Genomic DNA, 224,072 nt, shown 5'->3' on the forward strand with positions numbered 1-224,072 from the left:
GCTTACGTAGATGGCAGAAACAAATTTGAAATCCTGCTAGCTAATTTTCTCCCCAGCCTACCAGGGCTTATTCCGCAGACATTAGCTGTAACCTAATAACAAACTATTAGTTTATCAGAACTTAACCACATAATACGAAAACTGCGCTGAATATCTATGAACTGAAACTGGGGCAGGTGTTGCACTCACTCTGGGGTTTATTCGGAAAGGCGTAGGGCGCCTCTCCAGGTGACATCCCAGTTATTCCATCGCGATTATCAGACAGCAACGGGGACCTCTCACCGTCCGCCATACCGTTGACACGGTCGTAGGTAGCGACAGATTAACGATGAGACCGCGGTTGCTAACGATGAGAGACCTAGAAACGTGACGATGCGAGTAGCAAAAACTGTCCAGGAAGCATCACAAAATCACATGACTCTTGACACCAGGAAGTGGACGATCAAAATATCAACATTGTCATGTGACTGCTCTGTTGGCCAATGAGCAATATCTTTGATTTCGGCGCCACTGTACTGCATGTAAGATTGCAAATTTGTGGCATTAGTGAAGAAGCAACGACTCATAACCATAACACTACCATATAATATGAATTTATGTAGAGCCCAGTATCACCATGAATAATGAATAGTCTCAAAGGGCTTTGCATGTCTATAACAAAGTCAAATTAAATTATTTTATGCATAAGTTTGTCTGGTCTTTGTCTGGTTTTAAAGGTGTGTGTGTGTGTGTGTATATATATATATAAATATAAGATAGTGTTATGGTTATGAGAGAGAGAGACAGGGAGAGAGGGAGAAATCCATATAGATGGATATAGGTATAGATATATATTTCATTCAGCCTTGTCCAATGATGGTACATGTACTGTACAAGTCATTTTAACAGATATGGCAATGACGAAGTTTTCAAACCTCAGAAAATAAGGTGCGTGACAACCATGAAAAGATGTAGTTCTTTACTTCAAATGATTCTGAGCAGCATTTTGACACACAGTTTCACACATAAAATACAATAAATATCAATGTAAACATCATCATCATCATCATTAAACATGATTATTCTCCGTTATAGGCAAATCCTTCCAGCTGTCAACAAACAGCAAACAGTAACATCATTACAAAAAAGAATGAGTCAGTTAAATGAAATGAGGCCAGTAACCCGACGAAGCTGCAACACTTCTCAAAAACACTCAAAAAAATGAATATGTTATAAAATACATATTTATGTACAGTCAAGATAAACAGAACAACAAAGTATTATGTACACCAACAAAAATCCACATGAACTGAGACTATTTGTGGAATGATACATGTACGATAAATACATAAAAAAATAAAATAAAATCCTTCGTTGAGGCATATGCCCTCATTCAAACAAAAACAAGATCGTGTCAGCACTGCCACCCAAATGGGTATAAATGTATATAAGTTTCTTAGTTTTAAGCTGCATTTATCTTACTGTTAAAAAAGCTTCACATTATCACAGCTTAACAGAGCATTCTTGTCTGTCTGAACTTTCCAAATATTGTCAGAAGGGGCATGAAAAATTCCTGACCAGTTGATCTATGATGAAATCAGGTACTTGTTATTCCACTGTAATAGTTACAGTATCTCTCATAGCATGAACACTTGTTTGAAAGTCTACAATAACAAAGTGCTGGGGGGTGAAATTACTGAAAATGTAGTCAGGAATTTGTCATTAGACATTACACAAGGAAATGCCTTCACAACTCATTAACATTTCAGTAACATTAATTCAACGTGATGTAACCCTGATGAAATGTAACCTTGGCGATGATGTAATGTTAACTGTTATTACACATCGTAATCAGGGAGAGCAGAGTAACTGATGCCTCCGACGGAGGGAGGGGCAGAGTGAAGAGGGAAGAGCCAGCATATCACAGAGCCTGAAACACAGAGTCAGACGGGGATTATACTCTCTCTCTCCCTCTCTCTCTCTCTCTCACACACACACACACACACACACACACACACACACACACACAAACGGGTGTGCGCAGTTATCCAAGATGCAAAAACCCTCCCACACGCACCCAAAATATACTAACTCACACAAACCTCTTCCAAAGACCTCCCTCAAAAGCGCAAGTTTGGGTTTGCGGGTGTGTGTGGTGTGTGTTGGCTGGCTATTGTTAGTTCTGTCCTTCATCAGTCTGTTTCTCATCTGCTCAATGGGTGTTTCATCTGTTATAATGGACACAAGCTGGACAGGGAGAAAAGAGAGAACAATGGGACACAGCTCTCCTTTACAAAGACATTTGATATTGGTTTATCAGAAGAATAGATCTGTACACAGTAACACACCTACCTGGTCATAAAATATCACCATGACAAAAACACCAAACAGAACTGACTCGACCAACAGAATGATGTAGTGAGCCCTACACCAAAGAGAGGGAGGAGTGAGATGAGAGAAAAGAAAGGGGGAAAGGAACAGGAGATGAATGTTGGCACACAATTCACAGCAACATGCTCAGCTCTCATTCTTTTCTCAAGCTTACACTCATGTATGCTTTATTTGCACTCACACTATCAGATGCTTGCTGGGAGCCTCCTCTCCTCCTTCACCTCCTCCTCCACCCCCCTCTCTCTCACTCCGTATCCTCCACACCCAGGCTGACACCACCAGAGCCATGGAGTACAGACTGGCCATGCCTAGAGAGAGGCAGAGGGAGAGAGAGAGAAAGATTGATTTAATGAAATGTCATCCTCATCATGCTTTTTTTTCTCTCTTAACAAGCATATTATACTATCATACTAATACAGATTAGCACAATATAAATGACAGTGTGCATTGAATAAATACCCAAAATTAGAGGAAAAGAAGAGTGAGAGACAAGATGTATAGTTGGCATGTAAGTTACTTCTTATAAAAAAGAAAGGGAAAACAGTATAAATTTGTCTAGCATCTTGTTCAAATTCACCTGTGTAGAAGAGAAACTGGATGAAATATTTCTGATTGAGCTCACCGACACAGTTATTGATCCTAAAAGAACAAAGTAACACACACACACACACACACCATCACCACATGAACAAAACCACGAACAGGCAAAATGCCAGCTAGAAGTGGGTGGTTTAGTAGAAAAGGAGCAGTAGCAAAAATAAGATAAGAGAAGGAGAAGGGAGATAAAAACAGGATGAAGGAGATACAGTGTTACAGGCAAGTAGAAAAGTAAGAAGGAAAAGGATTTAGATCACCAAAGCAGATAAGTAGAAAGAGTACTGGGAACAAGAGAGAGAGATGAAGAAAGGTAGAAACTATGCAACAGATAGAGATGAAAGGAGCAGGGAGAGAGGGAGTCCATAAGGCAGAGTGAAGAGAGAAGTGAGTCAGACCAGGGGCAGTGGTGATCCATGCGTCTGATACAACGCTGACACACTCTGCAGTGGTGAGCACGAGGGGGTCGATAAGTCTCGCAGCGACTGCAGACAGTCCAACCTTCACAGCCCTAAAAACACACGAACACACCGTACAACTCAGCACAACACATGGTTTAAAATCAATTGGGATGACAAACAAGGCTTAAATACAAATGCATGTAATACCCAACTACCACATCAATACAGTCCTGTACAAAACACAAATACAGCACACAAACACACTTAAGGGATAATCCTATTCAAAGAAAGTTTAGATACATTCTTACATGATGCAAAACGTATTGTAAATACCACCCTGTGAAATTAAGGAGAAACGTAGATACTACAGACTTTTATTTATATTATTAACATTAACTTATTATAATTGATCACAGAAACATCAAACACAAGTGAACAATAAGCTCACCCTGTCATTCATGCGGTTGGACTGGGACCTCAAATCTGAGAAATCGATGGCTGTCTCCGGCAGGGGAACCATACCTGCATCATACACACGTGTTTTGGAACAAAACAGGCACTAATGTACATTCGCTGTACAACGTGTTACAAAACCAGTGGTATTTATGATGTGTAACTTAACACTTCTGGATTCAAACACCTTGCAAGCTGCTTTTCAGGAAAAAGGGGAAGGATACACATACACGGTGACTGAGCTTTGCTCCCACTCACCTGGGTCAGAGAAGACTGCCTTTGAGTGACAAGCCAGGAGCAGCAACAGGATGATGTTGAATACAGACCCATGCAGCGTACACCAGAAACTGACGGGGAGTTTGGAAAGGGAGGGAGAGGGAGAGAGAGAGACAGAGATTCTTTAAATCGAAATCCTTAAGTTTATTTTTCATAATGCACAAGATGCTAACTGAGAACGCATCTATGAAAGATCACGTCGAAAAAGAAGAGAAGACGGGATTCCAGCGTTCACATTCAAACAGTTAGACATGATTAAAAAAAAAAAGACAGTTGCGGTGCGCTGCAAACACACACAAACGGATGCTTAACGATGACAGTAAAAGAGGATTTAGGCTACGGCGCTCGCGCAGCACTGAAAATGAAAACAGTGGGGAAGTGAAAGCCGAGGTAATCGCTTGCTTGAAAGTCAGCCTACTTTATCCGATTGAAAATACGGGTTGTTTATAGAGACACAGAGAGCCGCAGCTTCGGACTCGTATTTTATTTTGCCTTTGCATTTTTTGCTCTGTGTGTAGTGAAGCCGTGCGTGTGAGCTGATGCTGCTCTGCGGTCATTGTCTGATTTTTAATGAGGTGCAACACTGAAGCGATACTGTAACAGTACACCAGCCTCAGTTACGGACACAGTAACCAATGCGCTCCTCGACATATGATGTTCCCTGATATCAAAACGTCCTTACTTTGCACTCACCTTCCGGAGTATGCAGGTATTAGAACATATTGGATAACCACGTAGTCAGCGTAGAACACGCTGAAATAAGTGAGAATTAGGCAGATACAACCACACGGGTCTCGCCGACAGCGGAGTGAAGCCATCTTTGGATCCCCCTTTCTTCCGGGTGACGTCACATCAGAGAGGGTCGATGACGTTCACTATGCACTCGCCCAACCACCATGTCAATCCAGTACCATCCATTCTGCCCATTTACATAATGAAAACCGTGCAGTAATCCACATTCCACGGAACTTAATAGACTGTTCTCAGATTTAAGCCTTTTTCATAAGAGCTTACCAAACAGGTGTTACCGTTAGTGTCCTGGCTGGCTAAGATGCTGCCTCCACTAAAAAGATATTATCAGTACATGACCTTCACATTGGTTTCTATTAGGCACAAACATTACAATGAAAAAATCATTTCACATACCACAATGATTCATGATAACCATTAAAGAAGTCACACAAATACACTCAGAGTTATGGAATGATAAATTTTATTATTATTGTCATCACAGAACCACCAGTTTTTCATTGAGAGCAATTTGAGCCTGAGTCAGGTTAGCCAAGTATGTGACCATCAAAAGATCCTGGAGGAGAGAAAGAGAGAGAGAGGGTGAGGATGCATGATCACACACAATCACCATACAGGAAATAGTCAGAACATACCAACACACCTTTATGCAAAAAGCCAGTGAAACATATTAACTCACATTAATGTTGGAGTTGAGCATGCTCTCGAAGTCCTCTGCTGAGATCTTGGGCACCTTGTTAACCAGGTCCATCAGATAGCGCCCAACACTGTTATCTGCCATCACCTTACCGGACTGAGAGACAGATTCAAATTCTTACAGTGCTACATATTCACATTTACCCAATAGTTATATCTCTTTAGCTATCTATCTGATAAAACGATAAAATATCTTAAAATAGTTTCAGGAACAATGTGGATACAGAGCAAAATGACTAACTGCAGGTGTAGAAGACAGTAAGACAATGTCAGCCAACTCAATGGGACAGTAAGACAACGTCAGCCTACTCAATTGGACAGTACGACAATGTTAGCCTACTCAATTGGACAGTACGACAATGTTAGCCTACTCAATGGGACAGTAAGACAATGTTAGCCTACTCAATTGGACAGTAAGACAATGTTAGCCTACTCAATTGGACAGTAAGACAATGTTAGCCAACTCAGCAACTGCAACCAAAACCTGTGTCAGCTCCATCCATTCACAGGCTCAGTAATTCTAGGGCTTTAACAGTAAAATAAGAAACAACCTAATGACTGATTTTTGTACAGTAGATGCCATCATGGCTTATTATTCAAAACAGAGCGAGTTATAGGCTTTTTCTGACGAGAACCTTTTATACTCTATAATGTAATGAATTCAATCAAGCCACTTTTCCAAAAGCTTTTCAGCATTCCTTCCTACCACATAGTGAACGTTCTGAAACTTATACTGCACAGTTAACGGGACATAAATCGTTAATAACGCAATGTCATAACGTAGAAAATCACTCACAGCATTACGTGTTCATTACAATGTACCCTCTCTCCCTGAACGTTTTACTCAAATATGTACAACCGGGACAACTCATATCCATAACCACTTAAAAAAAATTAAATCCTGAGAAGATGTGTGCACATATTTCCAATGGCTATGAAGATGGCTTTGGCACTATTTAATTTGCACATTTGCATAAGATATTCAATTTCTTATATGTTGCATTAGAGTTATGATGGCTTATCCAGCTTTAAAGTTTTCATGTTTGTTTTATTTTGTTGCTGCCTTCTTGACTAGTGTTCACTTGAAAAAAGATGGAAACTACCATCTCACTAAACCAATCAACCACAGCACAATAAAAAAACCCCAAAAAAACCCAATGGTTAAAATAACTGAGACTATGACATGTCAAAGTTACAGCTCTGAGGGAGGGAAGTCTCACCAACACATCCTCTATGTATGCCAGTACAGTGGTCAGCATTTCCTGAATGCGCCCTGCAGCAGACGCCACCTGGGCAAGGTCGGTGGTCAGGCCGTTGGTACGACTGGGAGAAGCTCGTGTCCTCTGCAGGAGATCCACTAGAGAAACAGGGTTGTTTCATTACTTTAGTTTTGATAGAACCAACATGACAAGGGCAGAAGAGGAAGAAATACTGGATCAATCCTGACAGTTCAGAACAGGTGACGTTAACATACCTCCGATCCGTTCTGTGTCGTAGTAAACATACTTCACTGTCAGAGGGGTGAACATGACACCAACCGTTTTTCCGGGAACCCCCATCTGAGCACTAACAAGACAAAGAAACCATAAGTTTATCAGTCTGCCTGTACTGGAAGTGCTGCAGGACAGAAAGGGCTCAGAGAGAGCATACAGGCAGAAACAGAAGCCTTTTGAATGGACAGGTGAGAAGATAAATGCATCTAAAAACAGATGGATGGGTTTAGACACATTAGACGAAAAGGGTAAGCATGTAAAGTCATCTGACCTGACATAAGCACGGATGTTCATCTTGTTGCTCTGTAGAGCTGTATCCACGGTGAGGTGGATAGGATTCTGAGCCTCACGGCTGTAGTACTCATGGATCAGAACAGAGTGCTCTGTGATGTCATATCCTGTGGCATACCTGAAATATCAGTAAATAATGCATCTTTAATAGAATCTATGCCACTTAATATGCCAACCTATACAATGTTGTTAAAGGGTTCAGACATATTGAAAGACACATGACTAAACAAAACTGGATGAGAAATGATAACAGGATCCTGTTCACTTAATCAGAAACAAAGCAAAAAAACAGAAAATCTGAGCAATTAAATTACACTCTGGGAGCATCACATTACATTTTTTGATCAGGCTGTGCTCTTACAAATTTGCAGCACTTTATAACATGGGTTCTCAAATCTGGTTCATTGACACAAAGGTCTGTTACACTCTGTTTCAACTAAACACTGTATGTGACTGACTGGCTGAAGAATGGACAAAAACCACTCAGATTTGGTAACAATTAAAATGAGAGAAAAATCCCTAATAACTTTGGACCTTGATCAACTGATCTGAAATTCTCCAGGTTACATTATTTTCAGTCCTTCATAAACAACACAGACAAAGAGAAACACTTACCAACCAATAATAACCTCACTGGGTGAAACCTTTTTGTGGAGTTCATACATGTTTTTGGCAAATTCCATATCCACGGCCACCTAATAACAAAGCATATCCAAGCCAGAATAGGAATGGAGTTAAATGGGACCAAGCCACATATAAAAATAACACCTCACTCTAATGATCAGGCACAACGAAATTAAGCGCGTATCAAAACTGACAGATTATTTCGCATTAATGCGACAAATACATTAAATAACCACAATACACCTAACGTTGATCCAACACGAAACCTTTATGTTTGGTTACTCGTATTCCATCATGCGAACAATACGATTTAGCCATGGACTTACCTCATCTTCAGACTCATTGTGTGGGACAGAGAAGCAGTTGGTGACCTCCACCGAGTGTTTATCTATTGTTCCTATAAAAATATTTTTGTATCACATTATTAGAAGGTACGAATTACTTTAACGTTACGTTTTCCAAAAGAGCTAATAGCCAAGCATCACATGCGCAGATACACAAGCTAGCTAAGACTCGCCGCTAACACTCGACTGTTTTGTAGTAATCAAAATATAACAGGCACTAGATATATGCCCTAAATTGAACGTCGTACCTAACAGTGTTCCGATGACACGACTTGCTCCCTCGTTTCTTCGTTCATAAGAGTCGGCAATTGAAGCCAAAACCACCGGGTGGATTTTCACGACTGGGCCGTGGACCGCCATGTTTTCAAGAGGAAGTGCAATGCCACCAGAAATCGTAGAAGAAATCTTCTATCAAATTTGCGCTGTTGCCGCGTAGTGGTGAGTTGTTGCAACTGCTTTTTGACAGTTGCAACATATCGACCGCAAAGTACGTGCAAATAAATATATGCAAAATATTTAGATCTGTCATCACCGATTTCGAATCGAAATTCATTATCCAATGCTTAAGATTAATTTTTATCAAACCTGTGCTAAACCACATTGTAATCTAGTCCGTTCAGATACCAGCATAGCCTACTGCAGTGTGTCATCTGTTCTTATCCAGTGATACGAACATATCTCAGCAGGGCTTTGCCACCTTGGAATCTGTTGATCTCCTAAGTCTTTGCCACCCTCGCAGACAGCCACCGATTCAGCTTATTAGCTCCCTGAGTCAAATCTTGCGGACCCAGGCGCTGTTGTACCTCTCTGATAATTCCTAATCAAATGCTTTATCTGTTTTGGGCTTTTTACACCGACCAAAGCGGAGTTTGCCACATTTTTATCTATTTCTCATAAAATATACTTAAATATAATTCACAAAGCAGACAAGTTTGTAGTTTGGAGGCATTTTCAAATGTAGTTAACAACTTATGGCTTTATGTTCAAAAAGTTCAGCAGTTATCATCATCCTCAGCAAAGAAACACCACAAATAACTGAATAAATAAATAAATAGTAACGTCCGTCGTGTTTAAAAGGTAAACTTCAGGTAAACTTGTGTTATTTGTCTTGGCTACGCATTCTGTGACCCGTAATGTCAGCTGAAGTTGTAGAGAGCGATGATCCCGTAGAAAAACCTCACTCCCACTGAAGTTATTCCCTTCCGCTGGTGTGGTCTGATGTCAATTTAAGGCACAGCTGTGATCCAAATAACTGACACCATAGCCTGTACCCTATCACCTGGACGTGTGAACACGCTCACACTGGAGGCTAAGTTGGATGACAAGTACATGTGTGACCAAGTCCGTGTGACATCTTGGACCAAATGCACAACAAATGTATAAATATTTGCAGAAAAGGAACGAGGTATTAAAATGAAAAGTGACGAATAATTATTTGGTCATAAAATTGGTTTCGTATGTGATATAAATCTTTCCTTACAGTAAGGTGAAAATCTGTGTGGCAAGTCTCTTCTCAGTGACATAGGCAAATTTGTGCGCGTGTATTGGCGCCGCACTGTGCCTGGAGGTGACTATCGGTGCTGCATTGAGTTTGGAATTGCCCTTTACGCTGTAGGCCCGGAGAAAGATGAGAAAAACAGAGGCTTCATCGAACATAATTTAGAAGCGAGATGAGTTACCCGAAACCATTAAGAGAGAAAATGCGCCTCTGAATTTGATCATTAGTTTCATCCTTTCTCAAGGAAACAAAACGAGATTGCTTTTCCTTGTATGAAAGCATACAACCCAATATTGTCAGTGAAATCTGGCTTTTTTATGTCAGCCAGTTGAGATACACATCTATTTGCCACGTAGGTCTATACTTCTCTGTATATGGTACATAGTGTTCCTAAATATTTCTTAAATATTTCTTTTATACATTTTTACTATTTTCCTTTATCTCTACCTCCTTAGATTTTTTTATACATTCTTATTATTTTCTTTATCTGTACTTTTTATACTTAAGTTATTTAACGAATGGTGTTCGAAGGGTCGAAAGCAAAGAAAGTAAGGATTTCATAGCACGGGGAACGTGTTTCTTACTGTGCATACGACAATAAACGCTTTGACTTGATACCTAGAGTCCAGTGTTTCAGACAGCACTAGTAGGCTAAATCAAGACCTTGGGAAACTTGCTCGTGCAAGATTTGCAGGTCTGCCAATATCTACATTCAAGTTATTTTTTTTAAATAAGCCTCTATTTTAAAAAGGCGCCATTTAACACATCTCTTTGGACATCAACTGTAAGAATGCACGCAAAACGGGGGATCAGAGTGATTCTAAAGGGTTCTCCCAAGGCGGTGAAGTATCGCGTCGACTGTTGCCGACCTGTTTTTGATCTCCACAGTGAATAGCACATGGCAAACACTGATTAGCCTGATATGACCGAATCTGTCATTCTGCTGGACTCGGAAAAGGGCACAGCGTCAATCTCAAAGCGCTCGCAGATAAGAAGTGCCTGGTACACAGTTCAACACAGTACCAGTTATCGATTTTCAGTTTAGTGCACCAAGCGTTTCTCATCATTGACCCCGCGGCAGGGGACGGATCGCTGTTGCTTTACATATTGGTCTGTAATGTATTTTTAATGGCACCGAATCTCTCCTCGGTTCATCGGCTCAGCATTTGGTTCTCATTGATTTAATGGAACAAATTACTCATATATATATTAAACCTTAATACTTGCCCCATTTAAAAAGTCAGATAATCAAATTTCTGAGTTCAATGACAATTTTTCACACAGTATCCTACACTGTTCATTTTTGAAGGCTAGAGTTGCGGAGTGTTTCAGCTGCAACCGTACCACCAATTGATCGAAGCAGCCATCTAATGAAAAACTACTAGATTTTGGAAATAACATTTATAGAAAGGTTGCTAACAAGATTGTTAATGGACAGCGATTACAGCCCACGGAACATGTCGTATTTAAAATGGAAGTTCTATTTAAGCCCTCACAGACCGTAAGAGGTAATCAATAGTTTAGTGGAAGTCCTCATGTGGTCCCGCGTTGGTCGAGAACATGTATGAACTTCTGTCATCACGTGACCACGACAACCGCGTAGTATATAAACCACGCATGTCATGACGTTGTCCTTCTCATTCTCGCCCTGGTCGTTGAGTAATTTGGTGGATAAATTGAATAGTCACCTAAATCATGAGAAGAGTGCAGCCCCTCTGGAGTCGTAGCTCTCTGTCCTCCCCGGCTGTGTCTCAGAAGAATTAGATAAGTTTTCAAAGGACGGGCCTGACTGGCCTAGTCTCTCCAAGTTAGGATGTAATTTTATTACTAAGAAATAATACCTTATTGTTCGTTAAATTGGTTGATAATATAACTAAAATATCATCACAAATGCTCCTGAAATAAAGAAAATGTGTCCTGATTTTTTATTTGTATCATGCTTGGTGGGTTTTGACTGACATCTTTATTAGCCAATTAACAAGTTTGGTTTTGACTTTATAGTTCCAGTGATGTAAATCTTCAACAGGAGATAGCAGCTGGTTTTCCACCCAACATATCTGCATATTTTGCGTGCATTCATGAAAATTTGGATGAATGTCTGTGTGCATTTCCATCAGCTGTGTGTTATAAAATGTGGCGTGGTGCTTTAAGGGCAATGCATTATGGGTAGTCTAGTACAATTTACAATTTAGCATTTAGCAGACACTTTTAGCCAAAGCGACTTACAATCAGTGCATCAGTCAGATTCCTAATACCTCATAAGCATACATCGCTAAAAAGACTGAGTGTCAATTTACTCCTTCGAATTGCACCCTGGAATTCTTAGACAAACATAGATACAAGACAAGTTTTTTTTTATTATTATTTATTTAAGGAAGGGGGTTAGGCTTAGGGGGATAGGTGGGTTCTGAAGAGGTGGGTTTTCAGTTTCTTGCGGAAGATGGTGAGGGATTCCGCAGTCCTAACTGTATGAGGGAGGTCGTTCCACCACCGAGGGGCAATGGCGGAGAAGAGGCATGGTCGGGAGGAGCGGCTGCCGGGTTCCCGAAGTGAGGGGACCGTCAGCTGACCAGAGGTCGTAGAGCGGAGGGTTCTCGTAGTGGTATACGGAGTTATTAGGGACTGAAGGTATGATGGGGCGGGGCCTCTTGTTGCCTGGTAGGCTAGTACCAGTGTCTTGAATTGGATGCGGGCAGCTACCGGAAGCCAGTGGAGCGCAGTAAGCAGTGGAGTGACATGAGAGTGCTTAGGGAGGTTGAAGACCAGGCGTGCAGCGGCGTTCTGCACGAGCTGGAGCGGTCTGATGGCGCAGGTCGGTAAGCCAGCCAGTAGGACATTGCAGTAGTCCAGGCGGGAGATGACAAGCGCTTGGACCAGGAGCTGGGTTGCCTGTTGTGTGAGGAATGGGCGGATTCTCCTGATATTGTATAGGGAGAATCTGCAGGATCGAGTGACTGCCGCGATGTGACCGGAGTGGGTTAGCTGGTTGACGAGGGTTACGCCTAGGTTTCGGCTGCTTTGGTGGGGAACACCACAGATCCCTCGATGGTGATTGCAGTGTCGATCTTAGGGGAGTTCTTAGCAGGAAAGAACAGAAGCTCAGTTTTCTCCAGGTTGAGTTTGAGGTGGTTAGCAGACATCCAGGAGGCAATGTCAGCTAAGCAGGCTGCGATGCGAGGCTGAACCGAACCTTGTGGGACTGGAGTGGAGGCAGGTGGAAAAGCATTACAGCAGAGAGTTAACTAAAGGGGCAGGTAATGTATGAATGGCTAGCGGGGAAAAACGGTCCTGGGAAGCATATATCTTATTTCTTTTTGGTAAAACTGTGTTCGTCTCAAGGCAATAAAGCCACTCGACCTCAAGGCAATTCACTGAGTCCCAGAGTCGTCTCTGCTTGCCGACTGCAGGGAGTAAAAGCAAAGTTTTGGGAAGTTACCCCAAGTTGGCTACCCGAGCGGCTAGCACTTCGGCCCTCAAGCCTGCATACGGAGGCTTCCCTGTATCTCCTGACCATGGTTGGGGGAAGAAGACAGGAACTGTAACATGTGTTATGTGGATCAAAAATATACACTCACCTCATCGCAGGAGGAGTGGTGAACAGCTGGTTTAGAACTTGTCTAGGGCAACTTTAACAGAAATACGTGATAAAATTGCAAGAAACCCCTTGCTGATTCGACTAAACCTGTTCCCATCAACCAGTATCATTTTACCCTATGCTAATCACCTCTTTCCAGCGAACAAATTTCTTATGCAACTTAAAAGATTTGATGCAAAGCGTTAATTTGCATTAAATAGTTGGATGGAAACCCATGCTAGTGTTGTGACAGTATTATATTGTGCGTTTGTTGTGACAGGGTGTGCGTTTTACGCTACTTCTGGATAAAGTGTGCTTGATGAATAAAAATGTGGCAGTATTATGTGGTTTACTACATAACTCCGTTCCAATGCAAACAAAGAACAGAAGATTGGATTGGCTTGGTTACTGAGTACACTACAGTTGCGATATGGGGTGTCTGACCTGTCATTCAGTTCAGCAGTGGGTTATAAGAATGTGTGGACCATAAGTGAAAGTCGTGCCTGCTCACTTTTGCCGAGGCCCTGCCGAAAATAAATTTCTGACTATGCCTCTGGTTTTCTGGATTTAGATTTTCTTCCTTACGTGAGTATATTTGAGTGTCCATGTGTTGATTGGCTCCACTCACTTGTACTTGCTGAACTTGTACATCACTAACAGACGTAGTTGCTTGCCAGCTGTTTTGACTTGCCGCTGAGCAGTCGTGTTGATTGGTTCTGCTCACGTTGATATTGCAGCCAAACACCTGCTACTAGTGGGTCTGTTGGAGTTGCTGAGTACTGCTGGCTTTGATTACCTTACTTAGAGAGTCTGTATCTATGGTGGGCTCACTGGATAATTACCTCCCGCCACGTGGAATGGAGGGAAAGCAACGGTAAGTAGCCTTTGGAAATCTCCTTATTCTTGTAGGTAGTTAATTGAGATTGTATGAGCGCCCATGTTTGATCAGCTCCGCTCTAGTTTATTTTTCTGAGAATCTACCTCAGCATCAACCTCTACAGCAGCACCCATTCAGAGCACCCTCAAGGTAGCTTTAGTCTACCTTAAGCTGGACATCCCAAAAGCCATGCAGGGGCTATCTAATCTCTAGCGATGTTCTGCAGGGTCGTCCGATGAGCCACGCATGCCACGGTGCCCAGACTTCACAGGTGTTCTTATGGAAGCATGTCGAGCAGCTGTGTCATCCAGAACAGACCGTACTATTTGTACACTGGCAGCAATGGTGGAACCCAACACTGTTGGACCTGGGAGAATGCCTACAGTGGAGCCCTGTATTGCTTCCCTTATAATTTCACCTGATGAAGCCCTGCAGTAGATCATTCACTGTCCAAATACAGAATGCCACTGCACAGATGACCTCCTGTGAAGAGCTTAGAGTGCTACAGCTCTGGGCAGAGTCAGTAATTCTTTAGCCCACCAGTTGCTAGCCATGCGCACATCATTTGCGTCCACTGTGGATACTACAATGAATGAGTTCATGGAAGCCTCTCTTCAGTCACCTGGTGCCATTGCCAATGAATGTGGTCAAATTCGGGGCATATTTCAGGGATTACAAACTGCACAGCGGACATCCTCTCTTGGGAAGATATATATGTAGGACACCAGTGCCTCAACAAGGAAGTGGCTCAGTTGTTATGGAGGACATATGGCAGCGCAGAGATGGTTTGAGGAGATGAATGAGCCATGATCCCTGGGCCAGGACACCCTAGCTCACGAATGGCCCAACCACTTACTTTATGTCTTTACTCCACCCTCTCTCATCTGGTTGACTTTCAGTCACGTCTAGGGGATGGACTGTTGGGTCCTATTAATTGGTTCTTTGCATATAATGTCACAAACTGGCACGCTTTCCAGTTGGAGGGCAGGCAGCTGGAGGCAGGTTGTGAGGCAAGTTGGCAATGATCACCAAGACTGCAGTAATGCCAGTGGTTTGCACAGTTTATGACTGTTCAAACCGGTCAAATCTGGAAGAAAACAAGGGCTGCTTTCAAGTCCCAAAAATAGTGGTACATAAAGGGGAGAAGTTTAAAAAACCCACATGGAAACAGTGGCAGACATGGATCGAAAACCTCCGTCTTAAGTCTGGTGGAGTGGAGTCCAACAATGCTCGTGAGTGCTGTGACCACTTTGTGAAAGGAGAGGTAAGGCTAAAGTCATTTTGCTACCCACATAGCCAACTAAAACTGACACAAATACAGACCAGGGTGGTGATATCGCAGGAAACATAGCTTAGCTAGCTAGTTAGCTACCAGGAGATTTGTTCTTAGCGATATTAGCAAGCTATCACCATACACTAACAGTTACTAAACAACGCGAAGCTATTGTTAACCCTCTTTGCTGTCACTGGGTGTTTGTTTAGTAGTCTTTCAGTATCGATTAACAAGCTATCACTTTGCTATTTATTTTATTTCAGCTCCCCAAGTGCTTTCAAATATGTAGACTCTACAGACTCCTATGGTTCATCTTGGACATCAGCAAGGTAAACAAATGACTGGGGCATTGTGTCTACGAGAGGAAACGACCTGATTCAGGTGCATATTGCCAGAAGATGCGAAGAGAACCCAGTTTCATTCTATACTTTCACTCTCAGTATTCTGAAGTGCAAACAAGAAGCCACAAATGTATGTTGTATAATTTTTAATCTAAGCAACCTTCATAAATAATAAAAATACATACTTTTTTTTAAAAGATACAGTAATGTCAGTTGTGTGTTTGTCCTTAGTCACGTTAAAGTGTAAGTACACTTCATGAAAACTCTTGTCTTTCTCCAAACATTTGAACATATCACTTTGATATTCATTTAAATAATATTTGGAGGTGATATAGTTAAACAAATAAAACTGAAAACATCTCATTTTAAAATGATTTGTAGTAATTAATTAAATGGAAATGCAATTTTCTTGAGGAAAAATTAAGCACACCCCTGTGTTTATGACCACCTCATAAATGCTTTAGGTTGGTATTGGATGCCACCAATTAAGTCTAAGTAGTAGGAGGTCTGAAGGAAATTTGTAACCTCGATTGCTTCCACACTGGGCAAATCGGTTAAGTTGTGGTAGTTGTGGCTTTTCTTTCATTTTGTATAGATCACATTTTCAAGTTTCTGACAATACCTGCTGCGTGCAGCTTCATCCAACCCTTTAATGTATTCACTTTCCTCCATTTCCAATTTGCACAGTACATAGACTCATCACTTCCTGCCCTCCATCTGGATTTCGCGCGTCATAATAGTCACATGATTGCAAACAAGCTATTGCTCCTCACCAACTGTCCAGGCCATGCTTCCCTCTATTACTATCCCTGATAGCAGCTTGTCCATGTCCTCTGCCACACAGACGAGAACTGTTGTCTCAAATGCGAGGGACCCCCTGGCATCCCCACCCAGAGAGGCTGAACCTTTGGCTTTGGTCTCTGGTGCGGAGCGACAACTCATGGACTGTTCACAAGGGGTTTGGGACAGAGTTCTGAATGTGCCTGCTCCATCAATGAGCAGCATGTACAACAACAGGTGGAAGCTCTTTCAGACCAGTCTTTGGACCCACAGTCTTGTCCTGTTTCTCAAGTGCTCAAATTTCTCCAGAGCTTGTTAGATTCTATCTGGTCTCCAGCCACAATAAAAGTCTATGTGGCAGCTATTGCAGCCCATCACCAATTACAGGATGGGATGTCTTTGGGTTCTCACAGGCTGATTACAGCCTTCCGCCGAGCTGTTTGAGAAGTCCACAATGGGATCTGCCCCTTGTATTGAATGATCTATGTGAAGTTCCCTTTGAGCCTCTGGAGTCTTCTGACATCAAGCAGCTCTCATAAAACCGCCCTCTTGTTGGCCATGACGTCTGTTAGGCAGGTAAGTGAAATTCATGCCCTGTCAGTTTGCCCTCAGTGTATGCGTTGGGGCCCTGAGGATAGTCATGTCACCTTATAGCCAAACCCTGCCTATCTACCTAAGGTTCTATCACCCCAGTTTACCAACAGGCTTTTTTCTTTGGCTGCATTTGATCCAGTAGCTGACCCTAGCCGGCGGGCCCCATGTCCTGTGCGTGCATTGCGGCAATATGTTTCTGTTACTTCACCCTGGCGGGCCTCGGACCAGCTGTTTGTTTCAGAGGGAAAAACAAGGGGTCTCCTCTTTCCAAACAAAGGATTTCCCATTGGGTCACGGACGTTATCTCTGTTGTTTACCAGACGCCCCTGCGTCATTGAAAGGTTCCTCGACCCAAGCCATGGCAACTTCCTTGGCAGCATTACGTGGTGCCCCCCCATCTGATATCTGCTCTGCTGCAACATGGTCTTCGCCCAGCACATTCACCAGGTTCTATAGTCTTAATGTAGCATGACCCTCCACTGACACATGTGGCTGTACTTCCTACTGTCTTGCCTGATTCTGAGTAAGCTTCCTCATGACATAGTTGGCATACATCTTCCACTGGTCTACTGATTGCCCCTCTGGTGGTCTGTAAGGACTGAAATAAAAAGCTGGTTGCATATGTAACCATGGTTCTATGAGGGAGTGGAAGACCACCAGAGTCTCTGGTCACTCGGAAGGGCGAGAATTGCCATTGAGAACGTCATGACACGCTTACTGGTTTATATACCTCGTGTTTGTCATGGTCATGTGATGACAGAAGTTTATACATGTTTTCGACCAATGTGCAAGCGCATTAGGGCTTCCACTATTCTATTGATCCACTAGTCTTCCACTCATTCATAGAACCACAGTTATAGTGTATCGGTAATCTTTCACGCTGCTACAGGCCTTTCAGTTATGAAGAGCTTTTGTTGTGATCTGTTCTTGTGTGAATGTAATGAATTGCGGTATCAGAAATTGTTCTTTTCTTCACTGTCATAGGCGCAATCCCTTTCCCACAGAGTTAGTGGTCCTAATGAAACTAAAAATTATGTAAATCGTGTACTATGCTGTTACAGCATCATTGGACATGATTAATTGATTCTGCTTCAATACGCCCAGTTTGTCGCATAGTGGGCAGTCAAAAAAATTTGCCCACTTTCTCTGAGCAGAGATGAATGGTAATTGTCATTGTTAGGCTAACCCATGGTTTTTCACCTTCATTTCTAGGAGATGATGAATTAACCTTCAGTCACCCTTGAACTTTGGTAGCAAACTTATAGGGGAGCAAAGAAAAGGCTAATCCAGGTCTGCCTTTAACAGGATCCTGATGTGCAGTGAATTCTTCCCCTTTATGTTCATCTACAAGCAGCTTCAGCATTGATATGTTTGTATAAAAGCGAAGTAGGTCACAAGCACAACATTTTTTCTACAAGATAGGATGTCAGGCTGTAAGTGGTTGAGAGACTGTGTTTGAGGAATGTCAGGGTTCCTGCATGAACTGTTTTCTCTGTTGTGCCCCTGCTGGTCATTTCTGGTGTTAGCTGTCATTTGTTAAGTTAAGTTAAGTCTCCGTGATTGCACACACACACTGTGAACAGCAAGCGGTGAATTTGTCTCTGCATTTAACCCATCCAACACACCAGTAGTGAACACACAACAGATGCAGGAGCAGGAGCCCAGGGAGCATTAGGGTTAAGTGCCTTGCTCAAGGGCACACAGCCGATGTTGGGCCTGGGAATCGAACCGGCAACCCTCCGGTCACAAGCGCGCTTCTCTAACCTTTAGACGGCTGCCCCTTTTGTCATGTGCTCTGGCCCCGCCCCTCACTTATTGTGTCATTGTGCTCACCTGTCGCTCGTTGGAATTTTATTAGTCTGTCTATTTAAAACCTGCCTGTTCTACCCTTTGTTTGTCACTTCGTACTAGCCTTCCTCAGTGTGTTGTGCTAGCCTTCTGTTGTTCTGATTGCCTTCCGTGTTTGACCTCTGCCAGTTTTTTTTGACTATTTTTACCTGTTGGATTTTGCTTCCTCTGCCTTCCTGTCTTGTCCTGCACCTGTTTTTGAACCTTCTGCCTGTCCCTGGAATTTGCCTTTGTCTTCTGTTTTGGATTGTTCACCTGCCTCTGACTGCTCTTTGGTACGACCTCTTGTTTTTTGGATTCTGCTTTCTGTCAAGTGTATTGAAAGACTGTTGCCTGGCACAATAAACATCTCTTATTTATTCATTGGCGAGTCTGCAACTGAGTCCTAAGTTTTCCCTGACAAGGAACTTGAACCATACAATGGTCAGGTCAAAGTTAAGCACCTTGGATGCCTCTGCTGCTTTAGCGGCATCCTTGAAGCAGTGGAGAAAATCAGCATTCACTCAAGTCCAGCCAATATATGTGTAGGTGTACATAAGTGTCCTTGAATTGACTGAGAACCAAGCACTGTGAGAATTTTGGGAAATCTGCACCAATACTCAGTGTTCTTTGCAGCCGATTTCGAAGAAAGACTTGCTTGAAGTAAGGTTAACTGTGACTTTGCACCATCAGCATGCCCAGAATTGTATTCCCTAAAAATCCTTATCAGTGGGTTTCTCCCATGTGGGTTTATGACTCTAGCTGTTCAGAGGAGTCCTCTAGCAGTGTAAGGGTTGACAATGTTACCTACTTGGTAACAATATGAACAAAATATACAGCTAAGTATTATACAAACTTATCTGTAATTAAATGTGGCTTATAGTTACGGAACAAGAACAAGTATCAGATTACAAGGTTGTAGTCTGATACTTAAGCTGTCGCCTGGCATTGTAAGGTAGAGTACCTTCACAAAATATTCAGACCCCCTCACTTTTTTGTGTTATGGACCTCATTATAAATGGGTAAAAATTTTAAAATCCATTTAACTGCTTCTTAACCTGGGAGCCATTCTTGACATCTGAATCCTCGATGGATCCTTCCTTCAGTAATTGTGATCTTTCCGTCTGGTGATGAGCTTGGCACATTTGTCTAACCCAAACTTCATCTTAATGTCATCTGAGAATGTCTTCCCTGCCTGGATCAATTTCATCTGCTGATCTTCTGTGCAACTTGATCTCATCCAATTGGTGTTGTATCTTCCTTTTGACATTTTATGAATTGGACTATACATTTTATACATTTTTATACATTTTTGGACTATACATGTTCAAATAAAAGTTATTCTATCCTCATCTTACTCATTATCTAAGCCACTTATCCTGATTAGGGTCACGGAGGGTGCTGGAGCCCATCCCAGCATTCATTGGGCAAAAGGCGAGAAACACCCTGGACAGGTCGCCAGTCCATCACAGGGCAGACAGACACACAGACAAACACATTCATGCACTCATTCACACCCCACTGCACCACAGTGTGCACCTCTATTCTACTCTATTCTATTCTATTTTATTTTGTTTTCTTTTGTATTATTTTTAGTTTAGACTAACATTGCTTTGTCATATTCCAGTGCATTATGTGACAAAACACAGAGCAGTTAGGTAACGGTTGAGTGGGAGCAATAAATATACTGTGAGAAAGCCAGCGAGATAGTGATTAAACTAGTTCACTAGGCACATATCACACGACCAAAATATTGCATAGGTTAAATAAAGCTGAAATACCACCACTCAAATGTTTTTCTCCCAAACGTATTTTCAGTGGGTGTATGAGAGATAGAGAGGAGAAAGTGGATTTACATGAGTAAAGTCAGAAGCCCTTTGCAAACAGAAAGTGTTTAGTTCCTAAAGATAAGGCTGTCAGAATTATATTTTATCTGAGGTTGACCTGCCTCTGGGCTGCCTCAGGATTATGGCTACTCTCTGAACCAAGGTTGGCGGGGGGTTCTGGATACTGACCGTTTTTATAAACAAGCTTTCTGCTGCCAGCCTAGGCTAGCTGCACAACACAGACCAACTCTTTCATGAAACACACTGTCCAAACTTTAAGCAGCTTGTCTCTTCTAATCACAATCTACAATGCACAGAAACATTGCTCAGTCATGATCCGTCTTTTACCAGAGCCAAGACAAGTTGACGAAAATGTCAGTTCCATAAAAAATGCTTACAAGCTATTAAATGCTAATAGCCAAAATCAGACAGTTTAGTGTTAGTGTTGGTAAATGTGTCCTAATGGCTCAATTATATAAGGATAGAAAGAAAAGAATGGATAAAAGTACGAAAACAAAAAATATTTTCATATCAAATGTTCTGTCATTAACGTAACATGTCATTCTCATTTTTCTCTTGAATGTGATGTGTTAATAGGTTTTCAAATTCAAATTTGAAAATGAGATGTAATGTGGTTTTGGTTTTAGTAATTTGCTGGATAGCTCCTGTCTAGAGTGAACATGTCAAAATTTTTTATGATCTCTTCAGGGAAATGCAGGATTCTCATATGTCAAAGCGGCAAGTGATGGTGTGTGCTTGCAACCTTGAGTGAACGCTTGCTTTTAATTAATCTTTTCCCTGTCTTTTATGTTTGCATCACTTGACAGAGACTTGCATTAACTGAAGTATCACTGTGGTTATTCTCTCTCTCTCTCTCTCTCTCTCTCTCTTTCTCCCTCTCTCTCTCTCTCTCTGTCGCTCTACCTCTCTAGTTTTCTGTGTGGGTGCGTGTCTGTAGATTTGAGGGCCCTCTTACAGTGCTTTTATGTGAGTATGAGCGATCACACATGAACTGAAATAAATTGGAGTCTAAAAGAAAAAAAGTGGAGGGTGTAGTTTCAGTCAAAGAGAGTAAAAATTTAGTCAAAAGTTTACACTAATTAATCTCTGGAGTGGATTTTATAAGCCATCTGTTTAGATCCTCGAGCTTGGGTTTGATCTGATTCTGATTTAACTCCACTTTGGGAGCTTGTGATCTGATGGAAACGGTGAGAATAAAACAATGCCCACACCAACAGCTCAAACTATATATGGAAAAAAAGAGAAGAGATTGGAAGGGGGGGGGGGGAGTAGGAAGAGATAGAAAGAACAGTGTTTGTTTTTCTGTTCCATTTTACCTTCACCATTACTGTTCTCAATGTCATTGCCACTGGGTATTGTTTTTAGGATCTGTTTCTTTTATTCTGCCTCCCTGTGCAGCAGTTCAACATGCATTCTCATTACACAGACATCTGCTATGGTACTAACAACTACTGAGACCTCAGGAGACATTCATATGACAGGATGTGTTTGTGTTAGCTTTGTTACACAGCTTTGTTTTGCAGACTCCTTTTTCTTCACCATCTTGATAATTAATCAGTTATTCTTTCTAAAATGTCATCTAACAGAGAACTGTACCAAATACATGTTGTGATTCATTTCATCAGAGACTTTGGGAAACTGTGGGAAGCCTGATGGCAGAGAGGAAGAGACATTGATGACTGTGGCAGAGCCTTGTCTACTGGGATCTATGCAGTAGCTATTACGGTGCTTGGGCTGGAGCATTTGTAAAGTTATAGCCCATCATCTGTGACAGCTGGTTGAAAAAATGTCACACCTCAGATGACAGACCTAATTTTCATTCCACTCAGCACTATCAAGGGAGTTCTCAGTAATATTTCATATGTGAGTGTAACACTACATAATTTATAACTACTCAGTGGATTATAAACTGTCTTTGGGTGTTTTTTCTGCACATTAGGGGATTTCCTCTCTCTCTCTCTGGAACAGAAGGGGCCAAGCCATATTGCAGTATTGTATTCGTTAAGTAAATGGGAAGGCTTAGCAGTGCTTACTGTTCCAAATTCCTGACAGACAGTGAAGGGCAGATTATGGCCTTTGCCCACTGGTATATAACAATCTGATGCGTCTACATTATATTGATGTTACACACCCTTCTCATGCATGCCATAGCTTCAGTCTAAATCTAAGCCTGATTTCAGAGTTGCTGGACTCAGTCACATAAATCCTAAATTCACTTTGTGTTCACTGACATGCATGTAAACTGTGTTTATGATTATGTGTGCATCAGGGTGCTCAGTAGTTAACGTAGGATAGAAGCCTCTCATTTCTTTTGGATATGGGTGTCCTGTGCATTAGGGCAGAAATGGAATAATTAAATAAGAAGAGCATTTGTTATTCTTGAAATGCCTTCTGGTATCTCTGGTTATGCAGTTTTAGCTCTGGTGTTTTGGTTTAAAATTCATGTGTATACCAGAGGTTTTATTTTTATGATCTAAACAGTTGACATCATGTGTAGAGAAACCTACTCAGTCAGTGAGTCCATGAAAAGATTATCAAGCTGCCATTAAGCTGAAAACATTTGATCTCTTCCACTCAGTGACTGCTCATGTATCTCAGTAGCTAAGAAACAATAATACACACAGAGAAAATACTTTTCATCTGCAGATGCAGTAGAGACATTTTAGAGGAAAAAGAACAAATGTGCACACATCACTTACCATGGGATGAAAATAAGACCAAATGTTTACCTTCTTTCTTTCTTTTTTTTTGACTCATGAGATGTCTTGACCTGCTGAATGATATGAACATAGAAGAGACCTGTTTTTTGAATGAGGAATGCGTGTGCACCAGCATCATGTAGTGAAATTTGAAAGAAATAAACAGTAGGGAACAGCAGTATGACACCCTGAACCACTGTCTCCTTCACATTGTCAGCCGTGTGAAAAGGCACTCTCAGCCCAACAAGGTTGAGTAAGCGACATTGATGAATTTCCACTCTATTGAAGAGACATGTTCCAAGTTCCAAGTGGTGACCAGAAATTTGTACATAGCCCTCACGATTTGTTTCATGATTGCTCTCTCATCTCATATATGGGGTATGAATTACTCTCCACCACACAGAGGAAACTACATTGATGTGGATATGGATCAATGCCAGATCCAAGGAAAAGTCTTTTATAACTGCTGGAAATGAAACACCAATGTTCAAATTGTTGGAAGCAGGTTTTCTAAAGCATGTCACTAACACAATATGTTTAGGAAAATGTTTTTGCATGACCTCTTGTAGATGTGTGTGTGTGTGTGTGTGTGTGTGTGTGTGTGTGTGAATGTGTGTGTGTGTGTGCGTGTGTGTGTGTGTGTGTGTGAATGTGTGAGTGTGTATGTGTGTGTGAGTGACAAAAGCAGAGATAATGCAGTATTTGATTTACTTCAGATCACATTTTATCCATATTTCAACTACCCAATAATCTATGAGTGACAGAGTGAGAGAGAGAGAGAGAGAGAGAGAGAGACAGGAATTAATCATCTCACTGAATCACATCATTTGGTTTCTACAAGGCTTTGGTTGCAAAGACATCACAGGCAGAGCTGTTGAGAGACGGATTGGTTGATGTCTAAACACATTACATCTGCACAAGCTCTTATCTGAAGCTGGAGCTAAAGAAATGCATTAAGAAATCTGTCAACAGCCTCTGCTACATGGAGAAAGAAAGAAGCAGTGTAGCTTTTTAAGGCACAACTTCCTTGATATATTGCAAGCCATGCTATGTAGTTTAAACTTAATACTTTGATGTTTCATATCTAATCACAATCCAATGTTAATAAAATGATGTGGCAAATTACTAAATCGACTAAAATCTTGCAGTGCTTTTTCCTACAAATCCCTAAGTAAGTGTCACTGAACATCGCATTACAAACTGCATTATATATTTGCTCATGTGTTTTGATTCATGTGTTTTGTTCCATTTTATGGCTTTCAATTTCTGCAGCTCTTCAGCACACATTTTTCAATAATCTCTTCATCAGACTTTTTTTTTCATATTTATTACTTCACACAGAAATGTTTCGGTTTAATTATCACTAAAATGTAGCTGAAATGAACAGAAATGCCCCTTAAAAGCTGATCAGAATCTGCACATACAGTATATCTAGTAAAGCATTCAGAAACACATGTATGGAGGGGAAGAAAAGGATAACATTATACACAGAGACTGTTACGTTAAACTCAGTTTTACAATACTTTCTCAAACCACAAAGTCCTATATATTTTCAGACTTTGACAAAATGAATGAGATCACATTAATTACTCACTTGAATGATAAATGACATGTAGAGTTGAATATGTTCAGGTGTTACTGTACATTAAGGAATCCTACGTAATGTCAATTTAATTTGTATTGAGGCCCGTGTGTGTGTGTGTTCTGCAGTTAAAATCTCATGTGCAACACCAGGCACCTACTAGAACGACCCTGCAGACACTGAAGTACTTGGGACCTGCTAAAGTCACACCTAAACAAGGACAGTGAAGTTCAACAGTTAATTGTCATATAAGCTAGGTATGGTGTTACTAATCATTTTATAATGATAGCTGAATAGGTATGACTCTGCACCCAAACCTCCATAACTCTAACTGACTGTGACGTTTTCATTTCCCGAGTCCTGCAGGGGTCAAATTGTACCACAGCTTCCATCTTAATAAACACAAGCTTGCTCCCTGGGCCAGGTGTGAGTCATCCCTTTTCAGATGGCGTGATTCTAACTATGAGGAGCTTTATTTGATGTACCACTGGGCTCTGCCACCATTTGAATTCATTAACCCTAATTTAAATGACAAATCTTGTGTTATTTGAGTAAATCATATGACTACTATTTTGCCCAAAGCACAAACTACATTCACAAATGTAAAACTATCAGCCATCTGAGGTATATTTCACCTGTGCTGAATGAATATAAACATCTGCAGTTTTGGCTGAAATGTATCGTGTGATGATCCACTGTACATTCATATAATTTGGAAAATAATGGCAAGAGCAATATTTTACAGGTTTATCAGTCACAGTGTAAGGTGCACTCTGAGCTCACCAAATACTGCACATTGTTGACTTTTTTAAAAATAGTTGTAGTTCATGCCTGCCAGCTCTGAGTGGTGTTCAGTGGTAGCAAGAACAATTACATCCATCGAGGAATTCCAACCAAATTCCTCCGAATACATGAAAACCCCTCTCATTAGTCCTTGAGCAATAACATAACACACTGTTCTGACAATGGTACAAGACTTCTATGACTTCAGTAAAGTAAACTGAGCAGACAGCGCATTCCTAATGCTTTAGATGGTCAGGTTCTGTGCTGCACATGTTGTGCTGGGACATTCATTATGTTTTGGGTCCTTCTGTTGAGACATTCACAGTATAAGGCTGAAAACTCTCATATGGACTGCCCTGGAGAACAGAAATGCTGGATACACTCCATAATGTTCAGACAAAAGTAGGGAAAACGTCTGATGACATCATTCCACAATGTGTCTTTTTTGCTTCTTCTGTCTGTCAGCACGCAAAAAAAAAAAAAAACACATAAAATTGTCATCAGCGATGAAGGTAAAGCACAAGAGTACTCACTGGGGGCTCATCAGCACACCATTCCTGGAGCCAGGTCTGGATAAACAACACTGGTAGTGAGCTAAAGCAACTCTCAAGACACTGATGTATGATGTCCACACTGCTGTTCAGTTAAGGTATACTATCACTGTAAAGTTGTTTGGTGAAAAGAAAAAAAAAGTCTTTCCTTCAGACCACTTTATGTGGACATGCCCAAAATTCAGCAAAGAACCTCTGAAACCTCTATTTGTATTAATGCCCACCATCAAAATCTGTGTAACATAAATGTAATGTGTCAAGCTCATGGTCCATTTCCAGTGGCCTGTATTATCTAGCTATGCCATGTGGATTTCTGTAGTATTGAGACGAGGTGCCACTGACGCCACTGCGTCCTGAGGCTCCGGAGCTTTCTTGGTCTTGGTACCCTTGCGGATGACGGTGGCACCACAGTCCTTGGGGTGGACAGATTCAAGGCGCTGCTCACATCGGAAGACAGCCACAAATGCCCTGCGGTAGTTGCGGTTCATCCAGCCATAAAGCAGTGGGTTGGCAAAAGTGGAGCACATGGCCACGATGTGGAAGACAGTGTAGAGCAGTTTAAAGTCCCGCATATCCAGCACACTGCTGTCGATGTCAACAGCCAGCTGAAAGGCATGGAAGGGCAGCCAGCTCACCGCAAAGACCACAACCTGAAAGGTTCAAATTATGTTAAGTGTTATGTCTCTATGCAGTTCTGTGGATTACACACAAAATTATGTATTGCATGGTTAGACTGCTTAACCCATATTTCCATGGTGAGAACTCTATTCTCTGACTTCTGTCTCTATGATATATGTGTTACTCTTGAAGGAAATAGTTACTGGTGCATGTGTGTTTTCTGAACTTAGGTTACATCCACCACCAAAGATGATATAATTTTTTAAATGTTATGCAACCATTTAGGAGTACCATCCCTGCTGATTAACTTCTATTTCTCCTCACTCACAGAGGCAACAGCAGTAGTATAGACCCCAGTTACTGTAGAGAAGCTGAAGGAGGCATTACACACCATGGTGACCAACATCTTGGTTGTCTTGCGGCGTCGTTGGTGTCTGTCATCACGCCCCACCGGGCTGACATGGTTGCGGAGTTTGCTCCAGATGCGGATATAAGCAAAGGAGATAACAGCAAGAGGCAGCACGTACTGAAGCAATAACATTGAGATGCTAGAGAGAGAGATGGACAGCATTGTGTTAATCATCAAACCTTAACATAATAATTGTCACCAGCAGCCTCAAGAGCATCATCACAGTCATCAATATCATGATCACTATTATTGTCTTTATCATTCAGATAATGTCACTGAATATTGGAGTCATCATATTTCCCCAAAGCTGAGGATTTAATCATCAGTGTGGTCCTTAGAATGATAATTAAAATCATCATTATGTTCATCCTTTCCTCCTACATCGTCTCCATCCTCATCTGGAATATGATCATAATCATTACAAAGCCATTACCACCATCTCTGCAACTACTGTAATTACCATCATAAAAAGCATCTGGAACATGTCGGGTGTGTATATATGTTTAATACTCACGAGTAGAGGGTACCATCTGTGCTGCTCCCTGGCCACTTCTCCCTGCATACCTCAATGGACTGTTCTGGAGAGAGATCAACAGTCCCATGCTCTCTGAAGATGGCCAAAGGGCTGGCAAGAACTGCGCTTATCACCCAAGTGATTGCGATGACCAAGAAACACATGTTCTTGGACATGCGTGTCTCCAGGTGATAGACGATGCACCTGTGACGGTCCAGCGCAATGACATTTAGCGTTACCGTGGAGACATGGACAGCCAGGCCCTGGGCATAGGGCAGGGTGAAGCAAAGTACCTGTCCAAACTTCCATTCGCCAAGCAGTGTGTAAATCAATGTGAAGGGCAAGCACAGTGTATTGACTAGAAGGTCAGCCACAGCCAGGTTAGCTATGAAGTAATTAGTGACAGTGCGGAGTGTTTTGAACTTGTAGACAACATAGATGACCACAGAGTTGCCCACTACACCCAGCAGAATGATGGTGCTGTATGCCAGGATCAGAACCACTTGGACACCCAGCAGTTTTGTGCTGTCCCCCAACCCCAGCAATGAATCATCGAGCTCTCTGTCACTGAGGTGGGTGATCAGAGCTGGGTCAGTTGATCCCCTTGTGTCCACTTGAGGGTCACCCCCTGTCGTGCCATTAACTAGGCTGAAAGACTCCATGGAATTTTTCCACGTTAGGCTGTGGGGAAAACAGGTAACTGGAATTAACCATGCTCAACTGCACCCCCCCCCCCCCGCCCCCTCCCCTTCCAGATTTATGCAAATGCTGGCGAATACCTCGCTGGTCAAGATTTCAGTAAGTGGTCAACGGTCAGTGGTCAATGTTTCAATAAGTGCGACGCATTTACAAAATATTGGTGATGGATACATGCACGCACACAACGTACACATAATCACTTAGAACAAACAAGTACAAAAAATTGTAGTATATAATAATATTCATAATTTTGCTATAAATCGATTTGGCAATTGCGGCACCTGAATTATATTCTGTAAACTGTCTTTGCGAATAGAGGTGTGAGTCAGGAGGTCTGCGGACAAATTTACAGATCCATGACTCGCTTCTTTGTGCTGGGTGTCCACCACTGCTGAGTCTCAGAAACACAATTGCGAGATTTGCGGCTAAATGAAACCGACTGCTGATTTTTATTATTATTATTATTTTACATTTATTTGACCTTTTCCTCTTATTTAGGTAATTTACATATGTTTATTTCACCAATCCTCTGTTGCTTGTTCTCGCAAAAGAAAGAATGAAACGAATTACCTTGCGCCCAAATATGACACGCCTCATTAAGTTGGACGTGATAATATAATATTTGGTTTACACCGTTAATTGCGGGTAAAGTTATCTGCTCTCCGCTAGGCTATTGCACTTTATCACTAAGGTCTCGTCTGTGTGTACTTAGAACATAGCTTTTTATACCTGGCCAGTCTCAGATTTTCAAACTTTCGAAATAACATTTGGACTGTTCGCCGTCACGTCAAGTGCAGACAGGGAAGGGAACAGTTTAAATCCCTTGTGTCCCCGACCCCTGTAGAGAAATGGTGAATGCACAAGTTTCTTGAAAAAATGAAAGACTCACCGCTACTATTCAGACACCTTCACCTTCTTCACAGCCGATGCGCTGGTCGCATCCAGTAGCTACATGACACCACTTAACCATGTTATTTAATGTAGGATTCAAAGAACGAAGTACATGTTTTGATAAAGAGTTGTATCTGATGATGCAGATTGTTCTGCCTATTTACTTTTCCAACTGAAAAAAAAATCTAACGTTTTTAAAGTCTCTCTAAAGCCGTCAGGTCAATGGCCATCTATTAGGCAATGAGGAACTATAATTAGTCCGTTTAGCTGTCACGGATTCTCACACCACCGCTGCCGTCCTCGACACCATGCAGGCACGCTCCAACCGGAGTGTACCACCAAAGGCGAACCCCGCAAGTCTGTAAAGATAGTCAGTGGCGATGAGAAACGAGAGGGAGGGTTAGGGGAGGAGTAATACATTTGCAAGCCCTAAGGCACAGTTTCTAAGAGTTAAGAACCTGCTCTTCTGAAAACTGAAATATTGGAACAGTTGTGGACTTTCGGAAAAATTGAGCCCCTCCCAAAATCATACCTACCTCGGTAGTAATATGTGACTTTACCCCATTGCAGTGGATCAGCATAGTCATAGTTTTACATTTGAGTAATAGTAATAAAACGTTTCGATAATTTTCTTTATCACAGATAAATTAATTCCAAATATTAAACTGTTCAGATATCCAGTCATTAAAATAAAAACTGTATGAGTACTGATTTCCCCCACTATCGTCGGTCTCTCCCTCCATCTCTCTCCTCCTGTACTAAACGAGGCAGATTTAGAGTTGCTTTATGGAGGATGTAGTGCCTTGACTTAAATTTCTCTTTTACTCATCCGTTTACAGCATGATGAAACAACAGTCTGTCGCATTTCTCTCTGCCTAAATAGATAATCGTGTTGCTACATCGTGAAATCTTGCATGCTTATTTACCATGACGTCAGAAGTGAGTGTGCTGTGTGCATTGCATGTACGCCTATCAGTGGCGTCTAATTGTGAAGGACGATTTAAAGTGAGGTCCAAAGAGAGTTAATATCATGTTACCACTGAGGCTGTATAAATGGTTCTGGGGAGAGCCATTTCACAGTCAGCATACACAGACTTGGCCTCATTCATAGGTCCCAGTTCCCAAGGAACGTAAATACATTCTAAACAGAATTTTTGTCTGGTTCATGCTCTGACAGTGTAATCTATCACAGATAAGAAATGTGGGTGCATATGGAGGAGTATTGCCTCATAACTGCTTCAGTTGAGAAAAGTGTGTGTGAGAGAGGAATTTTAAATAAATCTGTGTGTCTGATTAAGTCCCAAGGTATGAAAATGTATAAGGTGCTTGAGAGTTTCAGGTATGTGTTGGTATTATGTACAAGATTTTTAATGAGCTTAATAATTGCTTTCTTTTTCTCTCAACAGCTTACTGAGGCACATAAGAACATGCTTCACTTTTGTATGGATTTATTCTGTCTGCATATGAAAACAGAGCTCGCTGAACAGAATAATAGAGGTTAATCTGGGGGGGCACATGATGTTGCGTCTTTGATGAAAGATTTTTATTTCAGACACACACTCATTGTCCTGCAACAGCTGTGACGTTCACATGGACTTTCTTGACTAATCAAGAAAGGCAATCTTCTCAGCCTAAAACTGCAATAAGAACTAAGACTGAAATAAAGTAGGAGACAGTTTAATTATTGAGTCATTTCTCACAATGAAGTAGAATAATAAAATCAAATTAAATCTTTAATTAAAGAATGGAAAATAGATGCTTTCACTGAATAAGGGCTGAAAATTTAGCCTTGCCATCTTGGATGATTACAGAAGAGTGAAACTGGTGCCATGATATTTTGATATGATTAAGTAATGATTACTGTTACACTGGCTTTTTGCACTATACCATCTGAAGTCATCATGTTGTTTAGTTCTCTGGTCTTGCTCAGTTACAGATTTATGTACAGTCTTACACTCAGTGGCCAGTTACTGAGTGCACCTTCTCACTCATGAAAATGGATAACTCCTAAAGACACTGAATGTCCCTTGCTTGTTACCCAAAGCAGGCAGGCAGTTAGGCATCAAAGGATCTAGTTACTGTTCAACTGAAAGGATACGATGAATGACCCAAGCGACTTTGATCGCGATTTGATTGTTGGTTCCTGGCACGTGAGCAGAGTATCTGTGAATCGACTTCCCTTCGGGGCTTTCCATTTGTGACAGTGTCCAGGACTAAGAATACTGTAAGAGTTTCACAATCATGGATGCATGTACACTCAACCAACTTTACCGAAGCATGGGGCAGACCAGGATACAAAGCTCAGGTACATGGAACAGGAACAAAGGCAGACTCGAAGACTTGGAAAAATGGCAGGAAACTGGATGCACAGACTGAGAGGTTGAACAAAGCTTGGATTAGACAAGGCAGGATAACATGTAGCATTACAAAATAACTCAGTTGAAGACTTTACAAAAGAACAAAGGAAGGGCAGGGATATTTATACTAATAGAAAACTGGGCTTGATTAACAAAAACAGGTGGGCAGGATGTTTGAATCATTGAACTGATCCAACCAATTGAAACAGAACGCAGGCTAAGTGGCCACCAGAGGGAGGAAGTGAGAACCTGGGGTGTTACAAATAGGTAAAAACAAAAAACAAAAAAAAAAACACTCACATGGTGCTCGTCCTATGGATGAAAACAGCTTGTTGATGACTGAGAGAAGGGATGTAAAAGAAATAATGCAAGCTAATGGGCAGGCCACAAACAAGAAAATAAAGTGACAACAATGTGACATTGTGACAGTGTGACATTGTTGTGTGGAACTTTCATCTCAGAATGAATAGTTTCTTGGTCCTTGTCACAGATGAGCCAGGGCACTGGGTCACCACACTGGTTCCCACTCCTGTCAGGTGAAAACAACAAGCAGCCCCAATGGGCAAGTGATCACCGGAAAAACAAAACAAAACAAAACAGAAAGCGGAGTGTAATCTGACAAATCCATGTTCCTGTGGCACCGTGCTGATGTCACAGTCAGGATTTCAGATAATCCCACTGATACTGTAGAGCCATCCATCATGCCGGGTGTCGAAAGTAGAGTAGTGTGTAGAAGTGTGTGTGTGTGTGTTTGTGTGTTTCTGAATAGTTAGCTAGGCTAGAGCTATCCAGAAACCAGTGAGTTGTGATGCATTGGGTCAATGTTTGCTGGATGAAATTAGCCTGGTCCCTGATGCCCAAACTAGACTGGTGGAAAAACACTTCACCTCATCTCGCTTCCCTTATCTGCTCCCTACCTGCTCCACACTCTGGCAGAATCAGAATCAGAAATGCTTTCCAGGGGGAATGGAAAGGAAACTTCACTGATTAAAAACACTTTCACTTTCTAAAATTCTTTGTACCTAAAAAAAAAAATACAGGAACCAGTCTGCATTTTGAATTTTATGTTTGAATATTGTAAGATGAATATTAAATAGTTAGAAAGCAGTCAGTTATGTTTTATTTGCACAAATATCTAAAGTAGAGAGACCCGTCACAGAGACATGAATTCAGCCAATCACTGGCCCCCAGTTCTTCTATGCAAAGCTCCAGTCAATAGTTCATTAATTGTTCTAAAACAGTCCTCAGGACACAACTGTTCATTTGTCTTCATTTCTAATGCTTATCAGTGGAAACAAATGTTATGCCAGAATGTGTTGATCTAATGTTATCTCTCAATTAGGCTTTGCTTCCTTCTCAGAAATGTCCAGGAATTGTTTAGTAGAAAGATGGAAATCTCTGACTGAGCTTGATAAATACTCTCCACACAACGGCAATGCAACTTCATTCATTATATGTCATAAGTGTATGCAGGAACTGGGTGACAGCCTTGATGTCGACATTTTTGTGTTGTGATGCATTGCTGTAAACAATAGCGAGATACATTACCCTGTCACATATATAAATGAGATCCTATGCTTCAAATGGGGAAATCCGCCTGGTGTGGTGTTTTTTGGAGGGGGTTCTTTAGTGTTCTAATGTGACATTCTTATGAAAGTAAAATACAACGGATGTCAACAGAGATGAGGTGTTTGAATTGTCAGCAGCCCAACTCAGTGGAATATTACCTCCTTTCCCTTTAAGTGACAATCCTCTGTCAGCTGTTTTTTTTTTTTTTTAATTTTTGATATGACATCAGCAGATAGCTCTCCTGGGGCGTTTTATAATGTATTATATAGTAAACAGAGGAGAGATGCATTGCTCTATCAAGTTTTCTTTGTCTGTTAGTTTGTCATCTCATCACAAACTCTCTTTAGGTCTACACTCCTTGAAGAAGTGTAGTCGCCAAACAATCTTCAGAGTATCGCTTCAAAAATTATACTACGGGACAGAACAGGTGACTGTCATAATGACTGTCCACAGTAGTCAATGATGAAGTAGTTAAATGGAACTGAGCAGCGCACCATCAGAGGAAGCTGTTTGCAGTGAAATGGAAAAGGGATCCAACTTCATTTTTGTCAATAAAATTACAGCTCAGAGGAGCAATGATGGTTTTCATTCACAATTCTGCCTCTACAGGACATTTACCGGTCAGTGAAGTTTCACTGTGGCTTTGAGTTTGATTATCTTTGACAGAGGATTTGACTGATGTTTTTTGGCAGGCCAGTGACCCATGGATCATATTCACTCACAAGAATGAACGGGCGCATACACACGGTGATACACTTTTATATTTGGAGAGGATGAGGGTTCAATGCTGCCACAGCAACATCACACAGAGTCATTGTGTTTCTGAGGTGAATAAGGAAACATCGTTTTTCTTTGGTCTACCCTCAGATTAAACTGTCATTTGATATACATATGGGTGCGTTCCCAAGTGACTACGAGAGAGAAAATGGGACAGTGAACTGGCATAAACTAAAACTATCATTGACTGACAACAACAAAACAGATAAAGACTGTGAAAGCTTTGAGACTTGTCTTACATGGCAGTGACTCCACAAAACAACAGAGACATTGTATACTTACTCTAACTCTGTGATAGAAGGTCTGGGTCTAGTCTTTCATCGAATGAAGAAACAGTATCTCATCAAAACATTATTGACATAAACTGTGTAAGCACAAAATAGATTTTCATTCTACAATTTTAAAATGATTTACTTCTTTATACATACTGTGTAAGAACTTTTTTCTATGTTGTGTTTAGAAGTTTTTTCCTGAGCTGTCTTTGGCTGATTTTCCAAGGTTGTCTAACACTTAAAGATGTTTTTGCAAATGTTTGATGTCCTAGTGAATGGAGCCAAATAACTAAGGCAGAGAAGCATAAAGGCAGAAAGAAGGAAAAATATCCAGCTGCCAGATCAAGACAAAACAAATCACGTTCTGCAAGTCAATGACCTTCACATGGAGTGTCTCAGAAACAAGGCTATCAAAGCGATTCCAAAACAACAAACAGCATTGAGTCTAACTGAAGGACGGGTACATAAATCGTATAGACAATCTTAACTGAAAGTAATTAAAAAAGAAAATACGCTTTCTAAATAGAACGAAAAAGCCAAGGCACTCCTGTTGGTACCACCACTTGGCTTTGTCCTTCTAAGAAAATACGTTTTGTCTCCCTCATCTGTCGAACTAACCTTAATCAAAAGAAAACAGAAGTGCTGAAAAGAAATAACTGACTAATCACTACAGACTTCTGGGATAAGATCTGGTGATGAACGTTATTTACAGTCAGTGAAATGAAAGAGGACTATACACAAATAGTTTTGCAACGAAGTATTACAAACTGTTCAGTTGGAAAATATCTGTCTACATCGTTCGTTATACCGGTGTCATAACCTAACCAATGCACTCCACTATATACACAATTTACAATTACAATTTAGCATTTAGCAGACGCTTTTAGCCAAAGCGACTTACAATCAGTGCATCAGACAAACCAATAAACAAGATAAGCAAATACTGAAGCACATATCAACAAGCTCATTAAGCTGTATGTTGGTCACACTGACATGTTGGTCTGACAGGCAGATGGCCAGCAGCAGGGGAGTGGAGTGCTATACAATCACATGGGATGTGTGACTCGTGTGGGGAACGAAAACACTGGGATCTAATTAGAAGAGCGCTGGTCCCAAGACAGGCAACATTCACGCATTACACCACACAAACACAGAAAAATCACCATAACATCCCTACTACCAAGGCAGTACGACTACAGCTATGGGTGACCAGTATGATAAAGACAAAATCCTTGAAGATACTGTAGTCTATACATAGTAGCCTATCCTACTGGTGTCTTCAAGTATTTATATCTGTGAAAATCAAGTGCATTAATTCAAAGAAAAATAATTATAACTGCTATGACTCTGTCCATGAGTCTAATCTGGTAAAACGCTGTCTGAGTGTATCTCTTGGTCATAACCCTAAGGGGCAATGGTCTATTACTCCAGCCTCTGCTGTTCTTTAATTTGTTTTTTTTTTGTTGTTGTTGTTTTAACCAGTTTGTCCATGTGTTGGATAAGTAATAGATTGCTGTGGTCAGTGTCCACAATAACTGGATGGGCGGATGAGACAAAGCATGTGCCTAGAGTTACTGTACCAGAGAGGTTGTGTTGAAATCTGTTACATTTCCCGGAGAATGCATCGGGTGTTGAATAACAAGAGTGTCGTCCAGCAGAAGAACAAAGGGACCCATGAGCCATTACACTAGGTTCAGCTCCATGGTTACTTGCATTGATGGCTAAACAAGAGTTTTAATGCTCTTGCAAACGATGCTGCATCAGACGCGATGACAGATAATTCAGACTATATTCACTGAAATGCAGTTCATTAGGGCTGAGATCAGTACAGACAGTTGCTCAGCATACCTAACACTTCTCATGAGTGAGAGAAACTGAGGAGGCTGAGATCAGATTGAATGCTTTACAGAGGAAGGGAATGCACAGAACTTTTCAATCACTCTCCCCTTTCACTCTAAACAAACATTTTTTTTTCATCTGTGCTAATCTCGCCATTTTCTGAGAGTTAGTCTGCAGGAGCTCAGAGATCACAAGGCTTGATTAGGAGGAAAGTGGTGATAAAAGGCAACTAATAATCTCAATTAGCACTACGCATCAAGAGTACAGACCTGTGTGTGTGTGTGTGTGTGTGTGCGTGTGTGCGTGTGTGTGTGTGTCTGTGTGCGTGCATGGGTGTGTGTGTGTGTTTGTATAAGAGTGTGTGTGAGAGAGAGAGAGACAGAGAGAGATAGTTAATATGCACAGAAAAATTAACAAACAAGGGACACAATGAGAACAGTTCCTTTCCCCATTTTTACTCCCTCTGTAATGTGCAGTCACACATGCTCTGAAGTCTCCCTCTCATAAAACTGTAATCTGGGCCAGAGGTGGATTTGCGATTCAAAGAGTAATACACACACACACACACACACACACACACACACACAGAGAGAGAGAAACAAACAAGCATACCCTTAAGTGTATACCCAAACATGCACAGGGATACAAAGATTATCCAGCCCAGTTATCCAAGGCTTTGCTTTTTGCTGTGTCTCATTCTGTCTCTTCTCTCTCTCTCTCTCTCTCTCTCTCTCTCTTTCTCTCATTATCTTCTCTTACCCCTACCCCATTTTGTCTTCATAATATAGGAAAGAATATCCCCTTCTGAAATATTCGCATAACAGGAGGAAGCAAGATTAATCAAATATTAAAAACACGGTTGCAGATCTATACCGTGCTTCAATAATAAAGAGGCCTTGAGAAGTCACTAAAGCTTCTTCTTTTTTCACGAGGTTAACCAACTGAGGCACACCAGAGAATTAAACAATACATTTTTAATTTCAACCTTCACCTTTGAAGTGCAGTTTGTCATCTTAAACAGTGTAATTTGTTTTGTTTTACCCTGCTCACACATGCTGATCAATTAATTATCCACCTGTGACAAAAGCAATTAAATCCAATACACAAGAATATTTATCTGCTTATGGCAATAAGGAATTGTACTGAGTACACAAGAACATAATTCAATGAGAACCTTTCACACAACACGCGTACAGTTAATGAAAAACAATATAGTGAGACAAACAAAACACATTAAGTTTAACAGGACTGAAAAAACGTTACAGAGATCCTTTAGTTATAGTTTAGTTCCAAAGCAACTGAAACTAATAGCTTTAAAGCACATTATGTGCATGTCCCATTGAAAATGTGCTATAAGGGCATTTATGATTAATAATAATAATAATAATAATAATAATAATAATAATAATAATAATAACAAAACAACAACATTAATAATAATAACAATACTTGTTTTTCCTATCAAGCAAAAGAGATCTCTTGTGAGGTGTGTCTTTTTATGTCATCAGTAAACTCAGTGTGTGACCTGTAATTGGGGCGTGTGTATCTCTTACAGTGTGTCTGAGACATCAGCTCCAGGAAGGAAGTATATGTTTGCCTCAGCAGGTCCTTTTTTGTCCTCATTGATCATCTGAGCAATGAGAAAACAATGAAATGACTAAAGATCTAAATCTATCTGTAACTCAACCCTCTAAACACACACACACACACACACACACACACACACTCACAAAGAGTCTTCACTTGTGTTCTGTGAGGCACTGTTGGTTTCAATGCCATTTGGTCAGTCTATCAGTCCACAGGGTTACTGCCACTCCATGAATGCTGAGAAGGTATAAATCACTCCTCAACCATAAACCAGCATGGGCACTTGGAACTAAAAGCTGTATTTTGATCGTTTTACTGTAAAGCCAGAGTACCTATTAAATTTATCATACATAGTAACTCATAATGTTTAGAGTTATGTTGGACTGTAATAGACTACTGCAGGCCGTAGATGTCTGACAGTAAAGTCACCCATAAGTCATATAACATGGTCTCATGAACACCAACTCACAAACACACATACACATACACACAGATACACAAGCATACGTGCATTCACACAGATACACAAGCATACATGCATTCACACAGATACACAAGCATACATGCATTCACACATTCACCAACAAATATGGGCAAGAGTGCAGTCTCTCAAAGGAAATATGTCACTTTTCCATAGAGGTCAAATGTAGCAGTACAGGTAGTTTGTGCCAGTGCTCACCCGTGCTGTTCTGTGTGCTTCTGTACATGTGCAAATCACCTTCTCTACAGAGAGAGAGAGAGGGAAGAAGAATTACTGTAAGACATACATTACATACTCACACAATTCATTATCACACATCTGTTACTGTAAAGGAGTGCTCAGGCTTATGGGAAGTCAAACATTCACACAAAAGATACTTTCTGCCTCTCAGCACAAATAAGGCATGCTCTCTTTCCTGAGAACAGCACGGTGATCTCTTAGACTGTTGCCAGAGACGCCGCTGACAGCACAACAGAAAACATCTGTCAGGCTTCCCTTATTTGTCTCCATAACAACCCCATTTTCAAAAGAGTCAAACATCGGACAGTGGCCAATAAGACTGGTTTGTTTGGCTACGCTGTAGAAGAAAAGCAAGATACTGGAACTTCTAACTCGTACATCTGTGGGCAGATCCTGATAGAAACACACAAACAATTCCTATATCGCTGACAAATCCAGACCACCTGCACTCTCCAAGATAGGAAGGCTTAAGAATATATCAATTCTTGAAAAACATCAAGAGTTAGCATTATTCATAATGTAATGATTAAGGAAAATGGCTGAAGCATCACAAAACTCAATTTTCCAAGGTAACAGAGTCATACTTGATTATACTGACCACTGACAAGGTATGAAACTCGCACATAAACATGTATGGACCTAGCACACACTCCATATAAAGTACCCACATCACACAAAGCTACAGCTGTGGATGAGTCTTCATAGCATTTCACTGGCTGTCTCTAGGATGCAGGGGTCAATGCACTCCGCCTATTATAAACTAATCACATTTGTCTCTGTTGCTGGTAAACGTTTAACGAAACAGAGAAATATCCGTCAGAGAGCTTTGTGGCTGTCAGCAGGACATTTCATATCTCCTGGATGTTCTGCTCAGGTCAGCAAAAACATGTACAAATGCATATATATATATATATATATATATATATATATATATATATATATATATATATATATATATAAGTGTGTCCAATTGTGTGTTTGTGTGTACTGATAAATGTGTGTGTGTGTGTGTGTGTGTGTGTCCTTTTTCTTATAAGTGATTTGTGCGTTTCCGTTTTGTTACCGACGTGGAAATTCACGATGTGTCTGAGTGCATGTGTGTTTGTGTGTGTGTGTGTGTCTGTCTGTCTTTGTGTGTGTACGTGTATGTTCGGATAGATGAGTATGTGTGTGTGTGTGTGTGTGTGTGTGTGTGTGTGTGTGTGTGTGCGGTTTCTCATGGGAGCATGTTGCATGACCTGTGAGTGACTTTACTGCTGCAGACATCTATGGCCTGCAGTAGTCTATCACAGTCCAACATAACTCTAGACATCATGAGATACTATGTATGATAAATGTAATAGGTACTCCGGCTTTACAGTAAAACGGTCAAAATGCAGCTGTCATCTCGAGGTGCCCATGCTGGTTTATAGTTGAGGAGTGATTTACACCCCCTCTCTTTTCCAGTCAGCATTCATGGAGTGGCAGTAACCCTGTGGACTGATAGACTGACCCAAGTGGCATTGAAGCTGATAGCAACAGACTGAGTACAATTGAGTGTTTGGTGTCTGTGTGTGTGTGTGTGTGTGTGTGTGTCTGTGTGCATTACTCTTTGAATCCAAATCCACCACTTGTCAGCTTGGATTATCAAAAATGTGCTGTCTGCTTACCGATATACACATCAGGGCAAAGTGTGATCTGGCCCAGATTACAGTTTTATGAGAGGGAGACTTCAGAGCATATGTGACTGCGCATTACAGAGGGAGTAAAAATGGGGAAAGGAACTGTTCTCATTGTGTCCCTTGTTTGTTATTTGTTCTGTGAATATTAACTCTCTTTCTCTCTCTCTCTCTCTCTCACATACACACACACACACACACACACACACACACAAACAAATGCACACAACAACAAGCACACATACACACACACACACACACACACACAAACACATAACTCTCATCTGGGCTTAAGGTAAATCCATCTGGTGGGTGAATAGACTGTTTTTCATCCAGCATTGCTGTCTGCTGTAATCCTTTGTTCTCTGTAATAAGGAGTCATTGGCTGAAATGCCCTCGTCAGTCTAATCCTAAATGATTCCACTGCAGCCCAAGGAATTTTAAGGTGCCACCTTGTCTACACAAGCTGTCTTCAAAACTGTAGCATCAAAAGAGGAGAGAAAACCCCCATCACCTCACTCACAATTCTTTAGTCATTATCATTAAAATGAGCATGAAACAATCAGTTGTACTGCAATTTAACCTTGGCTATTGTTGAATTTATCTTAATGTGTGAATAGTTCAGATACTTGAAGTGTAACTGGCCTTTGGCACTCTTAATCAGCGTTACATGATCTGCAGTCCTTGAGTGTGAGAGGGAAAAATTAAATGATATATTTAATCAGTGGGAGAGAGCTAGATGAGGATGTGAAGAATTTCTAATCATTCTGTGTATAAAAGCTAAGAAATAATTACCTTCCAGTGCATCATTTTCCTTTTCTTTAGAAGAGAGCAGCTCTGTACTCCACTCCTCCTTCAAAAGCGTCCCATAGTCACGAACTTATTTTGAGAGTAGAGACACGAAAGAGTAAACAGAAGCTACATTCCCCTGCTGCTTTGATCCTCCTTGTGTAAGTCTGCAATTATCTGCAATGTTCTGGGTCCAAATCATGAGTTACATATTAGTGTTCGTGTAGTAACAGTGTCAGTCTCATTTTCTCACGAGTTATCTTTCTAAAACAACATTTGCCAGTTGCAAAGTTTTTGTTTATATCTTGAATTCCAGTCAAAAGCTAACATTTTATCATTGCATGACCTGTGATGAGGAGCTTAAAATGTACTGATAGAATTGTTTGCTCATACCAGTTTGAGACAGAGTACACAGAGAAGAACCTGGTCCAACCAAAGCCTGACCAAACAAGAAAATCAAGGGAGAGAGAGGGAGGGGGGGGGAGGGGGGGTGCAGGCCAGCTCAGTGGAACCACAGGATATTTTCAGAACAGGCAGTGAGTGGGATACAGCTGAGGCAGATGATTACCAATGACTGTGCTGTGCTGTTGTGAATGGCAGCTGATTACAGCAGTTTTTTTTTTTTTATATATAGAAATTAGAAATCATAACGAAAACCCACTGATGGCAAGAAACAGGACTTTAGTTGTACCCTTTTTCACATTAAAAAAAGTCTTTTACTTGAAAATGTCTTGCCAGTATAGCCCCTACCACATCTGGCACCGCAAATCAATGCACTTATAGGTTGTTGTGGAAAATTAGCATTTTTGGTGAAAAATACTAAAACTGAATTTGAGAAACCGACTCAAAAAGCCACTATGAGAAGCCAAAGTAAGGGTTATGATTTTGCCCATGTTTCTAATGGGGTGTACGTAACATGTGCTTTCATGTTACCTACATCCATACATACAGATATTCATTTGTTTTATACATACCACAAAGACATAGTATCTCAGCAAATAATATCTGAAGAATTAATATCTCTTATGTTTTCTCAGAGACCAAGAACATTACCTTCATTGTGGCAACCCCCACTCATGTTTATGAAAACTTTATTTACTTATATGACCCCCAGCCATGAGATGGAAACACTTTTTCAGTTATGAGATCTGGTATGAGTAATTTTGAGAATACACAAAAGAGTGTAACTTTGTAACTGAATAATTGAACATAGACAGACTCGAGGGGGAACACTTTCCTAAATTGGAGCTCTCTGAGGGGGGCTGAGGGCATAAACACCCAGGGAGTATTTCTTTTTTTTTTTGGAGTGTGGTTGTGAAGTTGTTGCTTGTGGTAATGTTTGAGGGGAAAACAAGTTCAATTTCTTCTGGATAATAACATCCCAATTGCACCCCATTCAAAAACTAAGATTTTTCTATATGTAGCCATTAGTTATATTGACTAGAGGGGAAAAAATGGAAAGAAAAGAGTTGCCTAAATTTCTATTCCCCATTGTGCATTATTGGATGGATCATATTGATCTGTTCCCATTAGTGACCAGATCAGATCGGATCATACTGATCTGTTTCCCCACTCCTCATTGCGAACTCCCTGAATCTGATGCACTTTCTTGCATATTAATATGAGTGACTGGTGCAGTGCAACAAATGGAAGTTTCTAAGTCAGCTTTATCCATGGGAATTGGGAGGAACAGTCAAGCATGACGCGACCAGTTAGGATCTAGAAAAAAAAAAGGGAGGGAGGCGGGGCGGAGGGGCTATCTCTGGGAGAGGCATTCATTTGCCAAAACAAAGATGAACTCATCAATTCTCATAGTGCTGAGACTGAATAATTTAGCTGCATCTCAGTCAGAGATAACTAAGGGCTCAATCTCAGGTGCTCATCTGACAGAATTAATATTAATGACTACACTACTGGGCTGCTCCTGTTGAAAATCTCAAGTCTCTTATTTCATTTATTTACCTTTTCTGGTGCTGAGTGTGACTCTCTAAGCTTCCATTAATCTTTTTGACCATCCCTTTTGTCAGTGGTCTTCTCGGGAGACAAGTAACATGACTTTTGCAGGTTGGCACCGTTCATGTTTCTGCACTGAGAAATTTTGTTGCTAGGGAGACATCTACAAAATGACTACACTTTGACCCTCAAGGATTTCGTAATGTCAGGGAAACATCCTTCATTACAGAGATGTGACATAAAACTTTTCTTAAGATATGCTGTAAAAGGACGTGTGTGTGTGTGTGTGTATGTGTGTGTGTGTGTCTGTGTGTCTGCGTGTATGTGTGCGCTTAAAGATATTTTCAGCCCCCTAGGGTCAGTAATGAGGGGTCATTTCTGACATACTCATGGGAAAATGAGACTAATTGGTGTAGCTACGCTCAGGCCTCTTCTCACAGGAGTCCAACATAAATAGCCACTCAGCGATAGCCCCTATAGTGAAATATGTCACTGACTTCAGCACTTCCACAGCCAATCATGGTGACAGCAGGACGCAGAGACAAGGAAAAGAAATCAGCCTACTTTACCACTCAACTTTAATCAAGTAGTTACTGACTAACAGCGACTTCAGCTTTATCTTGGAATATTCATGGATGTCTTATGGACGATTCTGTGTAATTATTAGACGTTATTACATTTCAGTTATATTAAATTGGAGTCTAACAGGATCAATTTAACCAGCAACCCCAATTTATCCCTGGTTTAAATGAACGGGCATTTGCACTGTGCCTGAAGTAGATTCCATTAGTTTTGTGTGTATGAACCCTTTATTAAGTCTTTGGGAGACAGATGAACGTGTTAATCATGTTTTATTATGGTGATTTGGGGGGAAACATAAGCAATTAAACTTGCACTTTAAGCTGGCAATAAAGCAAGCTACACACTCTGATCTGAAGAGTGTTTTGTTTTTTATCATTTAACTATCCCAGAGGTACCTTAGAAACTACACAGTGCCAAACCAATAGTGTGTGTGTGTGAGAGTGTGTGTGTGTGTGTGTGTGTGTGTGCGTGTGTGTGTGTGTGTATGTGTGTATATGTATGTATATATATTTTTAGTTATGTCTGTACAAAACTTGATAATCCATACTGTTGAATCATTATTCACCTACAGTTCTTCTACTCTGGGCTGATTTGATTGAAGCTGAGGTCTGGCTGCCATGGCAACACAGCATGGTAATCACAGCCAGATCCAGCGTGTTCTGTCCTCTGTACTTGGAGTTTGTGAACTCTCGTCCCAAAAGAGAAGAGCGATGATGTTGGTGACAGCTCAGAAAGAGTCACTTTGTCATTTCACTGAGGATGTTACATGAGCGTGGGTGTCAGAAATTGGCGGCTGTGTAACCGGGACCGGGAAAAGAGAGTTGAGAGAAAAGGATGTATGTAAAGAGAACAAAAAAGGCCATTGAAAAATACACAGATTTCATGTAAAGCTATCATTTTCAGCAAGTACACAATATTACAGAGACAGCATTCCTCTGGCCAAACCTAAGCTTTTGTATCCGTGCCTGCTGCTTCACCCAGACAGGAGGTTGTCGTCATTGTTGCTCTCTTCAGAGCAGGCAGGAGTTTGTATGTACATGGTTGCTTTTCTCTGGGGAACACGGAGAGGCTCTAACAACATGTCCATCTGACTATGCTACTCTCTGTAGTGAGGTCTGGCGTATCCTTATCTCTGGAGCCATGGGTTTGTTTCACAGATCAGAGCAGTAAGCATGAAAAGCTTTCCCCCTGAGTGAGCACTGTAAACACCAAAATCTCTTTCAAAAGCCCTATTCCCTCTGTAACAGCGAAATGAACCCAAGTCCACTGATCGAGCTCAACGCTGAACATGCCACTCTACAGGAATTTACGCTTAACACAATGTGATTTCTCACTTTTGAGAATGAGCACTCACAGTAACACTGGAATATTACAGGGAGTTTTTGTGAAGGATAATATGTGGGGTCAGTTTGAACCTGGAAATGAAGACAGTGATGCTGAGCCCTGTAGATGATTACCCTGTGCTAAATACATGCAGTACACTATGGACATTCAGTATGACGGTCAAGTAATAATATGTCCAAGCAATCAGCCTCAGAGGAAGCTGCTGTTCCCAAAGTTGTTTTATGGCAACATTTCAACATGAATGTGTTATGAACAATTAATTATTCATGTATCTTAGCCCTGAAAGTATTAATGAGGGGAGCAATAAAAGAGATCTTGACAGGTACAGTCCCACCAAGTGGAGTTTTTCCCCCTCAAACTCTAAGCATATAAATAGGTTTTATGGACAGTTGTATTACTTTTGTAAATCACCTGCAGCTGGTGGTGATAATGAGGGGGGTCAACGTTGAGAGAAACCACTTTTTTGGTCTATTGGATGTGTTTCTGGAACATTCTTTATGAATACAAATAGCTCATTGTTAAGCAGCCACCATCCTGAGTCAACAAACAAACCCATCACTGATCTTTCTCCTCGTGTGTCATCTGTGAATTCTGAAGGAGTCTTACTCCCCACCTACTCAGCTGGTAAACATTGGAGGTCACTCAAGATCACTTGTTGAATGGTCCAAGTGAATACTAATGGAAATGCTTTCCTAGTTCAGCTCCTTGGGGAGCTCAGTAATTGACCTGAGCTTTGCCATACTGGTCAGCACCATGTTTGGCTAAGCCAATCAGCCCTGTAGAACAAGGATATTCTGTTCTCACTAAATATGCATTTCCATTAGGGTCTTCCTAAATGCGTGTGTGTGTGTGTGTGTGTGTGTGTCTGTGTTTTCATGTCCGCTCTTGTATAGACATTGTCACAAACACTTAAAAAACAAAAAAATACAAATATCACAATAACATGTGCATGTACATGTTTACATGATGTGTTTTAGTATAAATGTTAGTAATGGTGACCCCATTTTTTGACGTTAAAACTACTAACCTGTTTAAATGCTTCGGTGTCAAAAATTCCCCGAGAGCCCCGAGCGATCATGATGGAAATGGCGGATTCAGTAATGACACAGGTACAGAGGAGAGGCGCTCAAGAGGGAGTGTTATACCTGACCTCTCGTGTAATGCTCCCATTATAACTGCAATTATTTAACCTCTGCTAGCTTTAACAATACTCTGCAGTGTCAGAGATCGTCACAAGGCCTTAAACAACTATTTCTCTGTCTCTCTCTCTCTCTCTCTCTCTCTCTCTCTCTCTCTCCCTCTCTTTCTCTCTCTCTCTCTCTTTCTCTCTCTCATATCAGATCTAATTTGAAGCCATTACTGCAATGTTGTGGGCCATTAGCCCTCCAGTCTCAACAAAAGAGGCCAAAATAAATATGACACCAGCTGTTAGCTGTCCTCACTCTCCTTAAGTGATTCAGCAGCAGTGATCAAGCAGGCGTATAGCCCCACTCAGAAACAAATGAAAAGCAGGGAGAAAAAACACGATATACAGGATCGTTGGGCAAACGGACGTGTCTGAAATCCTTAAGCTCCTTACTGACAGGACAGATTCTGACTAACTAGGACCTCCCACACATGTTCAGCAGAGCTATCACGGATCAAAAAACAGGGAAGAGCGAGAGGAAGAGAGGGACGGAGAGAGGGAGAAAGCGAGAGAGAGAGAGACGAAGAGAGAACAAGGAAGAGAGGGGGAGTGAGAGAGAGAGGGAGAGGGGGAAAGACAGAGAGACCAAGGGCGAGGAGATAAAGGACGTGGATAAGGGACGAGAGAGAGAGGGCAAGGAAGGAAAAAAGTAATACTGTTGGGGATGAAGGTAAGAAGAGTAAGAGAAAAATGATGAAAGTGAAAGTGATTTAGAGGAGGTACAAATAAGAGGGAGAGAGAGTGCACAGAGAAGCAAGGAGTACAGGGTCATCTGTTGGAAATGACTGCGGATACCAGTGACACCTCATACCCCACCGCCACCTCTGATCTTATCAGCCAAAATGACCTTTCAGCAACAACATCAGTACATCGCTACAGATGGCATTTACTCACATACACACACCCCACGCATGCACACACACTCTATGCCTACAACACAAACGTGCACTGGAACATTAGGGCAGGGTTCCCAACATATACATTTTTAATCTATTTCAAGCTCTGCATAATTAAGCAAAAACTATGAGTTGTTAGATTAAAAATATTCATGCACCAACATAAATGTCTCTAACAACATTACGCATATACTAACCACGTGTCTATGATGTGTCACTGATTCAAATCTGAACTGAAATTTGTAAAAGAGAAATCTTACATGGTATCCTATAGATGGATCAGATGTAAGAGGAAAAGATGTAACACTGGCATGTAGAACTGGCAGAAAATTGTTTAAACATTTGTCAGAAAACTTGATTCAGCTCACCCCCATGTTACAAGAAACACATGTTCACTATTCATTCATTCATTCATTCATTTTCTAAGCTGCTTATCCTAATTAGCGTCGCGGGGGGTGCTGGTGCCTATCTCAGCATTCATTGGGCGAAAGGTGGGGAAACACCCTGGACAGGTGGCCAGTCCATCGCAGGGCAGACACACAGACAAACACATTCACTCACACATTCACAACCAGGGGCAGTTTAGTATCTCCAAATCGCCTGACTTACATGTCCTTGTACATTTTTTTTTTCTCACATGTCTTTGGCTGTGATGGAATGGCAACCTGTCCAGGGTGTTTCCCTGCCTTTCACCCTGTGAGCTCTTGGATAGGCTCCAGCACCCCGCACGACCCTGATTAGGATAAGCGGCTTACATAATGAGTGAGTGAGAGTGAGAGACATGTCTTTGGACTGTGGGAGGAAACCGGAGCTCCAAACCCACGCAGACAAAGGGAGAACATGCAAACTCCACATAGAAAGGACCCTGGCTGCCCAGCCGGGAATCGAACCCGAGACCCTCTTGCTGTAAGGCGATCTACGTTCAGTATTCTAGCTGCATTAGTGTTATAATTATTATTTATAAATATAGGTCAAATTAACAGCAGGTGCAATACAGTTCTCTGGCACATGTAGGGCTTATCATGAATGAGTTTTTATAAACCGTAACGACCTCGCCTCCCCCCCTCTCCAGTTTCAACCATTCAGCGCCCATTGTCTCTGATCCACTAATCACCAGCCTGATCCAGCTCCCTGTGCTGTCTGTGACACGAACACATCACCTTTCTTTGGAAAGGAGAAATGACCTTTTTTTTTTTTAAATCAAAATGTGACCAAAACAGATCAATGTAATTATTAACTGGGTTAATTAATGAATTATATTAGGGTTATGATGGAATGAACATTGATAAATTGCTAAATGAAGTAATTTGTCTTATCAAACATTACCATTGAGTTCTGATGGTATTGGAGGGTAGAGTAACAGATGTCAGGGCTCCAGGCTGCACTCTCAGTGAACTCTCGTACGTGGCTACAAATTTAAGTAGGTCCTAAGACACTTAGTAATCTACTGGTGTCTTTCTCTTTCTCTTTCTCATTCCGTGCATAGAAATTTGTCAAAACATTAATATTGCGTTGTTTATGATTTTTTGTTATGTGCAGATAAACCGTAACACAGAATTACAACTACGCCAGGCTGCCGAAGATGCTCTAATTATTTCTGCCTCGTAACTAGCACCAGTCACTGTGCCATTTAAAAACGACGCTGTCTGTTAGTCATGTGCGTTTGGATTCTTTGACATAAAAAGGCAACACAGTATTCCAACACTTACAGTCAACAAATGTACAGAACTGAACAAATCCACAGACATTTCTGGAAATGGACGTAATTCTGGATTTGTAAAGGTAAATAGATCACTGTTTCTGTAGAACTCAAGTAAACATCAGTGTTTTAACTCGCCCGTGTTTTTGTCTGACTTTCCGTAATGCAGTACCAACGCAGAACTAAATCTTGCTCTGAGCATATCTTATGGTTTTACTTGAATGCACGGACACGCAGACACACGTTTGCATACACACGTGCCCCTGCACACAAATGGTACCCTTAGTGTTTCTCATTAATTTGAAAAAGTCAAAAAGACACAAATCTGTTAATTAAATATGCAAGACAAACATATGTGGTACTTAAAAAAAGAGTTGGCAGCATCAAAACGGTGTTGGCATTTGCTTAACACAAAAATTCTCCCAGGAGTGTTTGCATGAAATATTTATCATTCTCTGTTTTTTTGTTTTTGTGCGTGTGTGTGTGTGTGTGATCAAAACAAAGTGGTGCCCTAGATCTGAGTGAAGCCTGTTTGGGTTCTCATTAAGAGTGAGGAGGATGAGATGGAAATAGCTCGCTGGATATAGAGATGTGTTTTTGTTATCAAAGGCATTACATTACGCTCTGAGTTCTTGACCAACTGGGATTTATATGAAAGGCCACAAGCTAAGAACTGTCTTGTTCCTCTTTGTTTCAAGGACCATAGTGGCTGATAAGCATGCAGTCGATGGAACAAAAAATATTCATATGCAGCAAATTGCAGCAGCAATCTAAAATTACGACACACTTGACTTGGGTTTTTGTTTGTTTGGTTGGTTTGGTTTGTGAACAAAAGTACTCAACAAACAAAGAAACAAAACTGAGAAACCTAGCTTTGAAAAGTATTCACGCCCTTAATATTTGCCTGTTATCCCTTTTGTAGCAACTGCAGCCTCAAGTCCTCTATAGTATTTTGTAACTTATTTGGAGACTAATTTAAAACCAGAGCAGGCAGAATAGCTTTGGCTTTGTGTTTGGGGTCATTGTCTTGAAATATGAACTGCTGATCTTCTGCACAATGTACAAGGTTTTGCTCCAGTATTTTTCTATATTCTTCTACATCCATTTTACTCTCCATTTTCACGAACCTATCAGTCCCTGACAATGAAAAATAACCCCACAACATAATCTTACCGCTGTCATTCTTCATTGTGCAGATGGTGTTTTGTAAGTGGTGAGCTCTGCTTTTTTTGCCACACAAAGCGCTAAAGCATTTGAGCCTAAGAACTCAATTTTTGGCCAGCTTCTCCACATTCTTTCAGAGGTTTGTACATCCTTTATTTCTGCAAATACATCATGGGGACTCAATTTAGCTTTTTTCAAATAAGGCTCCCTCTGCACCATTTTACTGTACAGCCCATATTGGTGGAGCACCTGAGAAATTGTAGGCTGGCTCAAAGTTCCTCTCATCTCAGCTGTGTCACACTGCAAACCCTTAAGAGCTGGTTCTGGCCCCTTGACTGCTGCTCTGACCAATTTCTCCTTGCGTCGCTGCTGAGTTTTTGGGGTTTTTTTTGGGGGGGGGGGGGGTGACCTGGTCTTTGAAGATTATGGGTAGTTCTATGTGTCCTCTATTTCCTGATAATTGATTCAGCAGTGTTCCCTGGGATTCTCAGAGCCTTTGAAATCTTTTTTTAACAAAAGTAACTCTCGTGACTTGTGCCTGTAAAGAGCTCTGTTACTCAGTTCTTACTGAGACTTTTGATTTCATACTGTTTTGAATGCATCGACCAACAGGGTGATGTACACAGACAGGTGAACTAATCCCTGTAGAGTCAGGGAAATGACACTTAAATGGTTAAATCCACACGGGTGAATTCCCATCAGCAGATCATTTATATTCTAATAAGATGTGAGCGTAATCACTGCAAAGACGCAGAGGACTAAAGAGGGGGCAAAGTTTTTAAAGCGAGATTTTTCAGTTTTGTTTTTTGTTTTGTTTTGTTTCGTGTCGTTTCGTTTCATTTCGCTTCGTTTCGTTTTGTTTAACCTGTCCATTAAAATAAAAGTGATTATGGCATCAGAATGTTAAATATGATTTGTTAGCACAAATACAAAATTCCAACTCAAATATACTGTAATTTTGGATTGTTATACAACAAATTGTGGTGTCAGCCTGGGGATGGGTAGACATATTTAGGCATTTCCTCAGAAACTTTGCTCTTGCAATTGCTTCCCCATTTCAGTCAGGTGAGCTTTGTAAAATTCTCTCTTTCTGTTTATGTTTGCTAAAAAAGTCTTTGTTGTTCTGTTACAGTATGAAATCACAACTGCATTAAATGGAATTAACATGTTGAAGATGATATTAGGTAATTATTACTGTTGTTGATTAATTAATCTGTAGTTAATTACTCTATAGAAATAATTAATTTTACTAATAGTATTTTGGAGCACCAGTATAATGGTTAATAGTGTACTTGTTAATGTAAGAAAATGTTTTATGTCCTATCCTGCCCTTCTTGACGCAGCTGATAGATAAACTCTATTTGAATGTATGTACAGGACAAGTCATGGATTTATTGGGAACCAGCTCTTCACTATGCAGCAAAGTAAAACACATATGCACACTTCCTCTCTCGTTCTCTCTCTTACACAGACACACTGTTGTGTTTGTATTTGTATGCGGGTGGGTGTGTTTCACTTGCATTGAATCCTTTCACTATTCCCAACCTCATGGGTATTTGGCCTCTCATCAGGTGTCCATAGGGACCCAGCTTGTGACAGACAGCAGCTGCACTTGACCTTTCCACAGTGAAGGGTCAGCCTAGGGCAATTGATCAATGTCTGGGTTGTGACAAATGGAGAAGCCAAACAAGCCATTCTTATGAGGACTCTAAATTGGACAATCAGTTTTGCCTGTCTTTGCTAAATGTATATTAACTTAACAAAACACAAACAAACAAAAACACATAAACAGACATCAACAGAGACTGAACATCCACACACACATACATAATGACATTGGTTTGACATTTACTGGACATGCTGACATGGGATACATAACCCAGTGCAATACTGTTCCTCTCTTCCCCACAGACTGCTGTCTGTCTGCTATAGACTGCCATTCAGCACGGCAGCATTGACACAGCAGTGTAAGCCTGGAGTCAAGTAACAGGAGGGAGAGTTTAAACACCCATTACAAGTATCAACACCTATACTGTGTAATGACAGGGTTCATAAGTTTGTGTGTGTGTGCGTCTGCATGTGTGTGTGTGTGTGTGTGTGTGTGTGCAAAGACAGAGGGCTGGCCAGCCTTGTGTTCTCTTTCTTCAGTCCAGATTACTGTACAATGGTCATGAGGTAAACAACCTTGTGATAAATATTGTTTATTTCCCACATAATATTTTTCAGCCTTGTGTGTATGAATCATCCATCATCCAAGTGTGTTTCTTTGTCCTCTTTAGTTTTCCTGTAAACATTTTTGTGTCTTATCCTGTATGTCCTTGCATATTTTTGTTTTCTTTAACTTGGACTAGTATTTGGTCCCTCATTTGGATGTCCTGGTGCCATTATATGAAGTATTATTAGAGGGGAAATGGATCATTTGGAGAGGAAGTCATTAGCTGCAGGTTCCCATGTTTGTGTATTGTCCACCTTTCTGCCTTTTCTGTTCATTCTGTTAGTCTAGCCAAGTTTGTCTATCATTGTGAATTATAATTGATTCAGTTTTGTTTTTATTTCAGTATTTTTCTTATTTTGGTGTCTCTGACTTTACTTTAAGCTATTTAAATAATTAACATATTCTAAGTTGAGCTTCAGCCAAGATCTATGTATGAAATGTTTTACTTTGCTGAGTAAATGAGGTACATCAACATATAGTCACAATCTACTGATTATAAAAATGTGACATGTAATGCAGGTGGGACTACGCAAACGTCCTGAAGTTTGGGGCATGTACATTTTGGTTACAGCGGCTGCACAGTACAGAGACAGTGATTTTAAATTGCTGCAGTGAACTCATCTTGTTTGGATTTACTTTTGATTTGCTAAAGTTATCTTCAACACCTGTCAAGAGCTGAGTAAAACCATGCTGAGGCATCAGTGGAATTAGTCTGCTTGTTTAAAATTACATGACTAATCCCTCATAGACTGTCCTCTTCCCCATGTTAATCTGTGTAAAGCATATTACTTCTCTTCCATAACTTTGGCAGCTAGTCCTTGAAGATTGATTTTATGACACTAACGAGCCCCAAAAGAAATCAATTTCAGCAATTAAAGAGACTGAGAACAGCATCAACATTGAAAACACTCACAGGCACAGCAGAAAACTCAACATTTGCTGTCACAACATTCAGAACAGCCAAGTTTTGCAAAAATCTTCCTTGTGTTAGTAACCACTTAAGTTAATGGTGAACTACAATTAGCTTAGCTAAACCATGAACATTACATTATCCTGTCATACTCATATGGCTTGGCAGATAGTACCATTTCCTGTCATCGAAAACATGCTGATGAACATGAAAACTAAAAGAACATCATTTAATTGAGGCAACTTTGATTTATCTTTACAAATTTGTTAATGTTTGTCAACCATAAAATCATTTGATACAGAAAATGCATGGTTTCATTCTTAGTATCCTTAAAAAATGAAAATGATCAAAATTATTTCAAAAGCTGAAAAGTCATTAATAGAAATAATGGGTGACTAATAGTTAATGGATGAATATATTTTAATACACAATGAATTGTTGCACATGGATTAATGTATCCTCATTAGTAATACATCATTGCTTTAGGCCTTAATCCTTTCTAATTTATGGAACACGAAATCATATTTCGCTGGTTCACAAGCCTTTGAAATCAGTAAAATTAAAACAGGTTAGAATGTTTAGAGTGCAATATTGTGAAAGATTTTTCAGCTTTTGCTCAAAGATTCATTTGATCCTGTGACATGTTTGCCTTTAAAATGTTAAGAACATTCATTTGAATCTATTTTGAACTGACCAAATGTGATCAGACAATGAATGGATTACCACTCTTCCCTGACATTTTAACCAGAGAGAGAGGGAGAGAGAGAGAGAAGGGGGGGGGAGAAAGAGTAGGAGAGAGAGAGAGAGAGAGAGAGAGAGCGAGGGAGAGAGAGAGAGGCAAAATCTGTACAACAGTATTTTCCATAATTACTTGAACTATCCAGCTGAGGAAATGAGTTGTGTCACTAACACTGAGAAAATACAGTGAGGGTGATGAATGAGCTCCTTGAATCTCCCCTGATTTATGAATACACATTAAAATGTTTTTAACCTGCATATACAAACATGTTTGCACTGTTTTCATTAACGTTTTACATATTTTTAATGGATATATTTAGAGAAAACACTGTTACATTTCAATGTGGGTTCAGTGAAATAGAAAAGGCTGATACAGGGCACTGTGTTGGTGTGTGCATGTGGTAGGGTAATACTGACAGAGCTGAATTTATTTTCTTTTTTTTCCTTCTATCTGCCATCTGACCTATGTTTGCTGTCACCTCAATCCATTCTAACAACACCTTGAGACTACAGTTTGACCTCTGTGCTCTTCCTTATCCATTTTTCAGAAGTGTGTGTGTGTGTGTTTGTGCGTGTGTGTGTGTGTGCGCGTGCGCATCCGTGTGTTTTGTCTCTCTGTGAATGTGTGCGTTTGTGTGTGTGTGTTTTATGAACACTGAATGCTGCCTGACTTAATCTGTAAGATTTGCCATACCTGTCTAACTCATAAAGCAAAGGGGTAGCAGCTTAAAATGATATACTGCTTGGATGCTCTCGTCTCTGTGCTATTACACAGGGCCTATATATAGCTGGCATCAGAGAGGTAGAGAAATTAAGTCTCCAGGAACAGCTGAGACATACAGGGAATTTAAAATTGTTTAAAATTTACAGTTACCCCAAAACACTCAGTGACACCACTTACCTTCTGTTTATGTTACATAGGAGGGCACGACCTTCAGCACAGTTAACTTTGTTGGCGCTGAAGAATCAACATGATGTAATGAGTGTGCTGTCCCAAAAACCTTGTTAGAATTGACTGAACTACAGTTTTACTATGGGAATACAGCGTGCTACAAACCACTTTTACCGTCAGCTAAATAATATCTGCAGTCTACTGGGATACATCAGGAAACTGTCAAATATACATCATACAATGCCGTAGCACAGTTGGCAACTTTTATAGAGTCAATAAATTAAAGTGAATCTTAGAGTTAAATGTCAAAGGATATAGGACAAAAACAAGGAAAAGGGAGAAGGGAAAATGTATACGCATACTGCTGTCTCGATGTGCTAATAAACAATAACTGAAATTGAGGTATAAAAAACAAAAACAAACAAACAGACAAACAAAAAACAGTAAAACTACAGCAAATAAAATCATGGGAAAGAAAATGTTTGTGTTTTTACACAGCACACACACACCACGTGAGCTCTGGGGACCCTCCACTGACTTCCCTTATGACCAGTAGGCGATTTGTTATTTTTGAACAGGGGGGATGGCCCAATGGTCACTGACACTAGTCCATAGAGTATATAGGGGGATGGCAGGTTAACAAGCTAGCAAGGGGGATGGCATCCCCCCCACATCCCCCCACAAATCACCCACTGAATATGACAAAAGTTAAGAATAACTACCTAACTCTAAACCTTCGCACTCTAACCAGAAAACACTTAATAAACAACAGCAATATCTTTTATGAAAACAAAAAAAAACTGTTTTTTTTCCCCTACTGGTCTCCCAGTAGAACATCAGTAAAAAACAAGTACACACACACACACACACACACACACACACACACACATACACATACACACATAAACAGAAATAAATAAATGAATAAAAATTGTGATACCAGTTGTTTTGGGATTGTTGGAGATGTTATCTGACATTCATCTGACAACCATAATACTGCCACTCTAAGACCATTTCTGCTTCAAACAAACGATTTGTTTGTTTGTTTTTAACAAATAGACGATGTTGTCTTTCTGAACATCTCTGTGAAGCTCTTCATTTAATTCTCTATTGAAGCCATCAGTACACCATAGTTTGCTTAACATGACTACCCCAACTGCTCTCCCATCAATCCAGGTCATCTACGATGCACGGTGCGCCCGGAAGGCCCTCAGCATCGTGAAGGACCCCACCAACCCTCCCCACATCCACCTCACCCTCTTACCCTCTGGCAGGAGGTACCGGAGCATCCGCGCTGCCTCCACCAGACTATGCAACAGTTTCATTGCTCGAGCTGTGAGGTTCCTCAGCAGCCTGAACGCTCAGAACCTCAACACAATGACTTTCTGACCCTCTTCCTTTTGTACAATAAACTGCACTGTCACCCCAAATAACTCACCTACCTGCACAACTATTTGCTGCTAGTAACTCACTGTCCATGTCAGGTGTACTCGTTATGTCTGGGTTTGCGAAAATAATGTTTAATGTGTACAGAGGCATTTGTTGTACAGTGTGTGTGTATGTACAGGGGTTTTGTGTATTTTGTATATTTTTCACTGCATTGTATATTGTATTGTACTGTATACTGTATTATATATAGTATATTGTAAAGGGTTTTACTTAGTACTTTTTGTTTTGAATATTTACTACTTAGTATTTTTTGTTTTTGTTTTCAATATTTATTGTTTGTTATTTACTTTTTTTATGTGGCACTGCAGTCCTCGTGAAACGCAATCTTGTTTCCCTGCATGCGTGAGACATGCATATGTGGAAATGACAATTAAAGCAGTCTAAGTCTAAGTCTAAAGTATGAACCTGTCAAATCATTATCAGCCCAGAGCTGTAACAAAAGGGCTGTGATAAATAGCTTTGTTTACACCACATCTCTTCCTTGGCTCTTTGATGGTCTTTCGTCTTTTATGTCCTTTCCTTTCCACGTCCTCCATGTTCCAATGAGCACTCCCCAACCAAAATGCTACAACTCTGCCACCTGCAGGCCAGATATTAAAACACAAAGAAAATACACCAAAAACACTTCACTGCTGTTACATTGCTGATTTTACCGCATCTAATATGGGAGTGAAAGCGGACGAATACTCGTTGTTTGTGTTACTACCCAGAAGGCTAGAGTCTCTAAAACTGTCGTCCACTCTCACAACCCAATTCCATTCCATCTTGGTATGATCTGGAGACAGGAGGTGCGGTGGTCTGGAATCTAGATGCTATTCCAGTTTGGCATAGTCTCTGAATATCTTTGTGACCAGCAAAAGCTGTTAATGGAGTTTGGTATGCTACTTCAACAATAATGCTTTACCACAAAACGTGCCTACATTTTCCAACCTCAGCAATTTACATTCTCCTGTCAAAACAACACTATAAACAACTGCTTGGGATCACTCAATCATCAAAATAGATGTCATTGTTTAGTCTTTCTTTGCAGGCAATGTGGTTGGGAGTTTAACATACTCTACACAATAGTGTAATGACAAAAAGCTGACTAATTTTTAAGTCTTCAAATACTGACCAGTTCTAATGGATTCATTCTGCCTGTTAAATTCAAATGTACTTTTGTCTAACTCACTGAGCAATTATCAATAACTTATATTCTGCAATTCCTACTCAACTATGACCTCCAGACATTTTTATGAGCTGACAGGAAAATGGAGAGCTTTAACAAGGTGTCATATCTCAAGCCAGGGCCAGGCAGGCTTGAGACTACATCCTCCAGCTGGTTTGTATCTTAAGACCACTTCCAACAATGCTGACATTATGGTTCAACTCACATATCGCTGAACTACAGTAGCCCACCTATCAGAGGGTTCTGCAGTACTCTGTTTCAGGTGCACAGTACGTAGACTTCCACAGTCTCTGTTGTTACAGAAACATGAAAATACCAATCCAATTACATAACAATAAACAGAAACACATACAAAGGATATCAGTTAAACTGCACTTTATTATATTTATTCAAATCAACATGATCAAACTTTAAAAAGTTCCCAGCAGAGAAGTAGTTAACAGGAGTATAAGGATAAACTCTTTTTTTCTATAACATTCCTGAAGCGATACAAGAACATGACAAGTCAATGCTTGGAACAGTTTTACAATTTGTTAGAAATGTAATGTCTAAAAACTAAAAAAAAAAACTAAAAAAAAAAACATGAACAAAGACAAATGTCTCAATCCCATTCCAGTTTGAGCTACGTTTTGGCCAATCCTTGAGAATATAATTCAACAAACAAAGCCTGTTTTGGTGGAATAGATGTCATTTGTATGTAAAGGCAATTTGGAAGCTCAAAGCAAATAATTTAAACACAACACACAAAACAAAATAAATAAGAAAACGTTACAGATCAATTAAATACTTAAGTTACTGAAAGTTATTAAAGAGCAAGGAAATAGTATGTAATGAGCTGATTTAACCAATAAATTAGAGACTTTTGAAAGTTATAATTGGAATTTACACCTGGGTGTACCTTTAGACATCAGTTTTACATTTTGGAATTTCCCTTGATTTACTTTACACTTGTGGTACTGAAAGTCCTCAAAGTTCAGCATGTATCTGTAGAGAGGCTCTTAAATAAATTATCACATTTCATTGAAAATGATCCCTATGTGTTATTGATCTGTCTGAGCAGGTGTATGTCTGTTTTCTCAGACATTATGACTATAAAAACAAATGAAACCACAGGTGGCGTTGATAACTAAGAGAAAACAACATAAATCCAGGCGGGTGATATTTCCTATTTCGTTCCCATAGGCCCTTCTGTTCTTTTTGTCATTATCAGTCCTGCACAGTACAGCCTCATCTGCACCCCTCAGTTCAGCATCAACTCTTCCTTGGCTTCACAATCTGAAGACTGTCGCTGGGCTAAAAGAAATCTGTTAGGAGCACTGGCCATACAGGAACAGACAAGGAAAGACTGTGTAAGAGCTACACAAAAAGAAAGGCATGTTAAAGAAAAAAAAAGAAAGAAATATTATGTATCAAAATATAACCCACTGTTGTTTCATCATTACAAAGATTGCCTTTGCTAGTTGGTTCGGGATTTAAGTTTGTTTCTATCAAGCAATATAAGGGTGTTACGATGTTGGTGTTTGTGATTTTATGAGGCTGGTATTCTAAACTTTTACATTTAAATCTGAGTATGAAAAAAGCCAAATTCCTTCCTTTGCTGTTAGAACATAAATACCTGAGAGTGAGATGCACAAAAGTGAAAACATATAATGGCCAAACAAAACATAGCAGCCAATCACTAACTGGAACCAAACCACCTACTCTACACACACTCAACACGTTAGCTAGCAACACAAAACAAATGCCAACTAGCCACTTCAAATTCAACCGTCCCTTTAAACACCCACAAAAGAAATCAACAATAGATAGTCAACAATAGAATCCTATTAACCTTATATTACATGTATTTGAACATATGTTGGGTTTAACACACACACACACACACACAGGCATGATCAGAAGAAAGGTGACTGGCCGGAGATGAAGAGCCTCTGGCCGTTGGTGCTGGAGATGGGTAGAGTTGGGGAGAGGGTGGACAGAGGGTACCCTGGGTATGGGAGTGGTCGACAGCTGTATGACAGCAGACCTGTCCCTGATGCAGCAGGAGGTGACAAATTTCCAGGAGAAGCAGGTGCATGGTACGAACAATCTGGAGAACACATACATGCAAAAAAAAAGAAAGACATCACACACACAAACACACACACACACACCAGACATACCAAAGTTAGAGGCATGCCAGAGATCTGCAATTCTCTGATGCACAGCCCTGATATTCACACTCCTGTTCTCCCTGCCATTTACCAGGTAACATTATGAAAGATGTAGGAAAACAGTCCAATAGACAAATCACACAAAGCATGTATTATATATGTCCTTTTTCTTTCTCGACAGAAATTTAATTAAGCAATGAGCTAAAGAATCTTTCATTTAAATAAAAAAAATGCATTTCAACAGCTCATTTATATATTTTCATCTAAAAAACATTCAGTCAAATGTTCAAACTGAGTTCTGTAAATCTAGCTTTTGCACCCTTGTGTCCATTGTATACTTTCAATCAGTCAAGAATGCTGTGTTATAGACAAATTACAGTTATTTAGGAGACCACTGTATGAAAAAAAAAAAGAAAAGACAAGTCATGATGTGTACATGTGTGAGCGTGTACATGTAAGTAATTCTCTAACCCAGATTCCAGAGGGCATTTTGGGCTGCAAGCTCCTTTGCATCCTCCAGCATGGTGCAGACTTTATCAGGCATGAAGCTGCTTCTGGTGCTGCTGATGACAACCTTGTAGATGAGCAGAGTCTTTCCCTCATGACCAACGGTGGAGTACAGGTAATACTCAGGCAGTGACCAGCTGTTCTTGTGGCAGTAATATTCCAGCAGGGACACAGCAGAGCTCAGCTGACTGGGCCTAAGGGTTTGGAGGCTGACCGGTACCAGATTGGAGCCGGGGATGAACGGGTAAACGAACCTCTCCACATCCACAGCGTAAGGGCTGTTCAAACGAGGAGAGAAGCCCAGAGGACGTCTGGCGAGGGGCAATCCTTCACCCGTTCCTGGGAGGCCCATTCCCAGACCGGGGTCGTCCTTGTTCGGGAAGAGAAAGCCGGTATCGCCGCAGGTGCCCGCCGTCAGTCCATTCTGGCCCCCCCGTGGACCACACCTACGGCCCCCGTCTTTGCTGACGGGCTTGGCAAGGGTGACTTCGATGGGCGAGCCGTCGATGAGCTTGCCGTTCATAGTGTGCAAGGCGGCCAGCGCGTCCTCGCGGTTGTGGAAGTGAACGAAAGCGTAATCGGTCAGCTTCTTCACGCGCTCCACCGAACCAGGCTTGAGGCGAGAAAACTCAGCACGAAGGGTCTCCTCACTGGTGTGAAGCATGAGGTTTCGCACATAAAGTACACGAACACGCTGCATCGTCTCCTCGTCCACATCCTTTTCTGGCTCCGCCCAGTCTACCTGGATGGTGTGACCCCACAGTTGGAAGGTCCCTAAGAAAACCAGATGACGAAATACAAGTGTTTCAGAGGGACCCAGAGAACAGGTATTTTCATAGCCAGGCAAAAGAAAAAAATACCTTAATACTGGTGTCTGAAAGAATGAAATGTATGACTTCAGAAATAAGCATAGCTATAATCAGCTAAACAGTCAACAGCCAGTTTGTCATCTGATCAGGCACTAACTGAGGTACATATTTGACATAACACATGTGGGCTAAAGAGGTATTATCAGCTATGTCCATATTCCCAGTAACTCTATCTGCCCAACACACAGTACCTGGAATGAGCTTTCTCCGGGCCATGGCAGCAGCTTTGTGCGACTCATACTCCACGAAAGCAAAGCCACGGTTCTTACTCTTGTCTGTAGCACTGGGATAGACAATGACATCCACCACTCCCTCTGTCACCTGATGATTTACACAATTCAATTCACTCAAATACTCTACAATGAAAGTAGGTGAGCGAGTTTGAAAACACTTATTCTTTAATTGAGCACCTGTGCATTACCTTATCTGTTGGTGTGTGAATGTGTGTCTGCTGCTCCACAAATTTTCATTATATTTTTAAAATACTAACACATTCTGGTTCGCAAACTAGAAATCTCAAGCCACGCATTTTGCCTTCTATCACTGAGCTATGTGTGGATAAGCATAGAAAATCCTCACACATCCAGGTCTTTCAGAGGTAAGTGTGTAAATTCCTGCCAAGTTTAACAACTTTGACCTTCATCATTTCTTCTTGAATCTCCTCTTTCCTCTTGTCTTTGGGTATAGATCCAATGAACAGGCGGCAGTTGTCCAGGCTCACACACACTCCGATGAACTTCCCCGGTCGGATCTCATGGTTGTCGAGGAGATGGATAGCCCGCTGGGCTGCCTCTCTGGTGGTGTACATGACAAAGGCATAGCCCCGGTTCTCACCGCTGAACTCCATCATCAGGCGAAACTCGTAAATGCGGCCAGCGCGCTCAAACACTGGCACGAGCTCATCCTCGTACATGTCCCGTGGGATTTTTCCCACGAACACCTCACAGCCTCGTGGTGGAGGGGGTCCCTCCCAACCTCAAAAACACAAACAGTATTCTTGGCTTGTGTGCTAGTGCCACCTACCATTACAGTCACAATTACCACACGTATCGGTTACTAATTTCCCATTAAACACATGCTTGCAACCTGCCAACTCTAGATGATTGGATTCATTTTCTCTCTCAAACACACAACTGTGTTCTTATTGGCCAAGTTTATCTCTTACAGTTTTTCTCTCACTTTTCTAACCAGAAATGAAAGATGTATAATTTCGCTCTCGTTGAGAGAATATACTAAGCCTTCCAGACGTTTAAATGACTTAAACTAAAGCATTCCATCCATACCTGGAGGCGGACCACCAAATTTTCTCTGTCCATTTTCCTGAACCATACTGTAGCCTGTTTTCTCCATCAAAGCCAAAAGAGCTGCCTCGTTAGGGCTGTCCATTCGGCTTTCCTCACAGGACCGATTTGTACTCCCTTCATCCATGCCAAATTAGCACTGCTTCCTAAAGTAGAACCACAATTGATGATCTGATGTAAAGTGATGTTAAAATGAAGGCACTTGATGACTTATTTATTAACAGTTTTTAGATCCTCACTTAGTACGAAATCTGGAAGACTGTGGTTTATTAGCTTGGCTTCGACTTGACGCTTTCTTATTTATTCCTGATGAAACGTCCTTGCTACTAAACTGTCACGTCACTTTGGCGGGAAGCATTAAACAGTTGTGAAATTTTTTAGCATGACAGGCAACGTTACATAGCTAACTGTGATTTAAAGGTCACAAGGCAAAGACCAATCTCGTTGAGCCATCAGTAATAGCTTCAATAAATGCACCTCAGTCTTTACCTTGGTTTCCGGAAAGGAAGCTAGATTACATTTGATACCGTGAGATGAGGAGTTTGTTTCATTAACCCCAATCAAACCTCTGCGAGTGATCAACTTTGGTTAGCTGAATGGCTGATGTAAACTCAGAAGAAAGAACTAAAACTAACCGAAAAAACCGTTGCTTATACATAACACCTAGTACCGATGTGTTAATGTGTGGTAAAAAAAAATAGATAACATATATAGATACAGACTACTTTAGCTTGCAAGAACAGAAGCATAAATCGAAGTTCCTAAACCAGAAACCAATTTCGCGTAGCGGCTAGCTTCGGCTAGCTAGATCAGGTTTGATAACTTGACAACTACACTGGCTACACTGTGGGAATCGGTCCGTACGGATATCAGCCAATGTATGTTAATGGACTGTCGCCACTGACTGATTTTAAATGTCAAAATGGTTTCTCACCAAATAACTGTAACAATTCAGGTGGCTTCTTTACTTAACTTGTGTGGATGCAGCTATAACCTGTTAACCAACAATCTCGATTGATCCAGCACTCTGATTCTGAGCAAACATTGACGTTCTATGAGCCAATCAAAGACCAGAGAATTATTTTGCCCCTACAGCGGGCTTTACTCAAAAGACAAAGAGTAAACTTTGACAAATATCTAGTTGCATCAAAATAGATATATGCGATGATTACGTAATTAAAGAAAGGCTAAATGTTATCAAAAAAGAAAAACAAACTTTAATTCTGTGATATTTACTGTTAATAATCCATAGGCCACAATACACAGAATAAGATAATAAATTAATGAACATATCTTCATGGATCAATATGTGAATGGACACACATTGACAAATGTACCCAACACCTGAATCTTTCTTGAATTAAAAAAAAAAAAAAAAGTACATTCCTAAATCAGTCTTCTGTACATTGAACCAGCTCAGTTATTTTACGAGTTTCTTGTAAGAATATAAGGACAAATTGTACACCACACTGTGTGGAAGTGGATTATATTTCTGTAACACAACCAGTCATTTTCTGGGGAAAGAAATCAGGATGCCATCCATATAGTGAAGGGGATGAGTAGGGTCGGTAAGATTCCATGTAGAGACAGGGAGCCGAAGTACAACATGATGGACAAGCATAAGAGTGCACTGAGGAAAGCACTTGTCTTGCTGCAGACAATCTTCCGAACTGTTTTACAAAACTAGAGAGAAAGGCAAAAAAGAGAGAGAGAGAGAGAGAGAGAGAGAGCTCATTAGATTTAATTAGTTACAGTAGAGTGGTAGGTTTTTGTGTTCTTACAACAGAGGGTGATCAAAATGTTTCTTATGCCACTGATGGCGCATCTAGATTAAGGTCCTTTGAATAAATTCTTGCACATTTTACAAATAATGTAGCTGTCTTTTACAGAGATTGTCTTTCACTTTCTTTTTGCTGTATTTTTTGCTATTTATATTGAAGCTTAGACACACGGTGGCCTTGTCTGAGGAGAAAATAGGCAGAATATCTGGGATAAAATGAGCCACACGGTTGTTCCCTAGATAGATCCCGAAATGTGTGAAGAGGGTGCGGGGCACCTCTGTGTGTGTATTCCCATACGTTGTCCACAAAGTTGACAGCATTACTTATCAAGGTGCAGCTGTCAAATGTGTTTAGTTTCAGTGTTTGTTTGTTTTTTTTTTCATTTTGTCTATGATATTTAACAATAGAATTTAAACATATTTGTAATACACTTTAAAACACTAACAGTGGGTATTGTAGTAAGCATTTAAACCAATTAAAGCTTAACAGTGTTAGCCAACCTGTCACTGACTCAGCATTACAGAGCAGAAAGGGAACAATATTAATCTGAGGGTGTATTGAGCAACGTTTTTCAAAAAATGCATAAAACAAGACCAGACTGATATACTCAGGATCCTTTCCTTTTCTTCAGTATGTTAAGCCATAAGACGAAGCATGACTGAAAAAATAGGAATTTTTGAAAACCTGCCAGAAACCAAGTGGAATGTATGAAGAAATGGACTTTGTGTATGTTTGAATTCACACCACAAGGAAACAGCTTTGTTAAATGTCAAGCTGAGTCTTGTCTTAAAAGAATGTAAGAGGAGACCACAGACCTACAACACACATTGGAGACGACGCCTGCATTGGCACGACACTCGGTAGACAGACTCTATAAAAGAGTGGTGATCCAAACCAGTTTTGATTGACAGCTTATATTAATATGAGTGTGAGGCTTCTCACCTGGTATGTTTGGAAGCTCATGCTAGTGCCATATCTGCAATACATGACGTAATGTTCACAGTTGTACCACAGCAGGCTGTAGGTCATTGGACCTAGCAGCTTCTCTGCCCGCCTGGCCACCTCGTCACCGGGGAATGGAGGCCGGCTGCACACCTCATCCGTGTGGTTCACCAGAATCTCTGCACCATACGCAAAGTCCTCCACAGTGTCTATACGTACGCTTGCCACTTTTGCAATGACCCCTAGAATGAGCCTGCTGTTGCTTACCATCTGGGCAATAGTGGCCTTGTTTGAGGAGAAAATAGGCAGAATGTCTGGGATGAAATGAGCCACACGGTTGTTCCCTAGATAGATCCCGAAATGTGTGAAGAGGGTGCGGGGCACCTCTAGGAGATCCCCTCTTTTGAAGACAGAAATGTCGTAGGCTCCTTCTTTCTTTTTTTCTTTCTCCTTCTCATCATAGTCTGTTGTTGCGGCAACGAAAAAGAGACTGAAAAACCTCAGAGGAAACATCATCCTGGGCAGAGAGGTTGTGTTCTCTGGAGAGTTTGGTGCCTTGGTGTTTTATTCCTCCAACACCAGTCCGGGGGGGGGAGTCAGGATTAGAGCTCTGTGGACATTTTCCAGAGAACTCAACAAGAGGCTTTGGTCTATCACATGCTTAAAGGAACAATGTAGTTTCCCAATGCTTGTTTTGCTTTGTTCTTTTATTGTTCAAGAGTGAGGAAATCTAAAAAAAATAGTATTAATCTGCTTCATCAATTATAGCTCTCTTTATTGGGATTGTGTAAGGTGTGCTGAAATGGAGGCACAGTTGTAAGAATATAATTCTTCTCCCAAATTTGGCAAATGTCAGTTGCATAAGTTATTTCCTCACACTTATTGTTCTAGACATATCTGTCCAAGTGCCCTTGAGCTCCAGTTTGACAGTCAGTCTGTTCTCCTTTTTGTGTTTTGTGCATAAAGACCTGTGTTGGGAGGAAAGGAACATCGTCATTTAGGACAAAAACATTTTCTCTTAACATACAACAATGCTCTGTTGTGGTGATGTTTCTGAAGTTTCCAAGACCTGTGTCCAGTTAAAGCTAAGTCTAGGAACAGTTTGGAATGAGCATCCTGTGTAATGTATTGAAATATCTAATATTTTAAATTGAAATACAATGTCTCTGTTAACTGTCATATTTTACATGAATTCACTATGACCATACCAGTAAATGCACTTTCCCACCACTTCCTGAGGCAGTGTACGTGTGTGTGTGTGTATATATATATGTATACATATATACATATACACACACATATTGTATATATAATATATATATATATATATTACCTTGTTACAACAAAAAGGTGTATACATGTGTGCTCAAACACACACACACATACAGCGAGAGAGTGGGAGTATAAACTCTTTAGATCTGGCAGGTAATTCTCTCTCTCTCTCTCTACATATATAGAGATTTGTGTTTGTACTTGACAGATCTCACCCTGCTCTACTCATCCTCACCTCAGAACTGAAAGATCAGGCAAACATCTCTTTCCACTTCTGCAAGTGTCTAGAATTCTAGTTAGGGTTCCCAAATTTTGTTTTCCAGTGTACTTGTCAAATTTAACTTCTTTGCACAGTCTGCACAGAAATTTGGCCTTACTGATGGTATAACAATGGTGTCGTGATAAGGGAACAGTCCAGCAGCCACAAGGACATGTTGATTTGACTCCTGAGTACAACAGTTCTCTGCCGAAATGTCCCGGAGCAAGAGGAAACATCGCTATTACAGAGGCTTACCACCTCTCCGATAAGAAGAACTGAGAGCCATTTTGAGTCAGTGTCAACTGAAATGAACCTAGTTTGTCCTCATATCAACAGTTCTGTGCAGAAAAGAGTCAAACAACAAACTTCTGGTGACAGTGCTAGACTTTCGTTTCTTTTTTAATTTTTTTATGCATCACCCTAGTTATCTGAAACCACCTTACTAATCCATATGTGTGTGTGTGTTTGTGTGTTTACATATAGATATATACAAACAGAGAGAGTGAGAGAAAGAGAGCCACAAATATCAGGAGCAGCATGGACACAATTGCTAGTATTTAATATTTATTATGGAAAATGTGTTAAAATACACTCTGTACAAAAACAACGAGCAAAATATACTTAGACGGACTAAATTCAAGACAATTTATAGATTAATTTAACTAGAATGAGAATAGATTACTGAATTAGAATAGCAGATTATTAAAACATTGCATGATGAAAACGACAGCGAATGACAGCAAATTAGTCATGTGTCAACATTTAAATATCTACAAACATAGGCTCTTTAATGCTGAAGTGGATTTTCATGCTACCCGGCCATCCAAAGAGTAAACGGTATGAGGAGCGCTGGAAGGGCGGTGGACGGCGCCATTCCCAAGAAAATGATGGACAATGTTCCAAGAAGCGCTGTAAGAAAAACACTCCTCTGGTCCCGGATAACAGATTTCAGCCACTCACAAAACTGTTCAGGGAATAGGAAGAATGAATGAGACTTTGTCTGAGAACCCCTTGTATATGGTTGTACTATCTAAACGCTTTACACAGCAGCTTTTTTCATCCCAGATTTTACGAAATAAAAGTGCTCTTTTCAGCAAGAAGTATAATTTCATACTGACCCATTGTGGAGCATCTGCGAAGCTACTTGATTTAATATACGAATTACACAATAAACAACTGCAACAAGCAACGGGCGCCTTCAAGATTTTTCTTTGATTTCTACATAATTTTAAGCAGTCAAATTTAAAATATGTCGAAGACATTTTCATACTTCGTCTACATTAGCTCACCGATAAAAGAGAGAGGAGGGGGGGGGTCTTTCATTATGAATGAAAAAAAATTCCGATAGCCTAATTAAAGACGTTATAATAACTCCTCTACGGATTACGCAGACGACATCGATTTGCTATTCCATTTGCACTAACATAGCAAATGCATTCTTTGTCTGCAATCATCTGCTTAAATTGGTAAGAAGTTACAAACTGGAGGAATTAGCTGAAATAATAACCTGTCAGAACTATGTGTTCTTCGAACCAGAATCGTTATTCGACCTGTTTGTGATATTAGTCATAAGTACGGATTGCTCGTGATAGTCTAATTCATATCGACTACATTTTGGAAAGTATGATTATGGTCTACATGCGGTGGGCTGTTTAGATGTTTGAAGCTAACAAGAGGTTAATTAGAAATATTACACAGAAGTCGCAAATTTAAACCTTTTACCTTGTCCGTCTGCAAACTGAACCCAGTGCCATATCTGCAGTACGTCACGAAATGTTCGCAATTATTCCACAGGAGACTGTAAGGAATTCTGCCGACAAGCATCTCCGCTCTCCTTGCTACATCCTCATTCGGTAGTGGCTGCTTTTTTAAACTGCTGTCCATCGTATTCAGTAAAACTGGTGATCCATATGCAAAGTCTTCCAATGTGTCTATCCGGATAGTGGCATATTTACACAGTACTCCGAGAAGAAGGCGTTTATTATTGACCACTTTCTGAATGCGTGACTTGTTTCTCGTCAGAACTGGCATGATATCAGGCATCATATGTGCAACTTTGTTATCACCCAGATAGATTCCGAAGTGGACAAACAAAGTCCGTGGGACTTCTAAGAGGTCCCCTCGCTGTAAATTCCTGCCTGCTTCGTAGTGTCTCGCGCACTTCTCCTTGTCTCCTTGTGACGGAATAAAACTGAAAATATTGAATTGAGTAAGGAGGAAAACTTTCTCCAGAAGGAAAGTAAGCGAATCTAACATTGTGAACGTTGTGGTGCAAGGGTCTGCTATATCATTTTTATTCTAAAAGAACCGTAACATGCAAGCGGCACACGGTGACATCACATCAAACGTACTAAGTCCATTGGCTATTGCAATTCATAGGAACTGAAGAGGGGAAACGGGCTACAAGGAGAATTCCAATGACGCCGATTGTCGGCTGACTCTCAGACACAACTTAAGGCACATTCCAGCCGGCTGACTGTAGGGCTTACTGAGCTCAATGGCTGTTAAAACTTGTAACGATCTCGATGCAGAGGAGTATATTGAGCCATAGGAATAGAATAGGATAACTTATAACGTAAACATTTTCTTATATTTTTATATATAAAAATATTTTTAAAAGTTGCTAGTTCATAGGCCGTAAACTAACGGGGTCAGTTTAGTCGTCTAGTAACCTAATGTAGGTACTTTGCAAGTAGGCCTAACAGTAATTAAATATTAACTTTAACGATATAACAAAATTAAATATATAACAGAAAATACGCAATTCATTATGCACCTGGTAATTAGAAGATTTAACTTTTTATTTATTTGTGTAAGTTATTCATCACTAATATATGAGGTTTGCACATTTTGTTGCTCTCCTGCTGTAGGCAATTTTTGTGTGTGTGAATGGAAAATGTTAAAGCTGTCCATTGAACTCCTGGGCAGCTGGAAGTGGAGCACTGGCTTTGGCCATATGGCAATAATTACTGCCCCTTTGGGCCAGAAACAACCAGCTCATTTATACAGACTACACCACGAAGGTGAGTGATCAGCCAAGAGACCTGGGCCACAGTAAAGGAGAAACTTATTTCAGTCTTACCGCTGCATTTTTAGAAACAAATTGTTGAACTTTGTAACACAGCTTAATAGCTTAACAGCTGAAGGCATAACAATATGTTTTGCAAACTAAGTGGGAACATTTGTATTCATATGTAAATACAATTTTTAAGATTTCTTTAGTCATTGTCATTGACAATAGTCCTAATCCACACCTAATTAAAAGCTTACTGCATATGCAAACACCTTTGCTCTAATGTTTCCATCTATACTGACAAAGAAGGCAGAGGGGTATTAAGGGATTTACCGATCAGCTATGCCTCCCCCTCATCAAACAAACAAACACATATACACACACACAAACAAAGCACCATTCAAAGGTTGGCTGGGCTTAGCCAAAGCATGGAGTGTTGACTGACAGGTCAAAAGATCATAATGTTTCTACAGTAACAAAGGTTGCCCAGTGTGGGGTTGCTGGTGTGAGATGAGTGATTCACTTGCTGCTACTCTCTGCCTTCTGCGCTCCTCATTTAAGCATCAATCTTTTCCGAGGTTGCCTTAAAAAAGGATGATAAACGAGAGGACATTTGTCTTTCTCTTTTGTCTCCTAAATCCTCACAATGAGTATTGACGCATGATTAATGTGTGAATTTAGATGAATGAAATTGTGTGTGTGTGTGTGTGTGTGTGTGGCTATTGTGACTCTTGGATGTGCATAGATAGCACCAAGATTCTATCCCTTTTTTTACTATGACCTGTAGCCGAGACCATCAGAAGGAATTTGATAGATCAGCTCTGCCCACTTCTCTCATTCCCACCAACTGATACATAGGCCAAGATGAAATCCAAGGGTACTTATATACTTATATTAATAAAAAAAAGTTGATTTTACTGATATTATGAACTGGAATATTTTACAATGATATGCATTTTCATTGCATAAAACATTTTTTAAATCAATGGTTTTAATGCTGTTTACTGATTGATAATGTCAGATGCTGGGGGGAACCGAACCTTCTTAGAAAAGAAGAAATAGAAACAATCTTGGCAACAAAGAAACAACCTTCCTCTGTCACACACACATATGAATGCATACTATCATTGACCTTTTGTTCATTCTCTTCCTGTATGGATAAAGGGCAGAGGTAACAAGAGTAGGTGATAGGCCCAAACTTCAAGGGTTTATGGTTTTGGCACCACCAGTGAGGTTTGAGATGGGCCCTTTAACACAACCTCATAAAGACTAGCATCCATTTAAGAGTACACACAGATGAAGTTTGTGTGTGCTAGAAGGTCAGGGTTTCAAACTGATTTTTAAACATGGATTCTGACCCTTTCCTGCATTTGTGACAGACAGTCTCAGTATATTATCCTATATACAGTATAGCATCCATATATAGCATAAAATATATTCTTCAAGCACGACAGTAGAAACGAGCCAACATTCCCATTGCTATATGCAGTTCATCTTAGCAAAGAGAGCAAAGAAAGGAAGTTTTTGCTAAGATGACTTGTCTCTGACACACCCCTGGTACACAACGTTTTGATGTGAGTTAACGTTAACGTCTGATTGGGTAAAATGTAACCAAACAGGCCTTACTATACTTCATACTTGCTGTAACTTACTCTTGTTTCCTCCTTCCTTACCATTTTCAAGAATACAGTGGATGGAAAGCTCACAAAGAGAAGATACAAGATGGAAAGACGAGGTAAAAAGACATACATTTTAAAAGAAGTTGCTAAAAACCTACTTCAAATAATTAACACATGGTAGGAATAATATCTATCTGGGTATACTGTATGTATTATAGACAGGATGAGCTGTTCTTTAGAGAGAAATAACAAAATGTATTGCACAGTTGCCACAGTTGCTCTGTTATTATTACTGCAATCTGTAAATAAAGGTCATAAATATGGTTTTGAATGGCTGTTGCAAAACTACATATCTCATTTGAAATGCATACATGTAAAAATAATTTGTGTCGTTTATATGTAAATGTTTACTTATCGGTGATAATTTTGAAACTGTAGGGTTTTTTTGTTAAATAGCTTTAGCTATAAATAGCCACGTTTACAGTGTTTAAACAATATTAACACATGATTTGAAGATGTGTGTGTGTCTGGGTGGGGGCGGGAGTAAGGAGGGGCATGGTGAGACTGGGACAGTTAGTAGGGGTGTATGGATTCACCGATCCAAACAAGCGTGTAAAATGCATAAATTGTGAGGAATTTGTGAAGCTGTATCTGTACAGTCGGGTATGGCAAGGGTATATCTTTTTCTATCATCGTTTTCTAGGGACGTTACCAAAATACTTTATTTCGCAGCGTGCGCTTCTCTCTCCCTCCTTCGTTCTCCCCGTCTACACCTCTGGCCTCCTGTCTGTCACCGTAAATTAGCCCTGTCTTCCTACTCCTCCAAGTAGACTACTATTAAAACTGTTAAAACTGAATATAAGTAAAACTGAACTGTTTGCACTGACGTGAATCTCATCACGTAACACATAGCATTGCATCGAAAAAAGGCTAAATCGTATCGAATCGCTGGCTATGTATTTTTCCTACAACGGATCCTACCTACCTATCGAGGTGCGCATTGTATCGGTTTTAGAGAGAGATACACACTCAATAATTTAATAATAGCTTAATAATTTAGCGAATTTCACCCCATTACAGTGTACAATTCTTATTTTCCACAATTTTGAACAGAGCATAACAACCATCCATTTGCAAACATGAGCAAATAATTTCTGAGCGCATTGTGTGTGTTCTGCTTTATCAGGTGTGACTTACACATGGGAAAATCTGACAGCTCGTCTCTTAGGAACACTCTCTGTTACATACCTTAGCCTTAGTTTGGAACACTGTCAAATCAAAATGTTTACTGAGATACTTCGGATAACACAGTTGCGTCGGGCTTAACCAAACAACCCGGTTAAACGACGGTGAGGGTGTTTGATTGCCCTCTGATAGGATTAACCATAAAGGTTCCTGGTAGACAAAAAATGTGACTTCAAACCGGTTTACACTCAGAAAGTTTTCAGTTACTGCATCCAAGTGTAAATATCCAATGTCATTTCTCAGGGTTTTGGAATGTTTAGTATTCTGGACTCTCCCTTGGTTTTGGTGGTCCCTAAGCCCAATGTGATCTTAGTTCCACCCTTAGTTCCAATAGGCGCTTTCGCACCGGAGGAACTTTTCCATAGTTCTTAGAACTGTTGGAGAAAGTACCCCCTTTTTCGCGTGTTCGCACCGCAGGAACTTAGAACGATCATAGTTCTTAGAACGCTGTTTTGAGGGGCTTTTTTAGCTCCTACTTCAGGGTAGGTACTTTCGCAGCGCAATAGGAATCTTGTGACGTAGGTGTACAGCCATTGGTCCACAATTGTGATCTTAGTTCCACTGCAGTCTGCCACTATCAGCACAATACTGAAGGGCTTAAACCTATTGTATAATACTGTCTTGTTATATGTGATTTGAAAGAGCTACATCACAGCTATCAGAACATATATAAAGTTTAAGATTAGGATTTATGGCTACTCATGGCTTTTAGGTTGAGTATGAGTACAAGAAACAAAAAGTGCTGGACAAGGATTAAAAAAAAAGTCTACTTATTTGCCATGGTTAATAATGTAATAGTCGTGTATGGTCAAAGTCTGGCTTCCTCAAGGTGTCCTGTGCTGGTAATAAAAAGATTCTCTTTCTGGGAAGAAGACCCACCCTTTCTAGTAAGTTGGCATCCCTGCAGATTGAATCTTAAACCTGCCCATCAACTCACAAAGTCATTGTAGGCTTCCTGATTTTTCACATGTCTTTAATGTTTACAATTCAAAATTGCTTCAGATCTCCATGGGTCGTATACTGTGAAGCAATCTGTGAAGCCAATGAAAACCATAAATAGGCAGAAATTGGAGTAAGTAGCCTAAGAGAGGATATTTACATTTATACAATTAAATTAAGACTTTTCACAATAAAGTATACAGTCCAACCTGCCAATACATTCATGCATACGTACGAGTGAATTTCGTCCTTAAATGTGAGATGCCCCATATTTTCAAAATCTGAAAACTCGTCCTGAGCCTCTTTGATCTTACAACTGTCTAGCTAGCTTCCTTTTGCCACCCCCCCCCCCCCCCCCCCCCCCCCCCCCCCAGTGGTCAGTTCTAGATTAGGATTGTGTTACTCTCTGGTTCCTTAGTTCATCTTATTGATTCATTGGTTCCACCTGTTTTTAATTAGTTCAGCCTTGTTAAGTCTTATATAAATACTCCTGGTTTTCCTCTGCTTATTTGTGTGGAATTGGCGTTTCTGCCCTACGTTGCATTTGTTACTCTGTCTGCCTGAATCTTTGTGAGATCCTGAAGTGTTTTGTTCTTGTTCAAAGTTTCCTTTAAATAAAACCAAACTGACCTGCACATGCATCCAACCTCTCTAACGTAGTGTGACGCCAGCTAGTTTAACCTAGCTGGGTTCTCAGCAGTCAAGACTACAGCAGACTTACAGCAGAAGAATTAAATTGCAAAAAGTATATATATATATACACACGGACATAAGCAGGTGATCATCTGGTTTATCAGGAATGACTGTATTTTAGCATTGAGGACAGTTTGTGTGTATACAACAGAGGTGGAGCCTGAGAGAACATCTCAGTTGTTGTGTGGGAGCATATGCGGATGTTCGACTTATTATGAGGGATCATTTTTTTTTAACTTTTCCTCCCTAGACTGGTCCTCAGCGACGCTTCTCCTGTTGCTGATCTCCGGTCAGTGGCGACATTCCACACATTCCACATCATTTAATTATGTAGCATAACAACCATCAGAGCAGGTGACACAAGGAAAAGAAAAATGTAACAACCAAGCTTGCAGAGGCAGAGCAAAAACAAATTTTATCTGATCATATTGCTATATTCGCATTTTATTGAAAGCTGAATTGAGTTTTTTACTGGAAATGGAAGATTTTAATTTTATGAGAAAGAAGATTCATGACTTATGATGATTCCAGATGAAAAGTGACAAAGACTGTTGAAGTAACATCTTTATGTCCATAGGTTTTTGCTTATTTTAATTCCAAGACATATTTGGTCCCAATTTAGTGAAAAGTAACAGGATAGAATAAGCTCACAGTCATGAAATTCCTCTTGAACATTACTCTGTCCTGAGAAGAGGGATGCAGTAGAAGAGATTCATGGCTAATACGAGTAGCCACTTCATACACCTCTAAATGATGGTGCAGTAGCAGATGTCAAAGCAGGAGACAATCTATTACAGTTCATTCCAGTTTAAGTGCATGGATCTGTCCATCCATGGCTTATTTGCCAAGGGCACTATCCTGTATGAGTTTGTTAATTTGTCGGGTGCCTGTCAACCCAGAGTTTCTAAGACGTCATTTTGTGATAGTAAAGACAAGCCATGTTTAACAGCTGAAAAATGTGTAAAATATGTTTTTAAGAATCAGTTCCAGAAAAAACTGTCACTATTTTACACTTATTTACACATATTTATTTTTCCTCATATCTTTCTTGTCATTTCTGTTTTACTCATCTAACTGATGTAAATTCATTCTATTTCTCTTTTAAAATGTATGTCTTGTTCAGGATTCTGCATACTCTCATTTTGCTTACCCCGTCAATATCACTTTGTGAATGAGTTGGCCACCTGGACTGAAGCACAGAGGTACTGCAGAGAGAAATACACTGACCTGGCCACTGTTAATGACATGGAGGAAATGAACAGGGTGACTGATGCTGTAAATTGCAGTTATAATGGCTTAGCCTGGATCGGACTGTATGATGATCTGAACAGCTGGAGATGGTCCCTGGAAGACAACGATTTCTACAAGGAGGGAGAGAGAGATTTTAGGAACTGGTATTTTGAGGAGCCAGAGAATAGTGATGGAATGATGCTATGTGCATATATGTCAAATTATGGGATATGGTATGAGAGTAGATGTTCATCATCATTTTGGTTTGTTTGCTATGATGGTAAGCATCAGTTTTCCTGAAAACATATTACTGAACATAACAAATGAGGATATTTATTTGTAACAGTTGGAGGAATATAAAGATTACTCTGATTCAAATATTTAATACCTTTCTTCTAGGACAGAATGTCAGTAATCATTATGTACTGGTTGACCAGTATAAGAATTGGGCTGAGGCTCAAAGCTACTGCAGACAACATTACACTGATCTTGTCAGTGTGAGAAATGACAATGAGCTACAACAAATCTTAAGTATCAAAGGGACTAGCACAGTGTGGATTGGCCTTTACAGAATCCGACTGTGGTCAGATGAGAGCAACTCCACTTTCAGAAACTGGAGACCTGGACAGCCTGACAATTATGAAGGGAATCAGAACTGCACAGCTGTGTCTTTCAGTGACTCAGGCAGATGGACAGATGAAAACTGTCTGCTCACTCTTCCTTTCCTCTGCTACAGTGGTGAGTCTTTTTTTTTTTTTTAATATGGAAAACTGACAAAACCATCTATATTGTAAAGTATTTTTTCTACAGGCAGGGAAAGCATGTCTTCTCGTCAGTACCACTTTGTGAATGAGTATAAGACCTGGGCTGAAGCACAGAAATACTGCAGAGACAATTACACTGACCTGGCCACTATTGATAACCTGGAGGAAATGAACAGGCTGATTGATGCTGTAAATGGCAGTTATAATGGTTCTGCCTGGATTGGACTGTATGATGATCTGAACAGCTGGAGATGGTCCCTGGAAGACAGTGATTTCTACAGGGAGGGAGAGAGAGATTTTCGAGCTTGGAACAGAGAACCTGATGACCTATATGGTAGAGAGTTTTGCGTTATGATGGACAGTAATGGAGCATGGTTTGACAGAAGGTGTGACTGGTGGTACTACTTTGTTTGTTTTGATGGTAAGGATGTGTCATCACAAGTCTTTCAATGTTTAAAACTAAAGCTGCCTGTGCTTGTATCGTCTGATGCTTTTTCGTCTCTAACACTTGACCCAGAATCCTAGTGTACACATAAGCACAGCCCTTTACAAGAGTGCTTCAACAATGCACTTAAGATTAGAGAATACACAGAACAGTTTATGAATGGATTTCCTGAGTGTCTTAAAGAGACCCAGTGGTAAAGTGCTGCAGGATAGAAGTAATTTTTGTGGTTATGCAGTGAATCTAAAACAGGAGCTAAAATACTAACTCTCTAAAGGCAGTCATGCTTATAGACAGAGGTACAGTATATAAAAAATGGTTGCAAAAATTTGATTAAGTTCAAAGAGAAACATATTGAATGGGAATTTAATAGCAGCACTCTTCATGTTCTCCAGGTAGAGAAAATGCTACAGAGAGTTATGTCTTGATTACTCAGTATAACACCTGGACTGGAGCTCAAAGCTACTGCAGAGACCATTACACAGATCTGGCCAGTGTAAGAAATGAAACTGAGCAACAACTGATCCATAATACAACAAGGGGAAATCATGTGTGGATTGGCCTGTTTAGAACCAGTATGTGGTCAGACAACAGTAACTTCTCTTTCACAAACTGGAGGTCATGGGTCAGTGAACAGCCAGACAATGGTGGATACCTTCCAGGTGTGGTGGGAACAGAGCATTGTACTGCTGTGTCTTACAGAGACTCAGGCCAGTGGACAGATGAGTACTGCCTTGACAGGTTCCCCTTTTTGTGTTATAGTGGTGAGTCGATTATTTCTTTCACTCTTACTCCACTGAAAATCATTTACCCCAAAGGAGTTCTAATAATGTATATTAAAATACATGTGCCCTAACATGTGCTTTTTTTTTTTTTTTTTTTTGAACAAATGACCATTGACAATGGCATGGTCATCAGACCAGGAACCTTCCGAAACAGGTATGTCTTTTTTCAGGATTTAAATAATTTTGTTGATCCAGAGCAGGTCAAACTGAGGTGACAGATGCTCATTTAATGGAGAGCATTCCCATATGTACCACTGTATATGTACTTCTTTAGCCTTCATTCATATGACTGAACACTGATGCAGGAAGCCTGTCTGCCAGTTCACTGTGGATAAAACAAAATGATCACAACCACATAAACAACAACCTGCAAAGATACCAGAAAAGACAAAATGTTGTCAATTTCATGAGCACTTCCAAATAGCATAGTCAGTATGGTCCCTCTTCTTATCAAAAGGTGACACACTGTTGATGAAGTATTCACTGGACAGAAGAAGAGGGGGATGAAAAGCATCACTTCAAAGCATGTCATCTCTGGCCAGAATTACATAATATAGTAACTGATTACCTGCTTCAATATTGGGACAATTAACAGAGTAGGGCTGGTATTAACAATTAGGTAACCTCATGGAAGACACAACCAGTATGAAGATTAAGACTAAATATTAACCACATATTAAATCACAGAGACCAGATAGTTAACACACTCTATTGTTTGTTGACAACAACCAATGTAAAATTCTTAGCGTCCTTTTGAAAATGCAGTGGCTCTAATGGGAATGTGTCTATGTATTTCTAGACAGGGTTTGCAAAAAATGAAATTGTTAAGAAACAGTAATTTAGGTAATCAAAAGTGTTCAGATACTTTTGATACTTCCAGATACTTTTCAGATCAGTTATTGAATATGAAAAAAAAAACCCAATTAAAAACACATCTCCAAATATACTGCCTGGCCATAAAAAAAGTCACACACTCTAATATTTCGTTGGACCGCCTTTAGCTTTGATTACGGCATGCATTCACTGTGACATTGTTTCGACAACTTTATGCAGTGTCACAACATTTCCGTCCAGAGCTGCATTAATTTTTGGCCGAGGTCTTGTTTATGATAGGAGAGTTGAATCACTCCATAAAGTCTTCTCCAGCACATCCCGAAGACTTTCAATGGCGTTAAGATCAGGACTATGTGGTGGCCAATTCATGTGTGAAAATGATTCCTCATGCTCCCTGAACCACTCTTTCACAATTTGAGCCCAATGAATCTTGGCATTGTCGTTCTGGAATATGCCTGTGCCATCAGGAAAGAAAAAATCCATTGATGGGATAACCTGGTTATTTGCTACATTCAGGTACTTAGCTGACTTAGCTGAAACAACCCCAGATCATAACACTACCTCCAGAGGTTCCAAATCCAAATGGCGACCTTTTTTTTGGCCAGGCAGTGTATAAAATTCATTACACCTATTTTAAAAAAATACTGAAACTTTAGAGGCAGGTTGAGAATTATGCATAAGATTTATCTTTAGACTGTTTCCATCTGTCTTTATTTTAATCCGGATAATTTAAACTTCTTTCTTTGCATTTGGAAAAAAGGCCCAACGGTCTGGTAATTAGACCACAGTACTGGACTACTGATAACAAAAAATATTATTCAGCACTGTTGGCTCTTCCTAAAGCCATACATGCATTGTCAAACAGAATTATATCAAGCTAAAACTAAACCATAAAAACCATATTCATAAAAATGAGCATGTAGGTGTACCCTTACTTGGTTAATCACAGCTCAAAGTCATATTATTGGGTCTTCACAGATCATGTGATTGGACTAAGAGCAGAAATCACCTCGCTGGAAAATCTATCCCAGTCTGAGATTGAAGAATTGGTGTCAGTGCAGGTGAGCGGTCATTTTCAGCTATGATATCAAACCAATTTACTATTAACATACATTTTATCTAAAATTCATCAAAAATCACCCCACACTACAGCTATGTGGTGCCATACAGTAAAACAAAAATTTTAATTCAGTTTGCAAGGGTGGGGACAGGTGAAACATGGGAAGTGTGTGTTTTTTTCTTCTGTTTATTCAACAACACACTGTTGTAGTACTTAGCATGCTGGGGTCAGTAAAACTCTTCGATTAGAGATTAGGGACTATGATGAAATAATGTGCCACAATCTCTGTTTTTTTATGTGAAGGTTTAATATTTTATTAATATTTATAACAATAATATTAACAATATTAAAATCCGCTTCTGTATATTTTTGTTTTCTTTTGTAGTTCAAAAGGGAATTTATGAAACTGGGGCTTCCAAGTAACTTCACTCTGACTGTGAAGCGTAGTGGTAAGGTTAACCCCTGAGAGATGAAGAGAATGTGAGAGAAAGAAGACCTTCAAAACTTTTCCAAAAGCTACATCGTTTTCAATCCTAAACTCTACTATACATGTGCAGAATCCAGTGACAAATGCTTTTGTAGACACGGCTGGAGATAACCAGATGTTCAAATGGTTGGCTAGTCTGCCCACACCCAAAGAAAGACAAATATCATATATATAATATATATAAATATCATATATATATTATAACTGCTTCCACTGTTTTCAATGTCAGATAAGTTATAGGTAGAAATGTAGAGATCTCACCCTCAGCATGCTGTGACAGCTCTTTTAGTTTATACAAATATCAGCACCATGTTCCTCCAGGGTCATTTAGGATTCAAAGAACATAAAAGCTACTTGGGTTTAATTGTCTTTGTGATTTTATGATTTATTGGCAATGCATGTCAGTTTCCACACAGACAGTTAGGCAACACCATGATGTGAAAAAGGTTTAAAAAAAAAAAAACAGAGAGTGCCCAACTTTTTTTCATGATAACGCTATACAAATGTCCTCTTTACATTATTGATGAGTAGATCTAAGGAGTAGATGAGGGTTGAGAAATTTCTCTTTAAATGTCTCCCTGTGTCAAGGTTAGGGTTAACTTTCTGAAGGAGCTTAAAGAACTTGCAGAGCACTACCCTTTGTAACATTATGATTTAATATTCTCGATCAAATAATCAAGGTGATGAAGTTTATTCTATTTATTATACTACTGTATTTCTTTTGCTGGGTTTGTTATTCATTCATACATTGCCATCCTCTTGGCACAATAATATAGTAATGTATAAGAGGATATATCTCATCTAGTATAAATAGATTGTGACAAAGGAGTGAGTTAAATGGTATGTGGATGTAATATTCTAAAAGCCAAAAATATGATCTTTTATCTTCTTCTTCTGTAATTTGAATACTGTGTGAAATCTATCAATAAACATTGTCAGTGAACTCCATTTGTTTAAGTGTATAAAAATTATACCTCTATGTCATCTATTTAAACGTCTGTTTCTTTGGTAATCTTCAAGATGTGCTTGTGCATGTGTTTGATCTGGAGTTTGTATCAATCGTGACATTCTGCATTATGGAAAAAAATGTTTGTGTGTGAGTGTGTGTGTCTGTATAAATGTATACAGATATATACAGTATGTATATATGTACTTGCACCTCTTTCCATTTCACAAGCACAAATGAGAATGGCATGCAGTTGTGTCCTCCAAAACAGTCAGCTGAACAAAATGAAGCCTAAATGTTTAAAGGCAGGGCAAAGTGTGATGATGCAACATAAACTTAGACAAAAGCTTTACAGCTCACTAATCTTGCCAGTGCATCTCTAAACAGTTTATCAGTAGCCTCTTCAACTGGTTTATTTCTTACTTGGCCATTCAGATTGAGTCTTTGTATTTAAGAACACTACACTCGAGTAGGGCTGCAACAATAACCACAACACCACCATATCTCGGTGTTAGGAGGTGTACCACGATGTTGAGCCTGTCGCTGCCATTACCGTCATAACAGCCCCCCCCCCCCCCCTTCCTCCTCCTCCACCTCCTCCTCATGTTGCTTTTTGCTTGGTCTATGGCCTTGTCTGCATGTATAAAGATATTCTTCTAAAGATATTCAGTTTTGATAAGGATCAGGTCCACAGTACATGCGTGTTTTTCTCTGCACCGTGCATATGCAGTATATAACATTTAGCAAGTGCATCACGTTATTGTAACCCCCTGGTAGACAGACCAATCAATCAAATCAATCAAGGGGACTGACACTGAGGAGAAGCGGTTTGCGAGTCTGGTGTTAAAAACTAATGAGCTATTGCAACTGTAAACAAATGATGTTATGGAAGAAAACATTCAGTGTCACCCATGTTTATTAATTATATGTAAATATTGAATTCAAATAAATTTAAATATGACGTGTAAAATGTAACTGTAAGTGGCCATGTGGCTAGTGATTGCAAAGAATCCTCATGACTGCACATCATGGCAACATTAGTAGACAAGACAAGAATGCCATGCAGAAACAGTCTTTTCATTTATGTTTATTTTTAACTCCTTTATGCTCAATAATTACAGCATATTAGGCATCCACACAGCGAAACACCTCGTGAATCTCACCCTACCACTTTTGGCTCTGAGAGGTCGCAAAAACAGCAAGCAAGTCACCCAGCTCGAAAGTTCGAGTGCTAAAATGAAGGTCTACACTCGTCTATTTGCCGTGACCAGAGAGACTTTTTCCTACCACTCTGGCCCCGACTACGTTCACGTAACATGTAAACAACAACTCTTGTTGATGTAGACACAAATGGTTGCCCATACATCTTTTAATCATATACATGTTTTCATGCTACATAGCCTGCCTTTAGCCTCCGCCATCTTGGTCAGACGTTTTTGTTACTCCCGTCTCTCTTGAGAACGTCACGTACCCAACATCACACGCTGAACTGATGGGGTTTCGCGAGGCTTCTATTTGCATAAAGTTGGGGATTCGCCATCTCAATTTTGCTTGTTTCGCCGTATTCGCTCCAATACCCCCCCGACACAACCTGAACGAGAGCGAGGCCAAATTCGCAATGTACACACGAACGTAGCTGTGTGCGCGCTGGTGAAGTGAGAGAAAAGGGATTTGAGGTGGATCATAAATGCAAGAAAACACAGCTAATGAAAAAAAGAAAAGAAACTCTAAAACACAAAAGCACCCTTCCTCTGTTCATGTGTTATGGAAAAATTTACCCGAGGATCACTCAGCACTGATGCCACACCTCACCTTCCAAAGAATGAAGTTTAGACTGCGAATACCAGGCAATTCATATCTACAAGTGAAGGAGAACCGAAAACTGAGTAAGATTCATAACACATGAAAAAGGACATATGTTCACACAAACATACACACAACCACACACACCATAAATTCATCACAAGACAATTGTGAAACAAATTTTTAGCATGCTCTCTCAGTGGAAACACCTGGGAATAGAGGGAGGGGAGCTGAAGACACTTCTATTAGAAGTGAACTGAAGCGTTGAGTTTATGGAAAATCCATCAGCAACAGTATGATTGTACAATCCTCATGGCATGTTATTTCCTTGGCTGTCCTGTGTAGATTGTATAAAAATCATTTAATACTCATGTTCTTTAAGTCAACTATCTATCTATCTATCTATCTATCTATCTATCTATCTATCTATCTATCTATCTATCTATCTATCTATCTATCTTACCATTTTCAAGAGTACAGGAGATGGAGAACTGAAGAAGAGAAGATGCAAGATGGAAAGACAAAGTAAAAAGACACAGATTTTAAAAGAATTTGCTAAAAAAAACTTTTTCAAACAATACTTGGCAGGAATTATATCTGTCTGGGTATATGTTATAGGATGGGATGAGCTGTTGCTAAAGGCTCTATTATTACTGCAGTCAGCAGTTAAGGGTTTTATAATTGTCCTCCATGGGCTATAGCCATAAATATGATTTTGAGTTTTACAAAATTACCCATCTCAGTTGAAATGTAAACATATAAAATAAATAAATAAATAAATAAATAAAATAAATGGGTGTTGTTTAAATGTTTATTTATTGGTGAAAGTGCTGAAATTTTAGTTGCTACTTTTCAGTTAACAAGATTAACACGAGATATGATGATGATGATGCATTTACAGTAGCTGTTGATATAAGCAGTAACTTATAACGATTCACCGGTACAAAACAACTGCAGCGATTCAAACAAAACAGGCGTGTATCAGGCAAAAGTTATGAGGAATCTAAAGCTGTATCTGTAGAGTCTGAAACTCTTTTTGGTCATTATTTTGAGACACTATCAAAGTAGTTTCCTTTTGCCCAGTGTGCTTCTAGGCTACATCTTTTTCTTTCTCCCCATCTACGTTTCTCTCTCTCTGTCTGTCCCCTTTAAGAACTGTGTCTTCCCACTCCTCGAAGGAAAACACTTTTCCCCAGCTGTTGAACAGGTCGAACGGAGAAAATCATTTCAACTGGCAAGACTCCTATTTCATAACAAACAGGATACCAAATAGAATGATCATCAAAATATGAAGGAGCCCACTGTAATGTATCCTAAGCTCTCTCTCTCTGTCTCTCCCCACAGCTGAACCAGTGTCAGACACATAAAGGCACTCATTTATCAGTGTAACGTAGAAAACAGCGCAGATCCAAGCGCAGAAATCATCTTACGACAGAGTTCACGTGTGATTCATGAAACGTTTACACTCAAAAACCTTTCTATATCTGCATCCAAGTGTAAATATCCAATGTCATCTCTCAGGTTTTTGGAATGTTTAGTATTCAGGACTGTCCCCTGGTTTTGGTGATGTGATCTTAGTTCCATCCTCACTGCAGTCTGCCAGTAATCAGCATAATACTAAAAGTCTTAAACCTACTGTAATACTGTCCTCTTATATATGATTTGAAAGAGCTACATAACAGCTATCTGGACATATATGATGTTTAAGATTAGGATTTATGGCTATTCATGGCTATTAGGTTGAGTAAAATGAGTACGATGCAGCTGCATTTAGACGTTCCTAAATGACTGGGACACTGGCCTGAAACCTATTGCTGAACCTCTGTTCTAGCCATATAGGAGTAGATGTGTTCCAAATTATTTTGCAAGTAAGTAACACAGTCTTACCTTTTTAGAATTTGGTTGGAATGCCCCTTTAAGTAAAACTTGACAAGCACAAGAAGGAAGCAAAGATTGAACCACAAGGTCTTCTTATATGACAAGGGAGAGAGGAGTTGGTTGTAGACTTAAGAGGTGCACCTGAGGAAGTTATCCATATGTCGGAATTAAATCATCACAACACACTGCGAACTGGTAGTATTCTGTATCCACAAATTTCACACAATGAGCTAATTGTTGTTCTCACACTACATGATGTAACTGATTAACAAAGCTTTAAACAGGATATAATCCCACAATTAGATCTTGTTACTACTACAGTGATACTGATAAAGTGAAGTCTGGAGAGAACACTTTTCAGGACTGTTCAATGACTGAATCCAAGCTCACTAGAATGATTGTGAGAGCTCGTAAGAAGATTGAGGGATGAAGATGATGACTCCACAGCTTGATCAGGATTGAGCATCAGTAGCCCACAGGTTATTTGTAGTGTGAGATGGTTACAGACAATGGGCTTAGCCTTGGAAGGGTCAGGCAGGTTATTTGACCTACACCAAAAAACAAAAGGTGCGAAAAGCCAGGTTAAATGCCAATTCAAATAAATGATGCAACTGCTTCTTAAACCATATAAAAACCTCATAGTCACTACCATATGATGTTTTAGGGCTAAAACAGCCAATCCATAATTTTATACTAAACTAAATTACAATGTAAATTCCTCATTCTGGACCACAGTATTGAGACACAAAACTCTACTTGATGTGGTAGACAAGGTTAAAAATAAAGTCAGGCTAACCTAATTGTCATGGTTTATAGTGTGATGGTCATGCCAGGTCAAAGAGAGGAATCCAGAATTTTTCAAACATGTTTGATATTTATGATTCAAAATCACTTCATATATTCGTGGGTTGTGTAGTGTGAGGTAATTTTCAAAATTCTGGACACGAACAATAGGCAGTGAGAACAGGAGGGAGGTTGAAATTGGAATGAGTAGGCTAAGGGTGTGAGGTTTTGACAGACCAAGACCCAATCGCAGACCCACTGGGTATAATAAGATTTATTCAAAAACAAAATCAGGAGACAATCTCAAAAACAGTGTCCAGTCCAAGATCTAATCCAGGAATCCAGAGAGCAAACAAATCCAAATCGGTAGGCAAAAGATTGGTCAAAAGCAGGTTACAAACAAGGTCAAAACCAGAGATCCACAGGGCAACCAAATCCAAAACGTTAAGCAAAAAACAGGTCCAGGTAAACACGGTCAAACTCACAAATGGCAAACTTTCACAGGCAGGCACAGACAACAAACAGTCACAATCTGACAAAAAACAGACACCAGCACAGGACTTATATACACAGAACAATTGTCTTCAAGGACAGGTGATTGGTGGAAGCAAATGAGGCAATAATAGAGAACGGGTGAGGGGCGGGGACAGGAGAACACAGGAACAAACAGAAGCACATGGCAATACTAGACACAAACAAAGACACATGGCAACACAATACCCAGAATGGCCAGCAGGGCGGCCAAAAGACAAAGTCCTGACAGGAGTACTGACAAAGGGAGGAAACTTACATTTATGCAATTATCCCTAGGCTGGTCTTCGACAATACTTCTCCTGTTGCTGATCTCTGGTCAGTAGGCCTACATATCATTTAATTATGCAGCATAACATCATTCAGAGCAGATGACAGAAGGAAAAGAAAAATGATCTGGAATCACTTATAATGATTCCAGGTAAAAAACAAACAAACAAACAAACAAACAAACAAAACCCAAATAAGAACAACAAAAAAAAAACAACAACAACAAAGAAAAAACAAAGGAAAGCAAGATCACAGTAACAAATACTGTTGAAATAACATCTCTACTTGAAAGATCCATGGGTTTTGGAGAAAAAAAAATATTTTTAATATTTCTTTATACTGAAAAGAAGGAAGCGACGGGAGAGATTCATGGCTACTCACAGGAGTAGCCACATCAAGCACCTCTATATGATATTAGTGTTACAGTCAATTCCAGTTTCTTTTTTTCCCCACATCTTTTTTGTCATTTCTGCTTTACCTATCTAAATTAGGTGCATTCATTCCATTGCTCTTTTCAAATGTGTTTCTTATTCAGGATTCTGCATACTCTCATTCTGGTCTGAGTGGAAGTGTTCAGTTCAATTACCCTTTGTCTGCTATGATGGTGAGTGTTGATGCCACAAAGAAAGCAAAAGTCATTAAATAAGAAATTTAAGAATCTTAATTCTTAGTATTGAAAAACTTAACATGTATGTTCTTCTACAGGAGCACAGAATGTTAATGAGAGTTATGTTGTCATTGCTGAGTTGAAAAGCTGGACTGAAGCACAGAGGTATTGCAGAGAGCATCACACAGACCTGGCCAGCATAAGGAATGTTACAGAAAACCAAAAAATACAACGCCTCCCTGCAGATTACAGCTCTTACTGGATTGGTCTGTACAGAACCAGAACTTGGTCGGATCAGAGCAATTCCTCTTTCAGAAACTGGAGAATAGGACAACCAGACACTGGTCAGCAATGCACAGCTGTGTCATTTGCAGACTTAGGTCAATGGACAGATGAAGCCTGTACTGACAGACACCCTTTTCTGTGCTACAGAAGTGAGTGAATATTCCTTTGTTGACACTTAGTGGGCAGTTTATTTTTGAGCTGCGTTTTAGTTAGATACTATCTGGTTTAACAGTTGAATTATGGACTGCACGTTTATAGTGAATTTTATCTATAATAATTAATCAGCACATAAATACATAGTCATATTTAGACCAGCCACAAAACAGATGTCTTGTCAAAACTTAAATAGTCCTTTCAGATGGTGTTCTGTTTTTTGGGTTTTTTGGGGGAATTTTTTGAGATTTGTGGTTCATGTAAAGTAAATGAAGTGTCATCATGTTTTCTACAACAACAGAAATCATGTCTTCTCACCAGTATTATTTTTTGAATGAATCAAAGACATGGGCTGAAGCACAGAAACACTGCAGAGACAATTACTCTGACCTGGCCACTGTTGATAACATGGAGGAAATGAACAGGTTGATTGATGCTGTAAATGACAGTTACAGTGGCTTAGCCTGGATTGGACTGTATGATGATGTGAACAGCTGGAAATGGTCCCTGGAAGACAATGATTTCTACAGGGAAGGAGAGAGAGAGTTTCGAAACTGGTACCATGCACCCTATAACCTTAATGAGTTTGATCTATGTGTATATACAAGTATTTCTGGATGGCATAATACAAGATGTGCCAACCACCATCGCTTTGTCTGTTACAATGGTAAGAAAATTTAAACATTAGGTAGACATCCATTTTTTAATAGGTAAAAATAATCCCCAAATAATTTGCAACACTCTAACAATGTTTTCCAGGCAAGGAGAATGCTACAGAGAGTTATGTCCTGGTTAGATGTTTGGATTGGCTTGTTTAGAACTAGACTGGGCTCAGACAACAGTGAGTCTTCTTTCCGAAACTGGAAAGGAGCTGTCTTTGAAGAACCAAATGGAAGATATCAGCATTGTGTAGCAGTGTCATTCCGTGACTCAGGCAACTGGACAGATGAAAACTGTTTATTCAGTTTTCCTTTTGTCTGCTACAGTGGCGAGTAGATCTCTCTTATGATGAAGTCACAAGCTGTTTTATTATTTTCATACACGTCTGTCTTCACAGTGCCTGCCTAGTGTATAAATACGTATTCTAAGGGTTGATCTACAAACTTCTATGACTGACATAAAAATGCATAATGCCCTTAAATTTTCTTAAAATCTTTTTTTAAAAAAAAAAGAAATCTTTTAACAGTATTGTTGGGACATTTTGTAAGTGGCTATGTACGGCAGTAGTATGGAAATGGAGATGCTGGACTAACTTTATAGCATTCTGTTCTATGTCACAACCTGTTCTTCTAGCTGCATTGTCGTTTCTCTGCAGCTTCTCGTGACTGTTGTTTTGTCAGAGAGCAGTCATTAGATCAAACAACAGCCCAAGCTGATTTAACAGACAAACAAACAAACAAACTTATCATTACTGTGGTTTCTCAGAGAGCACTTATTAGTCGCTTTGCTGAATGAATAAATTTAAATAAGATTTACATTTACAGCCAATAGCTCAAGCTGATTTATAAAAACAAACAAACAAACAAAACAACTGTTAGGTGCTTCAGATAAAACCAAGAGCATTTGTTCCAGCTACTAGATTTAATTTTGTTCTCATTAATGTACATCAGGATTAAAGTAGCAGTTTTAAACTAAAAGTTCAGTTGATGATGGTAGTGATCTCCATCAACTTATTAGTACAGAACAGTTTGTCTTGGGTTGTTGATATGTCACCATCCCTATAAAGGAAAATTAAAGCTCTATGAGGTGTATCAGAGCACCAGTGGTGGATAACATCTGTGTTTTCAGTCACAAACTTTAAACTGGAAAGTGGACATGGCTCTGATTTGGTCCCTGAAGCATACTGAACCTGTAATTCATTTCAGCTTGTTCTGGATAATGTCATGTCATGCTGCAAGGTGAATCTCCATCCCAGTTCAAGTGTTCCTGTCCAAACAGACAGTTTGAAAAGCAAAGATAACTCTGATGTAAAACTTGTATATACCTTTGTGACAAAGTCTCCAAATTCAAACTTCAGATCAGCTGCAGAGAGAGCATGGACATAAGGAGACTGATGATTAATCTCATGATTAATTTTCATGATTAATTTTCGCGATATTTTTAAGTTTCTGTGTAAACACTGTCACAGATTAAAACACGATGAGATATCCTGTCTTAAAATGCTACTGTGACCACATGGCAAACGTCCTTGGTGCTGATGCCTGTCTAGAGCATTAACAAAGACGTGCATGACTCCAAGAACATTCCAGGCAATCTCCACAGACAAGTACTAAGCCATTCTGAAATGTCAGGTAGTGGCTATGTGTTTGTGCTTTGTGCTCATTAGAGAGATTAAAGAATGACAGCAGGAGATACTGCTACTGAAATATTAGACCTTGTTACTCTGTTTGAGTTGACTGACAGTTAGAAAAGTAATGAAAATATTGTCTCAATATCCAGCTGATGCCCACTTGATCCTATTCATCATTCCCCCTCACCCATTAGATCACCATACCAACTTTTAAGAGATTCGTCTCCCAATTTGGGTAAGGGTCACTGTTAGTTACTACAATACATGATGCCTGCATTCTACTACATAGTTTATTAAATCTTTCACTGGGTCTAAATTTGTCCAAATAATACTTGCCATTGATCATGATTAATTACCGCAAAAAATGTAAAGACAATTGCAAAATCAAACTGATACTGACAAATAACTACTCAGAGATTTATTTTGGTATGTAGCAACTTATAATGTAATAACTGTGCATAATGCAATAACGGCACATTTCATGTAAATGTAATAAAAACTCATAATGTAATAATATGCCTATAATGTAATAAAAATATTGATGGTGTAATGTAACATATTTTTGCACAGAATGTAATACGCTATTATGTTATATGCTAGTTACTACATTATAAAGTTAGAGTTGTTTTAATGGCTTATGTAATAAATTGAAGGCATAATGTAATAAAATGTTAAAGTCCAAATTGAGAAGCAATTAAATGTGATGAATTGGTAAAATAAAAGTTTTACTTTTTACAGTGTCTAATGAAAGGACTGGACAATTACGGTACTGCTGTTTCAATACTGCTGCTTGATGATAATTTAAAGTTCTAATAGCCTGTTTTTCAAGCAGTTTAGAGCAGGGCCATAACCATAATACACAACATAATAACCGCCCCCCATTGTTCGAATTTCTTGTGCTATTCAGCAACAGCCAGTCAAGAGTGACTATCCAAAAGAATTGACTGCATTGAAGTCAAAAATAGTTTGACTTTTAGTGAAAGACGTGATGGAACACTACTCGTCAATGCCAGTTTTCTCTGAGACAGCCAACTGTAAAAGAGGAAGTGGGATTTACTTTGACAGAATAGGCTGTCTTTGATCACTCATCCCAAATGAGTCAGATGAACTGGATGACTATTCTGCCTGATTGGTTCATTATTTTATTGGACATTACAGTGTAATATCAGAAAAACAGCTAAGCTAGCACTCTACTCAATGTAAGACCTCTGACAAAGTATTTTTTATCAGGAACATTATGAGGTTCAGACTCATCTCATCTAATTTTCCAATGCTTATCTGGGACTGAGTCGCAGTAGTAGCAGGCTGAGGAGGGCAGCCCAGACGTTCCTTTCCCCAGTCACATCAACCAGTTCTTCCTGGGGGATCCCAAGGCGTTCTCAGGACAGCTGAGATATATAATCCTCCCAGCATGTTCTGGATCTGCCCCGGAGTCTCCTCCCAGTTGGTTCTGCCCAGAACACCTCCATAGGGAGGCACCCAGGAGGCATCCTGACCAGATGCCCGAACCACCTCAGCTGGCTCCTTTAAATGTGCAGGAGCAGCGGCTCCACTCCAAGCTCTTCCCAGATGTCTGAGCTCCTCACCCTATCCCTAACGGTGCGCCCAGCTACCCTGCAGAGGAAACTCATTTCTGCCGCTTGTATCTGCGATCTCATTCTTTCAGTCACTACCCAGACCTCATGACCCTAGGTGAGATTTGGAACAAAGATCAACTAGTAATTTGAGAGCTTTGCCTTTTGGCTCAACTTGCTCTTCATCACAATGGTCCAGTACAACGACTGCGTGACTGCTGCTGTCATCCCCGATCTGCCTGTCTATCTCCTGCTCCATTTTACCCTCACTCATGAACAAGACCCCGAGATACTTGAACCCCTCCACTTGAGGCAGTAACTCACTCCCAACTCAGAGGGGGCAAGCCACCTTTTTCTGGCATAGAACCATGGCCTTGGACTTGGAGGTGCTGATCCTCATCCCGATCGCTTCACACTAGGCTGCAAACTACTCCCATGCATGCTGGAGGTCACAGCTTGATGAGGCCGACAGGACCACATCATCTGCAAAGAACAGAGATGCAATCCTGAAGTCACCATACTGGACCCCCTCCACCTCCTGACTGTGCCTTGAAGTTCTGTCCATGAAAATCACAAACAGAATTGGAGACAAGGTACAGCCCTGGTGGAGTCCAACACCCGCTGGGAACGAACTTGACTTAGCGCTAAGAATGTGGACACAGCTCTCACTGCGGTTATACAGGGACCAAATGGCTTGGAGCAGCGACCCGGGCACCCCATACTCTCGCAGCACCCCCCACAGCACACCTCAGGGAACATGGCTGTAAGCCTTCTCCAGATCCACAAAACACATGTAGGCTGGATTGGCAATGATCCCTCCAGTATTTGTGCAAGGATGAAGAGCTGGTCCACTGTTCCATGGCCAGGGCGAAATCCACATTGTTCCTCCTGAATCCGAAGTTCAGCAATCAGTTGGAGTCTCCTTTCCGGCACCCTGGAGTAAGCTTTCCCAGGGCGGCTGAACCGTGTGACACACCAATAGTTGGAGCACACTCTCCAACAATTTTTTATGACCTGTTGCTTAGACCATCAGAAGGAATTTGATAGATCAGCTCTGTTCACATCCCTCATTCCCACCAACTGTTACATAGATCCAAAAGCTTGTAAGTACTTACTTCAGTCTGCACTACAGGGCAAGATGAAATCACTCTCCAAGGTTAATCATACATTTCAATGAATGAAAATAAGAATATTTTGCTGATATTATGAACTGATAAATTGGACAATGATATGCATTTTCATTGCATAACTTATTTCTTGTATGAATGTTCGAATGCTGTTTTACTTTTACTGACTGATATTGTCAGATGCTGGAGGAAATAAAAGCTCTGTCAAATCAAAGAAACAGCAGTAATCTTGGCAATGCAGGAAACTAACCTTCCTTTCTCCTATATACATATGAATGCACCTATCACTAGGGATGGACCCTGAACCTTGCACTACACCCCATGTCTGGACCTTTGCAGTACACCTGTTTTCATCTATACTATTTATTGTACGTCTGCTATTCATCTCATCTCATTCACCAACTAGATGTTGCACAGCTCACTACCTTGCACATAAACTGCACATATCTGCACTTTACTCCATGTCTTACCTTCTCTTATATGTTTTATACTGTTTGTTTTTATTCTCCCGTATATTACATTCTTTATATTCTGTTATATTCTGTTTATGTTCTGTTTATTCTGTTATGTATATTCTTTTTTTTATCCATATCTCTGTCTTGCTCTTTTTATCATTCGGACAGTCAGAACCAGCATTTCACTGCACATTGTACTGTGTATGGCTCTGTGTGTGACAAATAAAATTTGAATTTGAATTGAATTTGATATCATTGAATTTGATATCACTGACCTTTTGTTCATTCTCCTCCTGTGTGGATAAAGGGCAGAGGTAACAAGAGTAGGCGACAAGCCCAAACTTCAAGGGTTTATGGTTTTGGCACCACCAGTGAGGTTTGAGATGGGCCCCTTAACACAACCTCATAAAGCCTAGCATCCATTTAAGGGTACACACAGATGAAGTCTGCATCTGGTAGAAGGTTGGGGTTGCAGATTGTTCTTTAAAATGGACACTGGTCTCCTCTCATCTTTGAGACTAGAGGTCTTGGCATATTATCCTGTATAATATCCATATATAATATGAAAATATATTCTTCAAACATGACAACAGAAACATCATTCCCGTTACTACATGAAGTTCTTCTTGACAAAGAGAGGAAATCATTTAATCTGACAGGACTAAAGAGTGGATTTCCACTTCCACTGGCATACATGTACTACTGCAAAATGGCACAATGACAATGACACTTAATATTTTCATAAAGGCTTGTGAATTTTATGAAATATTCATGTCAGTGTGTCTTTATAGGGCTTTGTAATATTATTGAATATTCATGCCGTTGTTATCATGTCTTCATAACTAACGGTGACCTAGAAGGTACAAGTTGTTCATAAGTCTTCTCACGGCAGGTATGTGGAATGTCCCCAAACCTTTTACTGACATAGCCCTGGGAAACAACATCTCAACGTGAGTTGAGCTCTGACAGGGTAAAATGTCACCAAACAGGCATTACTATACCTGAAATTTACTTTAGTTACTTACTTGAATCTTGTTTACTCCCGCCGTACCATTTTCAAGAGTACAGTACATGGAGAGCAGAAGAAGTGAAGGTACAAGATGGAAAGACAAGGTAAAAAGACATATTTTAAAAGAACTTGCTAAAACACCTTTTTCAAATAAGTAGTATATGGTAGGAATAATAATTGTCTAGGTATAGAGTGTATATGATAAGTTTGTTATAGAGAATAAGAACAACAACAATAATAAAAAGTATTGCACAAAATATACAATAACAAAATTTATTGCATAGTTGCCAAAAACCCTGACACTATTACTGCAATGAGCAGATAAGGGTTTCAGAGCTTTCCTCTGTGGGCTTGAGGCATAAATATGCTTTTGAATGACTGCTGCAAAATTACCCAATTCAGTTGAAATGTGTGTAAAATTATACATGTAAAATATGTCAAATTAATGGGTGTTGTTTACATGTAAATGTTTATCTGTTGATGATGATCCTGAATTTAATTTATTTAGTTTTAGCCACTTTTCAATGTTTAAACAATTTTAACACTTGATATGACGATGATGATGACGATGACGATGATGATGAAGATGATTGATGATTATACACTTACAGTAGCAGTTATAAAAAATAATAATAGAAAGGCTGGGGAGCATGGTCCGATCGGGACAGTTATTAAGGAATGCAATGATTCACCGATACGAAACTGCACCGGTTGAAACAAGCGTATACTGGGGAAAAGTTGGGGTGGTATTGTAAAGTTGACACAGATAACCTTCTTTATACCATCATTTAAAGATGTTACCAAAGTAATTTTCTTTCGTAATTCTCTCTCTCTTTCTTCACACACACACAAACACACACACACACACACACACACACACACACACAAACAACTGGGTTCTGCAGATTATTTTTTGCAACCAGTGTCAACAGCAGAATTATAACTGAACTGTTTGCACTACAGTGAATCGCATCGCGTAGTATTGCCTCGCATTGCATCAAATCAAGGTTAAATCTTATTGATGCTGCTTTAAATGTATTTTTCATGCATTATTTTTATTATTTTTTTATTTTATTTTTATTTCATTTATTATTATTATTATTATTATTATTATTATTATTATTATTATCATTATTATTATTATTATTATTATTATTATATTCTTCATTTTCATATCTCTTTTAATCTTTATTGCATCTAGCACTCACTATTTTAACATAAGTATCATTTCTACATTTAAGCTGTCCCAGCTTAATTTCTATCTTTTTCTTTTGCTTATAATTATCCCTTGTTGTTTCTATCCCTATCTTTTAATGTAATAATATATTTGTTTTTTTACTTTGAATGGCCTCTGGGTTTAAATTGTGCTATATAAATGAATTTGCCTTGCCTTGCCTTTGGATCCTGGATTACGTATTGAGGTGTGCATCGTATCGGTCTTAGAAGGAGAGATACACACCCCTGAAAGTTATGCAACAGGCTAGTTTACAGGCTAATAAGTTATCAAACTTCACCCCATTACAGTGTACAATTCTTTTTCTTTTCTATAGCTCTTGAACAGAGTAGAACAATCCTACATGTGCACATTATAAGAAAAGAATTTTCTGAACACATACCAGCTTTACTGGCTGTTACTTATACAAAGACATGTCTAACAAGTAGCTTGTCTTCAAGTAACACTCTTTGTCACATAACTTGGAACACTGCCAAATCAAAATGCTTACCGAAATGCTTTGGATAGCATATTTGCATCTAGCTGGATCTCCCCAACATGCCAGTAAACAACCCAGTTAAACAACTGTGAGAGTATGGGATTGCCTCCGGATAGGATTAACCACGAAAGGAGGGTTGCTGGCAGACAAAAATGTGACTTCATAAAATGTTTACACTCAAAAACTTTTCTATATCTGCATCCAAGTGTAAATATCCAATGTCATTTCTCAGGGTTTTTGAATGTTTAGTATTCAGGACTGTCCCTTGGTTTTGGTGGTCCCTAAACCCAATGTGATCTTAGTTCCAGCCTCACTGCAGTCTGCCACTATCAGCACAATACTGAAGGGCTTAAACCTATTGTATAATACTGTCTTGTTGTATATGATTTGAAAGAGCTACACAACAGCTATCTGGACATATATGATGTTTAAGATTAGGATTTATGGCTATTCGTGGCTTTCAGGTTTAGTACACTGAGTACAATACAGCTGCAATTTAGACACTAGGGTGAAAATATGTGGCCTGAAACCTATTCCAGGATCTCTGTTCCAGCTAAATAGGAAGAGAACAAAATGCTAGTAGTCATGCTTATTTTGCAAGTAAGTGACTGAATCTAATAATGTAATAGTTGTATCAGGTAAAGTCTGGGTTCCTTAACATGTCCTGTGCTTGTAATAAAAAGAACTTTCTGCTTGAAACAGCCCTGCAGCCTCAATTTTAAACCTTCCTATCGACTCGCAGACTCATTGTAGGCATGTCATCCACTGAAAGAGCAATGAATGAATGAAAACATACATACACACATACGTATGTATGTATGTATGTATGTAAGTACATACATATATACATACATGCAACCTTCTAGCTAGCTAGCTTAACCTAGCTGGATTCTTAGCAGTCAAGTCTACAGCAAAAGAATTAAACGACAAAAAATATATACAGACATAAGTGGGCGATTACCTTGCTTATCAGAAACGAGTGTGTTTTAGTGTTAAGGAGAGTTTGTGTGTATGTGACAGAGCAGTTGTTGTGTGGGAGCATGTGTGGATGTGTGACTTATTGTGAGAGTCTATATTCAACAAAACTTTTCCTTCCTAGACTGGTCTTCAGTGATGCTTCTCCTGTTGCTGATCTCCGGTCAGTAGGCCTACATTACACATGTTCCACATCATTTAATTATGTATCATAACAACCTTCAAAGCAGATGACACAATGAAAGGAAAAATGTAAAAAAACCAAACTTGCAGAGGCAGAGACTGAGGCGAAGCAAAAAAGAATTTCAAATAATAATATTCCTAAATTCATATTTTACTGAAAGCTTTTTACTAAAATTGAACATTTTTATTTTTTGAAAAAGAATGATTCCAGATGATTCCAGATAAAAAAAGGAAGATCACAGCCACAAAGACTGTTGAAATAACATGTTTATTTGACATGTCCAGGGGGTTTTCCTTCTTTTAATTACTAGACACATTTGGTCCCAATTTAGTGCAAACTAACACAATTGAAGCATTACAGTAGAAATTACAGAATATACTCACAGTCACAAAATTCCTCTTTAACATATACAGAGAAGTGCAACAGAATGGAACAGAAAAGATTCATGGCTACTTAATTCATGGCCAATATGAGTAGTCACGTTATACACCTCTATATGATGTTAAAGTAGGAGACAATCTGTTACAGTCAGTTCCAGTTTAAGTGCATGGATCTGTCCATCCATGGCTTATTTGCTAAGGGCACTATTCTGTATGAGTTAACTAACTTGAGAGGTGCCTGTCAACCCAGAGTTCCTAAGACGTCACTTTATGACAGTAAAGACAAGCCTTGTTTAACAACTGAATAAAATCTGTCTTTGAGATTCATTCTCAGAAAAATATGGTCATGACTTTATACTTGGAAAAATGTACTTTTTGCTACACCCTTTTTTATGTCTGTCATTTCTGTTTTACTCATCTGAGGTACATTCTTTCTATTTCTCTTTTAAATTGTGTTTCTTATTCAGGATTCTGCATACTCTCATTTTGCCTCCCCCGTCAATATCACTTTGTGAATGAGTTGGCCACCTGGACTGAAGCACAGAGGTACTGCAGAGAGAAATACACTGACCTGGCCACTATTGATAACATGGAGGAAATGAACAGGGTGATTCATGCTGTAAATTGTAGTTATCATGGCTTAGCCTGGATTGGACTGTATGATGATGTGAACAGCTGGAGATGGTCCCTGGATGACAGTGATTTCTACGGAGAGAAAGATTTTAGGAAATGGTATACAATAGAACCACATAATCCTGATGGAATGAGTCTTTGTGTATACATTGGTTTTTCTGGGTTCTGGTACGAGGCAAGGTGTACTGTCCAGTTACCCTTCGTCTGCTATGATGGTGAGTGCTTATGGCAGAGAGAAGGTGAAAGTCATTAAATAAGAAATTTAAGAATCTTAATTCTTAGTATTGAAAAACTTAACATGTATGTTCTTCTACAGGAACACAGAATGTTAATGAGAGTTATGTTGTCATTGCTGAGTTGAAAAGCTGGACTGAAGCACAGAGGTATTGCAGAGAGCATCACACAGACCTGGCCAGCATAAGGAATGTTACAGAAAACCAAAAAATACAACGCCTCCCTGCAGATTACGGCACTTACTGGATTGGTCTGTACAGAACCAGAACTTGGTCGGATCAGAGCAATTCCTCTTTTAGAAACTGGAGAATAGGTCAACCAGACACTGGTCAGCAATGCACAGCTGTGTCATTTACAGACTTAGGTCAATGGACAGATGAAGCCTGTACTGACAGACACCCTTATCTTTGCTATAGAAGTGAGTGAATATTCCTTTGTTGACACTTAGTAGATGGTTTATGTTTGGGTTGGGTTTTAGTTACAGTTAGATACTAGCTAGTTTAATCATTTAATTATGGATGGCTCGTTTATAGTAGACTTGAACTATGATAAATAATGACTGCAGTACAAAACAACAAAGAAATGTTTTGACCAACAGAGGCCTTATTATAACTTAAATAGTCATTTCAAGATTGTGCTCTAACTGGTTTTTGAGTTTTGAGGTTCATGAAGTGTCATCATATTTTCTACAACAACAGAAATCATGTCCTCCCGCGAGTATTACTTTGTGAATGAATCAAAGACCTGGGCTGAAGCACAGAAATACTGCAGAGACAATTACACTGACCTGGCCACTGTTGGTAACATGGAGGAAATGAACAGGTTGATTGATGCTATAAATGGCAGTTACAATGGCTTAGCCTGGATTGGCCTGTATGATGATGTGAACAGCTGGAGATGGTCCCTGGAAGACAGTGATTTCTACAGGGAAGGAGAGCGAGAGTTTCGAAACTGGTTTGGTGCGCCCCTTAACATCAATGCATTTGACCTGTGTGTGTTAACAGGTATTTTTGGATGGCATAATACGGGATGTGCCAACCACCATCGCTTTGTCTGTTACAATGGTAAGAAAATTTAAACATTAGGTAGACATCCATTTTTTAAGAGGTAAAAAAAATCCCCAAATAATTTGCAACACTCTAACAATGTTTTCCAGGTAAAGACAATGCTACAGAGAGTTATGTCTTTGTTAATGACTATAAGAGCTGGACTGAAGCACAGACCTTCTGCAGAGAGCATTACACAGATCTGGCCAGTGTGAGAAACGAGAGTGAGCATCAACAGATCCTTAATATCACAAACGGTGATGCTGTGTGGATTGGTTTGTTCAGAACTAGACTGTGGTCAGACAATAGCCAGTCTTCTTTCAGCAACTGGAAAGGAGCTGTTGTCGAGGAACCAAGTGGAAGAAATCAGCATTGTACAGCTGTGTCATTAAGTGACTCAGGCAAATGGACAGATGAATACTGTTTATTCAGTTTTCCTTTTGTCTGCTACAGTGGTGAGTAGATTTCTCTTATGATGAACCAAGCTGTTTTATTATTTTCGTATGCACGTCTGTCTGCACATTACCTGCCAAGTGTATAAAATATGTATTCTAGGGGTTAATATGCAAATTTCTATGACTGACAAAAAATGCACAATGCCCATTTTTTTTTAACTCTTTGAACAAGCATTGTTGTAAGATTTTGTAAGTGGCTATATAAGTCAGTGGTACAGAAATGGAGATGCTACACCAGCTTTACAGCATTCTGTGCCATTGCTACCTGTTCTTCTTGTTTAACATTTGCAGTTTCTAATAACTGTGGTTTCTCAGCGAGCACTCATCACATCAGCCAACAGCCCAAACTGATTTAACAAACAAACAAACCAACAAAGCACCATTTTCAAACTCATTTGATGATCGTAGTGAGAGTACTGCTGGAGAAAGAGGCTACTCTGAGCATGGTCAAAAGAGGCTCTCTGGTGTTTTCATAGACAATTGAAAAACACAAACTTTTCCATTTAATTATAATACATGACGCTTAAAAAAATGTATACCTAGTTTTTCAAATCCTTAATTGGGTCCAAATTTTTCCAAATTATAATTGTCATTAATCATGATTCACTACAGCAAATCACAGTTACCAAAAAAAGAAAATAAATAAAGTAATTGTTTTGCATCCTATTTATATTCTGAATTTTGTACAGTCAGTGTGTTAAGAGTTCAATGCAATTCACTGAGAGTTCCCTTTTTGAATGGTGAACGTATTTTTGCATGCAAAAACATTTTGAAAGCACCAAGGCAAAAACTTAAACTTAAAAAAACTTGACTTGAACTTGGCGGCAGCACTTCTGTCAACAGTAGCACTTGCAAGTCTATTGGAGTAGATCTTCATCAAGTAATTACAAGTTATCATGGATTGTCGACGTCACCATTCCTCTATATGAAACCACAAACTTTAAACCGGAAAACAAACATGGCTCTAATTGTGTCACTGAAGCACATTTAACCTGCTATTGATTGGTCGCTCTTATGTATTTGGTCTGGATGCTGTCATGTCATGCTGAAAGGTGAATCTCCATCCCAGTTCAAGTTTTCTTGCCCAAACAGACAGTTTGAAAAGCAAAGATAACTACGATGTGAAACCTGTACATACCTTTGTGACAAAGTCTCCAAATCGAACCTTAGATCAGCTGCAGAAAGAGCATGGAAATAAGGAGAGCAATGATGAATCTAATGAGGGCAATTTTCATGATATGTTTAAATTCTTGTGTAAAGGCCATCAAGGACAAAAATTCCATTATGACAAATTACAAAATAGAAAATGTCCTTGATGCTGACACCTGTCTAGAGCATTAATGCAATCTCCACAGATAAGCACTAGGCTATTCTGAAATGTCAGGTAGTGGCTGTTTGTACTTTGTGCTCGTTAGAGAGATTACAGAATGACTACATGGGTTTGTGGCTGCTGCAGATATGACAGCAGAAGGTACTGCAACTGAGATATTAAAACTTGTTGTCAAGGACTGTGGTGAATGAGAATTTAAAACGTTTCAGCATTTTGCGCATCTGTGATATCTTGATAAGCCAAAAGAAAAAACTGAGGCTATGTGATCACAGTTTCAGCAATTTGACCAGAGAAATGAACTTGTTTTTTATTATTATTTCAAAATTAATTAAGCTGTCAGACAATACCAACCAAAGTGTACAAATACTACCTACAATGGAATGTATTGACCCTATCTTCAACATTTTCTTGACTGATCAAATGAAGAATCAGTGTTGGCTATTTCATGATGTTTATCGGGTTAAAACTGGCAAAACCACTGTGCATAATAATAAACAGTTATGCCGATCCATAATATATTGTTAAATGGTTTCACAGCAAATACATTAAAAATAGCATCCATTTGGTGACATTTTTTAAAATATATGAATGGTGGTGATCAATTTTAAAAACAAGTACCGTCAAATGAGACTTAGAGCCTACTCAGAGGCTACTCAGAGATTTATTTTGGTATTACCACAAGTAGTTATTACAATAATAATTACAGTATGTGATGTCTATATCCTACTACATCGTTTATTAAATCTTTAATTGGGTCTACGTTTGCCCAAATTATAATTTCCATTCATCATGATTCATTCAGCAAATCATGCAGTTACCAAAAAAAAAAAGTGTAGAGACAATCGCCAAATCCAACTGAACAAATAAGTAGTCAGAGATTTATTCTGGTAGTAACACAGGCCGTTAGAAAAGTAATGAGACCATTGTCTCTATATTCAACTGACTCCACATCACTCCCATTAATGATACACTATTTCACCTAATATTTTACTATACAAACTTTTAAGAGATTCATTTTCCAGCTAGCCATGACTGTTCTTTAAGGGATCCTATCAGAAGGCATAATTGTTGCATTTGACCAGCTGTTTCATATTGCTATACTTTGCTAACATATTGACAGTATTTGTATTTGTATGCAATTTCAAATTTATCATTTGTATAACCCATACTATTCCCACGCACCTTACCAAACATGCTATAAACTCTTTTTAATTGGTGTCTCAAACAGAAATCTGCAACCTGTCATCATGCCCTCCTCGTCAGTATCACTTTGTGAGTGAATCAAAGACCTGAACTGAAGCGCAGAAATACTGTAGAGACAATTACACTGACCTGGCTACTGTTGGTAACATGGAGGAAATGAACAGGCTGACCAATGCTGTAAATTGTAGTTATAATGGCTTAGCCTGGATTGGACTGTATGATGATGTGAACAGCTGGAGATGGTCCCTGGAAGACAGTGACTTCTACAGGGAAGGAGAGAGAGAATTTAGGAATTGGTATTTTGAAGAGCCAACGAATACCGGTGGTATGATGCTCTGTGTATACATGTCATATTATGGGATATGGCACGAGCATTATTGTTCAACATCCATTGGGTTTGTTTGCTATGATGGTAAGCATCAGTTTTCCTGAAAACATATTTCTGAACATAACAAAAGTGCATATTTATTTGTAACTATTAAAGACATTATAAACATTACTCTGATTCAGATATTTAATTCCTTTCTTCTAGGACGGAATGTCAGTAATCATTATGTACTGGTTGACCAGTATAAGAACTGGACAGAAGCTCAGAGCTACTGCAGACAACATTACACTGATCTTGTCAGTGTGAGAAATGACAATGAGCTACAACAAATCTTAAGTATCAAAGGGACTAGCACAGTGTGGATTGGCCTTTACAGAACCCGACTGTGGTCAGATGAGAGCAACTCCACTTTCAGAAACTGGAGACCTGGACAGCCTGACAATGCTGGAGGGAATCAGAAGTGCACTGCTGTGTCTTTTAGTGACTCAGGCAGATGGATAGATGAAAACTGTCTGAACACTCTTCCTTTCCTCTGCTACAGTGGTGAGTCTTTTTTGTGAGTTTACTGAGTTTTTTTTTTTATTTAGACAGCTGACAAAAGAATCTGCATCATATTTTTTTTTTAATTTAGCTATGGAAAACATGTCTTCCCGTCAGTACCACTTTGTGAATGAGTACAAGATTTGGGCTGAAGCACAGAAATACTGCAGAGAGAATTACACTGACCTGGCCACTGTTGATAACCTGGAGGAAATGGGCAGGCTGACTGATGCTGTAAATGGCAGTTATAATGGCTTAGCCTGGATTGGCCTGTATGATGATGTGAACAGCTGGATATGGTCCCTGGAAGATAGTGATTTCTACAGGGAAGGAGAGAGAGAGTTTCGAGCTTGGAACAGAGAACCTGATGACCTTCATGGTAGAGAGTTTTGTGTTGTCATGGGCAGTAATGGAGCATGGTTTGACAGATGGTGTGATGAGAGGTTCTACTTTGTTTGTTTTGATGGTAAGGACATATCATTACAAGTCTTTCAATGTTCAAAACTAAAGCTGCCTGTGTTTGTAGGATGTGATGCTTTTTTCATGCATTTTCATGTAACCTAGAATCCTGGAGTAAACCTGAACATAGCCCTTAACAAGAGTGCTTCAACAATATACTAAAGATTAGAGAATACACGGAACAGTTTATGAATGAATTTCCTGGGTGTCTTAAAGAAACCTAGTGGTAACGTACTGCAAGTTTATTCTTGTGGTCATACGATGGAACTAAAGGGGACCAAACTATTAACTCTCTAAAGACAGTTGCACTTACAGACAAATGTATAACATATGAAAACATGTTGCATACATTTGACTAATTTCAAAGGGGAAAATACTGAATGGGAATTTAAACTGCAGCATTCTTCATGTTCTCCAGGTAGAGAAAATGCTACAGAGAGTTATGTCCTGCCCATTTGGAGAAAGAACTGGACAGAAGCTCAGAGCTACTGCAGAGACCATTACACAGATCTGGCCAGTGTAAGGGATGGAACTGAGCAACAACTGATCCATAATGCAGCATGGGGAAATACTGTGTGGATTGGCCTGTTTAGAACCAGTATGTGGTCAGACAACAGTAACTTCTCTTTCACAAACTGGAGGTCACGCGCCCTTGAACAGCCAGACAATGGTGGATACCTTCCAGGTATGGCGGGAACAGAGCATTGCACTGCTGTGTCTTATGGGGACTCAGGCCAGTGGACAGATGAGTACTGTCTTGATAGGTTCCCCTTTTTGTGTTATAGTGGTGAGTTGATTATTTCTTTCACTCTTATTCCACTGAAAATCATTTATGCCAAAGGAGCTCTAAGAATGTATATTAAAATATATTAATGTATTAATTAATATATTAATTAATATATTATATTAATGTATATTAAAACTATAAAAAACTATAACTATAAGCTATAACGTGCATTTTTTTGGGAACAAATGACCATTGACAATGGCATGGACATCAGAACAGGAACCCTCCAGAACAGGTATGTCTTTTTTCAGGATTTAAATAATTTTGTTGATCCAGAGCAGGTCAAACTGAGGTGACAGATAAAGTTACTCATTTAATGAAGAACATTCCCATTTGCACCACTGTACATGTACTTCTTTAGCCTTCATTCGTATGACTGAACACTGATGCAGGAAGCCTGTCTGCCAGTTCACTGTGGATAAAACAAAATGATCACAACCACATAAACAACAACCTGCAAAGATACCAGAAAAGACAAAATATTGTAAAATTCATGAGCATGTCTAAATCGCATAGTCAGTATAGTCAAACTGTGACAAACTGTGGATCAAGTATTCACTGAACTGAAGAAGAGGTGGGTGGAAAACACTGTCCTCAAAGCATGTCATATCTAGCCAGAATTACATAATATGGTAACTGATTACCTGCTTTAATATTGGGGCAGGTAACAGAGTAAAGTTGTTGTTAATAGATGAGTGACCTCATGGAAGACACAATTGATATGAAGATTAACACTAAATATTAAGCACTCATTAAATCACAGTGACCAGACAATTAACACACTCTATTGTTTGTTGACAATAACCAATATAAAGTTTTCAGTGTCCTTTTCAAACAATGCAACAGCCTTAATGGGAATGTGTCTCTGTATTTCTAGATAGGGATAGCAAAAAAATGAAACTGTTAAGAAACAGTGATTTAGGTAATTGAAAGTGATCAGCTAGCCTGATGACGAAATTAATTTTCCAGAACCATCTCAATCTAAAATTCACTGAGCCCACTTTACAAAAACTGAAACTTTAGAGATAGGTCCAGAATTATACATAGGTTTATCTTAAGATTATCTAAACATGTTTTTTTTTTAATCTTAGTTATAAGATTGTTTTCGATCAAAACTAGTTCATCTGATTTCTTTGCATTTAGAAAAAGGCCCAATGGTCTGGTAATTAGACCACATTACTGGTTTACTGATAACAACAACAACAACAACAACAAAAATGCTATTCACCTCTTTTGGCTCTTCCTAAAGCCATACACGCAGAATTATATCAAGCTAAAACTAAACCATAAAAATCATATTCATAAAAATGAGCATGTAGGAATACCTCTATTTGGTCAATCACAGCTAAAATTCACATGACTGGGTCTTCACAGATCATGTGATGGGACTAAGAGTGAAAATGACCTCGCTGGAAAATCTATCCCAGTCTGATATTGAAGAATTGGTGTCAGTGCAGGTGAGCAGTCATTTTCAGCTGGTATCAAACCAATTTACTATTAACATACATTTTATCTAAAATTCATCAAAAATCACCCCACACTACAGCTATGACGTGCCATACGGTAAAACAAAACGTTTACTTCAGTTTGCAAGGGTGGGAACAGGTGAAGCAGGGGAAGTATGTGTGATTTCTTTTCTTTTGCTTATTCTACAACACACTGTTGTAGAAGTTAGCGTACTGGGGTCAGTAAAATTGTTCAAGAGATTACGTAATCTAGCAGGGACTATGAGGAAATAATGTGCCACAATCTCACTTTTTTACGATGTGAAGCTTTAATATTTTGTTAATATTTATAATAAGAATATGAAAATGTTCTTTTTTTGTAGCTCAAAAGGGAATTTATGAAACTGGGACTTCCAAGTAACTTCACTCTGACTGCGAAACGCATGCGTAAGGTTAGCCCCTGAGCAATGAGGGGAACGTGAGAGAGAGAAGACCACAACTTTTCTAAAAGTTTCATCATTTTCAGTTACAAAGTGTACGATACATATTCATGATCTGGTAACACACAGTCTTGCAGATAAAGCTGGAGGTAACCAGATGTCCAAATGTTTGACTACTCTGCCTACATCTAAAGTACTTTTCATACCAGAGTCCAACCTTAGATTTTCTCAGGTTTGTGATAATAAGGAAAGACAAATATGACTGATAGATAGATAGATAGATAGATAGATAGATAGATAGATAGATAGATAGATAGATAGATAGATAGATAGATAGATAGAAAGAAAGAACGAAAGATAGATTATGGGCAGTATGGTGGTGCAGTGAGTAGCACTGTAGCACAGCAAGAAGGTGCTGGGTCCAATTCCTGGCCGGGTGATCAGGGTCCTTTCTGTGTGGAGTTTGCATGTTCTTCTCATATCTGCGTGGGTTTCCTCCAGGAGCTCCAGTTTCGTTCCACAGTCCAAAGACATGTAAATTGTAATTACTAAATTGTCAGTAGGTGTGAGTGTGTTTGTCTGTGTGTCTGCCCTGTGATGGACTGGCGACCTGTCCAGGGTGTTTCCTTGCCTTGAAACCCCTGCGCCTTGTCATTAAAAAGTTATTAGACTATGTCAGGCAGGAAATCATCCAAAGTGTGGGATCATTTTGAGCGCGTAAAGGATGACCCCAAGAAGGTGACATGCAAACTATGCATGCAAAGATTCGCCTATAATTTGTTGACCTTAAATGTGACTTATCATCTGAAACATGTAAATAGCCTTATTCAACAGAGTATAAGGGCCACACTGAGGAAAAAAAATCTGAGATTTCAAGAATAAGGTTATATTACGAGAATAAAGTCACAATTTTACAAGAAAAAAGTCATAATATTATGAGAATAAACTCATAATTTTACTAGAAAAAACATAATGGCCCTGTTTACACTTGGTTTTAAAATGCATCTTGAGCAATCAGATCACAAGTACATAGCCAAGACACATCACCGTTTACACCTGTGTCTGTCATGCATCTCCAAGGTGTCAAGCTGACCACTTGTGTTCAGATTTCGTTACTGCCTACGGCACTTCCACTATCCTCGTAAATGGCCCAGTTACAACAGGAGTTATCTAGTTTCTTTGGACGGAATGTTCTGCCCAAATGAAAATTAGGCATCTGGTTTCACTTGCACTCCAACTATGTACATCAGTGCTCCTCTCCATTTTTTTGAGTGTTGGTGCACTATCAGCAAAACAACCACCATGTCCTGCATTGATGACATATTTTCCTGATATGTCATTGACGGGGACACATCTGAGTTAAGGAGTAGATCTAAGGAGTAGAAGTGGGTTGAGATCGTTCTTTTTAAATGTCTCCCTTAGTCTAGGTTCATTAACATTCAGAAGCGGAATAACGAAACTAGCAGAGCACCATCCATTGTAACATGATGACTTATTTTTCTGTCTCAGTCAAATAATCAAGGTGATAAAGTTTATTCTTTTCAGTATACCACTGTATTTTTTGCTGGGTTTGTTATTCTTTCATACATTGCTATTCTCCTGGGATGATGATATGTTAAAGCATAAGGGGATATATCTAATCTATCATAAATAGTTCGTGACAGAGGAGTGGGTTATATGGTATGTGGATGAAATATTCCAAAAACCAAGCCAAAATGTTTATCTTGTATGTTCCTCTTCTGTAATCTGAATACTGGGTGAAATCTATCAATAAAAACTGTTAGTGAATGATGGGACATTTCTTTCTTCAAGTTCCCATTTAATAAAGCAGCCTCTATGCTTGGGTACAACTCTTATTTAGTTTATTTAGTTTATTTAAGTGCATAAAAATTCAGCAGCTCCATTTCATCTCATTTACATGTCTGTTTGTTTGGTAATCATCAATATGGACTTGTGGATCTGTTTAATCTTGGGTTTGTATATATTTATTATTTATATATTTATGTGTATATATTGGGTTTGTATTTATATAGACTGTATAGACACACATTTTGACAAGCAAAATACAGGGTTCATACACATTTTTACCAGGAAATGTCTTTGACTTCTCCATGCCTTTGAGGCAAAATTTCATGACCATGCATTCTCTGAAACGTCTGTGTATACATGAAAAATAAGGATAAAAATCCAAATCAGTCTCACACACTTTTCCCCTGCCTCACCTGTCCCCACCCTTGCAAACTGAAGTAAAAATTTGCCACATCATATTTTAAGATCGACAGAGAAAAGTCTATATTGGTTAAACAATACTTCAATATTCGGACAGATCAGTCACGTCACTTTACTTTGTTCTCTGTGTGGGGTAACGTCAGACTCCGACCTGAGTTGCAGCTTGTACTTAACGAAATGTAAATTTGCGCATTGCCAGGAAAATTGATCATGTCTGGCTTCAAACCGCGTAACTTGTCGTTAATTTTAGTTAACTGTACCATATTCTATGATTAGGATGGGTGCTCAGTTGCAGTTTTAAGGTTATTGCTACTGTAATACAAAAAACTTAGACGTCAAAGTGGCCTGCTTTTATTATCTATTTAAAATAAACAATTTTGCCAGTAAACACATTTACACTTTTTGAATCTCAGCAACGGAAGCTTTGTGTTGCTCTCCATCAAGGCGTCATAAATTCGCGCATAAACTAGGAATAACGTTCATTTGTGATTCTCAGTCCTGGACCGAAAGAAAATGTCCAAAAAGCCCTGGTTTGGAAGCATTTTAAGCTTACTGATGATGGAAGGATGCTATGGAAGGAATGCCAGCTGTCGACACCGCAAAGACAGCGAACTCTGGATCAAATGATGTAAATAATGTCTATTAAAGAGTGTCAAACTTAAAAAAAGTGTGACTTGCAGTTTCTCATATTCATCATCTCTTTACTCATATAATTAAGTAGAAAGTAGAGTATTCCGAAACAACAGGCCAAAACGATGCCGTCACGTCACAGACATTCGAAGCTTCGCTCGAAAAGGGTTGGCCAAAATCAACTAGCAAGAAGTGGCATTCGAGCCCTCTTGAACCACGTATACTCTATAAAACAGGTATCTGTGAAGCAAATTTCCATGACTTTTCCAAAACTGTCTAGGTTTATTTATTTTTCCAAAACTTTTCCAGGCCTGGAAATTGCTATTTTCAAATTCCATGACATTTTTCCAGGTTTTTATGACCGTATGAACCGTGAAAACAGCTTTGTTGAGTGCACCAGGAAAACCTTGAAATGGTATAAGAAACTTTTTTTCCCCATCTTGTGGATGTGGCTACTTTAAATAGCTATGCAGTCCTTCGCAGGCTTACAGAACAGGTGCTCACCTAAGATCAATTTTGAGCTGTTGGAGGAATTTCACACTCCTCGGCAGTCATCATCTGGTGGACAGCCTTCAAATTCTGGAGACATTCTCACAAAGAAGGTCTTTAAATACTTAGATATCAGAGATTTACAAATTTGGCCCCTGTAATACCAAATATTACCATACGCAGGTTAATGAATTGAGGTATAAATTCATGTAGTGTGATCTGGATTAAGAATCATTCAAGAATTCAAATATATATGCATAATAATACCTGATAAAGAGCTGATCTTTGTCTGGTGTCCACCCCAGAGCAATTCACGATAAATAAAGCAAAAAGATCCCTCTTTTTATACAGCTCATAGGGTCATAGGGACACACTAACTAATCAACCACAGCAAGGTGCCAGCTCATCAAGATTACGAATTTTTTTCTTTTTTTTTTCTTTTTTGTTCTTTTTTGCTATGCACAACAAGAAACAGAATGAAGAACCAGTGAAATTAACTTTAAACAACTAGTCTTACCATTTAAAAACTCATCTTAATTTGCTAACTATACAACAAATATCTCAAATTGCAAAGGGTGAAGAACCACCATCCATCATGCCATTCTTGCAGAATTCCTCTGTTGATTAAGCATATTTTACTGTACTGTTCTGCTCTGCTACCTACCTACCTACTCAAACTGCATTGAGGTTTTCATAGTTCCCGGCACTCTCCCTCACATTAACACAGTGCAGCACACTGCAGTGATGCTTCTCTGCATTTGTATTGCTTAATACAGCCTTTTGTACATTTGAGGGCAATAAGTTCATAGCAGGCTTTAGATGCTTCAGCAGCTGAGGTCCAGTGTGGTTCAAAAATACCATCCTCTGTTTTGACAGGGCAATTGGACAAGGCAAGAGGAGATGGCAGTAATACCTGGTCCCATATATGGCAAACCTTACAAATCTTCCATTGAAAAAACATTTGTGCCGATGCCAAGAAGCTGGCATCGGCACGGCACTGCAAAATTGCTGGTCCCAAAAGTTGGTACCACTGACGTGAATGGCTATGCAAATAAGAACCACACGAGAACCAATCATTTCAGCATGTGATGTGTTTGGTAAGTGACATTCTCCAGAGAGGCGGGAGTAACAAAAAAAGTCTGACCAAGATGCTGGAGGCTAAAGGCTACATGTAGCATGAAAATATATATATGACTGTATATGTATATGGATATGATTATGAGTCCTTGACAGACTTTCTGTTTTCGTGAATTTCACCCCCAGAATGGAATGTGGCGGGGCGAAATTCGCAAGGTGTTTTACTGTGTGGAAGCCTAGCGTAAAAGTAAATTTATAAAAAGCAAGCAAAGTAGATGCATTATGTCCACCATGATTTTTCCCCACGGAAATGACCTCCACTTTCGCTACATATGGTTCCCAAATCTGTGGAAAAGCAGGCTGGTTCTCGAAAGGCACCAAGGCAGAACTGATTCCACACTGGCACCGGCACCGGAATTGTCCTAGTGGAAAAGAGCTTCCTGATAGGTTGCCCTCCTCACATGCTGTTCAAGAGCTGCACTTCGAATTCAAACACTGTGCCTTTTTGGAAAAAAGCTTTCTCCTGGCTATGTTAACAAGCAGGCATGTACTGGTTCTGTCATAAAGCAAAACTGCCACCCATTCAATGGTTTCAGCTATATGTGTCAGTACATCTGCCAAGATTGGGGAATCTGGCCGCCCTGCTGGCCATCCTGTGTATTGTCGAGTTGTGCTTTTGTTTGTTTTGGTTTTGCCATGTGCTTCTGTTTGTCCCTGTGTACTCCTGTCCCCGCCCCCCACCTGATCCCTATTATTACCTTGTTTGTCTCCTCCAATAGTCTGTCTCTGCTGTTTATTGTTCTGTGTATTTAAGTCCTGTGTTTGTACCTGTTCTTTGTCAGATTGTGACCTTTTGTTCTCTCTGCCAGTCTGTGTGTTTTGCCTCCCGTGATCTGTTATTTTTGACCGTGTTTACCTGGATCTGTTTTTGCTTTACGTTTTGGATTTGGTTGCCCTGTGGATCCCTGGCTCTGACCTTGTTTGTATCCTGTTTTTGACCAATCTTTTGCCTCACGATTTGGATTTGTTTGCCCTCTGAATTTCTGGATTTGACCTTGGACTGGACACTTTTTGAGATTTGGATTCTGATTTTTGTTCTAAATAAATCTTATTTTACTCAGTGGGTCTGCGATTGGGTCTTGGTCTGTCAAATCCTCACAATATGTGCTGGAATGTCAGATGGAGCACAGCTCAGTTCCAGCAATGCCTGAGTAAGTTCTGGAAGAACCTTCCATGTTGCCAGTGCTGTTTTTTCCCTTGTCCAACAAAGCTGGACAACCAGTCAGAGCATGAAACACTGTTTTGAAAAATGGCCACCATGGCCCTCTGGGGGCTGAATTTGAAGTGCCTCTATTTTTAAATCTGATAAGACCACCTTTAGAGTTTTTCTACCAAATTTGGTGCTTTTATCATAAAATGCACAATTCTTATGCTAAACAGCCCCACTAATTGTGTCCTTAACTAAAATGGGTTGTTGTGAGGTATGCACAGATTGTAGCTGCCTCAGCAGGTTGGGTTGCTCTCCATGGCTAAGGGAATGTCCGAATCATCCCCATCATCAATGTCATCTTCCTCCACCAGAGGCACATTCCATGTCATTGCCATGTTATTTATCACAACACAGGCACCAACTACAACTGCAACTCTGTCTGGTTCCATTACTATGCCTGTCAGTGACCAAATACATGTATCAAGGGACACATTTAGATCCTACTTGGAATAATACTTGAACAATAATAAGAACAAATTTTCATTTTAGCATTTTTGTATTTAAAAAATTGCAGTTGGGTATATTGTTATATGACACTGTCTCTGTTAACGTCTGAAACTAAGTTTATCAGTAGCAAGGCAGGCATGGGTCTATGTCTATTTGAACTTCCTAACCATGATATCTAAATCACTTTTATGTAGATACGGCCACCACTTTTTCAGAAACCCGAAACTAGAATATAAATCGGTGTCGTCGTATAGGTCCAGCGGATTTAATCTGTCGTGAAGAACTCTTTGCTTATGCAGACCTTGTCCTCCTTCATTTTCATCATTTTGCAGCAGGTTTTCCACCTGCTCAAACCGAGAAGCCATATTAACGTTTTTTGTTTTGTTTTGTTTTTTACGGTGGACGTTGCACCTACTAAGTGTTAGGTGTAAGTTTTAAGATATAACTTAAGTCTACGTTGAGCGTATGTGATTTGGTGCAATGGTAGAACTTTTAGTTGTTTGTAAACTCGAACGTAGTGCTGATTTATGTTCGAACTAGGTAAAGATCGAACTTACGCTATGCTGGTGCAACCAGCTACAGACCTCTTCCTCCGTAGTTTGGTGCACGCCGGAACTTGCCATTGAGCCATAAGAACATGGTCCTCTGTCGCTCCTGTCGCATGCTGCAGCAAGGGTGTCTATGAAACCCGCAAGGGTTCCTAAGAAACCCTTGCTTGTTAGGAGATTATCGACTATTTCTCTACCTCTTTGGGCCATCTCTTCAGCAACTCCCTGTGAAATTTTGCTTCCCTACTTGAAGGGTTCTAATACCAAGAAAATAAGGACCCCTTAATGAAGTCCAAATTATTGCCACATTCAAATTTAAATTATTTAACATATTTGCTTGATTATCTTTGATTGTATTGTAAAATTTTACTGATGCTAATGTTAAACTTGTTTTGCTCACTTAGTAACCTATCAAGAACAAAAAACTGCAGGTATGCTGAATGTCTGATGTTGAGCAAACCTGTCTCTGACACAGCCCTGGGACACAACATTTCAGTGTGAGCTGACCAAACAGGCCTTACCATATCTCTTGTGTCCTCCCTCCTTACCATTTTCAAAAGTGCAGGAGAAAGGTGCAGGCGAAAAGTGCAGAAAACTGAAGGAGGTACAAGATGGACAGACAAGGTAAAAAGCATACATTTTAAAGGAATTTGCTACAACCCATTTTAAACAATTAATACATAGTAGGAATGATATATGTCTGGGTACAGGGTACATATTGTAGAATAAGATGAGCTGTTGTGAAAAGCTCTATTATTACTGCAATCAGCAGTTATAGGAATTTGAAGTTCTCCTCGATGAGCTAACCATAAATATGATTTTGAGTTTTCCAAAATTATCCATCTCAGTGGAAATGTGAACATGGTAAATAAATGGGTGATGTTTGTATGTAAATGCTTATTTATTCTTGAAAATTCTGAAAATTTAGTTGCCACCTCTCAAACATTAACACGTGATATGATGATGATGATGATAATACATGTACGATAGCAGTTCAAAAAACGTGCAATAATTCACCGGTAGGAAACGACTGCACCGTTTCGAATAAGCGTGAATCGGGAAAAAGCTCTGAGGAATAAAGTTATATCTGTAGATTCCGATATGACACAGGTATCTCTCTTTGTTTTTGGTCGTTATTTAGAGACGTTATCGAAATAAGTTCCTCTCGCCCTGTGCGCTTCTATTTCTTTTTCTTTCTTCCCGTCTACTTTTCTCTCTCCCTGTTGGTCCCCGTGAAGAACCGTGTCTTCCCACTCCTCGAAGGGAAAACACTTTCTCCCCCATTATTGAACATGTCGAACGGAGGAAATCATGTCAACTGGCAAGATTCAGATTATAACAAACAGGATACCAAATAGAATGATCATCAAACTATGAAGGAGCCCACTGTAATGTAGCCTAAGCGCTCTCTTTACCCACTATTGCAGTGTCAAAAGATAAATCGCACTCCGTCGAAGCAAGTCTAAATCGTATCGTATAGGATCTGCTTAAATCTTTCGTGCATTGGATCCTGGATAAAGTATGCAGTGCGCTTCGTATGGGTCTCAGGAGGAGAGATACACACCCATGAAAGTTATCCAGCATAATTTTGCTTACAGGCTAATAGGTTATCAAACTTCACCCCATTATAATGTAGCTATCCTGTTTTCTACAGCTCTTGAATAGGGCGCACTAGTCTTGCAAACGCTCAGTGTAAGCAAATAATTTCTGAAATCATACCATGTGTTCTACTTTACCACTTATACAACAAAGATAAATCTAACATTAGCTTGTCTTCAAGTAAGTGTTGCATACCTTAACTTGAAACACTGACTAATCTAAATGCTTACTTAAATGTTTGGATAGCATCCCTGGTGGAAATTCCAGTTGAAAATCCAGTAGCTAGTCTGTTGGAATGAACTGGTCTCAAATGGTCTGTACTGGTTTCAACTGGTTCCAGTTGGGTTTTCAGATTCTAATGGTTTGCCCAGTTAAGAATACCAGTTGAAACCATTTAAAACCCAGTTAGACCAACAGAGCTATGGGCAGTGGCTGCTTCTCTGGTTCCACTGAGTTGAAACCAATAGGATGTAACTGAAGTTGTCTGCCATTTATTTCAACTGGAAACAATTGGTCTCAACTGGTCTGACAAACCCAGTACCTTGGCACTTGGTGAGAAAGTGCTGTAAATTGAGAATGCACTCAAAAATAATGAAATATAATGAAATGAATTGCTTGATTAATCAATTAACAATGTACAAAGTGCACTAAAGAGAGTACATTGTTTTTTGAAAATGTCAAGTCATTTTCAAGTCAACATTTTAACCGTTGGTGTTTCTTTTAAAAATGAGTGTTTTTAAATTGAATATAGATTCAGTTTAAAAACAAATTGAGAATGCAGTAATGTATTCACTGTAATTCCAGGTTCCACTAATTGAAATTAGTTTAATCCATTTAAATGTGCACATTTGCATCTAGCTCAGTTTCCCATTCATGCTAGTTAATGACCCAGTTAAACGACTATGAGGTAATTGGATTGCCTCCTAAAAGGATTAACCACGAAAGGAGGGTTGCTGGCTGACAAAAATATGACTTTGAACTGGTTTATTCTCAAAAACGTTTCCTTATCTGCATACAAATGCAAATATCCAATGTCATTTCACAGGTTTTTGGAATGCTTAGTATTCAGGGCCGTCCCTTGGTTTTGGTGGTCCCTAAACCCAATGTGATCGTAGCTCCTCTCTCACTGCAGTCTGCCACTATCAGCACATTACTGAAGGGCTTGAACCTATTGTATAATACTGTCTTGATATATATGATTGGAAAGAGTTACATCACAGTTATCTGCGCATGAAGTTTAAGATTGGGATTTATGGCTGCTCATGGCTTTTAGGTTGAGGACAGTGATTACAATTCAGCTGCATTTAGATGTTCTTAAAAAAACTGGGACACCGACCTGAGACCTATTGCTGGACCTCTGTTTCAGCTATATAGGAGGAGTAGATGTGTTCCAAATTATTTTGCAAGAAAGTAAATCGATCTTACCTTTTTAGAATTTGGGTGGAATTCCCCTTTAAATGAAAAATGTGAAGTAAAACTGGACAAATGCTAAAAGGAACCACAAGCTCCTCTTAAATGACAAGGGAGAGAGGAGTTGGTTGTAGACGAAGGAAGTGCACCTGAGGAAGTTATCCACATATCAGAATTAAATGATCACAACATACTGCAAACTGGCAGTATTCTGTATCCACAAATTTTACACACCAAGGTATTATATAATGTACCTGATTTCATAAGCAGATTGAGAGGCAAAGATAATGACTCAGGATTGAACATCCACAGATTATTTTGTAGTGTGAGACGGTTACAGACAATGGACATAGCCTTGGAGGGATCAGGCAGGTTATTCGCCCCACTCCAAAAAACAAAAGGTGCGAAAAGCCAAACTAGATTCCAGCTCAAATAAACTATGCAGCTGCTACTTTAAGAACAGAAAAACCTCATAGTCACTACCATATGATGTTTTAGCGCTAAAACAGCTAATCCATCATTTTATTCTACACTAAATAAAATGTAAATTTCTAGTTGTGAACCACATTATTAAGACACAAAACTCTACTTGATGTGATGGACAAGGTTAAAAATAAAAGCAAGTTAACCTAATGGCCATGGCTTGTAGTGTAATAGTCATATTAGGTCAAAGAAAGGCATCCAGAATTTTTCAAACATGTTTCATATTTGGGTCATTCCATACCAACTCACCTAGGCCCTCCAGCTTTTGTCATGTATTTTCTTGAGATAATTCATGTGAAAACCTCATTTGAAGCTTGGCCCTCGGGACTGAATTTCATCATTTTTGCCATTCTTTGTAAGCCTCGCCAGTTTTTCACCGGATTGGGTTGAAGTTTGTGCTGAACATCCAAGAAACCCCAAGGATAATTTGCAACATGTATTCATGTAAATAGTTGTTGCTGAATGTCAGTAAGCAAATTTATAAATTACCCAAACGAAGAATCTTTCATTTTCAAAAATGAATATCTCCACTAGTTTTCACCTTCTTGCAACCAAATTTTGATTCTGTGTAGTATTAATATAGTTCTATCACATCTAGACATTATTTGGTCTTGCATAAAAACTTGAGTGCCACAGATCTTGCTAAATATAGCTTTGGAGCTGAAAAACCCACTCTTTAAGATATTTTGACTGTATATTCTCCCAAGAAGGAATATTTTAATTTCTTTGAAATTTTTTAGAAGTGTTAATATTCATTGCAGACATATAAAAATTTAAAGATGTTATATTACTGCTTTCATCATTTGAAAAATTTTTGAAAATAGCTCATTTTTCATACCTTTTCACTGGCTGTAATATTATATTCAGTGGTTTTATTTCATAGAGAGATATTTGTACTATGTTGACTTCAAGGTTTTCTAGGACTTCAAGGTTTAATAGGAAGCTATGCTATCACAAGTTATGACTAACTAGCGAGCCAGAAGGCTAAACAACTGGATTGAGGGATGGCTACTAACTTTAGCTGGTACTAGCCAACTATCTTGCAAACCAAACTATGCTTATATTTTTCAAACATAATTAAGTGTGTGTAACTAATTGCATTTCATTTTCCCATGTTTGAAAAAGGGATTGATGCTCTAGTATGCAACAAACCAAGTCATTACAACCTGTAACTTGCAAGTTTTCTTTTCAATGAATGAATAAATACATACATACATACATACATACATACATACGTGTGAATTTCATGCTTAAATATGAGATGTCTCAAACTTTCAAAATCTGTAAACTCATCCCTAAGCTATTTGATAATGCAACTAAATAGCCCACTAGATCAACCTAGCTGGGTTCTCTGAAGGCAAGCCTACAGCAGACTTACAACAAGAGAAAGGAACTGTAAAAAGCATGCAAATGTATTGTCGCAGGGACATAAGCAGACACTTACCCAGCTTATCACGCTAGAACTGGATATGTTACTATGAAGGAGCTATCTGATAAAAAGTAAAATGTGTTGACATCCCTTTAAGATATCACTTTAAACAAAGAATCATATGTTATTGTTCCCCCAGTTTAACTCACCATCATAGCAAATAGTGCGTTTATAATGAAAGTGTATATTTAGTTACCCCTTGAACTTTTCTGTTTAACAAAAATTTTAAAATATGCTAAAAAGAACGTCCCAGTTGGAGTGTGAGAGTGTGTTCAGATGTGTGAGACTGTGACAGTGATAGATAATATTCATTTTAACTTTTCCTCTGTAGACTGGTCTTCAACGATGCTTCTCCTGTTGCTGATCTCCGGTCAGTAGGCCTACATTCCACACATTCCACATCATTTAATTATGTAGAAATACAACCTTCAGAGCAGATGACACAAGAAAAAGAAAAATGTTTGGATTCAGTCAAAAGTTTCAAACTTTTGGCTGAATCCAGATGTCTTAACATGTGTGTGCCAACACACACATGTCTCTCACACATATTTTTGATGAATTGTTGTTATTGCATTTCCTATGGATTAAAGAATTCCTGTTCACTGAGTCTCTTATGTAATTAAGTGATTATCCCTTATCACTTATGATGATTCCAGGTAAAGATCACAGTAACAAATACTGTTAAGATAATATCTTTACTTGATGTTAACGTGGGTTTTGCTTATTTTAATTGCTAGACATGTTTGATCCCATTTTAGTGCAAGGTAACACAATTAAAGCATTATAAATAAATGGTAGAATATACACAGTGACCAAACTCTTTTATAGTATTTCCTTAAGAAGTGGGAAGATGGACAGAAAAGATTCATGGCTACTCAATTCATAGGAGTAGCCACGTCATACACCTTCATATGATGTTAGTATAGGACACAATCAATTCCAGCTTTCAATTCCATCTTTTTTGTTTGTCATTCCTGCTTTACTCATCTAAATGAGCTAAATTCATTCTATTTCTCTTTTAAAATGTGTGTCTTATTCAGGATTCTGCATACTCTCATTTTGCCTCCCCCGTCAATATCACTTTGTGAATGAGTTAGCAACCTGGACTGAAGCACAGAGGTACTGCAGAGAGAAATACACTGACCTGGCCACTACTGATAACATGGAGGAAATGAACAGGTTGACTGATACCGTGAATGCAAGAAGCTGTTATGGTAATGGCTTAGCCTGGATTGGTCTGTACGATGATCTGAACACCTGGAGATGGTCCCTGGACAACAGTGATTTCTACAAGGAAGGAGAGAGAGGTTTTAGGAAATGGTATATCAGAGAACCATATAATCGTGGTGGAGTGAGTCTTTGTGTGTACATTTCTTATTATGGGTTCTGGTATGAAATAAGGTGTTCTGTCCAGTTACCCTTCGTCTGCTATGATGGTGAGTGCTTATGGCAGAAAGAGGGTGAAATCCATTAAATGAGAAATTTAAGAATTTTAATTCTTAGTATTGAAAAACTTAACATGTATGTTCTTCTACAGGAACACAGAATGTTAATGAGAGTTATGTTGTCATTGCTGAGTTGAAAAACTGGACTGAAGCACAGAGGTACTGCAGAGAGCATCACACAGACCTGGCCACCATAAGGAATGTTACAGAAAACCAAAAAATACAACGCCTCTCAACTCATCACAGCTCTTACTGGATCGGTCTGTACAGAACCAGAACTTGGTCAGATCAGAGCAATTCCTCTTTCAGAAACTGGAGAATAGGACAACCAGACACTGGTCAGCAATGCACAGCTGTGTCATTTGCAGACTTAGGTCAATGGACAGATGAAGCCTGTACTTACACATACTCTTTTCTTTGCTACAGAAGTGAGTGAATACTCTGTTGGTGACAATTAGACTCTTAGCTGACAGTTTATCTTTGAGTTTGGTTTTAGTTACAGGTAGATACTATCTGGTTTAAAAATTTAATTATGGACTGCACGTTTATAGTGGATTTTATCTATAATAATTAATCAGTCCAGTGCATAAATACATAGTAATGTTTCGACCAACCAAAAAACAGACGCTTTTTTAAAACTTAAGTAGTCCTTTCAAGATGGTGTTCTGTTTTTGTTTTAGATTTGTGGTTCATATAAAGTAAATGAAGTGTCATCATGTTTTCTCAACAACAACAGAAATCATGTCTTCTCGCGAGTATTACTTCGTGAATGAATCAAAGACCTGGGCTGAAGCACAGAAATACTGCAGAGACAATTACACTGACCTGGCCACTGTTGATAACATGGAGGAAATGAACAGGCTGATTGATGCTGTAAATGGCAGTTATAATGGCTTAGCCTGGATTGGACTGTATGATGATGTGAACAGCTGGAGATGGTCCCTGGAAGACATTGATTTCTACAGGGAGGGAGAGCAAGAGTTTCGAAACTGGTACCATGTACCTTTTAACTTTCATGGGTTGGACCTATGTGTGTATACAAGTATTTATGGATGGCATGATTTAAGATGTGCCAACCACCTTCGTTTTGTCTGTTATGATGGTAAGGAATTTAAACAATGGCCAGACATCTACTTTTTAAGCGATCAAAACTGAGGCCTTAAAATAATTTGTAACACTCTAACAATGTTTTCCAGGTAAACATAATGCTACAGAGAGTTATGTCCTGGTTAATGACTATAAGAGCTGGACTGAAGCACAGACCTTCTGCAGAGAGCATTACACAGATCTGGCCAGTGTGAGAAACGAGAGTGAGCATCAACAGATCCTTAATATCACAAACGGTGATGCTGTATGGATTGGCTTGTTTAGAACTAGACTATGGTCAGACAACAGTGAGTCTTCTTTCCGAAACTGGAAAGGAGCTGTCTTTGAAGAACCAAATGGAAGATATCAGCATTGTGTAGCAGTGTCATTCCATGACTCAGGCAAATGGACAGATGAAAACTGTTTATTCAGTTTTCCTTTTGTCTGCTACAGTGGTGAGTAGATCTCTCTTATGATGAAGTCACAAGTTGTTTTATTATTTTCACACACGTCTGTCTTCACAGTGCCTGCCTAGTGTATGAATATGTATTCTAAGGGTTGAGATGCAAACTTCTGTGACTGACATAAAAAATGCATAATGCCCTTAGATTTTCTTAAAATCTTTTAACAGTATTGTTGGGACGTTTTCTAAGTGGCTATGTATGTCAGTAGTATGGAAATGGAGATGCTGAACTAACTTTATAGCATTCTGTTCTGTGTCACTACCTGTTCTTCTAGCTGCATTGTTGTTTCTCTGCAGCTTCTCGTGACTGTTGTTTTGTCAGAGAGCAGTCATTAGATCAAACAACAGCCCAAGCTGATTTAACAGACAAACAAACAAACAAACTTATCATTACTGTGGTTTCTCAGAGAGCACTTATTAGTCGCTTTGCTGAATGAATAAATTTAAATGATCAGCCAACAGCTCAAGCTGATTTATAAAAACAAACAAACAAACAAACAAAAAATGTTAGGTGATTCTTTGAATAAAACCAAGAGCATTTGTTCCAGCTACTAGACTTAATTTTATTCTCATTAATGTACATCAGGATTAAAGTAGCAGTTTTAAACTAAAAGTTCAGTTGATGATGGTAGTGATCTCCATCAACTTATTAGTACAGTACAGTTTGTCTTGGGTTGTTGATATGTCACCATCCCTATAAAGGAAAGTTAAAGTTCTATGAGGTGTATCAGTGCACCAGTGGTGAATAACATCTGTATGTTCAGTCACAAACTTTAAACTGGAAAGTGGACATGGCTCTGATTTGGTCCCTGAAGCATACCGAACTGTTATTCATTTCAGCTTGTTCTGGATGCTGTCATGTCATGCTGAAAGGTGAATCTCCATCCCAGTTGAAGTGTTCCTGTCCAAACATGGACATAAGGAGACCAATGATTAATCTCATGATTAATTTTCATATTTTTAAGTTTCTGTGTAAAGACTGTCACAGATTAAAACACGATGAGATATCCTGGCTTAACAAAGACGTGCATGACACCAAGTATATACCAGGCAATCTCCACAGACAAGTACTAAGCCATTCTGAAATGTCAGGTAGTGGCTATGTGTTTGTGCTTTGTGCTCATTAGAGAGATTAAGAATGACTAGATGGGTTTGTGGCTGTTGTGGACATGACAGCAGGAGATACTGCTACTGAAATATTAGACCTTGTTACTCTGTTTGAGTTGACTTACAGTTAGAAAAGTAATGAAAATATTGTCTCCATATCCAGCTGATGCCCAGTTGATCCTATTCATCATTCCCCCATCACCCATTAGATCACCATACCAACTTTTAAGAGATTCGTCTCCCAACTTGGGTTAGGATTAGGGTTAGGGTCACTGTTAGTTACTACAATACATGATGCCTACATCCTATTACATAGTTTATTAAATCTTTCATTGGGTCTGTTGTCTAAATACAGCAGTGAAAACAAACTGGAAACTGACAAATAACTACTCAGATTTATTTTGGTATGTTGCAACTCATAGTGTAATGACTGTGCATAATATAATAATGGTACATAATGTAATTTAAAAAAATGTAATAAAAACTCATGATTTAATAACACGCCTATGATGTAATAAAAATATTGATTGCATAATGTAACATATTTTTGCCCATAACGTAATACATTATTACGTTATATGCAAGTTAGTACATTATAAAGTGAGTAACAGTTGTTTTAGTGAATTATGCAATAACTTGAACGCATAAAGTAATAAAATATTAAAGTGTAAATTGAGCAGCAATAAAACATGTGATGAATTGGTAAGATATGAGTTTCACTTTTTACAGTGTCTACCAAAAGGACTGGACAATTAAGGTATTGCTGTTTCAATACTGCTGCTTGATGATAATTTAAAGTTTTAATAACCCGTTTTTCAAGCAGTTTAGAGCAGGGCCATAACCATAATACACAACATAATAACCGCCCCCCATTGTTCGAATTTCTTGTGCTATTAAGCAACACCCAGTCAAGAATGAATATCCAAAAGAATTGACTGCATTGGAGTGGTGGAACACTGCTCGTCAATGCCAGTTTTCTCTGAGACAGCCAATCGTAAAAGAGGAAGCAGGATTTACTTTGGCAGAATAGGCTGTCTTTGATCACTCATCCCAAATAAGTCAGATGAACTGGATGATTATTCTACTTGACTGGTTTGTTATTTTATTGGACATTACAGTGTAATATCAGAGAAACAGGTAAGCCAGCACCCTATTCAATGTAAGACCTCTGAAAAAGTATTTTTTATCACGAACATCATGAAGTTCAGACTCATCTCGTTTTCCACCTCGTTTATCCAGGACCAGGTCGCAGTAGTAGCAGGCTGAGGAGGGCAGCCCAGATGTTCCTTTCCCCAGTCACATCAACCAGTTCTTCCTGGGGGATCCCAAGGCGTTCTCAGGCCAGCCAAGATATATAATCCTTCCAGCATGTTCTGGGTCTGCCCTGGGGTCTCCTCCCAGTTGGTTGTGCTCCAGAGGGAGGCACCCAGGAGGCATCCTGACTAGATGCCCAAACCACCTCAGCTGGCTCCTTTCAATGTGCAGGAGCAGCGGCTCTACTCCAAGCTCTTTCCAGATGTCTGAGCTCCTCACCCAGACACTAAGCATGGACCCAGCCACCCTGCAGAGGAAATTCGTTTCTGCCTCTTGTTTTATCCGTGATCTCATTCTTTCAGTCACTACCCAGACCTCATGACCCTAGGTGAGATTTGGAACAAAGATCCAGTCCAGTACAACGACTGCATGACTGCCGCTGTTGCCCTGATCTGCCTGTCGATCTCCTGCTCCATTTTACCCTCACTCATGAACAAGACCCCGGGATACATGAGGCACATGAGGCAGTTACTCACTCCCAACTCAGAGGGGGCAAGCCAACGTTTTCCAGCATAAAACCATGGCCTTAGACTTGGAGGTGCTGATCCTCATCCCAACCTCATCCAAACCACAGCTTGATGAGGCCAACAGGACCACATCATCTGCAAAGAGCAGAGATGCAATCCTTAGGTCACCATACTGGACACTCTCCACCCCCCGCCTGTGCCTTTAAATCCTGTCCATGAAAGTCATGAACACAATTGTAGACAAGGCACAGCCCCGGCACAGTCTAACGCCCACGGGGAATGAGCTTGACTTAGTGCCAAGAATGTGGACCAGGGCTTCAAACCAGAATTTTTTTTCAGTCAGTTCATTCTGAGCAGAATCGGTATTGTAACGTTTTTGGTTTTGTGTTCCACCTTGACATTATCGTTCCCTAACCAGTTAGAACCAGATGAATTACTGATTAATAACGTTCTATGTAGGGCTGCTTGACATGACAGTATGTATCTTTCAGATGATATAAAACTGTCTACAGATAGATATTTTACTTTAAGGTTTATATCGCTAATGTCACAGAACATTACAAAAATGAATTGCATCACTAACTAGGAGCACTGCAGTCCAATCTGTTCTTGGGCTGAAATCCACTGTGGCTTCACGGTCATTTGATTGGTTTGCGATCGTTGTCAACCACAGAAGGCAGGAATTGAACTATGCACCAAAGTTATTGCAAGCAGAAAATATTTAGATTTTTTGTAATAAATAAAAGAATGAAAAAATAACGTTATTAACTGGTTACCATTATTTCAAAAAAATGTTTCCGTTCCGGAACCTTAAAAAATGTAAACTTTCTGGTTTCGTTTTTGTTTCTAGTGAAATATCGATTGTCTCCGTTTTTCATTTTCATTCCTTGAGCTGGTTCAAAGCCTTGATGCAGACACAGCTCTCACTGCGGTTATATGGAGACCGAATGGCTCGCAGCAGCAACTCTGGCAACCCATACTCCTGCAGCACCCCCTACAGCACACCTTAGGGAACACGGTCATAAGCCTTCTCCAGATCCACAAAACATATGTAGACTGGATTGAGAAACCCCAATGATCCCTCCAGTATCCATGCAAGGGTGAAGAGCTGGTCTGCTGCTCCATGGCCAGGGCGAAATCCACATTGTTCCTCTTGAATCCAAGGTTCAACAATCAGAGGCGTCTCCTTTCCAGCACCCTGGAGCAAGCCTCCCCAGGGTGGCTGAACAGTGTGATACCTTTTTAAAAATGGGAACCACCACCTCCGTCTGCCACTCCACAGGCACTGTCCCTGACCTCTACGCAGCACTTCAAGGCAGATCTCATCCACTCCTGGTGCCTTGCCACTGGGGAGTTTCTTAACTGCCTCAGTGACCTTCCACCGTCCTACCACATCCTCAGTCTAGGTCAGAACCTCCCCATCCCTTCTGAGAATAGCCTGGATGAGGCCCTTCCTGCCCCTCCTGAGTCACCTGATGGTTTGCCAGAACCTCTTTGAGGCCAACTGAAAATTCTTCTCCATGGCCTGCTTGAACTCTGCCCATACCCAAGCTTTTGCTTCCACAACTGCCATTGCTGCAGCCCTTTTGGACTCCCAATAACTCTCAGCCAATTCCGGAGTCCCCCAAGCTAGCCAAGCCCGGAGGGCCTCCTTCTTCAGCCTGACAGCCTCCCTCACTGATGGCATCCACCACCGGGTCCTTGGGTTGCAGCCATGACAAGCACCGACGACTGTCTGGCCACAGCTCAAAGCTGCTGCTTCAACAATGGAGGCTTCGAACAGGGTGCATTCGGACTCCATGTCCCCAACCTTCCTTGGGATCAGGGAGAAGCTCCTCTGGAGCAGTGAGTTGAAGACCTTCCAGACAGGGTCCTCAGCCAGATGTTTCCAGTTCCCACCCTCACTACATGCTTGGGTTTACCAGGTCTGTCTGGCAGCCACCCTCTCCATCTGACCCAACTCACCACCAAGTGGTGATCAGTTGGCAGCTCTGCCCCTCTCTTCTCCCAAGTGCCCAGAACATACACTTGCAGGTCTGACGAGACGACTACAGAGTTGACCATCCACAACTGGCCTAAGGAGCTCTGGTACCAGATACACTTGTGAGCTGCCTTTTGCTTGAACATGGTGTTCGTTATGAACAATCCACGAATCGCACAGAAGTCCAACAACAAAGCACCACTCGGGTTCAGATTAGGTAGGCTGTTTCTCCCAATCACCCCCTCCAAATTTCTACATCGCTGCCAACGTAAGCACTGAAGTCTCCCACTCTGTAAAACTACAGAGTCCCCAGATGGTGCCTTCGCTAGGACACTTCCCAGTGCCTCTAGAAAGGCTGGGTACTCTGAGCTGCCATTCAGCGCATATGCCGTCACAACAGTGAGTGACCCCCACCCCCCCGCAACCTCAATTCGCAGTGAGATGACCCTCTTGTTCACCGGGACAACACAGTGGCGTTCAGTCGGGGGCTAACAAGTAACCCCACACCTGCCTGAACCTCTTGTCCCGGGCAACTCCAGAGAGGGATAGAGTCCAGCCCCCATTCAGGAGTTTGGTTCCAGAGCCAAGGCTTTGCGTAGAAGTGAGCCCAAATATATCTAGTCATTATCACTCAACCTCCTGCACAAGCTCCGGCTCCTTCGCCCCAGAGAGGTGACCTTCAACATGCAAAAAGTCAATTTCTGCACCATAAGTCCAGTCTGCCAGGGACCTTAACCCATACCGCCACCCATGTGGCATCACACCTGGCACCTATTTCATCTCTTCCAGGTGGTGGGCCCACGGGAGTGCAGCCCCATGTGGCTCATTCAGGCTGAGCCAGCCGGACTCCGTGTCAGGTCCGGCCACCAGGCGATTGCCTACAAGCTCCCCTCCTGGGCCTGGCTCCAGGGGGGGGGCCCGGTAACCCTATTCCAGGCAAGCGCTTCATGAATTGTTTTTTGTCTGGCTCCTCACCTGAAACCTCTCTGCCTTGGGTGACCCCACCAGGAGCTACATGCTCCAGACAGCAAAGCTCCCAGGGTCACAGGGGCACACAAAACCCTGCACCATCCAGGAGGGAAAGTTCAAACTGAGTAACATTAAAATTTAACTGGAGGTAACATTTGCTGGTTACCTGGCTATGTTCTGTGTGGCACATACAGTAGGTAACTGTTACCTCATTGAAAAGTTGTTTAGTAGTTAAGATTTATAAGTTTACAAAAAGAGTGTTAAATAATGAATTAAGAAAAATATTCTATTGTTTATTCTATTCTTTTTTCTCAAAGTTGTTACATGGCACTAACAATCTTGATTATTAAGCAGCATTTAAGCAGGTAACCAAGTAATATATTCATCTTTATAGTAATAACGTAGCTACTGCCGTCTCTCACTTTTTCTAATGTTGCAGAAGGGGGGCTGTATTTGAAAAGTCGGAATTTTCTCAGGAAAAAAAAAAAAAAAGTAAAGTCATGTTTAGCCATAGAAACTTCAGACTTTAATAGGGTAATTTAAATGAGTGTGTAAAAGTGTAATTGCCATAGTCTGTGTTAGCTAGAAATAATTTTCTTTCATCATCTGAACAGCTAGTCAAAGGTTTGCCATCAACACTTGAAAGACATTTAGAAATGGTCATTAATACATTCAGAAATGGTCATTTAGAGAATGACTTGGGCATTTTATTACATTATGTGTTCAAGTTATTACATAATTCAACAAAACGACTGTTTCTCACTTTATAATGTAGTAACTGGCATATAACATAATAACATATTACATAATGCACAAAAATATGTTACATTATGCAATCATAATTTTTATTACATTATAGGCATATTATTACATTATATGCTGTTATTACACTATGAGTTGCTACATGGGGTAGTAACACCGGCAGTTAGAAAAGTAATGAGACCATTGTCTGTATATTCAACTGATCCCACATCGCTCCCATTCATGGTTCACTATTTCACCTAACATTTCACTGTTCCAAAGACATTCATTTGCTGACTTGCAATGATTGTTCTTTAAAGGATCCTATCAGAAGGCATAATTTTGTATTGTATTTAACCCACTGTATCTTGATATATGATTAAGAATCTCTTCTATATTTATTTGCATGCAATTTCATATGTGTCACTTATATATCCTGTATTAATCTTACGAGCTTTACCAAATATGTTATAAACGCTTTTTAACTAATGTCTCAAACAGAGATTTGCAACCTTTCATCATGCTCTCCTCGTCAGTATTACTTTGTGAATGAACCAAAGACCTGGACTGAAGCACAGAAATACTGCAGAGACAATTACACTGACCTGGCTACTGTTAATGACATGGAGGCAATGAACAGGTTGATTGAAGCTGTAAACACCATCAATTGCAGTTATAATGGCTTAGCCTGGATTGGACTGTATGATGATGTGAACAGCTGGAGATGGTCCCTGGAAGACAGTGATTTCTACAAGGAGGGAAAGAGAGATTTTAGGAACTGGTATTTTGAAGAGCCCAAGAATACTGGTGGAATGATGCTATGTGTCTACATGTCATATTATGGGACATGGTATGAGAGTAGTTGTTCATCGTCGTTTTGGTTTGTTTGCTATGATGGTAAGAACCAATTTCGACTGAAACATATTACTGAACAAAATAAAGGATATTTCTTTGTAACAGTTGGAGGAATTCTAAACATTACTCTGATTCAAATATTTAATACCTTTCTTCTAGGACAGAATGTCAGTAATCATTATGTTCTGGTTGATCAGTCCATGAGCTGGACAGAAGCTCAGAGCTACTGCAGACAACATTACACTGATCTTGTCAGTGTGAGAAATGACAATGAGCTACAACAAATCTTAAGTATCAGAGGGACTAGCACAGTGTGGATTGGCCTTTATAGAACCCGTCTGTGGTCAGATGAGAGCAACTCCACTTTCAGAAACTGGAGTCCTGGACAGCCTGACAATGCTGGAGGGAATCAGAACTGCACAGCTGTGTCTTTTAGTGACTCAGGCAAATGGACAGATGAAAAGTGTCTGAACACTTTTCCCTTCTTCTGCTACAGTGGTGAGTCTTTTTTAATAGTTTATTTAATATAGAAAACTGACAAAACCATCTACAACATAAAGTTTTTTTTTCTACAGTCATGGAAAGTATGCGCTCTCGTCAGTACCATTTTGTGAATGAATCAAAGACCTGGGCTGAAGCACAGACATACTGCAGGGACAATTACACTGACCTGGCCACTATTGATAACCTGGAAGAAATGAACAGGCTGATTGATGCTGTAAATGGCAGTTATAATGGCTTAGCCTGGATCGGACTGTATGATGATCTGAACAGCTGGAGATGGTCCCTGGAAGACAGTGATTTCTACAAGGCGGAAGAGAGAGAGTTTCGAGCTTGGAACAGAGAACCTGATGACCTTCATGGTAGAGAATTTTGTGTTGTCATGGGCAGTAATGGAGCATGGTTTGACAGAAGGTGTAATTGGCATTTCCACTTCATTTGTTTCGATGGTGAGGACATATCATTACGGTTCTTTCAGTGTTTAAAATACTAAAGCTGCCTGTGTTTGTAGAGTGTGATGCTCTTTCATGTCTAATGTTTGACCTAGAATCCTAGTGTAAAAAAAAAAACATAGCCTTTTACAGGAGTGCTTCAACAATGCACTAAAGATTATAGAGTAAACAGAACAGTTTATAAATGGATTTCCTGGGTTTCTCAAAGAGACCCAGTGGTGAAGTATAGCAGGATGAAGTTCATTCTTGTGGTCATACGATGAATCTGAAGGGGGACCAAAATGTTAATTCTCTAAAGGCTGTCACACCTACAGACAGAGGTACAGCATATGAAAACATGTTGCAACCATTTGACTAATTTCAAAGGGGAAAATATTGAATGGGAATTTAAACTGCAGCACTCTTCATGTTCTCCAGGTAGAGAAAATGCTACAGAGAGTTATGTCTTGATTAATCAGTACAACACCTGGACAGAAGCTCAGAGCTACTGCAGAGACCATTACACAGACCTGGCCAGTGTAAGGAATGAAACTGAGCAAAAACTGATCCATAATACAACAAGGGGAAATTATGTGTGGATTGGCCTGTTTAGAACCAGTATGTGGTCAGACAAGAGTAACTTCTCTTTCACAAACTGGAGGTCAAGCACCTCTGAGCAGCCAGACAATGGTGGATACCTTCCAGGTGTGATTGGGACAGAGCATTGTACTGCTGTGTCTTTTGGGGACTCAGGCCAGTGGACAGATGAATACTGTCTTGACAGGTTCCCGTTTGTGTGTTATAGTGGTGAGTAGATTATTTCTTTAACTTTTATACCACTGAAAATCACATGCTACAGGAGCTTTATGAATTTATATTAATGCATGATGATCTCTAACATGTGTTTTTTGGGGGGGTTTTTTTGGAACAAATGACCATTGACAATGGTATGGTCATCAGACCAGGAACCTTCCAGAACAGGTATGTGTTTTTTCAGGATTTAAATAATTCTTTTGATCAAGAGCAGGCCAAACTGAGGTGACAGATAAAGTTACTCATTTAATGAAGAACATTCCCATATGCACTACTGTACTTGTACTTCTTTAACCCTCATTTACATGACTGAACACTTTTCCTAAGCCGTACATGTACTGCGAAACAGAAATATATCAAGCTAAAACTAAATCATATTCATGAAAATGAGCATGTAGGGATACCTCTACTTGGTGGAGCACTGCTCAAAGTCATATCGCTGGGTCTTCACAGATCATGTCATTGGACTAAGAGTGAAAATCACCACGCTGGAAAATCTATCCCAGTCTGATATTGAAGAATTGGTGTCAGTGCAGGTGAGCGGTCATTTTCAGCTATGATATCAAACAAATTTACTATTAGCATGCGTTTTATCCTAAATTCTTCCAAAATCACTCCACGCTATAGCTATGAGGGTAACAGAACAAAGATTTTACTTGAGTTCAGCTGGGTAGGGACAGGCAAAACAAGGGAGTTTTCTTTTTCTTCTGTTTATTCAACAACAAACTGTTGTAGCAGTTTGCATTTTGGAGTCAGTAAAACTCTTTGGTTAGAGATTAGGGACTGTGAGGAAAAAATGTGCCAAAATCTCTTTTTTTAAGATGTAAATGTTTAATATCTAATTAATAATAAAAATAAATAAGACTATGACAATATTAAAACCCACTTCTGTATATTTTTTATTTTCTTTTGTAGTTAAAAAGGGAATTTATGAAACTGGGGCTTCCAAGCAACTTCACTCTGACTGTGAAGCACACTCGTAAGGTTAACCCCTGAGAGATGAAGAGAACATGACACAAAGAAGACCCTCAAAACTTTTCCAAAAGTTTCATCATTTTCAGTTATAAAATCTACTATGCATATTCATAATCTGGTAACAAACAGTCTTGTAGATAAAGCTGGAGGTAACCAACTGCTGATGTCCAACTGCTTGACTAGTCTGCCTACACCTAAAGTGCTTTTCACACCAGAGTCCAACCTCTCAGGGTTGCCAGTGAGTGACAATAAAGAAGGAGAAATATCAAATATATACATACATATACATATATATATATATATACACACACACACACACACACACACACACACACACACACACACATATATATATATATATATATATATATATATATATATATATATATATATATATATATATATATCAGATGTATCAGTTTGGCTGCAACATGGTCAAAGTAATAAAAAAGGGTTAAAATTAGAGGATAGAATGACATTATATGATTTGAGGCACATATTATACCAGGAACCATGTATTTTACAACTGCTTCCTCTGTTTTAAATGTCAGATAAGTTATAGGTAGAAATTTAGAGTTCACCATCAGCATGCTTTGACAGCTCTTTAGCTTGTACAAATATCAGCACCATGTTCCTCCAGGGCCATTTAGGATTCAAAGAAGGAAAAGTTATTTGGTTTTAATTATCTTTGTGATTTTATGATTTACTGGCAATGCATGTTAGTTTCCACAAAAAGCAGCTGACTCCATGATGTGAAATAAAAACAAGTAAGAAAGGAAAAAAAAGAAAGTATCTAACTTTTTCCATAAAAATGTTATGGAAACATGCTCTTTACTTTATTGAGGAGTAGATCTAATGAATAATGGTTGAGAAATTTGTTTGTGAATGCATCCCTTATTCAAATTTTTCTTAACATTCGGAAGGAGATTAAAGAAACTTGCAAGGCACCATCTTTTGTAACATGATGATTGATTATTCTTTCTCAATCAAATAATCAAGGTGATGAAGTTTGTTCTTTTCAGTATATTACTATATTTCAGTCACTAGGTTTGTTATTCTTTCATACATTGCCATTCTCTTAGAACAATAATATGTCAATGCATAACAGAACATCTCATCTATCAAAAATACATTGTGGCATAGGAGTGGGCTTTATGGTAAGTGGATGTAATATTCCAAATCCAAGCCAAAAAGTATATCTTTTATGTTCTTTTTCTATAATTTGAATACTGGATGAGATAAAAAAAAAAAATGTCAGCGAATGATTTGGACATTTTTTTTCTTCAAGTTCCCATTTAATAAAGCACAAGCTTGGGCGCAACTCAGTTTATTGAAATGCTGTCACAACCTGCACTGCCATTTTGGACTTTTGGTTTGACATGTCTTTGTGCTCCTGTTCTCTGTCTGTCTCCGCCCCTCACCTGTTCCTGTTTGTCTAATTATTGACCTTGTTAATTTTACCCAATCCTGTTTTGCCCTGTTTAGTTCTCCCTCTATTTAAGTCCTAGTGTTTGCCTTGTCTTTGTCTATCGTTGTTTGTGTATTTTGCGCACTGTCATGCTGCACCTTTTTGTTATCGGCTTTTTGTTATTAGTCTGCACTTGTATTTTGGTCTTCATTTTAAGTAAAGTCTTCCGTTTTGTCACTTCAACCATCGTGTCTTTGCACTTGGGTCCTGCACCACACCGCCAGCGTGACAAATGCATAAAATTACATCAGTTCCATTTCATCTAATTTAAATGTCTGTTTGATACACACACACACACACACACACACACACACACATATAAGTAGATAGATAGACAGATAGAACATTAAGAATCTTTAACAACAGTATTGTGTTTTAACATGTCTAACATGTTTTAATTTCACAGGCATGCTGTTGTCTCTTCCAAAACAAACAGTCAAGTGAACAAAGAGTAGCCTAAATGTTTAAAGGCAAGGCATGATGATGCAGTGTAAGCTCATACAAAGTTAGCTTTACAGCTGACTAATCTTGTCTTTTCATTAGTAGCTTCTCTGATCACTTTATGTCTTACCTGGTCATTCAAACTGAGTCTTTGTATTTCAGGGCACTGCTATGCAGAGGACATCTACTGTCTTAATTCATGTTGTCAGTCAAACCAGTGTGACAAATGGTGGTTGATTTAGTCTGTGATTCTGTTAATTAGTCTGCGGTTAATTTAGGCTGTGGCTTCACCTCAGTTGACTTAGCCAGTGCAAATCTAGTGGGACATTTAGAATTCTTTACCTGTGTTAAATTACCACAAAACATTCCTAAACAAATGAACTGTGAAAGACAGACAACATAGACAAGAATGTAGCTGCATGCATGTTTAACAAAATCATTTTGCCACAACTTCCTTTATATGTACTCATAAAAGAGAAAATACTTTTTATGGGCTAGACTATTTTCTGTACTGTCCTGTGAGCTGTCTAACTGGCTTATCTAGATAGTTTGTTAGATTACATTACACACCTCTCTGTCAAACTCTCCTCTCTGTCTAGGCGTCTCTCTCTTTTGCTCCCTCTCTCTATTTCTTAATCAACCAAGGACTTGAGGTCAGGTAAGCCACGTAGTCTGTAGTCCAGCAACATCTGCCCATAGGCTTTACCCTAGACACAGAAGGGATTGAGGGATGAGAATGAAGAGAGAGATAAGGGATTTGAGATGGATCAGAGATGCAAGAAAACGCAGCTAATATAAAAAACAGAAATTAAAGGAATTCTAAAACACAATAGCACCCCTCTTTTGTTCTTCTGTTATGGAAAAATTTATCTGAGGGTCGCTCTGCAGTGATGCCACGCCACCCCCTCCTAAAGAGTTACGAAGAACGAAGTTTAGGCCGTGAATACCAGGCAATTCATATCTACAAGAGAAGGAGAACCGAAAGCTATGAGTGACATTCAACACATATTTGCACATGAAAGAGGGTGAAAAAGGATGTTTGCTTGCAAACACATGCACACAACAACACACACCATAAATTCATCACGAGATAATAATGGAATTAATTTTAGCATGCTCAGTGGAACCAGCTGTCAGTAGAGAGAGAAAAAGGTGGAGTCTTCTATTAGAAGTGAATCGAGGGCTGAGTTTATGAAAAATCCATCAGCAACAGTGAGATTGTACAACCATCAAGGCATGTTGTTTCCTTGGCTGTCCTGTGTAGATTGTATAAAAATCACTATGTTCATTCTCTTTAAGCTTTTATATTATCCTATACAATATCCATATTTAATATTAAGTATATTCTCCAAACATGACAACAGAAAAAAGCCAGAATTTCCATGACTATATGAAGTTCATCTTCACAAGGAAAGCAGCTCATTTGATCTGAAAGGGCTAAAAAGAGGACTTTCACTTTCACTGACATATACAATGCACTACTGCATAATAATGCTACAATAATATTAATATTTAACATTTTTACTAGGCCTTGTGAACATTATCAAGTACTCATGCCAATGTGTCTTCATAGCTGATGTTCATGAAGCCCCCCTTTACATTTTCCAATTTCCAGAAATTTTGGGGGCTAAAATTCTTCCCCTTCTTGTTGAATGTCTTATTGAGCTAATCTGTCTCTGACACACCCTTGGGACACAGGATCCAATGCACGTTCTGAGCTGACCTCTGACAGTGTAAAAGTGTAACCAAACAGGCTTAACATACCTGACACTCTTGTTTCCTTTCTCTTTACCATTTTCAAGACTACAGGAGATGGATAACTGAAGAAGGGAAGATATAAAATGGAAAGACAAGGTAAAAAAGACATGTATTTGAAAGGAATCATCATTTCAAACAATTTATACATGGTAGGAATAATATTTGTCTGGGTATAGAGTATATATTACAGGGTAAGATGAGCTGTTCTTTACAGATTAAAACGTGATATGATGATACTATGGTGATGATGATACATTTACAGTAGCAGTTCAAAAACGTGTAACGATTCACCAGTACGAAACGACCGCACAGATTCAAACAAGCTATATCTAGCAAAAGTTGTGAGGAACCTGTAAAGCTGAATCTGTACAGTCTGTTACGACACGGGTATCTCTTTTTTCATCAGTATTTAGAGACGTTATCAAAGTAATTTTCTTTCGCATCGTGCACTTTTATATCTCTTTTTTTCTCCTTGTCTACGTTTCTGTCTTCCTGTCAGTCACCGTAAAGTCCTCCTCCAAGGAAAACACTTATTCCCCAGTTGTTGACGAAGAAAGTCACGTCAATTGGCAAGACACATAATTTACAATAAAGGGGACACCACATAGAACGGTCATCAAATTATGAAGGAGCGCACTGTAATGTAGCCTAAGATCTCTCTCTCACTTTCTCCCCACTGTTAAACCAGTGTCAAAACATAACAGATAATCGCTCCCCACCGAATCAAGCCTAAATCGTATCGTATCGAATCTGCTTAAATTATATCTTTCGTGCATTGGATCCTGGATTAAGTATCATGGTGCGCTTCCTATGGATCTCAGTTATCCAACACGTATCTTTTGTACAACGGATCCTGGGTTAAGTATCAAGGTTGGCTTCGTATAGATCTAAGAAGGAGAGATACACACTCATAAAAGTTATTCAGCATGATTAGCTTAAAGGCTAATCAGTGAACAAACGTCACTCCGCTGTAATGTGGCTGCCCATTTTTCTCCAGCTCTAAGGCAGTCCTACAAGTGCACAGTAGCCGACAAGCAAATAACTTCATGAGCAAATAACTCATACCATGTGTCCTGCTTTATCTGGAAAATAAATCTAACAGGTAGATTCTTCAAGAAACACTCTTTGTCACATACCTTAACTTGGTACTTTGCCAAACTTAAATCCTTAATGAAATGCTTTTGATAGAATATTTGCATTTCCCATACTTGCTGGTAGATGACCCAAGTAAACGACAGTGAGGGTGTTGAATTGCCTTCTGATAGGGTTGACCATGAAAGAAGGGTTCCTGGCTGACAAAAAAAAGCAACATCAAGCCAGTTTATATTCAAAAACTTGTCTATATCTGCATCCAAGTGTAAATATCCAAAGTAATTTCTCAGGTTTTTGGAATGTTTAGTATTCTGGACTGTCCCTTGGTTTTGGTGGTCCCTAAGCACAATGTGATCTTAGTTCCACCCTCACTGCAGGCTGTCAGTAATCAGCACAATACTAACAGTCTTAAACCTACTCTTTAATACTGTCTTATATGATCTGAAAGAGTTACAATCACAGCTTCCTGAACATATATGAAGTTTAAGATTGGGATTTATGGCTATTCAAGGCTATTAGGTTAAGTGCAATGAGTACTGTTTAGCTGCATTTAGATGTTCTTAAAAAACTGGGACACTGGTATGAAAACCTATTGCTGGACCTCTGGTCTCACTAAATAAGAGAAGTAGATGTGTTCCAGTTTTGCAAGTAAGTAACTCAATCTTACCTTTTTAGAATTTAGGTGGAATTCCCCCTATAGTGAAAATGTCTGGTAAAATAAGGCAAATACAAAAAGGAACCAAAGAGTGAATCACAAGATCCTCTTAAATGGCAAGGGTGTAATCTTTATTGGTTGTAAACTTTAGAAGTGCATCAGAGGTTATCCATATATCAGAATTTACTGAACAAAACATGCTTCTAGCTTGCGGTATTCTAAACCCACAAATTTTAAACAACAAGGCTTATGTGTTGTTCTCACACTGTATAGTGTAACTGATTACCAAAGCATTCAACGGGATATTGGATCACACAATTAGATCTTGTTAGATCTTGTTACTACTACAGTGATACTGATGAAGTGAAGTCTGGAGAGAACACTTTTCAGGACTGTTCAATGACTGAATCAGTCATGTGACATGGTTACTGGAATGATAGCGAGAATTCATAAACAGATTGAGGGATGAAGATAATGACTCTGCAGTCTGATCAGAATTGAGCATCAGTAGCCCACAGGTTATTTTGTATCGTCGGATGGTTACAGACAATGGGCTTAGCCTTGGAGGGGTCATGCAGGTTATTCAACCTAGCTCAAAAAACGAAAGGTGCAAAGAGTCAAGCTAAATGCCAGTTCAAATAAACTATGCATCTGGTACTTTAAGAACATAATAACCACATAGTCGCTACCATATGACTAAACTAAAATGTACACTAAATTAATATTTAAATTTTTAGTTCTGCACCACATTATTAAGACACAAAATTACTTGATGTGCTGGGCAAGGTTCAAAATAAAAGCAAGCTAACCTAATTGCCGTGCTTTATAATGTAATAGTCATATCAAGTCAAAGAAAGGCATCCAGAATTTTTGAAACCTGTTTGATATTTATGATTCAAAATCACTTCATATATTCATGGATTGTGTAGTATGAGGTAATCTTCATAATGCTGGACACTAAAGATAGGCAATGAGAACAGGGAGGGGGTAGAAACTGGCTAAGGGAGGAAACTTACATTTATGCAATTAACTTAAGAACTGTAAGGCCTATTATGCATATCGTCCATGCTCCCAGTAGCTATATGTTGCTGCCTGCAACTTTCCAACCATGTCTCCACGCAGTTTTTCATTTCCTCCATTATTTATTTATTTTTAAAGCACCTTGGTATTTTCCGTACTGATTGAAGCATGCAACAGTGGCAGCGAGTTATGACCTCCGACCCACATGGTTGTTTTTGGCACACGTCAGTATGTGGCATGAATATGTTGGAAATTATAGATTTGAAATTGCTGTGTCACAAGTGGAATCATTGATGTAAGATTCCTGGTCTGTGCCGAATCATCCAAAAGACCAATGAATGAATGACTGCTTACATGCATACATACATGTGAATTTCATCATCATCATATCATCATCCTTAAATGAGATGTCCCAAACTTTCAAAGTCTACAAACTCATCCCTATGCTGTTTGATGACGGAACTGTCAAGCTAGGTAGCTTAATGTAGCTGGGTTGTCTGAAGGCAAGCCTATAGCAGACCGACGGCAAAAGAATTGAACTGTAAAAAATATACAAACATACAGTGGAAAGGACATAAGCAGGCACTTATTTAGTATATCAGGCTAGAACCGGATACGCTGGTTTTGAAGAGCTTCCCTATAACAAGTAAAATACTTTGACTTAAAAGAACACCTTAGTTGGAGTGTGAGAATGAGAGCAGCTGTGTGAGACTGTGATTGTGAGAGATAATATTCATTTTAACTTTCCCTCCCTAGACTGGTCTTCAACGATGTTCCTCCTGTTGCTGATCTCCGGTCAGTAGGCCTACATTCCACACATTCCACATCATTTAATTATGTAGAAATACAACCTTCAGAGCAGATGGCACAAGGAAAAGAAAAATGATATGGATTCAGTCAAAATTTTCAAACTTTTGGCTGAATCCAGATGTCTCAACACTTGTGTGCCAATGCACATATGTGTCTCATGCAGTCATTTGCTAAATTATTGTTGTTGCATGTATATCCCTTATGAATTATGATGATTCCAGGTAAAAATAGAAAGATCACAGTAATAAATGCTGTTGAAATAACATCTTTACTTGACATGTCCATGGGTTTTTGCAAGGTGTGCGGATGTGCAAGGTAACACAATTAAAGCATCATAAAATGAATGACAGAATATATTGACCATATCCAAACTCCTTTATAATGTTTATTTGTACTGAGAAGAGGGAAGCCACAGAAAAGATTCATGGCTACTCAATTCATACGAGTTTCTGAGACATCACTTTGTGACAATAATCACAAGCCATGTATTTTTTCCCCCACATCCTTTTCACATCTGTCATTTCTGTTTTCCTCGTCTGAGGTTCATCATTTACTCCATTTCTCTTTAAAAATGTGTCTTATTCAGGAATCTGCATACTCTCATTTTGCCTCCCCCATCAATACCACTTTGTGAATGAGTTAGCAACCTGGACTGAAGCACAGAGGTACTGCAGAGAGAAATACACTGACCTGGCCACTATTGATAACAGGGAAGATATGAACAGGGTGATAGATGCTGTAAATTGTAGTTATCATGGCTTAGCCTGGATTGGACTGTATGATGATCTGAACAGCTGGAGATGGTCCCTGGAAGACAGTGATTTCTACAAGGAAGGAGAGAGAGAGTTTAGGAGATGGTACACTACACAACCAAATAATCCTGGCGGAAGGAGTCTTTGTGTGCACATGACAAGTTATGGGGACTGGTTTGAGAGTATGTGTTCAGCTATGTTACCCTTCATCTGCTATGATGGTGAGTGCTTATGCCACAAAGTAAAAGTCATTAAACAAGAAATCTAAGAATTTTAATTCTTAGTGATGAAAAACTTAACATGTATGTTCTGCAACAGGAACACCGAATGTTAGTGAGAGTTATATTGTCATTGCTGAGTCAAAAACCTGGACTGAAGCACAGAAGTACTGCAGAGAGCATCACACAGACCTGGCCAGCATAAGGAATTTGACAGAAAACTACATAATACAACGTCTCTCTGCACATTACGGCTTTTTCTCTTACTGGATTGGTCTGTACAGAACCAGAACTTGGTCAGATCAGAGCAATTCCTCTTTCAGATACTGGAGAGAACCAGAACAGCCAGATGCTGGTCAGCAATGCACCACCGTATTATTTGATTACTATTACTTAGGCCAATGGACAGATGAAGCCTGTACTGACACACACCCTTTTCTTTGCTACAGAAGTGAGTGAATATTTTGTTGGTGACACTTAGACACATAGCAGACAATTTATCTTTGGGTTGAGCTTTGCTTACAGTTAGATACCAGCTAGTTTAACGATTTAATTATGGACTGCACGTCAATGTAAGGCATAATATAGTCTGCCGGTCAGAAAGGGTTTAGGCCTATTTCACAATAATGACCGGCTCATTGTACATGATCCCGCTTGTTACACGGCTACTTAATAAAGAAATCAATAATTCGACACAAAATACTGATTCAAAAACGGTGTTATTGATTTAAAAGTGATATAACTGCTTCCCCTAGAGAAAAAAATAATCCGTTAGTGTCCACAGCAACGGTCTGTTGTTCATAGCAATGGTCTGCTATTCAGAAATAACAGACCGTAGAATGCTGCAACTGAACAATCAGAATCGAGTATTCAGCAAAGCCGATGGCTACACTATCCCTTATATATTGGACCTCTGAAAGTTGAAACGGCCCATTCAATTCAGTGGAACTTTCTGCAGCATTCTGAGGAACCGCATAATGAAGTAGACTTTAAATATGATAACTAAGCAATACAGTAACAACAACAAAGAAATGTTTCGACCAGCCAAAAAAAAACAAAAGAGGCTTTATTAAAACTTAAATGTCTATTTCAAGATTGTGTTCTTACTGTTTTTTGAGGTTTGTGATTCATGAAGTGTCATCATATTTTCTACAACAGAAATCATGTCTTCTCGCCAGTATCACTTTGTGAATGAATCAAAGACGTGGGCACAGAAATACTGCAGAGACAATTACACTGACCTGGCCACCGTTGATAACATGGAGGAAATGAACAGGCTGATTGATGCTGTAAATGGCAGTTATAATGGCTTAGCCTGGATTGGACTGTATGATGATGTGAACAGCTGGAGATGGTCCCTGGAAGACAGTGATTTCTATAGGGAGGGAGAGAGAGAGTTTCGAAACTGGTATCATGCACCCTATAACCTTAATGAGTTTGACCTATGTGTATATACAAGTATTTCTGGATGGCATAATACAAGATGTGCCAATAGCCATCGCTTTGTCTGTTACAATGGTAAGAAAATTTAAACATTAGGTAGACATCCATTTTTTAATAGGTAAAAAAAATCTCCAAATAATTTGTAACACTAACAATGTTTTCCAGGCAAGGAGAATGCTACAGAGAGTTATGTCCTGGTTAATTTCTATACGAGCTGGACTACAGCACAGACTTTCTGCAGAGAGCATTACACAGATCTGGCCAGTGTGAGAAATGAGAGTGAGCATCAACAGATCCTTAATATCACAAACGGTGATGCTGTGTGGATTGGTTTGTTCAGAACTAAACTGTGGTCAGACAATAGCCAGTCTTCTTTCAGCAACTGGAGAGGAGCTGTTGTCGAAGAACCAAGTGGAAGACATCGGCACTGTACAGCTGTGTCATTAAGTGACTCAGGCAAATGGACAGATGAATACTGTTTTTTAAATTTTCCTTTTGTCTGCTACAGTGGTGAGTAGATCTCTCTTCTGATGACATCACAAGCAGTTTTATTATTTTCATATGCATGTCGGTCTGCACAATACCTGCCAAATGTACAAATATATATTCTATGGGATAATCTGCAAACTTCCATGACTGACATAAAAATGTATAATGCCCTTCATTTTTTTAACTCTTGAAAAATTGGATTCTTTTAACAAGTATCGCAGCAATGGAAATGCTGGACCAGCGTTATAGCATGCTGTGCAATCACTACCTGCTCCTCTAGCTGCATTGTAATTCCTCTAAAATTGCAGTTTCTCATACCTGTGGTTTCTCAAAGAGCACTCATTAGTTCAAACAACAGCCCAAGCCGGTTTAACAAACAAACAAACAACACAGCTGATTCTTTGGATAAAACCAAGATTATTTTTTCCTGCCACTGGACCAAATTTTGTTCTCACTGCTGTATATCACATTTAAAGTTCCATTTTCAAACTAAATACTCAGTTGATGATGGTAGTGAGAGTCCTGCTGGAGAGCGACAAGCCAGTCGAAGCATGGTCAAAAGAGGGTCTCTGGTGTGTTCCTAGATAACTGAAAAACACACACTTTTCTATTTAGTTACAATACACGATGCCTAAAACCTAATTCATAGTTTATCAAATCTTTCAACAGGTTTAAATTTGTCCAAACTATAGTTGCCATTTATTACGATTAATTACAGCAAATCACAGAGAAAAAAACTAGAAAAAAAAACTAAAGTAACTGTTTTACAACCTGTTTATAATTTGTATAGTCAGTGTGTCAGAGTGTAATGCAATTCTCTGAGCATTCCCTCGTTGTGTAAAAACAAGACAAACATTGTGAAAGTAATAAGTTGGAAAAGCACTCTTTAGTACTTGAGTTAAACTTGTTGGTAGCACTTCTGTCAGCAGTAACATTTGCAAGTCTATTGGAGTAGATCTCCATCAACTAATTACAATTTGTCTTGGGTTGTCAATGTTACCATTCTTCTATATGAAACCTCAAGCTCTATAATATGTATTAGTGGACTATCAATTAATAACATCCATATGTTCAGTCACAACCTTTAAACTGGAAAACAGACATGGCTGTAATTGTGTCACTGAAGCACACTGAACCTGTTATCAATTGTTCACTCTTGGTGCAGTTTGGTCTGGATGCTGTCATGTTATGCTGAAAAGTGAATCTCCATCCCAGTTCAAGTGTCCTTGCACACACAGATGGTTTAAAATATGCAAAAATAAATATGATGTAAAATTTGTACATATCTTTGTGACAAAGTCTCTAAATCCAACCTTAGATCAGCTGCAGAAAGAGCATGGACATAAGGAGAGCAATGATGAATCTAATGAGGGCAAGTTTCATGATATTTTTAAATTAATAAGACTAGATTAGACCCTGGCTGAAAATGCCATTATGGCACATTACAAAACAGGACGAGAGGTGAACGAGAATTTAAAAAGTTTCAGCTTTGTGTGCACCTGTGATATTTTGATATACCAAGGAAAAACTGAGACTGATATGTGATCATAGCTTCAGCAATGTGACTAAAGAAATTAACTAGCTTTTTATTATTATTTCCAAATTAATTCAGCTGTCAGACAATACCAACCAAAGTGTACAAATGCTAACTACAAGGGAATGCATTGACTCCATCTTCACCGTTTTCTTGACTGATCAAATGAAGAGTCACTGTTGGCCATTTTTGGCCATGATGTTTATTGGGTTAAAATTGGTAAAACCACTTGATCCGTAATGTATTGTTGAATGGTTGCACAGCAAATACATCAAAAATAACATCCGTTTGGTGAGATTATTTTTTTTTTTTATATATATATTAATGACAGCGATCAATTTTAAAAACAAGCACCATCAACTGAGACTCAGAGGCTACTCAGAGATTTATTTTGGTATTACCACGTCAGTATTACAATAATTACAGTACATGATGTCTGCATCCTACTACATAGTTAGTTAAATCTTTAATTGGGTCTAAATTTGTCCAAATAATGACGACCATTGATCATGATTAATTACAGCAAATCATGCAGTTACTTAAAAAATGTGGAGACTATCACCAAATCAAATTGGAAACTGATGAATAAGTACTCAGAGATTTATTTTGGGATTAACACAGGCAGTTAGAAAAGTAATGAGACCATTGTCTCTATATTCCACTGATTCCACATCACTCCCATTAATGATACACTATTTCACCTAATATTTTACTATACAAACTTTTAAGAGATTCATTTGCCAACTAGCCATGATTGTTCTTTAAAGGACCCTGCCAGAAGGCATAATTGTTGCATTTAACCAACTGTTTCATATTGCTATACTTTGCTAACAAATCTATAATTTGTAGTTGCATGCAACTTTGTAGTTGCATTGCAATTTCAAATATATCATTTGTACATCCCATATTATTCCCACACACCTTACCAAACATGCTATAAATGCTTTTTAACTTATGTCTCAAACAGAAATCTGCAACCTTTCATCATGCTCTCCTCGTCAGTATTACTTTGTGAATGAACCAAAGACCTGGACTGAAGCACAGAAATACTGCAGAGACAATTACACTGACCTGGCCACTGTTAATGACATGGAGGAAATGAACAGGTTGATTGATGCTGTAAATTGCAGTTATAATGGCTTAGCCTGGATTGGACTGTATGATGATGTGAACAGCTGGAGATGGTCCCTGGAAGACAGTGATTTCTACAAGGAGGGAGAGAGAGATTTTAGGAACTGGTATTTTGAAGAGCCCAGGAATACTGGTGGAATGATGCTATGTGCATATATGTCAGATTATGGGATATGGTATGAGAGTAGATGTTCATCGTCATTTTGGTTTGTTTGCTATGATGGTAAGAAACAATTTCAACTAAAACATATTACGGAACATAATAAATGAGGATATTTCTTTGTAACAGTTGGAGGAATTATAAACATTACTCTGATTCAAACATTTAATACCTTTCTTCAAGGACGGAATGTCAGTAATCATTATGTTCTGGTTGATCAGTCCATGAGCTGGACAGAAGCTCAGAGCTACTGCAGACAACATTACACTGATCTTGTCAGTGTGAGAAATGACAATGAGCTACAACAAATCTTAAGTATCAGAGGGACTAGCACAGTGTGGATTGGCCTTTACAGAACCCGACTGTGGTCAGATGAGAGCAACTCCACTTTCAGAAACTGGAGTCCTGGACAGCCTGACAATGCTGGAGGGAATCAGAACTGCACAGCTGTGTCTTTTAGTGACTCAGGCAAATGGACAGATGAAAAGTGTCTGAACAATTTTCCTTTCTTCTGCTACAGTGGTGAGTCTTTTTTTTTCATTTAATATAGAAAACTGACAAAACCATCTACATCATAACGTATTTCTTATTCTACAGTCATGGAAAGCATGCCTTCTCGTCAGTACCACTTTGTGAATGAGTATAAGACCTGGGCTGAAGCACAGAAATACTGCAGAGACAATTACACTGACCTGGCCACTATTGATAACCTGGAGGAAATGAACAGGCTGATTGACGCTGTAAATGGCAGTTATAATGGTTCTGCCTGGATTGGACTGTATGATGATCTGAACAGCTGGAAATGGTCACTGGAAGACGATGAATTCTACAGGGAAGGAGAGAGAGATTTTCGTGCTTGGAACAGAGAACCCGATGACTTACAAGGTAGAGTTTTGCGTTGTGATGGGCAGTAGTGGAGACTGGTTTGACAGAAGATGTGATCGACATTCCTCCTTTGTTTGTTTCGATGGTAAGGACTTATCATTACAAGTCTTTCAATGTTTAAAACTGTTGCATTTTCCAACCTAATATTCATTGGCAATCCAATTTTGTGCTTTCAATGCATCAAATTGATTTAATATTGGCATACAGTTAATTATGAAATATATTTCCACATCCTCATACTGTACTTTTCACCTCTGTCTCCCTTTTTTATTTTTAAATAAATACCCCGTAACTGGGGGACACTGATCGATCAGAAAATGTAAAAAATGTTTCATAAGTGGAAATATTCTGTCTTGCATTGGAAACAGAAACTGTTTACAGTAAACATGTATAGAAAATATCCTTCAGCTGAACCGATCTTGATGCTGCATTTGCGATTCTTGATGTGCCAATGTTGCTGCAGTTGGCAACCGTGAATTACTATTTTACAACTGTAATTTGAGCTGACTCGGTGCTGGCGACTACAGAATAGCCTATCGATTACTTGTCAATAATGTGTAGCAAATGCAATGACTTTCTCCCATTTCCCTTTTTCTTTTTTTTTTTAATGGAGGAAATTAACACATACAGCTAAAAACCAGCTGCCACGTAAGGCTTTTGTCTCGCTAGCCCCTGCACCTGACTCGGTGAGGGCAACTACAGAATATAGGTATCACTTTTCGATAATGTGTAGTAAACGATTGGTTAGTGAATTCAAACCCCTATGTTGCAAACAGAACTGGTGTTTTTATCTTGTGGCCATCCACAATGATATGAATAAATTTGAAGAAGCATAACGGCTGACGCACAGAAATATCAATCATGTTTTTTTCCCCGAATAATAACGAGCAACTTCGTGTAGCAGAAATATCTGTTTCCATTGCATTATTTCTGCTTTCCTGAATAATGTATTCAGATTCGGGTAGCCTACATCCCTACACTAAAGATTAGAGAATACACAGAACAGTTTATGGATGGATTTCCTGGGTGTGGTAAGGTACTGCAAGATGGAGTTTATTCTTGTGATCATACAGTGGATCTAAAGGTGACCAAACTATTAACTCTCTAAACTTTAGAGTTTAAAGGCAGTCACACTTATAGAGGTATAAAGTAAGAAAACATGTTGCATGTATTTGACTAATTTCAAAGGGAAAAATACTGAATGGGAATTTAAACTGCAGCACTCTTCACGTTCTCCAGGTAGAGAAAATGCTATGAAGAGTTATGTCCTATTTACTGTGTCTAAGAACTGGACAGAAGCTCAGAGCTACTGCAGAGACCATTACACAGACCTGGCCAGTGTGAGGAATGAAACTGAACAACAACTGATCCATAATGCAGCATGGGGAAATACTGTGTGGATTGGCCTGTTTAGAACCAGTATGTGGGCAGACAACAGTAATTTCTCTTTCACAAACTGGAGGTCACGCGCCCATGAACAGCCAGACAATGGTGGATCTCTTCCAGGTGTGGTTGGAACAGAGCATTGTGCAGCTGTGTTTTATGGGGACTCAGGCAAGTGGACAGAAGAATACTGTCTTGACAGGTTCCCCTTCTTGTGTTATAGTGGTGAGTTGATTATTTCTTTCACTCTTATTCCACTGAGAATCATTTATACCAAAGGAGCTCTAAAAATGTTTATGAAAACATACCAATCTCTAACATGTTTTTTTTTTCTTCTTTTTTCTCTTCGAACAAACGACCATTGACAATGGCATGGACATCAGACCAGGAACCTTCCGAAACAGGTATGTCTTTTTTCAGGATTTAAATCATTTTGTTGATCTAGAGCAGGCCAAACTGAGGTGACAGATAAAGCATTCCCATATGCACCACTGTACATGTTCTTCTTTAGCCTTCATTCATATGACTGAACACTGATGCAGGAAGCCTGTCTGCCAGTTCACTGTGGATAAAACAAAATGATCACAACCGCAAAAACTACAACCTGAAAAGACAGCAGAACAGACAAAATACTGTCAATTTCACAAGCACTTCCAAATAGTATAGTCAGTATAGTCCCTCTTCTCATCAAAAAGTGACACACTGTTGATCAAGTTGATCAAGCTGCAGGTAGATGAGGGTGAAAGGCACTGTTCTCACATCATGTCATCTCTGGCCAACGTTACATGATAAGGTAACTGATTAATATTGGGGCAGTTAGCAGAGTAAAGCTGGTATTAACAGATAAGTGACTTCATGGAAGAGACAATTAGTATTGGGATTAACAATGAGTAGTAAGCACTCATTAAATCACAGAGACCAGACAATTAACACACTCTATTGTTTGTTGACAATAACCAACATAAAGTTTTCAGTGTCCTTTTGAAAATGCAACAGCTCTAATGGAAATGTGTCTCTGTCTTTCTAGATAGGGTTAGCAAATAAATGAAATTGTTAAGAAACAGTAATCTGCGTAATTCGAAGTGTTCAGGTAGCCTGATGACGAAATGAATTTTCCAGAACCATCTCAATCTAAAATTCATTGAACCCAGTTTACAAATACTAAAACTTTAGAGACAGGTCCAGAATTTTGCATAGGTTTATCTTAAGACTGTCTAAATGTGTCTTTGTCTTAATAATAAGGCTGTTTTCAACTGAAATTAGTTCATCTGGGTACTGGTCTCCTGATAACAAAAAAAAATATTATTCACTTCCGTTGGCCCTTCCGAAAGCTATACATGCATTGTGAAACAGAATTATATCAAGCAAAAACTAAACCATATCCATAAAAATGAGCATGTAGGAATACCTCTATTTGGTCAATCACAGCTAAAATTCACATGACTGGATCTTCACAGATCATGTGATGGGACTAAGAGCGAAAATCACCACGCTGGAAAATCTATCCCAGTCTGATATTGAAGAACTGGTGTCAGTGCAGGTGAGCAGTCATTTTCAGCTATGATATCAAACAAATTTACTATTAACATACATTTTATCTAAAGTTAATCAGAATTCACCCTATACAGCTATGAGCGGCCATTTCGCAAAACAAAAAGTTTACTTCAGTTTGCAAGGGTGGGGACAGGGGAGGCAGGGGAAAAGTGTGTGAGAATTCTTTTTCAACAACACACTGTTGTAGAAGTTAGCATACTGGTGTCAGTAAAAGTGTTCGATTTAAGAGATTACATAATCTAGCAGGGACTATGAGGAAATAATGTGCCACAATCTCACTTTTCTTATGATGTGAAGGTTTAATATTTTATTAATATTTAAAATAAGAATGTGACAATATTAAAACCCACTTCTGTATATTTTTTGTAGCTCAAAAGGGAATTTATGGAATTGGGGCTTCCAAGTAACTTCACTCTGACTGTGAAGCACACTCGTAAGGTTAACCCCTGAGAGATGAAGAGAACGTGTGAGATACATATACATACACACACACACACACACACACACACACATATATATATATACACACACACACACACACACACACACACATATAAATATATACACACACACACACACACACACACATATATATATATACACACACACACATATATATATATATATACACACACACACACACACACATATATATATATATATATATATATATATATATATATATAGTTATAGGTGGAAACTCACCTTCAGTATGCTGTGACAGTTCTTTAGCTTGTACAAATATCAGCACAATTATGTTCCCGCAGGCTCATTTAATATTCAAAGAACGAAAAAGTTACTTGGGTTTAATTATCTTGGGTGCCTAGAGTTTATCTTGGGTTTGAGTGCATAACTTTTTTTTCATAAAAATGTTATGCAAATGCACTTACTTTATTAAGGAGTAGATCTAAGGAGCAGATGAGGATTGAGACATTTCTCTTTAAATGTCTATCTTACTCAAGGTTTTATTAACATTCTGAAGGAGGTTTAAGAGACTTGCAGAGCACTATCCTTTGTAACATGATGACTCATTTTTCTCAATCAGATAATCAAGGTGATGAAGTTTATTCTTTTCATTATACTGTATCTCTTTTGCTGGGTTTGCTATTCATTCATACATTGCCATCCTCTTGGGCACAATAATATAGTAATGTATAAGAGGATGTATCTCATCCAGTATAAATAGATTGTGACAGAGGAGTGGGTTATATGGTATGTGGATGTAATTTGCATGCTGGGAGAAATCCATCGATAAAAATTGTCACTGAATGATTTGGACTTTTTTTTCCTTCAAGTTCCCATTTAAAATAAAGCAGACTATGCCTGGGCACAACTCTGTTAATTTAAGTGCATAAAAATTCAGCAGCTCTATTACCTCTCATTTCAATGTCTGTTTGGTAATCATCATGACAGACTTGTGTCTGGCAGAATTTGTGAAATATTGGCCATTTTTTGGTAAATATGACTGATCTTAGGGATAGTGGGCAGGTGAAGCTATTTATTATCACATAATTGTGTGTGCCCTTTTTAAATCATAACGATAACTGAAATCACCCAAATGGCCCTGAAAAGTTTTCATACCTTTGAATGTTTGGCCTGATAATATCAACACAAGTTGACACACAAAGGTTTAAATGGCTTTTAAGGGCACATTTCCAAACCTGTCACTTCTTTGATTGTAATTAGTGTCTGTGTATAAATAGTCAACCCCTGCTTTAAGATTTAAAATAAGGAGGTACTTGAGCAAAAATGGGCTGCACGGTCAAGTTGCCAGAAAAAAAGCCGTTACTGTGCCAATGCCACAGCCTGCTTACAATATGCCAAGCAGCACCTATACAAGCCTCAAAACTTCTGGAATCAAAGTCATTTGGAGTTGTTGGATTTTCTTGTGATTTTACAAGTAAACGAACCGGACCAAAAGCACGCTTGGAGAAAAGCTTTATTTGGTGGTGGTGGAAACCGGCAGCGTATCTGCCTGCGCTGAAGCTTAACTCAGAGAACTGTTACTGTGATCGGCGTTTAATATCATGAAGCAAACAGAGAATAGGTGTACAACGTTGCTTGATGCAAATCAGAATCAAGGTGTTAATGCTAAAGTCCCCTTTTGTCTGTGATGGCTGCCATTGCCCATTACCGGTTGTATTTTGCCTTAATCAATTGCTCTTGGCTCCAACTGTAACATGGCGCCAAAGGTGTGAAGCTTTCTTTGTATCTATGGTAATATGACCATCAGGTTAAACAGTTCTCTTATCCTGAACCACGTCGGTTCAGATGTCACTATAATCTTACAGAGTGATGAGACCAAAATTGAAATTTATGGGCACAACCATAAATGCTATGTTTGGAAAGGAGTCAACAAGGCATGATGAAAAGTACACAATCCCTACTGTGAAATATGGAGGTAGATCTCTGATGTTTTGGGGGGGGGGGGGGTGAGAGCTACAGGGGCACAGGATATTTAGTCAGAATTGATGGCAAGATGAATGCAGCATATTATCAGAAAATACTGGAGGACACTTTGCATTCATCAGCCTGGCAGCTGCGCATAGGACGCACTTGGACTTTCCAACATGACGGTGATACAAAACACACGGCCGAATCAACCCTTCAGTGGTTACAGCAGAGAACAGTGAAGGTTCTGGAGTGGCCATCACAGTCTCCTGACTTCAGTATCATTGAGCCACTTTGGGGAGATCTCAAACGCGCAGCTCATGCAAGACAACCCAAGAATTTACAGCACCTGGAGGCTTTTTGCCAAGAAGAATGGGCAGCTTTACCACCAGAGAAAATAAAGAACCTCATCCACAACTATCACAAAAGACTGCAAGCCATCATTGACGTTAAAGGAGGTAATACACAGTATTAAGAACTAAGGGTATGCAAACTTCTGAATGGGGACCATCTCATTATTTTCTTTATTGCTGTTTTGTTTAATGATCGTGCTATTCTGTGATGCCTTATAGCTTAATTTGAATCCCATTAAAAATAAAAGAAATGTGTTTTGCTTGATCACTCTTGTTTTTTTTAAAGAATGGTACACATCTTACAAATTCTGCTAGGGTACGTAAAGTTATTAGCAGAACTTTATATGTGGAAGAAAAAATACTTTTATGGGTTATGACTGATGATCTTTGACACAGAGATTAAAGTGAAATGAAATTTACAGACTCTTATAGCTCTTTCTGAAAAAAAAAAGTCAAAAGTCTTAGCATAATGAAAAGTGTCTGATATTTGATGGATTTTATCAAAACAGGGGCCCTGTGAGCAAAACAGATGCTCATGTTCATACTTTTGAAGAACTGATGAATTTTGTTTTCTTTCATAGAGTGTTGGAGAAATATAGGACAATTCATTCATACTTTAAAAATTACTCCGGCCACTTGAAAAAGCAGATATAATTGGACTATTTAATGCATTTTCATGAAAATTGCTTATTACCCAATGGCTGTTAGATATGGTACAAATATTTTCTATACATTTGTGAAAAACTGACAGCAGAGAGTAAAATCTCTGTGTATCAAGTTAACCTCCCACACATATTTAGCACGTCGTAGATGTCCATTCAGACATCATTTATACCCTGTGTTTATACAACACTATTTTCTATACTGTCCTGTGAATTGTCTAACTGGCTTATCTAGATAGTTTGTTAGATTACACACCTCTCTGTCAAACTCTCCTCTCTGTCTAGGCGTCTCTCTCTTTTGCTCCCTCTCTCTATTTCTTAATCCACCAAGGACTTGAGGTCAGGTAAGCCACGTAGTCTGTAGTCCAGCAACATCTGCCCATAGGCTTTACCCTAGACACAGAAGGGATTGAGGGATGAGAATGAAGAGAGAGATAAGGGAAGTGGATCAGAAATGCAAGAAAACACAGCTAATATAAAAGACAGAAATTAAAGAAATTCCAAAACACATCAGCACCCCTCTTCTGTTCTTCTGTTACGGAAAAAGTTACCTGAGGGTCACTCCGCAGTGATGCCACGCCACCCCCTCCTAAAGAGTTACGAAGAACGAAGTTTAGGCCGTGAATACCAGGCAATTCATATCTACAAGAGAAGGAGAACCGGAGGCAATGAGTGACATTCAACACACATTTGCAGGTGAAAAGGGACGTTTGCTTGCAAACACATGCACACAAACACACACACACTATAAATTCATCACAAGATAGTAATGGACTTAATTTGAAGTGAAGTACTTTGTCACACACACACTCTGAGCAGTGAGCAGCGAAATGGACCCTCTGTATTTAACCAAACCTGACACAAGCAGGGTTCATACAAGAACTTTCCATGACTTTTCCATGCCTTTGAGGCAAAATTTCATGACCATACATTCTCTGAAACGTCTATGTATACATGAAAAATAAGGATAAAAATCCAAATCAGTCTCACACACTTTCTCCCTGCCTCACCTGTCCCCACCCTTGCAAACTGAAGTAAAAATTTACCACAGCATATTTTAACTAAAATTAAACAACAAGTTACGTGGTTTGAAGCCAGACATGATTAAATCACCATCACTGATCTGTCCGAATATTGAAGTATTGTTTAACCAATATAGACTTTTCTCTGTCGATGTTAACTGTACCATATTCTATGATTAGGATGCGTGCTCGGTTGCAGTTTTAAGGTTATTGCTACTGTAATACAAAAAACTTAGATGTCAAAGTGGCCTGCTTTAACATTACAGGGTGGCCTGCTTTTATTATCTATTTAAAATAAACAATTTTGCCAGTAAACACATTTACACTTTTTGAATCTCAGCAACGGAAGCCTCATGTTGCTCTCCATCAAGGCGTCATAAATTCGCGCATAAACTACGAATAACGTTCGTTTGTGATTTTCCGGCCTGGACCAAAAAAGAAAAAGTCCAAAAAGCCCTGGTTTGGAAGCATTCTAAGCTTACCGACTGTCGACACCGCAAAGACAGTGAACTGGATCAAATGATGTAAATAATGTCTATTAAAGAGTGTCAAACTTAAAAAAAAGTGTGACTTGCAGTTTCTCATATTCATTATCTCTTTACTAATATTATTGAGTAGAAAGTAGAGTATTCCGATACAACAGGCCGTCATGTCACAGACATTCGAAGCTTCGCCCCAACAGGGTTGGCCAAAATTCGACTGGCAAAAAGTGGCATTCGACACAGCCCTACTGAACCACGTATACTCTATAAAACAGGTATCTGTGAAGCAAATTTCCATGACTTTTCCAAAACTGTCTGGGTTTATTTATTTTTCCAAAACTTTTCCAGGCCTGGAAATTGCTATTTTCAAACTCCATGACTTTTCCAGATTTTTCATGACCGTACCAACCCTGCACCAGTGAGCACACACACACTATGAGCAGTGGGTAGCCGCCGCCACCGATGCCTGGGGACATTTTTAGCATGCTCTCTCAGTTGAACCAACTATCAATATAGATGAAAAGCTGAAGAGACTTCTATTAGTGAACAGAAAGTTGAGATTACGGAAAATCCATAAGCAACAGTGTGACAGTACAAAACTCATTGAGTTGAATAAAAAATCACTTAACATACATTCTCTTTAAGCTTCTACTGAGCTAGTTGCATAATCAAAAACACACCCGTCCAGCTGCACTGCCTGCAAAATGTTAAGAGCTTGAAACCACACAGTGCATCTTGAGTATGCAAGAGGGTGGTGAAATAGAACTGCAATGGTTCCTGACAGACTATATCATATATGCATATGACTGTTTGACACTCTTATAAGTGAGAAATCCACTATTGCTTTCATGCATCACAAATGTAAAAAAGAGAACAAACGATGAAACAATCAACTGAACCAGCCCTACTTTAATTACTGCAGTAACACTAAAGCCGCTAAATCCAGAATAACCAAGGTCATTTAGAAATGAATGAAAACCACACACTGTTTAGCACACATGGGTATTAGCTCACAGCACGCGGGGCCAGACCCGACACACATAAACATGCACACATCCCGACTTTATAACGAGAACTTCTGTGAGTGGCTAACATGCTGAACCACTCATTAACATTAAATCAAAGCCCCACTGGCACCTCGGTCATCCAGTAAAACCATGTACCGTTCATTATTTCTCGCACATCTGTGCTCAGCTCACAGCATCTACACACACGCACACTGCCTCTTTATTTGACTTCATGTTAACTGCTCAACTCTGTTCCCCTAATAGGCTATTGCCGTTACCAGTACAGAAGCTTGCATGCTGTTTCTTAGTTGAGTTAGTGTAAGGTATGTGTGAAACTTTTTACAGAATGTCTTACCGCATTACTGAAGGTAGGTCTGTTTCATCCTTCTTTATAAGATGCTTGAAATACTCCTCCACTACCCCAGCTGTCAAAAACTTCTTCAGATAAGGGTAGTAAAGTGGATGTCTGGCAATGACTCCTGAAACAACAGTCCGAGGGAGATAATGGCTGATTTAATGAGAGGTGAGAGAGAAGTGTTATGAAACATGTGTCGTTTAACAATTACTCTGCTGATTAAGAGGACAATATTTCTGACCAGAGAGATGTTCCACAATCTACAAAAAGTGAATATATCCAATATAAGGGTGCGATCGACCTGAAGCACTCACCAATATTAGCTGAGTCTCCTTTGTCTCCACTGCGTGTGTAAGCCAAGTCCTCCAGCCTATAACTATGGGGACCAGCTGGTAAATCTGAGACAAACAGGAGTAGAAGGTCATTTGTGTGAATGTCCATCTAAGCGATAAATACGATGCAGCCAGCAGATGCAAATGCTACAGAGATGCAGCCAACACCTGTTGAAATGATTAGGAATGAATAAATTAAATAATTAAAAAATGTGGTCTATCTGAAAAATCTTGTGGCATTTTTCATTTTTATTTGAAAGGTATATTCTTTCTGCTTCATTCCCGTTACATGGTATTGTATGATTTTCTTTTCTGTCTGAGTCATTAAATGATGCGTGCACTGTAGACGGCACAGGAGACTGAGGTTGAATGCGCGTGAGCGTGTCTGCATTTGGGAGTGAATAAAAAGGGAATGTAACAATGTGCTTATGTGAGATCATATGCATGTGTTGAAAACCCCTAATTAAAGACCGGTTTGGATTGTTTGGGGCGTCTTACTGCTTGTTAAGTTTAGCCACAGGGTTGTTTAAAAAAAAAGAAAAGAAAAAAAAGAGGTCAAAGCAAGCCACACCCCCTGTGCTTTTCAAGGAACCACATACAATGCCTTCTCAGAGCATAAACAATATAGTCCAACATTCCTCTTTCCAAGAAACTTACCCTCCTTACTGATAAGTTGGGTCAAGTTCCTAAGAAACCTGAGCCTGCCCTTTACTGAGCAAGTTTAAGTGTGGAAGCATTTCACTAATTTGCCTCTTATTTACCAAATCATTTGAATTTTGGTTCCAGAGATGGTTGCCCTTTTCTTCAAAACTGCTCAGTCTAGTCTAGACTTTGTACTGACAGCTTCATGTAATATTATAAAAGGCCAGTAAGAGAACGAAACAAAAGAAAGACAGTCAAACGCGCAACAAGGTGTGTCACTGCGCTGGGTTATCATGTTTTCACTACAAAATGACGTATAGGGGGTAACATACGTTTTCTTTCCTTTCTTTTTTTTTTGCCATGGCTAAATTCCACCGCAACTGTCTCTTGAAGGCAATTCATAGCTGACACATTAGACAGGGTGACAAACAGGTTTTTTTATGTGCTGGCTGTACATCATTTCTGTTTGGTACAGCATAAAAGACCAATAAGAGTTATTTTAAATACTGCGGTCACAGTTACATTCTATAATAGCAGCTACACAGGCCATCACGCGGAATTATTTGGACTCAGTTGGTCATGAGCATACTTGTTCATCACAAGTGCTGTGCCAAAAATATGGTCTTACTCTTGCTTAAGTTGGACTCTTTACAGTCTACATTTCCTCTCCCCTCCAGTAATGAAAGGTGAGCAGGCCTGTGTTATCAGTATACATCTCTTGTGGTGCAGTGTAACTGGTTTTAACAATGGTTAGTGTTTCCAATTCATGACATGCCTCTTCAGCCTTGTCTACTGCACATGTCTATGAATGCATAGACTGCTGAACCACTGAACTAACTTGACAGAATTACTGAAATAATAAAATTAAACCTGTTTGGCTCATTTACCTTGTAGCAGTTATATGTGTTCCACAAGCTGCTCAAAACAATTAACTGGTGGGGAGTGATATTACACCACAAAACTTGTTTAAATTGTAAACTTAAATTTTACAAATCTGACAAAGTATAATTGACAGAAAAGGACAAAAATCCACAATTCCATGTGTATTCAGTAGCTGGTAGTCTGTAAATCCAAAACATACATCTCTACGTCTCCCTTAATGATTTATTCTGGATTATGGGAATGTCATCCCGTATTTTATATCTTGTGATTTACTGTTGTGATCTGCAGTCTATTTTGTATTTCAGCTGTGGATGTTTTATCTGCTCTCTGGTATTCAGCTTTTTTGTGTTGGTTTTGTCAAAATGTTCATTTTATATATTGTTGTCAAAGACAATAGTTTGTGGTGTTTATTTTCTCAGAACAGAGCAGACTATTTACCAGTGAACATGCTGGGACACTCCAGAGCAGCTGGCAGCCACAAAAGAGAAGCAAACACAGCTATGAAGTAGTTACTAGTCACATACTGAGACTGATTGCCGGTAATGGTGAACTGCCTTGAATACTATGAAGTATGATTCAAAACCTGTATCGGTTACATTTTTAATATTCATGTTTATGAGTATGCTTTATTTTCAGTGCAGATTTTGTCTTGAGTCATGGTAGAATTTTTTTTAAAGAACATTTCTACATAAGCCACAGTGGAGCATGAATAAAACCAAGATCTGAGACGGATGAAACAGCTCGACAAAGGTTAAAGGTCATGCTACCTGCAGGCATCTCTGTGATGGTTTTTTCAGACTGGTGGCCAGAGGCTTGGCCCTCAGACAAAGGGTGGTGTGTCTCACAGTACGTCTCAGCAAGATCCCCATTCACGTAGACGTTCACCTGAAATACACCATGTCCAGTCACAGTCAACCAACACACTAGGCACTCAGCTGATCAATCCAATCTATTCAGCTTATCTGTCTTTCTATGAAATAAATAACACTGTCAAATAAACACTGAAATAAATAACACTGTCACCATCCATTGCACAGATAAACTTTAAACCCATGAGAACCTCTATCACCAAAAATGCTTAATAAATATATTCCCCAACTTATTGGTCAACATTTGTTCATTCATCCACTTGTGTATCTGAAACAGTGGATAATGCGTGAAAGTACCAGATGCAAGAGAGAATGCGTGAAAGTATGCGTGAGAGTGTGCATGAAAGTACGAGTGAGGATATGCGTGAGAGTGCGCCAGCAAGTGTGCGTGAGAGTATGTGTACCTTAAATCCTGCTTTTGGGTGCAGAAAGAAGAAAGGCTTTAGCACTGGAGAGCTGAGAGAGAAGAAATCACACGTCACTTTAATACGCATCACAACAAATTCATATAAAAGTATACATATATAGTATATGTTATTCATAACATTTTCCTAGCATCTAAATAATGTAGAATAAAAACACCCACACTCTGGGTCTGCCACCTGCAATCCCTGTGAGTCCTGGGGCTTTTGGGTGGGACAGAGAGAGAGAGAGAGAGAGAGAGAGAGAGAGAGAGAGAGAGAGAGATTTACTTGTCATATACATGTGTTTGACATTCATCATTATGCCACAGTTTCTAATTCACAGTAATGCTGGCTGCGATCTACATTCTTCAATGACCTGACCTAAAACCAAAAGTCATCTGGTCTCAGTGAACATGTGGTTTGCCATGGCTGTGCTATTTCTGTTTTCCTATAAAGCATCAGCATTCAGCAAATAATTTATGACCAGACCTACTCACATAGCCTGTGAATGAAAAATGATTTCCATTATTACAGCTATATTTTTCTCATAAGTGATGTCACTTATGAGAAAAATATAGCTGTAATAACACATAGACTGCTCTCATTCCCCAAAAGGAGGTCATTCACTTGCCAACCATATCATATTAAGTAACCAAGCTGACCTAGCCACAGTGCTAATAACAAGGCAGATTAATAAACATAAATAACTTCACGTCTTAGAAATTTCTGCAAATAACTGTGACTAAACAGAAAAAGAGGCCATGTTTGTCTAGGCTTTGAGCAGGAGTGTTACTGGTGTAATGCTCTTATTGCAAACAGTAAATCTCCTGAGGAGAGAGTGAACAAACAGGAGTTCAGACAGACTGAGTTCAACAAGAAAAGTTCTGTCTGCAACTGTGACCTGTTTGTGAACTCAACCTCATACAAACACACAGGCATAGACCCAGACAGACAAACAGACACATACATCCACACGCATTAACATATTCATGCAGCATATGCCAACTGCAAACGTACAAACATAAAAACTGCCACGCACACATTTTTCTTTCTCTCTCTCATACACACAAACACACACACCAACAAAGGAGAAAAAGGTAGATGAATATGTATGGCTTAGTTTATCATAAATGTATCTAAAACAGATGGATCATGTGCACAGCTTCCATCAGGAAATAAATCTGTAATTACTAGGTGAGAGGTCATAACCATATTTTAGTGGAAATGTGATAAAAAAGACTATCAGCAACCTCAAAACATAAAATCAATCAAATAAAGTCAAAGTACAAATACAAACACAGAAAATACAAACAAATGGAAAGGTTTTCCCTCAAAAAACTTGAGCAGATTGTCCAAACAAAAAAAATGTCAGCCAAGCATCATGCAGAGGGCTGGAAACACTGTTAACCCCCTCTAAAATGTGACCACCTGGGTTCTATTACAGATATCTGTGACAGATATCAAATTTAGTGACAGTTGTTCAAAACAATTTAAGATTTTCAGAAATCTCAGTAGATAAAAATCCCCTAATAAATGATGTGAATTAAAGGCAAATTCTTAACACGCTAAGATAACAGTGTTACATGAATATCCACTTTATGTTTTACGTACACTTTATGTGTTCTGTTTTTGTTCTGTTCTGCTACATTCTCTAATTATTACAGTACTACAAACTTAAAACAGTGCATAGCATAACCTTACATAATGAATGACCAATGCTACTGACAACGTTAGGTGAAGTTAACTCCACTTTCCTACAGAATGACTACATACATACCCATGCCTGTTCCAGCAGGCGCAATTTCTCTAGAGAAAAACTCGAGCGCTTTCTTCTGTTTGTGATGGACAGCCATCCAAATCACTGCTTCTCTAGGGCTCTGTGAGAAAACAAGCAAGTCAACCACCAACACATAAAAAAAAGCCTGTCTGCTGGCCACACTTCAGAAACTAAATGTAAACTCATTTATTTTTTTAAGTGGTGATTATTTTAAACTCAATTTAATATTGCATTGGAATGATATTAATAATATGTAGTCATAATTGTTCTTGAGCGTTAAAATGCTACTTTTCAGATGTACTCAAGAGGTTACCTTAAAGTAAACGGTAAGGAAACATACCGATAAACAGTGCACTTTTAGTCTGAGGCAGTTGTTCTCAAAAAAACAAAACAGATTTATTTAAAGTATTACATGTACCAACAAAGTATTGTCTACAACTGTTATTCGAAGTATAATGTTCAACCTTAATGGAATCTGGGTTTCCAGGGTTTTAAGTGTCTAATCTTGCCCCCCCCCCCCCCCCCTCCCCAAGACCTCCTGCATGAGCATGTTGAAAACTGACACTGCTGACATAGTACCACTGCAGAGAGGATAACCAGGCTTACAAATGAACAAAGGCACAACAGTGTGACCTAAGGCACAACAATAACCTAAAACAAAGCACTGTCATTAAAAACAAAAACAAAAACAAAAAACATACACTGTTGACTGCGTGTGGTCCATATGTGTCCTCAGCACCTAAAACCTGAATGTTCACCGAGCTGTAATCCTCCAGTCCCAGCTGTTTAAAAATGCGCCGTGTCCTGACAAGTTGACAAATAAAACAGATATAACGCCATGACGAATCATTCGCCGTTGTACTCTGACTTTTCTATGAAATGACATTACTCATTCTTTTCTTATTCTGGGCCCTGATTAATCAATTTAATGGGACTGTGATGACTGACAGGAAACATAAATAGGTTGGTTTCAAAATCAATGGGAGGTAAATGAGTCAACCTTTTAATAATGCTTTCTGCTGTCCTTCTGGCCTTCTCTACAGCCCTGGGGCCTCCTACAGGACACACTGCAGTGGCCCTGAAGCCATCCATATATGTAGCACATACCTGAGAGAGAAACACTGAGCAATGCAAATCTGACAAAATATTAAACAAAGGATTCAGAACTTGCATTGGATTGTGCATAAAATTAAAAGGACATGTAAGTACCACCTATAAGTATTTCCAAGGCACTTCAAATGCAGTCTCTTCTGTGTTAATGGGTACATACAAGCAAACACACATTACCTTATAGTCGGCTGATGGGGCCGATCCCTTTGCTCCCTCCACTCTGACGGCTCCGCCTTCCACATCTTCAGATTAAAAACAAAGAGGAGATCTGAGACTCGTTTAGAAGGACAGGAGCAAATAAGGGCTGAAATAAGGGGTCAAACTGGACATTTGTCTAGACAAACAAACCCTCAAAACTGTTGAACAGTCATAATACTGGATTAATATTTGTATGATTCTTTAACAGCCCGATAGAATTACCCATAGTAATACAACGTAGTGATTATCCAAGTCTGGCACAGGGAATCCAACTCAAATTAAGCCACAGACTGCAAACCCTCTCATGCCATGTTGCATTCTTCCACACCGGGGTTACTTCTAATCTCTCCACCCTAAATCAACAGCAACAGCAACAGATGTGAACCTCTCTTCAGCCAATAGCAGAGCATAGCAGAGCAGTTGTCCAGAACTGTGTCTAAGAGACTGCCACTCATGCAGTTTGAGGCGTTTGAGGTCAGGAGATCTATCCCTGCTCTGCTTAAGCCTTTCTGCTCCCTCAGATGTCTGCACAACTAAAAAAAATACATTTTCATGCTTTATGTACCCAACACAGTTGCCACACATCAAAGCTACAAAATCTGTTCAAATAAATCTGTTTACACATTCAAACTGCCGCCCCATGACCTTAAGTATTGTTCTGCTGTAACTCAGTCATGAAAACCAGTGGATATATTTCTGTCTTTAATGTAGGATTTTAAATAGCCGTTTTGAACATTTGCAGTCAAGAGGTTGCATTTAAGTTTAAAAAAAAAAAAAGTGTTGGATCTGACCAGCCAACTTTAGCAGAATTTTACCGCCAGGCCTCAAATTTTCCAACGAACCACCCTATGTAATGCTCTCCCTAGCAACGGACTCAAAGTAGAAACATAATGTAGTAAACCAATGACAACCGAAAACGAATAACAAACACAACAGAGGAGATGTATTCATACATGTGTATATTTTATTGCAATAACATGCCTAACTGTTTACCTGGTATCTCAGTGATAGTGACTCTGGAGAAGTCACAGATGACATCAGGCAGAAGGTATCGCTGAGGATCTCCGATCTCATACACCAACTGTTCTGCAACTGTGCCAAAAGAGACCAGGCCTCCAGTTTTGGGCGGTTTCGACAATACAAAGGAGCCATCAGCACAGCATTCGACCACTGGGAAGCCCATATTATCCCTGACAACAATATGAAAAAAGAAAAATATATGGGGGAACAGTGCCGTTGGTCAGTAAGATTTCATATCAGTAATTAAATGCAATAGTTACAACATAATCCCAGGAGATGTGGTTAGTCAGTTTTGGTGTAACCATGCTGCAGATACCATTTGGAGAGGAGCGTGAAGAATACCTCAGAGATTAATAACAGAATGAAGGCTCATGCTGACTGGATACTGAGTTACAGGGATTTTGATACAGTGAGATACGCTAACAAACAGACAACGGCTCCGTTGTTTATTCTCTCACCAGTCTGGGACTTTGTGCCAGTCAGTGAAAATGCCTCCAGTAGCCTGGGCACCACACTCGATCAGGTGACCTGCAAGACTGAGGGGATGAGGGTGAATGAGGGGAGGGGACAGAAGGTGACACAGAAGGAGAGAGAGAGAGAGAGAGAAAGAAAATGAGAGACTTTACTCTCATAGAAAAAAACGCTCATGGTCAGGTGAAATGACGTAAACCTGAGAAGTAGAGTAAGCACAACACTGAATTGTTTCCACTACATTTTGCAATAAATGCATGCAACCAAACAATAAGAAATTAAACAACCTAAGCACATTTCTAAATTATATATATTGACATATTTGTATGCTGGTAAACTTATCCTTCCACTAACCTAAAATTATTATTCATCTTCATGCTAGTCTATTTCCCCACAAACATTCATTCACTGTTCTGTTAGCATATGTGGGAAACTTATAAGAACATATAGTTCAGTGTTCATAATACCTTCCACCTGCCAACAGGTCATAACTGTTCCGCTCCCAGCCAAACTGTCAAAAAATCAATAAACCACATAAAAAACAGACACCTTGACACACAATACACACCTTGCCAAGTCATTATCAGTCTCACAAATTGAGATGTATATATTTAAAATTATTATCCTCTTAGAAATTTTGAGACATAAGGTGATTATTGAAAACATAATATATTCCAAATAGCAAGGGCATATTATTGTGCCAATGTACCATGAAGAAAGATCCAGTGTTAACTTATTTAGTACTAGTGTTTGGAGAATAGCTTTCATAAAATGAAGATTTTTATAAAACAATATAGTGATTGCACAACAACTGTAAATCCTCATTTTGTCAACGTCTGCCCCATTTGTACTACAATGAAATGATATGCTTTTCCTGTCCCAACCATTTATGCACCCTCTTTTTGGCAACTACAGATCAGAAATGACAATACCGAAAAACAATAACAGTTTAGGCTGACCCCACTCCTGTGTTAAGTCTTCATTAAAATGATATCACCGATGTGGTACACAAGTTGAGCCAATCTAGTCAATAAAGGTCATTTAGGAGAACTAGGACAGGACTGATCACCCAGAACACACTAAAACATATCTGACACTGAGTTTATCTGACACCTAGACTTGAAATGCATTTAGTCTGAAATTCAGACAAATGTGTAAATTTTACCAAACGTGTCAGATGTCTATGAGTTCTTTAGAAAGGGTGACAAAACATACTGAGTGCATTAGGGGGCCAAGCACAACTGCACTGTCAACGCAGCGTCCAGTCACCACAATATCAGCTCCAAGATCAAGGCAACGCTTTATAGGTCCAGCACTGAAAAAGCCAGAGAAACATAAGGCAATCATAACATCTTAAGGTTGAAGAACACAGGTCATGTAATCAGTCTGACATACTTTTAGGATGTTCTTATCTTGCAGTTTTGACTGAGATCTGAAAATGATATGTTTGGCCTTAAGCATGAATCATTCTGTTGCTATATTATAAACCTATATCTTACCCCAGATATGCATTCATACTGTTCACAGTTTTTGGAAGTGTTTTTCTGCTTTGCCCATCAGCTTCTCTGAGCTCAGTCAACATTTCTCTCTAGAAAAGTTAGACATCTGCTGTCAGTCTGTGATACTTCCTTATGTCCTGATGTACTGGATTCTCGGTTTTCTTAGGCAAAACCACACACTGTGAAAAAAACGTGTTCCCACCTGTGGCATAAGGTCATCACCAGTTACCACAGCCACCTTCAGGTCCAAACCTGCCTTCTGCACTGCGTCCTGAATGGCAGCGCCACATGCTAAAGGGTTCACGCCACCTGCATTACTCACTACTCGAATACCTGCAGAGGGCGCCAGATGACTAGTTACAAACCTCACAGAACCTCATGACCCAATGCTCTATGGTGACCCTAGGGTGACTTCAGCCAGGCACATCGCACATTGCATTTGTCATTAGATTTACTCAGACCACTATACCGATACAGCCTTTGTTTTTAACCGTACAAGACAATTGGTTTGTGGCGAATTCTCTTACTTTGCAGGGATTTCTACAGCTTGTTTAAATAACTCTATGAGTACATATTTCACCATGAGGAATACTATTTTACACCAATCATTTGGCTACATTGTGGATCACATGTCACAACAGTTTGTTGGTGTTTCATCTTATTGATCCTAAAAGGTGTGGACTGTATGTTTAGTCTTACCTCTTTTATGAATGTCTTTGATAAAAGGAGAAATGCTAAGCACAAAATCAGGAGCATATCCCATATTCTGAAGGGAAGCAGAAAAGACAATGACAACTGTGAAACTGTGACAATGTTTAGAGCTGTTCAGTATGTCTAAGCCATAGTCTTAAACAGCGTAACTTTAATATGGCAGTAATACAAGGGAGAATCTTTTAATGTGTGCTTCAAGTTATTTCAGTTTCGACGCTTTCTTATGTCATCACTTACGAGTTTATGTTATACAGCCACACATATACATATGTTTGTGTGTGTGTGTGTGTGTGTGTGTGTGTGTGTGTGTGTGTTTAAAACACCGCCTCAGAAAGTTTTAGAGGCACCACTTACAGGCATCTTGGATTTGGCCGCTGTAAGAAGTGACATCGTGATTTCTGACAGATAATCAAACACAAGGAAATCCAGCTTTCCTCCATATATAAGCTGAGGTACTAAAAAGGGACATATACACACAGAGAGAATCAATATGACGCCAGCGGAGATTCCTAAAGTTATTTAGCCTGTTTGTGCGATTAGCATTTGTTACTTTACACCAAATAACGTCGTAATTCCTGGCGCATGAGAGGCTACTTGCTTGCCTTTGTTAATAATACTACTCTTGGGATATCCAAAGGTAGCCAAGAGAATGACTTTTTCAGATCAGCCGGCTACTAATCGGCGTTAGTAAGATACAGTTTAACAAATTATTTTTTTAAGTTCTACCTGAGGTAGCTGTATCCCCCCAGAAACCCGAAGCGCATCCTATCCGAATACTTTTCTTAATTGACGATGAGTAAAGCCTGATGGTTTGAGGGTGAAATTGTTGATTGTTGTCAAATGCATCAAGAGAGCTACGCCGATAAAAACTAAATAAGCAAGTTCCTGGTCTCGTCCACTGTCTCATGTTGCTGGTATATATGTTTCTAGTTAATTGTACAAAAGCTGACATTCTGCAGTCTGATTTCTAACTGCCCCATAAAACGAAATTGTCAAAGTTCACCTCAAAAGTTCAAGGTTTGTAATTTTGTGCTTCAAATAAAACCGTCCGTGTGGAACAATACATTTTCATGGTTCCCCTGTTTGAATGTCCCCTCAAAAATAGCTTCAGTAACCGGGAAACTTGACGTACTGAGGTAGTTGTAAATCACAATCTCCGTCGTGCAAGTGACGCAAACACTTAAGACATCCACACCGCTACCTACAAGGTTAAACCCGTATTGCAAACCATACTAAATAAATAGGAAGAATGTGAAACAAGACGGCATAATCCGCTTTAATTTATGGGATAAAATCTGCCTTGTTACAGTTATTTATAACGAAAGCAATGGTTGGCAGTCTTCACTGTTCTGCCTAACTTCAATTAAGTCTACAGTAAATTGACAGTGTTGTATTTATAGAAAAGCTTTATTGGTTTTGTGTTGAATGAAATCGAATAACAGAAACCACACTGAGATACTCAGTAATTTTGTTTTTATTAAGACAGGTTTTTTTCTCCAATCTCATAAAGAGTTCAACTAATTTTCAAAAAAAGAAAGAAAGTTGTGCAATATTTGAACTGACTCTCTGATTGCTCTGTACTTTGTTGTTCTTGTCCTAATTGAGTTGGAGTCAATAGTTTGTGTAATCTCTTATTTGTTGTCTCATATGACACACAGGTTGATTCAACATTTATGGGAACAGCTTTTGTATATGTGTATACGTGTGTGTGTGCGCGCGTTTGCAGTGGGCGATTTGTAGGGGGATACAGGGGGATGCCACCCCCCTTGTTAGCAAAATGACCGAAATGCATCTCCCTTGTTAACCTGCCATTCCCCTACATATTCTATACCTGTGATTTTCAATCCTGCTCCTGGGGGACACCTGCTCTGCATATCTTCTATCTATCCTTGCTCTGAACACACCTGATTAGTGTGATTAACATGCTCTTGATTAAATCAGGTGTGCTCAGCCAATCAAAAGTGCCACTGATGAGCTCCGCCAGGTAGGTAGAGCAGGTGTCCCCTAGGAGCAGCATTGAGAAACACTGCTCTATAGAGTACTGTCAGTGACCACTGGGCCATCCCCCCCGTTAAAAAATAACAAATCGCCTACTCTGTGTGTGTGTGTGTGTGTGTGTGTGTGTGTGTAAATAGGTCACCTTCCCAGCATTAGTTGTCTATTGCAAGAGTCCAGTCTTCCAGTTTACACAGCCAATCCACAGAAGAAAAAAAAAATTCAAGCAATGAGTCAATTATTCACAATATCTGGGGGTGGCAAAGTGTGTGTCAGAGGATGGTAAACAGTGACTAATCATTGTTTGTCATTCAGAGGGATTCATATGGGGAAGCTGAGGGGAACCGATCAGTATTCCACACAGACACGCAAGATGAAACTCCAACAGGTCTTCCTCTGCCTGTGTGCAGTCATTGCCACTGTTTGGGTAAGTGTTAGTTAAATGTTCTGTTACTTTGTTATATGCATTTAAAATGCATTGTATTGTACAATAAATAAGGTGTTTTGGTTATTTTTGAGTGTAACATGATTGTATGTATTTAACTGAATTTTGATTATGTTGTTTTATTCCCACAGTTTATGACTTAGAACTTCATGTAAAATGTATAATAGTTAAATGTGGGGAGGCAAATAAAAATTTAGTATGCCTATTCACACATACGCTTTTTGCAACTGATGTGCCAAACTGTGCACAGTTTATCCCAGTTAATCATTTAGAACTGGTTTAGTATGTATTTTTTTAGTATGTATTTTTCTATTATAAATGTTTAAATATTTAAAATTCATTCTGTTCCTCCGCCTCTCTCTCTCTCTCTCTCTCTCTCTCTCTCTCTCTCCGTCTCTCTCTCTCTCTCTTTCCTCTTTCCTTCTCTTTCTGTTTCTCTCTGATTAAGTCTGAAGAGGCGACGGCATTGAACCCCAGAGGTACCCGTCCGGTTGAGCATGGTTATAAACCTGATAAATGTGCTTCTGAAAAGCAGTGGCCTTTCTGTATTGATGACCAATGGGTAAATCATCTTGTAATATTACAAAACCAAAACATCATGTGGTGATCAAACGACAAAAGAGTTTCTTCCCATGTGTTACTTATCAATCTACAATCAATTTCCACGTTCTTATTGTTTGCCCATGGTAGTTCAAGTTTTGGATGCGTGTGATGCTTTTAAAATTATCGCAAGTGGATAAACAGAAAGAGGCACTTGTTATTTAAGATACATACAAATATTAACACATTTATATGAATTTTTCACAGTAAAGACCTCCACACTACATCACCGCTCTTTGTCCATTTCATAGTGAGTTCTTCATTTGTTTTTCAGGGTAAAAAATGTCCATCCGGCTGCCGTATCCAAGGGCTCTTAGACAAAGCTGATCATGAGCTCCAAAGCAGAATTGAGAAACTCCGTCATATCCTCGGTCAGGGCCAGGGCGATTACCGCACTGCTAATCAACAGTCCAAACAGACTTACAGCTACCTGCGCGAACAGCTGAACTTGGGTGCAGGTGAGAAAAAGTAATAAATGACCATATTTTATTCTGTGTGATAACTGTTGTAACAGCTTTACATTCAGGGATGTAGTAGAGTTGTATATAACATACACTCACAAATGAATTGAACCAAAAAGGCTTCTTTCTCTGCCATAGGTCAGGATAGCAGCTATTTGTCAGTGGCTGACCAGCTGAGGCAAAGGATTACAGAGATGAAGATTAAAATTGATCGTCAGCTCAAACTGCTGGATGCTCTGAAGAATGAGGTCAAAAAGCAAGTCATTGCCATGCAGAGACTAGAGGTGAGATTAAAGTACTGAAGCTGACAAATATTTGTTTGTGTGGATAGAGGACCAGTAACAATTTTTCATGCACCTGAAATGTTTTCGTCATCTGCTTAGAGCCACTGATCAATTAAGGATGTTATGGGCCACAACCTTTTATGTGCATAGAAATTACAGTAGCATATCAAAACAGGAAACTACAGGAAAATAGTTTAAATAACTACCATCAAACCAGAGCATTATTTGATTCAAATTAGTATGACTTTCATGACTAGGTTTAGAAGCTTATGGAAATTCCTGTTCAGTTTCCACAGTCCTTTAATATTTTTTTCTTACTTTGCTTACATTCCTTCTCCTCATAGGTGGACATTGATATCAAGCTCCGTTCCTGTAAAGGTTCCTGTTCTAGTTATCAGGCATTTTCTGTTGATAAGGACAGTTTTGCCGCACTGGACAAGCAGCTTGACCATCTTGATTCCTTGGCTGTTCAGTCAGTGGAAACCGTCTCCTCCCTTCGGGTTATGAAAAGCCGTCCGTTAAAAGAAGAGCTTGTTTCCTCTGTGTACAAGTCTGGGCTTACAGGTGGTGAGCGTGCTGAACAAAAGCTGGACCTCTTTGGTGACGTGAAGCAGGTGGAGTTCTCGTTAGAGGCCGAGGGTTCCACAGCTGAGTCTGCGGCTACGGTCAGTAAAGTAACCTTAGGTACGGGCTCAGCCACCTCACCCTCCACTACAACCCATGTCTCTACACACACTGTCAGCTGCACAAAAACAGTGCGCAAGATTACAGAGATGACTAAAGATGGGCCAGTGGAAAGGCAACGGATAGAGTACAGTGGTGGGCCAGGCTGTGACCGCCTCAAAACACTAAGCGTTGATGACCACACTCTCCTTGCTGCGGCCAAGGAAGGCAAAGATCTGTCTGTTGGCGGTTACAACGTAAGAGTTACTAGTAGCAGCACAGATGGAACCGACGAGACCAAATCCATCACAACTCTAAGCCGCGGTGACAGTGGATTTGATGGGCTTGGGGGATTTCACGATGACTTCTTTAAGGACTTGGGCGGCTCTAGCTCTAAGATGTCCACCTCCTCTTCCTCTTCCTCATCGACTTTCTCTAGTCATTCCTCAAAATCCAGCGGTTCCAGCAAAGGAACCCTCTCCGACTCCAAGACCACTTTTTTCGGAGGTCCACTTTTGGGAGATGACCTTGGGGGATTTTTACGTGGTGAAGTGGAGGAGGACCTCCCTGATATCCATGCCAGGAGTGTGAAGACCTCCCGAACTGAGAGAAGGAGTGGTTATGTGGGCGGAGGTACACTTGAGTGATGCTCTCATACTACAGCCAACTTATTAACAAGTGAACCATTTTCAAGCAAAATACAATCTTAAAAGAAAAACAACAAATGTTAAAAAGAACAATGTATAGCAACAGGGCATACCAGTTCAACTGATTCATCACAAACTTTACTTTGTGTCTAATAAGAGTTAACCGCACATATGTGTTGAAAACCTGTTGAATGGAACAATGATATCTTGTTAATGCATCAAAGGGCAATTTTACCGGACTGGTCTGGAAGATGGTTGGAACACCAGTAAATTCTCTAGAGTAATGGTCACAGTGCAGTTTTGCACTAATCGGCAGGTATGTAATCTTTTTTCAGATTGCGTTGATATCCTCCAGAAGCATACATCGGGCGGTCAGAGTGGCCTGTTCAGAATAAAGCCGGCGGGCTCAGAAGAGGTAGTGGAGGTTTTCTGTGACCAGGTCACCGGCCTGGGAGGCTGGACTCTGTTCCAGCAAAGGGAGGATGGGTCCGTTAACTTCAACCGCACGTGGGATGATTTCCGGAAAGGCTTTGGCCGAATAGACCAGAAAGGGCGGGGTGAGGTTTGGCTGGGGAACAGACTCCTACACCTCCTTACACAGAGGGAGAGTCTATTGAGAGTGGAGGTACAGGACTGGGAGGGGAAAGAGGCATATGCAGAGTACAATATAAAAGTGGGCTCCGAGGCTGCAGGCTTCCCGTTAAGCGTGTCAGGTTATATAGGTGATGCAGGGGATGCTTTGGTGCAGGGCCAGCCTAATCTTGGCTTCTTCCTTTCACACAATGGCATGAAGTTCAGCACCTTTGACAGGGACAATGACAAGTGGGAGGAGAACTGTGCAGAGATGTATGGAGGAGGCTGGTGGTATAACAACTGTCAGTCTGCGAATCTCAATGGGATTTATTATAAAGGGGGTCAGTATGATCCAGGCAGTAAGAGTCCCTATGAGATAGAGAATGGGGTGGTGTGGCTCCCTTTCAAACCGGCTGACTACTCGCTCAAAGTGGTCCGCATGAAAATAAGACCAGTCTAATCAAATGAGAAAACCAGGAGGATTGGAGACAGACAGAAAGAGACAGAGAGAAAGAGAGGAAGAGAGAGAGAGGGCAAACCATTCTACCGAGATAACTGTCACTGTGGCCATTATTCTTCTTCAAAATGTTTAAGTGTGTCAATGCCTTGTATAAAGATAAAATGAATTACCTCATATTTTCAATAAAAATGTGTTCACTTATTTCCTTGTGTTTATGTGTTTATTTCCTTTCATTGCTTGGTGTATACAAATTCATTACTGCCATGAAAATGGAGCAATATATAAACAGGAAAATAATGATAATAATAATAATAATAGTAATAATGAAAAATAAAAAGGCTGCTTGACAGTGGTGACAATGGTTCAATAACACAATACTTGAAAATGCAGAACGTGGAAGAAAATGTATTAGACCTGTAATAAATAGTTTAAAAATGACCTCTTGTTGCAACATCTAAAGATCAAATATTCTCTGTACTCTGTTATCTGCAGACTCAAGTCAGCTCAATATTTCTCCAAAACCCAATCACTTAACATATTCACTGCTTCTCCATGATACACTGAATGATTCTACCATGCAAACTCTTAATGAATTATCTAGATCAGTCAGTTTTGGGTGACTTGATTGACATACTTAAACTGTGTATATACTTGACCTCAAAGCAGAATTTGAATTGTGTTCACAAGCATAGGGTCATAAAAGTAAAACTTTAAAAAAAATGCATGAAAATATAATCCCACATAGACATAGACAGATAGAAGAAACATTCGTACATTCCTTTCCCTTCCTTCATTTTGTGATGCTGTGGGACAAACTGATATCATTCACTCATTTATTCATTGAATCAGTTCTAGTATGCTTCAGATTTTGTACGCAAAAAATGTTTTTTTTGTTTGTTTGTTTAAAGTACTATGTGTTTTGTGTTGCAGCATGTGAGGCTTTGATCCAGGACCGCTCCGTCAACCGATTCAATCTCCACAGGAACAACAGACGAACCAGACAATGTCCAGTGATATCCCAGTATCCTTTATGTGTTGATGATGACTGGGTGAGTTTCAACTGAGCTGAAAGATTTTCATGTCAGTAAGATATGCTACATGAAATATAACAGTGTAGTATATACTCTTTTCACTTGTGGTCTCTCTAAAGGGGAGTAAGTGTCCGTCTGGGTGTCGGCTTCAGGGTTTTATAGATGCTCAACATGCAAACTCTCTGATGCGCCTCCGCAAAATCTGTGCTAGAACTCAACAGTACATAAGTGAGACAACTTCTAACATGCTAACAACTGCAAAAGTCTACAAGGCACACAGAAAGATCATTGTGCAAACACATGGTGAGGTTTTTGTCTGAATATTTTGAATAATATTTGTCTGAACTGAATGTTTGATATACCTTTGCTGTAGTTCATTTTGTGGGTTAAACATTACAAATGTTCCTGAATGTACCTGTAAATGACCTGTAAACTGGCTCAAAAGACAAACACTGGGCTGATTGATGAGTGATCTTGCATTCTGTCTCAGGAAATAATATTAGTGTTTGATTTGCCTTTGTGCAAATAAAAGGAATGCTTAGGCTTTATTGTACTGAAAATGTGTAATGTCTTTCAATAATTATATTCATTCTATCATTAATTACCTTATTATATAATATATATTAATTATGATAATGATTGCCATGAGTGTGTGAAGCTCAATAGCAAATCAGTTTACAAGTCTGGTATAACAGGAGGTTGACATCAGAGGGTTTTGCGTGTGTAGTTTCAGAGCTGAGATATGTAGATGTTGCGGAGGCTCTCCACAGAAACCTGACATTGTTAAGAAAGCGTTCAGGAGAACTTTCTCAGAAGCTGAAGGAGTTACAGCATCTGATTTTGGAACAGATAAAAGAGATGCACCGGACTGAGGTGAGAATCATACAATCCAAAAATGATCTAATATAATTTTTCCCCCAAGCACAGACACACTCTGTGATTTTTTCCTTAGTACTCAAAATTACAAAGGAACGTTATGTCCAGTCCACTCTGGATGGGATGAAAAATTATGAGATTTCCCTCTTGTCTGTCTGAAAGCGGGTATATATTTTAGCAGCTACGATACTGTCCTTGGTGAAATATTGCCAGAAGAATCTACAACAATAATTACTCATTGCTGCCCCTTTTTGGAAGATATTGTGACATGTGTTGAGCTGTTGTTGTCTCATGTACTTTGTGGTTATATAAACTTGCCCTCATCAAGGTTTCTAGCATTTACTCAATGTTGAAATGTAACATTTGCTCTGATAATGCTTGTTTGTTTTCTCTCTTCTGGCTGGGGGTGTAGGTGGACATTGACATCAAAATCCGTGCTTGTCAAGGATCATGCAAGAGCACCAGTGTTTACAGTATTGATCATCAGTATTACAAATCCATGAGGGACAGTTTGGCAGAACTCGGTCAGACTGCTGAGAAAAAAAGAACAGTCTTTAAAGACACAAAACTCCAACTGCACCCAGTTCCTGCACCTCCCGTGTCCCTTTCTTACAGAATGATCCCCATAGTCCGTAAGGAGCTTCTGACAAAGTTTGAAGACATTGAGCAAAATCAGGTAGTTTTGGAAGACATCTGGGAAGATTTATTAAATGAATGAAGAAAAAAATGAATTGGAGTAAAAAGGCAAGTAAAATTGTTAAGAAAGTCCTCTTAGCACATATAGGCAGGAACAGACACATCACTCAGTTCAACATTTTAATATTTCAGCACCAGTCTAATAAACATAACGAAACATTGTAACAGAACTGGGCGGATAGAATGTGCTGGTTTACTATCGCTGTTACTATATTTATTATCATCACCATTATTAAGAATGTCGCATTATTCACTGTATTATCAGTCTACTGTGGATGTTAAAACCAAGTATTTATTCTTGCTTTGTTTTTTTCCCCTAAAACAACTCCAATATCCAGACACATGTGTCTAAATCAAAACTCTCCTCTGGTAATGCCCCATAGCTGGTCTTCTACTGCACTTTGTGTGTGTGTGTGTGTGTGCTGCAGGTGTGCTGCCCACTGCTACTGTGCCTAGTGGTTGTGTGTGCACACTTCTGGTGTGTAAGGATGGGTTAAATGCAGAGGTCAAATTCACTGCTCACAGTGTTTGTGTGTGTGATCACGGAGATTTAATCTTTAAAAAAATAACACTTTCACATCAGATTTACTGACATCCTGCTTGGGGTTGCCCACAGTGGCAGATCAAGGGAGAGACATCCAGTTCATACAAAATTTTAGATGATTGTACGTATGTTACCTCAAGCCTCCTCAGACTCACAGGTAATTTTTCTTCAGTAAGGTAACAGCTGTTATCAGTCATCAGCAACAGTTATTAACAGTAATCAGTAAAATTTGTAATTAGCCATCGGTAACAGTTATTATCAATAATCAGTAACATTTGTTATCAGTCATTAGTTACAGTTGTCTAGACTGTCATGAGAGAGGACAATAATGTTGTATACCTGACACTAACAAGACAACTCTATTTTTTAAGAGAGCACTATAATGTTGTATACCCTACACACAAAAGACAACACTCTTTCATGATAGAGGACGAAAATGTTGCACACCCTACACAAAAAAATTGCATTTTGTCAGTTGTTTAGCAAAATTCTCCTGTGTATACATCTGAACTATTCAAATTGACTGGTTTCTTATGCATCAAAGAGAATATGAAATGATTATTTGTTCCAGATTTTTTATATAGTGGATGTAGGTTAGTTCAGGGCATTGCCTTGAGATCTTGAACCTTTGACTCAAACTTTAACAATGCTGGGCTCTCAACAAAATTTGTTTTTAAAAAATGGTCGCTACAGTGGGAAAGATTCTTGAATGAAGCTGAGAACCATTTTTGATTCAAGAAGAGAAAATCAAAGATGACTTTTTCTCTTTTCTATTCAAATAAATATGCTTTAATAAATTCTAAATTCTTAATTTCTGTCCAGTTTTACACTGAGAATTATCACACACATGCATGTTTTTTAAAAATAATTTAGAACATTTTTTGTATTTGTATGTATTTCTTCTTATAAACCTAAATAAATCATACAAATCTGTATACTTTGCAAAATTACTGTGGTCCAAATGGGTAGAATCTCTTTTTTGTTTGTTCTTTGATGCAGGCCTTGTGTACTTCATCACATGTCACATAACTTCACTGTCTTGTGAATTTTGCATAATGGTTCAGTTGTTGTTAGGTTACTTGTTTCTCCATGATCATAGTAGCTGTGATTCATATTTATTCATATTCATATTTGTATGTGAATGAAAATAACCATATGCTAGATGTTTGTAAATTGGCCTGTAGTTCATTGTATTCACCACAGTCTTGCGGAGGACATTCATTTTAATCATTACTTAAGTCACTGAGACACAGAGACATAGAAATAGGTTTTTGCTTATGGTAATTCCTCTGATCACAAGGTTTAGTTACACTCGTTTGGTTGGAAATATTCTTTCATAATGCTCTATCCATGTTTGAGAATTTGCTCTCATTGCTCAAGGGCCTCAGTTTTTCATCAGTTGATGCACTGATTGTAAGTCGCTTTGGCTAAAAGCGTCTGCTAAATGCTAAATTGTAAATTACTGGAAATTATTCATGCATTTGTTTATGCCTAATTTGTTTATGTCTAATTTGTTTCACATTCTTTTCCCAACTCCAAAGGCAACTGTCCCTGCATTTCAAACAGATATAGTATAAGGATCTTGTGATGTGCAAGTCCTGGCTTTGTGCCTAGTCGCTCACTGATCCTGTTCTGTCCTTAAGTCTTGCTCTGGGACAGCACTGGTTTAGAGTTTAGGAAAGTAGTCCTGCAAGCTGAGTATTACATGTTTGATTCCCAGGCACAACAAAAAAAAAAACCTCAACTATCTGCTTGAAGTTGGGTAACTGAGGTTCCTACTCATAGCTAACTGTTGCACTGTATCCAGGACTGCTCCAGATGTCGTAGATGAAAAAAAAATCAAAGTCGCTCATCTTGTGATGGACACCCGCTAGCTGCTTTTTCTTCTAATGTTACACCTTGTAGATTATCACACATGCATTCTACTGGAAACTGCCTCTACCCATAAGATATAACTCACATCCCACTTCAAGACCATCTGTATCTGTACCCTTTCTCCTCACCCTGCACCTGCCTCAGCTTCAAGGAACTGGCTAATTTGTGCAAGCCATGAAAGGCTACAGGGTTTTGCCCCAGGCTTTACACCAGTAAATACAGGTTGCCTTGAGCTTTACGCAGAATTAGAAACTTAGGAAACCTGAAGACATTCATATATGTATTTTTTTTGTAGGCTATGTACTTTACCTTATATTTGAACTTTAGTTAGTTATGTCATACTGGATTGAGCTCAGAAATGAGAAGAAATAAATCATACATGAGAGGAAAATTGTAAAATTACTATTGAAATGAAAAACAGAGACATTGCAGTTATTCTGGGTACGCATATTTAATGAGACCTTGATGGACCATACACCGCCTTATAATTTTTATATTGGACACACATTGCACAGCACTGCTCTCAAATACTTCTTTCATGTTCATGTGCATTTTCTGCTGAGCATTCCTTAGATGTTGCCTTAACATGTATCATTTTTGAGACTCTCTGATATACTCTTTCAAACATAACAGTATTCTCAGTCATTTTATCTGTATATGACAAGGGTACTATTTTGAAAAATAAAAAAAATAACAGGGTGAACATGGTCACACTCAAAGCACCTCATTGTGCTGTATATATGTTTGTGTGAACAAATGTTTATCGCTGTGCAAAGAAGGGTCTGATCTTCATGCTGATAGCTTTGAGAGAATACCACGACCCCTTCCAGTTCATCCACACAATTCCGTCATCTGTGCCATGCTTGGCCATGTATTTGTTGTAGGCCCCACCCCAGTAGTACCGGCCATTTGGATTGGCAGAATGGCATCTATGGTACCACCATCCACCTCCATCTTCTCTTGAGCACTGCTTGGTGGGATCACCAGGCGTCCTGAGGTGTCGGAGAGAGCAATGGATGTAGAAAATGTTGAGGTTTAACATGTCTTATTTTATTCTATTCTACTTCAAACAATAACATGGCCGAGCATCATGTCTCTGTAAACCTGGAATTATACTCCTGTAGAGTCATAATGCTACACAAGCAAGGGAATACAAATGAAATCTTGCCTGTCAGTTTACATAGCCGTAGTCTTAACAGCACAAATCAAAATTGTACATCTAAAATCACGCCTCAGAGATTTCTATTCTATATTAAAATTACAGTTGTAAGGAAGATAGTGATATCTTACAGAAAACCATACAAGTTTGGTATTTTATAACCACTTGGCAGTTACTATCTAAATAAATCAGACCTTGATTTCCGTCTTCATCCCTGTTCTCCTTGTGTCATTCCTGGGAATATTCTAAACCTTTCTCTCAGTGATAATGCTTGTTGATCAGTGTCTGTGGGGCCAGGAATACTCACCACTTGTCATTGTCTCTGTCATATGTGCTGAACATCATGCCATTGTGGATGGTCATAGTGCGATTCTCTCCAGACAGCTCACTGGCACCTTCGAGCAATGTGTTACCTGCTGTACCAGAGTAACCACCAACCGACATGACGTAGTTGGTTGTCTCAGTTTGCACTGCAAACTGCTGGTATTTTGCACTGACTTTAGCACCAGTCCAGTCCTCCATTTCAAACAGAACCTCCGTTGGGCCACTCTTAGTAAGCTGGCTAATCCGATCATTTCCAAGCCAGTACTCACCTAACATACCAGACAAGAACAACAACAACAACAACATGAAGGTGTTAGCTGGCCTCCAAACAATGTACACAGTAACACACAGCAAAGTAAGGTGTCTGTGTCGGACATATATCTATGCATGAAAAGGAAATAAATAAACATTAATATGACTAACGGTATATATTTAAACTTACTTTGTATTCATTTGTATTCATTTCTTAGTATGGAAAGGAAAACACTAAGTCTGGATAAATCTAACATAATATCTGATCCAGTCATATCTTACCAGGAATGTTACAGTGGCCTTTGCCTCCATCATAGGCAATATTTCCAAATCCTCTCTTGTAGTCGTCCCAACGTCTGCCGAAGTCAACACTGCCATCCAAACGATTCTGGATGAGCAACCAACCTGGAATAAATAAAGTCAATAATGCATCCCATTAGTCAGCTGTTCACAGAAGACAGACTGAGAGAGAGAGAGAGAGAGAGAGAGAGAGAGAAAACAAAACCTGTATAAAAGCTTTGTGAATGTATCTTTGCATGCGCATACCTCCATTCTGAGTGCTCTGGTCACAGTACACCTTATAAGGCTGGAAGAAAGGATCAGGTCGCACAAGATACATCTGAGACTCGTCTCCACCTTTACGGAAGATGTCCTCACAGTCTTTGCCAGAAGCCACAGGGATTGGACATGACACTATGCACGGTTCTTTGCATTTGTCGTTCTGTGCCAAGATGGCTGCCTCTGCACGTTGGATCTTTTCACGTAGCTTTTCCAAGATGCTCTGAAGGACCCGGATTTTTGAAGGGAAGACAGTGTCCACAGTTTCTTTTACGTAGACGTGCTGAGACTCCAGATCATTTGTGTACTGATTGATCAAATCACCATTCACTGCAAAAAAAACAACAACAAATGAACAAACAAACAAATAAATAATAAAGTACATGAAGGAATTGAACTGAACTGAACTGAGTTGAACTGAACTGAACTGAATTGAGTTGAACTGAATTGATCAGACACAATGGAATATTATTCTTGCAGTGTAAAACTTACAGGACTGTATAAGAAGTTATAATTATATTTTACACATTGGGATCATGTAGAAGGTTTTTGATATATATACAGGTAAAGGTTGCTGTGTATCTCCTAAATGGTGCATGACACTTACTGACTGTTCTTTGCACAGGCTTCAAAACAGTAAGTAATGTGATATAGCATATTCTTATGTATATGTGACACATATGTAATAATTATATTAGAAAAATTCTTCGTTTGAAGCTGAACTAGTTATCTTACCATCACCGACTCTCTGTCTCTCCTTGAAGACTGAAGTCATGTCCACCACATATTTGTAGATGGAGTTGGAAGACTCAGCCAGGATTTGCACATCTCTCTTCAGCTGAGCCACTGTTGGTCTGACATTATTTTCCTGTTTCAGTATGGCCGATTTCAGCTCACATCCTGTTGGACAAAGCACACCCTGGGAAGGAAGGGAAAAAATGAACAATTGCATGGTGTATATTTATTAAACCATACCAGTTGCCATATCCATGCTGCTGAGGACGGAAAGACTATAATGCTTACGATGTCAAAGTAAATTTTTGAGGTATCAGAATAGAATCATTCATTCTTACCATTTTCTCAGAGGCATGGGTGCACCCTCCAGCATCAGGTTGTTCCTCTTTCTGGACCCCAGGTCTTGCAACTGGAGCCGCAGTTGGTCTTCCACGGTAACGCCCCTGCCTGCTAACAGGTGCTGGAGCTACAATACTTGGGATGTACACTTCACTGCCTCTGGAAACAGGCCTATGAGCTCTGGGACCCAATGCATCTTCAGCCTAATGGCACATATTGATTATAGGAACACCTTATTTATTAATCAGTTAATTAATTTTGTTTTCATTATTCATAAACATCAAACCTAAGAAATATTTAATCAGTTTGCATTTAATAAATGCACAAATACTAACTGATATCATGGTCTTAACAATACAGTTGTTGTCGGCTCATTTGCTACAGGTCATTTTTTAAGAAACTATAAGATCAAAAATTGTGTATACAGTGCAAAAGATTTTAAATGACATACCGGTGTTGGAGGTTCACCCTGAATAAAAAAAGAAAGCAGGGAGCACAATCAACCTGTTAACTATTTCTATATGCACATGTTAGCAGGAAGAAATCCATATTACTAGCCTACAGAAGAGTACACTTACCAAGTCATACTCATCATAGTCTAACTGGGCCGAGACAATCCCGTAGAGAGAGAAACAGATTAACAAAAGCCACTTCATACTGAAAAACAACTCAATTTTGATTCAGTTGATTTAAATTTGATGTTAAGCTGCTCTTTGCAAATGTACTTCTCTGGATGCTGACCAGCCTGTATTTATACCTGAAGAAGCCCTCCCTAGTGTTCCAAAAGGGGGCATTGCATTTGAGGCTTGTTAATTGTTAACTGGCACAAACATGACTAATCAACAAACAGTGCATGAACTGTTTTTTTACGGGAACTTGAAGCATAAGTTGAAACGACAAAAAACAATCAAGAACAAGAGATACATAGATTCATGATGATAATGATGATGATTTTAATTATGTTGACTGTTCTTCTTCATCTTATTCTACTGGTCATTGTTACAGTGTGTCTCCATTAAGGCAATCTAAATGTAGCCTATTTTTCATGTAGCATATTCACTTTATATGTTCCCGTAGATGCAAGATAGAAAGGATGTCATACTCAGTGAATGAACCTTGCATAATTTCTGAATGAACTCCATTTTTTACTATTTTAGAACGTCTATATTGTAGTCATATATTTTGTTGCACTAGCATATTGGTCATATAGTCTCTTTACTGGAACAGGGACATTGGCTCGAGAGTCACAGTTCAAACCAGACGAATCTGCAGATGGAGCAATGCTGTTTGTTTGGCCAGCATGTTTGCCTTACCTTTATCACTCATTAAACAACCTATGGTAAGACTAAAAGTCAGTGACATGATCAGATACACATGCTGTACCTTGTTATATACACAAATGAATGAGTAAATGAGTTTTATTTGAGTTGTGAGTTATACTCACTCAGCCCACCATTTACTCCCTGTCTGACAGGAACAAACACATTGACAAAGATCAAACTGATCCTGAAACACTTGTGTTTTATACTGAGAAATTCCATTTAAAATGCAATTTAGTCTGAGGCCAGGCTTAATTCCTTTTGAGAATCAGCCCAATACCCCATATTCCAACTTTTAATTTAATTTAAAAGCTTCTTTTGGCTTTAGAACAACAAAGTATTTGAAAATGCATTTCTTATTATATTATTATTATTATTATTATTATTATTATTATTGCTGTTGTTGTTGTTATTACAATTATTATTGTTGTTGTTGTTATTGTTATCATTATTAGTAGTTGTTGTTGTTGTTGATGATGATGATGATGATGATGATGAAGATCTGAATGTAATACTGTGTCAGTACCTGCATTTCAGTGACATTAGGGTCACATAGATGTCACTTTCATGAATATGGACAAGCAGATCTGACAGCCCGATCTGAAATTATAATGCCCTTCCTTTCACAACATTGACTTTTCTATGTCTGTGGCTTTAGTAATATAGGCCCACATATATTTAAATTGGTTCCAGCAGTCAGAATTTCACTTTTATCTACGATGAACGAGTACACGAAAAAGGATGGTCAAGACTAAACTTCACTTACTGTTAACAGACAAAAACCGCCAGTTCCGAAAACACCTACACATGTGTACACAGCGCTCAAAAGTTTGCTTCATTCACTTTTGTCTAGCTCATGATCTGAAAATTAGACCTTATCTTACGATGCGTAATTTGTGAATCCCGGCTACGCAGGCCTACGTTGCTAGCGCCAGTCGTCATCACAGTTAACGTCGTGCAGTCTTGCGAGTAGTGGCAAGACAAGACAGTTTTAGTGATGAGGTAGTTAGCAGATTAGCCAGCTAATGTGTTTATTTCGTAAAGGAGTATGGCAGCACTACAACCTCAGGTGGATATCTTCAATTTTATGAATGGAGCGTTACTGCTCAGTGCAGTGATAACTCAGTTAACTGCAGTATCATTTCATAGTGCATGATGCGGTTAGCTGTACGTGCATGGGAATAAGATGGCAGTTGCACGAATGGGCCTATTATGGTTCTGTCTTCAATATGTAAACATATTAACATATTGGGATGCATCTATACGTAGACTGTTATGCTGCAGTTACCGCTTGTAAAAGTATGACTGCAATTAGATGGCAAGTGAGGATACGAAAGTATAAAGCCAGTTGGTTAGCAACCGTTATACCTAGTTAGCACCCTTTAGGACGAATTTACTGTAGCCGGTATTCTGTACACACCGGCTGTTTTAATGTAACCAGTTGAACAATTTTCTGGACTTTACCAGTCATATTAGATGGTCACAAACTTTATGAATATAATAGAGACCTAAGCATGGTTAAACCCTTGAATTGAATTCTAGTGAAATCGAACTTGTCCGTTAAGATTTGTAGGTTAAATACACACCAGCTACAGTTGTTGCTGTCAAAACAGGCTGGTGGAACATCAGCATATGTTGATAGCTAGTGAAAATCGGTAGGCTACTATTCACACATTGTACATTTGGTCATTTTGATGTGTCTTTGCCATCACTCTTCAATTTTAATCCATTGTATTCCAACAGTCAGAATATCTGAGACACTTCTAACTTCTAAGAATCGTATGCTGATAAACATTTTAAATACATGTGAAGCTCATAGTCTTTCTTTTAAAAACTAAAGACATTTTTTAGATATAGTTTTATATATATATATATATGTACATACATACATATCTGTACGGTCTATGTAATGTAGAAAGTACTGGTTACTGGAAGAGCATTTCCTCTCTATCTCCCATCTGCCTGTAGCATTCTTACATATGTATGAACAATAAATAGGAAGCAATACTGGATCCGTGAAGCTGTAAAGGACAGTTAATGAATCAATCATAGGTTGTAAATAATGTACCCCAATAATGTAGGTTATTTTCTGTATAGGGGGATCTACTGAAAATGTCACACAGAGAAAACTGGAAGTAAGTAAAACTTGTTGTACTGCAGCATTGTTTTATTAATTAATTTATTTGTTTGTTTGTTAATGTGTTTATTTATTGTTACACCTGATGCTATACATAACAGCCAGCCCATGGATTATTTTCTACCTATACAATGCAAAAGCTGCATTTTGTGTGTTTCTAGCCTAGTGATGTATATGTTTCATCAGGCAGTATTTAATCATGAAGAATGAACCCATATTTAGTTCAAAACAAATACTTGTGGAACTACAGATTAATTTCACATGAAGTTTTGACACTGTCTGAATTTTCTAATGTATGGAAAAGACATCATAGATCTTTTGCATGCTTGTGCATAGTGGCTGTGTATATGTGTGTTTCTCCAGGATTCAACACGAGAGGCTGCATGTCAAACACAGAGGTCATGAGGCCATGCATGCTGAGATGGTTCTCATCCTCATTGCCACTTTGGTAGTGGCTCAGATTGTTTTAGTACAGTGGAAGCAAAGACACTGCAGGTCCTACAATGTGAGTATGACAGACCACCACAAATTAGAGTTCTTAGTGGTCTAATCTTGCATTCATTTATTTATTTATCTATTTTAATCTTAAAGTAAGTTAGCATGTAAAATAAAAGTGATAGCATCATAGAGAGATACGGTTGTCATGTTATTTTCCGAGGGAAACATATTGAATTTAAACAAAAATCAGAGTAAAAATATTTGAGACAATCTAAATGTGACCATTTTGAGCATGAATTGCCTTTTGTATTAAGGATGGAGCACATAGCATAAACCTGCCATCGACCTAACCCACACATAACATTAAAAAACAACTCTTCTGTAGCTCTGTAATATGGACAAATTCAATATGGTGAAAGGGTAAAAAATCATTATCAAAAATCTGTCAGTTGGGCCCTGGAAACACTGGGGAAGTATGTAAATAAAGCCTGTGACAGTGAATAAAGCAAGAACCAGGACTTGCTTGGTGCCATGTGATTTCAGGTAATGGTAGAAAAACGACATTCTTTCCGCTTTCACTCTAACATTTCCTGTGATTTTTACTAGTAATATTTACGGTATATATTCTGCATTCCTGAACTCTCTGTTGGTGTCTTCCAGTTGGTCACACTCCTTCAGATGTGGGTAGTACCACTATACTTTACCATCAAGCTCTACTGGTGGCGATTTCTGTCCACGTGGGGCATGTTTTCTGTCATCACAAGCTATGTCATATTCAGAGCCACACGCAAACCTCTGTCCTGCAGAACACCCAGGTAACACACTTTATCAGTCACCCCAGTAAAACTTAGAGCAAGGATCTGATTGGTCAGACTCAGAACAATGAAGATATTTTTTCAGTCTGGATATGGTTCAGATTAGGATTTCCTAAACATTGTGCTGGATCACTCAGACTTTGCAGGATGTTATCTTAAAACAGCTCACTGTTCCAGTCTACCTTTTATTCTGCCTCTTATTCTCTCATCTGCACAATGTGTGAATATCCATCACCAGACTGTTGTCATCTCTCACTGAACTGATTTTGCATTTTCAGTGATCATGATCTGAATTTGATGAAGTTCTTATGTGCCTATACTTGTGTGTTAATGCCTTTATATTACTATGTCAAAGTTAGTTCTCAAACTGTGTGTCATAAATTGTGATTGTTTGTGCCTCTTTCATAGGATGGTATATAAGTGGTTCCTCCTTATTTATAAGCTGAGCTATGCTGTGGGCGTGGTTGGTTACCTGGCAATCATGTTTACCATGTTTGGCTTCAATGTTTTTTTCAGGTGTGTATTGCTTGCATATGTTTGTGTGTAAGAAGTAAATAAAAGAAAGCAGTTATAAATTAAGAAGTCAGAAAACAAATGAGTACATTGATTAATGAGTGATTTTTGTGACATGAATGCGAAAATGCTCAGTTTAAATGAATATTTCTTCATGTAGCTGGTTAGCTGACTATATTTATTTTGATCCTTTATTTATTAATTCTTATATTCTAGTTTTTTATATTAAAGATTTTATCTGTTTGGTATAAATGAGGAATAACCCTCTTTCACTGGAGAAAATGGTATTGGTAAAATGGTAAACAATGCCTTATTACCTGAGTAGGTAGCGTGTACACACTTTTTTCAAAATTCTTCAATGACATTTCTGTTTGGTTAGGATCAAAGCAGAAGACTCAATGGATGTTGGCGTGATCATGTTGTTCTATGGCCTGTACTATGGGGTCATGGGACGAGACTTTGCTGAGATCTGTTCAGACTACATGGCCTCAACTATAGGGGTATGTATTTTCTGATACAAACTAAATTCATAAGATTTGGACTCGGTTAACTTACAGTAAGTAAGTGTTGTCCCGTTGTCCCATATCTGTTTATTCACTTTAAGTCACAACAGAAAAAAAATGTTTCATCTGAGATTTTTCAGCACTTAGCCAGATTTTGATATCATTGTGTTTAGTATTAAAAAAAAAAAAGTCCCATATGGCTGAACTACTAATCCATCCATTGAAGCATGTTGTTGTGTTGGCGTGAAATAGCTCACCTGTTTTCCTGTTGCAGTACTATAACATGGGTGGCATGCCATCTCGGAGCCTGTGTGATGATATCTGTGCTGTGTGTGGACAAAAGATCTTTGTGGATGTAGATGAGGAGGGCATTATCGAGGACACCTACCAGCTGTCCTGCAATCATGTGTATCCTTCAGTGTAAACAACTTAACTTACATTTTATTCTATCCTGCTTTATTTTGCTCCAGGCTTTTTTTTATTATATTAATCTATGTTTGCTAGTACACATGTGTAGTTAAACAAAGTTTTTTTTGTATTCCACTCTGTTCTGCACTACTCTGTTTCTTTTGTCCTTAGACCACCTCTGAGCTCCTTTACCTAGGAACCAATGACCTGAATTAAAGAACAGACTGGAAAAAACTCTGCTAAGATGCTCAGGCTATGCTAAAGTGAAGTCACAATAAATAAAGCTAAATGTAGCTAAGAGATGGCTCACACAAAAATGTAGAAATTATTTTAGATAGAACCAGTGTGCCAAGTGTGAGACATGCTGGCCTTAACCCTTGGTTTGATAGATTCCATGAATTTTGTATTCGTGGCTGGTGCATTGTGGGAAAGAAGCAGACCTGTCCATACTGCAATGAGAAAGTTGATCTCAAGAGGATGATGAAGAATCCGTATCCTTTGAATTTTGCAGCAATCTCAATAACTGGTTGAATTGCATGTTTCTGCCATTGAAATTGCCTTTCATTTCGGTAATTACAGCTAAAATCACACAGAAAAGCATTTTCCCTACAGGTCTGTTCAAAGCAAATCTAAGTCTTCATCTCATGAAAGTAAAGCAGCAGCATCTAGTGGTCATAAAAGGGTATTATCACAGTATTATTTAGCATGACAACATCCTTTAAACCTTTAGTTTAGAACTCCAACCATCATAGTTTTTGATCAAAGTACTGATAGTATAAACTTGATATTGGGCTGGGATATGGATTTGATTGTTTATTTGGAATTTTTGTGTCCTCATTATTGCCAGGAGTTGGAAACAATTTCTCATTGATTCCCATCTAACTACAGTTCATTTTTTCACACATTAAATTAAACATGTTATGTGATTTGAGAAGGAATGATAGTCTAGCATCTAGTACAATGCAAGTTTCTCACAGTGTAGAGATATTATTGCCTTTGTTGGATATATCCACATTACTTGTATGTCTTATTCTTGTCAAAGTAACAAAACTGTTTCTTCTTCTATGTGCCTTAAATCCTAACGTCAGCTGGGAGAGAACACATGTTTTGTATGGACAGCTCTTGGACTGGCTGAGGTACCTGGTCGCTTGGCAACCTATCATTATTGGCATTGTACACGGAATCAATTTTTCTCTGGGCCTTGAGTAGATGCAAAATCGAGCTTTGAATTTTAGTTTGACAAAATGCATGTATTTATTTTCTGACTATTTATTGTAAATTCAGTACTTTATAATGCAGAGTGAAAGATGGCTTTTATACCACATTATTTATTTGATATACAAAAAGATGGCAGCCAAGATGAACAGCTTCAACAGTGTTCAGCATCACACAGAAGTGTTTCAAAAAACTTCCATGTGTCCCCCTTTATGTGAAGCTATTTATACTGTACAACACTTTTGATACTGAAAAGATCATATATCACCATAATCAGATGTGCCTCTTTCAGCCAGTATACTTACTTTTCACTTAAAGGCAAGCTGACAACATCAGTTTGTATGGTGTCATAACTGATTCAACACAGTATTCCAAAAATTGTATTATGACTGATAAGTTCTGTTTTTAATGTACACTTTACACCTATGTGCAATTTGAATGAGTGATTTTTTTGAACAGCCATACAGATACACAACTCTGTTTCCATTCCTGTTGCTTGTTGTGGAAAAATAATTCACAGCATATTGGCAGAGGAGACTTCACACATCCATCATTATAGGAGTACTGAAAATATGCGTTAGAATGGACAAAAGTGGATCACTGCTTCACTAAAGACCATGTGTCATCAGTAAACACTCTTGAGAGGTGGTATATCAGAAAGGTAAAAAGTGTGCATAAGTGAAATCCTTGATTTTATAAGTAGAACAGAAATTAGCTAGTTGACCAGATGCCAACATTTATTGCCAATAGATCAAGACAGACATGTAGCTGGATGGTTAGCCACATAGTTGCTATGAGGACAACTTGGGTGCCTCTATCACTTGCTGTATTGCCTGTCTAAATGGGTCAGTGACATCACTTACATTTTTTGTGTGTATGTTTCCAAATCTGTTGTGTTCTTCAAAAAACATTAAATGTGTTTGATAAATGAAATTATTATACTCTGTCTTTTTTATGCAAAAGCAGCTTTGTTTATTAACATACAGTCCACCTGTGGTTTTGGTGGTTCAATACAATATAGCACAGAAGTACAAGAGTCTTAAGATCAGAGGGGCACTTAGTATCTAGATTTTCCTTAAAGAAATAAATCCACTAAGATCTGATGGCCGACCTAGCCACTTATTCAAAAAGAGGAAATATTCCAGTCAAAAATCTGGGAAATGAGAATGAGAAGTGAGGCAATGAAACGGGTGAGATTGTTGCCTAAAATCTCTTTTTTTGCCCGATTTTAAACACTGATGAGCTGTGTGGCCTACTTGTTTACTCACATTTACATTACTTCAAAGTATCTGCGAATGTTTTTTAGTGTGAACGTCATGTTACCTTGTAACATTTGCAGTACACACATGCGTGTGTAGCTGTGTGTTGATGTGAAAAAGGTCGGAACAGTCAGTCATCATTTTGCATTCATCATGTGCTTTTTTCTGATGAAATGGCTTGTCCTCGTGACAATATAAGGTCCTCCTTCTTTATTCAAATCACTGGTGTGGCAGTACTTCAGCTGTGTTTTACTATTTGCCAGTAGTGTTATACTAAGAGTCTTATGGTTCTTTAACTCATTGTTATGAAGAGCTTTAGCATAACTACTGTACTACTCTCTCCATATTGTACTCTCTCTATCTATATATCTCTATATTGAAATTAAAATGAAAGAAAATGTGCAGTTCTGAGTTGGTTCAGTTTTCTGTTAAGTGGAACTATCATGGCATAAACTGTGGCTTAGACATAAACGTGTTGCATAAGCACACACACACAGACATAAGTACTGCTTTGCAAATAGTTCATTTTACTAACGCATGGTTGAATAAAAACAAATGGCTGTCTATCTGGGAGAAGGTGACAAAAAAGTATCAAGTATGGTATACATTGTAAATACATACATATAAAAATAATAATAGAGTTATTAAATAGACAACTCAAATGTATTTTAAGGTTAGAAAAGTCAATTCAATGCAGGAGAAACATGGAATTACTTGAAACTATTACTGAGTATGGAAAACATTGCTAGATGTATTGCATTTTGAACAAAAGTCACAAAACTATTATATGTTGACTCATAATCTATGATAATGAAAACTCATTCAGTAAACCATGTCATATCAGACTGGCACATTATAATATGTCTCAGTTCAAATTTATTAAATTCTCTAGTCTAATTTGTTGTTTTGATCTGGATATTTTTACTTGCCCACTAAGACGAACATGCAAACCAGAAGGGGAAACTCAGAGAAATTTATTACGATATTAAAAATGTCAAAATATGTACCTCTGACTGTTTGAATTTGGAATTAAAAAAAAAACCAATAGGTGTATATCTTTAAAATAAAAAATGGTGGATATCAGATTAGAAAAATTGCTAATGATAAAACTTGAATCCTGATAAAAATCAATGGCCCTTAAATATAGCCATACAGCACATTTCTAACTACACATTCCATAGTGATCAATGCTGAAATATTTTTAAAATCACCGCATCATCTCATACAGCTGCCTTCAGTCTGCTGAGGATTCCTCTCTCTGCAGGACTGCTTTGAGATTGTGCCAGAACTCTGCTCTCTTCTCCTCTTCCTCTGGCCACTCCAGATAAGTCTTTGAATTCATCACCTTCCGCAGCTTGCAAAATCGTTTTGGAATTGTCTCCTTCTCAATGGGCTCCAGCAAGATCAAAACTGCTGAGTCATTCTTTTCATCGATAAGACGAAAGTGTGAGAAATCAAGTTCATAACGACACCATTCACTTGTGACAAAGTGTTCAGAGAGAACATAGAGGGTGCAGTGGCTTTTCTCTATGCAGTCTATGATATTGTCCACAATCCAACGACCTGGCTGGAAGTCTCGTTTATGCAAACAGAGGGCAAAAGGGGGTTGGTTTCCCTCCAGCTCAGGAACCAGTACCTCCTCCACCCACTCAGCATCATGCTCGCTGTAAGAGACAAAGGCATCATAACGGACAGATTCGCTCCTGCTAACGGCTGGTCTCCGCTTGGCTTGAATCCATGCCCAGGTCATACGCAGGTACCACAAGACATGAAGTTTATGGCAGGTGAATCCGAGCAGGAGAATGGTGAGGAATATGCCAGCACAGAGGATTGAAATAGCGGGGATCATGTGACACTCAAAGAGTGATAGTTGTGCATTTTGGACCATGTTGCCTCTCAGTGTGAGTGGTGAGTCACATACATAGCTGTCGGGACCATCCTGGAGTTTAACTAGTTTCTCAACATCATGCTGTAGGAATGCCACAAACTCACATGTACATACAAAATTGTTTTGACCTGCTTCTAAGTATTGCAGGTGCTTATATCCTTTTAGGTCATTCTTGCTGAACATGTTCAAAGTGTTCCTTTGTATGAACAGTGTTTCTAGGCTAGGAAACAGAATCCCCCCTGGTATCCGTATAAATTTGTTCCCTGATATGATGAGTTCGGTAAGATGGGGAAATGTGTATTGAAATACAGTCAAGTCATTGTTACTAAGGTCCAGAACAGTCAGGCTCTGAGGAAGGCAAGGTGTAATCCTGAATAGTTTTGTAGCAGACAGGTTGAGAAAACTTAGTCCGGCAGGCCAGACACAGTCTTCTGGCATGTCAATGAAGGTGTTATAACTCAAGTCCAGAGCATTTAAATTGTTAAGCCGTGCCACTAGGTGAGACATGAGTCCCAGAGATTTTAACGAGTTCTGGCTAACGTTTAGTGTTCTGGGGTTCTTTAAAGCACCACTGCCATCACACAGTGTCTCTTTCATTGTCAGGTCAGACAAAAGGTTTTGGCTCAAGTCTAAGAACTCTAGCTTGCTTAATAAGTGTGAGGTAAGGCAAGGCATTACAAAAACTGTGCTGTTGATGACAGACACTGTGTGAAAATTCTTTAGGAGAAAGCTTAACTGCATCATTGAGCTAAAACTAAAGAAATTCTCAATTTGGAGATTGCGTACGAAGACTGTATGCAGGTTTTGAAGACGTACTCTTTTTGCTTTTGTCCACCAGCCTCCACCGATAAAGAGAATGTCTTCACATGCTAGATAAGACAGCGGTGCGCCATTAATCACTTGCAGGAGACCTGTAACCTCCTCATCTGTGGTAGTTATGTTACGCAATGTTAACACAGCAGTGCCTCCCAGTTTAACCTCTTCGAAGGGTTGAACAGAACTCTTGCTGTTGATTTTGGCATCTGAGATTATCAGTGAGGTCTCTTTCTTGGAAACATCATGAAGAATTTTGGAGACAAGAGTTTGGTCCTTCAGAAATAGGTTATGGAGGCTTAATGTGACTGAGCCAATGGGTTTGACTGTGCTAAAGCTGCCCTCTTCATATGACTTGAGGTTACTGCCATGAAATACCATCTCATTCAGGAGACTCAGCTCACTTAAACCATGTTTTCTCACTACTTCCAAATAAGGGTTCCCTAACTTAATTGTGTTTAGGTTCTTAAGGGGCTGAAAGAGAGGATCAGGACCCAAGGTTTTGTATTTGTTCCCTAAAAGATTCAGATGTTGCAGTGATCCAAGTTGTTCAAACCAAGAGAAACTCAGACTGGTCAGTTGATTGTAGGATAGATCAAGAGTCTTCAAAAGCAGCTGAGACTTAAAAGCTGCTTCATAGATTGAACTGAGTTTGTTCTTGTAAATGTTCAATATCCTCAACTCAGCATAATTGCTCAGGTCCTTGTCGTCAAGTGTCTCAATGTCATTCAAAGACAGATCAAGGCTCAAGACTTTTCTTGGCACACTTGGTACATGAGGAAGATGTTTAGCAGAGCAATTACAGATGTTTTGTTTATCGCACATGCAATCGTTTGCCCTTGTGATCATTCCATATGCATTCCAAATGGAACCCAGGACGAAAAATATGGATATTTTTGCTGCCATGAATTGCATTCTACAAGCAACATAATAAAATAAAAAATAATAAAAAAAGAAAAAGATTAGACTTACATAGTTAAAACTGTGAAACTGACACATTTCTAGCACATTTAATGCAGCTGATTAATGCAAGAACAGGTATTATGTGTGAATCATTTGTAACGAGAACTGTAAGACAAATATGTAGATCAGCAGACAGGATCTTGTTTGGGTTGCAAAAAATGGTAATTTTGAATAGACCGTTGCAAATACTGGGAAAAAATCCTAACCAGCTCAAAATGTTCTGGAGTAGTTGAAATGCAGAACTATGACAAGGCATGGATTATATTATCTAGTCCCAATATCACTTATGTACAAGATATTTTTTATGAGAAGAGAAAAAAGTGTGGAACACATCTCTCCCTAGACTGACATGCAAGAGAACATGTTATTTTTGTTTTTCCTTCAATAAAATAATTTATGCATGGTCAAGTATACACACGGTTATGCCCAATGGCTTTCAGTATGATAGTTGGTTTATTAAAACACAGGAAGGATTGCGGCTAGGACCCGATGGCCTTAGGGGGGCCCAGAAATCTTGGTATTTTAATTATCTGTGATTGTGGAGGCACACTGACAAGACTTGTCCTGAGAATGAAGGCTTAGGACTGAGATGCAATATTAGATTTCAGCCATTATCACGAAAGTCTTTACATGCATGCATTACTTCCTCTCTTTACATGAGTTGCTTCGCTTCATAGACACAGATTCATTGTGCTGCGTCATTGCAACACAGCGGGTTTTGTTTTTGTACTGTCGGAAAGCATAAACTAGGCAAACCTCCATTTATTCTCAAAAGTAAAACAGACTTTAAAATCACATTAACTTCGTCAACTTTGAAATTACTTTTTCATGCAGATCCCCCGTAACTAACACCGGAAAAGAAACTACACAATTCGTATAACCCTCACATCAGAATGTTTGCTTTACGGGTGCTGATATAATCATGTTTGAAAGTAATGTCATCTATTACAATCAGCAATATGTGGAAAATATTTAGAATGTTTTACCTGCAGGGTGAGTTTGTATAGCACTCTCTGATTTTGTGGAGAAGTAAATGTTCTCAGAGGCAATCATTTGATTATACATGTGAAAATTTATTGGTTGGCACGAAACCAATACCCATAGCCACATCCTTTTGCCTGTTAACATTGCTGAATAAGTTGCTTTACTTGCTAAACTAGTCCGGCATAATTTAAAAATTGGGGAAGTGAAAGTGCAACTCACAAGATCATAGTAGAACTGCCCTTGTAATATATCTCTAAATATTAATATAACAGATTATTTCTTTTAGCTCTGGATGAAAATACATTTCAGAGAAATATGATTAAAAACTGGAAAAACTAATAAGACAAGATCTTTTTTTCGCTTAGACACCACAACCAGTTAACAAAACGACAACAGGGCGAACTTCCCCTTTAGAACAAATTAGAACAAAAGCGAACATTGAAAGAAAAAAGGGGTTATGTATAATGTGATATCATATACATTGCAGAGGTAATAACTTGTGGAATGCACTGTATCTCACATTGTATATGTTGGCAGTGCTGTCTTGCCTGTTGTGAAGAATAGCACATTTGGAGATATTTTCATATCTCCAGTGATGCATTATGCCAAAATGCGGATTTGAAAAGAGGAAATTAGCTTTACTTGTCATTTCCAATCACTAAACAGACTGAAAGTGTGTCAATGCGCTTTCAGTCTGAATAGTTTGAAAATGTCCCACTACTAGATACAAACAGATAAAATCCACGCTTGGTGGAATTTGTCAGATTTAGTTCATTTTCACTTCACTATTTTCATTTAGCAGCTAAAAACAACAAGGATGCTAGGCAAAAAGACTTGATGAGCCCACTTCGTCAATCATATATATGACTTCATACATATAGTCATTTCTATTAACCACAACAGAACTCTCAGCATGGGGGCTCTTCAAACTATATCCCACATTTTGTTGTCCAAAGCAGACAGAAATTGAGTGACCTAAAATATATATATATATTAATTTCCTTTGATTTTGATCAAACGTTATGAGTCTACATGATTAAGATGTCTTTAGGTGAGTGATTACTCTGCAAGGAGCTAATTCATTCATCAAAATATTGTCTATAATGAGTAACATGATAATGTTTTTAAAGAAAGGATGGGGGGGGGGGGTCTTCAAAGCTAAGTGTTAATGACCTGTCAGACATGAATTATGAATTTAAGAAAAGGATTGTGTAGCTCGAAAAGTTTTTAAACTATTTAGCAAGCTATTGGAACAGTTACTATCTGTTATTTATAGACTAGGGCCTAGGATATGAGTTGCACACAATGCAAGCATATTTCTCTGTAGCCACCCATTGTTTTCAGTGCTGAAAGAGGTAGTCAGAAGTTCCTCCTATTATTTGAAAATGAGTTTGAATTCGCTGCAAAAATTATCCTAAATTAACTTCCTAGAATGGAGATGAGTAAATTAAATGAAAGCAGAAGACGGAACCGGCTACAAACCTCTGCCATTTTTACCCATGGGTCTGAATGGGCCAGATTCTGAAGCCTCTCAACAACTCGGTGCATAAACCCCAGAGATTCTAATGAGACTGTGGACCATCTGTTGCCATGCATAGTTTGTGTTAGCCATAAATACAGTTTCTGACAATAGGACTATTGTTTGCTGGATAGTTTTGGGTGGAGGAACTACTCTAAACTAAGGTGTGTCACGGACGTGTTTCAAAACCCCAACAACACTGCTGTGCCTCATTCGCTCATACCAGTGTGACACTCACATGCTGCTGTGTTAAGAATGGTCTGCGACCCAAATAATATTCAGTCAACAGCAGACCAGTGGTCAGAAACTGATCAGTGGGTGAATGGGGTGGAGGGTGGCTGAGAAATTGTGCATGGCAATAGATGGGCTACAGTCTGCAATTTTACACCTATATGGTGTACCTTTCAGGCAGGTACACCTTATGAAGGAGTGGATGAGGTACTGGGATGTTATGGCTACTTAAGAGTATAATCATAAGGACACTATTGGGCCTCCTCCAGTGTATGAGAAAACAAACACCTGTTAACTACTTGGCTGGTGTTGTATTCTTTATCATTTCAGGGGAACACATGCATTTAAATGTGCATGACAGTGATAATACATGTGTCAAACGAATCTGTAAATGAATGAGGGAAGCCATGAAGCCAGTGTGAGATTGTTGTGTGTTTTTTGAGTTTAATGATAAATCTGACTAATGCATTTGCATGCACCATGCTAATTAGCTGGATGTTGCCACCTGTGACCATGTGACATTAGCACAGCAAATCATTCTCATGCACGCAGGTACGGCTGCACTGAGAGAGAATTGACCTAGAAAATCAGGGAAAAAAAGAACCATGTAATTACTGCCTATAATTTCAAATTTGCTGAAATCAAAGCTTCCATATCTACTAAATGCAGTAAGAGTTTGTAAATGATGTATGAGTGGGAAACTGATCTTTCCAGAATGCGTGTCTCACAAAGAGAGGATAAGACATGAAATTCTGAGTCCTCAAAATGTTGTTTTTTATTTTATTTATTTTTTTTTTAACACGAAGAAAAGACTTCAGACTAATGTGTAAAAAGGCTTTCAGGATCACTAAACTCCACTTAACCTTTGAGAGCAAAGGCAAAGTTTATAATATTTCAATTTTTCGTTCTTTTGTAGCGGGTCAACTTGTCAGTTGTGTTTAATATAGCACATGCATCAGTGATTAAAACTGATTGTGTGTGTGCATGTGTGTGTGTGTGTGTGTGTGTGTTTTGGAGTTGTATTAGTTATTTTTGAAGCATTTGCATTGCAGTGCACTGACTTTGCTGAACTGCATCTAATGGTATAAACAGAAATGGAAATGTTAGCATTTTTATTTAGGGTTTTTGTATATCTTTGTTGTTGAATTCTTTGTTCGTTGAAAAATGTCTTTCTGATTTACCATATTAGACATAAATGAAGTGAGACTAGACAAGAGGAAGCTCATCACTCATCTCACTCATTATCTAAGCCGCTTATCCTGATTAGGGTCGCGGGGGGTGCTGGAGCCTATCCCAGCGCTCATAGGGCGAAAGGCGGGGAAACACCTTGGACAGGTCGCCAGTCCATCGCAGGGCAGACACACAGAGAAAGACACTCACACACACATTCATACCTAAGGGCAATTTAGTGTCTCCAATTCACCTAACCTGCATGTCTTTGGACTGCGGGAGGAAACCGGAGTTCCCGGAGGAAACCCACGCAGACACGGGGAGAACATGCAAACTCCACGCAGAAAGGACCCTGGCCACCCGGCCGGGAACCGAACCCAAAACCTTCTTGCTGTGAGGCGACAGCGCTACTCACTGTGCCACCGTGCTGCCAAGAGGAAGCTATGAATATAAATACAGTCAGAGAAAACTATCTCGAAATCTGTAGATGGAGATGCAGTGGTGTCATAGCAAACCATGAGCAGTCATCACTCAAACAAATATACTTAGGATAAACATTCCTGGATGAGCATGTTTTTCCTAATTTCATACCTTCATATATCAGAGGACCACAGCAGTCAAGCATTACACACAAAATGCTCAATGATAAACTCTGGTCAGGTAGTTACAGTGGGAGGTCAATGCTGAACTGGAAGTGTATTTCTAGAGTCAGTATTCACTTGATTACACAAAGCCACTTTAAATGAACAGCAAGTAAACATTTTTCTATCACAAAGCATAATGTATTTTTGAAAATTACTTTGAAATGTAATAATTCTCTAAAATATGGATGTTCAAACAAATCTTTCCTTCTTTAGAAAACAGAAGACTCACCATCTGTTGCAGATATTTTATTAATGTGCTGCACATCAGCATAACATTTGTCACTTAGATGGGAGGTGAAAAGATGAAAAGAACTCACGCAGTCTAGGCAGGCAAATCTGTTATTTAAAACAGTCATTAAAGTAGCAAGACAAGATAAATTAATTTGAGGGGAAAATAATCACATAATAGAGTACCCTATAAATAATATAGTCCATAAAAAAAAACATTGTTAATAATGACATGATATGATTAAGGCTATAATATCATTACCAGCATGAGTAGATAAACATTCAGATGACACATTGCATGAATGAAGAAAATTAAACTTTTTTTTTTGTCCTCCAAAACACAAACCATGGGCAAAAATAAACATTAAGTCCTCTGTACAAAATTAATCAAATATCATTACTCATCAGCTAGTGACATTCTGTTAAAATAAAACAGAAAATAAATCAACATTTTCTTATTGGTTCACTGACATTCATTCAACTGACAGTTTTGAAATTCATACATGAGACATGAAACACATGTACATCTCATTTACAGTCTACACCCTGTATACACACACACACACGAACTGAGCGTGTGAAGTTATAGTTATTCACATGGATTTTGGGATACAGTCAGTAGTTCCTGGGGGCTCATTTTACATTTCAAAGCAAATACTCAACTGTGAGGAACATTGATGAAAAAAAAAAGTTTTTCCAATGTTACAGCACAGTTCAGATGGTGAGTATAAAATAAATGTGAAGGATTTAAATACCTATAAGAGTGCAGTCAAGATGATGATCAATCTCTAGAAGTTGTATGACAATGTCAAGGCCTTCTGTGGATCAAAATTGGATGAAGGAGCGAAAAGGAGACGGAAAGACTTCCAAGAGGCTAATGATATTTTTGGAAGAACTACTGGCGTATGTGGTCCTGCCTGATTTGTATACACTTGCCACAAATCTGCATGATAGAATGGCAAGAAAAAAAGAATTACCCAGGAAAGCCCAGACTGTCTCATGGACTTCACAAAGCCCCACATGAACATCACAGAGCTGGCGCAACATTCAAGAGGGTGTAGAGCAGGAGTTTTTTTTTTCATCAGCAATATTTAAAAAACAAACAATCAGACAAACAGACAGACAAACAAGCATGGCACTGCTTTTAAAGTTGTGAAGAATACAGGCAAAATGCTTTCTCATGATGTAACAACGACACTGTGGCAATATCTCGATAATTCTAGAATTACTACTATGTTAAACATGCTCCTGGGAAAGTCAGATATACAGAACAAAGTGAAATAACAAATGCAGAATTGTTAAGAAACTGTTCATTCTAAATGCAAGTGGTTACTTTTAACTTTTCGTGAGACAAGAAAAAAGAAAAAAAAATCATTAATGCATCACTTTACATGAGTGAAGTTAGAGGAGGTTTTTTTTTTTTTTTTTTACTTAGGCTTTGTTTTGTTTTTCACATGTAATTACTTAGTAAAGATAGTATCGCAAATATATAGATATATTTATACTCTCAATTTTTTTAACAATGATTGGGAAAATAGAGGGCTATAATTTCGTTAAACTACACGTTGCAAAAAAAAAAAGGTATCCTGTAATTGTACATCACCAAGTCTAGACCTAGGTTAACAGTTTTACACTGGAATGAATAGTCCAATCTCCGGTATTTTGTCTATGTATTTGATCATATGCAGGTTAGCATTGCTTTTGAATGTCAGCTGTGGACCATGAGTTATTGCCACACTGTCCTGTAGCCACAGGTATTTACTCCTTAACACTCACTGTACTGCGCGTTATGTAAGGTGCGTTGGATGAACTAAATAACCAGATTCGGTAAAGCTAGAGGAAAAAGGCAGAGATGACAAACAGACATAAATGTGGGCAGGAATCAAGGAAAATCACAGCCCAGTCACTGTGTGTGTGTGTCAGCTCATTGTATTATTTGTTAAGCAGGTAAGGTTTGTTCATGGCAGAGGGCAGGTCCACTCTGATGAAGGAGGAGAATCTAAATCTACAAAATAAGTGCAAAGCCTGATGCATTTTCCTGACCCAGGGTCCACCGAGCTTGTTCACCTCTACAGTCTTTTGGTGTCGTTTCGGGATCACTGTAAATACCGATAGACCTTGAAGCAGTGGTTCCCAGAGTCAGCCACCACGACGTGTCCGTCAGAGGTCAGGGCAAGACCCTGCGGACCATACAGAGGATCTGCAGACGTGTTGATGTAGGAGAGAAAAGAACCGCTGCCATCAAACACCTGAAAAGAGAGAGGAGCTATCAGGGGGGAAAAGAATTGTGGTTGTATTGGACAAATTCCTTTTCGTGTTTTTGGATTCTTTAAAAAGTGAATGGTGTAGCAAAGTGTGAGCCTTAAAACCAGATACAGTGTCAAAGCTTTAACAAGCTTCAGCCTACAAATATTTTCCTCTCTATTCTTCCTTTGGTCATGGGCCCAGGATTTGGGGTTTCATAGTATTGAAAATGCTCATCACACCCACACAAGTGCATGACTTGAATGTTTTATGAATATTTTAGTTATCTGAATAAATCCTTATAAATTGAAGTAAAGGTGTCAGACTCATGGTCTCTAACATTAAGTTTTGCCCTTGGCTTATTTTCCAGAAATAAAGGGTGAGCAAATGAAATGCTTATTGATAGTTTTCTATGTCGTATTTTGTTATTTTGCAATATATAATATTTTGCAGTATTATCTTTAATAGAGAAATACTCTTGTTCTCTATCCACTTAATGGTCTAATAAATTAGATACATTGAGTCAAACTACTTAAGACACAGAGTGATGGACTGCACCCAGAAATGTGAATTAATGGAGGGGAAATTTCCTTGAGGCACTCTAGACCCCCCCACCCCTTTCCATCCACTCATAAATAAAGTTATGTGCAAATGTTGGGCATGGTTGATTTCTGTTTCCTGTGAGTGTCATTGTTCGGCACCTGTATCCGACTGTTTCCCCAGTCAGCGACAACAATATTCCCGTTAACATCCACGGCGACCCCAGTGGGAGCATTGAACTGACCGTTTCCTTCACCATTTGAGCCAAACTTAAGCAGGAACTCCCCGTCTGCACTGAACACCTTGAGGGTAGATAGAGGGAAGAGAATATAAAGTAGACTGAACAATCTGAGAAATCAGAGACTTAAGATAGTGGTGAAAACACCATATTTGAGGGGAAAAAAAATCATGATATTAGCAGGGAGATGAGCTAAAGGTGATGATTAAATTGCCGGTTTATCAATGTTATTGTTACATGTTTATTGCCATCACACAAATTACAGGTTTGATTTTTTAAATATGTCATTTGCAGTGAATGGGACAGTGGCAATACTGAAAGGCTGCCCGAGAAAGACTCGGTTTTGTTCATTGGTAAAAAAGAGGAAAAAAAAGGATTTGCATATGCAAACCAACTTAACCAATGTTCTTGAATCTTTAATTTTAATTATATTTATGTATTTTCCTAACCTTAACAGAATGATTATGAAAGTCTGTGATGATGATCTCATTGTTGTTGTTGACTGCAGCAAAATGCGGACCTGAAAGTAAAATGTAATGATTCAACTTCAGTTTAATAAAGTTATCTGTGACTTTCAAACACCAAGAAATCATTAACTGTATTTAAATCCTAATGTCAGTCTTGACAGTGAACCTACTGCATCAATTATATAAATATAATTCTGTGTCTTGTAGCACTGCAGTACTGCGTTGCCACTTCACTCTATGCACACCTGCAAACTGCTTGTCCCCGTTTCCCCGACTGCCAAACTTGGTAATAAGTTTCCCACTGGGTTGGAATATGAGCACGGTGCAGGCTTTGTTGTCCACTACAATAACATGACCATTCTGGTCCACTGACACACCTTTTGGACCCATCAGGCGACCAGAACCCAGCTTGGCCTGTTCAGGATAGAACAATTTGATCATTGTATTTATTTGTGCTTAACATACATGAAACCAGATGCATGTTTTCATTTGTACTAGATCATCCACCTCTCATTGTTACCAGTTTCTGATCTGAATGAAGTTTCACCTTGGAACAACATCACTGTTCACATTACTGCTATGACAAATTTCTAACAGTGGCTGTCATGGCAACATTGCTTTAAAGACAGCATAACGATAGGTGGCTGGGGTGCAACAAGAAAGCCATAGTCCTTCTAAAATACACTCACAAATAGCTACACTGTCAGTCTGCAGCGTTGCTCTTGATTTCCCAAGCACTTGAGCATTTGAAAGAACATGAAACATGCCTTTCCACAATTGACCTGTTCTACGCTGCACTGAACACCTTAAGGGAAGATGTTTTTATTGAATATACTGCAGCCTTCGTCACAAAAAATAAACATTTGTATTGTGTAGAGCCTCTCACCTTGTATTTGCCGTCACTTGAGAAGATGCTGACCCACTTGTTGTCATAGTCAGCAATAATGATGTCGCCGTTCGGATGGACGGCCACTCCAGTGGGACGCTGCAGTTGCCCAGGGGAACGCCCTCGTACGCCAAACCGGCTCAGAAATTCCCCCTCATTTGAGAAGATCTTCTCGATCACAAAGGTGAGCAATTAGCAACTTGAACAATGACAGATATATCATTTAATATGAGCCCTGGAGTTCATTTTAGATCAGTTTAGATCAGATAATGGACCCTTGCAGATTTAGTTCTTATGAAATGTACTTTAATAATAATAATACTAATACTACTACTAATAATACAAGTTTATTCAGAGCCCAGTATCACTATTTGTAGTCTTAAAGGGCTTTACATGTCCATAACAAAGTAAAGTCAAAATTATATTATCCATAAGTTAGAAAAAATAGATCAATCTTTAGTCTGGTTTTAAAAGTACGTAGAGAGTTTGCCTCCCTAATTTCTGTAGGTAAACTATTCCAGAGGAAGGTAGAGTGGTAGGAAAAGGCTCAGTTGCCAGCGGACTTCTTTTTGACTCTTGGAACGCAAGGTGCTTTGAAATGAGTGCCCTATCCATGTTGCCTTGGCTTCTCTTTTATTTATATACTATACATATACAATATGGATGTATGGTCATGTACTGTTTATACATTGGAGGAAACTGAAACACCACTGCATTTTCATGAAAGATGTCTTAAAGCATTCGGATGTTGTATCTGTCAGTGCATGCACTGTTAAGCATGCACTGACAGATACAATGTCTGTAATGGAAAAATGTCAGTTCTGCCTACCTGTACACACTGATTATTACTATCTGCAATCAGGATCTTTCCTGCTGTGGATGTTGCCACTCCTTGCAGATTAGTGAACTCCCCTTTGTTTCTTCCCTTTGTTCCTTTAAGAAAAATTTGGGCAGTGTCATAAGACTAAACAACAGGAGTTCAAGTGGAGCACACTGCCTTCTGCGGTTGTCTCACGCGCACCATTCTGTTCTCTGTGGTCAGTCTGTCAGATAATATGTTTAAAAATTTCAAAAGTTTCAGATTTTTTTCAAAAGAGTCTCATGTGGCTTTACAAAATCAGGCCTGTGTGTAGCGCATTAGCATCCTGCTAATCCTGCTGACGCACTGTCCTACCTAAAATAAAACAACTGTGTTGAAGTTTTGCTGGTTTCCATTAGTGAGAGCCTGTGTCTTTCTAAGCTTAAATTACCGTTCACAGTATGCCTCTCACAATAAATAGTTAATTCTGTATGGTTAATAATGAATTGTCTAAGTGTAGAAAAAAAAAGTACCACTGCCACGTTGGATGTGCTCTTACCAATCCTGAAGATGAGGTCATCCTCGATGGGGTTCACTTTCTTTTTTGGGGTGCTAAACAAACTCCCAGTGCGTCTCACGCCCTTTTGACGGGTCCTGCTTCCTGGCGACTTGGAACTCCGTTTTCGTGCCCCTCCCTCGCTGGAGCCTGTAGAGGCCGCGTTGGCCGCAGAGGTGGTGGACGGGGAGTCATCCGGGGAGCCAGTCACCCGCAGTTTGAAGGGGCTGCCTTTGATATGCTGATCATAAAGTCTGAGCGCAAGGCTAAAGTCCCCCTCTTTCCGTACTGTGTAAAGGAACTCATACGTCCCGTTCTTATGATCTATGATCTCACCATCTGCCACGCTGCCATCTGGCGTGAATACCTCTGCTGAGATGATGGCATTCCCAGTCTTGCATAGCCCGCCTGCCTTGTCTCTGGTTGTTATTGTGACAGAGGCCGGCTGCCCCACGGTGCACTGCTCTAATCCTTCACCCGAGGCCTCTGTCTGACTGGCCACAGCGTTGGTGGTGACAATGGTGCCCAGGTTGTGGATGGACTTTCGCAGTCCCTCTGTCTCCATTACGAGGTCCAGCTGGTCATTCTCCTCTGGCTGGAGGGGAAGGCCCTGACTTGCCAGCTGGCTTAATTTTTCCCCCATGTCTTGATGGACCTGGAGGACAGCAGCTGTATTGTTCCCACTTAGAGCCTCCTCTGTCAAGCTGCAGCTACTGCTGATGCTCTGTTCTTCCTGGAGCAAAGTATCCAGCTGGGCCTGCAGCACCTGAAACAGCATGGCGGACATACACGGTTCAAAAATAGACAACATACATATTTGTGTGAGTATCATGATTGGCATACACACACACACACACACACGCACACACACGCATGCACGCACGCACACACATTTACCTTCTGTTTTAGTCCATAGGTAACTTCAAGCTCCATTAGCAAAACACTCTTCCTCACATCAAGGGTCTTGTGGAGTTCATTGAAGGAAGAGTGAATGTCCTCATCTATAGAGACCCTCTGACTGCTCAGCTGTTGCAAGATGTCCCTCAGACATTGCACTGCACCTGCTATTTGAGGCAACCTGCCACCCAAATCAAACCACCTGTCAGTCTCTACGTCAGCCTCTGACGGGTCAGCAACATAATGAAGGAGACTTTGGACATACCTGTTCTTGGCTGCTCCCACTCTTTCGAGCAGTGCCTTGCGCTGTTCCTCCACAGCATGTGTAAGTAGTACATTGGGATGATTTGCATGCTCTCCAGCAACACAATCATCACACACAGCTTTCTCACACACCGAGCAGTACAACTCTGCAACCTGAAAACAGCGCACAAGCACCGCTTATCACATCAGAAAATAATGAAAAAAAAAAAAAAAAAGCTTGTGGTGTACATATACACACAACATAGTGCTACTGTGTTTCTAAAGGGAAAAAGACAGTTCTGAGAGCAATGGAAATGATAGCTGTTCCTTCACTTAACTGAAACTTATCAGCTTAAGAGCAAAGGGAATGTGTGAAAGAGGGGGGAAAGGGAATAGGTAGGACTGTCACAAAGCCAAACACAGAGCTTGAGCAGTTCATTGTATGACTGTGATACTTTCCATTTAACCATATAACTCGGTTTCTCTGATCAATGAATACTCTACTTGAATAGCTCCTCTAGAAAGACTGAGCTGAATGTCAAATAGACCATGTTCATGCAAATCTTGAATGTTCCTTAAGAAATGTTTTTGAGAACGGTTTTCAGGAGGGTTGGTGTCTGTTTGTTCTTACTTTTCCTTTGTGCTGAGGGCAGATCAGTGCAGTTCCCTTGCCTGGCAGAGCCTCTACCACAGTGCATTCTTCACTGCTGCTGTCTGGAGATCCCTGCTGCACCTCCATGTGGTGGTAGGACCAAACTGCAGCCCACAACACTGAGACTAGACAGTGCGTGTGACAGATTGTGTGTGTGAGAGTGTTTGTGTATGTGTCAGAGAGAGAGAGAGGGACAGAGAGAGAGAGAGAGGGAGAGCGAGACAGAGAGACAGTGAGAGAGAGAGAGAGAGAGAGAGAGAGTTAGGGTGTATGTGTGGAGATCAGGGTATTATGAACTGGAGACAGAGAGGGACAGTGAGAGTTAGGGTGTGTGTGTGGAGATCAGGGTATTATGAACTGGAGACAGAGAGGAACAGTGAGAGTTAGGGTGTGTGTGTGGAGATCAGGGTATTATGAACTGGAGACAGAGAGGAACAGTGAGAGTTAGGGTGTATGTGTGGAGATCAGGGTATTATGAACTGGAGATAGAGAGGAACAGTGAGCTGCAGATGCAGAGCAGAGGGAGGACCGCTCCTCATCTCATAATGGGTCCTGCACAGAACAGAGTGAAGAGAAAATTAGAGAAACGTAATCAGATTCTTAATCCTTAACCCAAGTGCAAGCTCATGGACTCTGACAATAAAGTATACATAATGCTATATGCCACATGACCCCCCCCCCCCTCTCTCTCTCTCTCACACACACACACACACACACACAAAGAAACAGCACAAACAGAAACACAGAAAGAGAGAGAGAACATTCTGGGTCTGTGATGCATGCAAAACAATTAACAAGACAAATGGTAGTCATTTGGTGAACACTTCAGTGCATAGAAAAGCTAACACAGCACATCATTGCTATATATTTAAGTGAGTCTAAAATTAGGGCTCAATTTGCAAGATCTCCATTTTAGTTGAACTCAAACCCATCCAGTGGCTTAATTTTCAGTCTTAAACTATCTCATCCATAGAGCAAATGTAAAAACCTCTAAGTAAAACCTGAAAAAAGAGAGAGATAAAGTGATAAAAACGGAAAGTAATAAACTATGCTTCTGTTATGCAGCCCACATTGTCAGGTGATTTGTTGTGTCAAGAAATTATTACTTAGTCCTTGATGTAGATTTTAAAGTGACAATGGTTATGAGTTTTCTTTCTAATTTAGAAATTGGCAAATTAAAATGTAATATAACATAACTGTTAAATGTAAATGTAAACTGAAAAAAGAAAGAAAGAAATTATTTCATCTGGACGCACATTAAGCTAGTTTAACTCAAGCATTAGAATTTATTGAGGACTAAAATATGTGCTATGGCTCCAAATACCTCGACTGAAATGCGTAAAATGTGTCACCATGGAAACATCAGGATGACAGGGTGTAGATGGTGGGAGCAGGATGCCCACTCAAAAATGAACCAATCACGTTAAAGCTACCAGCCTCAAGTACATGTTTCATAGTTTAGTTTTTCCTTAACACACACACACACACACACACACACACTCATACATACATTCATACATAAATGCAAACATATATAATACATACAGAAATTTAGTTTCTTGAATTATAACCATTATTGCTACCTTTATATGAGATGATACATGAGATATTTATATGTGGTTAATATGAAATGCAGACAATAGAGACTAAAATATGTGAACAAAAATATAGAGATTCAGTTTTGGCCAGTCATAATCTGGATTTTCTCCAGCACTATCTCTCCCATTGGCCCGCATAAATACAATGACTTACTGCAGCAAAAGAGGCTGCAAAGGATTATGGGAAGAGCATAGGCTATAGTTCCTTACAGACAAGTAGGGCAGCTGCTGTTTGTCTGTGTTGATTTTCAGGCAGGGAGAGAAAGACAGTGAGAGAAAGAGGGTTAAGGATGGGAGAGAGAGAGAGAGAGAGAGAGAGAGAGAGAGAGAGAGAGAGAGTGTATGTGAGAGAGGGAGAAATATATGAATGGAAGTGACATGGAGGTCTTGGGATGACAAGATTACTCCGTACAGAGCTTCTTTACTCACATGTGATGTGACACAGTCTCATGGATTTTGAAGGTTTGATCATTTGACCATTCATTCTGTGGATAACAGTTTGTTTTGCATAGAAACAATCCTTCATATCTTTCTGCTCCACAAATCTCTCAAACTCTTATCATCAGAAATCTATTTCTAATAAATTCTAAGATTGTTTAGGATGAGGAGCACTATGTGACCCACAATATTTTTTTAAGATACAAGAGAAAAAAGACATGTCAGGACCTGATTTTTCTGAAGGTGAACCAGGGAACAGGCAACTGAACCTGTGGTCATCACCAGAAACAGACGCCCTTTGCAAGCAGTTATTGATAATGCTACATGCCACATGCTGCAATTACCAGTCCATCCAACCAACAAGGCACTCTATACATTTTGTCAATTAAGGAGGTCATCCTAAACTTGGCTGACTTGTGAAAGGTCTGTTGAAGTTATTTAACTTGTGATCTCTCAGCACTGGGCTGCATGGAGAGTAATATGTTGAGCCACTTTGATAACTATTCATTGAATTATTTATTGATATTCAATCATTTATTTGAAACATTAATTCATTTTTAACTTTTCTTCTTCAGGTTCTATTATGTGTTCCATTTACTGTTTTTAATATTTTTCTATGTCTGTTTAAAGTATTTACCGTTACATTCCAAAGCACAATACCGTCCATGAGATTTGTATTAAAATATATTCAGTCAAAAAAAATGAACATATTTTACAAATTACTCTCCAAAAAAGCTTGTTCATTTAGCATATTCAGACATTGAAACAATCAGCAATGATGTTTAGTGTTGATGTTACTTGCAATCTGCAATCTGTTACCAGAAGGGAAAAAAAGCTATCTGGGTGTGTGTGTGTTTGAAATGTGTATGTATGTGTGTGTATGTGTGTCTGGGGACAGGATTTCCCAACAAAGAGCAGCACTGTCTGTCTGTCTGACTGTCTGCCTGCCCGTCTGTCTGTCTGTCTGTCTGTCGGTCTGATTCTCTCTCTCTCTCTCTCTCTCTCCCTAAGACTTTAGCTGGTCATCATTCATGTCACATACTTCCCTCTTAAAAACGATGTTCAGTCAATGATGATTCAGAAAAATTCTTTGTTCATGCAGTGAAAGGAAGGCTTTTAGAGATGGATGGTGCACATTCAACATTACGTGTAACCTCCACATGCCTATTCACCACCTGTATAATATGGTAAAGTAACTGTAAGCATTGACTTGAGTTCAGTGACACGAGTCTCTAAACTGACCAATAAATAACTAATCAGCATACCATGAAAACATTCTGTGAAGTCAATTAAATTTCTATATAGAAACATAAAGACGAATCTTCTCAGACTCTGGAATAAGGTATTGATAATTTATTCATTTGACCTAGATATGGATGACACGTGGGGAATGAGTGCTGGCTTTTGCTCTCCCACCCACCTACTACACACACGCGTTCACACACACTTAAATGTAGATTTGAAAAAATATACATGAGTTAGCAATGTGTTGACTAGTGAGGACATGATACTTTGTCTCATATTTCATGAAATGTGCTCTCTGAGACTCTTCCTTAAGCCATTCTGAATGTTCATTTTCTATATCCTGCTAATAGTTCCACAGGGAAAGCACTGAAACACTCAGAGCTCTGGCTGAGGGAGCTCCTCAAAAATTCACATCAATTGTCTGACACCTTCTGACAATTTGAGCTCAGCAAAATTATCTCACAGTCAAATGCACTTAGTATTCATGGGAACAATATCAGTAAGAAAGAACAAACACAAGACAATTTTCTTTCAAGCAATAGACAAGGCTTCCCCTCACACAAAGACCGAGCTTATTTTAATGTTTCCTTTCCAGAATATCTCTTTGTAGTTTTGGATTCACTAAGCAGCGCTCCCACTGGACAGAGGGATCAACACAGGCTTTTAAGGAAATGGTTTAGGAGGGGTCAGTTTTACAACTGAATAAAACAATTTGGCTTTGGCTTCAGGTACAGACTGACAAATGAGCACATGCTATTTTTTTTTAACAATGAACCAGGTTTTATAATCATATCTGCATTATGACATCTATTACCTATTATCTGTGCTAAAGAGGGTCATATTTTAAGATGGTATTTATAAAGCCAGTGATAGATGATGCTCGTAATATCCAATCAGTGCTTCAACCTTTGAGGCGCTGTTGGCAGGGCATTTTTGTACATATAAGTGCATTTCACTGTCATTCATTTAAATCGATTTGATCACTATTTCTTACTCAATGTCCAGCACACATTGTGCTCAGGACAGCAGAGTACAGAGTCAGAAATGCTAGTGTACGTAACATTAGGATAGGATGATTTCTGTAAATGGATTTTCAGTATCAGAACCAGAATGGCTGATGCCCTTCTCTGTGGAACGACAACAATGACACGGAAATGATCATATAAGGGGGCCCGTGACAGCTATGAGAAACAGAGAGAGGGAAAACTGGTCATTTTGGCAAAGAGCAGCAAAAGCAAGGAAGCTTATTTAGAGCCAGTGAAGCAGAAATCCCTCAGGCTGTACACACGCATGCTCTTCAACAGAGAGACGAGTGCTCCACATCAACTTGCTAGTTTTCAACGCAGCATAAGGGCTAAGACAACTCCAGATGAACCCTGTTGGTCCTCACCACTGCACGAGGGCTGAGAGAACATGGCTAAGAGATCATTTTATCCTTACTCAGGCACTACAGAAAAAGATGTTATCAATCTCTACCACACAAACATAAGGGAACTAGGTTAGCATTTCCCATGACTAAAGCACATGACACAAGCACTTTAGAAAGATACAGTCATTCACCTCCAGACCAAACAGAAGAAGGGAAATGGATTATCTGTGGCGTATATTGAGATTTAAACACTAACAAATACAACATAGAGACATTTGCTGCTGCTAGAATGTCACATGTGCATTTACTTTTTTTAGAGCCATTAGAAAATGTGCTTTTCTATGATACGCATACCAAACCAGACGGAAAACTGTGACATACACAAATACATCAATACTTAAACTGTGCAACCACTTCAGACACCAGAAATATCAGTTTTGAGATCACAAATAGAGTGAAATATAAGAAGAAAAAAAAACAATTCCTTACTGTTGCTGCAAACCCTACTGATGATACACACATTATTTTACATGTCCTCACATATATGGATACAGTACGTTCTCTGCAATGAAATAATGACATGCAAAGAATATAGTCCTTAATAAATAAAAATATCTCATATAGATTATGATTATCACTATTGGAATTATTATCACTAGGAGTAGTAGTAGTAATAGTAGATAGTAGGAGTACATTTTTAGTATGTTTAAGCATTGCGTGTGACATAAGCAGAGGTTTTACTAAGACTGTGTTCTTTAGTAAAATGAGAGCTGTTGTTATGCATTGAACCTCAGGCCTTGTATTACTTTCAGGAGCAGAAACAAGTGATGCTTCAGCAACAGCTGTGTCTGCTAACTACAAAATGTTAGCATCCGCTGTGACGCACTTGCAAGCTCCTAAAGAGTTACAATATTTTAACATTTTCACAATAAACCTGAAATGATGAAAATCACATAGTATAGGCCTGCAGGATGAAGACAAGCATCCATCTCTTCCCCACTCCTTCTCTCTCCTCTCTTCTCCCCCACTCTCTCCCCTCCCTTTCCAGGAAAACATGGCGCATCACAGATGCTGCTGTCTCTTGCTTTTCACTGTGCAGGAACCCCTGCCCCCCTTCCCCAATCTTCCTCTCTCTGACTTAACAGTCAAATCTTACCTTTTCTGCATGGCTGTGTTGCATCAGATACAACAGGAGAAAGGAGGATGAAAGCTGAGAGCCATGTTCTTCACACTGATTCCCATTTTCCTCTGAACAGGAGGGTAGGTGTGTGAGTCAGTCGGTCAGTCTCCTCCTCCCCTTTTTCTGTCTCTCTAGTGCTACAGCGACACAAACAGAGGCGCACACGCAGTGATACCAGCACACCCTGAGGGAGGGATCCGCCTCTCACTGACGGCTTAGCAGCCAATCAAACGATAGGGATACCCATCTCATTGGTTACCCTTTGTGTGCATGCATATGTGTGAGCACTGCCTTGTTCTTGCTCTCTCATGCCTCTCCTCTTTTCATCAGTCTTTTGCCTCTTCGCACTCTCCTCTGTAGATTCAGTAAAACAATGAACTAGAGACAGGGAGAAAAAAAAACTGGTGGCAATAAATAGCCACTTGTACATGTAGCGTAGTTTCCACTGCTATTCTCTTCTTATTACATAAAGTACACTTAAGAATTCACAAACTCTTTTAAGTATGGTTTCTATATAATACAATGAGCACATATGAGCAAGAGCTGAACTTCAAGTTGGACACATTTGGGAGCATGAGTGTGACAGTAACGATTAGAGAAAATCCTACAGGATTCCCCAAACTTTAACATTTATGTGTGTATATGGTCACCTGATGTATCCCACTGCCTTGTAGTAACACAATAATGTTCTGTGATAAACTGAATCTTATCATACTGTGACCTACACCCAGCTAATGATATGATAGTAATCAATGTATGAGCTCTCTTCATTTGTTTAGTACATAAAATGATACATAAATATATAAATAAACGACAATTTTGTCACTTTCACAATATCACGATCAAATTAAAATCAATATATGTCAATAAATAACAACATTAGCATCAGAGTCCCAATCTCAATAGATGAAGTAAGTACCTCTACTAAGTTTCCATCATGCAATTTGTTGATGAAGCTGTCTTTAAACAACAACACTGAAAATCACACTTGGGTACACAGCAAAAAAATGACATTTTCTTGTTTTTCATGAGTTGTTTTGCAATTTCAGTAATGTATTCAGTGATGACAAACAGGCCAGTGTGTGGATGTGGTTGTTCTGTCAAAGGCCTCTGAATACACCCCCTGTTGGATTGGTGTGGAACACGCTAGAACAGATATGTGAGGTACAGCCTGGTACAGTCTGTATCCTCCATTCTCTCCTCAACCCATCTCCCTTTAGTCACATGATTAGCAGTTAGCACACACACGCACATACACACAAAAATGCAAATCAAAAAAACACCCCCCCCCCCCCCCCCCCCCCAACAACTTTAACCTTTAAAGCTCATAATGCTTAAGTGTACTTTAGGAAATCAAAAGTTTAGAAACAGATAAAATGATAAAATGTAAAACTCTCTCACTCACTCATTATCTAAGCTGCTTATCCTGATTAGGGTCGCAGGGGTTGCTGGAGCCTATCCCAGCGCCCATAGAGCGAAAGGAAGGGAAACACCCTGGACGGGTCGCCAGTCCATCGCAGGGCAAATGTAAAACTGACATTGATTAACAATTGGCCCATATCATTTGGTTTTGCCAAGTTGCTTCAGTGCAATTTACATTTTGGTGTTAGAATCTAAATATTCTTTTTCAAAGTTACTCATCGCTTTTCTAAGATTCCACTGAACTCCCTGAAACTCTTAATGTTCTGTTTGATACTTCTAAACAAAATAACTAGTCTTGGATCTTTTAAAAATAGCTGCTCTGAGACTAGAGCTTTGGTTGCTCACAAATTTTCTGTTTTGCTTGAGTAGCACTCTGAGTTCGAGATTATATTCTATTGAAATTTGTCATTAATTATTCTGAGTCTGTACTCTATCTCTTAAATGAGATTACATACTGTTACGGCTGTGGTGTTGGGCTGTGTTTTTTTCTCTCTCCATGTCTCTCTCCAGGCACCGCCCTACCCTGTCCTCATTGTCGCCATGAATGGTTAACCGCGCGGGTGCTTAATTGTTCACCGGAACCGGCTGTTTTAAAAGTCCTGGGAAGACCGATAGACGGTGCCAGTGGGCCAGACGGCAGGATTAATGCTGTGTGTGCGCGTGCGCGTGCGCGGGTGTGCGTGTGTGCGTGTGTCTTGTAACAGGGATATATCGCTGTGTGTTTCATCCCTGTGTGTATATTGGCTGGTTACAGCAGTTACGCTGTGTGTTTAATTCGGATGACGTGATTAAGTAGTTTTGAATATTACTTTTGGTTTTGTTGTAACCCCTTTCTTTCTCTTTTCTTGGTTTAATAAATTAACAATCCACACATCCTTGTTTTCTTTTTGAGTTTTTTTATTATGTTACCTCCCCCAGTCCCTAGATTTTACTCGCGGGGACGTAACATATTTGGGGGCTCGTCCGGGAGACTGAACGTGATTGGTGAGCGGATTTTTTGAATGAGTGTTTTTGTTACTGTTAATATTTTATCTATTGATTAGCCTTCGTTAGGCATTGAAACAGCTCCCTCGGATTAGGTAGGTGAGTGTCCAGCTAGGTTGTACCAGCCTCTCCTTCGGGCACTCGTTTATTATTTTGCCTTTCTTATTTTCGGGGTAAATCCTGGGCGGGGATCAAGTTCTCCGGCGGGGGTAGGCGTTTCAGGGCTTCGGCCGCTGATGTTAAGCCTTTCAAGTTGCCTCGAGCCCGGCACGCTCCAGAAGATAGGTAGGTATAGTTTGGGTTAGGCAGGATCTGGGGGGCAGTTTTTCTGGTAAGGCTTGGCTTGGTATTTGTCTGTTGTGTGTGTGGTCTGACAATAGTGTTATTGCGTGGAAGTAAGGTGAAAGTGAGTTAAAGTCATCCATATCGATGAGGTGTTCTAGCTAGACTACTTGTTTTTAGCTTAGCTTGGCGTTAGTTTTATTAACTTTGATCTACGTATTCGGTTTCGTTTCGTGGTGAGTATGGCGGCATTTAATTTGGAGGAGTTTGTGCTTAATCCTACTCTGAGTCAGCTTGATGATTGTCGGAAAATTGACTTATGTATAATCGCCGAGCACTATGGTATTCCTTTCTCGACTTCCCTTGTTAAGAAGGAACTGAAAGCTGTTGTTTTAAATGGGTTAATGGAAAAACGTATCATCACTTCACATGACGATTCGGTGGCTGGGGCTATGGCAGCAGTGTCCACAGGCGAGGGCCGTATTAGTATGGCGGAACCCTCGGGCGAAACCTCCTTTGAATTTCAGGAAGGACAAGCGACAGAGTCGCAGCCGGTTACTCTTACTCCCGGTTTAGAGAAGAGCGAGGTGGAAGGAAAGCCGTTCACCTTGCCGCGGTTTGATCCTCTCTCTGTGGGCTCGTCTTCTGGCTCTAGGCTAGATGCCCGGCTAAAAGTGCGTCTAGCTCGTCTTCAATTGGAGGCGCAGGAAAAGTTGCTGGCTCGTAGAGAAGAGCGCGAATTTCAACTCCGGAGGGAGTTGGAGATAAAGAAATTGGAGGCGGACACAGCTATTAGAATGCGTCAGTTAGAGTTGCAGAGGGGTGAAGCAGACTTTAAGCCTACCTCGGCGATGATTTCTAATGTGGGCGAGCGGTTGTCATCGGATCCCGCTGCTACATTTGACGTGAGTAAAAATATTTCTTTGGTCCCGGTTTTTCGAGAATCTGAGGTTGAGTCCTATTTTGGCGCGTTTGAGCGCATCGCTGCTGCTCTGCATTGGCCTAAAGATGTTTGGGCAATACTTTTACAATGTAAGCTGGTTGGTAAGGCTCAGGAAGCTTGTTCTTCTCTCTCTATTGAGGACAGTCTTGTCTATGAGAGAGTAAAAAGTGCTATTTTGCGAGTGTATGAGCTAGTGCCAGAGGCATACAGACAACGTTTCCGAGGTCTTAGGAAAAGTTCAAGCCAGACTTATGTTGACTTTGCTAGAGAGAAAGGGATCCTCTTCGACAGGTGGTGTACAGCATGTAAGGCTGAAGACCTGGCCTCATTGCGTGAGCTGGTATTGTTAGAGGAATTTAAAAACTGTGTGCCTGAGCGTACTGTGGTTTATTTAAATGAACAGAAAGTAACTACACTACAGCAGGCAGCCACTCTGGCGGATGAGTATGCTCTCACTCACAAAAATGTGTTTAATAAACCTGATTCTTCTTCCCATCGTGGTTCTGCCCATAGATCTGGTGACACACAGGCCCATGTATCTTCATCAGGTGCTAAGGCTGAGAAACAGTGTTTTTTTTGTCATAAACCTGGTCATGTAGTTGCGGACTGCATGGCATTAAAACGAAGACAGAAGGCTTCAGCTTCAAGGTAGCCGAAGGGTGTGGGGGTAATTAAAACAGCGTCTCCCAGTGATCAGTCTGCCGCTCAAAAAGTGTCTGAGTGTTTTAAGCCTTTCACATTCACTGGATTTGTGTCTCTCACAGGAAAGTCTGAGGACCAGCGTCCAGTCACAGTGTTGCGAGACACCAGTGGCTCACAGTCTTTCATTCTCTCCAGTGTCCTGCCCTTGAGTGCTACATCTGCCTGTGGCATGAGTACAATAGTGAGGGGTATTGGGATGGATTTCGTGCCTGCACCCCTCCACCGTATTCATGTGAAATCTAATTTGATCACTGGCTTCTTCCCAGTAGGGGTTCTCACTCATTTTCCTATTGACGGCATTGACTTTATTATGGGAAATGACATCGCTGGAGGTAAAGTTTTTCCTGCTCCTGTAGTGGTAGATGCTCCCATTTCTGTGGGTGGACATGATGACCTGGCTCTGTGTCATCCAGATGTTTTCGCAGTTAGTGTGTTGACGAGAGCTCAAGCCCGTATGCAGGCCCCAGATGTTGATTTGTCTGATTCCCTGTTTGCTTCTGTCTTGTCAGAGGAAAGGCTGCTACCAGTTGGTGAGTTGAACCCCACTGGAAGAAAGCCTAGAGGTTTTATAGACACTACTACTGCTCCTGGGGTATCACTGCCACTGACCCGTGAGGCACTCATTGAGGCCCAGAAAGATGATCCGTCCTTAGCCAAGTGTTTCACAGCAGTTGTTACGGACATTAGCGAGTGCAGGGAAAAACAGTCATTTTTTGTGGATAACGGCATGTTGATGCGCAAGTGGGTTTTACGACCAGGTGAAGCAGCAGATGATTTTGGTGAGGATTGGGGCACGGTATATCAGGTAGTCATTCCTGTTGGTTATCGGCAGCATGTACTTGAACTAGCACATGAGCATTGGTGGTCTGGTCATCTAGGTGTTACTAAAACATATGATTGAATCCTGAGACATTTCTTTTGGCCAGGAATGAAGACTGATGTTGTGCGCTTCTGTAAGACTTGCTGTACCTGCCAGATTGTGGGAAAACCTAATCAGGTGGTGCCTCCAGCCCCTCTGCACCCCATTCCTTCTGCTGGTGAACCCTTTGAGCATGTTATTGTCGATTGTGTTGGCCCATTGCCTAGAACAAAGTCTGGAAACCAGTTTTTATTAACTGTAATGTGTGTTTCCACTCGATTTCCAGAGGCTGTTCCCTTGCGGAAAATCACAGCATCAGCTGTCTCAAATGCTTTGACCAAGTTTTTTACCACCTTTGGTTTACCGAAGAAAGTGCAGACAGACCAAGGGACTAATTTCCTCTCCAAAATTTTTAAGCAGACTTTGCAATCCTTGGGTGTTTCTCACTCAGTGTCTAGTGCATATCACCCAGAGTCGCAGGGCGTACTTGAACGTTGGCACCAAACGCTGAAGTCGATGCTACGGAAGTACTGTCTTGATACAGGGAAAAACTGGGATGAGGGGGTCCCTTTTGTTCTTTTTGCCATTCGGGATGCAAAACAAGAGTCCCTTGGGTTTAGCCCAGCTGAACTGGTATTCGGTCACAATGTTCGTGGCCCACTCAAGGTATTAAAAGAGCAATTTATGTTAAGTGCTTCTCCAAAATCTAGTGTGCGAGATTTTGTTTCTCAGTGTAAGGAACGTCTGCATCATGCATTTTCTCTGGCAAAAGAAGCCCTTTCCTCCTCGCAGGAGAGTATGAAGAAGCGCTTTGACAGGAAAGCAGTTGAGCGACAGTTTCAGCCTGGTGATGAAGTTTTGGTCCTATTGCCAATGCCTGGGTCTGCTCTTACTGCCCGTTTCTCAGGCCCGTATGTGGTGAAAAGTAAAGTGTCTGACACAGATTATGTTATCTACACCCCTGAACGGAGAAAAAAGACACGGTTGTGCCATGTTAACATGCTCAAGCCCTATCATTCCAGGGAAGCTGCTCAGGGGGAGCAGGAAAAAACTCCGGAGACTGCTGCCCCTGGTAAGACATCTGCCTCCTTGGTTTGTGTAGGATCTTTGTCTGAGGATGGCTTGAGAGGGCCAACTGATGGTCAGCAGTGTGGTAGGTTTTTGAATTCTGAGTGTCTGTCTAAAATAGAAACCCACTTATCCTATCTTCCCAAGTGTCAGAGGGATGATGTAGTCACTTTACTTCACTCCTACCCCACTTTGTTTAATGACGTACCATCACGCACAAATGTAATAAGCCATGACATCAATGCTGGTAGTGCTGCTCCCATTAAACAACATGCTTACCGCTGTCCTGTACAGAAGAGGGAAAATAATGAAGAAAGAGGTTGAGTACTTGGTGGAAAATGGTTTAGCCAAAACCAGTTGCAGTCCCTGGAGTTCCCCATGCTTGCTAGTTCCCAAGTCTGATGGCACCCATCGTTTCTGTACAGATTTCCGTAAGGTTAATGCAGTTACTGTGCCAGATTCATTCCCGTTGCCTCGTATGGAGGACTGCATTGACAGCATTGGCCCAGCAGTGTTCATCACTAAGCTTGATCTCCTGAAAGGGTACTGGCAGGTTCCTTTAACACCCAGAGCATCTGACATTTCTGCATTCGTGACACCTGACCATTTCCTGCAGTACACAGTTATGGCATTCGGCATGAGGAATGCGCCTGCCACATTTCAGCGCTTGATGCACCTGGTGTTGGGGGGTGTTCCCCATTGTAATGTCTACCTGGATGATGTAGTGGTGTACTCAAACGACTGGGCAGACCACATTGCCAGTCTAACTATGGTGTTCCAGCGACTTGCCGAGGCCTCCCTCACCCTTAATCTTGCCAAGTGTGAGTTCGGTAAGGCCACAGTCACTTACCTGGGGAAGCAGGTTGGTCAGGGACAGGTCCGTCCAGTAGATGCCAAAGTCACAGCAGTGCTGTCCTACCCAGTTCCCACTACCAGACGTGAACTGCGTCGTTTTCTAGGCATGGCTGGTTATTACCGATGTTTCTGTAGAAACTTCTCTGTGGTTGTTGCTCCCCTCACCAAATTGTGTAGTCCTGCTGTTCCTTTTGAATGGAATGATGAATGTCAACATGCCTTTGATGCTGCTAAGTCTCTCCTCTGTAGCGCTCCGGTCCTGGCTGCACCTAACTTCTCTCTTCCTTTCAAACTGGAGGTTGATGCTAGTGCCACTGGAGCCGGTGCTGTGTTGCTGCAAGATGGGGACGGTGACGTGTGCCATCCTGTATGCTATTTCTCGGTCAAGTTCAAACGTCATCAGCTGAACTACTCCACTATTGAAAAAGAAACCTTAGCCATGCTTCTTGCCCTTCAGCACTTCGAAGTGTATGTTGGCTCCAGTTCATCTCCTGTAATTGTGTACACTGATCATAATCCCCTTGTTTTCTTGTCCCAGATGTACAACCATAACCAACGGCTGATGCGTTGGGCTCTACTGGTGCAGGGCTACAACATTGAAATCAGACATAAAAAAGGGACAGACAATGTTGTTGCTGACGCACTGTCTCGTGGGTAAAAGTGTCCATTTTTTTAAAAAAAAAAATAAATAAAATGGTGTACATGTTAGGTTTGTGTTTATGTGATGTCATTTGTATATTTATAGCGAAATATCTGTTCGCTCTTATGGAAGGGGGTGTTACGGCTGTGGTGTTGGGCTGTGTTTTTTTCTCTCTCCATGTCTCTCTCCAGGCACCGCCCTACCCTGTCCTCATTGTCGCCATGAATGGTTAACCGCGCGGGTGCTTAATTGTTCACCGGAACCGGCTGTTTTAAAAGTCCTGGGAAGACCGATAGACGGTGCCAGTGGGCCAGACGGCAGGATTAATGCTGTGTGTGCGCGTGCGCGGGTGTGCGTGTGTGCGTGTGTCTTGTAACAGGGATATATCGCTGTGTGTTTCATCCCTGTGTGTATATTTGCTGGTTACAGCAGTTACGCTGTGTGTTTAATTCGGATGACGTGATTAAGTAGTTTTGAATATTACTTTTGGTTTTGTTGTAACCCCTTTCTTTCTCTTTTCTTGGCTTAATAAATTAACAATCCACACATCCCTGTTTTCTTTTTGAGTTTTTTTATGTTACCTCCCCCAGTCCCTAGATTTTACTCGCGGGGACGTAACACATACATCTGAGTTGTTGCCTGTGCATTTACACAGCAAAGTTAATAATCTGGCAATATAAAAAGACCTGAAAGATAGTACAGCATCAGAAAGTATCGGAATCACATCAGAAAGTACTGATTTGATCACTAACCAGTCACAATGATGTTCAGTTTAGCCGGATAAAATTTGGGCAAATTATTCATCAAAACGTCAGCAATCTTGTTTGCTAGAGAGTTCCACTGGTTGATAAAATGTACAGTATATATCTTATTGTAATCAGTTACATCAACTGCAGTCAAGCACATTGATCTGTTTAGCTGCAGCCAGAGTTTAATTTGATGGAATTCTACTAATACTTAGCAGAATGGTTATGGCCTCTTGCCTGCTGTTGATATTCAAGTGTGATAAGACAAATGACTATGGAAATAAGCTATTTTACTGCTCTGTATCACAAAACACAAATCTGGATTAAAGTCGCTAAATCTACATCAGTTTTAAATAATTTATAAGACAAGTCTGAAACTTTTAAGGAAAATACAAGAGAAAAGAGACCTTTAGTTCCCAGAACAAATAAAGTAGCTCATCCTCATGAACTTGCTGCTCTCAGTGAAAATTACACAGATGAAAAGAAAAATCTTATTGTGCTTTTCCATTGATTCCATTAATGTAAGAGAACAGACTATGTTCTGCATATTCTGTGATTTCTGTCTGTGTTTGAGTTTGACATTCTTTACTATGGTCTTTTGCCACATTGTTGAAAAAGGTCTGTGAGGATCATCTCTTCGTTGAGGGAATGCATGGGATTCTGTATGATACAGACCACATAGTTTATATCAAAGTTTGTGGAAAGACAAATGCACACAAATGCCTTGATATTACACTGTGACAATGCTATGTTTACCCTTTGATACTACTAAACTAGCACTGAACAATAATAACACAACAACCTTGAACTGTCACAAGATATTTCCTTCCAAACAACAAAAATGACAAAATAATGACAAAGGCAAAGTCATTTATATAAAATGGATGGAATGTAATTTTGTCAACTACTAATGTCAGATACTATAACCAGTCTAAAGCCAGTTTGTTGTATATATCAAATTTAGTATGAAACTTTAACATTTCATGTCACACCAACCATACTTCAAGACACCACATCCATCACAATGATGATGACTAAACTGCAGATCATCAAAGTGCCCACCAGGGTGCAGCTAACAAAATGAACGTTTTGAATGTTTGTGAAACACATTTGGTTTTGCATGGTTTTATTAGCAGTTTATTTAGCTCAAAGAGGAAAAAGTAAGAAGGGGTAGCAAGAGTACTGAGATTTCCTACTTAAGTACAAGCAAAAATACTTTGATCAAGTAAAAAGTGTTACTGAAGAGGAAGTAAAACTAGTGATATAAGCAAACAAAACAAAACAAAACAATTCAAGTTGCAGATGAGTTTTCACCACAAATACTTTAAAACAGAAGAAATATATGATATATGATCCCAGTGCAGGTCTTACACAGCTACTTAACACTTCCTTTACCAATTGCAATGAAGCATATTCATGTAAAAACAAAACAAAACAGAACAAAACCCCTTAATATTTGAAATAAAATACAAAATATAAAGAAATTTAAGTGTCCCAATAATGAAAAGTTGGTAATGACATGCCCTGTGTCTTTCCTGGTAAGGTCATACGAAAGTACATTTTTAGATAATTATATATCCTAATATTTGGGGATTAGTATCACTGCTAAGCCCAACTTGTTGCCTCTAGATAGCATATGTTTGAGGTTTTGTTTTTGTTGGCAACAACTTTCATGTCCTTTAATAAGCAAAAAATGATGATACTTAAAAGGCAAAAATGGTGCTTAATAAACAAAAAATGGTGATTATATCATGTTTCCTGGGCTTAAGCACAAATTCATCATCCAAATGCTGCAAGCAATTGTACCTTTCATTACATTTTTCTTTAACATGGGGTCTACAGTCTTGCAAGTCTTCAGCGCAATGATTGCCTCTCTAAGCAAACTAATTCTGCACACTATTTTCTCCATTGTGAAATCAGTTGAATTAAAGTAGTATGTATAGTATATGTTTTGGGTGGACTAGGCTATTAAATAATAATAAGCTCATCTTTTGTCAGGAGATCTTGCCTAAGGAGTGTGTAAAAACTGTAATCTGTGACAGGTGATTTTTTTTATTTTTTGTTGTAGAGTGCAGTACTTCAATATACATTGGTAAAAGCAAAAACACAGACAGTGGAAAAAGAAGCTGAAGTACATGTTAAAGCTGCTCAGTTGCTGTAAGAGTAGTAATTTTATTCCTTTCCATCCATGTGACTTGATAGTACACGTGATGTTTCCAGACCATTAAATGTGATAAAACATTAAATCTTTTCTGTTGGCTTTCCAATGAAAGTGATTTTAGGAAAGTACTCGCTGGCCTGTTTCTGACACACATAGGGGAATTTTTGGTTGCATGGGGCATCATTCCATTTACCCGCAACTGTGGAAAATGAAAGACATGGTCCATGATCTTGCTGGTCAGCGGCTAGCCATAACATGGCTACAACATCACTGTTATTTAATCATACAGGCATATATAAATATATATACTCCCAACTAAGGCATTTTTGCTAACTAGTGATGATGTTGTTAATAGTTTGCAGCAGCTCACAATACACAATCTCAGGTTAATATGTATGAGGCCACTAAGGCAAAAAAAAGGAGAGATTGAGGACTGAAAACAGTTGGTCCGACCGCATTTTGCCTGATTCCTAACAAACAGATTGGGAGGCACATTTTACCTTTGCTACCACACAACTACTGAGACATGCACCTGCATCATGAAATAGTGGATTGTTGTCCTTGAGTTAAATGGAGCTTCAGTGAATGGGACAAAATGAAAACTCTCTTACACATGCTAACCAAATGACCAAATGTTAGTATCCCCCTGACTCCGAAGCCTACCCCCTTTTCTGGAAGCCTATGTACTTTTATATTTGCATTCACATCATTAAAACATATTCAGTATGGTTTACCTCGGAAATTCATCTCCAAACAGTGTTCACGTCCTCCATAGTTATTGGGCTCTCCGGGTAGCCATTGATTGAACTCAAACTTTGACCCATCAGTCCAAAACCATTTCCCAACCTATAAAAGAGAAGATACAAATCAGTTAATATAGCTGAGCTGTACTAAATGTGTTTTGTCATATTACCAAATAGTGAAACTTTGTTCAACTTTTCTGCCTGTGATTGTCCAAACTTAGCCTACAGGATACAAAAGTGTAAGCACTGATAAACTGTATACATAAAGGTGAGAAGGTGTCTTTAATGTCAACAGTAGGTGAATACTGTTGGTAATAAATGATTAATGCTGTGTATCTGATGTAATATCGTGTAAGTTTATATATCATATTAGCATCAGGTGGAACAAAAGGAGACATCAACACTAAAATCAAGTCAATGGTTTTAAATGAATTCCCAGTTACCTCAATGGCATCATTGGCTCCAAGCCAGACTCGAGTATCTTTGCCAGTGTGTTTCTTCACAAGATTTTTAATAAAATTGTTTACTTCCTCACTGTGCACTGAGACAATATTAGCTCCCATTTTCAAACAGTCCTCCTGTTGAAATTGAAAACGTAGTTTTCTGGTCAGAGGAGAAGGTAAAGGAATGATTCTGACGTGAAAGTACATATTTTGTAAAGGACTAGCTAATTTGAAACGAATTAATATTTTTCTAAAAATAGATTTTGTATTATTATACAATGATTACTGTATTTCAATATGTGTGAGATAAATATTTTTTTTCCCTAAAATTTTTACAGTTATTTCAGAGCAGTGACTGTCTGTACCTCAGCCTCAGGCCATGATTTCCAAGAGGAGACAAACTGGAAGCAATGTGAACCAATTCTATCCCAACCATACGGACATTTGACCACCTTAGTATGTTTCACATGAGTGTACCCTGTGACAAGAAAAGACAAAGTATTTACTTTGCTATCGAATGTTATATAGTCGAAAATCTAAGGAGTCTACTGTATATTATTTCAATGGTAAAGTATCTTAGCACTGCATGTTCCAGTTGCATGACACACTGCATGACACACTGCATTCAAGACCTTGACTGCAAGTACATAGATAGCAGACGTGTAGAAGCAGGTGACTGAGTTTCTAACTCTAAAATTAGCTCAACATTTCCAAGGAATTGTTCTAAGTTGTTTACTTATAGGATCAAATATGTCCTTTCCGCTATCCAGTGTTCGGCTCAGAGACATCTGTGTTGAATTCAGCACAAGAAGAGCACAAAGTGACAGAGACACTGCTCGTATTGCCATGGCAGTGGAGTCCTACAGAAGAGATACACATGATTTTGTATTTAATAATGCATAATGGAAAACATTCCATTATTTTTAGTTAACGCTGCATAAAGGGACACTGGATCTTGTATAGCAGCATCTTTTTTTCAGTATTTATTAACATATATGTTTTCACTGATCTGTGCCCTTGAGTATTAACCAATCAGTAAAAACTTTGCATATCATTCTATGACTGTGAATTATTCTTATTTCTTAAATAAAGAATTTACCTGGACCAGGAAGCCTTGGATCACTTTGGTGAACGCTTCAGCTGCGTAGCTAGCAAATGACTGACGTTTATACTTACACTTGGATATGTCTAAACGTGGATAAGACAATGTTTTCTGGTTGGCTAATGTGTCCAGACATTTCGTACAGAACCCTATTTGGTAACACCTACGATCTAAGATAATCGTGTACTTTTCTGACTTCCCCAATTTCCATATTTAGGTTCTTTATGCGCTTTTTTCTGGTCCCTTAAAAATTCATCTACACTGACAGTTAAATCCTTGGGCTCTGTTAATTAGCATTTAATGAATCTTGCAGTGATACGATAAGCAAGATAAAATAATGCGATTTTTAAAAAATGATTGTCAATTTCATAGGTAAAAATGTTCATATAATATTCTATAACCACAAATGTACTTTCCATTCATATATAGTGCTCATTTATTTGTGTTAGTTAAAGTAATTCAGTGAAAGTGAACTTATGTATTTCATAGTAAAAATGTTTTCACTCTTGTGGCCAAATGTCTTCCCCTGTTCTAGTCCCATTGTCTCACTCTCTCTCTCTCTCTCTCTCTCTCTCTCTCTCTCTCACACACACATAGTAATGCTGCATGCCTACCTGCGGCATGCCTTTCATATTTTGCCCTTGACAGTGGCTGTGTTGTAGGGGAGTCTGCTCATGCTTTGCTCACTCTCTAATGCCCAGAGGGTTGGCACCCAGACACTTGGCACTTCTGTGTTTTTTTTAAACCATTCACTAGGCCCTCATCCAGTTTCACTATTATCCATCACCTGCACTGCTTACTGATAACTGATCACACATCCCGTAGTTTGCTTAAGTATACTTTAGCACTAATAAACTGCTGGGTTAACCTGTTATTGCAGGGTGGGCCTCCCCTCTTTGTTTCCGCCTGAGCAAGCCAGTCGTAAAACTGTAATCTCTGTGAAATATCATGCAAACTCATGGCAGTTATAAAGTTTTGTATAGCGAGTGCTGTGTTTAGCAAGAATGAGTTAGCATTCCTCTAAATGGTTTTAACTATTTTTTCTGAAAAATGTTGAGTTCATCTCAAATTTAACTTTGTTCAAGCCCATTTGTGAAAAATTACAATTGTGCTGCAGTTATTGACTCTTGTTACACTGAGCACAAGTGACATTTAATTTTTTAGATTTTTATATATATGCAAATTTGCTTGATATCTGCACAAAGGCAATTGAGGTGATATTTGCTGATCTCTGAGCCCTGAGAAACACTGGATAATAGCACAACATTAGCGTGTTGATTTAAAATTAATAAAATGAAGGATGCTTCTTCCATACCCTACATAATATGTGTTTCAGTCCTCTACTAACAAGTGATTAAACCTCTGTTTATGTGAACTTCCTGTGAATTTTAAATGTATTAAATTGATACGTGGTAGTAAGACAAAGTGAACAATCAACCAACATACCCCTTTCTCTTTACTGACAAATTAGACCACTAGTATCACTTGACCTTGCATTTTACAATGGAAACTATTTTCTCCAAATCAATCCCTATAAGTCAGTGACCCAAAGATTAAAACCAGATCTTTCAAGTCGATAGAGACAGGCTCTGAAATTGATGAAAGCTTCAAAAACAATTGCTACAACAGAGCAGTCTACAGGAAATAGCTGTCATAAGTCATGAGACTGTTTAGAAGAGTAGTACTGGCTTTACTTATTAGACCAAAAATTAGTTATCAGGGAAATTTCAGATTAAGAACTCTAAGATAACTATAAGAGTCTAAAACACTAACATATTGATTTTCACAAGAATGTTGTTTTGGCTTCTGTATTATCTAATAATTTCAATGTAAATGTTTCAATATTTCATGAAAATGTTTTTAGCATGATTCCACATAACTGTAAAAGCTTGAAAGATGTTGTATCTACTGTTATCGCTCTTGTGACTCTGGGACCTCAAACATGTACATTCAAAATATTACTGAACAGTATTTCAGTAATGATATATGTGTTGATACACATGTAGATAGCTTTTATGTGCATGAGTAATGGTTTGATGTCATACCCTGACAATTTTGCCTGTAATAACTTCTAGAGAACATATAATTCACCCTATAATAATAGCTATGTGCTGTCTAAGGACAGCATTAAAACACACAGAGACTAGGAGAATGACAGAGCATTTCAGAGTTCCCCATCCTGTGCATGACTTACAGAATATTTCATCATATTCATCACCCTGCCCAATTTGGCTTTCCACCCAAGACACTGCAATGTGTTGCACAAACACGCCAAGCAATTCTTAGCTACATTGTAACAATATTACACTTGAAATATTGTCAGTTTTAACCAGTCCAGTGTTCCAAACGAAAGGAATGGTCAGAGCGGATATGAATGTCATGTTTTAAAATAACACAACTTCTGTATTGTCTGTCAAAATTAGTTTTTCAACAGAAAGGTCTGAAAGACATATTCATTTATCGGCCATGAAATTTGTACTTCATGTGCTTTGCTGTGCTTTGCAAAACAGTATGCTGCACATTAATCTCTACAGGCAAGAAATCTGGTAACAATAAAAATATTGAAGTTTGTCACTTTTGGGATGATGTGATATGTGCTAACCATTTACGAAAGTTTCAGTTTAGTATCATTGAAGCAAAATGTATTCGAGTCCGTCCTAAGCACTGAGAAGTTTACCATTACAATATAAAATATAATATGTGCAGCCTGGCCAAGCTAATGGGAGAGTTTTGAATATAAGGCAAAGACATATTGCCAGCATTACTTAATATTAAGATCATGGAAAAAAGAATAGGTAATTATACATAAAGCATATCATGCAAAGATGTTTTAATCTGTCCATCACATTAGGCAATGTATCTGGTCTGGCCACAGTTCTGTGTCAATCCAGAGAACAGATGACGGCCTTTGGTAAAGCTGCTACCACCCACTAAATCAGGAACGCACTTGACTTACACTCACTTCATTTTTATTCATTCGCAGACGCCAAGTCCAT

At 39.3% G+C, this 224,072-nt stretch overlaps 16 protein-coding genes and 1 pseudogene across 18 annotated transcripts in view; 6 read left to right on the top strand and 11 right to left on the bottom strand.

Annotated features, from left to right (window-relative positions):
- The window catches only part of pip4p1b (phosphatidylinositol-4,5-bisphosphate 4-phosphatase 1b), a 2,674-nt gene extending 2,382 nt beyond the window's left edge, over nucleotides 1–292 (bottom strand). Inside the window, exon 1 of the mRNA XM_030776019.1 lies at nucleotides 190–292. Within this exon, the coding sequence (XP_030631879.1) occupies nucleotides 190–292 (103 nt within the window). The remainder of the gene's footprint in view (nucleotides 1–189) is intronic.
- Nucleotides 293–1,782: 1,490 nt separating this feature from the next.
- LOC115813367 (palmitoyltransferase ZDHHC3) lies at nucleotides 1,783–4,912 on the bottom strand. Its single transcript, XM_030776012.1, has 9 exons — nucleotides 4,788–4,912; nucleotides 4,077–4,165; nucleotides 3,814–3,887; nucleotides 3,363–3,475; nucleotides 2,948–3,009; nucleotides 2,552–2,678; nucleotides 2,332–2,404; nucleotides 2,082–2,226; nucleotides 1,783–1,909 (listed from the first exon to the last, which is right to left on the bottom strand). Exons 1-9 carry the CDS (start codon nucleotides 4,910–4,912, stop codon nucleotides 1,818–1,820), a joined length of 900 nt encoding a protein of 299 aa, XP_030631872.1. The 3' UTR covers nucleotides 1,783–1,817.
- Nucleotides 4,913–5,290: 378 nt separating this feature from the next.
- eif3f (eukaryotic translation initiation factor 3, subunit F) lies at nucleotides 5,291–8,657 on the bottom strand. The gene is made up of 8 exons (XM_030776016.1): nucleotides 8,541–8,657; nucleotides 8,275–8,345; nucleotides 7,940–8,019; nucleotides 7,305–7,442; nucleotides 7,015–7,106; nucleotides 6,761–6,897; nucleotides 5,524–5,637; nucleotides 5,291–5,400 (listed from the first exon to the last, which is right to left on the bottom strand). Exons 1-8 carry the CDS (start codon nucleotides 8,650–8,652, stop codon nucleotides 5,323–5,325), a joined length of 822 nt encoding a protein of 273 aa, XP_030631876.1. The 5' UTR covers nucleotides 8,653–8,657; the 3' UTR covers nucleotides 5,291–5,322.
- Nucleotides 8,658–26,814: 18,157 nt separating this feature from the next.
- Nucleotides 26,815–28,721, bottom strand: npy2rl (neuropeptide Y receptor Y2, like). Its single transcript, XM_030774974.1, has 3 exons — nucleotides 28,060–28,721; nucleotides 27,528–27,684; nucleotides 26,815–27,168 (listed from the first exon to the last, which is right to left on the bottom strand). Exons 1-3 carry the CDS (start codon nucleotides 28,719–28,721, stop codon nucleotides 26,815–26,817), a joined length of 1,173 nt encoding a protein of 390 aa, XP_030630834.1.
- A 30,588-nt stretch (nucleotides 28,722–59,309) lies between these two features.
- Nucleotides 59,310–62,371, bottom strand: rbm46 (RNA binding motif protein 46). Its single transcript, XM_030775992.1, has 5 exons — nucleotides 62,227–62,371; nucleotides 61,581–61,918; nucleotides 61,135–61,264; nucleotides 60,039–60,848; nucleotides 59,310–59,503 (listed from the first exon to the last, which is right to left on the bottom strand). Exons 1-5 carry the CDS (start codon nucleotides 62,369–62,371, stop codon nucleotides 59,310–59,312), a joined length of 1,617 nt encoding a protein of 538 aa, XP_030631852.1.
- A 1,400-nt stretch (nucleotides 62,372–63,771) lies between these two features.
- On the bottom strand, nucleotides 63,772–65,480 carry lratb.2 (lecithin retinol acyltransferase b, tandem duplicate 2). The gene is made up of 2 exons (XM_030776024.1): nucleotides 64,968–65,480; nucleotides 63,772–63,927 (listed from the first exon to the last, which is right to left on the bottom strand). Exons 1-2 carry the CDS (start codon nucleotides 65,478–65,480, stop codon nucleotides 63,772–63,774), a joined length of 669 nt encoding a protein of 222 aa, XP_030631884.1.
- Nucleotides 65,481–67,309: 1,829 nt separating this feature from the next.
- LOC115813378 (lecithin retinol acyltransferase-like) lies at nucleotides 67,310–68,754 on the bottom strand. Its single transcript, XM_030776023.1, has 2 exons — nucleotides 68,221–68,754; nucleotides 67,310–67,462 (listed from the first exon to the last, which is right to left on the bottom strand). The coding sequence occupies exons 1-2, from the start codon at nucleotides 68,752–68,754 to the stop codon at nucleotides 67,310–67,312; spliced, it is 687 nt and encodes a 228-aa protein (XP_030631883.1).
- Nucleotides 68,755–76,058: 7,304 nt separating this feature from the next.
- On the top strand, nucleotides 76,059–105,495 carry LOC115812495 (macrophage mannose receptor 1-like). The gene is given in 11 exon segments (XM_030774975.1): nucleotides 76,059–76,422; nucleotides 97,039–97,419; nucleotides 97,521–97,856; nucleotides 98,137–98,502; nucleotides 98,595–98,939; nucleotides 101,498–101,884; nucleotides 102,005–102,343; nucleotides 102,432–102,806; nucleotides 103,224–103,586; nucleotides 104,961–105,043; nucleotides 105,415–105,495. Coding segments are annotated over 11 exon segments (3,420 nt in total).
- A 12,326-nt stretch (nucleotides 105,496–117,821) lies between these two features.
- On the top strand, nucleotides 117,822–130,251 carry LOC115812497 (macrophage mannose receptor 1-like). Its single transcript, XM_030774976.1, has 11 exons — nucleotides 117,822–117,846; nucleotides 118,123–118,518; nucleotides 118,620–118,955; nucleotides 119,264–119,629; nucleotides 119,724–120,068; nucleotides 127,157–127,552; nucleotides 127,670–128,005; nucleotides 128,086–128,460; nucleotides 128,881–129,249; nucleotides 129,709–129,791; nucleotides 130,171–130,251. Exons 1-11 carry the CDS (start codon nucleotides 117,822–117,824, stop codon nucleotides 130,249–130,251), a joined length of 3,108 nt encoding a protein of 1,035 aa, XP_030630836.1.
- A 7,183-nt stretch (nucleotides 130,252–137,434) lies between these two features.
- Nucleotides 137,435–147,473, top strand: LOC115812498 (macrophage mannose receptor 1-like; annotated as a pseudogene).
- LOC115813345 (uncharacterized) lies at nucleotides 143,097–164,171 on the bottom strand. 2 transcript variants are annotated; one of them, XR_004025291.1, is made up of 21 exons: nucleotides 163,937–164,171; nucleotides 163,565–163,665; nucleotides 163,199–163,265; nucleotides 162,702–162,832; nucleotides 162,500–162,588; nucleotides 162,216–162,315; nucleotides 161,468–161,511; nucleotides 160,988–161,065; nucleotides 160,503–160,699; nucleotides 159,489–159,553; nucleotides 159,202–159,308; nucleotides 158,903–159,005; nucleotides 158,202–158,301; nucleotides 156,607–156,646; nucleotides 156,425–156,476; nucleotides 155,919–156,036; nucleotides 153,610–153,693; nucleotides 153,296–153,419; nucleotides 150,981–151,071; nucleotides 150,686–150,822; nucleotides 143,097–143,115 (listed from the first exon to the last, which is right to left on the bottom strand). XR_004025291.1 is itself a non-coding variant. In XM_030775987.1 (20 exons), the coding sequence occupies exons 1-20, from the start codon at nucleotides 164,160–164,162 to the stop codon at nucleotides 150,748–150,750; spliced, it is 1,992 nt and encodes a 663-aa protein (XP_030631847.1). In that variant the 5' UTR covers nucleotides 164,163–164,171; the 3' UTR covers nucleotides 150,401–150,747. The 2 variants fall into 2 exon arrangements, 1 of the variants encoding a protein (XP_030631847.1); XM_030775987.1 differs by lacking the exon at nucleotides 143,097–143,115 and having other exon boundaries at nucleotides 150,401–150,822.
- Nucleotides 164,172–165,503: 1,332 nt separating this feature from the next.
- fga (fibrinogen alpha chain) lies at nucleotides 165,504–169,539 on the top strand. The gene is made up of 6 exons (XM_030775986.1): nucleotides 165,504–165,632; nucleotides 166,099–166,212; nucleotides 166,525–166,708; nucleotides 166,850–166,995; nucleotides 167,340–168,291; nucleotides 168,641–169,539. The coding sequence occupies exons 1-6, from the start codon at nucleotides 165,531–165,533 to the stop codon at nucleotides 169,336–169,338; spliced, it is 2,196 nt and encodes a 731-aa protein (XP_030631846.1). The 5' UTR covers nucleotides 165,504–165,530; the 3' UTR covers nucleotides 169,339–169,539.
- An 89-nt stretch (nucleotides 169,540–169,628) lies between these two features.
- LOC115813364 (fibrinogen alpha chain) lies at nucleotides 169,629–172,413 on the top strand. Of its 2 annotated transcripts, XM_030776005.1 has the most exons (4): nucleotides 169,629–170,387; nucleotides 170,489–170,672; nucleotides 171,097–171,242; nucleotides 171,658–172,413. In XM_030776005.1, the coding sequence occupies exons 1-4, from the start codon at nucleotides 170,058–170,060 to the stop codon at nucleotides 171,961–171,963; spliced, it is 966 nt and encodes a 321-aa protein (XP_030631865.1). In that variant the 5' UTR covers nucleotides 169,629–170,057; the 3' UTR covers nucleotides 171,964–172,413. The 2 variants fall into 2 exon arrangements, with proteins under 2 accessions (XP_030631865.1, XP_030631866.1); XM_030776006.1 differs by lacking the exon at nucleotides 169,629–170,387 and having other exon boundaries at nucleotides 170,394–170,672.
- A 2,379-nt stretch (nucleotides 172,414–174,792) lies between these two features.
- Nucleotides 174,793–178,461, bottom strand: fgb (fibrinogen beta chain). Its single transcript, XM_030775994.1, has 8 exons — nucleotides 178,306–178,461; nucleotides 178,179–178,196; nucleotides 177,727–177,930; nucleotides 177,389–177,572; nucleotides 176,642–176,983; nucleotides 176,378–176,500; nucleotides 175,827–176,112; nucleotides 174,793–175,352 (listed from the first exon to the last, which is right to left on the bottom strand). Exons 1-8 carry the CDS (start codon nucleotides 178,381–178,383, stop codon nucleotides 175,121–175,123), a joined length of 1,467 nt encoding a protein of 488 aa, XP_030631854.1. The 5' UTR covers nucleotides 178,384–178,461; the 3' UTR covers nucleotides 174,793–175,120.
- Nucleotides 178,462–180,094: 1,633 nt separating this feature from the next.
- Nucleotides 180,095–185,069, top strand: rnf175 (ring finger protein 175). The gene is made up of 9 exons (XM_030776015.1): nucleotides 180,095–180,115; nucleotides 181,144–181,181; nucleotides 181,547–181,688; nucleotides 182,282–182,436; nucleotides 182,845–182,952; nucleotides 183,329–183,449; nucleotides 183,727–183,860; nucleotides 184,250–184,351; nucleotides 184,949–185,069. Exons 1-9 carry the CDS (start codon nucleotides 180,095–180,097, stop codon nucleotides 185,067–185,069), a joined length of 942 nt encoding a protein of 313 aa, XP_030631875.1.
- A 2,499-nt stretch (nucleotides 185,070–187,568) lies between these two features.
- LOC115812499 (toll-like receptor 2 type-2) lies at nucleotides 187,569–189,416 on the bottom strand. The gene is made up of 3 exons (XM_030774977.1): nucleotides 189,134–189,416; nucleotides 188,611–188,716; nucleotides 187,569–188,349 (listed from the first exon to the last, which is right to left on the bottom strand). The coding sequence occupies exons 1-3, from the start codon at nucleotides 189,414–189,416 to the stop codon at nucleotides 187,569–187,571; spliced, it is 1,170 nt and encodes a 389-aa protein (XP_030630837.1).
- A 7,454-nt stretch (nucleotides 189,417–196,870) lies between these two features.
- On the bottom strand, nucleotides 196,871–202,383 carry trim2b (tripartite motif containing 2b). The gene is made up of 10 exons (XM_030775989.1): nucleotides 202,276–202,383; nucleotides 201,667–201,818; nucleotides 201,402–201,582; nucleotides 200,508–201,270; nucleotides 199,979–200,082; nucleotides 199,150–199,317; nucleotides 198,509–198,677; nucleotides 198,246–198,316; nucleotides 197,720–197,860; nucleotides 196,871–197,023 (listed from the first exon to the last, which is right to left on the bottom strand). The coding sequence occupies exons 1-10, from the start codon at nucleotides 202,381–202,383 to the stop codon at nucleotides 196,871–196,873; spliced, it is 2,010 nt and encodes a 669-aa protein (XP_030631849.1).
- Between the last annotated feature and the right edge of the window lie 21,689 nt (nucleotides 202,384–224,072).

Source organism: Chanos chanos, chromosome 5 (assembly GCF_902362185.1).
Source record: "Chanos chanos chromosome 5, fChaCha1.1, whole genome shotgun sequence".
Taxonomy (NCBI): Eukaryota; Metazoa; Chordata; class Actinopteri; order Gonorynchiformes; family Chanidae; genus Chanos; species Chanos chanos.

Excerpts from the sequence above, each read along its gene's own strand:
- LOC115813378 (XM_030776023.1), bottom strand. The coding sequence starts at position 68,754 with ATGTTAGATTCGCTTACTTTCCTTCTGGAGAAAGTTTTCCTCCTTACT. Across the intron at positions 67,463-68,220 it reads TCAGTTTGCAGACGGACAAG|TTTTGTGAGTGGCTGAAATC; the intron begins GTAAAAGGTTTA and ends TTCCCTGAACAG.
- npy2rl (XM_030774974.1), bottom strand. The coding sequence starts at position 28,721 with ATGGAGTCTTTCAGCCTAGTTAATGGCACGACAGGGGGTGACCCTCAA. Across the intron at positions 27,685-28,059 it reads ACAGATGGTACCCTCTACTC|CATCTCAATGTTATTGCTTC; the intron begins GTGAGTATTAAA and ends CTCTCTCTCTAG. Across the intron at positions 27,169-27,527 it reads CCAAGATGTTGGTCACCATG|GTTGTGGTCTTTGCGGTGAG; the intron begins GTGTGTAATGCC and ends TGAACCTTTCAG.
- LOC115812497 (XM_030774976.1), top strand. The coding sequence starts at position 117,822 with ATGTTTGATCCCATTTTAGTGCAAG. Across the intron at positions 120,069-127,156 it reads TCCTTTTGTCTGCTACAGTG|AGATTTGCAACCTTTCATCA; the intron begins GTGAGTAGATCT and ends TGTCTCAAACAG. Across the intron at positions 128,006-128,085 it reads TTTTCCCTTCTTCTGCTACA|TCATGGAAAGTATGCGCTCT; the intron begins GTGGTGAGTCTT and ends TTTTTTCTACAG.
- LOC115813367 (XM_030776012.1), bottom strand. The coding sequence starts at position 4,912 with ATGGCTTCACTCCGCTGTCGGCGAGACCCGTGTGGTTGTATCTGCCTA. Across the intron at positions 2,679-2,947 it reads CCAGTTTCTCTTCTACACAG|GCATGGCCAGTCTGTACTCC; the intron begins GTGAATTTGAAC and ends GCCTCTCTCTAG. Across the intron at positions 1,910-2,081 it reads GAGGGAGGTCTTTGGAAGAG|GCTCTGTGATATGCTGGCTC; the intron begins GTTTGTGTGAGT and ends TCTGTGTTTCAG.
- rnf175 (XM_030776015.1), top strand. The coding sequence starts at position 180,095 with ATGGCAGCACTACAACCTCAG. Across the intron at positions 183,450-183,726 it reads ACATGGCCTCAACTATAGGG|TACTATAACATGGGTGGCAT; the intron begins GTATGTATTTTC and ends TTCCTGTTGCAG. Across the intron at positions 183,861-184,249 it reads CAGCTGTCCTGCAATCATGT|ATTCCATGAATTTTGTATTC; the intron begins GTATCCTTCAGT and ends TTGGTTTGATAG.
- trim2b (XM_030775989.1), bottom strand. The coding sequence starts at position 202,383 with ATGGAGGTGCAGCAGGGATCTCCAGACAGCAGCAGTGAAGAATGCACT. Across the intron at positions 201,271-201,401 it reads CCTATGGACTAAAACAGAAG|GTGCTGCAGGCCCAGCTGGA; the intron begins GTAAATGTGTGT and ends ATGCTGTTTCAG. Across the intron at positions 197,024-197,719 it reads GGGGAAACAGTCGGATACAG|GTGTTTGATGGCAGCGGTTC; the intron begins GTGCCGAACAAT and ends CTCTCTTTTCAG.
- LOC115812499 (XM_030774977.1), bottom strand. The coding sequence starts at position 189,416 with ATGGTATTTCATGGCAGTAACCTCAAGTCATATGAAGAGGGCAGCTTT. Across the intron at positions 188,717-189,133 it reads CACAGATGAGGAGGTTACAG|TGGCACGGCTTAACAATTTA; the intron begins GTCTCCTGCAAG and ends TGTCTCACCTAG. Across the intron at positions 188,350-188,610 it reads CTAAGTTTTCTCAACCTGTC|TCAAAACAATTTTGTATGTA; the intron begins TGCTACAAAACT and ends CTTAGAAGCAGG.
- fgb (XM_030775994.1), bottom strand. The coding sequence starts at position 178,383 with ATGAAGTGGCTTTTGTTAATCTGTTTCTCTCTCTACGGGATTGTCTCG. Across the intron at positions 177,573-177,726 it reads CCCATGCCTCTGAGAAAATG|GGTGTGCTTTGTCCAACAGG; the intron begins GTAAGAATGAAT and ends CTTCCTTCCCAG. Across the intron at positions 176,984-177,388 it reads GAGACAGAGAGTCGGTGATG|TGAATGGTGATTTGATCAAT; the intron begins GTAAGATAACTA and ends TTTTTTTTGCAG.
- LOC115813345 (XM_030775987.1), bottom strand. The coding sequence starts at position 164,162 with ATGTCAGCTTTTGTACAATTAACTAGAAACATATATACCAGCAACATG. Across the intron at positions 153,694-155,918 it reads CATCACAGAGATGCCTGCAG|ATTTACCAGCTGGTCCCCAT; the intron begins GTAGCATGACCT and ends TGTTTGTCTCAG. Across the intron at positions 150,823-150,980 it reads CACTGCGGAGTGACCCTCAG|GGTAAAGCCTATGGGCAGAT; the intron begins GTAACTTTTTCC and ends TTCTGTGTCTAG.
- eif3f (XM_030776016.1), bottom strand. The coding sequence starts at position 8,652 with ATGGCGGTCCACGGCCCAGTCGTGAAAATCCACCCGGTGGTTTTGGCT. Across the intron at positions 8,346-8,540 it reads TGTCATCGGAACACTGTTAG|GAACAATAGATAAACACTCG; the intron begins GTACGACGTTCA and ends ATATTTTTATAG. Across the intron at positions 5,401-5,523 it reads TGCTCAACTCCAACATTAAT|GATCTTTTGATGGTCACATA; the intron begins GTGAGTTAATAT and ends TCTCTCCTCCAG.
- fga (XM_030775986.1), top strand. The coding sequence starts at position 165,531 with ATGGGGAAGCTGAGGGGAACCGATCAGTATTCCACACAGACACGCAAG. Across the intron at positions 165,633-166,098 it reads CAGTCATTGCCACTGTTTGG|TCTGAAGAGGCGACGGCATT; the intron begins GTAAGTGTTAGT and ends TCTCTGATTAAG. Across the intron at positions 166,996-167,339 it reads TTGCCATGCAGAGACTAGAG|GTGGACATTGATATCAAGCT; the intron begins GTGAGATTAAAG and ends TTCTCCTCATAG.
- rbm46 (XM_030775992.1), bottom strand. The coding sequence starts at position 62,371 with ATGGATGAAGGGAGTACAAATCGGTCCTGTGAGGAAAGCCGAATGGAC. Across the intron at positions 61,919-62,226 it reads ATTTGGTGGTCCGCCTCCAG|GTTGGGAGGGACCCCCTCCA; the intron begins GTATGGATGGAA and ends TGTGTTTTTGAG. Across the intron at positions 59,504-60,038 it reads AAATGCCCTCTGGAATCTGG|ATTGTTCGTACCATGCACCT; the intron begins GTTAGAGAATTA and ends TGTGTTCTCCAG.
- lratb.2 (XM_030776024.1), bottom strand. The coding sequence starts at position 65,480 with ATGTTTCCTCTGAGGTTTTTCAGTCTCTTTTTCGTTGCCGCAACAACA. Across the intron at positions 63,928-64,967 it reads TGAGCTTCCAAACATACCAG|TTTTGTAAAACAGTTCGGAA; the intron begins GTGAGAAGCCTC and ends CTTTCTCTCTAG.
- LOC115813364 (XM_030776005.1), top strand. The coding sequence starts at position 170,058 with ATGCATGAAAATATAATCCCACATAGACATAGACAGATAGAAGAAACA. Across the intron at positions 170,673-171,096 it reads GATCATTGTGCAAACACATG|TTTCAGAGCTGAGATATGTA; the intron begins GTGAGGTTTTTG and ends TTGCGTGTGTAG. Across the intron at positions 171,243-171,657 it reads AAGAGATGCACCGGACTGAG|GTGGACATTGACATCAAAAT; the intron begins GTGAGAATCATA and ends CTGGGGGTGTAG.